The sequence below is a fragment of the Hippoglossus hippoglossus genome, chromosome 18 (assembly GCF_009819705.1).
Source record: "Hippoglossus hippoglossus isolate fHipHip1 chromosome 18, fHipHip1.pri, whole genome shotgun sequence".
NCBI classification, from domain to species: Eukaryota; Metazoa; Chordata; class Actinopteri; order Pleuronectiformes; family Pleuronectidae; genus Hippoglossus; species Hippoglossus hippoglossus.
In genome coordinates, this window is record NC_047168.1 from 1,986,979 (window position 1) to 2,275,336 (window position 288,358).

The window sequence follows — 288,358 nt, forward strand, 5'->3', positions numbered from 1 at the left end:
ACATGCCTGATATTTTTTCATCAAGATCCATGAATCATTTCCCTCAAAAATGAACTGAAATGATGCAAAACGCCCTATCTCACATTATATTTCTAATTCAATTCATATTCAATTCAATTCAATTTATTTGTATTTGTATTGCACCATTTCACAACATGTCCTCACTATGTAAAGAGCCTCCAGATAATGTATGTTGTGATATGGAGCGATACAAATATAATTAAATTGAACATATATTATCTCTTGGCACTTTACATAGGAAGGAAAAGAGGAGAGAGAGGGGCGGAGGAGACGGAGGGGAGAGACAGACCAGGAACATTTGGGTACGGTATCATATTTAAGCTCTGTCAGACTAGTTGTTAAAATGAGAATGATAAGAGTGATATGCATGCAATAATGTTATTAATCATAATCACACTTGTTGTTGTTGTTCAGTGTCAGATCTGGATTCTGCAGCTCTAGAGTCTGAGATACAAAACTATGGGAGAGAAAAAACACAGTAATTATGAACTATGTCCTGTTACTTCATTTCCATTTCTTCTCTTTTCATCCTTATTCTCATCTGATGGATCTGCATATTGGACAGAACTGGTGAAATTTCAGTAGAGGTGATCACAACATTTATAAATAAACATTTCAAACATCCCTGGTTCACAGGTTTCCTTGGAATAAAGTTTCCTTTGTAGAAGCTGAGTTGTTGAGTTTTCTGAATGCCTCTTTTTATGCCACTTTCACCCACCCCTCCATCGGTATAGTGGTGAGTAGATAATGAGGTGAACTATCCCTTTATAGTCCATAATGGCTGCTTGTAGTGCATGTGACTGAACCTCACTGCTTTGGGCAAATGTCAGTGCTTCATCTGGCCTGGGATTTTACATGTCTGCGGCTGCCCCCTAGCGGCAATGTATCACACGACACGATGTTCCTGAAAGCGTTTTACTTTGAAGGCTGTGTCCGGAAGTCCTGCACCGCACGCCGCACGGTGAGCTCGACGGTGGCTGCTCAGTGGTCCGGAGGAGCTCCAGCAGCACTCAGCTCCAGCAGCACTCAGCTCCAGCAGCACTCAGCCCAGCAGCTCTGCCCTGTCAGTGCGGACATGAGAGGAGGTCGGCTGTGTTAGCCTGGTAGTCAGCCGGTGATCAGGCACAGGCCGCCGCAGCAGCATCCATCTGAGAGGGGACTGCCCCACCGGCCCCGGCGGGTGCGAGCTAGCGTCAACCCGCTGACTTCACCGGCGTAAAGGCGGTGTCAGGGACGAAGAGGTGCGGCGTGGGAACACGGGGCCTCCGGCTTCTACGACTCGGTTTTTACCGCTGCCCTGGAGAGTTTAGCACGCCGGAGCAACATCCTGCTGAGATGGGTGAGTAGGCAGCTAAGCTAAGCAGCTAACCGCAGAGCCCAGTTAGCTAACAACAACTGTCCTCACCATGTATGTGAACGGGCAGTCGTTAGCATGGGTCGTGTGTGATCATGTGTGGCTGCTGCTGTGTGTCATGTATGTACAGTTCGCCGCTGCGTGGTTGTCATAGGAAAAAGGCTGCCTGGAGCCGAAGCGCGTGTACGTGCACGCGCCTCCGAGCTCGGGGTGGGGTGGCTGCCCCTGACTCCATCATCAATGTTTCCCCCCTCAGCAGCGCCTGCTCTGTGAAGGATGAAGTACCCCTCCCCGTGTCTCGGCTTCTCGCCCGGTGCGGATCAGCCGGGACCCGAAATGGCTCCAAGGTCCCGGCGACCACATGGATTCCCATCCCCTGAAATGGCAGCGTGCGGCTGATGGTGTGGAGGGCGCTCCTCCATCTCCACAGCTGTTATGCAATAGGATCCAGCAGCAGCAGCAGCCCACTCTGTGATACTGTTTATACTGCACTGCTCTTCCCAGTGTTACTGTCTGCACTGCCTCTCGGTGACAGACACACGCTGTTTGAGTAAAGGCTCGTGGATGCTCTGCTGATGCATGTTCATGTCGAATTGAAGCGATCCCATTTGAAAACCGGCATCCCTTAGAGGAGGCATCCTCTAGATTGCATCTAGAGCAATATGCATTCGTGAGGTATTTCATGGGGTCTGAGCTCCAGGCTGGATCACCCGTGTTGTCGTTCCTTATTAACAAATCGGGGGATGGACGGATGTGTGGGCTGTGCAGTGCATTAGCAACTCCTGGAAACAACCAGGTCACTGCAACAGTGTCTGCAACCCTTATGCAATCATAGCATCACCTGGTTCGCAGGCACAGCACCGACATGGATTTAACGACAACTCCTGCTGTTACTGCATTCATTCTTCTCTATTGCTGATCAATAGTGCACAGGAGAAAGTAGTGTGTCAGCCTCCCATGTAATGAGAGTTCATTCTGGACCAAACCTGATGGGGTCAGTCCAAATCAGGTTTTGCTGAGATTGTCGACTGTGCACACTGAACTTAAAGCAGTGCTGTGATTCAACGTGCAGCCATGGCAGAGCTCTGCAGACCTAGTGAATATGCATCTGGCTATAACACATGTTCTGCATTTAACCTTGTCGTTGTCTGTTGGCTACGACTGTAAATGGATCTGTATGGAGCACAGATCCAGTGAAGCGGTGCCACACTCTCCTGGAGATGAGGAGCTGAGTTGTCAAACATTACGTTAATGCAACTCTCTGAGATGAACCCAGAGGGAAAGCCTTCATTAAGCTCACAGTCGTTATTAAAGATGTGATGAGGAAACAGATAGCCTGCAACTAGTTTTCATTTATTTTAATAACCAAAACAACAGAAATGATGAGCTGATCATTTGTCGTAGCATGTGATGGATGCCCACCACTTATAAATCATTGTGGTTGACATGGCTGGCAGGGCAGCGGATTGATGGCTTGTGGTCACTCAGAGAAGAGGAAAGATGTAGAGGCGGGGGGAGTTAAACAGTCCAGCTTACTACAAAATCAAAGGGGAGAAGATGATTCAGCTAAAGTTGTTTTTTAGGTTCCTCATTTTGTTGACTGTTGACAAGACATTAGCTCGGTGGCTCCATCAAAGTACAAGGCTGCTATTAAATACAAATAAAATATATATCAACATGAAATCTTTGGTTTTATATAGAAAGTTCAATTTAAAACGGAAAGTACTTTTTACTATTGTATTTGTCAGGGGCATCGTTAATTGTCTCCCGAAAACAAATATCTCCCGGTGAAAAAGTGGTGTCATACACTGACAAAGATGTCAAGAGAGTTTGTGGTAATAAGAGCTGTGATCTCCACATTGGAGTTAATACGTCACTTCCTGCCTCTGTCTGCTGCACCCGGCTGCTCCACCTCTTGCCGGGATATTGCAGAGGATTTGTTGCTGTTGTGAACGTGTCTGTGCAGAAAACCTTCTGCTGCGTTGTGCATGTGTGAAAGGCAAACTCCGGACCCAGTTTTCTGGACTTTACCAGCAGGTCGTAAAAATGTGTCGTAATACAAGCCTCCCCGCTGGTTCTCAGTCACATCACTCTCAGTGCTGACCAGTCAAGTTGAGATGTTCTTATATGTACAACTGAGATGCCCATACCAGGATGTTGAACTGAAGGGTAGCCATGTGGCAGTGCTATTTAACCTCCCATGTTAATCTGGAAGATAACTACCAGAGTGGTTAGACAACAAACGACTCGGATAGCCTCGGACAAAGCTTGACCTTTTATGTCAGCTGTATGCCAACGGGCGCAATGTCAGTGTGTTAAGTGAGCCGGGAGTGGCATCTGCCAGTCCAACACAAGTGACACACTGCCAGTAAAATAGCAGTGGCTTACCAACTGTCTATAATGACATCCCACGATGTGGCATATACCATTAAAACAAGATCGGTACACATTCAGCTAGTTATTTTGAGTTTTGCGCATTGTTTTTACTGGTTATCTATTATGCCAAGATATTCTGGATACGGCAGCTGCCATGTTGCACTGGAGGCGTCATTTAGAGACATAGGTTGAAATCACCCACTCAATCGGTATTGCTTCACTATATAGTGATTTCTATATAGTGCACTATATATATATATATATAATGACGTCATTGTCACAGGATTATAATGTACAACAATGACGGCCAGTGTAAAATCCCACAGTAAATTTAAATGTTTATTTTACTCTTAGTATTAATACTTTAATGTAAAACAACACCTTGAATGAGAATTAAACTTGTTTCCTGCAGTTTGTGCTGTGATGCGCTGCTCTGCTCGTATTTACATTTACGGTGTGTTTCAGGTCGGGCCGTTCCTGCTGCGCTTGTTCCTCTCGTCTCTCCGCTGCGAGCGCAATGCATGATGGTATATATTGCTCAGTCAGTGACCATCGGTTGTACACCATTTTTCATGATGCATTATGGGAAACAATGAGCCCACTATATAGGGTATAAAAAAGCTTCGCTAAACATTCGGACACCACCTTAAAAATGGCAAACTCACTTTATAGTGCACTATATAGATAAGTTAGAAGATATTCAATCCATCCACTGATCCACTTTTGGAACCCATCCCATCACACACTGGACAGGTTCCAGTCTATCACAGGACAATAGAAAATTAGTTTTAGCCAGTATGGCTCTAATCGCTATAACCAGATTCTGCACGATATCAATATGCAGAGTCTGTCTGCGTGGCATAAGATCTTGGGGCCGGAAGTCTTCTGGTTTCAGTTAATAATTTGACAAATCACGACTGAGTGGGCAGGTAACCAGGGCTTGTGGAGAGCAGAGGAGGTAGAACACATTAACCGAAATGTATCGGCTACTGGCTTTTAATTCATCTGCGTTCATATGCAGATAGGTGTTAAGATTAGCAGAAATGTCGCTAGTTGCGTCATAGATTTCAACTCAAACTCCATTCTCGCATCTCGCGTTGCTTGAACTGAAATCAATGTCTGTCAAACAGAAGATGCAGTCTTGGCTTGGGTATCTGCTGTCTACACTTGATGCCCCAAAATATTGGACATTTACCCCCAGAGGCCTATTCGTCATGAGACGATAGCTGATGGGCTCAGTTTGGTATGGCATGCCTCTTGTCACACGTGGCTCAGCTTGAGAGTCCCAGATTTTTATCATGCTCCTCATCTCTACTATCATCTCCTCCAACTAACCCTTTCACCAGATATTTCTCCAGACACTGGTTGTCACCTGTTGTTCATAAAATGTTTCTGTTTGCAGACAACCTGAGTGAGGCCCTGGAGAAGCTGAAGCTAGCGTCGACAGACAGCGCCACTGACAGCGTGGAGAGCTGTCTGGACTGCCTGCTCAAAGCTCTCGTCAACAACAGTACGTAAAGCCTGGTTTACACTGAGGGTTTAATAAAAAGCCAATTCATTTTGTCCTGGAGAAATCACTGGGGCAGTCTGCCTACTCTGGACCAAGTGCTTTAAGGTCCAGAGTAGGCAGACTCATGTAGTACACCATAGAACTACTGCACAATCTGCTTTCTTGTGTTAATAATATTTTTTATTTTGCTTCCTATTTTTATTTTATTTTTTTATATTTATGCTTGCACATAACACACCACAGCAAATTAATCAAATTAACTGAAAATTAACATATCTGACCACTTTAATGTCACATTTGTTTTTATCAGCAATAACCTTCAGTCAGAAAATGACATGGCAGCAACAGTGATACTGATGATATGTTGGCACTTTGTATTTCTGGAAAACTTCATATGATTGATATGGTTTTTGTTTTTCCTCTGCAGACACTGAGGCCAGTATGAAGATCCAGGAGATGGGTGTTCTCCCTCTGCTCCCCACCCTGCTGAGCCCCCAGTCTTCCTGCACTCCTAAAGTAGCCAACATGATTGCTGAGGTGGCTAAAAATGGTAAGGTTTCGGTTTCCAAGTCCATTCCACCCAGGAACATCCTGACTTACTCTCCTCTCATTTGTCATTGTTCAGATTTTACACTTTCTATTGCAATTTGATGTATGGATTTGGATCAACTGTGTCAGTGATGTTATTTTCTTGTTTTTTTTAAACCTTTTTTAAATGTCTTTGACTAACGGATCATTTCAGGCCAGGGCTAGTTTGTGCAGCCCTCCTTGGTGTTTTAGAGCTAAGCTGACTCTGAGTGTGAGGTTATTGTGTAAGGAATCAAATCTTGCATAACTGCAGTGTCAGAGAGCTCCCATTTCCATAATGCCTCAGTGTGAGCTCAGGAGAAGCTTTTAAAGTAGCGAAAAGGAGACATGAATAGAACTCGCGGCAAGAAAAGGTTAGGATAATGAATGGGTTTTAGCAGCTTGCAAGACTGCAGCTAATGATCACTCCCCAGCAGTTTGCCAGGCTTGGCAACAACCCGCTGGCATTATCTGTCGCCACTTCCGGAAATGTCTGCAAGCAGCCAACTGACTGCAGGGCTTAAGACAACTCCCTTTTCTGTCTGATGCTTTGAGCTGATGGGATTGTTTTAGAGCAGCACCAGGCAAGATTGAATGTAAAAACATGTTTAAATCACCACACACACGTGCCCTGCTAAAACCCAACAGATCCACCCTTACTGCCCAGATACAGATCTCGATGTATCCCTGCTTACTGTCAATGGGAAATTAGACAGCAGTGAGTAATCCTCTCTGGACCCTCCTGGGTAAGATGTTTTACAGATAGCTGGGTGAGTTACTATGACGATTCAAGGGTTGGGTGATACTGTCATTGTATCTGCCACTGTCACAGCATTAAGCAGAACTGCAAAGTAAATAAATGTGTTTAGTTGTGTCGGTATGAAGGTGTTCCACGCTTTCCAGTAAAATAAATAAATAAGTTCACCATATTAGTTGCAGGTGATTCAGCAAAAGCAACAGATCAGCTCTTCATGGAGACAAAAAACAGACAATAAATGTTATGGTATCATTTATTACTGTATATTCTCTAGGTTATGTAGTTTTATTGAAAGCGGTAAATACACATTTTAAAGACATTATTTCTGGAAATTGGCAACCCTTGTATTTGTCCTGTCCCCCAGAAGGGTTGGTAGTTTTTATTTTTAACTGGGGACAGTTTTGGGGACATTCCAGTCCACAAGTAATGCATAGAAGAAAGTAAAACTTTAATTTTTACGTTAAGGACGGCAACAGTTAGTCTCACATATTGTGATCTTTATTTCCGCTGAGTGTACAAGCCACCCCTAATTTACAAACCCATACATCTTCTGGTATTACGTATATACAATGCAATACAATACACACACACATACCCAAAGAAGAAAAATCTAAACTATTCAATAAATGAAAGGAGTCAGGATTTTATCTGATTTCCAGCATTTAAATTCAACCTTTGTCATTTTAACTTTCACAGTTGAGTTATTTTATTAAGGAATCTTAGTTTGGGCTGCTGCTGTCTTCTGTTTTCCTGCAGAGCTCGGATGTACCAGTGTGTTTCCATATGTTGATCATACAGTGTGTTGGAGATTTCTTGGTTTGCCTTAACTTCAAAATGCCTTGGAAATGAAATGTAGGCCGTAACATTTCAAACTGACCCTATCATCAAGTTCTGCTACAGATGTGTCTCTAAGGCTCTTGCTTTCCAAAGTTTGTTCTGACCTGCTATCCAATATCCTTGCTTCTCTCCAGAGTTCATGCGGGGTCCGTGTGTGGAAGCCGGCCTCATCCCTCCTCTAATTCAGCTGTTAAACTCCACCGACCAGGAGGTTTTACTGCAGACCGGCCGAGCTCTTGGCAACATCTGTTATGACAGCCGTAAGTAGGAGTGTGCTTTGCTTAGGGAACATTGAATCCCTCATGAGCCTTGTCATCACTGTCACAGACCTAATAGAAGATAAGTAATAAAAATGATGCTGCCTTCGGCCTGCAGTTGTTTGATTTTCACGTACACAAGCCTTTATTAGGGTTATAGGACTGTGTGCAGGGAAATATAGTTCAGTTCTTAGTAACCACATTGATATAGAATTAATTTCTCCAGACACTGGTTGGTTGATTATTGGGAACCCGTGTTACTGGAGTCCATGTGAAAATAGACATGGTAAAGATACTATACACACATGCAAACTACACAAGCTACACTGCCATTACAAACCCTCCTATTCTCCCAGTGGCGTTGATGACATTCAACCAACAGACATTTGGGGTTTCACTTAAGCACGTAACCAGTAGTTAACCTTCTCTCCACCTCTCTGTTTCTTTTATTGTTATTTGATCATCAACATCCTGACTTCGGGTTTGTTTACATATGGCTGTATTGTTCTTACATGTACACGACTTTATTCACAATGGTTGTGTTGTTCTTATATGCAAATTTATATATGCACTTATTTAACTTGAATTTAAACTTGCATCACAGGACGTTTTCATTGCAAAGTAAAAAAGCTGCTTGAGTGAGCTGAAGCTGTCTTTCAATGTTAATGTTGCACATTTAATATGGTGTTGGTGTCACAGCGTTTTTATATTGTTAATAATCCTATTATTTCAGTATAAAACTTTGAACATTTCCACCACATGTGAATTATTCTGCGATAATACTGATAACGTTTAATCTTTGACGAGAGGACTTCAGCTGAATGGGCGGTGCTTCAGTGTGGCCCAGGATACATTCACGCTCACCCTGATTAAAGACTATGGATACATGCATTGCGAGTGATCAGATCTCAGATGTGTGAGCAATGAGTTTTGTGGTGCATTCACGCCTGAATTTAGAGCTGAACACTGATCAGTGAAAGTAAGTATTAAAGAAAACTAAAAGATGGTAACAGAACACAGAAAAAATAATTAGAACAATAAAATAGAATGTATGTGTATTCAAATATGTAAAGATATTGGCAGTGTCTGAAACCAGTAGTGAGTGGGCATGGCCAACTCTTAAATTCTCCTTAATGTGGTAAATAAATGGATTCCTTAGTTTGTAAAAGGTCCCTCACACATCAGTATTTAAAAACTGGAACAGGTCTTTGATCCAATGAGTAGATGTGGGTGGATGTGCATCTTTCCATTTCAATAGTATGAGCCTGGCTAGTAGTGTAGCAAAGGCAATTGAGTCAGTGTCCGACTTCGACAGTGTAGAAGATAGACAGTGATAAACGGACATGGGTCAACGGATATTTTGAGACATTCTAATATTGTTTTAAAGTTGAGCGACCATGCATTTAGTTATTCTGTGTTTGAAGTTGGATTTGGATTTTGAGAACCCTGCATGTAAAAAAATACTACTTGTACATAAACCACATTTTCTGTATCGTTTTTGAGATTGTGTGCTATAAGAAACACGAGTGAATGTATCGGTGGAGCATTTGAGTTTTGACCTCTGGGCCGAGCAGCGGAGTTTAAGCCTGATTTTGTAGCCAGCATTAGAGGCTTTATTCACAGCTGTCAGTTCTGGTGCAGAGTTCCTCGTCTTGGTGAAAAGCTGGGTATCTGTGGAATCTGGCGGGATGTGACATTTGTTGGAGTGGAGGGGGGTCTCAGTGAGCTGGCACGGTTTTATGGTGGACGCACTGAGAGAGTGTGGAGAAGCAGCTGCTGACTACCCTTACAGAAACCCACACTGATATGTTATTAACACCACACCTTCTTGGTTGCTCCATTAGAATAAATAAAAGGAGATGCTTTGTCTGAACTTTGTACAGACACGTGTCAAATGTCCCTGCTAGTTTGTATCATACTTATTCAACATCATCCTAGTTTTTGTTTTAGTTGACCAAAGGTTTGGTCTTTTTCGTCTGATCTTACACAAAGAAAATGTAAATTCTTTTACTTGGTGAAAACTTTTAAGTCTGTTTTTAGTCACTAGTTATCATTATATACCTGTATTGTTGGTCTAGTCCAGTTATTTAAGTCAAACTTACAGCTTAACATTAAACTTTATCTTATTGGCCTGTCCCCCGATTTAATAAAGAAAGGTTTTATCAATAACTCGTGTTATATACAGGAGCATTTTTTAGTGATGGAATAAATGGTCTTTCATTAATTAAATAGTTGTAACACAGATTTGACTCAGCAGTTAAAAGATGAACTTGTCAGCCAATAATATTGACTGACCAATTCATTGATCGGTTCTGTTGAAGATCCTCAGGGCGTTTTGTTGTTGTTGGTATCATGTACTATACAATAAGTGTAACCACTCGAGCTGTGGTAATTGCAGTTTATCAACATGTGCAGGGCTTTCCCTCTAATAGTACAGGCCTTGCAGACTGCCAGGTCAACAAATACCTTCGCCAGTCCCAAAAATGTTTTCATAATGAAACAATAAAAATAATGGCAACAAAATAATGATAAGTAATATTAGTATTCAATTGTTTGGAAATCATGTGTCATTGCCTGGGCAACTTTTAACATGAAGGGAATCCTTTGAAATGAATTGGGTTCAAATCCAGCACAACCCTGACCAACCGTTTTCAGGGTTGTCTTGAGACATCATGAACAACAACTGATATCTCAAGACAACTCAAAATAGCCGTTCAGACATGAACGTTGAAGAATGACCACACAGTAGTCTGGACTATCTCCGGAGTTTGCCTTTCATACATTAAGGATGCAGCAGGAGATTCTCCACTTAGAAACGTTCACAACAACACAGAAATCTCTGTAGCATTCAGGTGAGGGATGGTGTTTTTGTTTACAGCACATCAACACCGGCGGTCTTGAATCTCTTTATCTTTTCCTTCGCTGACAGTGTTCGACTTGCTTGATGAATTAAATACGAACATATATTTGTATTTTTCACTTTCCCCTGGGATTTACATGCCGTGCACACCATAACAGGTGATTAATGGTTGGTCATGGTTCAAATTCTTTTAGGCAGCTCTCACATAGGCTGATATCCGTTGTGCTAGCTATGGAACAGCCGTAGCTACATTCTAACCCTGTAAAGCTAGCACAGCCTTGCACTTGGCATTTACTCAGGCTCCTGCTGGTTGTTGCTTGAGATCTGTGATCCTATTTATTGTCTGTGTATACCTGTTTCACTATCAAGTGTAAAAGTTGAATATTCAAGATATTCACCCGAAAATGCCACCACACAAGTCCTACCACCGCCTATTTGTGGAGCAAGGCGTTGAACCAGCAACAAGAACAGCTACACATGAGCGTCTGTGTAGAATGTATATGACATGTCCTTGTTGCAGAGAGTTCTGGCGTGGCACGCTGTCACGAGTGATTAAAAGTAGCAGACGCACTGATACTGAGAGGAGTGACTCATGTAACACTTGGTTTGGCAGCTTTTCTACCAGATAAAGCCCTCCCACAGAGACGGCTGGCACTAGTAAAGAAACAAAGAAATGAAAGAAACTCGATCACATAGGTGAAGTGTTCTGGTCTTCAGAAGGACTACAATCTGGACACAGCATAAAGGCCTCATGAAGCCTAACATGTCCACAGTCGATGGTCTTTATTCAAGCTTCTTCTCAGATTTTTGTTGTTTTTCAAGATTGCAGTTCCTTTGATTTCTGCTGTTTATTATGTTGAGTTTGAATTTTTTGGCTCTATCGAAAACTGTATCATCTGTGCAGGGTAAGCTTCAGCTTTATTCTGTTTTAAACCCTGGAAAGAAACTTTGTAAGAAAAGGGAAGAATTATGGCCGCCAATGTTAAACAAGACATTAAAGGAACCTCCAGGTTCTTGGAAGGATTCTTATAATGAAACAATAAGCCTCACGTGAATCCGTATTCATGTCATATAGTTGTGATCATAATTCTTTCCTTTACATTTATTTTACTCAGCATTGTGACTCTTTTACAGCTTTGGTTTGCACTGATTTATATGTTTTGCACTGCTTACTTAGCTTTGCTTTCATATGTATTTTCAAGTTGTGGTTATTTTCATTTTTATTTTTCCTTTGCTTTGTGGTTGATTTGTGTCCTGGCCTCTTTGTTTTGCAGATGAGGGCAGGAGTGCAGTTGACCTGGCAGGAGGGGCTCAGATAGTAGCTGAACACATTAAATCCCTCTACCAAAATACTGAGCCGGAAAATGAGAAGCTCTTGACTGTCTTTTGTGGCATGCTGATGAACTATAGCAATGATAATGGTAATGACCATCTTCCCCCAAGAACAACTGTTAACTCATCTCAACTAATCAGCGAATGCTCTCTTTCTTACACACAGACAATAGGCTTGAACTGAACCAGAGGATTCTATGCTTTTCTGACCTTTTCTCCTCATCTTTCTACCATGATCTCTGTTGCTTTTTCAACTTCATCGCTGAGGTAATCTGGAGTTATATGAGACAGCTTTCATAGAAGTAGTTTTTATTAGCTAGATCTTCTCCATGCTGTTTCGCCCCTTGTAGTGACGTGGGCCTAGTGATGGCAAGGTTAGGTGTTTTGGTCGGTCCACCACTTTGGTCCAAACTTAAATACATTAACCTCAACAACTATTATGACGATAACTAAAGGACGCTTTGGTCATACGAGATTAGCATTTCAAAGTTGTCTTATCCAGTGAAATATCCACAAGCCCCTAAGATGATTGGCACAAAATCTTATACAGACATCTTGGTTCCGTGATCATGTATCCTAATGACCTTAGACAAAATTTTCATTTGTCCAATACTTGACCAAGTACCTGCAAAGCTAATGACATCCCAATCAGCTGCCGCTCTACTGTGTATTTCGTGCTAATTAGCAAATGTTATCATGCTAACATGCTAAGCAAACAATTTTGAGCATCTGCCTAACATCAACATGGTATAACTTAAAATTATAAGAATGGCATATACTGACTTTAACATTTTGCAGGTACCGTCGACACTACAATGTTTTGATTTTAGAACACTGTGTTAAAACGAAAACAATCTCCGAACAGGTGAGCACTTTCGCTCTTTATAAGAAGTCATCTAGTGTAAACTAAGTGGTCTGGACGTATGTGTTAATGTAGCAACAGGGATGCTTTCTGAAACTAAAACCAGCTAGTGAGGACATGGAGATGCTGGTAGGAGATCCAGTCTAGCGGCTTCCCCTTTGCTTCCAGTATTTATGCTTAGCTACGCTAATGTCATCCTGACTCCAGCTACTTAGTTCACACACGTTTCTCATTTTGCACTTTGAAACAAAGAAACTAATCTAAACTTTGTAAAATGTTAGAAATACATCTATCTAAGGAAAAACAAAGTCTGTTTTCACTTAAGTGATTTCATTTTATTATCTATAAAAGGTTTTCCGTTTATCCTGCTGCCGAGCACAGGCTTTCTCTTTCAATTGTCCTCATCTTCATAACATCCTCATTTTCGATCATCTTAACTGTTTTTCACATTGAATTTTACACGATCAACTGTTTCAGTCCGTTTTTAAAAGGTGAGAAATGGGAGTGTTTTCCTGGGGACATATTTTTTTCTGGACTATCCTGCAGTTTGTGTCTTTGATAACGAGGCTTGTTGAAAGCAGCAGAATATGTGACGTGACCGATTCAGAGCTCCTGCCAAGGAATCTTTTGGCACTGGATGATGGATCTGTTAAGCTGGGTGATGGGAGGGTTGGCACTGCACTAACAGGATTGATACTTTTTGGAAGCTTTCTGCAGCTTTCAGCAACTTTCAGCACGTCGCTGACTCTTCGCATCGAGCTAATGTTGAGAAAACCTCCCGCTCTACAACACAGTTAAATGGAATCTTTCAGGAAAAATGCATTTATCTATCTGTGACAACCAGGGCACCCTCGAAGCCTGATTTAGAATTCTAACAAGGTCATGTAACGTTTACTGAATGTAAATGTTCAGTTTTTCACATCATGTTAGAAGCATGTTTCATAGATTAATATAAGACACAGAGCAATTAAATCTTTATATTTTTGTATATAAAAATGATGTAATTCTTTTCATTTGTTTTTTAAATAACTGTGATCAAGATACCTATTAAGGGAGGTATTTAATAGTTTCAAAGTAAAAGTGTTCTAATACAATATCTGATCTTGAATTACATTTCATAATCATATTTGATTTTTATGTTTTAAATTATACTAGTCATGGTCTCTGAGAATACTACATGTAGTATTAATACTCAGCTTGGAAATTACTGGAAATTTTATCTCGGTGTAAAAAATGACATTAGCTTTAAGTTTTAGAAAATTACTGTATTTTCCTCACTGGCTAAAGACAATACACACATTACGTGTGGAAATACATTCAGGCTTATGTGGGTATGTATGAAAACTTGAAGGTGCTGTGTGTGAACTTTCTCAACATTTGACAGATTAGCTGCTTTACCTTGTTAATACTTTAGATGATACTATTGGTGAGTTGATAAGTGCCTTCTTCCTCACGCTACACTACGATTTGTTCGAATAGCATTTCTCAGAATGCTAATGCTACATCCCCTCTGTTTTCAAGTCAAGGTTGTCCATATAACTCAATAGAGTTTACATTCTTTTAATGTCTCAGAGAATGAGTGAATGACTAACGCACACATACAGCTACTTAGCTGCACACTAGTTATAGTGTTAAGCACTGTTACTGCTGTTCAAGGCTGAACAATCACTGTTGATTTTAAAATGTTCCGACACGGTCACACATGCTTTTCTCTTGACCTCAGCTCTTGAATTCAATTTGAACAGCAGATCGACTGCCTGTCTGTGTCTTTGTGTGCTGCAGATTCCTTACAAGCCCAGCTGATCAATATGGGTGTGATTCCCACTCTGGTGAAGCTGCTAGGCATCCATTCCCACAACACAGCCCTGACAGAGATGTGTCTAATTGCCTTTGGGAATTTGGCCGAGCTCGGTGAGTATATCTAAATATCTGTTTATCAAGCAAATGAACTTACTGAAGGGAATAGTAAATTTGGCGACGTTGTGGATATCTGAACCAAAATAAATGGGGATCCTTATTCTTCAATACCTCTGTCAACAGGGCAGTCTCTGTCCACAACAGTTTGTGTCCCCCTGCCGGCTCAACTGTCAGCCAATCACACATATGTTCATACCTGCATTTACTGTACATCTTGTGTGATCAGATCAAAGCCTTGAGTGGGCACATCAGCTCCGTTTGCAATGTGTTGTGGTTTTTAGCCTGTCTGACTTTGATAGACAGGTGTGTGTCTGTGTGTAAGAGAGAGGGCGGTAAAGAATCAATGGACTGCACACAGCTCTACAATGAAATAATTCTCATTTGAAATAGTACGAAACACAAAAATGCCGTTTGAGGGGTCTAGATCACGGTGTCTCATGCCTGTGATAATCCTCCTGTGTTTTTCAGAGTCCAGCAAAGAGCAGTTTGCCTCCACCAACATCGCTGAGGAGCTGGTGCGTCTCTTCCAGAAGCAGATAGAGCACGAGAAGAAGGAGATGATTTTTGAGGTCCTGGCTCCACTTGCAGAAAATGGTAATGTGCTTTTTTTTTCTTGTTGATATTTTTTGGGGGGCGAACAGGCAACCGTCTAGCCCTACATCTCCCATCCACCACGGCTGAGTGGCTGATTGATCAAGTTGAGTTTGTGATCACATTACACCATTTTTGCAGGGGCTCAGGAGGTAGAGAGGGTCTTTCACAAACCAGAAGGTCGATGGTTTGATCCCCGGCTCCTCCAATCTGCATTGCTGCATATAGAAGCACTGCAGACTTGTACTGTAAAGCGCGCTGAGTGGAAGAGGAATATATAGATACAGTCCTTTTACCACTTGTCAGGAGTTTCCACATTGCTCTTTCAAAATAAATGAAGGAATGGCTGAAACTTGTAAAATCCAAATATGATGTGATGACTTCATGAATACACTTAAGCCATATACCAGGATTTAACCTCGTCTTGTTTTACATCCTCTGTATCAGGGAAGTATAGTAACACAGAAGTGCGACAGACTGCAGTGCACCCTCATGTCCACCTGCTGTGTAGACATTTATCTGCACAGTCATGCTAACCAGGCTCACTGCTAACAGCACATTCATGGCAGACAGACCCTGCATTCACTCAGCCGTTCTTTTTCAAACGTGCGTGCGCATGTGTGTGTGTGTGTGTGTTAGCAACAGTAAAAAGCATCTTCCTGGCTGTGGTTGTTATTATGTCAGGAACACTGGGTTCTCCCACATTGTCAGTCTCCAGGACAACGTCCTGCTGAACTCTGCTCTTGAGGAATCTCTCTCTCTCTCTGTCTCTCACTCTCTCTCAGTCTCTCTCTCTTTCTCGCTGTCTTTCTGTCTGTCTCATTGTCTCTATAGCTCTTTGTTTCTGTCTTTCCCTCGGTCTGGGCAGTAATGTTTTTGCGTAATCCAGCCATCAGACAAACAAAAAAGAAAACTAAACCCTCTTGGCGAACATAATGATTCAAATGCAGTTTTAAAGACACATATTTCTGTCTTTGACCGTACAATATCATGACCTAAAAAGTGTTGGCATAACAGATTGTCCTACAAAACTCAGCTGCTCCGTCATTGGTTTGTGAAGCTGATACAGACATTGATATTTGGCAAATAATGTATATTTTAATATATTAATGCATAACATTAAGATAAACCTTAGTATGGATCTCTTTATTTTAAAAATAACATACCAAGCAGGTGCCACTCTGATCACTAATGGACAAACTATGCAATAGTGGATTATGGACTCTTTAGCCTTAACAGACACCAATACTTACCAATATCTTAAGTTACTTGACTCATATATCAGCCGTGAAGATTTATGGGTCTAACTCAACTTCACTGGATTGTAGAGACATCCTTTCCACTTGTGCTGCTGCTGCCCTTAAACCACTGGAAGCCATTTACATTGAGACTTCCTGAATAAATAAAGCTCCTCTGAGTAACTAGTCATCATGCTTGATATGCTGTGCAGGCTGTTGGTATGCTGGGCTGAGAAGAGTCCCATGTGTGCTAATGGTTTCATACGATGCATATCATATGATGCTACCACTGCATAGCAGCAGGAGTTTCAGACCTACCTGCTCCCCGTAGCCTCCTCTGAGCGTTTCACCCTCCGTCTCTCGCCAGATGTGATAAAGCTGCAGCTGGTGGAGGCCGGCCTGGTGGAGTGTCTGCTGGACGTGGTGGCTCAGACTGTGGACGGAGAGAGGGAGGAGGACATCGCCCAACTCAAGACCTCCTCCGACCTCATGGTTCTCCTGCTGCTGGGAGGTGAACGCCAGGCTTTGACTGATACAATGTTGACTTCTAAAAATGGTTTTAGTTTCATCAGCTCTCTAACAAACCTCACAGGCTGGATGGGTCCAAAATTTCAATTCATGTCTTGCTTCCCTCAGTTCCAAAGCACAGGAATCCATATGATGAACCTTGTGTCACAGTAGTTAAAAATCCATACTTTGTCCAAAGGGTCATTACTGTTGCTGCACAGACCTTAGAGCAAACTGTACAAGGCCATAAGGAGACAGGATCATGCTTCACCTGACTTCATTAGTGTAGACAAAATTTCACCTGCACACATCTATGATCATGGATATCCTCTGCCCTGCACTGATGTAGAGAATTCATAATTCAGTCCTAATGTAAATATTTTATTACCGCAGAATATGAGTGTTCTAAATATACATGCTGGCCTCTTTGCCGCTAGTCTGACCAAACCCTTCAATTCACATGAGCCTGGTTACGTTGCGCTAAAGCAGCACCATGCCATTCTTAGTCTTATAGCTGACGAGCAATCATTAGTCAATATGTTCCACTAGTGCTTGCTAAAACCTGCAAACAATAGTTCATATTTTATTTTACGTGAATGCTAATTCCAGATTATTGTGCATCTAATCTGATATTTTTGTAATCTTACAACAGCACACACCTCAATCACAACAATGAGCCAGAAAAGGATTCAGTGTCTTCCTTTCACAGTTACTGATGCAGCTTCTTTAACTCGTCTTCACTCTGCTGTATAGATGAGTCCATGCAGAAGCTGTTTGAGGGAGGAAAGGGCAGCGTCTTCCAGAGGGTCCTGTCCTGGATACCATCCCACAACCATCAGCTGCAGCTGGCGGGGGCTCTGGCCATCGCCAACTTTGCTCGCAACGGTAAGCTTTGCTTCACACATGTTTTAACATGAGGCTGCCAGAGAAAGTAGAGCAAATAAATGAGAATACATCGTGGGACGGTTATGCTTTAAAACAGCCAGGAGGTCCATTAGAGAAAATTGTGCAGCTGCTGTTTTCATGTCTTTGCTCATGTCAGCTGAGACAGTGATAACAAATAACATCTAAGAACAACTTCAGAGCATAACATGACCTGGATGACTGAGAATCTTCACAGATCTAATAACAACATGAACAACATGCGCAGAATGAAAATATAAAATATAATTCCACACCAACTTGAAGTTTAAGATACTCTACTGGCTGTTCTGTCATAGAATGGTCTATGATAGAAATGTAAAGCGCTTGACTAGAAATACATTTCACTATTGACTGTCTTCCATCATTCCAACCCAGCACTGGTCTGACGTCCCAGTAAACTAAAGTGTCTGTTTTTTATTTTGTCTAGATGGGAACTGCATCCACATGGTGGACACTGGTATCGTGCAGAAGCTTCTGGAGCTGTTGGATCGGCACGTGGAGGAAGGCAACGTCACTGTCCAACACGCAGCTCTCAGCGCCCTGCGGAACCTGGCCATACCCGGTGAGCTGCTGCATCAAACATTCAGCACACACACACACACACACACACACACACACACACACACACACACACACACACACACACACACACACACACACACACACACACACACACACACACACACACACACACACACACACACACACACACACACACACACACACACACACACACACACACACACACAGGTTTCTGTTAGTTTTCCATGGGTTTGTTTTAAGCCTGTGATCAAATCTCCCCTGTTGCTTCTCTCGTTCCAGTGGTCAACAAATCCAAGATGCTGTCAACGGGCGTAGCAGACGTGGTGCTGAAGTTTTTGCAGTCAGAGATGCCTCCAGTCCAGTTTAAACTTTTGGGAACATTACGTATGCTCATCGATACACAAGGTAGCACTATTATGTTAACTCTAAGCAAGCAGATAAGTAATTCTAAAAACATCCTGTCGTCATGTAACACTGATCAGATAATTAAGTTTAAAGATATTCTAAATATAAGTTCTGTTCCCTTGGCTGTGTTGAAGCTTTGGTACAACCATCATGAGAGATTCTTAGGTCAGACTGTAAGAGCCTCAATTCTGAGTCACAAAGGTACACAAAGATAAGTGCCGCTCAAGAAGGTGCAGATGGTTTCATATCAAAAAGTCTGAGAAATAAAAATGTGGTTCAGTGCTGCCGGCTTCAAAGAAAAGTTTGCTTTAAATCCTTCAATCACAAACTGGAGTTACTGGACTTTAATGAGAGCCGACACCAGAACAGATGGCCGTTATCTCTTTATGTGTTTGATTGTCTGTTTGTGTGTGTGTGTGTGTGTGTGTGTGTGTGTGTGATTGTGTGTTCAGCTGAGGCCGCAGACCAGTTGGGAACCAACGGGAAGCTGGTGGAGAGACTGGTGGAGTGGTGTGAAGCCAAAGATCACGCAGGAGTGATGGGCGAGTCCAACAGGCTCCTGTCAGCTCTCATTCGACACAGCAAGTCCAAGGTGAGACGCCGCGCTGCTCATTTCCTCTGTGGCAGCTTCAACCGGGATAACTCATCACTTTGTGACCATCACTGAATAACACTATAAAATACTGCAGTTACTAAGGTGTTCTCTCCAGTCCAGATGAATATCTGATGTAATGAATGAATCCTGAAATATCAGTCAATCAATCAGTATAAGACCGTCACCCTTCATTTAGAGAAAGAATATTGTCCAAGCAATGTTTCTCCAGAACGGTAGAAAACTCTCAGCAGAGTTATTTTAGTTCCATTGTTATAAGTGCTGTGTAAAAAACACTTGGATGATGCACCTACACGTTAATGAAAAAAACCCTGAACAACTGTGCCAGCAGATATTTTTTTCATTTAAAATTTTGCAGTGTTTGCAGCCATGCCTACTAGCTGGCACTCTTCTTCCTTGTCAGCGTTTGTTGCTGCGTTTGCACCTTCATCCTTAATCCTAATGTATGAGCAGCACCAGTAGGGTTGCCATGTCAGATCAGCCTCCAAAATCAACAGTTCATTACAGAACAAGTATAGTAAAAAAAATATGAATAAAAAGAATATATGCTTCGATATGTGGAAGAAATATTTAGTTATTTTTTCTCACACAGGCCTCAAACAAATGATGGTGTCGAGATAAACCTAGATGTGAATTATCAACAGTGTTTAGATCAAACCACTGAGTTGATAATATGAGTCACAGCTTTGTTTATCTGTAACTGTTCACAAAATGAACGAAATGAACATTTTAAACATTTCATAATAGTGTCTCTCCGCCAGACTAATTACAAAAGCAAAAAAAAAAAAAAGAAGGGAGTTATATTTCCAATAAAACCATGCAAATGACAAAGATATGTCATCAGCCTTCACATTTTCTCTGACCCCTGAGGTGATTATGAGAGATGCAGCAGCTCAGTTTACAGGAAACACTGCAACATGTGCACGTAGGTGGGTTCTTGCAAATTGGCTCAAGTCAACATCCTCTGTGTGCGTCAAGCACCTCCAGGGATAAGGGGGGGGGCCATGAGTCTCTGGCACTGTGATTATGGGAGTTGGAGGCTGTACAGTTTGGGGACCCATGGTACAATGAAGGAAAGTTTAAATGATAACTATGATTATGTTTTATACAAATAAGTCTTGTTTTGTATTCTGCTGACTAAATACAGAGCTGAGTTTATTTCAAAGAAAAAATAATGTTGTTTTCAGTATTGGTCAGAGAACTCACATCCATAAAAAAGTATAAAGTGATGGGTTTACTGCATCGGTGATGAATCATTGAATCACCGTGTTGTCAGTTGACACATTTGCATCAAAACCATTATTCTGCTATTAACCTGATTAGGACTGAGTAAGAGCTGCCATGTAAACTGCATTTTCTGATTATCTTAACTGAATATGGTCATAATAATCATTTAAGACGTGGAGTCTTCTGACCGAAGTCACATTATGCAAACATGTATTTACATCAAATATTCTTTTGGAGTTTTCACACACTTTTGCGATGTCATCAACATACAACAGTTACCAACTGCTTGTTGACACCTATTAAAAATAGTAGGACGTAATGTTGAGTAGTCATAATCAGACTATGTTACATATAAACGGTAATATGAATATAATGAGTGTAAACATCATAATCTAAATGTCTATTTAGGAATAAGGTCAATAGTTCATTTTTCTTCATGTAAACGTTGTCCTGTTACAGACAGGAAACAACTGAGATTCATCAGATAAACAGTTATTATCTGTATTTATTAAAAATGCATCAGAACTGTTTTATTCATCTCAGCCTCTTTTTGTGGGTTTCAGGAAGTCGTCAGAACTGTCATCCAGGGAGGAGGAGTCAAGCATTTAGTTACCATGGCAACCAGTGAGCATATGATTATGCAGAATGAAGCTCTGGTGGCTTTGGGACTCATAGCGGCGCTGGATTTGGGTAAGAAGAGAAAAGGGAATTAGTCATTCACCTATTTTAAAGCACTTTTTTGCTGCATTTCTTGTATTAAAGGGGCTTTTAAAATAAAGTTTATTATTATTATTGCTATTTTTTGGTAATGAGTCTGAGTGTATGTGATCATACTGCACGATAAACACACACATACACACGCAAGATTCCCATCACCTTAGGGAGCTGCCTTTTAAAAACACAGAGCATTCTATGTCACTGGAGAGATGGGAAAGAGTCGAGACAGAAGGTAGTTGTTTCTATCAACGCATTTTGAAAGGGTTGAAATAAACTTCCTCATTTTAACTTCCTCAAAAATGTTTTACGGCTGCTCAAGTTTTTTTTTTTTGTTTTGCCTCTTTCGAAAAACGAGTTCATGCGTTTTTGGATATGAAAGCAACCTTTTTTCTGAATAATAGGTTCTGAGTTAAAACTGTAACTCACATCACTGCCTCTGCTTTTAGAGATTAAGAAGCAGCTTTTCCACTTCATGTTCTCCAGACAGCAGGAAACATCAGAAATGCATGAATAATGAAACGCTACTGAAGCCCCCCCCTCTCTCGACTTCCCTCTTGTATATGACCAAGGCGACTGGTTCTGCAGCTTGTTTTATTTGCTCCAAAACAGTTCACAGAAAATCCACCTTACTAATAACGTAAAAGCAGTAGAAAGGACCACATTACATAAAAGAAAATCAAAACAAATCAAAAAGAATAAAAGCAATAAACATAGTATTTTTTAGCATTTTTGTTTCTTCTTTGCAACATTTCTAAAGTTTGCCTTAGATTTGCAAAAGATGAAATATTTGACTGAGTTTAAGCAGAATCCTAATCTGTCTGTTGGGTCTACTGGTGACTGTGACATTTATTGCATCCCTTAAGAAAACCTCGACCATGTACTCAGCAGCACATACTGTCCAACACTGAAACCTCTCCTCGTGTCATGATGGTGACTCAATGTGTCTGGGTTGCAGTTGCAGCTGAGAAGGACTTTGTTGGAGCCAACCTGGTGTCAGTGCTGCACAAGCTGCTGTCAGATGAGAGGAGTGCCCCAGAGATCAAGTACAACTCTATGATCCTTATCTGTGCAGTCATGGGCTCAGGTAAGACTATAAACATATTTCATATTTGACTTGGTTTGTATTTCAAATTTGATTGTTATTGTCTCCCATTTATGTGCGAGTTTAATGTGAAACATCTGGTGGGTCCATCAGGTCCAACAGTCATGTCACCCTCGACACGTTTGTTCTGAAAGCAACACAATGCAAGTTTTGCTCTTAGCTATACTCAGGCTCCCCCTACAGGTAGGATGCATCATTCATTGTCATAAATTCGAGTTGTGGTCTGAGCCTCCCGGTGACAAGCTGACGGAGAAGAAAACAGCGACCTCAAAAGCCAAAGAACCATGTAGACTGATCAAGTTTTGGATTAATCGATTAATCGAACGATTATGTTTTATTACTTGATTAATATAATAATGAATTTATCAAAAATACAATAAAAAAAACTTGTCATTTATATTTATTTAATAATAAACAAAAACAAAGTATACACTGCAAGGCCTTATTCCACAACAAAAAATAGCTCAGTCTGAACTGCTAATCTGCCTTTTACCCATATCCCTCCAAAATAAAATTTGTGAAAGAGCTTGGTGCATTAAAGTAAAAGGAATATATCAATCTACATTTAGCTGTCCAACAACAAAATAAATGAAAACCAAAGTAAAATTCAAGTAACTTTCTGGAGGAATATCAACACTGTGTAAATTCAAGTTTAGCAGTAAAAAAACAAACAATCTTGAAGTAGCCTAGTAGTTGTATCCATGTCTGTATGAAGTCAAAAACTAACTGTCAAATACAATAAATTAAGTATAATTAAATAATATTTCAACAGTGTTAATTATACATTTTCATACTGAACTGAAGTGCACTCTAGTAATAAAAGAAATATAAGCAACCTTATTTCAAGTAAAATAAGGTTGCTTTAAAAAAAAAAAAATAGAATAAAGGGCTTTTGAAAAAGGCATCTTAAAATAAAGTTATAAATAAAAAAAACTATAAGTTTGAGTTTCCCCATTTCTTCTTTTTCTTATTATGTAACTACAATCTCAACAAACATGAACAACTAAACAGCTTTAACTTTCCTCTTTGTTCTCACTTTCTCTGGTTCAGTGAAATAAACTCTACCGAGTGCGAGGATTTACTACCGTCAAGATGGAAAAAACAATAGAAATGCTCCGTCACAATCTAATAACAGGCCTGGGTCCGTATAGAGTGGCTTCTGGATCCGGTCCAGACCGTGGTCCAACTATTGGGGACCTATGCTAGATGATCGTGGGTGATTTTTTTTTTCGCTTCAGCTTGCTCTTCAGGTGACTGCATGCCTTGATTGTGCGCAGCCACCTTCCTTACTACGCGTTGACGCATCGACGTATTTACGTAATTGACGACGTCGATTACGTCCACGAGTCGCCCCAGCCCTATTGCTAAACCTCTATGGAAAAGGGTTTACCTGCTTCTCATGATAAACTAGCAAGTTGAGAACTACACAGCCCAACGTCAAGCAGAAGAGCACAAGACAAAGGAAACAAACAAAAGTTACTACTTACTTGTCCAATAGCAACAGCGCCCAGTCGGCATCTGTCCTGCATCCTTTGGCCTCTTTTAGCTCTCGTCAGTGAGTGAAATCTGCTCTGATACTCTTGTTCAGTTTCTTACTTGCTCACGTTCTCTTTTCTTCTTGTGACCAATAGTGGTTGAAACTTGTGTCCCCGGTCAGTTTTCACACCTCTGTGTGACGTTGAAGCACCCTGGGAGACTGAGTTCTGGAGGCTCTGGTTTGTCTCCAGAACAAAGAACATGTGCTCAGGATTTGACTACAAATGTAGGCCGAACTGTAGTTCACAAATACCAGGTCCCAACACTTAACAAAAAAACTACCAAAGAACCCTATTAACAGGGGAAAGAACGTAGAAACCTCAGAGAGAGAGCCACATGTGAGGGATCCCTCTCCCAGGACGGACAGCAGTGCAATAGATGCTGCGTGTAACTGAGAACATCGACAAAATAACAGTATTTACAACATTGATTAGAAGAAACAGTTTGTAACATAATGGAGGAATGTGTCAATGTTTATACATAAGAAACAGCTTTCTGTTTTTCATACGTATTGCTGTCATGTTACCTTGTTGATACTGTTAAGGTGAAACTACATTTCCTGTGTGAGATGTTTCACATTAAATGTGTTCCAAAGGCGTCGTCCCTCACTTTTAGGCTTTTATTGTGAAACACCTGGAAGAAGTGCTAAGGGTTGTATGGTGGTAGCTTGAAGACTGAAATGGGGGCAAAAAGACTAGCAGTCATATTTCTGAGAAGCTGCAGCAGAGTCATGTGTGTGACATCTCCGTGTCGATGGACTGTACCATTATTTGAATACCTCTTCTGCATTTCAGAGCCTCTTCACAAAGAAGTCCAGAGCCTGGCTTTCATCGACGTGGTGTCCAAGCTGAGGGCTCATGAAAACAAGACGGTATCACACCAGGCATCGCTCACAGAGCAGCGGCTAACTGCCCAGAGCTAAATGACTGTGTCCGAGACCACCCACCCACCCACTCACCCACCCACCCACCCACCTACCCACCCACCTACCCACTCACCTACCCACCTAAATGCCTGCCTGACCACCTTATCACCCAATGACACCTCATGACTGCGCTCCTCTGTGCCCCATTGTCACGTGCCAAGGTACCATGTCGCGTTAACTGCCAGCCAGACATACAGATGTGTCTCGACCCTCTGTCCCGCCCACCTCCACTAGGGTTAGACTGATGTGGCTTTTAGAACGCCTGCACTTTCAGCGTCTTTTCAAATCACAAATCTGCGTTTTTCTAATCGATTTTTTTATTTTATTTTGAATGACAAGACTTCACGCAAAATGAGAGAGAGCCTCGTAAACAGTTTTTAGACCATGGGATACCAAACCTCTCCTGAAAGCCATAATAATGAGATTTATTTTGGGTGGGTCAGAAGGTCCTGAAGTCAGGCTTTATTTCAGGCTTCACAGTCTGACGCCCCTTATTGCTCAAGTAGGGGATTTATCTTGAGATCAAAACCACAGACTTTCTGGCATTTTTAATTTTTTTAAGTGATGCATCAGTCAAGCCCTAGTCCCCACCTCTACTTGTGCATGCATCTTCTGCTACAAGTAGCTCCACAGGAGCTGAGGCGCCATAGACAGCCTGACGCAATAGATTAAGAGACACTCTTTTACGACCATAGCTGTGATTCCATCCGCCGGTAAATCCATCAGTGAAAGTGTGCACAAAAGAACAAAAAAAACCCTGTACTGTTGTGATTTTTCATTGATTCATTTTTAAGAAAACGCAGCCATCTCTGACGTGCCCAGTTGTGTCCCATGTAGCTCAAGTATAAACTGACTAGAAACTGTGCATGTTTTAGTCCTGTTGAAGGTGTGCCAGTGTTCATTTTACCTCTCTACCGCTCGCATACCCCCAGGGAACAGCCTGCCCTCTTCTACTCACACCTCCACTCCTGTTTTCTGCAGCTTGTTTTTTAAGACTTGGATCAAGAGATTTTAATCCCGGTAGTTAGATCCACAGTTTTCCAAACAAACTCCCCCCTGGTCCAGCAGCTCTACAGTTACAGTTCAGAGGCTTCACACGGTTCCACCCCGTCACTGGAAGAGAATCATGGAAGAGCCGGGTGAAGAACAGGCCTGTAGTCAGGTCAACAGGGGTGCGCAGATCTCTGCACGTCGTCCTGGATCCAGTACTGTCATACAGCGTATGTACGTAACGTTGAAAAATACAAACTCACCAGGTAGCAGCCGATCGTCCTCATGTGATATAAGGTGGGAGGAAAAAAACCATCATGTGGGGGCAAAGTAACAAATATGTGATTTAGCCTGACTCTTCCATTCAAGTCAGTACAAACCACGTAAATTAAAAGATGGGGCATGGTGTTCAATGTCATGAATTTAAGAGCTTTCTCTGTCCCAGACTAAATCACATTCGTTTGTTTCTTTCCATCCACTTGACTCTTTTCTGCCACTTTGTATGCTGCTGGGAAAATTGTGTCTTTGACATCATACCAATCAATGTTTCACAGTTTGACACTTTGCAATGTCTACAGGTAGAAGTGTTTGGTTTTTAGTGCTCTGGACAGAATTCAAGAAAGACAGAAGTGTATTGTGTTCACATGAGAACGAAAAACTTTTTTTCCTCTTAAGTGAATGCAATGCACTTCATCTTTTAAAAATATTTCTGGATGAGCAGAAAAAGGGGGTGTAACCCATGAAGAGCAGGGAAGAACAATATCAAATTAGTGCTGGAGATGTCAGAAGATGTTAGAACATCAGGCTCAGTCCAGCATCAAGACTCACTTTCTTCGGCAGACAGAAAAACATGGGCCGTCATTTGAGCAGAACGAACTAAAGCAACCACATTCTTATAGGTGTGTGTGTGTGTATGTGTGGTCTGTTTGTGTGTTTGTGAACGTGCAGTGTGGATTCAGTCGCCTGAAGCCAAGTCTGGGATCTTGAGAGAACAGGAAACCGAGCGCGAACACAGACCACTGTATCACAACCACTGCAAGTCTCTTATCCGTTCCTCTAGTCAAAGGGAAACCTGCAAACCCACACATCTCAGCATGTCCAACACTGTTACCGACACCCTGTGTTTCCTGGTCTGGGCCTACACTTTTTGTTTTGTTTTTAAAAGGTATGAATGGTATTTATCAGATTTGTGCTCTTCTAAAGACACATGCCAGTCGAGATGTATCCATAGTAACTGCGTAATAAAATACTATAAACTTAAATGTTTGTTGTAAATGTCATGAGTTGTACATTTGGAGGATTGTAACTCAGCAGATAATTAAAAGATAATAGCTGGTCAAGGCTGGTGTCTTTTTTTTTCTTCTTGTCTTTTCTTTCTCTTCTTCTCTGTTGTGCTCATACACAGTGAATCTTGAATGTGGATGATCATTTCAGATTATATATATATTATTAGATTATATATGTATGAATGGTGGTTTTTGTTCCCAATAAGCAGCAACGGTCTTATTTACTGACTGAAATGTCCAGCTCTATTAAATGAGAAATGGTCAAGTCCTTGAATGTAAATCAAAGTTAGGTCAGATTACTTTGAAATGTAGCCAGTCACTGAGTACAGATTAGATTTAGATTTTTCCACATCCTTTTGTTTTAATTTATATATCAGGAATGTCCAAAGGGAATTTCTGGCAGAAACATTCACTTGGACTCATGGATGACCTGATTAGAATTAGGTGATCAAAGGTCAAGGTCACTGTTACCTCACAAGACATGGTTTGCCTTGTGAACGTGGTATCTCAGGAACACCTACGGGGAATTCTTTCAAATTTGGCACAAACATTGACTTGGACTCACAGAATAACTGAATCGATTTTGGTGGTCAAACGGAAGGGTCACAGTGGTCTCACCAAACATGTTTTTGGCCTGATTGTGATATCTCGAGACCGCATTGAGGGAATTTCTGTAGCTTCCGATCAGTTGTCACTTGTAATCAAAGATGAACGGTTTAGATTTCAGTGGTCAAAGGTAATATAGCTCCTATAGCTAGCTGCTAGCTCCGGTTGTTGGTGTGTGACGTTTGCCGTAAAGCAACGGTACACCAGAGTTACATTTCCAGGCCTCCAGGGGTCGCTGTGACAATATCCACACATTATAAGGTTGTGTACCATCAAAATGATCGCAGTGACCTCATGAGTCTGGAAAACAATTTAATGTAGATGGAAAATACACTGTTTGTCGGCGGCATACTATATGTGTGCAGTATTTTTAGTTGTAATTAGTAACAAAATGTAATCTTGTCTGATTACTATTGGATTTCTTTAAAATCAGACATTTAAAATATTGCACCTCATAAGAACACAACTAATATTCTTCTTTATTCTGATGAAACATGTCAGAACATTTCAAATGCAAATAGAACTCTTCACATTAAGTATTTGTATGTTAGCTACTGAGCTAAGCTATCGATACCATTATCAGCCACACTGCTGTGGCAGAGGAAGGTGAGCTGATGTGCACTGTGGTGAAAGTGGTTGAAACTAAATTCAAGTCAAAACCATCCCACATTTGTTTCTGCTGCAGTCGCTGCCAACTCAGGAGAAAAAGTGAAGCTCTTTGCTGATGACAGCAGATTTTATTTTTGTCCTGCACAAACTGCAATGAATGTAGACATTCTTTCGGACGCACTTTTTATTGGTTAATATCAGTGGTTATCATTAAAAGAAGATTCATTATTTTAAAATTCTATAAATGTATAATCAAAATGTAAGTGTTCACAATTTAAGAATCTAATTTAATTAATTTGAATTTTAATCAAATTCGAACAATATTTCAAATGCAATCAGAGCTGATAGTATATGGTTACTTGTTTTCTAATCTGATTATTACCCAACCCTGAATGTAGTTTACATGAGCAGTGATAGACACCACAGACGTCCAGGAGACAGATGATGTGTGGGAGGTGCAGAAACACATTTGTGCACGTTTAGTGCCAAAAATCTGGAGTAAAAAAACACAAGAGAACAAAAAGTCATTTTTTTGTCACTTTTATTAAGTAATCTTACTTGATATTAAATTCAGTCCATATTTGAGCAGGACATGAAACAAGCAAATGAGAGGAGGTAGTTACATTACAATGTTTGTGGGATGTACACTGATGAGCTCAAACGTTATGACCACATGAAGTGGATAACAGTGGTGCAAAGAGCTGTCACATGTTGGGGTTAGGATCTGTTGGAATTGTGTGTGGACCGTGGTGACAAGGGGCCAAATCACTACCACTCGGTCAGAGCTTCTCCAAACCACCGGGGCTTGTGACGGGGGTCTACCAACCTCCCACATAGAAGGGATAAACCATGGTCTGACAACAGGGTTGGGATGGTAGCAGGCTGGAACAACTACAGGGCACCTTCAGAGGTCATTAGGGGTCCGTCCCTGCAACTGGGACCTGTGTAGTGACACTGATTTGGAGGATCAAAAGCATAAAAGGCAGCAGTGGTAATAATGTTTAGACTCATCAGTGTAATGTGATCATACAGACAATCGTTGAAAGTGAAACAGGTAGTGATGAGTGAGAGATGAGGCCTGCACAACTCCTCAATAGAGTATTTTACAACCCCCTTGTAAAATATGACATGACACTCAAGTCTGTAGAGTGAAAAATAAGCTTCAGGAGAACAAAAAGATAATCTGGACAATACAAGGGGAAATTATAAAACCAAATCAAACATACAATAAATATTAAGTATCAAAAACAGTGTTGATCCCTTTTGAGTAACTTAACACTGACATTTTTAGACTGTAGATAATTTACCGATGAAATAGTGTAAATAACTTTGCAACAAACAAAACCAGTGATGAATGCTTCGTGGAAATAATCTTTAAACCATGAGAAGAAACACTGATTTAAAATAACATCTTAACTCTTTTTTGAAATTCTGGGCTGGATTGAAAGGTTTTTCGTCTCAGCTCTGAATCAGTAGCACACACAGTGAAAGACAATCATAGGACACACGTGCCAGACTTGTTCTCATTCAAGTAAGTGCAGTGACGTATGAGGAAAGTATTGTTCAAAAAAGCCCATCATCATATTAAAAAGTCCTTCACAAAAAAACCAAAACAATTCATGACTGTGATCCACGTTTTAATGTTTCACCCAACTTACGTGAAACCACATTAAAAAAGTAATAACCATATTATGAAATGACATTACATTTGTAGTCACTTGTTTATTTGGACTTACATTTTTTTTTTTTTAAAGATGGGAATTAAGTGTCATTTGTCAAACCTTCAGGACTGTTGTATTGTTCTATATCAATAGGACTTTTCAACACAAGCACACAAGCACCAATACAGTATTGGAATTCTGGTGCCATACGCCATTCCAACACCGTAGCAAAAACTTGTTTATTTCCATTTAATGGTAGTATATTACAACATGGTGCAGCATGTTAAGAGACTTGTTGCTGACATCATAACTACTCTCCACACCGGCCTTAAATTAATTACAGCAATGTGAAAACAAATGGAGGGACAGAATCCTTGTTGTTCCATGTGAGAGCGAGCTCAGCCGTGGGTACGACTTCATGACAGTCTGAGTTGGTCTCTATCTGTGCTGTGGTGTGTTTTTTTCCCTTCCTCCTGAGCCACAGCAGCAGGCTTACATCCCTGGCGGCAGCACCTGCGATTAGCCTACATGTAAACACCGCAACACGATTCAACTGGTAAACTCAGACTGTCGAGGCCTCCTCACATGAGCTTCAGATGAACTCTGGAATGTACAGTTGATTTAAAGGCTGGTGGTGGTTATTTAAAGGTTGGGAATAATTACACCATCTATCGACGTACATATGGTTTGTAGCTGTCCAGATTCAGATCTCTTTTTTAAACTTAAGAAGCCATATACTTTGTCCAAGCAACAAGAAGCTGTTATAAAATGGTGTAAAAAGAGAATGCATCTGAGGCAAAGAATAATCCGATCAGATATTTATTTGACAGTTATCAATACTTAGTGTGACTTAAAAGTAAAACCAGAGAAACGACCACCACGTTGGTGCTATATACTGGTCATTAAAATGTTCCTTTAGTAAAAGGGAAACCCCCTCATGTAATTAACTGAGTTTCCTGTTAGTCCACTGGTTGAGTATGAACTCATTATGCTGAATGCTTGGAAGTACTTCATGGTTTCTTCCTGTTTAATGTTGGACGAGTTAGAATGTGGAGGGAGAATTTTAAGCTCTAAGACACCATCAGGACTGAACGCACACATTTCCTTAGTGCTGATGAACAGTCGCCGAACACAAAATAAAAATTCCATGTTAGTGAATAGATGAGAAGAGACAGTGGCAGCTCAAAGAGTCTCAGGGCTGATTGGTATTTTTTCTTGAAGGTGTTACACAAAGAGCTGCTCAAATTCTCTGAATGCTGAGGAAAGGAGCTCCAATGCTTCCTAACATATCTCCTTTAGGAAACGCTGGCCATACTCAAACAAAGGAAAGGAGATAATGCTGTCCCACATTTCATTGACGCCAATTCCGGAAATCCTCTGTGGACCAGATTGCCTGGTTTTGGTTCGGCCTTTGTGGGTTGCGTAGACGGCGTCCTCTGAAGGAGCCAGCCCCTGCATTGAGTCTTGCTCATTGTAAAACCCTTTGGAACTGCGTTTTGAAACGTGCTGCACAAATTAAGTTCATTATTCCTGTGAGTAATTGAAATGTTCTCTCTGATTCTGCTCTGACACGTAGACTCAGTTTGTCATTGTTTATCTTCCATATGTATATATATACAGCCTATAGTGTAAATTCTTCTTTTTCCTTGAACTCATGAGGTTTCCTTCGAGGTTGAGGAAAAGTTGTGCAGTTTTTTTGTTTTTTTTTACTTCTGAACTGCAGCCCCACAATCTGCTGTGACACGCAAAATATCCTCAAAATATTATTTTGAGAAATAAAACGAGATCGGGACAATGTTTTGTAACTTTAGAGACTTTCCCCCTCCTGTGCATTATGTCGTGGAAAAGTAGTAGAAAGCTACGTAAGCCAAGCGCTGAACTTTGAAAAAAAGTACACCTCAGTTTCTTTTATACACTAATTCAGATGGGTTTAGCAATGGAGCAATATTTCCACAGTGAAAAATACCGATCTAATATCAAAAAGATGTATCAAAACCTCTAGTCTCTACACTAACAGTAGCTATCAAAACTGGAGCGTTGTGATGATCTGCATGTAGTGCATGTTTAACCACACAGTTATCTGTTTACAGTAGTCACACACAGTGTTATATACAGAGCATATTCTCACATATTAGTGCCTTGCAAAAGGTGCTGGTTCAGTGAGCAAAGTGGTGCAGGTGATCGGTGACGTCCTCTGAACGCTCCCTGACACTCTGTTCAAGGAGGTGTGTCAAAGTCTGGCAAAAGAACAAGACAACATTTTATGAATAACAACTTTTTTATGTAATTCTATTCAACACAACATACAGTAAAATTCATTCATAAGATTGTAATTCATTGAAAGTCAAGGGTTACCTGTTAGAGGTTGAAATGCTGTTTCAGCATTAGGTAAAGAAACTGCAAAAGATGAGATAAAGAGGTGAACGTCATTAACATGGCTCCAACACTCCTGAGGTTCAACAGTTCAGTTTTAAGTTTCAGGCAGAAAAGGAAAGCAGGGAACGGTGACTTAAAGGGTTATGCTGGGAACGCTTAGAGAAGAGTTTTCTGCAAAGGATGAGCAGTGTGATCTAAAGAGAGACGGTTTGGGATTAAAAGATGTGGCCGAGAAAAGACAGGACAAATGTCTTCAGTTAGACACGGGAAGTGGAAGAAAAGGCAACGGAGAAAGAAAGGATTGTTGTCACATGATTGAGCCTTGTTCATTCAAACCAGCCTGACTGTGTAGCTAAGTAGGAAGATGTGGGGAAACCACAGTCATGCAGTCACACTGGAAATTAGTTTTCTGGCCTAAAGGCTAAGCTAATGCCATTTTAATAGGGTTTCAGTGGCCTCGCTCCATCAACGCAATCGGAATTTCCCAAAGGTCCAGACTGACAGTGATTTAAGTGTATGTAAATTCAACACGTTAAACATTTCAGCGAATTGACTGGAACCATAAGGTCTGACAAGTTTCTTCTGGAGGCAAACAAACCTCAATCAGCCTGAGCAACAAAGCAATAATGTTCTGCTCCATCTTGTATTGAGATTACAGCAGACTGGCCCTGCATGGTCTGCGTTGTCCTTGGCATCTTGTCTTCTCCCAAACTCTCAGGAGCATCGCACTACTCTGCGTTATCCTAGCTACAATACTAACGTTGCCGTGTTTCATCAAGTGGTCTGGTTTTGAAAAAAAAAAGTCAATTTGTTAACGCATATTTCTGGAAAGTTCTGGAAATTCTATAGCACTAATTCCGGGGTCTTTTTCTTCGCTTCTTTTGTATCTGTCTCTTAGTTCAAGCAGAGGTCAGAGGCGATTGGCTGCGGTCCCATAGACTTAACAGATAAAAACCTTGGGCTTAAACCTGTCACGACAAACCACACAAATGTCATTCGCCTGTGAAGGTTTTTCCAGGTACACACTGTAAATTTAACTTCTGCTACTTGTCAGGACCATACTGGTGTATGTCGGAAATTTCGGCCTACTGAAAAATAATATTTTAGACGTGTCAAAATCTGTCAATCCTAAGTTTTCTGTGACGTAGTGGCGTCCTTAAAGCACCATACAGTATTACTTCTAAAGGCCTTTGTACTCCAAGTCCTTCTTTTTCATTTGCAAGGTTTTAATCTGCCATCTGATAAAAAATCCTTTGGCACAGAAACCTTGCAAACCATGTCCGTTTTATTATTATATTTGTGGTGAAGTGAACATTGATGATGAGACAAAATTGAGTCATTGAGCAGTGAGGATCATTTTCTCTTCCTCTTCCTGCATGAAAGTCGAAAAACATCCAGAAAATGTTCACCTCTTGCCAAAGGAGCTGTGGAATTATCCAGATCATTTCCAGGTCGATTTAAGGATGTCAGTCATCTGGTTTGAGATACTGCTAGCAGAACTAGAACCACACTTAATAGATGACCACCAATTTCCAACCATTCGTTAACAGTGACTGCCATGATAAGAGTGGTCCAACAACTCTAGAAAGGATCTTGCGAAAAAATTCGGAAAGTCCAATCTCTTACGAAATCACTATTGATGCTGTTTAAACATGATTGACACTATGTTAGGTTTTGAAACAATTTGAGACAAAAAGTAAAAACTTGGTGTGCAAAGGCCTTAATGCTCAAAAAACCTAATGAACCTTATATGAACTTAAAGGGCAACACACATGTCAGCATCTTGATGTGTCAGGATGTGTCAACTGTCCAGAGAAGCAGTATTTTGGACTAAATGCTAACCAACTGCTAATTAGCGAGCCAACACAGTTGAATACTGAAATAACAGGAAATGCTGTATGGAGAGTGAAGGAAGCAAAGTTTCAGTTGTGTTTTTGTATGGAGTAATGTTTGTCAAGTTTCTTTTCTCAACTGTACATTATAAAGTAGGAATGATGACTTCACTGCTTTGTTAAGCTCCACCCCCCCAGTGAGGTCATCACTAAAGAAGCAGTGTTTTGCAGGAAGTGAGAAAGTTTTCATTCCATTGGCTCTAAAAAAAAAAATCTAGTTTTAAATGTAGAATGTCGAATTAAAAAAATGGTACACTGACAAACTGACAAAAGCTTTACTCTTGTGGGACCTTCTTGCCTCCATACGACGCTTTAAGGGTCTATTGAATACAGCTCCATGGGACACAAAACAACAGCAAACACAAACACAGATCATCCACCCACTCACAGCAACGCTCAAGACAAAACACATCACCAAATGAATCCATCACACCCACCGGCTACAAACACACATGCAGCATGTGTGTGTCTCATGAGTAGTAAGCCGATGCTTTCTTGCTGGATTGTGGTGGGAGTCGACGCATGGAGAGAGGGGGGGGCACCCTGACGAAGCATGGAGGAGGAAGAATGAGGTGTGAGGTGAGTTTTGGCATCGTGATGGTAAAGCTCAGTAACCCTCCTCTCTTTCCGGCTACACTTCTTGTGTCAATGTCATAGCTGCACTTTTTTCCAGACATCATTTCTTGTTTTATCATTATTCCGCACAATTTACAAAGTCATCTTACACAAATTAAGTGTGAGTGAGTATTCACAATAACAACAGAGCACTTAGAGTCTGTGTATGTGGATTCTGTGAGAACAAGATATGGATCTATGCACTCTAGATATGAAACTTATTGAGTGTATATATATAGTGTGTGTATGTTTAGCATATATGTAAGTGCAGAAATGCTGCATTTCTATTCATTTATCTTTGGGATAAGAAATAGTAATCCAATGTTATTCATTATGCATCAACATTAATTATTACATGGTCAAAAGCATTAGGCTATAGTGACTCTTAGTTTTTTAAACACTTTTGCAATGATGATGCCTGACTAATGGAATTCAAACTATTTTTCATGTGTATGATTGAGACACTGTGCCCCCATTGTTTCCTCTCATACTTTGTTTTTATCTGTAATGTAAAAAAATGTGTGCATGTAATTTGAAATGTATCTTTCCTTCCTGTGTAAAAATATTCCTTAACTACTGCATCTACAACATGGGCCAGAGCGACACTTTCAGTCTGTATACTCTGACAAAGAGCTGATGTTGTGAAATGCAAACAGTAAAAACAAATGGGTGCAAATCAAGGGAAGTGGTTTTAAAAGGACAAAAATGTGGACACATGAGACACAGAACTGAGGTCAAAGTATTGATCGTTTTCTCACCAGCTTGCCCGCACAGCCTCGATGTCACTCACTAAGTTCTGGGCCAAACAAATCCCAAAAATCTGTGGATGAAAGAAAAACAACAGCATAAATGGCAACGTTACCCTTTTTCATAAAGAGATTATGGAATGATGCTTTTGTGTCCAGATTTTTCTGGAGCACCAGGAAAGGTGAATGGGACTTGCCTGCAGTAGTGCAACTCCAATGAAGATCCCCGCCACTAAGGTGAGGTTGTCCTGCAGCCACTTCTCAAACTGCGGCACACAGCCTTTCACATTGATGTAGTCCTTCTGCTCTAAGTCCTGTACAAACAGAACCGCTTGTCAACATCTTCACATTGTGACTCAGTGTGGCCTTCTTAATCTGGCCTTTTATAAAAACTTTCTCTCACTTTTTGTGAGTTAACAACGACCTTCCCAAAACCCAAATTCTCTGTTCTGAACACACAGAGGCAAAGGATATTATTTTTTACTACATCCAAAATTTGATTATGATGAAAAAAAGAAGCCAAAGGGAGACATCCTTAGTTGAGTTATTAGTGTTGGAGTTGATGCACACGTCTTTACGAGCCTGTTGCTAGTCACTGAGGAGAAAGAATATACTAGAATTGCTGTTTGAGTCACACACTTTCCATGAAAACCATTTGGGTTTAATGGAAATGTTGAATGTTTCCCACATAATTTGCTGTATGTTCTATCAAGTACCAAGCAAAGTGCCAATTGCTAATGCTAATGCTGTATAAAATATATTATACCAAGTTATAATTATTCAATTCATATTCAAGTTAATGTGAGTGTTTGAATGAATGAACAATGATTGGTGCGGTGTGTTTGGTATGTGGAAGGTCTGGTATACGACTCAAAACAGCATCATTTACACCATGTTTTTAGACTAAATGTCCAAGCAGTAACTGGGAGGATAACAGCAGACATTTAGGCTAAAAACACGGTGTAAATGATGCTGTTTTGAGTCGATTTTGAATGTCGGGTCTTACGGACACTTGGATGACACCACATGATTCGTATAGATTACTTCATCGGCATAGTGGTGAGTAAGTAACGAGTGAATTTTCATTTTTGGGTGAACAATAACTTTAAAATCCCTGTTAGGAAAATCACTATATCGCTAAAATCAAAACACAGAGAAAGAAATTAAAAATTACATCTTTATCATAGAAAAAAGAAACAACCAATAAGTTTGAGATAGTAATGTACATGTTACTTACTGGTTTAGCTCGAATGTCATATCCACACTGAGTGTTGATTACATCCTCCTGTAGACAAAGAGTCAACTTTATAGTATCGTAATAAAAGCAGCATTTTGAAATAAGCATCTGTTAAAAATGTGCAACTTTTTGTGTAGAACTGAGGAAGAATAAGGCGAAAAGTGTGCAGCCATGCTAGCAGCTCTGTGAGGCTGTACAGCAGTGCGTAGAGCCAAATGCTATATAGTAAGTATGCTAACATGCTCAGCAGTTATACTGTTCAACGTGTTCAACATTTTAGTTGAGGGTGTTAGCATGCTAATGTTTAAATTCTTTTAAAAAGATGACAACAACATGGGAAGTTGTGTACGCAGTATGGTTGGTGTGATTAAGTTGTGTGAACACTGCTGCTAGGTAACGGCAACATGGACGCCGAACATTAATGTATACTTTTGTGGTCAAACAGGCTAGCAATTTCGCGAGCTAACAGGAAGGCAATGGAATGCAGGAATGCAAACGTAAAAGGTCAAAGGGCAAAGATGTTGTTGAGAATATAAACATTTTCCGCAAAATGATTTAGAAATATGACTAAAATGAAAATAAATCAAGTTTCCATCAAGCAACAAATAAACTTCCATGGCCTCCACCATTTCTGAAGACAACAGCTAATGTGTTACAACTCTGTGAACCGCTGCTGTGTTATATAGAACTCTATAAACGTGTAAATGCAGGCAGTTCCCGGGGGACTCGTACCGCCGGGTCCTTGGTACAGCAGGAGAAAGGAACTCCGCACTTTTCCCTGCTGGGATTCCCATCAGTGCAGTTGAAATAGATGTTCAGGTTCCAGTCATCTGCTCCAAACGCACCACAGCAGTCCCACTGAAGTCAGACAGAGGAAAGAACGATGAAACTGACGAACGCTCCTGTGGTTAGAATTAAAACGCTGTTAAATTTGTTGACCGAAATGAGAAAAGACCGTTCAGCGGTTTTAGACCAAGTGGACCTGATTGGCCTTGTGACCTGATACGCTTGATCCATTGAGGAAGTCTCAATAATAAAAACCAAAACTGAAGTTGTAATAAAATGCTATTTTTACCCTAAAGGTATGGAGGCAGAGATAAGGATATAAGAGTGTTGTAACGATGTCATATTACACACACTGCTGTGCTGCAAAAACTTTTCAACTAAAACTCACTTACAAATTAAATCTTCACGATCATAAATTTTCAAATGCAAATAGTTGTAAATTTACAGTCAGAAATGCTGTAGTAGAAACATCAACAACACCTGTGTTTTTACTGAAGGTTTGTTCTTAGCTTTTGGTCATTTTAAATGAGTTCGTCAATATCTCACATTAATTATATCTCCAGTGGGTTTGTTTTTCTGGCTTCACATCACTGTTTCAAACACAAGTATGTAGATGTATAGAATTTAAATTTAAAAAAAGATAATTTCAATGTAAAATATAAACATAAATCCTTATGTGCATCGTTTATTATGTAAAAGTAAAGTTTTCATATTAAAAAACGAATTAATATTTATCATATTATCACATGTTGCAGCATCTAATTGTATTTAACTGTAAATGAACATCTGGTAAAACAAAAGCTTAGACATCCAATGAAACAGATGTCAGAGTGCTATATGACTCTATATTTGCACTTATATATATTTATAAACATGCACATATCGATTGGTGTTTACAGCAGCAACAGTGCTGAATGTGCATCCCACCTCCGCAGCAGAGTTGACAGTAGCTAGCAGCTCAACAATATAAGTCTAGAGCTTTAAACCACTCTTCATTGAATTGCTGCTGAGGTAGGCCATGAGGTGTGGTTGAAAGCTTGGGGAAAAAACTAGTAAAAAGACTGTTTTAATGTTTGAAGAATGAACTTTCCCACGTGTCTTACGTATTCCTGAGTGAAATCGATGAGGTTCTGTAGATCGATGTCGTCCCGGTACGCTCGGATGTTATTGTTGATGAACAGGTTGAGCTGGTCTTTAATCCAGTCCTTAAAGACAAACGCCAGGACTCCTGTCGTAAGCTCCAAGAAGAAGATGATTCCAAGAAACACAGAGAACTATGACAAGAAGAGCAGGGGAAAAAGGCAAGATGACAAATTCACATTTGCGGAGTTGCATTCTGCGATAATTCATCTGTGCATGCAGATTGTAACATTATTTTTGTCATGGAACATACAAACTTTAGCAGGAAGGTGTTTTCTCGCAGCGCTCCGATGCATCCGGCAAACCCCAGAATGAACATGATGCCCCCAACCACCATAAAGAGCCAGACCGGGTCCAGACCACCAAGGTCGGTGATGGATGAGATGTTGGACAGGACCCCCTGGAGCGAGGAGACAGAGCACAACACAGAGTGTGAGTCAGGCAGCTGCGTCTCTTTCAGGAGAGATCATGTTTGCCAACAGGGTCGCAGTGACATTAAACAGGATGGAACTTGGATGAACTCAGAGGAGAAACAATGCTGCTGCGAACATGAATTCAGAGAACTTGAGAATTCTGCGAAATAAACTGCTTCAGTGAGATGTTTTAAGTAAACGTGTTTATATTGCTATCACTCTGCATGCATTGAATTAACAATGATTTGGTAACACACACAGGTTACAAATGTTGAACCTAGTTTCAAACTTAATATGGTTATTTTAACGATTTGTTTGAATACTATGCGAATGGGTGAATGTGATTTTTACTGTTAAGTGCTTTGGGTGGTCGTTAAGATTAGAAAAGTGATATATGAATTTAGTCCATTTACAACAGTCAAAAGAAAGTAAAATACTCTGTAGGTCCAGGGCAGAACTGGAGAGAGGGAGATGATTCCTTGAGGGTTCATCACTACAAGTAACACCTTTAAAATCATACAAAATGACTTGATCCATTATTAATGTAGAATCTTGATTAGTGCAGCTTTAATAGGAATAAGTACTGGCACACAATTTAAAAAAAACTGAGCATTAAATGAGTGTGTGTTTAAATCAGGACAATATTAAATATACTGGCATTTAGTAAAAATCTTACAAGGAAAATTCACAAGAAGAGCAATAGATTTTATTTATAAAATATAAATATGAAGAAAAAAAGTTGTCACAACACTATTTTTATATTTTGCAATAATAGCTCTACTCACCTTCTCACTCCATGCCCACAGTCCAATTCCAACTAAGGCCATGCCCAACAGCTGGGGGGGAAAAAAATACAGTCATGTCAAATGCCCGTGAATGTGTTAATGCAAATTGACACAACGGCAGCCTGTCGCATTTTTATTATATACTGTTCTTCTGAGGCCACAGTGAGTCTGTGATGGTCGTCTGGTACTTTTTTATTTATTTCATCGTGGCATTCATGTATGTGTCAATACTCTCAGTGAGTAGTATTGAGTGTGTAAGTTGCTATAATTGGGTGAGGGAAGATCGTGCTCACCACTAAAACTAGTGCTGCTGTAAATATATACGTATATATACACACACACACACACACACACACACACACACACACACACACACACACACACACACACACACACACACACACAGTCTGTAATGAGTGTGTAGTGTGGATGTAGTGTGTCTGTAGTGAGTGTGCAGTTTGGATGTAAAGAGTGTGTAGTGTGAATGTAGTTTGTCTGTAGTGTGTCTGCAGTGAGTGTGTAGCGTGGATTTAGTGTGTCTGTAGTGTAGATGAGGTGTGTCTGTAGTGAGTGTGTAGTGAATGTGTCTGTGGTTTGGATGTACTGTGTCTGTAGTGTGGATGAGGTGTGTCTGTAGCGAATGTGTAGTGTGTCTACTGTCTATTGTGTGTCTGTGGTATGGATGTAGTCTGGATGTAGTGTCTGTAATCTGGATGTGGTGTGTCTGTAGTGAGTGTGAAGTGAGTGTGTCTGTAGTGTGGATAAGGTGTGTCTCTAGCGAATGTGTAGTGTGTCTCTAGTGTGTGATGTGTCTGTAGTGTGGATGAGGTGTGTCTGTAGCAAATTTGTAGTGTGTCTAGTACTGTCTTCTGTCTATAGTGTGTCTGTGGTATGGATGTAGTGTGGATGTAGTGTCTGTAGTGAACGTGTAGTGTGTCTGTGTGAGTGGATGATGTGTGTCTGTAGTGAGTGTGTACTGTGTCTGTAGTGAGTTTGTAGTATGTCTGTGTGTGTGGATGATGTGTGTCTGTAGTGAAAGTGTGGTGAGTCAGTAATGAGTGTGTACTGTGTCTGTAGTGAGTGTGTAGTGTGTCTGTGTGTGTGGATGATGTGTATCTGTAGTGAGTGTGTGTGTCTGAAAGGAGTGTATAGTGTGTATATGTGTGTGGATGATGTGTGTCTGTAGTGAGTGTTTAGTGTGTCTGTAGTGAGTGTGTAGTATGTCTGTGTGTGCGGATGATGTGTGTCTGTAGTGAGTGTTTAGTGTGTCTGTAGTGAGTGTGTAGTGTGTCTGTAATGAGTGTGTAGTGTGTCTGTAATGACTGTGTAGTGTGTCTGTGTGTGCGGATGATGTGTGTCTGTAGTGAGTGTTTAGTGTGTCTGTAGTGAGTGTGTAGTGTGTCTGTGTGTGCGGATGATGTGTGTCTGTAGTGAGTGTTTAGTGTGTCTGTAGTGAGTGTGTAGTGTGTCTGTAATGAGTGTGTAGTGTGTCTGTAATGACTGTGTAGTGTGTCTGTGTGTGCGGATGATGTGTGTCTGTAATGAGTGTTTAGTGTGTCTGTAGTGTGTCTGTAGTGAGCGTGTAGTGTGTGTGTAGTGAGTGTGTAGTGTGTCAGTAGTGTGTATGATGTGTGTCTTTACCACAGGCGTCAATAAAAGGTCAGTAGTGTGTCTGTAGTGAGTGTGTAGTGTGTCTGTAATGAGTGTGTAGTGTGTCTGTAATGACTGTGTAGTGTGTCTGTGTGTGCGGATGATGTGTGTCTGTAATGAGTGTTTAGTGTGTCTGTAGTGTGTCTGTAGTGAGTGTGTAGTGTGTGTGTAGTGAGTGTGTAGTGTGTCAGTAGTGTGTATGATATGTGTGTCTGTACCACAGACGAATATAAAAGGTCAGTAGTGTGTCTGTAGAGGAGCTGTAGCGCTGAGCTGTCATTATAGTTCACTGCAGAAAGCCGATTAGCTGCTTGTTGTCAGCTGAGCTGCAGCCGCTGTTGTGAACCGTTCTGTGTGAACAGGACGGGACCGGAAACCCACACTGTGTCGGTCAGTAGCGGTCCGTCAGTACCGTGAGAACAGAGGTGATGAGGAGCGGGCCTTCCTCCCTATTGGCCAGCGGACATGATAATGGCCGTGCAGTAAAACAAAGCGCAGCTCTTACCCAGAACAGGATGTTGAATCCAAAGATGAAGTATTTGATGCAGCAGCTGACTTCTTGTCCTTTGAACTGATTCCCCGACATGTCTGAGCATCATCCGTGTTTCTGCGTGGCGGAGAGAAAAAAAAACACACGGCCTGCTTCACAGGCTTTGTGTGCGGGATGGAACAGGTTCAGCGCCCCAGGGATACATCTCACTTTGTCCGCCTCAGACAGCTCCTGCGGCCGCTTCAACACCACGTCGGCTCCATGTCGAACGGAGCTCAGGACGCGCTTACACACGCGGCGGTAAAAAAAACAGGATGTAAAAGATAAAATGGACGTTAACGGGAAACACCGACGAACAGAAATGATACGCTCCGCTATCTGAGGAGGCGGCACCGCTAGTGCGACTGCGCGTCAACGATTGGCTGGGAAAAGAATTGAAGGACCGAGAGCGCGACCAATCAGATGAGAGCAAGTATGGGGGCACTTCCTGTCTTTTTTTTATGACCCTTGAGCTTTTTGAGTAAACATTTGATCTAATTTAGGTTGAAGGTTTGATACTTTCTGTCAATTGTTTTAGGATTGGGATTATTGAAGAGTACATTTAATTGTTTGGTATTGTCCATTTCTTTTTCTTTATTGAATGACATAGTAAATTGTCGTATTTTATACCTAAAAAACTCCCATTTCTTGATAGGTGTTAGTTCTTCAGAATTCTCAATTTCAGTGATCAGAGATTTCATCTTTTGACAGTACATGAATTCTTCTTTTTGTGTTCTCTTTTAACACATAGATAACACTGTGATCAGTTAGTGGAGTAGCAGAAAAAACACAGCTAATTTCATACGTGAAGAAACTACGAGCTAGCCACTCGACAAAATCACGACTGTTTGCTGGTGGAACAGCTCCCCATTGACATGGTTGAATGCACTTATTTTAAGTGGCTTTGGATAAAAGTGTCAGCTAAATGAAATTTAATGTAATGTAATGTAATTAACCACTAGTCAGTTCTAGACTTTAAACTGTGATTTGAGCTGAACCATGAATATTTGAATATATCTGGATTTAAATATCTCCATGCATCAGGTAAACTCTGTTCATGGCAAAAGTTTGTAAATATAGTATTTGGGTGACTTGCAAAGTGTCTCGAAGGATTTTTATCTTAAAATTCATCATGAATTGAGTGGAGATCACCTCCAATTGATATTTGATATTTAGATATTTTAAAATGATCTAAATGTAGAGTAATTTGCTCTAGTAGTGTTTGTCTTTGTAATCATAGATATTGATTAATATGAATTTTAAATCATCAAGGGTCAGTATAAGAACTAGGGCTGCGAGCAGCACTGTGCCTGATGTGGCCGCGGTGGAGGGCGAATAGGGACCGGGCGAAACGGTTCTGTGTTGCGTGCTTTTTGTGCATCGATGGAAGGATAATGGCCACTAATCACACATTACAGTCCACGCCATCAAGTGTAGACCACATGATGGAAATTAAAGTTAAAGTTGAAAAATGAAGCTTACCTCCTTTTGGCAGTAGGTAGTGCTATTGTATAAACAATGCAGAGTTAGAGACACTACACTATCACTACATACAGACTTATAGATCTGTTCAGGTCAAAAACACTCTTGTCTTTCTTCAGATCGTAATCTATGACCACTGACACTGTGACATTAAGGCAAACTGACATCAAGGAATCCGTTGCTTCTGTCCCTGTTCAGGCCGGGACACTGATCATGTGACCGAATTTTGGGGCTGATTGGACAATGCACAGTGGAGTTATGACAACTTCGTCTCCTTTGGTGAAGGATCAACCTTTACCGCACCTCAATGTTTACACGGTTTGAGGAAATGTCACAGTTCCGACCATGTTCTTATAGCTTGTCTGAGCTCATTTGAGCTGTATATTGTAAAGCAGCCAGGAGAAGTACGTGCATCAAAGTATAAAACATGTCATTTCCTGTCGCCAGCAGGTGGTGCTGTGACGATGAGTCAGTATTGACATATGGATCTGATCAGTGCGGGACTGTGATCGTGTGAAAGAGGTTTGAGGCTGACTGGGTAATCGCAGAGGAGTTATAATAAATCCCTATTTTTTTGGCAAATAATCAAACTTTGATGCCACGCTTTGACGTACAATAAAAAATTTGACGTACAATAAAAAATGTAATAACTTTGAAACTCCAAGGAGTTGAGATGACCCTCACTGAATTTAAAGTTGATCTGATGAAAGCTCTGGGAGCAGTTCGTTAAAATACACAATGTGTCAAACGGCCAAAATGGCCGCATTTTTAAATGGATATATGTTGAATGTATATTTCGACTGGACCCCAAACAGATATTGAAATCACTTTGAATTTTTCTTTGGATTATTAATTGTTTTGTCTACTTTGCACTTATTGTTTAGATTTTCTGTTTATTTTTGTAATCTTGCTCTGTACTGGTAACTGTGTTGATTTTGCTGTAGTTGCTCAGTCCTGAAATGAAGTCTGTTTCTTTTGGAAAAGATGTTGCTTGTAAGATTTGTATGCAATAAAGAAAGGAAGAAGAAAAAACTTCACGGGGAAGAAAACCACAGAAGCTTGTTGGAAGATGAGACTTTTGTTGGATTTGTGGATTTATCTTGTGATACTGCTTTGAATCTTCTCACAGAAGCACCTGGCACATTTCTGGATGCATGTGCACTTGGAATATATTAATGTGTCTACCAAGGCACTGAAGTTTCTTTTGCCTTTTGCCACAGCTTACCTGTGTGAAACTGGATTCTCAGCACTTGTGGCTTTTTACACAAAGTGCGGCAACATCAACTCTCTCATTAGGTGAGTTAAAAGTCGGACAATGTACCTTAACTCAACGTGTGATTTAATATCCAGTTTCATCGAGATAAACAGCTTGAGGTCTCAGACTGGAGTAAATTAAAGGGATAGTTCTCCCAAAAATGAAAATGCACTCATTATCTACTCACCACTATGCAAATGGTTGTGTGGGCGAAGAGTCCATACATCATTTCTTTAAGATTGAAGAATCGGACCCCCAGTTACTTCAGTTGTATTGAATTTAGCTCCAACGCTGTTTACTCCCGAGACTCCAAAGGTGTTTTGTGGTCTCAAACACTTCACCCACCCCTCCATTGGCATAGTGGTGAGAGATATGAGTGCATTTTCAATTTTGGTAAACTATCCCTTTAATGTCTTGCGAGAGTGAGCGTTTCAGGGGCCTTAAATGCCTCAAATACATATTCGGTTACGCTGCAAATGTGATTTTCTTCTTCCTGATATTATTGTTTTGACATTTTATGTGTAAGTGCTCTGTTATACAAACAGGATATAGGTTCTCAAACACTCTTTGCACTTAATGTTTTACATTTGTTGCTTTGCCAATTGTTACCTTTAAATGTGATTATTACGGACAATTTGAGGACTTTGAGACTGAGCGCTTTGTTTCGTCCCATTATTGGATTCTCACTGCATATGCCCATGTTCATATACAATTATTCTGACTAGGAATAAATAATATGTATGGAAAGAGTTGATTCTACGCTTGCATAGGGAATGGCTGCAGCATACAATGTTGACACTTTGTGATTGAGTGTTTAAAAATTTGACATGTGATACAACAACCATATTAGGCCAATTGAAACATGAATACAAAATATGTTTCAGTAAAAATAAGATTGCGCTGTTTACAAATGTAACCTTTGATTATCTAATTTCTAGAGCCAGGGAGGTTGTTAATGCCAGAAACACTGGTAAGATGTACTGTCAGGGAGGAGTATTAATACGCCTTTTAAAATATTACTTTAACCCCTCCAGATCTATGAACAGTTATATTTTAGTTGGTTTCACTCAACAAGGAGTGAAATTTTGTCTCATTTCTTTGTTGTGCATTCTTCATTTTTAAGTCTAAATATTCTCAGGATTAATTGGATCGCCTTCATATTGGGTCAGTGCAATCTAAATACCTTCAAGATGAAAAGTTGTGCTCTTCATGAGGTTTCATTGAACGGCTTGACGTGAAAGTTTGACGTTTCACCTTGAGACAGGAAGTTCTTCCAAATTGTTATGTTGTCAGATCTGCACCAAACTTCACAAAACCGGATCCAGCTGATATTTGGTCCAAAGACCCTCAAGAGTGTGAGGAACAGATTCTGATTCAGATGCTCAATACAAACATAAGAAACTCCAAGAATTATTTATTTATGGATTTATTTCCGTCAAAAAACAAAACTCTACAGGACTTCAACCATATCATGACTATATTATGAACTATTTTGTACTGAAACATGATATTATTTTATGATATCACTCTAAAGTGGTCCCAGTGACCGAGTTAAACAGGGTAGGGGTGTGCTTGGTAGAGTACCAGTAAGGGTTCACTCAGGGAGCCTCTATCCAGACAGTACAGACTCTGTGTCAGAGCCTCATGAAGGACCAGACTCCCACTCTCATCTGTATAACGCAGCTGAAAACCCACCGCCTCCACTGGCTTCACTGTCAGGACAGCTGACACGTCAAACACATCAAATCCAGACGAGGGTCGCTGATCCAGGGTCAGTAGCCTCTCCCCCAGAGCGGGACTCTCCTGCAGGGCTCCCTGTGAAGCAGTGACACTGTGCAGGGTGACAGTCACGCTGACGGGACGGGGGTGGAGGGTTTTTCTGAACAGAACTAGTTCTGCCCCCAGCATGGAAGGGCTTAGACTGCTGACGTTGAACCAGATCCAGCCTGGAGGAGCCTCGTCTGGACCTGGGTGAGAAACGAAATTTCAAAAAAGAGGAAAGGATAAGTTACAGCTGATACAAAATGTCAGATAAATTCCACCAGTTTTAGAAATTAATATCAGTTTTCTTGTCATTAGGAGTATTGCTTAGCCTTTAAAACAGTTTCATACAGTATGTTCTATGGCTTCTGCTCTGTTTAGTTTGACATTCAAATTTTTACATCACAACTTATTACCTATAATCAGCTAACTAAACTAGACTAAACGAGCCAGTGGGAGAGTGAATGTTGAACACATTGAACACACCGCTCCAAATGAATGCTAATGCTGCTCTGTCTGCAGGCCATGTCACCTGTTAGCAATATCAACTTTAACAGGTGAATAGTCAGTATGTTAGTATTGTGTTTAGAGGTTTTTCCAATGTCACAAGAAAAATAAAAAAGTAACATTCACATCTTGTAGGTCTATACTATGACAAACGTGTATTAAACTGGTGTGTTTATAACCAGAGTGTCTAGAATCAGTACACTGTTTGTTTCCATGTCCGGCAGTGCAAGTGCATCTTGGGTCATGTGGCCAAACAGGAAATGCATCATTAGATAGGTTTCATAGTAGTACTAATAGTAGTATTATGTAAAAGTTATTTTGTAAGTTAGTTTAATTTTAGTAAATTTACTAAAATGTATTGAATTTGAAGTCCTTACCCGGAACACTCCGAAAGCTCTGTACCAGCATTCCGTCTGATCTCCCGAAGTCTTGAGCCTCCAGTGAGTCCAGATGCTGATAGACCCTCCTCATGTAGGGATGTGGTTTGGCCTGATGGCTCGCAGACACTTTATTGATATGTAGCATTTCCAAAATAGCTTTGTTGAGCTCCTGGTCATCCTCTGCATCTCTGCGGAGACCCGTCAGCGACAAGCCTGTGGCCGGGCACAGCAGCACGAAGACCAGTGTCACATGACAAAATCCCAGACCGACCTCTCGAAGCATTCTGAATGAATTCTGATGTATTTCTAACCAGCCTGATGTGATCCTGTATCTGTGCCTCTCCTCCTGTCAGAGTGCTGCGGAGGTTTCCAGCTTGTAGTGTAACAGTCTGTACGCTAATAGGTATGCAGGAACCACAGGGGCTGTCAGGACTTAGTGAAGCGGTCCCGTTCTGAAGCCAAGGAATGTTGCTTCTTTTTCACAAACACTCTGCCATGGACTCTAATGAGCCACAGTCCTGCACAGCTCTGAACAGACACTCTGACTTGAGACGAGACATGAAACAATATATGTCTTGGGTATGAAGAATTAGTGGCAATGTTGGGAAAGTTATCAAAAAGAAATGTTACCATATTAAGAAAACTAGACTCACTCAGTAGTGCTCATACCTCCACCGAGGCCCAACAGTCTCCTTATGAAACTACATTCAAATTCACTAGATCTGTATTTCTTATTTGGATCTGCACCAAATTAGACACATAAATATCATTCCCCTAAACATATCAGATTTTTTTTCATTTCACAATGAGATTGGTTCAAGATTTTGGATCCAGAAGGAATTGAACTCTGGCAAATTTATTCTCAACTTTCTTCTCGTAAAAGTGCGACTTTATTCTTGTAAAATTCCAACTTATATCAAGTAATATTACATGTTTCTTCTATACTGCGACTTTATTCTTGTGATATTACAACTTTATTCTTGAAATCTCAGAATGTATTATTTTCTCAGGCCTAACATTAACCTTTACTGGAAGGTCATTACCACTCAAATGACATCTAGAGATATTTGCTCATAAAAATCTTCAAATTACATGGTATACATTCAAATGTGTTTCATCATGAGAATTCTTTTGAGGATTACTTTTGCATTCACTCGCAATATGTTTTGCACTTTTTCTCAATTCTTTGTGAGAATATGAGCGGCAATGGGCATAGGGACTCCAAAGGCCGGGCCAGGTTTTGACAAAGATTTTGAAATGACATTCAGGTGCGGGTCGGGTTGGTCATGTTGGCTGGGGCATATTTTTCAAACTGCAAATGTCATCGGGTAGAACAACCAATAACCATGTGTGTGAGGGACAGAATAACCCAAACTCACTGCAACCTACTTTAACTACATCGAGTAGGGTTCATGGAGACTCATGCTGTTGAACACAACTGTTATTTAAAAACGTTTGGTCATACAAAACACAGACTAGCTGTTTGGCCGCTGTGTAGCCTAGCGGCCAAAGCAAGCAACATTCAAATCACATCACGGACACAAAAAACACAATAGCTGGCAGGTTCGGCTAAAGCTCGTTTTTTTTTCTCTTGGGCTCGGACGAGTTCAGACAGAACAATACAGCCCGAGTTGCATTACACTACATAGGGCTCTGATGGAATAGAAGAAGAGAAGTATATTGCAAGGTAACGCAAAACAATTGCAAGGTGGGGTAATGAGGTGGATGAGTACTGTAGATGGTAGTGGCGAGTGAAGTATGTCACATGATGTATGTCACATGATGTATGTCACATGATGTATGTCACATGATGTATGTCACATGAAGTGTGTCACATGATGAGTGTCACACGATTGAAACAGCGCAGCTCGAGTTGCCTGCCAGAACTAGCTCGCCGGCGTCGCTCCATAAAAATTCTCGCTGTGACCCTACGGGGGCTCCATAGTTTCCCTCCTATTATTTTAATAATATTTACTTATTTTCCAAATTGTAATGAATTTACAAATTATATGTGGTGTTTTATAACAATGTGCTGGTGTCACTGAAACCATTAACCCTCTGAATCCAGTGTTGTACTGCATGTAGAGAAATGACTTGAAATGACTTCTTTTCTGCACAGTCTGTTTTTTTCACATATGCACGAGTCCTATTCACACTGTGGACGTGCTGCTTTTTGTTTCATTTTCAGAGGGTACAAAATAACACAATGTCCATTTTCCCTGCTTGGGTCTTTTCCTTACATCACTGCACTGTTAAGCCTTTTATCTCTTCCACTTTTGTACAATAATGACAAACCACTGAGGCACTTTGGACAAGACTTTGATCTCAGAGCCTGGTGTTGTCTTTGGGTTTTTCCGCTCCGATTACTGATCCCAGCACAGCTACAAGAGGAGGAAGGCGTCACCAGTCGGAAGGTTCTTCCTGCCCTCAGCCTCAGCCCTCCTTTCCTCCCTCTCCTTCCCCCCTCTACTCATCTCACCCTCTTTAGAGGTGGGGTTTGTCACTGAGGAGTGTTCTGCAGTCTGTCAGTGAGCTACCCGCTGTCGAAAGCAGAGCAGAGCAAGACACATAGTGGAGAAGAAGAAGTGCCAGATGTCAGCAGATCAGGTAAGGACATGTCTTAATCTATGTGGGGATCTCTGCTGGGGAGCTTTGTTCTGCAGGAGCATAATGTATGACTGCATTTTTCTTACTCCTAAGTATTTGTCTTTTATCAGGATCCCCTTAAACTGATGGCTAAGTCTGCTCCTGCTGCCTGCATGTCTCACATTATGCAAACAAAGCCACATTTACAGTGCGTTCAAAATCTGGCATCCAACTTACCCAGTATCATCGGTGATGGTTTATTTACGACTAAATGAATTTGAAAACTGTAAAACATGCAGTTCTGTCTGTAACACTTCAGCACTGTCGCCTGCAGGGACACTAACAACTGCACTCTCACCCATTTATCACACACTCAGCTCTCACCTCTAACAGTTGGGCAGCTTTTTACCTCTTTAAGACTCTCAAATCAAATCATATCAAATGGACTTTTTTGTCCCGTGGGGAAATTTGTCTTGGGCCAAAGTGCTACAGCAGCTGCAGAACAGTACATTGTACAACAACAACAACAAAAAAACAGTACACAAGGACATATCACGTAAGACCCAGAATAATAATGCAGAATAAATGCGAGTTAAATATTGCACCTGCCCTAAAAACACTTAAAATGATAAAACACGAAAAAGGACATGACGAGGTAAACAGGATGAAAAACAAAAAGTGGCATTAAAGTGTCAGATGTGCCAGACAAAGTCCAAAGGTTTTTTAAGATTCATGACCGAATCAACAAGTCTCCTTCTTGAGTAGTGTGATGGACGTTGGGATGAATGAGAGCTTAAGGCGGTTGGTTTTAACGTCGGTAGACTGCACACTCTCTGGACTGGGCCACTGGACAGCGGCCAAGTGTTTTCAGCAGAGTGCCTTTTCCCCCGATTGGCTTGTTTTTCTTTGAAAATTGCTGGCTGCTCAGGACCCTGTCATTATTAAGATTAGAAGAAGAAGGAGCTGCTGCTGTGAATGAATGTGCGAGGCATTCCCAGCTGTGGAGCCAAGCCACTTGTTACGTGACACATCACATCCCCTCACAGCTGTGTGTTTTGTGGCCATCACTAGTTAGTGGTTTGGTCGAGGCAGCGTTGCAAATCAGCTGGGTTATGGGAGGGATTATTTATTGTGAGCGTAGAACTATGAGATGCCGTGTGACCTTAATGAGCTTTTATTATTATCATATGCTTGTGTCATCTTTTTCTCGGGGATAGTGGGCTAAAACCAGTGCACAGACAGAAAGCACATGTTCTGTTTTTACTAGTATCGGAACTGTACTGTATCCAAATGAATTCTGACATTGTACTTGTATTGCCTCGTTTCCACATAGTTCTGTTTTAAGTCCGTATTCCATATAATATTTGCAATATCCCCCTGGTTTTCAATTATTCTCTGTCCAGTCTAATATAATATGAATCTGTCTTATGGACTATGGTCAGACAAAAACCAGTCTGACAATGTGGGAAGAGAAATAAATGAGGAGGTTGTCCTTCTAGGCGTGTAGATAGTCGTATAAGAAATATTTAGCTAAAAGGGGGGTTAGGATTAGGGTTAGGGTTAGAGGGTATGAATGGGCTGGAGTGAGTGGTACCATTCCATCCAACACTGATGTTTGTTTAGGTTTGGCTTAGGGAGTGCATGTACCACAAGCTTATGGGAATGTAAATCTAGTCTGTCATTAGACCTGCCGGCTTGGACACTCAGCAGATGAGCTGAGCCCCCTCCTCAATGACATGTCAGTAGAGAAAACAGCTTCGTCCAGACATGTGGGCTTCATTCAACGTAATTGGGGTTGGTGGTCTTTGCTTGTAACCCACAGTATACATTACTTCCCTGGATGTATCTTGTCGACATAATATTGTGAAGTGACTGTAACATGAAGCTCAGCCAAAACAGGAAAAGGATCAACTGCAAAGAGGGACGGGACCCTCAGAGTGCTCCCTGCAGCTTAACATTAGGACCTTTCCCAGCACTCCCACCTCCCATCTGCAGCCTCCCCACTGGGACTCACATCAGTCAGAGGGCCATCCATAATCTTTAACAGGACTGATTACCGAGGCCTTTGGGCTGTTTCGCTGACAGTAAATATCAGTGTCATGCAGTGTGACACAATGTTGGATGGGATGTTATCTGCTAAATTGCGATCTACTCTCAGCTCTGGCATGCAGTTGGACTTTGCTCTACATCTCAATTCTCACAAAGCTGGATGGGAAATAGTATGTATGCCCTCGTGAAGTTGTTAATTCAGCCGAAATTGACAGATTTATTTCATTGCCACTATACAAATGTCACGGTTTGTTGATTTTTTTTTTTAACCCAAGTATTTATTTTAGTCCTTTGTTCTGAACCATGGTCCAAGGAGCCTTTCTCACCTGCAATTTTTGGTTCAGGACCAAAATAGAAAGTCTGCAGGTTAACTCAGTTAAAACAAATACAGTTGTATCGAAATATGCAACTAACATGTCAGCCTTAACATCCTAATGACGAGGTAATTTGTCAGTTTTGTGATAACAGCTTGTTGCACGTAATTTAAGCCTTTCATGGACTATGACCTTCCCCTCCAGCTCGACCACCACAGATTTGACAGTGTAAATCCTACAATTGATCCTAAAATGTGAAAATTACCTAATTTAGATTTTTGCTCGGACACACCAAAGCAGTACATTGCCAGCACTAGGTGAAGGGGGCTGTGACCATTTGGAATCCTGTTTTTTACACTCGGCTCGTTGAACATGATCTTTGCAGCGCCCTCAACACAAGCATTGTTCATGGATGCAAGCTGTAACATGTTCCCCCCATGCAGAGGCTGATTATAAGGTGCTTTTCTGTTCAAGGTGCTTTCTGTGTGAGGTCTGAGGGTAGGTGTCCTAGACAAGTGTTGAAGGAATGTGGCAGGATGACATCTGAGGCCTGTTTTTAAAAACACAAAACAGCACCAACCCACATCCTCGGTGAGATCTCGGGCGAGAGAGGATGACATTGATCCCTGCTGAAACAGGAGTAATTGGTTCTTTGAGCCAAGGGGGAAGCAGAAAACTGAATTGAAAACAAATTGGTAGGGAAGTAAGGAAGATTGGGGCACTGTTATTGTTGTTGTTCAGAAATGTAAGGTGCCCCTAGGTTATTTTAAAGAATGTTTGAAAGATGTTTTCATAGGAAGTTTGTCCCCCACTGCTCTAAATAATCAAGACCAGTCGTCTGTGGCAGCAGAATCCAATCCCTTAAATTCTAAGAAAAGAAATGATTGTCATTACTCAAAGGAAAGACAATAATGCACATACTTCCTGACAAGCTGTTGAACAAGTCAGAAAGTTTATAAGAGATCTGGAACATGCCTGGAGCTGGTTAAAACTCAAATAGTCATGTAATTACAAAAAACATACACCTTCGGGTAGTTATCATAAACCAGCAGTGTTCTATTCCTGAACTTATTTTCTTAATCTTTCTACTGGTAGACATAATAGTCTTGTTTAATCATATCATTTCCTGTGGTGCCGGGTGTTTATATTATTATTATTATTATTATTATTATTATTATTATTATTATTATCATTTGGTAATATGATAGATAATTTATTTATGGAGGTTTGTTTTGAGACTTGTGTTTAATTTCGTTCTGATAAAAATCTCATGCCTGTGTGTTTTCACTACAGTTGGGAAATGGTTAGCCTTACTTAGCATAAGGACTGCACACAGGGGGAAACAGCCTGTCTGGCTCTGTCCAAAGTTAAAGGTCCAGTGTGTAAGATTTAGGTGAAAGGGATCTGTTGGCAAATTAAATTAGATTGAATATAAAATAATCCTAGTGATGTTTTAATTAGTGTGTAATTATCTAAATTGTACAAATTGTTATTTCTTTACCCTAAAATGAACCCTTTCTATTTAAATACTTTATATTTACATCGGGAGCGGGTCCTCGCTACGAAGGCCGCCATGTTTTTTACTAAACACCTTTTGAGTTTTTATGACAACTGAAGGTTTGGAAGGGGAGGGTGAGGTGAGAGGTATAGTACTCAGCTGTAACATGAAACTCATATGTTATGTATAACATGAAATATATATATATTTATGAAATGTAATGGACTGAAACCTTTTCATTCCCTTACAGCTCCTGACGGTTTATGTGGAAAGGTGAAAAAAGCTGAATCATCATTCAACCAGAGGAACATGTAGCTTCTTCTCGAGAGGAATAACTCACTTGTTCAACTTAAGTCTGTTTCCGAAAGCGATCCTGCTTTTGTTTGGAGTCTTGGAGGACCCCGCAGTGACTGACAGTGATGGCTTCACGGGGTCAAATACAGGCCTGGACGTTGCTTGCAGTGCTTCTGCTGGGAATGACCTCCTCTTTGCACGGTTCCCTCGTGAAAGTCAACAAGGGTTTAAAGGTGAAACGGGGTCAGTCGGCCTACCTTGACGAGGGCGACCTGCAGTTCCATATTCCCCGTCGGAAGGATGCGTGCAAGGTGGAGGTGGTGTTAAACGAGCCCATAACTCAGCGAGTGGGAGAACTCATGCCTCAGGTAATGGAAAATCCTCTTCCAAATGAAACCCCCTGTATGTTCCAGGCAATTTACCATGTGTTGTAAAACAAGGTTGTGTAGCTTGAAGCCATGCATTACACTTCCACAGCACTGTTTGACAGCTAACATGTAGCTAACCATTTCATATATTATTGGTGTTGTAATGATGTCAAGGTCTCAGTCCTTTTAACACACTGATTCAGAAATGTTCCTTCCAAATCTATATTTTGCCATTTGGTTGTATATTCAAAAATGAGTGATCAAGTCCCTATTCAGTTATTTTGAGCATTTTTGCAGTTTGTTTTTAGGTTGTTGTAATGATCAGTTGTACCAGGAGATAGCAGCAGAATCAAACATGACTTTAGAGTTATAGAGACTTTGTACTCCTGCTAGTATGTGAGAAATTGAGCTTTTAAAATATTTCTGTCAAGATGATTTGCATTGTCCTCAGAAGTTACATGAAACCCTCCAGCTTTGACTGTATAATCTAGTGAACCTGCTGATTTTATTTCTGTATATAACTAACAGTTTAACCCCACCTTTTACATTTTCTTCTAAATCTAGTTTTAAATCTGTTAAAAATATCTGTTTTTGTCAGAGATTTATTCATATGACCACTAGATTATAATGGTTCAAGTTAGCTGATGCTAGCAAACTTTAGTTCGATATTGCTGTTTCACTACTTTTACTGAATGAACCCTACACCCCGTCCAGGAATCTGCGATCCTTCGACCGGAGTCTGGTCACCGTCCCCAACACCAGATTTTTGCAGCATAGCGGCCCTTACCCTCTGCAATGCCCTGCCAATGTACATTCGCAATGCCACATCCCTCTGGACATTCAGAAAATGACTCAAAACTCGTCTTTTTAAAACTGCATATGACTTGACTTAACACAATCTGTCCAAAAGTCCCTCTCACTTCTGTGCACAACCTTGTATTTGTCCTCTAATGTATCCGTGTCCCTGAAATGTGTAAAGTGTCCTTGGGCCCCTTAAAAGGTGCTATAAGAATTTAAGTTCTTATTATACTTCAGTATGTAATATTCAGGCAGATCTCGTACATACAATAGGCCTGACTCACTCTTTATATCGGATCATTAACATTTCTCCTTTTCTTTCCTCAGGTTTTTGATTGCCATTATCTGGCTGATGAGGTGAAGTATGTCCACAATGGATGCCCACTGTTAAAAGAGGACACTGTCAAACTTCGACTGTACAGGTACGAAACCTGATTAGTTATTCAACTAGAGACACCAGCTGTGACACCTGACAACATTTTGATATTCCAACCCATGGGTATTCATTACTCTGGTGTTCATCGTCTCAACTACACACCTGTAAACACACACGCACACACACACACACACACACACACACACACACACACACACACACACACACACACACACACACACACACACACACACGCACACACACACACACACACACACACGCACACACACACACACACACACACACACACACACACACACACACACACACACACACAGGTGGGATGGTAAATATACTCTTTCATTCTTTCTTCTTCTTCTTGATCACCTTGTATCTTTATGACCAGGTTCACAGAGACAGAGACACACATGGAGGTGTTTACTCTTCATGTGGACATTGTGGAACCTGAATGCAGCATTATAAGGCTTGGGCCTCAGCCCTTGGAGGTGCCTGAATTCTACAGCCTCTCTGAAGCACTCGATGGCAACGCGCTTTCTTTCCACTACGAGCGGAGGTCTAGCCTGGAGTGTAGCATCCATCTGAGCAGCCATGACACCCACCTGCCAGCCCATGGCCAGCTGGTCACTGGAGAGCCAGAGAAAGCCACCAAGAGAGGGGACGAGCCTGAGAGTTTCATCCCCTTACGTCAGCAACTAGGTAATCTATGAAAAGGCATGATGGGAAATCCCCAATCCCTAGTTTATGCATGAGTGAAAAGGAAACATTCCACCAATACAAAACATGTTTGTATTAAACTGCCAGCAGCTTGTGGAGTGGAGACTAAAAAGTCTCTATATAAATACAGACCATAGTTGAAGCTTGAACAGATTGATGTCTGACGTTATCTCTGTATGGTTTTGTCATTATTCAGATAATAAAGCCAGAGCGACGTGTAAAACTGAGGATTGCCTAAAGGGTCTGAAGCTGGTTAAGATGACCAAGATTCCCTGTGATGACTTCCTGTTAATGGGACTTCGGTATCAGCACATAGATCCTCCATCTCCAGATATAGATTATATCACAATTAGACTGGACCTCAAGGACTCCAGGAGTGGCAGCATATACAAGGTAATTTGGCTCCTCTACTGCCTGCGCCAACTCAGTGATTTTGAAATATGTAAAGTTTCAAGCTTGGAAACAAACAAAGGGTCATTTGATCGACTGCTAATGAGTACAAGTAGCTTTGGCATGAAAAATATATCGAATGACTGCACAGAGTATAAGATTTCACATGTCAGTAAGTGTAAGGAAGTTTAATTGGACAGGCTACATTAGTAAACTTGCTATGACAGTCTTTGATTTTCTTTGGTTATTATTTTTGGTGATTTTTGTGGCATTACATAAATTCCATATGGTAAATGTGATTAAAAACAGAATATATTTTTGAAGTATAATGTTTTGTGGTTTATTTCTCTTTACACGGTGGAGTAGTCTGAACAGATCTGGATTCCAGTGCGGATAGTTGGTGCAATGCCCAATCAGCCTCCGAAACCATCCTTCATGTCCATGTTCATCCTGGAAGTGGACCAGTTCATCCTCACTCCACTCTCCACTGCTACACTAGATGCTGAAGATGAGGAAACTGTCAAACAGCTCTTGGTTTTCAACATCACTAAACCCCCTGTGGACGGCTTCATCACTCATCTGTCCGATCACACCCGCCCAATCTCGTCCTTCACATGGCTGGATCTCAATGACATGCTCATTGGGTATCAACCTCCGAACTCTTCTCATACTCAACGAAGGAATTACGAGGTAGCGTTTCCCTTTCAAATACTATGTGCAGTGTATAAACAATCATTTTGGTATAGTCTATAGCCTGAAATGTTCTGTCACCGTCCCTACAGATTGAATTTGAGGTGCACGATTTTTTCTTTGAGAAGAGCCCATCAATGACTGTTCACGTGTCTGTAAGGAATGCAGACACGAATGCACCCAGAGTTTCCTGGAACATGGGTATGTTGACATTGTCAAATTGCAAATGAAATTTTAAAACTCAGATTGCATTTACACTTACAGTTTATGAGATGACTATGTGTAATGCAAAAGGGGTCACTAATAGTGACCAAACAAGGACCTTACTTTGCAGCTTTATTTTAACTTTTAGCCTCTTTTAGCTGATTGTTTTGATGTTATGACACATTTGCAGTTTTGTGTATCTTCAAACCTTTCAACAGCAACAGAGTTTTAAAATAATTTAAACACTACCTGCATAGCTAGCACCTAAGTCAAAATATTAGCAACTAGCTTGTGAAGAAAGTTCAACATCAAACAGCTACAGAGCCAGACATTTTTCGAAGTTGGGGGAGACCAAAGGAGAGCTAAAAGGAAGGTGAAGAGGGGGGACAGAGACACAGCTCAAATTCTAATCGATGCAATTTTTTCTGTATATGTCTTGTGTGGCTGATGGAGCAATAACATATTTTTGGGAAATAATTTGCCTTGATGTGTATGTTTCAGCTTTTGTTTTAGTTTTGCTCCTTCTTGGTCAAATATTAAAAAACCAAAACACAATTAATACAGTTGTATGACTGCACCAGACAAGGTTTCTCTGTAAGAATTGATATACCGAAGTGGCAAAAATCTAAAAATTGTGTTACACACAATTTATATCTTTGTAAAAAAAAGCTAAGTCAATTATATCCTGAGCAGCAGAGAGCAGCAGAAAGTAAGTTCTCTGAACACTAAACTATTTCTCTTTTTAAGGCATCCTTCAGAAATAGGTTTGGCACATGTTGTATCCTATATTCCACTAAATGTTGTTGTTTATGAATAATCATTGCATAGGTCTAAGCCTATTAGAGGGTCAGTCTCGTCCTATAACGTGGGATCAGGTCCAGATTGTGGACAACGACAACCTGAAAGCTGTTCGTGTCATCACTGTGGACGGTCTGCAGCACGGAAGGCTCACTGTTAGAGGTACAACATCACACCTCTCCACTTTTATTTGGTTACCTTATTAATACTTATTAATCAGCTCCTGCAAATATTTCACAATAACAATCTTTTTGTAAACAAATTAATGGATTCAGTCAACAGAAATGCCTGAGTGCTTTTATTTTGAAATGGGTACAAGAAATGTTGCAAACATTTATCCTTTCCATTGATTTGTTTAAAACAATGCTTTGATTGCTATTGGAATACCGGAAGATGCACAGCTGCATACCATAGTGTCCTGGCATTTAGTTGAGTATCCTACATAACCTGACTTTATTTGAGGAAATACAGTACTTATACCAGCAGCTCTGAGGCAGACACACTGCCAGTTCTGCTTTTATGATTGTCTGATGTAATCTCCAGGTGGAAAAGGCTTCATGTTCACTGTTAACGATATCAGAGCAGGCGAGGTTCGCTATCACCATGACGACAGTGACTCAACCAAAGACTTCATTATCTTCCGTATCACTGACGGTCGCCATCAGACCCGGCACAAATTCCCCATCAACATCCTGCCGAAGGATGACAGCCCTCCTTTCCTCATCACCAACATGCTGCTGGAGGTGTTTGAGGGCCAAACAGCTCTGCTCATGGGCTCCACCCTACAGGCTTCAGACATGGACTCAAGTGACGACTACATCCTATTTAACATCACCCGCCCGCCGCAGGCAGGAGAGGTCATGAAAATCCCAGGACCGGGGCTCACAGGTCAGGAAAATGTGTTTTTAGTTTTTGTTGTGTTTGTTTTCTCTTTAACAATATCATGTTATGTTTGTGTTGCTTTTAATCCAGGTTACCCTGTCAGCCATTTTCTGCAGAGGGACCTGTCACAGTCCTTGGTTTACTATCGACACCTTGGAAACAAGGTGTTTGATGATTCTTTTGAGGTGGTGCTGTCTGATTTCCATGACCCCCCAAACCTGTCAGAGCCACAGGTGGGTAACACGACATGACATTCTACATGACGACAGCATTGTGGAATTGATCGATGTCAAATTTCTTGTGTAAACTCTAAACTCTCCCTTATTTAATCTTGCCTCCTAACCCAACTATTTTACCTCACTATCGTCTATCGACTTTTACACTTTGACTCACCCTTCATGGCAAAGACTGACTATATGGAAATCTTACACTCAAATGTTCATACCCTTCCATTAAAGAAATTATCACCTGTGCATTGTAGCTATTGTCACACCTTTTAAAAAACTCTAAAGTTTAACAAAAAATTTCAAATCATCACAGTGTAAGAATTAAACTATGTTTATTATAACTATTAATTGACACTGCAGCTTAAGGTTAGGTTAAGTTTAGGTTATTTTCTACTTTATTTAGTGACAGTTACCTGAAAATGGATTCTGTTAAATTAGATCCAATGGGATGAATGTGCTACACAGTGTGTTGAAGGCAGTCCCACTCTAGATACTGTACCATACCTTCAGCTTTGGGTTTGAGGAACAGTGCAACTTGCGTAACCTTCTCTTCACTATCAACAATCTCCACCAGCATTAAAAACACACAAGCAGCTGAAACTGAGCAATTGCCATTCCTGCCATCTCTATGGGGTATTTCTGTTTTGAGTATCTTATAAAGCTAACGTTAACCAAGGCAGCTGTTTGCGTCCGAAGCTGTATGTATGTATGTATGTACAATTTCAGCATTAGCGGGAACAGCCTTGCTAGCTGCTCTGTACATACAGTATAGACGCAGTGAAGATTTGAGCTAAACACATGTTGGCTTTTTACTTCCTGTGTTCCACCGGAAAGTTAGGGATCTACAAATTCATCCTCTGGGAACCAAATATGTAGCATCCAAAACCAAAACTGTTAGTGATTCATCTTCTTGGGACCATTCATGTTGATACCAAGTTTCATGGCAATCAATCCAATAGTTGCTGAGATACCAACCAAGGGACATCGTCAGCTCTTGAGCCACACTCCTTGCGTCTCTAAAAAATGAGAACTACTTTCTTACTCGTTGTCTGGTGCAGTGGAATTCTGTCACAGAGTTGTACTGTGGTGTCTTCAGATGGTGCTGGTGCACATAGAAGCTGTTCCAGACCAACCACCTAAAGAGGTTCCTGGGTCCAGCCGGTGTCTTGTGAACAAAGAAACAGAAGTGGTCCATATAACACGACAACAGCTTCACTTTGTAGACCTGGAGTCCCCTGACAGTGAGCTGACATACACAGTTACTACTCCGCCTTTCCACACTGGTCCTCACAGGTTTGTATGCTCTAAAAACGAAATCTATACACCAGACTGCAGAGGAGTATTCTGTGTGAACACTGTGCTCCTGATTTGATGTGCAGCACTCCTGATGCAGGGAGACTGTTCCTGGTGGACAGTATACCCAAATTCACCAAAGACTCCAATGCACCTGTTCTGAGGCTCTTCACGCAAGTAACGCTTTGAGTTTTTAGTACATTAAATGTACATGTGTTGACAGATTTATCAAAAACTCAGTGATTTATGTTTTGTCTTGTTTCCAGCATGCAGTGAACTTCATGAAAGTAGCCTACATGCCTCCAATCATGGACATCGGCCCTTACCCCCAGCACATCCAGTTTGTTCTCTCTGTCACTAACCGTCTGGGGAAAACAGTCACTGGGATCTGCTTTAACATCACTGTGACACCAGAAGACAACCAGCCACCACAGGTGGAGGAGATAATTGTATCATTCTTGTCTCATTCATTGCATGTGGATGTGTAGAAAAGTGCAGATATATTCTGTTCCAGGTCATCACCAATGCTCTGACTGTAGATGAGGGAGGGGAGTGCTGGCTTGGCCCTGAACACTTGCTGCTCTCAGATATGGACTCCATGGAGGAAGCCCTGCGGGTGGCGCTGCAAAAGGATCCACAGCATGGAGCCCTGCAACTCGGTGGCCTCCTGCTCCGACCAGGCCAGGCGTTCACCGTGCAAGACGTGAAAAGCTTTAAAGTTAGGTCAGAAATCCTGGTTTATTAATTTCTTTATGTCATTTGGGATTTAAAAGGTTGGATCATCTTAATAGCACTAACTACATTTCCCCCTTATTACCTTGCAAGTTGATTTAGCCAGAAGCAGTACCTGTTTATATTTACATCAGGAGGGTCCTCTCTACGGAGGCCTCCATGTTTTTCACAATAGCCCAGACTGGACAGATTAAACACCTTTTGAGTTTGTATGACAACTGAAGGCTGCCACAGGTTCTCTTTCATGTTGTGATAAAAACTCAAAATATGTTTAGTTTGTCCAGTTTCAACTATTGTAAAAAACATGGTGGCCTCTGTAGAGAGGACCCGCTCCTGATGCAAATAATTATTTAAATATAAAGGGGCCATTCTAGGGTAAGGAAACAACAATTAGTACAATTTAGATGCCAATAGATCCCTTTCACTTACATCTTACACACTGGACCTTTTTAAAGAGACAATTTCAAGCTCATATTGATCAGAACATTATTCCCCCTTACAAGATAAGTGATGTCATATCAGAAAATGAAATAATGGACTTTATTAAAAATAATATATGGCCGCATGATAGGAATGAGGCCATCATGATGTCTTCTCTAAGAATGTCACTGTTGCTATAAGAATGAATTCATTATTTGAACTCTGACTGTTTCTTTCTTTTGTCAGTATGTCTGACCTAACTTGAATTTCTTTTTATGCACAGTTACAATCATGACAACTCAGAAACTGTAGAGGACACCATTGAACTCTCTGCAACGGATGGAAGCAATTCAGTCAGTTTCATCCTGCAAGTGAAGGTAATTGTTCCCATGTAAGGGGGTTCCTTAAGAAAATAGCGATCTAAATGGCTTCACACTATTGGACCCTTTTTTGTTTCACTTAAGTGACTTGCGTGTGTTCTCCAGGTGAAGCCCATTAATGATGAGGTCCCGGTGTTGGTCGCTGGTTTGAAACCAGTTCTCAACTGCGCTGAGGGTCAGGAGATCACCATCACAGCAGAGTACATCTTTGCTTCTGATGCAGACAGCGACAACGGCAGCTTGGGCTTCTTGATTGCGCGGCAGCCGTATCACGGCGTGGTGCTACGAAATGGTGTCGTGATCGATCACTTCCTCCAGGCAGATATCACAGCTGGGATCATCACCTACAAACACACAGGTAGACTGCAGCGGTCGCACTAAAATCACAACTTTTATAAGGGTCACAGTTGTCCACTTTAGCACAGTGTTTACGATGCTTTTACATTTCATTACATATCATTTAGCTGACGCTTTTATCCAAAGCGACTTCCAATAAGTGCATTCAACCATGAGGCCACAAACCCAGAACAACAAGAATCATGTAGGTACATTAGCTTAAAAAATGCCAAACTACAAGGTGCTAGATGTAAGTGCAACACATAAGTGCAACTTAACTTTTTTTGTTTTGATTATTAGACCATCATCTTCTTAGCCAAAGTGTAGTCGGAAGAGATGGAAGAGATGATGTTGTTGGAGTAAACATAATAATATATAATTATCCATAAACTAGAAACTATGAATTGTCCCTGCCTGAACTGAACAAAGTAAGCATAATATGCTGGAAAGCTTGGTAAAACAGTTAAAGCGTTCTTTGATCAGATGCTGACAACCCTAACAGAGCCATGTTGTTTTCCCCTGTTTCAAGTCCTCATGCTAGGCTAAGCTTACCTGTTATATACACTCTGCACCAGGACTGTTTGATAAATGTTGTACCCATTTAATGGAGGGTAAGGATTGGGAACTTTCAGACAGTGTTTTGTTCTATATATATTGTAAAGAAGTTTTTTTTGCAGGGGAGATGTTAATTAGCTCTGAACTTGTGCCAAGTTTGTGCGCACAATGTTGCATTTGAAATTAGGGTTAGGACCCAGCCCTTTTCAGATTAAGGCCTTTTTTGGTAGTTATTTTAACACTAATATTTTTTGTGGCATAAAGAGAATCTGGTTATCTTAAAGACCTTTGAGACATCTTAGAGTGTTTTGCTGACACCAGCCTCCTTAGTTTGTTCAAGCACATCAGGCCATGTCGGGCGAGTCTGTGCTGAGACCCCGTTCAGACCTGCTATCAACATCCGTCCTGTGGGATCCGGCAAGTAGTCAGCTGCAGCAGTGAGGTCCAGGCCAGCTGATCCATGCAACGGCCACAGACCATACAGTAGCTGACATTAGAAATTGAAAATTAAAAACTTGTGACCACCGGCCGGTTGGGCCTAGAATGTTAGAAACCCTCCCCTGATTGTTTTAGAAAGGTTGAAAGTTCAATATACAGTATCCGCTGCAGTTGTAATCCAGAGATTTCTGTAATTCACATCTGTGGTCAAATTCAGAAAGCTCATTTTCTAATTTCAGAGCTGCCCAGTTAACGTAAACAGGACATATATTGGAGAGAGAAACACACTGTCTCTAAAAGTGCTCCGGTTGTTGTTTCAGGATTGGAGATTGGTCTCACTCCTCGCCATGACACCATCACATTTGTCATTTCGGATGGAGAAACAGAAAACTCTGCTCTGTGCTGCGGGGGAGGAAATCCCACCAGGACCAGAGGTACAGCACAGCTCCGGGACAGCCTCCCTGTGTACGACCTCCAGATCACGGTGTTTCCAGTCGACAGCCAAGCACCTTCATTGGCAACAGGTGGGCCATTTTTTTCCCTCACTAAAATGATATACATGACTTATAAATGTAAAGAATTCTAAAACCGCCACATTGTGCTGAAGAGAATAACACAGTAACACTGTTACACCATTACCCACTATCTCTCTGCAGGTGTTTATTTGGACCAATGACCACATTACACTGACCTGCTCTATGTTTAAGTACAAAGATAGGGATACTAGTATGACGTTTTAGAACTTTCCTATTTGTTCATAGGAGACATCTTTTTGGTGGATGAAGGTGGAACTGCCCCGATAACTTCTTCTCATTTGAAGGCCTCTGACGTGGACACCGTCCTGGATGAACTGGTGGTCAGTCTGATTTCTCCACCCCAGTTTGGTTACATTGAAAATGTCCTGCCAAGTCCTGGCTTTGAGAAAAGTAACACGGGCATAAGCATAGGTAAGCATTAGGATATACCGTGTCCGTATAGTTTTATCACATGTATGAAACAAAAACAAGTTTCAAGTGTTTTTCTGTTCTCTTTTTCACAGCCTCATTTTCATTCAGAGACATCATTGACGGCCAGGTGAACTATGTACAGTCCAGACACCAGAGGATGGAGCCCACAGTCGACCAGTTCATGCTCTGTGTGTCGGATGGGAAACACAGTTCTGCGCATGTGCCCTTCTACATTATTATCAATCCAACAAACGATGAGATCCCAGACTTTGTGGCTCGCAATATCACAGTAAGTTTTCGTAGTCAGTCTCACTTCTGAAGACGATAACAAACAGGAGACATTCCAATATCGATTGATGTGCTTCTGTGATAAGGTACGAGAAGGAGAAACGAAGCAGCTGGACTCGTCTGTGCTGCACGCAGCGGATCTGGACGTCCCCAGGAACGTCCTGCTGTTCAGCATCGTTAAAGCCCCTCAGCATGGCAGCATCATTAACCACAACAGTGAAAGGCCCGTCAGCAAGAGACGAGAGGCTAGTCCCCACTCACCTGTGGTCGACTTTACGATGACAGATCTGGCTAATGGTACTTTTTACATGTCTGTGTTGTAGTTTCATTTCACTTTGGAAGTTTTGTACATAATTTGACCCTGTTTTGAGTCACAGTTTGAACTTAGACCAAATCACAGCCACACTGAGACAGAGTTGTGCCCTCTCCCAATCAACCCATTTGTCCTACCACTTGGCCCTACCCCTTCGTTTTGCGCGTGGTCGTGAAGGGGTAGCATTGTCCCATTTCTATATGTGATGTAGGGGTAGTGACCATCTAGCCCTTCAAACAGCCCTTCAACATAGTGTATTCAGGACACCCCTAATAACAAAGTGGTAGACTGAAATACCAGAATGCTTTACGAACGAACAAAGTGAATCAACATGGCGACCGCTGCGGGTAAAATGCTCAGAAATGTAAGAATGTAATCTTGCAAAATAACCATGAAAATATGTTTAAATCCACCGGAATATCTTATTTTAATAAAGGAGCAAATGAAAATGTGATTGAATCGCTGTGACAAGCGTTTCAGATAAATTTACCCCGGCAAAGAGTGAACCAGCTTTGTAGGACTGAAAACTCAGAGTTAAACCTAAAGTTAACCACGAATCATGCTTCGTAGTACAGGCCCAGGATCAGGTGAAACCTCCAATGGTTCTATTCAAAGGCTGTGAAATATTGTCAAAAGCTCAGAACATGTTCTCTGAGTGTTTACCCCAGATATTATGTGTTACAGATTCTTGTCAGTATTGACACACTCATTAAGCCTTTCATGTAAAAATGGTTTCCATCATGTAGACCTTTGTTGAACAATTCCACCTCAGTATTACATCATTCAAAAAAGTCAAATAAATCTGTCATCATTGGCTCGCAGGTATGGATCTGATGTATATGCACGATGACTCCGAGAATATGGAGGACACTTTTACCATCCAGTTGACGGATGGCCGGCACCAGCTCCACAGACAAGTGATGGTTAAAGTTCTGCCAGTCAATGATGAGGAGCCTCGGACTATAAGGTTGGACTAACACCTTCAGTTCCTATTCAAAGTCAGTCATCACGTAATTGCTTGTAGAAAAACAATACAATTGTTACCACAATCTTGTGTCCATTAGGAACAATGGGCTGGAAGTGGAGCCAGGTGAGACAAGGCTCATATCCAGTGTGACACTGTTTGCACATGATGGTGATAGTCCCTCTTCAGAGGTCATGTACATATTTGAGAGTGTTCCTACCCAAGGACTACTTCAACTTAAGGTTAGTGCAATGCCATTATGTTTTAAAGGCGATACTGAGTGATGAGAATATATAGAATCCTCTGTAAACAATGGGGTGACGATTCTTAATAGGTTTGTCCCTCTGAGTGACTATTGTCTCGTTGTTTTTACACTGCAATTTCATACATTTTAATTATAAAAACATACATTTGTATGCCTCTGTGCTGGTGACAGCCAGTGGCCTGAAGTATTATGTTTTCTGATTGTCTCTCCGCCCGTCTCATTCTTGTAAACACAATATCTCAAGAACGCCTTGAGTGAATTTCTTTACATTTTGACCAGTTGACACTTGGACTCAAATATGAAATTATGAGATATTGATGGTCAAAGGTTACGTAAAGGTCAAGGTCATGGTTACCTAACAACATGATTTTGTCCTCTTGAACATGATGTCTCAAGTCTGCCTTTAGGGAATTTATTCAAATGTTGACTAGTTGTCACTTTGACTCTGAAAAAAACTGATTAGATGTCGGTTGGAAAAGGTCAAAAGTCTCAGTGACCTCATATGAGTCTGGAAAAAATAGATTAAGAATCAAACTGCACTGGTTAGTAGAGGCATCGAGCCTCAATGCATCTCAAAAAGTTAAAATATTGATCTCCTTGTGTCATAGAATAAATATAGGATACAATAAAAAAGTTACAAGACAAAGTTCTACAAATGTGGTCATATTTAAAAATGTGCTGCATGTCACCAATCAGTTAAAAGATTTAATTTACTTCAGTCATCTTAGGTTTAGCTGTGCTGCTCAGTCTCTGACGTCAACAGTAGGTGATGTGTTTTGTCTTTTCTCTGTGCACAGACTCTAATCTGGTAATGTGGCAGAAACTTGTCCGAGTTGCTCGTTTGCTGAATATTGATGCATTTGAGTGCAAAGGATTGTATTGAAGACATGTACTTTAAGAAAGTAGAAAATCCATGGCAGCTTGGACATGAATAAAGTGACGAAACTTTTTCCAACTGTGTTAAACTGTTGAATCTAATTTGACATAGAAAAGTGCAGAAGACACTTACTTAAAGCAAAAAATAGCAGTGGTGTTCCTGGAAAGAATAATTCCACTATTCAAAGAACCCAGCCCTGATTCCCATGACATTGCTATGCGCTACTTTATTATGCAGTAACCTTCCAATGTAAACCTTAGTGAGAACCAGGGAGGCTCCTAACTGTGACTGATCCCTTCTCAGGAGGGTCAGGACTGGGTGACGCTGACAGCCGGAAAGAATTGCGCCCAGGAAATGGTGGACATGAACCTTCTGCGCTATGTGCACACAGGCCTGCACGCCGCCAAAACACAGGACTTCTTTGTCTTCCACTTGCTGGACGGAAAGAATCAATCACCACCACAGCACTTCCACATCTCTGTCAAAGATCTTGAGAAAGGTACTAGATGCCAGTTTTCATTAGACATGGGTTTGGATCAAGTTTTCTTCTTGTTGAGATATCCTCATGAGTGCAGAGCCACAACTCCAATGTGTTTGTCCTTCCTGGTGTATATTTATACTGATGTGGTCATAATTTCAATGCAACCTATACATGTTTCCACGACTTTCAGGAAATATCGCCATCTTGGTAAAACCAGTGAACGTCAGTCGAGGTGATCGCGTGGTTCTCACCACAGACGTGCTGTTGGCCACAGACGGCACAGAAAAGCCAGAGGAGCTTATGTATGTCATCACCAACCCTCCCGCTCAGGGACACATAGAGTACATCAATCATCCTGGACTGGCCATCTCCACCTTCAGCCAGTTGGACATAGCAGCAAACCTCGTAGCTTATGTGCACGACAATCGAGCAAACGCACACAAAGAAACCTTCCAGTGAGTTTAGAAGCCAAAACTTGCCATATTTGCTTTTTACCAGTGCCTGGTATAAAAATAATTTGATCAATTCAGATTTTCTTTCTGTCTAACCATAACACCATGCCAGCTTGACTGAGGTCACATTTACTTGAAGAATAACAACACGATGTAAAATAAGACAATTTTATTTGGACTATTTCAATATTTCATTGAGATCTGTCAAAAATAAGGGATCTATTAACACCCACACTGTTAAATGTTTTGACAGGTTTGTTGTGAGTAATGGGAAGACCAGCCGAAATGGAAGCTTTGAGGTCACAGTGGAAATGGTGGATCGAGTTCTGCCATCTCTGTCCTCCAACAAAGGCATTACGGTCCCCCAGGGCTCCTCCATCATCCTGGGTCCTGACTGCCTGGCCCTTTCTGACCCAGACACTCCACCCAGCGTCCTGACCTTCACCCTCCTCCAGCCTCCACAGTATGGCAGGCTGCTTTTAGTGGACACCACCCTGACTGCGGGATCAAACTTCACACTCAGACACATACAAGAGATGGAGGTATCATATAAACATGATGGAGGGCCGTCACAGATCGACCGGTTTGCCTTCACGGCCTCTGACAGCACCAATCGAGGCTTCCTCCTGGATGGGCGGTTACATTTGGAACCAGTGTTCTTCACCATCCAGGTGGGTGATAAAGGCATTATCGCATTATCACATTATCATATGATGAGCTCTTTTGTGGATTTAATGGCTATGTAATTGTAACACAACTCTCAAAGCAACATTAGCTGTTATTTGCCACCATGTGACAGATGATGTGTTCCAAGTTCAAAAAACGGTCTGACTCTGATTGCACACCTCACATTTATATATGTATGAGTAGAATAATAAAGATATACAGTATAATAATAATAATTATTATTATAATTGTTGTTGAGTAGTGTCAGACCTGGATCCTACAGCTCTGGAGTCAGAGATACTACCTGGAGAGAGAGAGAGAGGGAGGGAGAGAGAGGATGGTTCACAGCTCACCTGAGCCAGCACTTACTATAAGCTTTATATATATACAGTATATATATCATCTGCAACAAGATCATTTTTTCATTTTATGATGGCATAAATCAGGATCCTAGTCCAAACATCGGTAATGCTAAAATACTAGCAGTTACTTTATCTACTTCCTTTGCTATGATATTCATCGTAGTCAATATCTATTTTATTTAAAAACAAACATGCATCATTTCAGATCAAGCCTTTGGATAAGTCTGCTCCGGAGGTTGTGAAGCTACTCCCTCTTTGGAAGGCAGAGGTTCTGGGCGATGGACGATATGGGATCTATCTGTCATCTCGGGAGCTGAAGGCCCACGACAGCGACAGCAGAGAAGAAGAGCTGATATTCTGCATCGTTCGCCCGCCCTACTTTGGTTACCTAGAAAACATGACTACAGGTAGGAAAATACATTTCCTTTTTCCATCTATACTCAAGCTAAACTTAAAAAAAAGCCAAGTCTTCCCTTTGCTGTTGACAGGTGGCTTTGTGCAACAGAGCTTCTCTCAGGCGGAGCTGAACAAGAGAACCATCATCTACATCACCAATCCAGACAGGGAGTCCCTCTCAGACAGTCTGGAGTTTACAGTGTCTGATCCTCTAGGGAACACAGGGCCCTCTCACATGTAAGGAGGAAAGGAAACTATGTGACTCTTAATTCTATGATATATTAAATTACCTGCGTCATCCTCACCGTGCTTGATCTTACCCTTGCAGCCTGGAATTCAGCTGGTCCAGCGTGGAACTGTCTCTGTCTCAGCTCTCTGTATGTGAGGAGCAAGCGGGTGTCTCGCTGGACATCATCCGCAAAGGAAACTTGGCAGAGTCATCATATATCACTGTCAAGGTCTGCGGCCATTTGTTATTGAAACTGACCAACTGTTGTGTTATTTCTCTTGATAAGTATATTCAATTTGAGCACTGATCAATAAAGCTATAGGAGCAGGATTTGGATTTATTATTGCTACCTGATGACTTATTTTTGAATTATGTGTCTTTATTTAGGTGAAGGCTGTGACTGCAACAGCTGGTAAAGACTTCCTTATAAGTCCTTCTTCCCTCATTCAGTTTGATCCAGGTATGTACTGCTCAATATAGAAAGCTTGCACCATGCATTTTAAAGTAAGCAGTCACTATTTTTTTTTAAAGGTGGGAGCACAACTCACCTGTAAAACTGCCACACGAGTTGAAAATAAATCTTGCCTGAAAGGGAAAATAGTAACTGTACAGATTATCGTTTGTAGATTGAGAGTAAATGCTTACCTGTGCCAGCTCTTGTAAAACAAAGCTGTGATGTTTCCTTCTATGTAGGAGTGTCAAGGAGGAGCTGGCAAATAGGGATCATTCAGGATTACCTTGAGGAGGCTGAGGAAATGTTTGAAGTGCTACTCATCTCCCCTGAAGCCACAACAATAGGCATCATCAACATGGCTCAAGTCACCATCAGGGATTCTGGAAGAGGTACAACTAAAGCCCAGTTATTTATTTTCACCATTCTGGAGCAACACACCAGTTTATATTGAGGCTGAATACTTACTGTAGTGCCCATGGGTCAAATCCACAAATATAACAGAGCCAGTGAATCTTAAAGCTCAGGTAATTGATATCTTTCTAACTATCTGGAAACGTTATCACCACAGGGCAGTGCAGGCTGAACCAGGATCAGGAGGCTCCTCTCCTTGGAGGAAAAGAGATTAGGTCAGACACCTACCCCCGGCATGGATCCATTAAACTGGAAAAACTTCCCTTAGGCACCGAATCAGTCCTCTGGGCCCGTGGAGACAGCATCTCCAGGCCTGCAAGTCTCCCAAAAAAGAAACTCAGAGTTATGGGCAATCCAAAGTCTGTAAGTACCTTCTCTCAAACATAAGTAATGGCTGAGATTTTATTTCTTGTTGTAGCTTTGTCCAAGTTTTCAGTAAAAATTTGCTCGAACCTTTAACTCTTGTTTTTTCTTTCAGATTGCACCTTCCTCAGTTTTTCACAATGGAACAGAGATTGTTTACACGGTGAGCAGCAACAACAGCCTACTAAAACTTTCACGTTTTGAAAAACAAAAATTCATTCTGTCGTGAACAAAATGTTCCTTTATTCCAGTATCATGGCATCATGCAAGTGCAAGTAGAGGATGACACCTCCCCATCAAGGAAGGGCAGAAAAGCAAACATTCGGGTTGTTAGCAGAGGGGCACAGCAGCACGCGTCAGCAGCGCTAACTGAATCCAAACATGATCCTCGAAGAAAGATCTCAGAACGTCAGAAAACCGAACTGGTTAAAGGACATGTGAGTAAAAACATCGCTGCTTCTTGGAAAATTAGCTCAGTTCTCTTTTGCCAAAATCTCTTCATGGCCACTTCAAGTGCCTCAGCTCGACAGTCTGTCTTTCTTTCCCTCAACTCCTTCAGCTTGACATTCTATTCATCTTATTACCAATTTCTGTTTCAAATGATGGTAATAATCAGTTTAATTTTGTCCTCACCAACCAGAATCTAGTTATGTGTCATTACCCCTAATTACTTTTAGACGATACGCACGGTTTTGCTAGTGGTTGCTGGGACCAGTTGGGTTTTTATAATGATTTAAGACATTTGAGACTTGTCGGCTTTCAGTTACTCATATAGCTGCATTGACGTCTCAGTTTTCTGGCCATTTTTCATGGATATAGCTCAGTTAGATGGGTAGCAAGCCAGGAAGATGGAGACCTTCTTCCTAACTTCACCTTCAAATCTGTGATTGGTCATTATTGGTCAATATCTTACCACTCAAATGCATATTGGTTGCTCCACACTGAATTTTTTGATGCATAGGCTTCAGCTGATAACTTCATCCCCAAGCCCTGTGTGCCAGCACTGATGGGACTCCTGCATATCAACCAAACCACTAATCAGCTCTTTCACTGCAATGGTGTGTCCTGGAAACCCTGGGCACCAACTGATCAGGTATTCCAGCTTCACAACATGAAGAAAACAAATTATATGCATCTTTGCATCAGTGGCAAAAGATGCATCAGTGGAATAAAGCAAAGGTCTCACTGTTTTACTTATGTTACTTATACAGTATGTGGCTGGAAAGTTAACACCCACATTTCTTGTCCATTGTGAAATTTGAATTTGAACCGTAAATTGTGGGCAATTTTCTCTCTTTGAAATTGTGGACCAGATCATTAAGATCAACAGCTATATAGATTTGTGTCAGTTCATTCATCTGTGATTAAAGTCAGTACTGTCCTTATGAAGGAGTTTGTTAACATATCAAGACCGAAAAGTATTGTGGATCAAGAATAGAACCTTGCGGCGCTCCAGAGAGATTCATTTGTAACTCTGTCTATTTCCTCTGTTTCCTTAAGTTGATGAAACTAAAATTATATCTTAGCATTTTCATCTTAATGAATGATGTTCACCTAAGATTTTCTGTGTACTTTCTCTTGTGACACAGATGGTGGGAGCTCAGAAGTGTCCTCAGGGCTGGACCTTTCATAGTGGCCAGTGCTATACCCTCAGCACTGAGCACAAAGCCACCTGGAGCACAGCTAACAGAGCCTGCAGGGAGAGGTACATTTCCACACGAAGCTCAAACACGGTTGTGGTTTGTTCCCACAACCACACAAGATATGTTTGTTAAAGGATGAGTAGACCTAGAGAGAAATTGTCAGAGACAAAGCGTGGCCATGGAGTACACGCTTCTGATCAGTGCTCTGTCACATGCAAGGACTGTATAATCTCCTGCCTGACTGTATAAATACCTCTTCAAAAAGAAAACACAGCTGTCCTATTCCTTTTTTATCCCAGATATAAAGGAAGTCTAGCAAGTGTTCTCTCTAAAGATGACATGGACTGGTTGTGGGACTTCAGTGGAAGAAAACCATTTTGGATTGGTATGTATTTCTTTATGATTTGTTGCTCTGGTGTTGCAGTTTACAGTTTGTTTCAAAATGTCTAATGTGTAATTTTACGGTTATAAAGGGACTCCTCCAATTTTAGACATCAAGTCCAGTTTGTGTGATCAGTGCCCTTCATCTAGGTTTGTTAAACATGTAAATTAAGAATCTTGTAAATTAACAGGATTAAGTGTTTTTTTCACCCAAATGACCTCTGATTAAAAAGCTTTGAAAATCTTAGCTGGCTGCCAACAGCATATTAACACCTCCAGTTTCAAAGTCAAGGACATAACAATGGATTTAAATTTGCATTTACATTGGATCACCACAGCAGATAAATGGAGCAGAGCATCACTAAGTCAGATACTGATCCTTATCACACCTTTCACCTGAGACGTCCACTGTCACTAGCTGCTATTCCTGCTTTTGCTGCTCGTGTTACTGCAGCATTTTAAAATCAGCCGTCTGGAGCACTTTTGGTTCAGTATCTTGCCCAAGGGAACTTCAGTCCCGCGGAACAGGGGAGACTGGGATTGAACCACCGACCCTCTGGTTAGTGGACAAACCACTCTCTCTCTTGAGCCACAGCCGCCCTAATGGTGGAAAGCTTTGTATAGAACTTTGCATAATCCTGCTTGTAAAACATAGATAAGCAAGGTTGGATTCAGTATTTGGCTCTTGCAGTGTGATGGAAGGACTACAGTGTTATTCATGAAACTTTTAGACCAATCTATATCGAGTCTACAAACTATCTGATTTTTCTTTTTGCTCTTACTATATAAGGTCTGAATGACCGGGAAGGCCGAGGACGCTGGGAGTGGGCCGGCGGTGAGCCGGTCACCTACACCAACTGGAGAAAAGCGCCCCCAAGGTCAAAAAGGAAGGGAAGCAAAAAGTGCATCCTGGTGTGGAGAAGAGCCAAGTGGCAGATACAAGACTGTAAAACCAGCAGGGGTCATCGCTTTGTATGTTCAGTCAAGACTTGAATGTGAGAGTATCACAGCCATGAACCGCTCACTGTGGTGTTTCAGAGGAGTTGCAGGAAGGACTCATTCTCAGGACGTTGACATGACGATCAGTGGGATCTTTGCAGGAACTCCCCATGATTTATAATGAACTTTGTGACAATTATTGAGTCTAAAAAGTAACCTGCTACACTATGTGACATTGTTTACACAGCATTTATTCACATTAGCCACTGAAAGTATTGTCATATACTATATGTAAAGCTCACAAGAGAATTTTAAAAACGTATTTAGCATCTTTGAACTATTTCAGACCCAACCAAGGCTGGATTAACAACAGGGGCCCCAGGTTCACAGATTTGTCAACTAATTCGTGGTGTAGCCACATTGTTGCAAATGAGTTTGTTGAAATTGTACCTGAAGTGTCCAAAACCTAGTTATAAAACTTTTATACTTTTAATTTATGTTGTGCTTACACTGTACATAATGAGGTTGCGTTTAATCAGATTACCGACTGTAACAGTATTTAAGCAGAATAATGAAAATACCATGTCTACTCTGTGTACACGTTACTAGTGGTGTTAGGGAGGGGAGGGACGGGAGGGATCAATCTTGGACCCCAATCATCTAAAGTCTAACGATGAATTAGCCTCTAGGATCAACTGCCAATATTTTGGGGCCTTGGGTGTAGACGGCTGAGATTCTTGCTTTTTATTCATTGTACACTGTTTACAGGCCGACTACTTCACACGAGTGAAACGTTTCTCCTCAAAAAACACAAACAGCGTGTAGGTGTTTTAGATCCAAAGCCTGCTAATTAAATCCTTCCATGTAAACAGGAAAATAACGTAATGAAAGTTGAGATTGCATCATCTGTGTAAATGAAGCACTAATCTAATATTTTGCATAATCAGCTGTTGGATTATTGAGTTGAAGTAAATTACTCTTACAGAACTGGCAGGAAGAATCAAATGTAGAATTCCCACAGTTTGATTTCAGACACAAATCTGTGATGACTCCGAGGAGCAGCTTGCTGATAGCAAGTGATCAAAAGAAAATGTCTTTGTGAACATCAGCTTCAAAGTAAGGTCTGATGACGGAGATTATGTCATATCCAAATCTAATTAGCCACTGTCTATGAACCCTAAAACAACTTTTGTCTGGTAGAGTAAAACTACATTCCATGTTGATATTTCTTCATTGGTTTCAAAGCCCCACTTGGACGCTGCTGCTGTTGTTTTCCCCTTTCTTTTGAGAATTCAACGCCATCAGTGTTATTTAGATCTTTGCCTGTGGGTCCTGCAAACCACAAGGTTAGGCAGAAATGTGATTATCCCCATCATGTGATCTACAGCGTGGGTATGAAAGGAGGCCTTTTATGTGAGCAGTTCTCAGAGGTTTGGATGCACTCGAGACACCGTTCTCAGCTCCTCGGCTCGGTGAGTTAGACTAAAACTCAGATATACATGTGTATATGTTAAAAGATAAATGTCAACTTGTTGTTGTTATTGATCACCAGGCTGCTTTAAATTATTAAAAAAAAAGTTATTTCTAAAACGTACAGTACAATAGCAGCTTTTAAAAAATCAGATAGTCGGGCTGATAGTCTTGTGTCAGTCGCATTTCAACTCATCTGACTCAGAGAAATGTGATCTGTACACCAGCTAAAGTGCTTGTGTTCATGTACAAGGTGTTGGAAGGAGTATTTTTGAACTTTGGGAAAGAGCTTTCCTCTTTTCCTATTCTTTGTGCTGAGCGTGGCTCATCCCTTTAAGACGTTTGTATTTGTAGCCCAGGGTTTCTGCAGGTTTCAATAAGTTGCATTTATCAAGAGTCCCAGAATTGCTTACACTTCTAAGTAGCCTAGTCGAGAATCAGCCTGCACACAATGTTATCTCTCAAACTACAGACAGAGACGGTATCCAAAGTCTTTTCCACAGACAAACTGGTTGTGTCAGTTATCAGTTTCATGCTGGTCTTGTTTGTAGTTTTATTACAACGCGTCAATATCTGTATCACTGAGAAAGAACTGCAACATACAGAGACATTACAAATTATACATGCCACCGAAACCTTTCTCTTAAAATATAGCTAACTTAGGTTCGATGGAAGTAGCATTAAATAAAGTTAATATAATCAAGAACTACCTGAACATACTGTATTCAAGACTGAGTACACCAGATGCTGTGCAGAGCTGTATTCATATTCAGTTATTATTATCATTATTACTACTAATAATAATAATCATAATTTTAGGTAATAATAATTTCAGTCCAACCCTTAAAGCAATGAAGAGGCTCATTTCCCCTGCTATAAATCACAACACTCAAAATCTTTTTAAAGTTTTTTTCTAATATCTGAATATATTAACAGTTTGTAGTTATTGTGTATCAATACATCTTGGATAGTTTTTGAGGAAGGACTATTGGACTTTTTCCTCGCATCAACCTGTAAGATTGTACTTATTAGGGTTACAAAAATGTTAGTGACAGCTGTTTTATTTTGCAGGGCTATTGTGTAGTACTGTATTCGACTGAAGTGCTGGTCATAATGCTGTGCAGGCATATGTTGCATGTAGTATACAGTGTTTTGTTTATAGTCTAGAAGTCTATAGATGAACATTTCTTTACGAGCTGATAGGGTAATCGTAAAATAAATGAAAAGCCCATTGCTTCTAGACTCATCAAGACTCTCCCCTGTGTTTGTTGTTGTGAATTCAAGGTTTTGATCATGGCATAATCATCTGACTTCTCTCCTAATCTTCATCACTACGGGTGCAGAGGGACTGTAGAGAATGGATCATCATACTTCAGGCCATCACAGTCAGTCCAGCCATGCCTCCAGCTTCCACTGGCTGTCATTTGCGTACCAGGGCCTGACAGAAATCCCTTATGAAACTATACTCACACAGACAGACACTCTGGAGGTGCTGGACCTGAGCTACAATCTGCTGGATGAGTATCCTTTTCTTAGTAATCAGAAGCTAAAGGACTAAAAGTCTTCAACTGCTGTTGTAGCCTGCAAAGCTTAGGTTGTTAAAAAGAGAGGCACAAATGAAAGCTGCACTTGTCAATATTCTTAGATTACAACTGACAGAAGAACTATATGTAATGTCAAAGAGGATTATCACCAATGCTGCTGTTCTCTTCAGGTCCACAGATTGTTTTGATCCACAAACATCCAGCTTTCTGTCTCCTGAGAAACATGTTTAAATTCAATTACATTTTATTGTATTGTGCCAAATTATAACATACATTACCAAAAAGCACTTTACATAGTAAGGTCGAGACATTTGAAATTATAGAGTATAGAGTGTAGAGGAAAAACTCGTAATCGTTTACTGAAAACTGACCCAATGTGAGCGGCCGTCTGCCTCGGCCGGTTTTGGGTGAGCGAAGAAAAATGATGAAGAGAGGAGAGGGGTGGTAAAGAGGGGAGAGAAGAGAGGGAGTGGAGAGGGGGAAGAGAGGAGGAGATAGAGACCAGGAACAGTTGTGTAAGCATCATATAATAATCATAATAATAATAATAATAATATTGATGATAATAATGATAATGATGAAAATTATTATAATGATAATAATGAAAAAAATCATAATGATAAGGATGATGATAATAATAATGATGAATATGATAACGATAATGATTATGATGATGATGATAATAAAAATATGTGAATATGTATTATCATATCTAAACTCTTTCAGACTGGTTGTAATAATGAAAATATGAAATGTGCTGTTTATAGATTATAGATGTTATTAATGACACCAGCACCAGTTAATACCTTATATCTGTCTCTCTAGCTGTTAAATGCTCCACCAGCTGCTCTTTAACTGTCTGCGCGCACTTTGCTGCAGAGCACGTGTGGGTTTAACATTTGAAAACAGCTGCTGCAGCTGGATATGAGGATAATGAGAAGCATGAGAGTGAGGCAAAAACAAGTTGTTGGTGGAGCTGAAACGCACTCTACTCCTTCAAGCTGAGGGGAACTGCAGAGTTTGATGGAAATCTTCTGCATGTTTGTCGCCACGAATCACACCTTTTATATTTTACATCATCGCGTGAGCCGTCGCTTATGTAAAAAGATTGATTTGTGCAGCTTTAAGATCCTTAAAACACTGTTGCTTGTCTGTGGCCTCATTTACCAGATTAACTTAGAAGCAGGTCAAAGTGAACCATTTCATCAGGGAATAATTTGCAGAGTATGAATTTCCCACACATAAATCAACCTTCCTTTTTATTTACGGTACAAAATCCAGCAGGTGGATATTCCATCGATCACACAGTTAAACATACATTTTGAAGCATATTTCCTCAGAGAGAGACGAGCCTGAGCAGCTGGAGTCGCAGCGTGTTCTCCTTCATTCAGTCTTTATTGGAACCCGGTTCTGCTCGGTCAGCTGGAGAAGCTCAGCACTCTGATTCTGGACTGCAACAAGTACACATCTCACGTAAAGTTCCCCTACATGCCCAGCGTGACCACAGTGTGCATCAACAAGAACAAAATCAACAATCTGCCCGTGTTCGTGGAAGAAATACGACGCAAGTTCCCCAACATCAAGTGAGCCTCAGATTGTATGTTGTATTTCTGCAGGGGATCTGTTGTAGCTTCACCACTTATGCTTTTCTGCTCCTGCAGACCTCGACAAAAGAACTTTTTCATTGTTGCATTTACTAGAAGGACATTTGTCTTTCAAACAACTGAAAAAGGAAAACAAAAGTGTACTGTCCAGCAATAAGATTTAAAAACTAGCCAGACAATCAAGAGAAAACACAAAAACACAACAGTCTAATGAGCACAAAAATAAATCTGGTCCTAATACACAATATGCTCAGGTGATTGGAATCAAATCTCTATATCGAGCTATTAAGAAATAGAGCCTGTTCTTCATCACAGGTCCTCTAACGTAGCTAAACTCGACAAAAACCATGATTTAACATTGTCTGGTAGAAGTCCCAACAGACACAACACAGTGCACTCAAAGCATGTGCACCCTGTCCCTTTGTTGGTTTGTTGGTTTGTTAAATGGATTTCCACAAAACTTGGTGGAAGGATGCAATACGGGTCTGGCCTGTGTGAGAAAGGCCTTCAGAGGAAAAAAGCGTACAAACTCCTCCTCATGTGGGAATCATTGTAGGGTGTAGAAATGTTTTAGCCTCCGAGTAAGAGAGACTGACAGATGGTAACATGCACAGTGAAAGTGATAACCCTCCCTTTTCTCTTCATATAACTTCTTCTCTGTTCCTTTGAAAAAACAGGATCCTCAGTATGATGAACAACGAGGCAGCACCAAGCTACTTCAATGGAGGAAGCCTGACCCAGTACAAAGACTACAGGTGAGCACTGTCAGCTTGTTTCCAGTCTCTAATCATGAAAGTCTCCTATTGTGGCCTCCACTGTTTTACTATTAAATACAAAAATATTGTAAATAAAGGATATATCATTTCACAACCAGAATCGGCCAGTGGGAAACAGCATTTAGGTCTTCATGTTGGAAATTAAAAAGTAAATAAAATAACTAGGAATATGGACAAATCAGAAAGTATAGGATAATGGTCTTCCATTCTCCGTACAACTATACAGTCCAAAACACAAATAGTGATACTTTTTGTAGGTGTTTTAGGCCCAGACGACACTTTGGCTCATCTCTAACAGCTGACTGCTAATGTATTTCAGTCAATGTGTTCAGCCTCTTTCTCTCCACATTCAGGCAACCAAAGCCTGCTTAAATGTGATTGGTCAAACTAGAAACACAAACCAGAAGGCTTCAGTCCCGAAAATCTTCACCTAAATAAAGGATTTATTATTTCACCTCCAGACTCAGGCAGTTTGAAGGTTATGAGACAGCCCTTAGTTCTACATGTTGGAAATGAAAACGTAAAAAAGTACACAAGGAAAAAGATGAGCGATATGGGGGGTGTGGTGGCCCCAGGGTCCAAGGGGACTGACCCAACCATTTCCACTTAAGTCCTTTAACTAGTTCTGTATTTTAACACACTTTAGTTTGCATTGTTCTAGTTCATTATTATTATTCACAAGCCATTGTAATAATCTGGTCTACAGAGCCAACTAATGGTAATGAAAACAACCACACTAGCAGTAAAAATGAACATGTTATTTTTGTGTTTAAGCTCTTTCATGAATTCAGTTTGTGTTGACTCTCACCTGCCTCTTCCAATTCTATCAATGGACTAGTTCCATTATTGAAATATTAAAAAAAATAACGTAAACATTGTAAAAAAATTTAGTGGTGTAAACAGTCAGATATTTGCTGATATATGAAGTGGAGTCAAATTGAAAGTTCCCAGAAAATAAATCTACTGAATTAAAGTTCAAATTCATGAAAAATGTAGTACTTTAATGTAGTAAATGTATTTCATTACATCCCACAACTGCATCTATATACATGAGGTCAACCTGCATACAATGTCCTGTGAATGGTGTTTCTCATTTGTCTTCATTTTGTTCCTCTTCAGACAGTACGTCATCAGTCAGATCCCAGGTCTGGAGATTCTGGACGACACAGAGGTCCTGGAGAAGGAGAGAGCCCAGGCTCGGAAAACCTACAGGCTGCAGCAGAGCAGCCACGGCAGCAGGAAGAGGAAGGAGGACTCCTCCAGGAAACACACACACATGCAGAAAAAGTCTAATACGATCATAAGACAATAACACAGACTTGTAGGTTTATGATCCCTTCACTAAGAGTCACAGCTTGAGAGTAACACTGACAACCCTATCATACACTGTACACTGTGAGCTCTGTAGCTGCTTGTAGTCACAGCCACACAATGTTTACACTCTATATTCAGATGTAAAAGCCATGTTTAATAAAGTTATCAAATTAAAAATTGAAATATTCCACTGTCGTGTGTGTGTGTGTGTGTGTGTGTTGTACATGCAGTGTGCGTGTACATTCCTGTTTTGGGAATGTTGGGGTAAATGGATACATACTGCATACATTGCAACTGCAGTCTATGGTCTTACCCCTAGGGGTCAGCAGAGTCAAATAGAAAGCTGCTAGAGACTGTCTCCTAAAGCATTGAGCTTAATCAGTGTCAATTTATGGGATGAATGTGAGTCTAATTCTTTAGACATTATTCAGAAACATTTAAAAACCTGTGGTTATTTGTTGCCCCTTTGCAAACCTGTGAGTGAGAAAACAAAGGATTTGTTGGTAAGTGTAAATAACAGTTTTAATGATGAGGGTCAGACTCTTCTACAGGATGTATTGTTGGAGATAAAAAGTCTAATACTGGACCAGATGCTAAGTTTAGACTTGTTTTCCAACACTTTGCTATTACTGGAGTCTCAATAGTTGGTCAAAAGAATTCACTGGAGATGGTCAGAGTTCAATGCAGTAGAGTTTATTTTTCTTTACAACATGTAAACCCGAGCTGGCTCCGGAACCCAACTGAAGACTGAGCTTCAGACCCTCTGCTTATATGCTCATCCTCGTCTCTGCTGTTGCCCATTCAACCAATCAGGAGGTGAATCTCTCCACCTCCTTATTGGTTAAAACGTCTGATTCGTCCCGAACCGATTGGTGTCATACTTTCCCAAGTTGACTTTGTCTCCCCCTACAGTTACGTCAGGGGTCGATTCTAATGGTGTATTAAAGTTGTGGTTGTTGGTCTAACTTTGACACCATTATAAATCTTGGAGTTTCGGAGGCCTCTGTTTCAGGCCTTACTCGATTTAGAAGGTCCTGTCTCCAGACTCCATTAGATTCGGGCGATGTCTATCTGCATTTTTTTTAAATGATTACATTTCCACACACTTAATATAGGTTCAAAAAACAATCATTCCAGTAAGGGCGCATACATGATTACATTTCTTTATGCTGGATATATGGTGCTGTCTGGTGAAACCGTACAGTTGCAACCAGAAATCTGTTTTACATGGGCTTGACCTGTGCTGTGGGTCTTTGTCATTCCCTTAGTATAAGACATAATCAGCTGTAACATTATTAACCTGCCTAGCAACTAATTACATTTTCCTTCCGATGGAGACTCTCCCTGTGTCTGGTGTTAATTAGACATTCTTCCCGGGCTGCATACAGTTCCTGATGCTCTTCATACACAGACGCACAGTTTAAGCATATAAGCACACAAAGGCTAGTTTTTCTACAACAGCATTCATTGGTATGGTTTAACTGCGTACAGTGATAGAGGTGTGTATACGTGCACACATGAAACATTAGCGCATGCAATAAAAGTTGAATTCAATTATTAAAGCTCAGTCTTTTTTTTCTTGTCAGAACCTTTTTCCTCCTTGTGGAAAACTTTCCCATCAGCCTTTTCTCTCCACTTCAAGGTGACGCCACTCTGTCCTTTCTCCTTCAATCTTTCCTGGAGCTGAAAAACAGAAATGGCAGCTATTTGAAATACTTTGAACAGATTCCTTTGCTCTCTAAGACAAAGAGTTATGTGTTTTTAGTCAATTCAATTCTATTTATATTGCATATATATATCATAATATAAATCATCTCAAGGCACTTTACATAGAAGGTCAAGACGTGTGTATAGAGAAACCCAACAGTTCCCACAACGAGCAGCACTTTGGAGACTGTGGAGAAAGAACTCCCTCATTAACTGGAAGAAACCTCTAGAACCAGACTCAATGTGGGCTAGAAGGAGAGGGGGGTGTAAAAGAGGGAAGAGAAGAGAGAGATTGGAGGAGTGGGGGATAGAGAGAGACCAGGAACAGTTGTGCACCATCAGACAAACAATAAGAGTGATAATTATTAATATAAAGATGTTATTAATGACAGCAATAATAATTCATATAATAATATAATAATAATAATAAGTAAAAGGAGAAGATTTAGAATTAGAATTGTTGTTTGTCTGAATCCTGCAGCTCTGGACACATAAACAGCATCACGTCCCAAAGTAACATTTTCTTTTGAGGCATTTTTGGTCTTTATTGGAAAGATGATATTTACATGGACACTGCTCTTTCGTGGCAGGAGCTGTAACTGCTCAGCTACCAAGATATTTGTCTGCTGGAATGTTTGGATTTTGTGATCGTCACGTAGCAAAAACTGCATAAGCAATACCTGGAAGAATTATCAGTCTAATAATAATTAAAGGAGTCAACATGATTATAACTCTTCTTTCCTTTGGTGTGGCTGCTTTGCATTGTAGAACATCTGTGACAGTTTTTTTACATTCACTCGTCTCCTTCATGGTTATTTGATGATGTCAAACTCTGTAATACATCTGTCCAGGGTCTATGAATGAGTTCATGTTTCAGGGTGGATTTTGGAGACTTGCCTCTTTCAGAATCTGTTCTTTCACAGCAGGGTCATTCAGGTCCACAGAGGAGTCCTGTAGCTTCACCCTCACCTTCACCAACGTCTTCACTGCTGCTTAGACAAAGAACGAGGAGAGAAACAAAACACATGTTTAATGTGGTGTATAGTTTAGTGAAACCTACAGTTATTCCTGTGGTGATAGAACTACTCAGATCTTTGGTTTAAAGGGGACATAGCATGCCCATTTTACCACAAGTTGATATGGTTCCTTGGGGTCTTAATGAAATGTCTGTAACATACTTTGGTCAAAATACCACAAGGATAATTTAAAACAGCATCCTTTTTACCCTGTATAAAACAGCCCTCCACAGAGTGACCTGTTTTGAGTGCCTGTTCCTTTAAATGCTAATGAGCCAGCTCCCCCCTCCCCCTCTCCCCCCATGATTTTAAACGATATAAATTACATATTTTATATGATATAAATTATCAAATATGCATCCCATACTTTGTATTCCCCTTCCGTTGTCCTGGAGTTTAAATTTTCCCAATCACATAATTAAATGTCCCCCTCTGCCCATCCACTACAAGCACACAAGCAGATAGACAGAGAGAGAAAGAGAGGTGGGGGGGGCTATGAAGACCATCATTTACCCCCGAACCCCGACATTCAACGGGTACAACAACAAGCGGAGAAAGCAGAATCGCGGGCTGACCTTATATATACAGTCTATGGGGCTGACCAGCGCGGAGAAATGCACGTCCCGTGTGAACAGCCAGGCGGCTGCGTGCTTGAGAACGGCGCTGCGCTGCCTCGCAGCAACTGAGCAACTGCTGCAGCCTCCCTGCCACATGTGAGTGAATCGCGGGCTGACCAGCTTCTTAGAGGAACCATAACAAAACGCGTGAGTGTTTTTTTCCCAGAGTTTTGGGGTTTGCATGTTTTTTTGTGAAACCACACTTCGGCCTACATGTGCCGTCAAAGCCTGAAGTAGCATGTCCCTCCAGGACTCAGTGTCCCGGGGGCCATCACAAGCCTGAAGCCGCATGTTCCCCCCTAGGCTAAGCAAGACTGTTTATTCGATTCTGTGTGATGTTTATAAGTTTGATTTGTGGTGTTGTGATATTGTGGTTACAAGTTGTTGAGAAAGTTAATGTTAGTTATGCTCTTCAGTCCTTCCTTGCATGCATCTAGCAACTTTCTCTAATTTGGCACACACACAGGCACACGCATAACTCTTCACCTACTTAGCTCGGACCCTCGCTACATGTCGTAAGGATTCCAATAGGGGGGAAGGGTGTTATCTTCAAAGTGGCCAGCCGCCATTTTGGAAGTACATAGACACACACATGCATACTCACATACCTATCTTTGTTTGGTAAGTACACCATTAGTAATTTGTGTTTTTATACTTTATTATATTCATAATGAATGTTTTTCTTTCACAAATGTTTTTTCATTAATGTTGCATAAGTGAATTTTGCCAACCTCTACACTGTCAAGAACTCCATATCCTTCAACTTAGCTAACTATCTATATGGTAATTTTGGTTATAGTTATTAATTTAATTGTTAATCAGAGTTCCAAATTTGTAGTTAGTACTTTTATGAGATTTATTCAATAAATTGGCTATCTTTTCCCTTCCTTTGAAGGGTAGTGCTCCGAGGTAAATTTAATCAATTAAAGTTATTATTTAATATTAATAATAGAATATTAATATTTAATATTTTATTTTGATAACCAAATTTATTGAATGCCGAAAGGCACACCATTTCATGGTATCACGTTTAATGCATTATGGCACAACACCTACAAGACAGTTTGATCAGGCCTGTAGGAAAACTCACAAATACAAAATAAGCAACACTAAAATACAAAAAAGATTCTCACATGTGATGCTGTAGCAGACAAATGGTTTTCTTTCTTCACAGGACAATAACCTCCAGTTTCCTCCCTTCTGCAAATCTGCAACACCACATACGACTTTCATCGAGCCAAGTGGGTTGTTACCCCAATACCAGGAGCTGAATGAGTAGTTACTCCCGTCGGACCAGTAAATCTGAGGATCTCTGTACAAACCGATCGATGCCCAATCGAGAGGTATTATCAAGTTCCGTATCTTCTTGTTGTCAGCGTCGTTCCTCACAGTGACCAGATCTGTGAAGTGTTCTCTGCAGTGCCTCTGAGCCTCAGTCCAATTCTTTGATGTATTCACCAGCACAAAGTCAGAATCCTCTAATGTTCCTGCAGTTAAGTTTGAGAACAAAAGAGGGATTGTTGAGATCACACAATGGTTTTCAAAATCATATCTTATACATTATGTTGTGAAGTAAAGATCAATATAAAGCACATCATTACCATTGTAGCAGACAAATTGACTCTTCCTATGGCAGTCAATATCATACCATGTTCCAGACTTTAACTGGACCACACAGAGCTCATTGGCTTCTACATTGGATGGGTCATTATGATGCCACCTCCTATATTCAGCTCCAGTCCCTGTGAACCCATCTGACCACTTCCAGTCAATATGACTGTACAGGCCAATCCAAACCTTAGAGCTGTGACCAGCGGCGGAAACTGTGTCTTTAAGTTTCTTCATTTCTTCAGTGTTTTCAATAGTGGCCAGGTCTGTGTACGTCTCTCTGCAGTAGCTCTGAGCTTCAGTCCAAGTCATTTCATCAGGCACAAAGTGGTACTGATGGAGGAGGCATGTGGAGAAGGTGAGGCACCCTGAGGATGAAACCAGTTATTGTTGTTATGTATGAGGACTCAAATTAATCTCTATATTCAGATTTCCTGTTAGACATCATACAAACAGAGAAATTCACTGACCTGAGAGACACAAGACACCAATGAAGATCCCTTCCATCCTGATGCTGCTCTGTGGACTGTCTGTGCCAGTGTTCACCACTAACACCAAACTGAACTAGTTCTAGTGTAGATTTAGGGAAATGTAACACCAGCTCCTCCTCTTCTACTGAAAATAGTCAGTGTTCTGTTGAACTCTTTATGCAAAAAGGCAAATATGCAAACAACAACATTTTTCTCGTTTATCTCTGGTGTCATCTCACTATGCAGATAGTTCTGATCGTATCTGACCATGACTGGTCTCTGCCTCCACCCCTGTGCAGGTGGTGAGTGAATGAATGTCTGTTTGTCTTGCTCACACCGTGGATCCAATGATACCTCTGTGACAGGGATGTTTGAAATGTTTATCTATTAATGTTGTGATCCCCTCTAATTCCATCCAATATGTAGATCAGATGAAAATAAGGATGAAAAGAGAAGAAAAATAAATTACTATTATTAATAATAATAATATTATTATTATTATACTGCTATCATCTATTAATTATTTTCATTGTAACAACCAGTCTGAGAATAGTTCCTGGTCTCTCTCTCTCTCTCTCTCTCTCTCTCTCTCTCTCTCTCTCTCTCTCTCTCTCTCTCTCTCTCTCTCTCTCTTTGTTTTTGTATATTTGTCTTTTTGGATTTGTACTCTATATTTTAATCTTCCCCTTCCTTGTGTGTCCCTCGCCTCAGTTTAGTCTGTGTCAGGTCGTCTCTTCACTTTGGTTCTGTTCAGTCCAGCTCCTGTGTCTCTGTTTTGAGTTTCAGCTCTTGGATCACCTGAGTTCTCTAACCAGCCTTCTGAGTGTGAGCAATTTAATTTGTTGATTAAGTATTTTTCCCTGCACTTCTTGTTTTGTTCTGTTTCTTTCGCAGCATTTGTGTCCAGTTATATAACAAACGTGACATTAACGAGGCAAAAAAGGCTTTTTGTGAAGTCGATGATCTTGAACTACTTTCAGTTATAATCAAATCATCCTTGAAGTGAATATTTGTGTTGGATGTAAAAAATTCCCTGAAGGTGTTTGTGATATATCACATTCACAAGAACATGAGGTCACCGTGACCTTGACATTTTACCTTTAATCACCAACATCGTTTCAGTTCATCTCTGAGTCCAAATTAAGCTTCGTACAGAATTTGACATGTGTTCATAAAAATGGGGCAGACAAACAACCTGGAAACCTCCACCTAGGATTTTCTGCATCAAAGGAACAATACACATTAAACATTAGACCAACATGTCTTTCAGTGTGGTCACTTCTGGCTGAATATGTCTGTCAGGTCATGGTCAAGACCTGTCAGACTGTCCAGAAGAGAAAAGTAATGAGTTCAATATTAAGGACAAACTAGCTTGGGGGTTGTTCTCCAGAGGCTGGTGTAGTTTTCATAAATCAGGGGCCACAATTTACACAGAGGGGCCAATGATATATCAAACATCCATGTCCAATTCCTGATTCACTAAGATGTACATTTAAAGATTCAGTGTGTAGAATTTGGTGAGATGTGGTGGTGCAGTTGCATATTGCAGCTGAGTTCCCCTCACAGCTCGCTCCCCTTCCAGACCCGCTCCTGATGTAAATTTTAAGTATTTAAATATAAGGGGCTCATTTAAGGGGGAAAGAAGTCCACAATTTTTTGAATTGAGATGAAACACACTCGTTAAAACATCAGTAGGATTATTTCATATTCATTTTCTGCCAATCGATCCCTTTCACCAAAATCTTACACACTGAACCTTTAATTCATTCCATGTTTACTTTTAGCTCCATAGCTTTGAACACAACCCATTAAATATATTTAGAAATGTTTTTCTCGTTCAAGCAAATTGTGTTCTTCCAAAAAACCTGGAAAATAAAAAGTTATTAGTTCATTTAGACAACTGACAGGACATTACCTCAGGAAACATGCAGCTGAACTGGGTGAGTTGTGTGATGCAACAATATGATCGATATTTAAATTCCCATATATTAGTCTTCACTATACCTGACATTCATGGTCTCAATAGCTGCTTCTTTCTGATATCTCTGTCACAGCTACTATAATGGGGGAAGGTTCCTGATGCTCACAGAGGAATCAGGGCTCCTCCTTGGTTTTCACATCATGGACCATAGAAAGAATTCATAAAATGTTTCTGTGGGTCCAGGAATTTTTTCACTTTCTTTAAGATTGCGAGATGAGAGTGTTTGATAACATTTTTGATGATTTCTCAGGAAATAATTTATGTATCTTGACTGAAAAAGAAATCAAGCATGATTGGTGCAACTTGGTTGCGCGTTTTGTTATGGTTCCTCTAAGTCAGAAATGTCATGCTTGAGTGACTCGATTGAGCTTCCTGGGTTTTGTGTCGTAACAAGGAACTGGAAGTCTCCCTACATGGCCTGGGCCCCCCCCCCCCCCCCCTCTTTCTCTCTCTGTCTATCTGCTTGTGTGCTTGTAGTGGATGGGCAGAGGGGGACATTTAATTATGTGATTGGGAAAATTAAAACTCCAGGACAACAGAAGGGGAATACAAAGTATGGGATGCATATTTGATAATTTATATCATATAAAATATGTAATTTATATCGTTTAAAATCATGGGGGGAGAGGGGGGAGGGGGGAGCTGGCTCATTAGCATTTAAAGGAACAGGCACTCAAAACAGGTCACTCTGTGGAGGGCTGTTTTATACAGGGTAAAAAGGGTGCTGTTTTATATGATCCTTGTGGTATTTTGACCAAAGTATGTTACAGACATTTCATTAAGACCCCAAGGAACCATATCAACTTGTGGTAAAATGGGCATGCTATGTCCCCTTTAATAAAATCCCTGCAATATAATTTCTTCTCAATGGTCCAACTAATTTCTCTCACATAAAGCTAATATAACATTATTACATTAACTAGTTGATTAGTTAAGTTGATTTACATAACACCCACTTATCTTTTTTAAAGGCAGCTAAAGTAAAATATCTACATAGATGATGTTAAATTGATTTTAGTTAGTCCAACACAAAATTATATAATTGGAAATTAATAAGGCAATATTGCTTTTTATCTGATTCCCCGTTTAGCATGAGACAAACTTCGTTTGAGTTTTTTTTTATTTTAATGAAACTGGCATAGTAAAAACCAACCAACAAAAGTTGCATCATGGGAAATGTAGGTTGTTTGTTTTACAACAAATATCAAGAAACAAACTGATCAGGAAATAAAAGCAACACAATCCTGACAGTAATCCTGAATTAAACATCAATACAAATACGTATATTTTTATTCTTATAACATAGTAACTTTTACTTGAATACACTTTTTTTTTATGCTAAACCTTTTGAAGTGCACTGGAAACAAATGGTAATCTTAACAGCTCTGTAGCAGAGTGACTTGCAGCATTAAGAGGCCAAGAAAACTACAGTGTTCTCCTAATATTCAACATGACATCCATACAGCCATAAAGAAGACAATTTACAGAGTAATGTCTCCCCTTGGGTCCATGCATCTAGCAATATTGATCACAATTGTTCAGAAATAGCCATTCACCAGTTTGACTCTCATGCCCAGCTCTGTAGCTGGTGAAAAATAAATGCCTAGCAATCCCCCAGTCCCCAAAACAACAAGGCAATAAACTTGTTGGTCTGTAAATGAATTTACAGACCAACAGAATCCTGTTTTATCTCATCATAACTCATTAAAGCAGTAATTTAAATGTAGCTTCTAATCTGTAACAGAGTGACTGGCAGCATTAAGAGGTCATTCACAACCAAAGAAAACTACAGTAAAATCGTGTTTATGTCCATTTGGCCTGAGTTGAGAGTCATGAAGGTGACAAGGCAGCAGTACAAAAGTGGTGTAGAGCAGAGACAAAGTCACATAGATGGAAAGGGGAAGTTACGTGGACAAAATTTCCATATGTGAACATACTTCTCCCAGCTCATGGAAATCCAGTCATTAAAATATCATACCCAGGAAAAACATCACTGAGGTCGCAGAACTTTGTCGGCTGTGTTTCCCGCTCATGCAAACAACTTTATTTTCAGCTGCTGTATCTTTGCATAGAGCTTGTGCCAATTCAAATTCATTTCTAAATAAACTGGAAAGTGTACTTGAGGTTGTCTGGAAAGCTCAGATCAAGGGCATTAATGAGCCCAAACAGCATGATGAACCCCATTATCACCCTTCCTAAGTTGTCCATGACTTTGATGCCTTCAATCACGATTCCCACGTCCTCTGGCTCCACATCTCCATCTCTTCAGATAGTGTATATCCCCATGATTGCGAGTGCAATGTCCCTCTCTGCACCCTCAGTGGCGGAGGCCTAAACAACCCAAATACAAAACACTTTTTAAGTACAATGCTGAACAACACAATAGAAAATTACAAACAAAAATATAAAGTAGAATTCTTACATGAACTGCAGTTTCATAGAAGAAAGTTCATCAGTTGTCGGGTCAAAATCTATGGAAGCCCATTTCAATGTGATGAAGAAAATAAAAATCCTGTATCTCATCATTATGACTTAGTATCGTACCTAGTATGTACCCTATTGTTTACATAAGAAGAGCATCAACATTTTAGCAAGTTGTGTCCCATCTCCTCTCTCATCTCCTCCTGGAGCGAGGCGGAGTGCACACTCACATACACATACATACACACACACTCACATGAGTCCCCAGGGGTAAATAAGTTTTCGTTTTTTTTGGTGCTGCCTTCAGGTGCTGTCAGAAAACCAACACACTAACCAAGCCAAAGTCACTGTGTGAAAAGGTGCCCACCCCAAATTTCTAATTACGGACAAATCTGAGCAGTCTAGATCCGGGCCTTTCCTCTACTCGACAGTCATCTTAGAGTTACCTAGAACTCCACGTGGTGGGCAGCTCTCTCTCTCGCTCTCTCTCGCTCTCTCTCTCTCTCTCATTTATTTTGCGTTCATGAATGTGATGAGTCAAACAAATATTTTGTGTTACATCTGTAAAATATTTATGTACACTATTTAAATGGATATATATTAATAAAGCAAACGATATTTAAATGTGTCACCTCTAAGAAGGGCTTGAATCATTTTTTGGAGTGTATAGAAATAAAATTCAATAAATATTAATATATTAGAGGAACAAACATCATATAAAACAAACACAACCCTTCTGACAGATTGTCTCCTTGTGTATTTGCAGTTCATACTCAAACACGCAAACAAAAGCTTGTGTAAAAACCCTGGTCATCAGGGCATGGAAGCTCTCGGATGGAGAAAGGGCTCGAGCCTGCAGCCTGCTGGGCCTCCAACGTGCTACTGTAACATCTGTAAGAGACGCTCCTTCCCCACGAGGCTTCAGGGAAGGTAAGAGAGGGAGGGGTTAACTGTTCTACATATAAACTGTGCTTTTAGGAGAGTACATTCATAAAGACGTGTGTCTTCCGTTTCATTATAAAGTTCTAGTTTCATGGGTTTGACTGTTGATGTCAGAGACAATTATATAAAATATTTACATGGAAGCAGAGGCCAAGGGAGGACTGTCTGTGACCTACATTTCCCATAATGCAACTTTAAAGCATTTTTCTTTGCACCTGATAATTTCCACTTCCTTTTAAACTCTACTCCCTCAGTTTATAATTCAGGGTTTCAGTTATAAATGTGTGGTTTTCAAACTCAAGCCAAAGTAACCGGTTTACAGATCTTCTCACACCCACACAATGAAAACTGTTTTCACTGATGACTTTATATGAGTGTTAACGGTGAAGACAAGAGTCTTGACTACCCCCTGGTGGCTGACTGGAGTACAGGCCGTACACACTGCCCCCTCAATGTTAGTGGAATTACATGGAAGAAGCTAAAATGACTTGATTGACATAAATAAACTTGAAGTGGAGATGCGTCGTCCATGTTTATATACAGTTCATGGATTTATACAGACTGAGTAAAACTTGTCATGGTGGGTAAACTGTGTAAACTAACACTATGTTAAATGTTGGAATGTCCATTTTATCATCTCAAATTTTGTGAAAATAATATAATTGCAACGATTGCTTTAAGCTTTCAGCCACAAATTATAGATCTATTCCAATGTGACTTTGCTGCATGTGCACTGACATCCTGTCCAACACTGTTTTCTGTGGTACAGGAAATTTCTTCAACCTCTTCCAGGTCCATCCTGTTGTCAGCTGTCACTGCTGCTAAACTGGTTTCTTTGCTGTGGAGTAGATAAATAGAATTCATGTGCCACTTGGCGACCTGGTTCTTCAGTGGGCCCAATGAAAGAGCAAGTTAACTGGCTGCATTTCTGATGCCAGCTAAAGCATGTCTTTGTTGTTCGACCCAAAAACCAGCAAAGGCTCATTTATTGGGGTTTGAATTTGAATCTGTAGTTTGGACCTTTCACTTTCTGTGTCAAGTAAAACTTCATATTTCAGATGTTGACGTGATGCTAATAAGCGTTTACTTTGTAGAGAAGAGGATCTGTGTTTTTGACTTGGTGTATATAAGCGATAACAGATTGATTTAAAGTGTCAGTAGTTTCAGAAAAATAAACTCTTTCACTTTGGGGAACTACATGCAGCAGTTGGGTAAAACAGACCACGGTCTGACTTTGATGTGAAATGTTATTTCCATATATTGTGTCACACCTGCTGACACATGATTGCGTCTTACCACAAGCTTTGGTCTGTTAGTATCTCCTTCTTCACTCTGTTTCCATATAAATTGACTGGTTGTTATCTTATCTCAAATCCTTCCTCTGCTTGTGCTCGATTCCCTTCTTTGGTACTGGATGTTCTCTGTGTGCCCTTCTGTCTCTCCTCAGCTCCCAGTGCAAGGCAGCCTCTGACTGGGAAAACAAATGTTTCCTATCAGCTGCTGTGCCAGACTGGCCAGTTGCATAGACCATGAGGTCCATCTGGTAGAACTGTAGCTATGCTAACAGGTAGAGACACATACTTCTAGACAATACTGTCAATAACAGGATTTACTTGAGATATATTAAAATAAGATCCTATATGTCAGGTCATAGTGTATGTATGCAAATTAATTCCTCAGATATTTAATCCACTTCCTGCCTTAAATTAATACAATCCACGACATGATAATGATAATAATAATGTCCCATTGTTTCTCTCAGGATTGTGTCATGTATATGTGAAGCCATTTCACACAATCAGCAAGTGGTTGTGATCACTTTTAAACCCCAGACGGTCTTTTATTTGTGAGCTGATATAGAGAAAATATTCTTTCTTTCAGACTGTGTGCCAGTGTTGCATGGTTGTCTGCTATAAGAAACGTTAGTCTACTTCATTCTGTTTTAATACTGACGAGGCTCACTCTTTGTGTGTGTGTGTGTGTGTGTGTGTGTGTGTGTGTGTGTGTGTGTGTGTGTGTGTGTGTGTGTGTGTGTGTGTGTGTGTGTGTGTGTGTGTGTGTGTGTGTGTGTGTGTGTGTGTGTGTGTGTGACTCAGACACACTAGTGGTCAGACACTCGTGCATGAATTGCATTCAAGGCAATGCAGCCTACTTGCATAACACATTTCATACAGAGGGTAAAGTTAATTCACTGACAGAGCAGAGGGATGTGGTGTCACCTTGTGTATTGTTTACAATGCAGATTATTGACATTAGATTTGGCAAAACCAGTGATTTAGTTTAATTTAACCAGAGAACTTAACAGTCCCATGAGCCTTTGGATACGATGTGACCAGCCGTGGACTTGTCCATAGGAGACGACTGACTTGCTTGATGTCAGTTGATGACAGATAAGCAGATACACACACAAAGCCTACCCGGGTAGCAGGGAACATAATATTGATCACACACACAAGGACGCAAATACTGCACTTTTGGGGTCACAAACATTTAAAGGACATTTATTCTTTATTTTTCTCTTTTATTTGGTACTTTAACAGAGCTCTATTTTTGCATTTTTTAGTGTGTTCATACAACAAATCCAGAACTGTGAATGTATGTTGATTGTTGTGAGGCAATAAATTTGTAATCTGTTCAACACAGTTAAACTCCTCTCTTGAGTTATTATTAAGGCAAATGCTCACGGACCTACAGTATATAGATGTTAGCACCTCAGCTTCTACCATTGGCTTACAACTTAATGGGACTCTACATATGTCTTTTCTTTCTTATTCTGCCACTTCAGCTCAGGGTGGCAGGGGGGTTTTCCAGATGTCCCTCTACCCAGCAGTCTCACTTGGTCATTTGTATTCACACATACAGCCCCTCCGGAGAATGTCCGCAGGATCTCTGGCGTTCAGTGCATGTCTGAAAGCAGCTTATGACTACATCAACATTTAGTATGTGCTGTTGTGTATAGTGTTTGACTGACAAATTGTATTCAGTTGTGCCTCTGGTTGTGTGTTCAGGACCCACTTTCACTGGGTCTCCCAACATACTTGGACTGTGTAGTAAACACCTTGCTGGGAACACAAATGGAGTCTGAGCTGTGCAGTTAACATGACATACCTGCCCTATTTGAAGTGATATTCCCACATAAGAAAAATTGAGGCCAAGGATGTTGAGCTTCATCCAGAGCCCTAAAGAATTATACCACTAAACTGAGACACCTCTGTTGAATATGTCTCGGTATTGTTTTAGTTTTGGGAGAAATGTTTCTTTATGGACGTCATCTGTAGAGGCACACTTAATGCAACGTTCTTCACATTATCTGATCAGTCAACAAGGTTGTATAAATAGCGTCTCCGTCTTATGAGACTCAGTTGAGCTTCTGACAGGTGGTTCCTCACCATGTGGAGCCATCAATCTATTCAACTCATTCTTGGAAAGAGAAGTATTCCTCTAAAGGTCTTAGAATCTTTGGTCTAACCCCAGTTATTTTATCTGCATTTGTATATTTGTGGTGACTTTCAGCTTTAAATAAGCTAACACTAAATTAGAAGGATGACTATCTCGCTTGACAACTATGGACATGATCAGAACATGCATTGCTCTAACTGACTGGATGCCTGCCACCTCCTCTGTCTCCATAACAGTGTCAGAGGGCTCCAGCCTTCTTCTGAGATCAGTGAGCTGAGACGCAAGGTGATGAACAAGCCCACAGGGGGCACTGTTTCCCCACCAACGATAAAGCCCTTCGCCTGCCCAACGCACATTAACGGAGGAGCCAGCAAGCTGCCCCAATGAAGTTTATATATTATCTTGATACCACTTTTAATGTCTTGGAAATATACAGAAAACAGGAAGCTATTGCCACAAAATATAGTCATTTTATCTGGAAAGATTCTAAGTCATCCAGGTCATGGTTGTCCAAGAAAACTTGGTTCGACAGCAACTGGACATGGATGCAGATACTTGGAAGATGTTTCAGCTCTCATCTAAGGCTCTGCTCATATCTGTGTGTAACATGTGTCCATCAACATCTGTTATGTTTGGAGCAAGTAGCTTGTGAGAAAAAAGGGTGTGAAAGTTGAACAGCAGCGATTGATACTTCAATGTATAGCTGATTATATATAGTTGTTATGGAAGTTTTCTGGAAGCTGGTGAAAGGAGAACTCAGGCAGCCGCTGATGTCTTATGCAGAAGATTTTAATGTAGACTTGATGCATCAAGGAGACCAGAAGGTGAAACAATTTACAAACTTCAACAGAGTAACTTGAGCAATTGTCACCCCCCAAGTCTGAAGATGTCTTCCACAGCGTCCGCATACTGTATATCTTCCTCTACTTGCGTCTTCCATTCCAACAGCAAATCCATGAAAGGCTAGAATTGCTGTCACTCTCTATGTTACATGTAGGTGTTCAAAACCTATTGGACAGTTAATCCTAAAGTATGCATTCCAAAATCACATTGTGTCCTTACGTCTTGGCCCTGGTGAAATATGCAAAAGGGTTGAAGTTGGTGCCTCTCTGTCTGGGGCATCTGAGTTAGATATTAAGTCCCTGAGCGTAGACACTACAATGCAGTGGTGGTTGGTCCTTTATCTATAACCTGACCTTGGGCACTGCTTGGAGAGAGACGGGAGTATGTGTGGAACAAAACAGGCCCCACTCTCTTAATGGTGTATAGAAGTAATATACACTATATACATAATATACAGTGGCATATACAGTAATTTGTGAGGATGTTCAAAATTTCCTCAACCCTTTTTTTGTACTGAAAGCAAAACAGATTCTTCATGATCTCTCCCAGGCTAAATGTGGATGGGACCAAACCATATAAAAAATGGCTAACTGAACTGGATCAGTTAAAATGTTGTCAAATCAGCAGATGGGCCTATTGAAAACAGTACAGTTGCATCACGTTTGTGATGCCAGTGAGAAGGATATGGAACGGCCAGTTAGCTTAGATTTGCCGACAACTTGGGGAAAGTTCTTGTGGCTTTTGTGATAGGAAAGTCTAGAGTAACTACCCTGAAAAACATGACTATTCCTAGACAAGATGCTACTTTAGCTGTAGGAGTAGTTCGAATGCTGTGCTCAGAGCTACAGCTTGACCTTCAAGAGACCATTTTTTGGACAGACAGACAATCTGTACTTAAATATATCTGCAATCAAACCAAGAGATTCCACATGTAGCCGGAGGCGCGCTCCCTCCCTGCCGCTGCGGGGCGCTTTACCTGCTTTCATGGCGCGCTGGTTGCTAAGCGACGTCATGCGCCCCCGTATTTAAGGAAGCGGCCGTGCATAGCTCGCCCTCCTTCCGTTCCCGCTCATCTCCTGTGGCAGAGTCTTTGGTTTGGCGTGGACGAAGTCGTTTCGTTGCCGTGGCGGAGTTGGCGTTTGGCGCAACAGCCAGCGCACCACTCAGACATCCCCCCTATACACAGTGCGGCTGATCCCTGGCTTGGGATTGCTCCGCCAGAGACCTTAGGGGTTCAAATTCATGAAAATGCATCTATATGCATAAGGTAAACCTGCATACAATGTCCTGTGAATGGTGTTTCTCATTTGTCTTCATTTTGTTCCTCTTCAGACAGTACGTCATCAGTCAGATCCCAGGTCTGGAGATTCTGGACGACACAGAGGTCCTGGAGAAGGAGAGAGCCCAGGCTCGGAAAACCTTCAGGCTGCAGCAAAGCAGCCACGGCAGCAGGAAGAGGAAGGAGGACTCCTCCAGGAAACACACACGCATGCAGAAAAGTCTAAAACTATCATAAGACAATAGCACAGACTTGTAGGTTTATGATCCCATCACTAAGAGTCACAGCTTGAGTGTAACACTGACAACCCTATCATACACTGTACACTGTGAGCTCTGTAGCTGCTTGTAGTCACAGCCACACAATGTTTACACTCTATATTCAGATGTAAAAGCCATGTTTAATAAAGTTGTCAAATTGGAAATATTCCACTGTCATGTGAATCATTTTAACCATAATTCCTCCTTACATATTTTATGTGTGTGGTACATGCAGTGTGCGTGTACATTACTGTTTTGGGAATGTTGTGGTAATGGGGCTGCAACTGTATACATTGCACCTGCAGTCTATGGTCTTACCCCTAGGGGTCAGCAGAGTCAAATAGAAAGCTGCAAGGGACTGTCTCCTAAAGCATTGATTCAGTGTTACACCTAAGGTTGAAGTCAGTGCTGCTTAATTTTCTTCAAAGCACAATGTTTTTCAGTATTTACCTACTGATAAGGTAATCAGAAGAAAAGTTAATTTTGTATACTTGAATCTTTTTGAATTGCACTTTTTGTTTAATTTATTTTGCGTTTTTGGATAAAAGCTGCTACTCAAGACACTGAATTTTTTTCCATAGTGCAGTGTTGGTTGTAATAGATTCAGTGAGTGAGTATTCTCAGCTAAAGCTATATAATTTGAGTCTTTTTGAAAGTACTTCTCCGTAGTTGGACTTTTTTATTTCTTGTTTGTGCATGAAAGCACGGAGTCTGCTTAAAAGGCTGAAGTTACTGAATTGTTATGTTGTATTACCCTGTTTCCTTAAGATGCACTTTTTGGTTTTTAATTAAAATGCAGCTAATTGAGTATAAAAGGGAATATTTCCCTCTCTAGCATTGCCACCTGCTGGTCGTTTTGGTTTATCATTAAACTTGTTTTTTTGTGTTGGCATACTGTGATATTCTGTACTATCTCAGATTCAAACTGCACCATCTTTTCATCAAATAAAATTGAGTAGTTAAAAATTGGGTCCCGTCTTGTCATTAAGGGGTGATGGTGGGTCCCGAAGCCAGACCAGTTGAGAAACACTGTCCTAAAGCATTGAACTTAATCAGTGTCAATTTCTGGGATGAATGTGAGTCTAATTCTTTAGACATTATTCAGAAATCATTTAAAAACTTTTGGTTATTTGTTGCCCCTTTGCAAACCTGTGAGTAAGAAAACAAAGTATTTGTTTGTAAAGTGTAAATAACAGTTTTAATGATGAGGGTCAGACTCTTCTACAGGATGCATTGTTGGAGATAAAAAGTCTAATACTGGACCAGATGCTAAGTTTAGACTTGTTTTCCAACACTTTGCTATTACTGGAGTCTCAATAGTTGGTCAAAAGAATTCACTGGAGATGGTCAGAGTTCAATGCAGTAGAGTTTATTTTTCTTTACAACATGTAAACCCGAGCTGGCTCCGGAACCCAACTGAAGACTGAGCTTCAAACCCTCTGCTTATATGCTCATCCTCGTCTCTGCTGTTGCCCGTTCAACCAATCAGGAGGTGAATCTCTCCACCTCCTGATTGGTTCAAAACTTCTGATTCGTCCTGAACCGAATGGTGTCATACTTTCCCAAGTTGACTTTGTCTCCCCCTACAGTTACGTCAGGGGTCGATTCTAATGGTGTATTAAAGTTGTGGTTGTTGGTCTAACTTTGACACCATTATAAATCTTGGAGTTTCGGAGGCCTCTGTTTCAGGCCTTACTCGATTTAGAAGGTCCTGTCTCCAGACTCCATTAGATTCGGACGATGTCTATCTGCATTTTTTTTAAATGATTACATTTCCACACACTTAATATAGGTTAAAAAAACAATCATTCCAGTAAGGGCGCATACATTATTACATTTCTTTATGCTGGATATATGGTGCTGTCTGGTGAAAGCGTACAGTTGCAACCAGAAATCTGTTTTGCATGGGCTTGACCTGTGCTGTGGGTCTTTGTCATTCCCTTAGTATAAGACGTAATCAACTGTAACATTATTAACCTGCCTAGCAACTAATTACATTTTCCTTCAGATGGAGACTCTCCCTGTGTCTGGTGTTAATTAGACATTCTTCCCGGGCTGCATAAAGTTCCTGATGCTCTTCATACACAGACGCACAGTTTAAGCATATAAGCACACAAAGGCTAGTTTTTCTACAACAGCATTCATTGGTATGGTTTAACTGCGTACAGTGATAGAGGTGTGTATACGTGCAGACATGAAACATTAGCACATGCGATAAAAGTTGAATTTGAATATTAAAGCTCAGACTTTTTTTTCTTGTCAGAACCTTTTTCCTCCTTGTGGAAAACTTTCCCATCAGCCTTTTCTCTCCACTTCAAGGTGACGCCACTCAGTCCTTTCTCCTTCAATCTTTCCTGGAGCTGAAAAACAGAAATGGCAGCTATTTGAAATACTTTTAACAGATTCCTTTGCTCTCTAAGACAAAGAGTTATGTGTTTTTAGTCAATTCAATTCTATTTATATAGCATATATATCATAATATAAATCATCTCAAGGCACTTTACATAGAAGGTCAAGACGTGTGTATAGAGAAACCCAACAGTTCCCACAATGAGCAGCACTTTGGAGACTGTGGAGAAAGAACTCCCTCATTAACTGGAAGAAACTTCTAGAACCAGACTGAATGTGGGCAAGAAGGAGAGGGGGGTGTAAAAGAGGGAAGAGAAGAGAGAGATTGGAGGAGTGGGGGATAGAGAGAGACCAGGAACAGTTGTGCACCATCAGACAAACAATAAGAGTGATAATTATTAATATAAAGATGTTATTAATGACAGCAATAATAATTCATATAATAATATAATAATAATAATAAGTAAAAGGAGAAGATTTAGAATTAGAATTGTTGTTTGTCTGAATCCTGCAGCTCTGGACACATAAACAGCATCACGTCCCAAAGTAACATTTTCTTTTGAGGCATTTTTGGTCTTTATTGGAAAGATGATATTTACATGGACACTGCTCTTTCGTGGCAGGAGCTGTAACTGCTCAGCTACCAAGATATTTGTCTGCTGGAATGTTTTTATTTTGTGATCGTCACGTAGCAAAAACTGCATAAGCAATACCTGGAAGAATTATCAGTCTAATAATAATTAAAGGAGTCAACATGATTATAACTCTTCTTTCCTTTGGTGTGACTGCTTTGCATTGTAGAACATCTGTGACTGGAGTATTTTTACATTCACTCATCTCCTTCATGGTTATTTGATGATGTCAAACTCTGTAATACATCTGTCCAGGGTCTATGAATGAGTTCATGTTTCAGGGTGGATTTTGGAGACTTGCCTCTTTCAGAATCTGTTCTTTCACAGCAGGGTCATTCAGGTCCACAGAGGAGTCCTGTAGCTCCACCCTCACCTTCACCAACGTCTTTACTGATGCTTAGACAAAGAACGAGGAGAGAAACAAAACACACATTTAATGTGGTGTATAGTTTAGTGAAACCTACAGTTATTCCTGTGGAGATAGAACTACCCAGATCTTTGGTTTAAAGGGGACATAGCATGCCCATTTTACCACAAGTTGGTATGGTTCCTTGGGGTCTTAATGAAATGTCTGTAACATACTTTGGTCAAAATACCACAAGGATCATTTAAAACAGCACCCTTTTTACCCTGTATAAAACAGCCCTCCACAGAGTGACCTGTTTTGAGTGCCTGTTCATTTAAATGCTAATGAGCCAGCTCCCCCCTCCCCCTCTCCCCCCATGATTTTAAACGATATAAATTACATATTTTATATGATATAAATTATCAAATATGCATCCCATACTTTGTATTCCCCTTCTGTTGTCCTGGAGTTTTAATTTTCCCAATCACATAATTAAATGTCCCCCTCTGCCCATCCACTACAAGCACACAAGCAGACAGACAGAGAGAGAAAGAGAGGGGTGGGGGGGGGCTATGAAGACCATCATTTACCCCCGAACCCCGACATTCAACGGGTACAACAACAAGCGGAGAAAGCAGAATCGCGGGCTGACCTTATATATACAGTCTATGGGGCTGACCAGCGCGGAGAAATGCACGTCCCATGTGAACAGCCAGGCGGCTGCGTGCTTGAGAACGGCGCTGCGCTGCTTCGCAGCGGCGCTTCCGCGTCCGGTGTTAACCCGGCGTAACTACTGTAACCCGGCGTACAGTAGCGCTGAACACTGCGGAAGTCTTCCACACTGCTGGCTGTGTGGCGTTGACACAAATTCCAGCTCACGCACGGGAGAGCGAGCGGTCGCGCCCGAGCAACTGCTGCAGCCTCCCAGTCCCAACGATCCAGACAAATGCCACATGTGAGTGAATCGCGGGCTGACCAGCTTCTTAGAGGAACCATAACAAAACGCGTGAGTGTTTTTTTCCCAGAGTTTTTGGGTTTGCATGTTTTTTTGTGAAACCACACTTCGGCCTACATGTGCCGTCAAAGCCTGAAGTAGCATGTCCCTCCAGGACTCAGTGTCCCAGGGGCCATCACAAGCCTGAAGCCGCATGTTCCCCCCTAGGCTAAGCAAGACTGTTTATTCGATTCTGTGTGATGTTTATAAGTTTGATTTGTGGTGTTGTGATATTGTGGTTACAAGTTGTTGAGAAAGTTAATGTTAGTTATGCTCTTCAGTCCTTCCTTGCATTCATCTGGCAACTTTCTCTAATTTGGCACACACACAGGCACACGCATAACTCTTCACCTACTTAGCTCGGACCCCCGCTACATGTCGTAAGGATTCCAATAGGGGGGAAGGGTGTTATCTTCAAAGTGGCCAGCCGCCATTTTGGAAGTACATAGACACACACATGCATACTCACATACCTATCTTTGTTTGGTAAGTACACCATTAGTAATTTGTGTTTCTATACTTTATTATATTCATAATAAATGTTTTTCTTTCACAAATGTTTTTTCATTAATGTTGCATAAGTGAATTTTGCCAACCTCTACACTGCCAAGAACTCCATATCCTTCAACTTAGCTAACTATCTATATGGTAATTTTGGTTATAGTTATTAATTTAATTTTGTAGTTAGTACTTTTATGAGATTTATTCAATAAATTGGCTATCTTTTCCCTTCCTTTGAAGGATAGTGCTCCGAGGTAACTTTAATCAATTAAAGTTATTATTTAATATTAATAATAAAATATTAATATTTAATATTTTATTTTGATAACCAAATTTATTGAATGCCGAAAGGCACACCATTTCATGGTATCACGTTTGATGCATTGTGGCACAACATTTTCTATATGGTAATTTTGGTTGTAGTTATTAATTTAATTGTTAATCAGAGTTCCAAATTTGTAGTTAGTACCTTTATGAGACTTAATCAATAAATTGGCTATCTTTTGCCTTCCTTTGAAGGGTGGTCCCCCGAGGTAACTTTAATCAATTACAGTTATTATTTAATATTAATAATAGAATATTAATATTTTATTTTGATAACCAAATTTATTGAATGCCGAAAGGCACACCATTTTATGGTATCACGTTTTAATGCATTATGGCACAACACCTACAAGACAGTTTGATCAGGCCTGTAGGAAAACTCACAAATACAAAATAAGCAACACTAAAATACAAAAAAGATTCTCACATGTGATGCTGTAGCAGACAAATGGTTTTCTTTCTTCACAGGAACGTAACCTCCATTTTCCTCCCTTCTCCAAATCTGCAACACCACATACGACTTTCATCGAGCCAAGTGGGTTTACACCCTGATACCAGGAGCTGAATGAGTAGTTACTCCCGTCGGACCAGTAAATCTGAGGATCTCTGTACAAACCGATCGATGCCATTTTGAGAGGTGTTATCAACTTGTGTATCTTCTTGTTGTCAGCGTCGTTCCTCACAGTGACCAGATCTGTGTAGTTTTCTCTGCAGTGCCTCTGAGCCTCAGTCCAATTCTTTGATGTATTCACCAGCACAAAGTCAGAATCCTCTAATGTTCCTGCAGTTAAGTTTGAGAACAAAAGAGGGATTGTTGAGATCACACAATGGTTTTCAAAATCATATCTTATACATTATGTTGTATCATAAAGATCAATATAAAGCACATCATTACCATTGTAGCAGACAAATGGAATCTTACTAAGGCAGTCATGATCATACCATGTTGCATACTTTGAACCCTGCAACACACAGAGCTCATTGGCTGCTATATAGTTTGGGTCATTATGATGCCACCTCCTATATTCAGCTCCACTCTGGTTGAACCCATCTGACCACTTCCAGTCAATATGACTGTACAGGCCAATCCAAACCTTAGAGCTGTGACCAGCGGCAGAAACTGTGTCTTTAAGTTTCTTCATTTCTTCAGTGTTTTCAATAGTGGCCAGGTCTGTGTACGTCTCTCTGCAGTAGCTCTGAGCTTCAGTCCAATTCATTGCATCAGACACAAAGTGGTACTGATGGAGGAGGCATGTGGAGAAGGTGAGGCACCCTGAGGATGAAACCAGTTATTTTTGTTATGTATGAGGACTCAAATTAATCTCTATATTCAGATTTCCTGTTAGACATCATACAAACAGTGAAATTCACTGACCTGAGAGACACAAGACACCAATGAAGATCCCTTCCATCCTGATGCTGCTCTGTGGACTGTCTGTGCCAGTGTTCACCACTAACACCAAACTGAACTAGTTCTAGTGCAGCTTTAGGGAAATGTAACACCAGCTCCTCCTCTTCTACTGTAAATAGTCAGTGTTCTGTTGAACTCTTTATGCAAAAAGGCAAAGATGTAAACAACAACATTTTCCCTCATTTATCTCTGGAGGCATCTCACTATGCAGATAGTTCTGATCGTATCTGACCATGACTGGTCTCTGCCTCCACCCCTGTGCAGGTGGTGAGTGAATGAATGTCTGTTTGTCTTGCTCACACCGTGGATCCAATGATACCTCTGTGACAGGGATGTTTGAAATGTTTATCTATTAATGTTGTGATCACCTCTAATTCCATCCAATATGTAGATCAGATGAAAATAAGGATGAAAAGAGAAGAAAAAGAAATTACTATTATTAATAATAATAATATTATTATTATTATACTGCTATCATCTATTAATTATTTTCATTATAACAACCAGTCTGAGAATAGTTCCAGCCTTCTGAGTGTGAGCAATTTAATTTGTTGATTAAGTATTTTTCCCTGCACTTCTTGTTTTATTCTGTTTCTTTGGCAGCATTTGTGTCCAGTTATACAACAAACGTGACATTAACGAGGCAAAAAAGGCTTTTTGTGAAGTCGATGACCTTGAACTACTTTCAGTTATAATCAAATCATCCTTGAAGTGAATATTTGTGTTGGATGTAAAAAATTCCCTGAAGGTGTTTGTGATATATCACATTCACAAGAACATGAGGTCACCGTGACCTTGACATTTTACCTTTAATCACCAACATCGTTTCAGTTCATCTCTGAGTCCAAATGAAGCTTCGTACAGAATTTGACATGTGTTCATAAAAATGGGGCAGACAAACAACCTGGAAACCTCCACCTAGGTTTTTCTGCATCAAAGGAAAAATACACATTAAACATTAGACCAACATGTCTTTCAGTGTGGTCACTTCTGGCTGAATATGTCTGTCAGGTCATGGTCAAGACCTGTCAGACTGTCCAGAAGAGAAAAGTAATGAGTTCAATATTAAGGACAAACTAGCTTGGGGGTTGTTCTCCAGAGGCTGGTGTAGTTTTCATAAATCAGGGGCCACAATTTACATAGAGGGGCCAATGATATATCAAACATCCATGTCCAATTCCTGATTCAGTAAGATGCACATTTAAAGATTCAGTGTGTAGAATTTGGTGAGATGTAGTGGTGCAGTTGCATATTGCAGCTGAGTTCCCCTCACAGCTCGCTCCCCTTCCAGACCAGCTCCTGATGTAAATATAAAGTATTTAAATATAAGGGGCTCATTTAAGGGGGAAAGAAGTCCACAATTTTTAGAATTCAGATGAAACACACTAGTTAAAACATCAGCAGGATTATTTCATATTAATTTTCTGCCAATCGATCCCTTTCACCAAAATCTTACACATTGAACCTTTAATTCATGTTTACTTTTAGCTCCTACCCCCTGACCCCAACCATCCTGAGACTGAGACAGACTCCTGCAGTTCACCAGCCAATCCACTGTTCAGTTACACTTTCAGAAAAAGTGAAAGTAAAATTCATTAAATACCCTGAAATCAACGAAATTATTTTTAAGCGTAAAAGATACTTCCTGTAAGTGGCTACACTCAAAAAAATAACTCATTGGGTGAACTCAATTCAATTGTAGCTCTAACTCAATTCAATTGCTGGCAGGTTTTCCATCCAATAAATATATGTAGCTCCAACTCAATTTAAAGGGGACATAGCATGCAAATTCCACTTTGTTAGTGCTTCTACAGGTTAATGTGGGTATCTGGCATGTCTACCAACCCAAAAACTCGGGGAAAAAAACACTCGCGCGTTTTGTTATGGTTCCTCTAAGTCAGAAACGTCATGCTTGAGTGACTCAGTAGTTACGCCGGGTTAACACCGGACACGGAAGCGCCGCTGCGAGGCAGCGCAGCGCCGTTCTCAAGCGCGCAGCCGCCTGGCTGTTCACACGGGACGTGCATTTCTCCGCGCTGGTCAGCCCCATAGACTGTATATATAAGGTCAGCCCGCGATTCTGCTTTCTCCGCTTGTTGTTGTACCCGTTGAATGTCGGGGTTCGGGGGTAAATGATGGTCTTCATAGCCCCCCCCCACCCCTCTTTCTCTCTCTGTCTGTCTGCTTGTGTGCTTGTAGTGGATGGGCAGAGGGGGACATTTAATTATGTGATTGGGAAAATTAAAACTCCAGGACAACAGAAGGGGAATACAAAGTATGGGATGCATATTTGATAATTTATATCATATAAAATATGTAATTTATATCGTTTAAAATCATGGGGGGAGAGGGGGGAGGGGGGAGCTGGCTCATTAGCATTTAAAGGAACAGGCACTCAAAACAGGTCACTCTGTGGAGGGCTGTTTTATATGATCCTTGTGGTATTTTGACCAAAGTATGTTACAGACATTTCATTAAGACCCCAAGGAACCATATCAACTTGTGGTAAAATGGGCATGCTATGTCCCCTTTAATAAAATCCCTGCAATATAATTTCTTCTCAATGGTCCAACTAATTTCTCTCACATAAAGCTAAAATAACATTATTACATTAACTAGTTGATTAGTTAAGTTGATTTACATAACACCCACTTATCTTTTTTAAAGGCAGCTAAAGTAAAATATCTACATAGATGATGTTAAATTGATTTTAGTTAGTCCAACACAAAATTATATAATTGGAAATTAATGAGGCAATATTGCTTTTTATCTGATTCCCCGTTTAGCATGAGACAAACCTTGTTTGAGTTTTTTTTAATTTTAAAATGCTCTGAAACTGGCATAGTAAAAACCAACCAACAAAAGTTGCATCATGGGAAATGTAGGTTGTTTGTTTTACATACAACAAATATCAAGAAACAAACTGATCAGGAAATAAAAGCAACACAATCCTGACAGAAATCCTGAATTCAACATCAATACAAATACATATATTTTTATACTTATAATACATTAACTTTTACTTGAATACACTTTTTTTTTATGCTAAACCTTTTGAAGTGCACTGGAAACAAATGGTAATCTTAACAGCTCTGTAGCAGAGTGACTTGCAGCATTAAGAGGCCAAGAAAACTACAGTGTTCTCCTAATATTCAACATGACATCCATACAGCCATAAAGAAGACAATTTACAGAGTAATGTTTCCCCTTGGGTCCATGCATCTAGCAATATTGATCACAATTGTTCAGAAATAGCCATTCGCCAGTTTGACTCTCATGCCCAGCTCTGTAGCTGGTGAAAAATAAATGCCTAGCAATCCCCCAGTCCCAAAAACAACAAGGCAATAAACTTGTTGGTCTGTAAATGAAAACATTTACAGAAATGAAAACATTTCCAGACCAACAGAATCCGGTTTTAACTCATTATAACTCATTAAAGCAGTAATTTAAATGTAGCTTCTAATCTGTAACAGAGTGACTGGCAGCATTAAGAGGTCATTCACAACCAAAGAAAACTACAGTAAAATCGTGTTTATGTCCATTTGGCCTGAGTTGAGAGTCATGAAGGTGACAAGGCAGCAGTACAAAAGTGGTGTAGAGCAGAGACAAAGTCACATAGATGGAAAGGGGAAGTTACGTGGACAGAATTTCCATATGTGAACATACTTCTCCAAGCTCATGGAAATCCAGTCATTAAAAATATCATACCCAGGAAAAACATCACTGAGGTCGCAGAACTTTGTCGGCTGTGTTTCCCGCTCATGCAAACAACTTTATTTTCAGCTGCTGTATCTTTGCATAGAGCTTGTGCCCATTCAAATTCATTTCTGAATAAACTGGAAAGTGTACTTGAGGTTGTCTGGAAAGCTCAGATCAAGGGCATTAATGAGCCCAAACAGCATGATGAACCCCATTATCACCCTTCCTAAGTTGTCCATGACTTTGATGCCTTCAATCACGATTCCCACGTCCTCTGGCTCCACATCTCCATCTCTTCAGATAGTGTATATCCACATGATTGCGAGTGCAATGTCCCTCTCTGCACCCTCAGTGGCGGAGGCCTAAACAACCCAAATACAAAACACTTTTTAAGTACAATGCTGAACAACACAATAGAAAATTACAAACAAAAATATAAAGTAGAATTCTTACATGAACTGCAGTTTCATAGAAGAAAGTTCATCAGTTGTCGGGTCAAAATCTATGGAAGCCCATTTCAATGTGATGAAGAAAATAAAAATCCTGTATCTCATCATTATGACTTAGTATCGTACCTAGTATGTACCCTATTGTTTACATAAGAAGAGCATCAACATTTTAGCAAGTTGTGTCCCATCTCCTCTCTCATCTCCTCCTGGAGCGAGGCGGAGTGCACACTCACATACACATACATACACACACACTCACATGAGTCCCCAGGGGTAAATAAGTTTTCGTTTTTTTTGGTGCTGCCTTCAGGTGCTGTCAGAAAACCAACACACTAACCAAGCCAAAGTCACTGTGTGAAAAGGTGCCCACCCCAAATTTCTAATTACGGACAAATCTGAGCAGTCTAGATCCGGGCCTTTCCTCTACTCGACAGTCATCTTAGAGTTACCTAGAACTCCACGTGGTGGGCAGCTCTCTCTCTCGCTCTCTCTCGCTCTCTCTCTCTCTCTCATTTATTTTGCGTTCATGAATGTGATGAGTCAAACAAATATTTTGTGTTACATCTGTAAAATATTTATGTACACTATTTAAATGGATATATATTAATAAAGCAAACGATATTTAAATGTGTCACCTCTAAGAAGGGCTTGAATCATTTTTTGGAGTGTATAGAAATAAAATTCAATAAATATTAATATATTAGAGGAACAAACATCATATAAAACAAACACAACCCTTCTGACAGATTGTCTCCTTGTGTATTTGCAGTTCATACTCAAACACGCAAACAAAAGCTTGTGTAAAAACCCTGGTCATCAGGGCATGGAAGCTCTCGGATGGAGAAAGGGCTCGAGCCTGCAGCCTGCTGGGCCTCCAACGTGCTACTGTAACATCTGTAAGAGACGCTCCTTCCCCACGAGGCTTCAGGGAAGGTAAGAGAGGGAGGGGTTAACTGTTCTACATATAAACTGTGCTTTTAGGAGAGTACATTCATAAAGACGTGTGTCTTCCGTTTCATTATAAAGTTCTAGTTTCATGGGTTTGACTGTTGATGTCAGAGACAATTATATAAAATATTTACATGGAAGCAGAGGCCAAGGGAGGACTGTCTGTGACCTACATTTCCCATAATGCAACTTTAAAGCATTTTTCTTTGCACCTGATAATTTCCACTTCCTTTTAAACTCTACTCCCTCAGTTTATAATTCAGGGTTTCAGTTATAAATGTGTGGTTTTCAAACTCAAGCCAAAGTAACCGGTTTACAGATCTTCTCACACCCACACAATGAAAACTGTTTTCACTGATGACTTTATATGAGTGTTAACGGTGAAGACAAGAGTCTTGACTACCCCCTGGTGGCTGACTGGAGTACAGGCCGTACACACTGCCCCCTCAATGTTAGTGGAATTACATGGAAGAAGCTAAAATGACTTGATTGACATAAATAAACTTGAAGTGGAGATGCGTCGTCCATGTTTATATACAGTTCATGGATTTATACAGACTGAGTAAAACTTGTCATGGTGGGTAAACTGTGTAAACTAACACTATGTTAAATGTTGGAATGTCCATTTTATCATCTCAAATTTTGTGAAAATAATATAATTGCAACGATTGCTTTAAGCTTTCAGCCACAAATTATAGATCTATTCCAATGTGACTTTGCTGCATGTGCACTGACATCCTGTCCAACACTGTTTTCTGTGGTACAGGAAATTTCTTCAACCTCTTCCAGGTCCATCCTGTTGTCAGCTGTCACTGCTGCTAAACTGGTTTCTTTGCTGTGGAGTAGATAAATAGAATTCATGTGCCACTTGGCGACCTGGTTCTTCAGTGGGCCCAATGAAAGAGCAAGTTAACTGGCTGCATTTCTGATGCCAGCTAAAGCATGTCTTTGTTGTTCGACCCAAAAACCAGCAAAGGCTCATTTATTGGGGTTTGAATTTGAATCTGTAGTTTGGACCTTTCACTTTCTGTGTCAAGTAAAACTTCATATTTCAGATGTTGACGTGATGCTAATAAGCGTTTACTTTGTAGAGAAGAGGATCTGTGTTTTTGACTTGGTGTATATAAGCGATAACAGATTGATTTAAAGTGTCAGTAGTTTCAGAAAAATAAACTCTTTCACTTTGGGGAACTACATGCAGCAGTTGGGTAAAACAGACCACGGTCTGACTTTGATGTGAAATGTTATTTCCATATATTGTGTCACACCTGCTGACACATGATTGCGTCTTACCACAAGCTTTGGTCTGTTAGTATCTCCTTCTTCACTCTGTTTCCATATAAATTGACTGGTTGTTATCTTATCTCAAATCCTTCCTCTGCTTGTGCTCGATTCCCTTCTTTGGTACTGGATGTTCTCTGTGTGCCCTTCTGTCTCTCCTCAGCTCCCAGTGCAAGGCAGCCTCTGACTGGGAAAACAAATGTTTCCTATCAGCTGCTGTGCCAGACTGGCCAGTTGCATAGACCATGAGGTCCATCTGGTAGAACTGTAGCTATGCTAACAGGTAGAGACACATACTTCTAGACAATACTGTCAATAACAGGATTTACTTGAGATATATTAAAATAAGATCCTATATGTCAGGTCATAGTGTATGTATGCAAATTAATTCCTCAGATATTTAATCCACTTCCTGCCTTAAATTAATACAATCCACGACATGATAATGATAATAATAATGTCCCATTGTTTCTCTCAGGATTGTGTCATGTATATGTGAAGCCATTTCACACAATCAGCAAGTGGTTGTGATCACTTTTAAACCCCAGACGGTCTTTTATTTGTGAGCTGATATAGAGAAAATATTCTTTCTTTCAGACTGTGTGCCAGTGTTGCATGGTTGTCTGCTATAAGAAACGTTAGTCTACTTCATTCTGTTTTAATACTGACGAGGCTCACTCTTTGTGTGTGTGTGTGTGTGTGTGTGTGTGTGTGTGTGTGTGTGTGTGTGTGTGTGTGTGTGTGTGTGTGTGTGTGTGTGTGTGTGTGTGTGTGTGTGTGTGTGTGTGTGTGTGTGTGTGTGTGTGACTCAGACACACTAGTGGTCAGACACTCGTGCATGAATTGCATTCAAGGCAATGCAGCCTACTTGCATAACACATTTCATACAGAGGGTAAAGTTAATTCACTGACAGAGCAGAGGGATGTGGTGTCACCTTGTGTATTGTTTACAATGCAGATTATTGACATTAGATTTGGCAAAACCAGTGATTTAGTTTAATTTAACCAGAGAACTTAACAGTCCCATGAGCCTTTGGATACGATGTGACCAGCCGTGGACTTGTCCATAGGAGACGACTGACTTGCTTGATGTCAGTTGATGACAGATAAGCAGATACACACACAAAGCCTACCCGGGTAGCAGGGAACATAATATTGATCACACACACAAGGACGCAAATACTGCACTTTTGGGGTCACAAACATTTAAAGGACATTTATTCTTTATTTTTCTCTTTTATTTGGTACTTTAACAGAGCTCTATTTTTGCATTTTTTAGTGTGTTCATACAACAAATCCAGAACTGTGAATGTATGTTGATTGTTGTGAGGCAATAAATTTGTAATCTGTTCAACACAGTTAAACTCCTCTCTTGAGTTATTATTAAGGCAAATGCTCACGGACCTACAGTATATAGATGTTAGCACCTCAGCTTCTACCATTGGCTTACAACTTAATGGGACTCTACATATGTCTTTTCTTTCTTATTCTGCCACTTCAGCTCAGGGTGGCAGGGGGGTTTTCCAGATGTCCCTCTACCCAGCAGTCTCACTTGGTCATTTGTATTCACACATACAGCCCCTCCGGAGAATGTCCGCAGGATCTCTGGCGTTCAGTGCATGTCTGAAAGCAGCTTATGACTACATCAACATTTAGTATGTGCTGTTGTGTATAGTGTTTGACTGACAAATTGTATTCAGTTGTGCCTCTGGTTGTGTGTTCAGGACCCACTTTCACTGGGTCTCCCAACATACTTGGACTGTGTAGTAAACACCTTGCTGGGAACACAAATGGAGTCTGAGCTGTGCAGTTAACATGACATACCTGCCCTATTTGAAGTGATATTCCCACATAAGAAAAATTGAGGCCAAGGATGTTGAGCTTCATCCAGAGCCCTAAAGAATTATACCACTAAACTGAGACACCTCTGTTGAATATGTCTCGGTATTGTTTTAGTTTTGGGAGAAATGTTTCTTTATGGACGTCATCTGTAGAGGCACACTTAATGCAACGTTCTTCACATTATCTGATCAGTCAACAAGGTTGTATAAATAGCGTCTCCGTCTTATGAGACTCAGTTGAGCTTCTGACAGGTGGTTCCTCACCATGTGGAGCCATCAATCTATTCAACTCATTCTTGGAAAGAGAAGTATTCCTCTAAAGGTCTTAGAATCTTTGGTCTAACCCCAGTTATTTTATCTGCATTTGTATATTTGTGGTGACTTTCAGCTTTAAATAAGCTAACACTAAATTAGAAGGATGACTATCTCGCTTGACAACTATGGACATGATCAGAACATGCATTGCTCTAACTGACTGGATGCCTGCCACCTCCTCTGTCTCCATAACAGTGTCAGAGGGCTCCAGCCTTCTTCTGAGATCAGTGAGCTGAGACGCAAGGTGATGAACAAGCCCACAGGGGGCACTGTTTCCCCACCAACGATAAAGCCCTTCGCCTGCCCAACGCACATTAACGGAGGAGCCAGCAAGCTGCCCCAATGAAGTTTATATATTATCTTGATACCACTTTTAATGTCTTGGAAATATACAGAAAACAGGAAGCTATTGCCACAAAATATAGTCATTTTATCTGGAAAGATTCTAAGTCATCCAGGTCATGGTTGTCCAAGAAAACTTGGTTCGACAGCAACTGGACATGGATGCAGATACTTGGAAGATGTTTCAGCTCTCATCTAAGGCTCTGCTCATATCTGTGTGTAACATGTGTCCATCAACATCTGTTATGTTTGGAGCAAGTAGCTTGTGAGAAAAAAGGGTGTGAAAGTTGAACAGCAGCGATTGATACTTCAATGTATAGCTGATTATATATAGTTGTTATGGAAGTTTTCTGGAAGCTGGTGAAAGGAGAACTCAGGCAGCCGCTGATGTCTTATGCAGAAGATTTTAATGTAGACTTGATGCATCAAGGAGACCAGAAGGTGAAACAATTTACAAACTTCAACAGAGTAACTTGAGCAATTGTCACCCCCCAAGTCTGAAGATGTCTTCCACAGCGTCCGCATACTGTATATCTTCCTCTACTTGCGTCTTCCATTCCAACAGCAAATCCATGAAAGGCTAGAATTGCTGTCACTCTCTATGTTACATGTAGGTGTTCAAAACCTATTGGACAGTTAAGCCTAAAGTATGCATTCCAAAATCACATTGTGTCCTTACGTCTTGGCCCTGGTGAAATATGCAAAAGGGTTGAAGTTGGTGCCTCTCTGTCTGGGGCATCTGAGTTAGATATTAAGTCCCTGAGCGTAGACACTACAATGCAGTGGTGGTTGGTCCTTTATCTATAACCTGACCTTGGGCACTGCTTGGAGAGAGACGGGAGTATGTGTGGAACAAAACAGGCCCCACTCTCTTAATGGTGTATAGAAGTAATATACACTATATACATAATATACAGTGGCATATACAGTAATTTGTGAGGATGTTCAAAATTTCCTCAACCCTTTTTTTGTACTGAAAGCAAAACAGATTCTTCATGATCTCTCCCAGGCTAAATGTGGATGGGACCAAACCATATAAAAAATGGCTAACTGAACTGGATCAGTTAAAATGTTGTCAAATCAGCAGATGGGCCTATTGAAAACAATACAGTTGCATCACGTTTGTGATGCCAGTGAGAAGGATATGGAACGGCCAGTTAGCTTAGATTTGCCGACAACTTGGGGAAAGTTCTTGTGGCTTTTGTGATAGGAAAGTCTAGAGTAACTACCCTGAAAAACATGACTATTCCTAGACAAGATGCTACTTTAGCTGTAGGAGTAGTTCGAATGCTGTGCTCAGAGCTACAGCTTGACCTTCAAGAGACCATTTTTTGGACAGACAGACAATCTGTACTTAAATATATCTGCAATCAAACCAAGAGATTCCACATGTAGCCGGAGGCGCGCTCCCTCCCTGCCGCTGCGGGGCGCTTTACCTGCTTTCATGGCGCGTTGGTTGCTAAGCGACGTCATGCGCCCCCGTATTTAAGGAAGCGGCCGTGCATAGCTCGCCCTCCTTCCGTTCCCGCTCATCTCCTGTGGCAGAGTCTTTGGTTTGGCGTGGACGAAGTCGTTTCGTTGCCGTGGCGGAGTTGGCGTTTGGCGCAACAGCCAGCGCACCACTCAGACATCCCCCCTATACACAGTGCGGCTGATCCCTGGCTTGGGATTGCTCCGCCAGAGACCTTAGGGGTTCAAATTCATGAAAATGCATCTATATACATAAGGTAAACCTGCATACAATGTCCTGTGAATGGTGTTTCTCATTTGTCTTCATTTTGTTCCTCTTCAGACAGTACGTCATCAGTCAGATCCCAGGTCTGGAGATTCTGGACGACACAGAGGTCCTGGAGAAGGAGAGAGCCCAGGCTCGGAAAACCTTCAGGCTGCAGCAAAGCAGCCACGGCAGCAGGAAGAGGAAGGAGGACTCCTCCAGGAAACACACACGCATGCAGAAAAGTCTAAAACTATCATAAGACAATAGCACAGACTTGTAGGTTTATGATCCCTTCACTAAGAGTCACAGCTTGAGTGTAACACTGACAACCCTATCATACACTGTACACTGTGAGCTCTGTAGCTGCTTGTAGTCACAGCCACACAATGTTTACACTCTATATTCAGATGTAAAAGCCATGTTTAATAAAGTTGTCAAATTGGAAATATTCCACTGTCATGTGAATCATTTTAACCATAATTCCTCCTTACATATTTTATGTGTGTGGTACATGCAGTGTGCGTGTACATTACTGTTTTGGGAATGTTGTGGTAATGGGGCTGCAACTGTATACATTGCACCTGCAGTCTATGGTCTTACCCCTAGGGGTCAGCAGAGTCAAATAGAAAGCTGCAAGGGACTGTCTCCTAAAGCAGTGATTCAGTGTTACACCTAAGGTTGAAGTCAGTGCTGCTTAATTTTCTTCAAAGCACAATGTTTTTCAGTATTTACCTACTGATAAGGTAATCAGAAGAAAAGTTAATTTTGTATACTTGAATCTTTTTGAATTGCACTTTTTGTTTAATTTATTTTGCGTTTTTGGATAAAAGCTGCTACTCAAGACACTGAATTTTTTTCCATAGTGCAGTGTTGGTTGTAATAGATTCAGTGAGTGAGTATTCTCAGCTAAAGCTATATAATTTGAGTCTTTTTGAAAGTACTTCTCCGTAGTTGGACTTTTTTATTTCTTGTTTGTGCATGAAAGCACGGAGTCTGCTTAAAAGGCTGAAGTTACTGAATTGTTATGTTGTATTACCCTGTTTCCTTAAGATGCACTTTTTGGTTTTTAATTAAAATGCAGCTAATTGAGTATAAAAGGGAATATTTCCCTCTCTAGCATCGCCACCTGCTGGTCGTTTTGGTTTATCATTAAACTTGTTTTTTTGTGTTGGCATACTGTGATATTCTGTACTATCTCAGATTCAAACTGCACCATCTTTTCATCAAATAAAATTGGGTAGTTAAAAATTGGGTCCCGTCTTGTCATTAAGGGGTGATGGTGGGTCCCGAAGCCAGACCAGTTGAGAAACACTGTCCTAAAGCATTGAACTTAATCAGTGTCAATTTCTGGGATGAATGTGAGTCTAATTCTTTAGACATTATTCAGAAATCATTTAAAAACTTTTGGTTATTTGTTGCCCCTTTGCAAACCTGTGAGTAAGAAAAAAAAAGTATTTGTTTGTAAAGTGTAAATAACAGTTTTAATGATGAGGGTCAGACTCTTCTACAGGATGCATTGTTGGAGATAAAAAGTCTAATACTGGACCAGATGCTAAGTTTAGACTTGTTTTCCAACACTTTGCTATTACTGGAGTCTCAATAGTTGGTCAAAAGAATTCACTGGAGATGGTCAGAGTTCAATGCAGTAGAGTTTATTTTTCTTTACAACATGTAAACCCGAGCTGGCTCCGGAACCCAACTGAAGACTGAGCTTCAAACCCTCTGCTTATATGCTCATCCTCGTCTCTGCTGTTGCCCGTTCAACCAATCAGGAGGTGAATCTCTCCATCTCCTGATTGGTTCAAAACTTCTGATTCGTCCTGAACCGAATGGTGTCAAACTTTCCCAAGTTGACTTTGTCTCCCCCTACAGTTACGTCAGGGGTCGATTCTAATGGTGTATTAAAGTTGTGGTTGTTGGTCCAACTTTGACACCATTATAAATCTTGGAGTTTTGGAGGCCTCTGTTTCAGGCCTTACTCGATTTAAAAGGTCCTGTCTCCAGACTCCATTAGATTCGGACGATGTCTATCTGCATTTTTTATGAATGATTACATTTCCACACACTTAATATAGGTTCAAAAAACAATCATTCCAGTAAGGGCGCATACATGATTACATTTCTTTATGCTGGATATATGGTGCTGTCTGGTGAAAGCGTACAGTTGCAGCCAGTAATCTGTTTTACATGGGCTTGACCTGTGCTGTGGGTCTTTGTCATTCCCTTAGTATAAGACATAATCAGCTGTAACATTATTAACCTGCCTAGCAACTAATTACATTTTCCTTCCGATGGAGACTCTCCCTGTGTCTGTTGTTAATTAGACATTCTTCCCGGGCTGCATAAAGTTCCTGATGCTCTTTATACACAGACGCACAGTTTAAGCATATAAGCACACAAAGGCTAGTTTTTCTACAACAGCATTCATTGGTATGGTTTAACTGTGTACAGTGATAGAGGTGTGTATACGTGCACACATGAAACATTAGCACATGCAATAAAAGTTGAATTCAAATATTAAAGCTCAGTCTTTTTTTTCTTGTCAGAACCTTTTTCCTCCTTGTGGAAAACTTTCCCATCAGCCTTTTCTCTCCACTTCAAGGTGACGCCACTCAGTCCTTTCTCCTTCAATCTTTCCTGGAGCTGAAAAACAGAAATGGCAGCTATTTGAAATACTTTTAACAGATTCCTTTGCTCTCTAAGACAAAGAGTTATGTGTTTTTAGTCAATTCAATTCTATTCATATAGCATATATATCATAATATACATCATCTCAAGGCACTTTACATAGAAGGTCTAGACTTTAAAATGTATAGAGAAACCCAACAGTTCCCACAATGAGCAGCACTTTGGAGACTGTGGAGAAAAAAACTCTCTCATTAACTGGAAGAAACTTCTAGAACCAGACTCAATGTGGGCAAGAAGGAGAGGGGGGTGTAAAAGAGGGAGGAGAAGAGAGAGATTGGAGGAGTGGGGGACAGAGAGGAGAGAGAGACCAGGAACAGTTGTGCACCATCGGGTTTCAGATCAGACACATTAGTTGTTATAATAAAAATAATAAGATTGATAATTATTAATATAAAGATATTATTAATGACAGCACTAATAATTCATATAATAATAATAATAATAATTATTATTATTATTATTATCAAAAGGAGAAGATTTAGAATTTGAATTGTAGTTTGTCTGAATCCTGCAGCTCTGGAGTCAGATAGAGAGACCAGGAACATAAATATATAAATAATAATATGTAAATATGTATTATCATATCTAACCTCTTTCAGACTGGTTGTAATAATGAAAATATATTTTTTTAAAACAGCATCAGGTCCCAGGTCTCAGGTCTTTATTAGAAAGATGATATTTACATGGACACTGCTCTTTCGTGGCAGGAGCTGTAACTGCTCAGCTACCAAGATATTTGTCTGCTGGAATGTTTGTATTTTGTGATCGTCACGTAGCAATCATGCCAAAATCAGGATTAATGTTTCCTGGTCTCAAATAAAAAACTGCAGATCTACATTAGTAAGTCCTGTAAGAATAATCTGTCAAATATAATTAAAGGAGTCTACATTATTATAACTCTTCTTTCCTTTGGTGTGGCTGCTTTGCATTGTAGAACATCTGTGACTGCAGTTTTTTTACAGTCACTCGTCTCCTTCATGGTTATTTGATGATGTCAAACTCTGTAATACATCTGTCCAGGGTCTATGAATGAGTTCATGTTTCAGGGTGGATTTTGGAGACTTGCCTCTTTCAGAATCTGTTTAATGCATTATGGCACAACACCTACAAGACAGTTTGATCAGGCCTGTAGGAAAACTCACAAATACAAAATAAGCAACACTAAAATACAAAAAAGATTCTCACATGTGATGCTGTAGCAGACAAATGGTTTTCTGTCTTCACAGGAAAATAACCTCCATTTTCCTCCCTTCTCCAAATCTGCAACACCACATACGACTTTCATCGAGCCAAGTGGGTTTACACCCTTATACCAGGAGCTGAATGAGTAGCCACTCTCATCAGACCAGTAAATCTGAGGATCTCTGTACAAACCGATCGATGCCCATCCGTGAGGTATTGTCAAGGTCTGTATCTTGTTGTTGTCAGTGTCATTCCTCACAGTGGCCAGATCTGTGTAGTGTTCTCTGCAGTGCCTCTGAGCCTCAGTCCAATTCTTTGCTGTATTCACTGGCACAAAGTCAGAATCCTCTAATGTTCCTGCAGTTAAGTTTGAGAACAAAAGAGGGATTGTTGAGATCACACAATGGTTTTCAAAATCATATCTTATACATTATGTTGTATAGTAAAGATCTATATAAAGCACATCATTACCTCTGTAGCAGACAAATGGATGCTGTTCATGGCATTCAAAATCAAACCATTTTCCATTCATTGTCTGGACCACACAGAGCTCATTGGCTTTGAAATTGTTTGGGTCAGGAGACTCCCAGTTCCTATATTCAGCTCCACTCTGGTTGAACCCATCTGACCACTTCCAGTCAATATGACTGTACAGGCCAATCCAAACCTTAGAGCTGTGACCAGCGGCAGAAACTGTGTCTTTAAGTTTCTTCATTTCTTCAGTGTTTTCAATAGTGGCCAGGTCTGTGTACGTCTCTCTGCAGTAGCTCTGAGCTTCAGTCCAATTCATTTCATCAGACACAAAGTGGTACTGATGGAGGAGGCATGTGGAGAAGGTGAGGCACCCTGAGGATGAAACCAGTTATTTTTGTTATGTATGAGGACTCAAATTAATCTCTATATTCAGATTTCCTGTTAGACATCATACAAACAGTGAAATTCACTGACCTGAGAGACACAAGACACCAATGAAGATCCCTTCCATCCTGATGCTGCTCTGTGGACTGTCTGTGCCAGTGTTCACCACTAACACCAAACTGAACTAGTTCTAGTGCAGCTTTAGGGAAATGTAACAGCAGCTCCTCCTCTTCTACTGAAAATAGTCAGTGTTCTGTGGAACTCTTTATGCAAAAAGGCAAAGATGCAAACAACAAAATTTTTCTCTTTTTTCTCTGGAGGCATCTCACTATGCAGATAGTTCTGATCGTATCTGACCATGACTGGTCTCTGCCTCCACCCCTGTGCAGGTGGTGAGTGAATGAATGTCTGTTTGTCTTGCTCACACCGTGGATCCAATGATACCTCTGTGACAGGGATGTTTGAAATGTTTATCTATTAATGTTGTGATCACCTCTAATTCCATCCAATATGTAGATCAGATGAAAACAAGGATGAAAAGACAAGAAAAATAAATGATGATGAGTATTATTAATATAATATTATTATTATAATTATACTGCTATCATCTATTAATTATTTTCATTAAAACAACCAGTCTGATAATAGTTCCTGGTCTCTCTCTCTCTCTCTCTCTCTCTCTCTCTCTCTCTCTCTCTCTCTCTCTCAGTGCATGCTGGGAGTTTGTTGGTGGCGTGGTGGTGAGCGTGTGAGAGTTTGTGGTATTTTCGCAAATTGCTATACTTATATTCTAAACTTTGTTTTTTGTATGATTGTGTAGTTGTTAGTTGTTGTATTGTTAGTGTGTCTGTGATTGTTTGGCGGTGAGTGAGCCGTGTTTTCTCGGCGGGATGGCGTCCTCTGGGCCGCTGTCCCTGTCTCTGAGACACGGAGTGAGGCTGGTACCGCAGCAGGACAGCCCGGTGGAGCAGGTGTTGTTGGCGGTGAGAGAGCAGGTGGACAGATGAGTTTTCCTCCCTTACCCAGTGGTGGGAAGGAGGAAAGGCCCAAATCAGAGTGTTCTGTCAGCAATACTCAGCCAACTCGACCGTTAAAATAAAAAGAGCCATTCAGAAATTAGAGGAGGAGATCAGAAACCTGGAAACTGTCACAGTCACACAAAGCAACGGGCAGGATGCAGAACAGCTCAAAACCAAGAGACAGGATTTAAACTCCTTTTTACATGAAAGAGCCAAAGGAGCCTTGGTCAGAGCCCGCTTCAATAAAGTACATGATATGGACGCTCCGACCACCTTCTTCTTTAACTTAGAGAAGTCGGTGGCTCGGAGAAAACAGATGGTGTCTCTCCGGTCCCAGACGGAGAAGTGACCACAGAACCGGCTAGGACGAGGAAACACGCAGTAGAGTTCTACTCAGACCTGTTCAGGGCGGTTCACTGTGATGCAGACTCTGCTGCAGAGCTGCTACAAGGACTTCCTCAGCTGACGTCCTGAAGAACAGGATATATTAAACTATGACATCACCTTAGAGGAACTGACCACGGCTGTGTCGCAGATGGCGTCCGGAAAGGCCCCTGGAGTGGATGGATTACCTTCTGATTTTTAAAAACATTTCTGGGGTGTTTTGGGACGAGACATTTCAGACATTTTTAAAAAGTGTTTTAAAAAAGGGACACTTCCTACTTCCTGTAGACGCGCAGTTCTCTCTCTGCTGCCTTAGAAGGGAGATCTTAGCCTTTTAAAGAACTGGAGACCAGTGGCCCTTTTATGCACAGACTACAAGATCCTCTCTAAGGTTTTATCAAACAGACTGAAGACCTACATTGAACAGCTGATCAACCCAGATCAATGTTACTGTGTGCCTGACAGATCCATGCTGGACAATCTGTTTTTAATATGAGATGTGTGTGATGTGTGTAAATTATATAATGTAAATGTGGGTATTATTTCAATCAATCAGGAAAAAGCCTTTGACCGTGTGGATCCCGATTTTTTATTTTCAACCTTGCAGACTTTTGGTGTTCGGGGGGGGGGGGGGGGGGGGGGGGGGGGGGGGGGTTCCTTTCCTGCGGCCTTCAGTGCAGAAGTTGCTGTACGGCTGTGGTCTCTGCTGGTTGGCTCCTGCTCGTCTGCTGCTCAGACAAGCTGGCCAGCTAGGGCTGGACAAACATTTATTTCTGATCAACTGAAGCTGACCTGACTGGACTGACGCCGTTCTACAGCTCGGTGGTGAACGCCTGGCAGACGCTGGAGGTCAAGCGAACTCCTGACCCCAGACCGGGGATATGGCTGTTTGAGGAGCCGCTGTTTTACAATGATTTCCTGAGAACCGACACCTTTTCCTCTACAACGTTAAGGAATGTTTGTTGAGGCTGGCATCATTAAACTGGGCCACCTCACAAAGACATCCTGGGAAACACTCTGTGACGTCACCAACATCAGGTCCTCCAGAGTTCTGAAGAGGATTGTGGAGGAAGAGTTGCAGTCCCTGTCTGTGCCACTGAGGGCGTTTGCTGAAAATCGTACTCTAGCTGACCAATGGGATGATGACTGTGAGTACCTGTTTCCCTCTCTGATCGTCAGCCCTGCTGCTGATGGGTGGCGAGAGGAGTGGACTGCTTCTTTCCTTCAAAACACCGGTGCTGGGTAATTTCAGCTCTTCTGGGAAGAAGCAGCTTTATGTCAGCTGTGTGAAGGTGCTGAACCTTCACTCTCTGGCTGGAGTCAAGGAGACGAGGTGGACTGAGGTTTTTGCTGCAGGCTGCACCCCTGAAGGCAGGTGGAGGGGCCTGTATAAACCTCCTGTTGAAAACCATGTGGGTGACCTCCAGTGGAGGATTATACATGGAGCTTTAGCTACAAACAGACACAGAGCTCACCTGGATCCGAGCACTGGGGAGGGATGTGGTTTCTGTGGTGATAGGGAGACTGTAGAGCACCTAGTGGTGTCTTATCCTCGACTAGAGGTTTTATTTAGACAACTGCAGCAGTGGGTGGAGGTTCTGGGGGAGAACCTTTCTCTCCCGTTGTTTGTTTTTGGGCCTAAATACCACAAAGGAAACAGAGCAGCACTAGTCCTGGTTAACTTCCTGTTTGGTATGGCTAAACTGGCCACCTGGAAGAGCAGGGAGAACCAGATGTTGGGTGAAGGCTGGACAGATGTGGTGAAGTGCTTCGAAGGTTTGGTAACTGCTCACCTGAGAATTGAACACGCCTTCTACAGCCTGACCAGTAACCTGGAAGCTTTTACGTCTCAGTGGGGGATCAGACAGGTTTTATGTTCACTAGAGGAGGACGGTTCACAGGTCCTTCATTTTTAAACTCCATGTGTGTGTGACATGTAGTTTTCTTTTGTAAAATATGATCTGATTGAAGTGTTATTTATAATTTTTTGCTGATGCTACTATTGGAGAGATCATGACATGATCTAAATAAAAGTTATCTTAAAAGTCAAAGTCTCTCTCTCTCTCTCTCTCTCTCCTTTTTCTCTTTGGCCACTCACATTGAATCTGCAGCAGCTCTACAGCAGCAATGCCTGGAAGAATTATTCGACATCAGAAAATAATTCAAAGGAGTCAACATGATAACTCTTCTTTCCAGTGTTCTGGCTGCTTTGCATTGTAAATCCTCTCTGGCAGGAGTTCTTTGTATTCACTCATCTCCTTCAGGGTTATTTGATGTCATCAAACTCTGTATTATATCTGTCCTGGGTCTATGAGTGTGTTTCAGGGTGGATTTTGGAAACTTGCTGATTTCAGAATGTCTGCTTTCACAGCAGGGTCATTCAGATCCAGAGGAGTCCTGCAGCTTCACTTCAAGAACGAGGAGAGAAAGAAAACACAAGTTTACAGTGGTACTAGCTTTGTGAAGAAGTACTTGGATCTTTTATTCAAGTTTACAGTACAGAAGTTTTTTCTTCTGGACTCATATGAGGTCACCCTGACCTTTGACCACTGAAATCTAATCTGTTCATCTTCAACATCTTCAAGTGACAACTGCTCAAAATGTGAGGAAATGATCGAACCACAGACTTGAAATATCATGTTCAAGAGGCCAAAACATGTTTTATAAGTTAACCACCACCAACTGAAATCTAATCAGTTTATCTGTGAGTCTATGGCTGTGTTCCAAATCCCTCACTAATCACTGTATAGTGCACTATATGCTGAGTTCGCCATTTTTTAGTGGTGTCCAAATGTTTACAGATTATACCCTATGTAATTGACTCATTCATTTTCACAATCCATCATGACAAGTAATGTACAACCAATGGTCACTAACCAAACAACATATACCATCATGCATTGCACTCGTGGTGGAAAGACGAGAGGAGCGAGGGCAGCAGGAACAGCCCGACCTGTCGTTTCAATGTAAATAGAAGCAGAGCGGTGCATCACAGCACAAAGTGTGGGAAACAAGTTTAATTCCACATTTAAAGATGATCATCCAACATGTTTTTTTTACAATAAAGCTGCAAAGTAAACATTAAAAATTTACTTTGGGATTTTCCACATTGTTGTTGTTGTACATTTTATTCCTGTGGCAATGATGTCATTTTTCGATGCAGAAAAAATGCGCTGAATAGTGTGTGAAAGCTTTTTAGTTCTTTTCCGATGAGCTCACTATATAGTGCTCTATATAGCAGTCACTTTTTGGACTTTTCATTTAAGTTATGATCTTTTGTTTGGACATTTTAATCTTCTCCTTCCTTGTGTGTCCCTCGCCTCAGTTTAGTTATGTCCATGTTGTACCATTTCCTGTTTTATTGTGACCTTCACTTCCTGTTCCCCCCATGTGTCATTGTTGGTCACTTCAATCTTGTGATTGTGTGCACCTGACCTCATGTGTTTCACCTGGGTTCAGTTATTCTGTCTGTGTCAGGTCGTCTCTTCACTTTGGTTCTGTTCAGTCCAGCTCCTGTGTCTCTGTTTTGAGTTTCAGCTCTTGGATCACCTGAGTTCTCTAACCAGCCTTCTGAGTGTGAGCAATTTAATATGTTGATTAAGTATTTTCCCTGCACTTCTTGTTTTGTTCTGTTTCTTTGGCAGCATTTGTGTCCAGTTATACAACAAATGTGACATTATAATAACATTATATAATGTGACAAAATAATTCAATGGAGTCAACATGATAACTCTTGTTTCCAGTGTTCTGGCTGCTTTGCATTGTAAATCCTCTCTGGCAGGAGTTCTTTGTATTCACTCATCTCCCTCAGGGTTATTTGATGTCATCAAACTCTGTATTATATCTGTCCTGGGTCTATGAATGTGTTTCAGGGTGGACCTCAGGTAATCAAATCATCCTTGAAGTGAATATTTGTGTTGGATGTAACAAAATTCCCTGAAGGTGTTTGTGATATATCACATTCACAAGAACATGAGGTCACCTTGAGCTTGACATTTTACCTTCAATCACCAACATCGTTTCAGTTCATCTCTGAGTCCAAATGAAGCTTCGTACAGAATTTGACATGTGTTCATAAAAATGGGGCAGACAAACAACCTGAAAACCTCCACCTAGGTTGTTCTGCATCAAAGGAAAAATACACATTAAACATTAGACCAACATGTCTTTCAGTGTGGTCACTTCTGGCTGAATATGTCTGTCAGGTCATGGTCAAGACCTGTCAGACTGTCCAGAAGAGAAAAGTAATGAGTTCAATATTAAGGACAAACTAGCTTGGGGGTTGTTCTCCAAAGGCTGGTGTAGTATTTTCATAAATCAGGGGCCACAATTTACACAGAGGGGCCAATGATATATCAAACATCCATGTCCAATTCCTGATTCAGTAATATGTACATTTAAAGATCCAGTGTGTAGAATTTGGTGAGATGTGGTGGTGCAGTTGCATATTGCAGCTGAGTTCCCCTCACAGCTCGCTCCCCTTCCAGACCAGCTCCTGATGTAAATATAAAGTATTTAAATATAAGGGGCTCATTTAAGGGGGAAAGAAGTCCACAATTTTTAGAATTCAGATGAAACACACTAGTTAAAACATCAGCAGGATTATTTCATATTCATTTTCTGCCAATCGATCACTTTCACCAAAATCTTACACACTGAACCTTTAATTCATTCCATGTTTACTTTTAGCTCCATAGCTTTGAACACACACCATTAAATATATTTAGAAATGTTTTTCTCATTCAAGCAAATTGTGTTCTTCCAAAAAACCTGGAAAATAAAAAGTTATTAGTTTATTTAGACAACTGACAGGACATTACCTCAGGAAACATGCAGCTGAACTGGGTGAGTTGTGTGATGCAACAATATGATCGATATTTAAATTCCCATATATTAGTCTTCACTATACCTGACATTCATGGTCTCAATAGCTGCTTCTTTCTGATATCTCTGTCCCAGCTACTATAATGGGGGAAGGTTCCTGATGCTCACAGAGGAATCAGGGCTCCTCCTTGGTTTTCACATCATGGACCATAGAAAGAATTCATAAAATGTTGTTGTGGGTCCAGGAATTTTTTCACTTTCTTTAAGATTGTGAGATGAGTGTTTGATAACATTTTTGATGATTTCTCAGGAAATAATTTATGTATGTTGACTGAAAAAGAAATCAAGCATGATTGGTGCAACTTGGTTGATTTTAAGGGGACTGTTGGGCCTTGGTGGAGTTATGCAGTTTACTCAGTGGCATTGTAGTTTGATTATAGGGCCTAAAATTCCCACCAAGCTTATGTTTTAAAGCTGTGTTATGTTTGCAAGACATCCACAGTGAGCAAGAAGCGAATCAGAGATTTGTTGGTGGTAAAAGCCGCGAGTGCATCTGCAGGACTGTTTACTCCCTTTGTCTGTGTCTCTGTTTGGCCTTTTTAGACCTTCTTTTGTCTCAAACTCTGAGGCTGTGTTAGAGCTGTGCTGAACCGGGATGGAGGAGAACAACATGTTCCTCTGAACTACCCCCTGACCCCAACCATCCTGAGACTGAGACAGACTCCTGCAGTACACCAGCCAATCCACTGGTCAGTTACACTTTCAGAAAAAGTGAAAGTAAAATTCATTAAATACCCTGAAATCAATGAATTTATTTTTAATTGTAAAAGATACTTCCTGTTAGTGGCTACACTGAAAAAAATAACTCATTGGGTGAACTCAATTCAATTGTATCTCCAACTCAATTTAATAAAATCCCTGCAATATAATTTCTTCTCATTAGTCCAACTAATTTCTCTCACATAAAGCTAAAATAACATTTTTACATTAACTAGTTGATTAGTTAGGTTGATTTATATAACACCAACTTATCTTTTTTAAAGGCAGCTAAAGTAAAATATCTACATAGATGATGTGAAATAGATTTGTTAGTCCAACACCAAATTATATAATTGGAAATTAATAAGGTAATATTGCTTTTCATCTGATCCCCGTTTTGACGCATGAGACAAACCTTTTTATTTTAAAATGCTCCGAAACTGGCATAGTAAAATCCAACCAACATTGAAAACGTTTTTGTTTGTTTTACATACAACAAATATCAAGAAACAAACTGATCAGGAAATAAAAGCAACACAATCCTGACAGTAATCCTGAATTCAACATCAATACAAATACATATATTTTTATACTTATAATATATTAACTTTTACTTGAATACACTTTTCTTTAATGCTAAACCTTTTGAAGTGCACTGGAAACAAATGGTAATCTTAACAGCTCTGTAGCAGAGTGACTTGCAGCATTAAGAGGCCAAGAAAACTACAGTGTTCTCCTAATATTCAACATGACATCCATACAGCCATAAAGAAGCCAATTTACAGAGTAATGTCTCCCCTTGGGTCCATGCATCTAGCAATATTGATCACAATTGTTCAGAAATAGCCATTCACCAGTTTGACTCTCATGCCCAGCTCTGTAGCTGGTGAAAAATAAATGCCTAGCAATCCCCCAGTCCCAAAAACAACAAGGCAATAAATTTGTAAAAAAACAGAATCCGGTTTTAACTCATTATAACTCATTAAAGCAGTAATTTAAATGTAGCTTCTAATCTGTAACAGAGTGACTGGCAGCATTAAGAGGTCATTCACAACCAATGAAAACTACAGTAAAATCGTGTTTATGTCCATTTGGCCTGAGTTGAGAGTCATGAAGGTGACAAGGCAGCAGTACAAAAGTGGTGTAGAGCAGAGACAAAGTCACATAGATGGAAAGGGGAAGTTATGTGGACAAAATTTCCATATGTGAACATACTTCTCCCAGCTCATGGAAATCCAGTCATTAAAAATGTCGGACCCAGGAAAACATCACTGAGGTCGCAGAACTTTGTCGGCTGTGTTTCCCGCTCATGCAAACTTTATTTTCAGCTGCTGTATCTTTGCATTGATCTTGTGCCAATTCAAATTCATTTCTGAGTAAACTGGAAAGTGTACTTGAGGTTGTCTGGAAAGCTCAGATCAAAGCATTAATGAGCCCAAACAGCATGATGAACCCCATTATCACCCTTCCTAAGTTGTCCATGACTTTGATGCCTTCAATCACGATTCCCACGTCCTCTGGCTCCACATCTCCATCTCTTCAGATAGTGTATATCCACATGATTGCGAGTGCAATGTCCCTCTCTGCACCCTCAGTGGCGGAGGCCTAAACAACCCAAATACAAGACACGTTTTAAGTACAATGCTGAACAACACAATAGAAAATTACAAACAAAAATATAAAGTAGAATTCTTACATGAACTGCAGTTTGAACTTAGTATCTGATAATAATCAGATACTAAGTCATAATGATGACACAGAGCCGCTGCCGGTGAGAACAACTGACAACCGTGACACGGAGCCGTTCAACGGTGGCGACGTTGTGCGGACGTTATGCGGCCGGTGTGTGGCTATATGAGCTCATAATTCCTATACATATGACACATTGTGGCTGCTAAAAATGCCCGTGGCTTTAGACTAAAGACTAGTGGTTATAGACCTGAGCAAGTCAGTAACTCACTTAAACCTTTAGTGAGTTACAGTCACTGTCACTCTGCAGCGAGGAAAAGGCGGACATTACTAGCTAGCTAGCCAGATTGCCTGCCAATTCCGATTTGACGAAAAAACAAAGCAAAAGTTGCCTGGATTATGTTTTGACGGCTGTTGCGCATATTTCGGTCAATATTACGGAATGCACATTATTTGACAGCAGGAAACATTAGAAACTACAACAAAATATATTGCTTCAGTTGGACTCAGAGATGAACTGAAACGATGTTGGTGATTGAAGGTAAAATGTCAAGGTCACGGTGACCTCATGTTCTTGTGAATGTGATATATCACAAACACCTTCAGGGAATTTTGTTACATCCAACACAAATATTCACTCCAAGGATGATTTGATTACAACTGAAAGTAGTTCAAGGTCATCGACTTCACAAAAAGCCTTTTTTGCCTCATTAATGTCACGTTTGTTGTATAACTGGACACAAATGCTGCCAAAGAAACAGAACAAAACAAGAAGTGCAGGGAAAAATACTTAATCAACAAATTAAATTGCTCACACTTCGAAGGCTGGTTAGAGAACTCAGGTGATCCAAGAGCTGAAACTCAAAACAGAGACACAGGAGCTGGACTGAACAGAACCAAAGTGAAGAGACGACCTGACACAGACAGAATAACTGAACCCAGGTGAAACACATGAGGTCAGGTGCACACAATCACAAGATTGAAGTGACCAATAATGACACATGGGGGGAACAGGAAGTGAAGGTCACAATAAAACAGGAAATGACACAACATGGACATAACTAAACTGAGGTGAGGGACACACAAGGAAGGGGAAGATTAAAATACAGAGTACAAATCCAAAAACACAAATGTACAAAAACAAAGACCAAACACAAGATCATAACTGAAATGAAAGGTCCAAAAAATGACTGCTATATAGTGAGCTCATCGGAAAAAAAAAAAAACCTTTCACACACTATTTGGCACATTTTTCCTGCATCAAAAAATGTACAACAATGTGAAGAATCCCACTGTAATTTTTAAATGTTTATTTTGCAGCTTTAATGTAATAAAACATGTTGGATGATCATCTTTAAATTTGGAAATAAACTTGTGCACTTTGTGCTGTGATGCGCCGCTCTGCTTCTATTTACATTAAAACGTCTCTCCACCATGAGTGCAATGCATGATGGTATATATTGTTTGGTTAGTGACAATTGATTGTACACTACTTTTAATGATGCATTGTGGGAAACAATGAGTCCATTACATAGGGTCTAAAAAAATCTGTAAACATTTGGACACCACTAAAAAATGGCGAACTCAGCATATAGTGCACTATACAGTGATTAGTGAGGGATTTGGAACACAGCCATAGACTCACAGATAAACTGATTAGATTTCAGTTGGTGGTCGTTAACTTATAAAACATGTTTTGGCCTCTTGAACATGATATTTCAAGTCTGTGGTTCGATCATTTCCTCCAATTTTGAGCAGTTGTCACTTGAAGATGTTGAAGATGAACAGATTAGATTTCAGTGGTCAAAGGTCAGGGTGACCTCATATGAGTCCAGAAAAACTAAATGTTTGCAGAAATAAACTGCACAGGTTGAAGGTGGCAAACAACCACAGGGTGAAAGTTTATTTCTGAGTTGCTTGTTTTTGTGAATTGTCTGACAGGCCTGATCAAACTGTCTTGTGGGCAACATGCAGCCTGGAGACCAGAGGTTCCTCACTGTGTTGTGAATAAAAGATCCAAGTACTTCTTCACAAAGCTAGTACCACTGTAAACTTGTGTTTTCTTTCTCTCCTCGTTCTTGAAGTGAAGCTGCAGGACTCCCCTGGACCTGAATGACCCTGCTGTGAAAGCAGACATTCTGAAATCAGCAAGTTTCCAAAATCCACCCTGAAACACATTCATAGACCCTGGACAGATATAATACAGAGTTTGATGACATCAAATAACCCTGAGGGATCATCATTTATTGTTATTCTCTTTTCATATGATCTACATATGGGATGGAATTAGATGTTGTTTGCATCTTTGCCTTTTTGCATAAAGAAACAGAACACTGAGTATTGTCAGTAGAAGAGGAGGAGCTGGTGTTTGCACGAGAACTGGTTCACAACTTGTGTGAGTATTTGTCTTCACAACTGATTCAGCTGCATGTTTCCTAATGTAATGATACTGGGATTGATAAAATAATCTGGGATTTCATCTGAAACCCACCGCAAAAAAAACTAAGAAAACATGGTATTTTTTAGTTTTAAATGAAAAACTAAAAATTGGGAAAATAACCGTTGTGATGGAAATTCATCTTGAGATTTGAAATAATGAAATTCTCAGACTGGAGTTGCCTTTGAGTCTTTATAATAGTAAGCTCTGCGGAGGTTACACAACAAGCACGGGTGCTCAAAATGGAACTGGCCGCAAGTTCACAAAAGCCAGAATTTATACAAAGAGGCGTTTCATAAAACATAATATGAAAAAAGACATGAAAGACATGAGATCATCATCTGTGTCTGTCTGTCCGCTGTAGCAGTTGGAAGAAAACATCACCAAATAAGGGCATGCACCCTGTTTATCAAGGTCATAGCAGTGAGACACTGCCAAATAAGGGTTCTATCCTGTCAGGTAGACAGTATCACAGCAGTGACACACCTGGTCAGTTGAATTTTCCACTACACTTCCCCCTTTGATCATCAATAAAAATATGATCACTAACGAAAAATAATCAAGAAACATCATAATCAACATCATAATCATAGAAGAATATCGACGAGTCTTCAACCCACGCACTTTGCGTACGTACAGGGTCACATCCACCATGGAGAGGTTCTAGAACATACGATGCATGGCAGTGAGGTGCAATAGGTAGCCGCTGCTGTTTTTGTGGAAAGAAAAAAAGTTATTTTCCTGTAATTGAGCAAGCATTTAAAATGAAAATGGAAGGAAATCAGGTCAAACAACATCATCATCTCATTAACCATTTTCAAAATTTAACATACTGTATTGATTGGCAAAAGTAACTCATATTAAAATGTAATAAAACGTTAAATGTCAACATACAGTATATCTAAGGTTGAAAATATCCAGTAAAAACTTTTTTAATTCTTGCTTGGAAGTAAAATTGATTCAGTATGTGCAAACTTCATAAAATAACTCACATCAACCTTAAAAATTCACAGAGATTCAAATTAAAGCATCATAAAATATGAAGTTGGAAGGATAATTGCAGTAGCTGTTTTTGTCTAGTGAAATCACTCAGAAACACATAAGCAATCTGGGGGGAGAAAATAACATAAAAAACCTCAAATTGAGTATCGTCATCAGAACCATCTGTGCTGTCAGTGTCCAGGTAGCGAGGGATGGGGAATAAGTTACGGATCAAGGGGACCTGAATCACTTCTCTTGTGTCTAGTCAAATTTGCATGTGCTGGATGGTTCTGAGAGGACACTGTAGGAAAAGAGGAGTTCGTTAGATCATCAGAGACTTTCACAGGAGTGCATCTAGACAAAATAATGTGCAAAACAATAATAGAGGACATCATGAGTAACACGTATAGTGAGCCTGAGGCCATACAACCCTGGATGTCGAAATGGATGCTATGGTCTGTCCATGGTCGCAGTTGTCAGGCAGATTTCTTCTGTGTTGTGGCAGAACGCTCGTGTGGTTAATCATACAACACTCTCGGTGCTTCTCAACCTGTGGAAGTATCAGTGTGTGTGCTTTCAGTTGAAGGCGTCAGCTGGTCAGATGGAGCTGGTACTCATTTGCAGTGGCTGGCGTGGATCCAGGTGGCTCTTTTAGCAACCTTCACTGCTGTGTGGGTTGTGAGCAGTACCTGGTAGGGCCCTTGCCACCTGTTTCCTGATGTCTGAAAGAGAAGAAGTCAGGTTAGAGCAGGGGTGTCCAAACTTTTCTTCCCGAGGGCCACATACAGAAAAATATATGAAAGACTGGGCCACTCACTAGACGTGAGGTATACTGCCTCACTTCTCATGCACTAATATTGGCAAAATCAATCAAATGCAGGTAAATTACGTTTGATAATTGAACATGTTTGAAGAAAAAAAGCCTCCATCATAGCTCTCCATTAGTAGATTTTCATTTTATTTTTTACAAAAAGGTTGGCAGGTCATTCTCTCAGTGACAGCCTCAGATTGGTTCTTAGGGTGCTGATCCCCCTTCATTGTCCTGTATGAAGGGAGAGACAAGAAGAGAAATAGGGGATGTGGATATTTCAAGCTTATTACACAAATAAATGATTGGGCTTGTTAACACATCAACTAACGTTTGTTAAAAAATTGTCATCAACTTTAATTGACTGAATTTATTAAGTAATTGGGCTTATTAACAAATGAAAACTGTGTATATTTTTAACTCACCTGTAATGGGAAGCATGTTGCGCTCAGTGGGAGCAGTGATGCTGCGCTTTGGTCTGAAGGATAGCTGGCAGGTCAGGAGTAGGTTTGGTGGTTGAGATGCGAAGGACGTCACGGAGATGGCTGTCGGTCGTTCTGGTTCTCAGTCTGCTTTTGTTCAGCGTTAACAGAGAGAATGTCTGCTCACAGATGTATGTTGAGCCGAACAGACTCATCATTCGTTTTGCGTGGCGTCTCATCAGAGGAAACATGGCCTTTTCCAAGCTCCGGTAGAAGTCAGGTAGGGAGAGAAGCTGATGCTGATTCTTCAGAGAATCATCACACAGAATTTCGATCAGTTCTAATTGCAGACTCTCCTCCACTTCTTCTGCATCCATTGAAAACGGAGCCGCAAACTGTGATTTCCTTCTAAATGACAGAAAAATCTTGGAACCGCTGACTGAATTCTGTCATGAGAGATGTGATCACAGACACATATTCTCCCATTTTTGCAGAGAGCTTGGCATTTGGAAATGCGCATTTGATTTCGGTCAGCGTGGGGAAGTGCGCTACATTGAAGTTGCGCAGTTGTGACTCGAAGAGACGGAGCTTCGCACGGAATGCTTTCATCACGGCAACACTCTCATTGCAAATCAAACAAACACACTTCCCCTTGGTTTCTATGAAAAAATATTCATTTTTCCACCAAGTCTGAAATTTTCTGCACTCGCTTGCAATCTTGCGTCTCTTCGGTTCCGGCATTTCTGGTGACCCTGAGCAAATTTTTTCTTCGATTGCTTGCTTTGTGGAGACGCTGCCTTGTTCAAGACATTAGCGCCACCTAGTGTTTAAACTAAGAAGTGCACTACAGTGGGCCATAGTCCATTATATTTTTAGACTTTGATACGGGCCAATTAAAAATGGACAGACACAGTTGGCCCGCGGGCCGTAGTTTGGACACCCCTGGGTTAGAGAAATAGGACAACATATCATGATCACACAAGTCTGTGGATGGAAGCGGAGAAGACGGAGGATCCACACCAATGTGGGGTTCGTTTTCTCATCCTCATGTACATCAGCACCAGAGGCAGGACTTTTGTCCATGCGAGACCTGTGTCTTCACAGCACTTTGCAAGTTTTAGGTTTGAGTGTGCCGTTCTCTTGTTCCACAGCTCCACCACTGGCTGGATGATATGCACAGTGTGTTCGCACATCCATAGTTAGATGAGAACCGAGTTGTTTGACAGCTTCGTTTACGAAGTGTCTGCCGTTGTCACTGGAAATTCTGCTAGGAATTCCCCATCGTAGAATAATGTCTCTTAACAATGCAAAATGGCAGACAGAAGATCTGTGATGAGACCGTGGTGTGCTATCTTTTTACCAGAAGATGTGAGGAAGTTTCTGTGTTGCCAAAGGGTGCCAAAATCATGAGTTACACCGAACGCATATCTGGAGTCAGTGTAGACTGTGAGTGTTTTACCAGTAACCAATTTGCATGCTTCCGTGAGTGCGATGAGCTCTGCTGCCTGGGCTGAGAGGTGATGAGGAAGAGAACTCGAGAGGAGAACTTCGTTATCTGAACAAACAGAAAAACCAACACAGTTAGTACCAGAGACAGGGTCACGTGAGGTGGACCCACCGACATACAGAATCAAGTCAGAGTTAGAAAGAGGTTCGTCAGAGAGGTCAGGTCGTGGGGAACACTGGACTTGAAGTTCAGCCACACAGTTGTGTTCTTCCCCGTCATCCGGAAGCGGAAGAAGTGTGGCTGGGTTCAAAGTTGAACAGCGTTTCACTGTGATGTTGGGCATGTCAAGAAGAACAGTGTGATACCACAACCAGCGAGCAGCAGAGAGATGTGAGGTCTTCTGTTCTGTAAGAATGAGAGACACAGCATGAGGAACAAGGAGTGTCAAGTCAGAGTAACCTACTATGTCTCGTGAGGCAAGGACGGCTTTTTCACAGGCGGCCACTGCACGCAAACAACGTGGAAGGCCAGCTGCCACCGGATCAAGTTTGGCGGAGAAGTAGGCGACAGGGCGATATTTGTCACCATGAGACTGAAGGAGGACGGAAGTCATGCAGCGGTCTCTCTCATCCACAGCCTGAACAAAAGGTTTGTCAGGGTTAGGGAGAGCAAGAGTGGGAGATTGCTGCAGCGTCTTCTTCAGTGTGACAAATGCCTCGACTGCCTCTGGAGTCCAAACGACACGTTCGTGAGGAGTGAGTGATTTGCCATGGTACAGAGCACCTAAAGGGGCTTCAAGAAGAGTTGTCAGGAATGAACGTTCTACGATGAATGACATGAGTTGTTTCTTCGTCAAGGGTTTAGGCATGTTAACAATAGCTTCTACTCTCTTATCAGACAGGGATTTGCCATCTTTGGTGACGACATGACCCAGAAACGTGACAGTTTGTTGAACAAACTAGTTTGCTGAGGCTGACTTTATGGCCCTCACGAGCCAGATGTCTCAGCAAAGCGATCGTATTTGTTTCACATTGCTCCTGTGTGGGACTGGCAATTAGTAGATCATCAACATACTGCAAGAGAGCTGAACCCGGAGTGAGGATGAGGGGTTCAAGGACAATTACACCAGCCTGCAAAAAGGATTCAAAAACAGGACGTATCCCCTCCACTGCATTCTGTCTGAGTGGATATTGTTGTTTACGTGGCCTATAATCAGATTTTGGAGTGATTTTGACTGGATCACAGTTTCTGATGAGGCCCACATTATATTTGTCCTTTGCCCACAGTGTTTCAGGCAGATCTGAAAGTAAAGCAGAAACATTAGAGGGGCTGGACAACATTGCATAAGAATGAAGGTGATTTTCAGTCACAACAAATGAGCGTGTGGCTGGAGAACAGAAGGTTGGAGAAATTTTTTGATCAAATGCACTCAGACTGGGTGAATACATTACATCAGGCGTGGTTGTGGGTTGTCAATCAACGGCAGCCTGGCATGATCTGACAAATGGGCCTAAGTCTTGCCACTGGTCATCATGGGACTTGGAGAGCGAGATGTGAGGGCTGGAATTCGAGATGCGAAACAGTGCCATCTGTTGGTCAGTGAGTGAAAACGGAAGCTGCACTTCTGGAAACAGACCAAAAAATATTGGACACTTTCAGAGAATCATCAGGAAAAGGTAAAAGCAGAGATTCATAAATGTGATCTGCTGTGTCTGCCACATGTGAAGTGCAATGCAGTGAATCAGTGTGCATAAAATCAGAAAAAAGGGTGATAAGAGAGTGTGACTTGGAGAGCAGATCAGTGGAGGCATTTACAGGAAGTTGCCACTGATATACAAACAGCTGCTCATGTGTGGTCTGTGACATTGTGAAGAAGAATTGTGCGTAACTGTCACTCCATCAGGGGAGGATACTAAATTGAAGCCTAACACAATCATCAAATCTCTTCTTAATTGGGAAACAGGGAGACAACAGAAAATCATGTTCAAACCTTATTGGGATGTTTGTCAAACTGAGCGGCACATTTGAGAAGTTTTGTGAAATTTTCTTTTACAGTGGCACCGCTGGCACCTTGAGAGAATATAAAGCGACCACTCATCTCAGGACATGTGGGCAAATCTGACATCCTAACCACAGAATAACCTGCACCAGAGTCGACCATGAAATTAAGTTTGTGACCGTTAACACAGTTCGAGTTGAGGCATTTTCTTAAAAGCATCACTGTTGTACTTAACATAAGAACCACAAAGTTGTGTTTGCTCTGGTGTGTGTGCGGTTAGTTTAGCAAGCATTTCTTCATTGCTTTAGCTTGTTTGTGTGTGTGTTTCACTTCCCTTTCTCTGATCCTCGGCGGGTAGGCTGGTCGTCCCCCCCCCCCCCCGTCTGCCCCCTCCTCACTTTCTGTAGTTCAGTCGGTAGTGAAATTTCTTGTCTCCCCCTCCTCTCGCTGCTGGGGGCAGTCCTTTGCCCAGTGTACAGAGAAGCATCACCCACGGCCGTGCCCGTGCCCCTCTCTTCCTGGTACAGTGAAGTTGGCTCTGCTCTCAGCGTTATCTTGTCTGCGTGGCCTTGACAGGGCTGACACAGCCTGCATCATGGTTAGCTGTGCTTTCTGGAGTTGTTGATTCTTTTTCTGCTGAGTTTTGTCTTTGGTTTCTTTGTGTTGACGTTCAGCATGTTCAGCATGACATCTGACCTCTGTCAAGCGAGCATCCTCAAGCCCAATGCAGGTGTGGCCTGCGTCTGCCCGTAGTGGGGGGAGCAGACCATTCAGGAAGGCCTGTTTCAGATGTGTTTCATAAGCCCCTGGCTCGTTGCCAAGGTTGTCAGGTATGGGGATGCCGATGTGTTGATTAAACAGGACGGTCAGACGTGTGAGGAAATCTCCTACGGTTTCGCCTGGTTGTTGTTTGCACCCCGTTATTTTGGACATGTCAATTTTATTGGGGAAGGCGGTCCTCAGGGCGTTGAGGAGTGTGTTGAGAGCGTTGACGTATGCTGCATTAACCGCATCATCCCAGTCTGATGAAGTCAGACGGAGGTCTCCCCCACAGTGCTGACATATCTTTGCAAAGTCAGTGGGGCCTAAAGATGAGGAAGAGGTGGCGTCATCATTCAGTCCTCCCGCTGCCCCATCTCCATAGACTGGGAGAGCGGTGGGTGGAGTCTGAGATGGACCTGATCGTTGATTGGTGGAGTCTGGTCTCTGCACATCATATGGAGGAGGGTTTTGTCGTAGGTGAGGAGGAAGGCAGGTGTCGAGGAGAGGACTGCCACACCCTGTAATGGAGAATAGAGATCTATATGATTTCTTTTCAACTTTCTCAGTTTCCTTCTTATCAACCTTAGCCATCTGTTTAAATGTTTGTTTTCTGTCCCTACACTCTGCCTCTTTTTCCCACATTTCAAGACACTTTCTTATTATCTTCTGTCTTTCCACATTGCGACCTTGACTTTTTTCTTGCTTTTTAATTCTTCCTCTCTCTCTCTCTTTCTCTCTTAAAAGTTTTATTTTATTTTTTTTTTTTTCGACACTGAATGACCCGTTATGAGGAAAAGCAAAGTCTCTGGACCATATTGGACGAAAATTTCACACTTTCCCGTCCTCACTCTTGCAACCATAAAGCCCACCATTTGGACTTTCTGGGTTTTGAAGTCCTTTACTTCCCTTGTTACCCATCCTTATCAATTAAGTGTATGAAATCGTGCACATCTACAATTTCCCTTGAACACTCAATTTAAGACGTGGACGTCTCCACGAATCCTTGTTTCTTTCTCTGGCAAAACAGGAAAAATGCCTTCAACTAGGATGATTGCCACAAGGACGAGTCAGATTAACATCATTAATCCACAATAATCCAGAGAGAATGACTAATACACCCGTTCCAAATAAAACCCTTTAAATGTATTATTTCTTATGTTTGATTTTGTATTTGAGAAATCACCTAAACAGTCATGAAAAATCTGAATTTCAACATCTCACCAGATATAAAATGACCAAAGAGAGGTCTTTGGATCCCTGTGAAGAAGGTCCGGAACCCAAGTTATTTCGGCCCTCTCTTCTCTTAACTGTTGGAGGTAGAGGCAGAAGATTTTCTCTCCTGGGTGATCAGCCACCGAAGACTTCTCGGGTCCAGATGATCTTTCAAGGGATCCTGTTCGTGACGTCAAGTTTGTGATGGAAATTCATCTTGAGATTTGAAATAATGAAATTCTCAGACTGGAGTTGCCTTTGAGTCTTTATAATAGTAAGCTCTGCAGAGGTTACACAACAAGCACGGGTGCTCAAAATGGAACTGGCCGCAAGTTCACAAAAGCCAGAACTTATACAAAGAGGCGTTTCATAAAACATAATATGAAAAAAGACATGAAAGACATAAGATCATCATCTGTGTCTGTCTGTCCGCTGTAGCAGTTGGAAGAAAACATCACCAAATAAGGGCATGCACCCTGTTTATCAAGGTCATAGCAGTGAGACACTGCCAAATAAGGGTTCCATCCTGTCAGGTAGACAGTATCACAGCAGTGACACACCTGGTCAGTTGAATTTTCCACTTCACCGTCTTTCGGGTTTTTGTGGTCAGAATCAAATGCAAAATTACAAAAATCTCTTTTAAAAAATGTACTGCTTGTGGTTTTATGCAAATCCCTGTTTTATAGAAAATAGATTGGTAAGATTAAGAAGACAAAAAAATTGTAAATTAAGAAATGCATCAATAAATCTATGTATATGTTTTACGGGTCCCAGGATTGGTACCACAGCAACAAAGTATGTCTGTAAAATACAGCATGAATGCAGCAGCAATAAAGACACGGAGCATTCAGTTCATCATCCAGACTGCATCTTATTCAAATTCAACACAATTTCAAATACATGCATTCCTCTGAGTGTCAGTCTCTGTTTCAGTTGATAACTGCATTTTAAAGTGCATAAAACATACATTCAATTATCCTCTCCTTTGTAATGGAATGTGTTCTGTGTTACTCACACTTCTGGTGTACATCTTATGTCTCTTTACTTCAAACATCTTAATGCACATTATCACTCATATATAAGTGAACAGGGCTACTATAATCACATAGTGCAGGTTACAGTGATACTTAACTGTAGTGACATCAGAAATTAATTCTGGACACGCACACTTAATCACAACACAGTTTTCACTCAGGAAGAAATACCAACATTTTCAATATAAACCTATTGAACATTAGCTTATAACTGGTCTTTATAAAGGCACAATAACAATACATGACTTCATTACAGCGTGCGTGTGTGTCGGAAGCTGAAATACACACTGTGTAAAGTAAACACTATATTATAGCGACCTGCCTGCAAGACTATGCGCAGGTAAAATGGCTATACAGGCGAATGTTGTCACCGCCCACCTAGTAGCGCAAGTGTCTCCCGCCTCACTGTCCAGCGGAGTTTCAAAGTTTTTAACAGTCTAACAAAATAATCAAAACAACATCAATATGTCTCAATGACACTCGTAGTGATGAAGCTAAGCTTTAAGGAGTTAATGTAGGTGACTCTCACCCACTACTAACCTGTCAAATACAGCATGAATGCAGCAGCAATAAAGACATTCAGTTCATCATCCAGACTGCATCTGGCATGTGGGCGGAAGTTACCCCCAAAGAGACAGTACGGGGTGCAACTGCTCCCGTGCCAAACGTTACACCTGCGTGCTGCTGTCATTTACTGATCTCTCCATAATGCATATGAAACATGAACCCACGTGACTATCACATATATTATTAGGAATAATCGCAAAAATTACTATTAAAGTAATTAAATCAAATATTTTGGGGCATACCACACATGCAACATGAATAAATGACTTACGTTCTTTTTGACATAAAATACCTTGAGCAGCACAATAAGTAGCTTTACACGTAGCGACCAGCAGAGGTCGCTACGTGTTACCAAATTCCTCATATCTCCAAACATGACCAGCTAATTATAACTTTTAATGGGCCTTTTCCTTCTTGGTAAACCGTGACATTAGATCTATAGTGGACAAATTAATTTGCCAACGCAGTATTGATCATCAAATTTGCAATGGGCAGGCTTTTTAGGCTATTTATTTAATCATTAATATCAAAATGATCATGTGTGTGTTTCCTGGAGGAGTCCTCCTTCCTCTTCCTGCTGCCGTGGCTGCTCTGCTGCAGCCTGTAGGTTTTCCGAGCCTGGGCTCTCTCCTTCTCCAGGACCTCTGTGTCGTCCAGAATCTCCAGACCTGGGATCTGACTGATGACGTACTGTCTGAAGAGGAACAAAATGAAGACAAATGAGAAACACCATTCACAGGACATTGTATGCAGGTTGACCTTATGTATATAGATGCAGTTGTGAGATGTAATGAAGTACAGGTACATGTATTGCATTACAGTACTACATTTTTCATGTATTTGAACTGTAATTAAGTAAATATATTTTCTGGTAATTTTCAATTTGACTTAACTTCATATATCAGCAAATATCTGACTGTCTACAGCACTACATTTTTTACAATGCATTGCATTACATGTTTACGTTCTTTTTTTTAATATTTCAATAATGGAACTAGTCCACTGATCCAATAGGAACAGGCAGGTAAGATTAGACCACGCCTCCTGCAGCAGTAGCACTTGTGGGGGAAGATTCATGTAAAATGGATTTGGAAGAGGCCACCACCAAGACTCAGTCGTGAAATAAACCCCGTCCATGACTGCATTTAAAAGAGATGTATGACAGTGTGGACTAGCATTGTGTTAAACAATATACAGTAGACAGAGCAGAGAGTGGGCTGCACTTTACCTTTAAAGGGGACATAGCATGCCCATTTTACCACAAGTTGATATGGTTCCTTGGGGTCTTAATGAAATGTCTGTAACATACTTTGGTCAAAATACATCATTTAAAACAGCACCCTTTTTACCCTGTCTAAAACAGCCCTCCACAGAGTGACCTGTTTTGAGTGCCTGTTCCTTTAAATGCTAATGAGCCAGCTCCCCCCTCCCTCCTCTCCCCTCATGATTTTAAACGATATAAATTACATATTTTATATGATATAAATTGTCAAATATGCATCCCATACTTTGTATTCCCCTTCTGTTGTCCTGCAGTTTTAATTTTCACAATCACATAATTAAATGTCCCCCTCTGCCCATCCACTACAAGCACACAAGCAGACAGACAGAGAGAGAAAGAGAGGGGTGGGGGGGGGCTATGAAGACCATCATTTACCCCCGAACCCCGACATTCAACAGGTACAACAACAAGCGGAGAAAGCAGAATCGCGGGCTGACCAGCGCGGAGAAATGCGCGTCCCGTGTGAACAGCCAGGCGGCTGCACGCTTGAGAACGGCGCTGCGCTTCCGCGTCCGGTGTTAACCCGGTGTAACGAGTGTGGGGGGCGGGGGGGATGAGGTGGGGGGTGGGCCAAGGCCATGTAGGGAGACTTCCATTGTATTGTGACGACACAATACACAGGAAGCTCATTCGAGTCACTCAAGCATGACGTTTCTGACTTAGAGGAACCATAACAAAACGTGCAAGTGTTTTTTTTCCAGAGTTTTTGGGTTGGTAGACATGAGCCAGATACCCACATTAACCTGTAGAAGCACTAACAAAGTGGAATTTTCATGATATGTCCCCTTTAATACTTTAAGTAGATTTACTTAGTTTTACTGAAGCCATAGTGCTTGTTCATTTTGAACATTGTTGGGTTTCTCTTTTATGTTCAAGGTCTGGACCTTAATATGTAAAGTGCCATGAGATAATGTATGTTGTGATTTGGCGTTATACAAATCAAATAGAATAGAATTGAATGAAGTACTGGACTGTATTAGACTGAAGAGATGTTTGTATTCTGCTCCCACATGTGTTGAAGAAACGATGAAACAGCTTCCAATAGTGTACTGTGCTACAACACAGCAGCAACCACAACAGCAGTAATAAAGTAGAATGAACTCAGCTCCAACAGTGTCAACACAAACTGAATTCATGAAAGAGCTTAAACACAAAAATAACATGTTACTTTTCACTGCTATGGTGAAATAACCCATTGGATTTGTCATGTATACTGTATATAAATGACACAGACAGCAGCATGTACTGTACATGTAGTTCTCATAGTTTGTAAAAGTGTTGGCAGTGTTCAGGTTGCTGTGCCTTTCTACTGCAGTGATGGGACGTGACCTGGGTCGATCCACCTCCACCACACACTGAGATGCACTAGCTGACAAAGCAACAGAGCCATTAAGTTGAATTATATCCACATTTAACAGACAGAGACAGTGCGCAGGGCAGAGGTGATACGGATGAGGATTGGTTGCACAGTACTCTGCTGGTGTGGCTGTTTTCATTACCATTAGTTGGCACTGTATACCAGATTATTACAATGGCTGTTGAATAATAATAATGAACTAGAACAATGCAAACTAAAGTGTGTTAAAATACAGAACTAGTTAAAGGACTTAAGTGGAAATGGTTGGGTCAGTCCCCTTGGACCCTGGGGCCTCCACACCCCCCATATTGCTCATCTTTTTCCTTGTGTTACGTGCCAGGCAGTGGACATAGTGCTGTGTGTGTGTTGGTCTTTCCCTTCCTGTTGTCCGGTTGTTGACACCTTTGTATTTACTTCAGTGAAGCCCTTTTTTTTATTTTTTTGATAATCAGCTTTGGCCTTTTGTTTGTGGTTTTGTTTAAGAAGTAGTGAACAGTCAGGCCTAGTTTTGTTATATTTATTTCATTTCTTTGGCCACTTCCTTTGTCCCCTCTTCCCCCACATTATGTGAGTATGTTTGCAATTGACTTTAATTTATAATTAAAATAAAAGACACCTTTATTTGTCACATCCGCTCTGACTCCATCAATTTATTGGTTGTTGTGTGTTACCGTCCATCTTTACTCCTAGTTCCTCCCAGGGGACGTAGTGTTGTACATTTGTATGATCTCAGGCGGGCGGTCGGGGCCAGAACAAACCAGAGGAGCTCAAGGGCGCCTGGGCGAAGAAACCCTTCGCTTCCAGCGTGACAGCGGGAGATCCAGCTGCCCATCCTGCCACTCTGGGTGCCAAGAAGAATAGGCGCGCTACCTAGCGCGCCTCCGCCAGTCGGGGGGGGGGACGGGTTCAGCCAGATGCCTGCGTCCCTCCCGGCGGAAGGGGTTCAGCTCCGAGGCGTGCAGAATGAACAAGCACTATGGCGACAGTAAAACTAAGTAAATCAACTTAAGGTATTAAAGGTAAAGTGCAGCCCATTCTCTGCTCTGTCTACTGCATATTGTTTAACACAATGCTAGTCCACACTGTCATATATCTCTTTTAAATGCAGTCATGGACGGGGTTTATTTCACAACCGAGTCTTGGTGGTGGCCTCTTCCAAATCCATTTAACATGCGTCTTCCCCCACAAGTGCTACTGCTGCAGGAGGCGTGGTCTAATCTTACCAGCCTGTTTCGATGTCTGGTTTTAAATGTGAGTCTAATTCTTGAGACATTATTCCGAAATCATTTAAAACCTGTCGTTATTTGTTGCCCCTTTGCAAACCTGTGAGTAAGAAAACAAAGGATTTGTTTATAAAGTGTAAATAACAGTTTTAATGATGAGGGTCAGACGTTTCTAATACTGGACCAGATGCTAAGTCCTGACTTCTTTTCCAACACTTATACTTTGCTATTACTGGAGTCTCAATAGTTGGTCAAAATAATTCACTGGAGATGGTCAGAGTTCAATGCAGTAGAGTTTATTTTTTTATAAGTTGTAAACCCGAGCTGACTCCGGAACCCAACTGAAGACTGAGCTTCAAACCCTCTGCTTATATGCTCATCCTCGTCTCTGCTGTTGCCCGTTCAACCAATCAGGAGGTGAATCTCTCCACCTCCTGATTGGTTCAAAACTCCTGATTCGTCCCGAACCGAATGGTGTCATACTTTCCCAAGTTGACTTTGTCTCCCCCTACAGTTACGTCAGGGGTCGATTCTAATGGTGTATTAAAGTTGTGGTTGTTGGTCTAACTTTGACACCATTATAAATCTTGGAGTTTTGGAGGCCTCTGTTTCAGGCCTTACTCGATTTAGAAGGTCCTGTCTCCAGACTCCATTAGATTCGGGCGATGTCTATCTGCATTTTTTTTTAATTATTACATTTCCACACACTTAATATAGGTTAAAAAAACAATCATTCCAGTAAGGGCGCATACATTATTACATTTCTTTATGCTGGATATATGGTGCTGTCTGGGGAAAGCGTACAGTTGCAAACAGTAATCTGTTTTACATGGGCTTGACCTGTGCTGTGGGTCTTTGTCATTCCGTTAGTATAAGACGTAATCAACTGTAACATTATTAACCTGCCTAGCAACTAATTACATTTTCCTTCCGATGGAGACTCTCCCTGTGTCTGTTGTTAATTAGACATTCTTCCCGGGCTGCATAAAGTTCCTGATGCTCTTTAAACACGGACGCACAGTTTAAGCATATAAGCACAAAGGCTAGTTTTTCTACAACAGCATTCATTGGTATGGTTTAACTGCGTACAGTGATAGAGGTGTGTATACGTGCAGACATGAAACATTAGCACATGCAATAAAAGTTGAATTCAAATATTAAAGATCAGACTTTTTTTTCTTGTCGGAACCTTTTTCCTCCTTGTGGAAAACTTTCCCATCAGCCTTTTCTCTCCACTTCAAGGTGACGCCACTCTGTCCTTTCTCCTTCAATCTTTCCTGGAGCTGAAAAACAGAAATGGCAGCTATTTGAAATACTTTTAACAGATTCCTTTGCTCTCTAAGACAAAGAGTTCTGTGGTTTTAGTCAATTCAATTCCATTTATATTGCATATATATCATAATATACATCATCTCAAGGAACTTTACATAGAAAGTCAAGACTTTAAAATGTATAGAGAAACCCAACAGTTCCCACAATGAGCAGCACTTTGGAGACTGTGGAGAAAAAAACTCCCTCATCAACTGGAAGAAACGTCTAGAACCAGACTCAATGTGGGCAAGAAGGAGAGGGGGGTGTAAAAGAGGGAAGAGAAGAGAGAGAGATATGGGGAGGAGAGTAGGGTGGAAAAGAGGGGATGAAGAGAGAGATAGGAGGAGAGGGGAGAGAGAATAGAGAGAGACAAACAAGAGTGATGATTATTAATGGAAATATGTTATTAGTGACAGCAATAATAATAATAATAATAATAATAATAATAATAATAATAATAATAATAATAATAATAATAATAATAATAATTAAAAGGAGAAGATTAAGAATTATAATTGTTGTTTGTCTGAATCCTGCAGCTCTGGACACATAAATTTGTGATCGTCACATAGCAATCATGCCAAAATCAGGATTTATGTTTCGTGGTCTCAAATAAAAAACTGCAGATCTACATTAGAAATACCTGGAAGAATAATCTGTCAAAAATAATTAAAGGAGTCAACATGATTATAACTCTTCTTTCCATTGGTGTGGCTGCTTTGCATTGTAGAACATCTGTGACTGCAGTTTTTTTACATTCACTCGTCTCCTTCATGGTTATTTGATGATGTCAAACTCTGTAATACATCTGTCCAGGGTCTATGAATGAGTTCATGTTTCAGGGTGGATTTTGGAGACTTGCCTCTTTCAGAATCTGTTCTTTCACAGCAGGGTCATTCAGGTCCACAGAGGAGTCCTGTAGCTCCACCCTCACCTTCACCAACGTCTTAACTGCTGCTTAGACAAAGAACAAGGAGAGAAACAAAACACACGTTTAATGTGTTGTATAGTTTAGTGAAACCTACAGTTGTTCCTGTGGAGATAGAACTACTCAGATCTTTGGTTTAAAACACAGAGTCAGGAGCCTCTGGTCTCTGGGCTGCATGTTGCCTACAAGACAGTTTGATCAGGCCTGTCAGAAAAGTCACAAATAAATAATAAGCAACTCAGAAATACAAAAAAGATTCTCACTTGGGACGCTGTAGCAGACAAATGGTTTTCTTTCTTCACATGGAAATAACCTCCATTTTCCTCCCTTCTCCAAATCTGCAACACCACATACGACTTTCATCGAGCCAAGTGGGTTGTAACCCTGATACCAGGAGCTGAATGAGTAGTTACTCCCGTTGGACCAGTAAATCTGAGGATCTCTGTACAAACCGATCCATGCCCATCCGAGAGGTTTTATCAACTTGTGTATCTTGTCTCTGTCAGCGTCGTTCCTCACAGTGACCAGATCTGTGAAGTGTTCTCTGCAGTGCCTCTGAGCCTCAGACCAATTCTTTGCTGTATTCACTGGCACAAAGTCAGAATCCTCTAATGTTCCTGCAGTTAAGTTTGAGAACAAAAGAGGGATTGTTGAGATCACACAATGGTTTTCAAAATCATATCTTATACATTATGTTGTATAGTAAAGATCAATATAAAGCACATCATTACCATTGTAGCAGACAAATGGACGCGGTTCATGGCAGTTATAATCAAACCATGATCCACCGTAATTCATGTTCACACAGAACTGATTGGCTGCTAAATAGTTTGGTTCATTAGAAACCCAGTTCCTATATTCAGCTCCACTCTGGTTGAACCCATCTGACCACTTCCAGTCAATATGACTGTACAGGCCAATCCAAACCTCAGAGTTGTGACCAGCAGCAGAAACTGTGTCTTTAAGTTTCTTCATTTCTTCAGTGTTTTCAATAGTGGCCAGGTCTGTGTACGTCTCTCTGCAGTAGCTCTGAGCTTCAGTCCAATTCATTGCATCAGACACAAAGTGGTACTGATGGAGGAGGCATGTGGAGAAGGTGAGGCACCCTGAGGATGAAACCAGTTATTGTTGTTATGTATGAGGACTCAAATTAATCTCTATATTCAGATTTCCTGTTAGACATCATACAAACAGAGAAATTCACTGACCTGAGAGACACAAGACACCAATGAAGATCCCTTCCATCCTGATGCTGCTCTGTGGACTGTCTGTGCCAGTGTTCACCACTAACACCAAACTTAACTAGTTCTAGTGCAGCTTTAGGGAAATGTAACACCAGCTCCTCCTCTTCTACTGAAACTGTCAGTGTTCTGTTGAACTCTTTATGCAAACAGGCAAAGATGCAAACAACAATTTTTTTCTCATTTATCTCTGGAGGCATCTCACTATGCAGATAGTTCTGATCGTATCTGAACAAGACTGGTCTCTGCCTCCACCCCTGTGCAGGTGGTGAGTGAATGAATGTCTGTTTGTCTTGCTCACACCGTGGATCCAATGATACCTCTGTGACAGGGAAGTTTGAAATGTGTATCTATTAATGTTGTGATCACCTCTAATTCCATCCAATATGTAGATCAGATGAAAACAAGGATGAAAGAGAAGAAAAATAAATGATTATGATGATTATTAATAATAATTGTATTATTATTATTATACTGCTATTATCTATAAATTATTTCCATTATAACAACCAGTCTGACAATGTAACCCCACTGGATATTGAAGCCTGCCTTCAGGTATCCAGTGTTCATCTTTACAACATGGATGTGTTCATGGAGACACAATTTGCACCACATGTCTCAGATCCAGTCCTTCTAGGCCCGAGCACCAACTCAGCCCCAGCATGTTGTGTGTTTCCTGATCTCAACCAACATGATAACTCTTCTTTCCAGTGTTCTGGCTGCTTTGCATTGTAAATCCTCTCTGGCAGGAGTTCTTTGTATTCACTCATCTCCCTCAGGGTTATTTGATGTCATCAAACTCTGTATTATATCTGTCCTGGGTCTATGAATGTGTTTCAGGGTGGATTTTGGAAACTTGCTGATTTCAGAATGTCTGCTTTCACAGCAGGGTCATTCAGGTCCAGAGGAGTCCTGCAGCTTCACTTCAAGAACGAGGAGAGAAAGAAAACACAAGTTTACAGTGGTACTAGCTTTGTGAAGAAGTACTTGGATCTTTTATTCACAACACAGTGAGGAACCTCTGGTCTCCAGGCTGCATGTTGCCCACAAGACACTTTGATCAGGCCTGTCAGACAATTCACAAAAACAGAAACTCAGAAATAAACTTTCACCCTGTGGTTGTTTGCCACCTTCAACCTGTGCAGTTTATTTCTGCATACATTTTTCATCTGGACTCATATGAGGTCACCCTGACCTTTGACCACTGAAATCTAATCTGTTCATCTGTGAGTCTATGGCTGTGTTCCAAATCCCTCACTAATCACTGTATAGTGCACTATATGCTGAGTTCACCATTTTTTAGTGGTGTCCAAATGTTTACAGGTTTGTTTTATACCCTATGTAATTGATTCATTGTTTCCCACAATGCATCATGAAAAGTAATGTACAACCAATGGTCACTAACCAAACAACATATACCATCATGCATTGCACTCGTGGTGAAGAGACGGGAGGAGCGAGGGCAGCAGGAACAGCCCGACCTGTCGTTCTAATGTAAATAGAAGCAGAGCGGTGCATCACAGCACAAAGTGTGGGAAACAAGTTTATTTCCACATTTAAAGATGATCATCCAACATGTGTTTTTACATTAATGCTGCAAAATAAACATTTAAAATTTACTTTGGGATTTTCCACGTTGCTGTTGTACATTTAATTCCTGTGGCAATGATGTCATTTTTTTGATGCAGACAAAATGCGCTGAATAGTGTGTGAAAGCTTTTTTGTTCTTTTTCGATGAGCTCACTATATAGTGCTCTATATAGCAGTCACTTTTTGTTTTTGTATATTTGTGTTTTTGGATTTGTACTCTGTATTTTAATCTTCCCCTTCCTTGTTTGTCCCTCGCCTCAGTTTAGTTGCGTCCATGTTGTGCCATTTCCTGTTTTATTGTGACCTTCACTTCCTGTTCCCCCCATGTGTCATTGTTGGTCACTTCAATCTTGTGATTGTGTGCACCTGACCTCATGTGTTTCACCTGGGTTCAGTTATTCTGTCTGTGTCAGGTCGTCTCTTCACTTTGGTTCTGTTCAGTCCAGCTCCTGTGTCTCTGTTTTGAGTTTCAGCTTTTGGATCACCTGAGTTCTCTAACCAGCCTTCTGAGTGTGAGCAATTTAATTTGTTGATTAAGTATTTTTCCCTGCACTTTTTCTTTTGTTCTGTTTCTTTGGCAGCATTTGTGTCCAGTTATACAACAAACGTGACATTAACGAGGCAAAAAAGGCTTTTTGTGAAGTCGATGACCTTGAACTACTTTCAGTTGTAATCAAATCATCCTTGAAGTGAATATTTGTGTTGGATGTAACAAAATTCCTTGAAGGTGTTTGTGATATATCACATTCACAAGAACATGAGGTCACCGTGACCTTGACATTTTACCTTCAATCACCAACATCGTTTCAGTTCATCTCTGAGTCCAAATGAAGCTTCGTACAGAATTTGACATGTGTTCATAAAAATGGGGCAGACAAACAACCTGAAAACCTCCACCTAGGTTTTTCTGCATCAAAGGAAAAATACACATTAAACATTAGACCAACATGTCTTTCAGTGTGGTCACTTCTGGCTGAATATGTCTGTCAGGTCATGGTCAAGACCTGTCAGACTGTCCAGAAGAGAAAAGTAATGAGTTCAATATTAAGGACAAGCTAGCTTGGGGGGTTGTTCTCCAGAGGCTGGTGAAGTATTTTCATAAATCAGGGGCCACAATTTACACAGAGGGGCCAATGATATATCAAACATCCATGTCCAATTCCTGATTCAGTAAGATGCACATTTAAAGATTCAGTGTGTAGAATTTGGTGAGATGTGGTGGTGCAGTTGCATATTGCAGCTGAGTTCCCCTCACAGCTCGCTCCCCTTCCAGACCCGCTCCTGATGTAAATATAAAGTATTTAAATATAAGGGGCTCATTTAAGGGGGAAAGAAGTCCACAATTTTTAGAATTCAGATGAAACACACTAGTTAAAACATCAGTAGGATTATTTCATATTAATTTTCTGTCAATCGATCCCTTTCACCAAAATCTTACACACTGAACCTATAATTCATTCCATGTTTACTTTTAGCTCTATAGCTTTGAACACAACCCATTAAATATATTTTGAAATTTTGTTCTCGTTCAAGCACATTGTGTTCTTCCAAAAAACCTGGAAAATAAAAAGTTATTAGTTTATTTAGACAACTGACAGGACATTACCTCAGGAAACATGCAGCTGAACTGGGTGAGTTGTGTGATGCAACAATATGATCGATATTTAAATACCCATATATTAGTCTTCACTATACCTGACATTCATGGTCTCAATAGCTGCTTCTTTCTGATATCTCTGTCCCAGCTACTATAATGGGGGAAGGTTCCTGATGCTCACAGAGGAATCAGGGCTCCTCCTTGGTTTTCACATCATGGACCATAGAAAGAATTCATAAAATGTTGTTGTTGGTCCAGGAATTTGTTCACTTTCTTTAAGATTGCGAGATGAGAGTGTTTGATAACATTTTTGATGATTTCTCAGGAAATAATTCATGTATCTTGACTGAAAAAGAAATCAAGCATGATTGGTGCAACTTGGTTGAATTTAAGGGGAGTGTTGGGCCTTGGTGGAGTTATGCACTTTACTCAGTGGCACTGTAGTTTGATTATAGGGCCTAAAATTCCCACCAAGCTTATGTTTTAAAGCTGTGTTATGTTTGCAAGACATCCACAGTGAGCAAGAAGCGAATCGGAGATTTGTTGGTGGTAAAATCCGCGAGTGCATCTGCAGGACTGTTTACTCCCTTTGTCTGTATCTCTGTTTGGCCTTTTTAGACCTTCTTTTGTCTCAAACTCTGAGGCTGTGTTAGAGCTGTGCTGAACCGGGATGGAGGAGAACAACATGTTCCTCTGAACTACCCCCTGACCCCAACCATCCTGAGACTGAGACAGACTCCTGCAGTACACCAGCCAATCCACTGGTCAGTTACACTTTCTGAAAAAGTGAAAGTAAAATTCATTAAATACCCTGAAATCAATGAAATTATTTTTAAGCGTAAAAGATACTTCCTGTAAGTGGCTACACTCAAAAAAATAACTCATTGGGTGAACTCAATTCAATTGTATCTCCAACTCAATTGAATAAAATCCCTGCAATATAATTTCTTCTCAATGGTCCAACTAATTTCTCTCACATAAAGCTAAAATAACATTTTTACATTAGTTGATTAGTTAGGTTGATTTACATAACACCAACTTATCTTTTTTAAAGGCAGCTAAAGTAAAATGTCGACATAGATGATGTTAAATAGATTTTAGTTAGTCCAACACAAAATTATATAATTGGAAATTAATAAGGTAATATTGCTTTTCATCTGATCCCCGTTTAGATGCATGAGACAAACCTCGTTTGAGTTTTTTTTTATTTTAAAATGCTCAGAAACTGGAATAGTAAAAACCAACCAACAAAAGTTGCATTATGGGAAATGTAGGTTGTTTGTTTTACATACAACAAATATCAAGAAACAAACTGATCAGGAAATAAAAGCAACACAATCCTGACAGTAATCCTGAATTCAACATCAATACAAATACATATATTTTTATACTTATAATATATTAACTTTTACTTGAATACACTTTTTTTTATGCTAAACCTTTTGAAGTGCACTGGAAAGAAATCTACAGTGTTCTCCTAATATTTAACATGACATCCATACAGCCATAAAGAAGCCAATTTACAGAGTAATGTCTCCCCTTGGGTCCATGCATCTAGCAATATTGATCACAATTGTTCAGAAATAGCCATTCACCAGTTTGACTCTCATGCCCAGCTCTGTAGCTGGTGAAAAATAAATGCCTAGCAATCCCCCAGTCCCCAAAACAACAAGGCAATAAACTTGTTTCCGGTTTTAACTCATTATAACTCATTAAAGCAGTAATTTAAATGTAGCTTCTAATCTGTAACAGAGTGACTGGCAGCATTAAGAGGTCATTCACAACCAATGAAAACTACAGTAAAATCGTGTTTATGTCCATTTGGCCTGAGTTGAGAGTCATGAAGGTGACAAGGCAGCAGTACAAAAGTGGTGTAGAGCAGAGACAAAGTCACATAGATGGAAAGGGGAAGTTATGTGGACAGAATTTCCATATGTGAACATACTTCTCCCAGCTCATGGAAATCCAGTCATTAAAATATCATACCCAGGAAAAACATCACTGAGGTCGCAGAACTTTGTCGGCTGTGTTTCCCGCTCATGCAAACAACTTTATTTTCAGCTGCTGTATCTTTGCATTGAGCTTGTGCCAATTCAAATTCATTTCTGAATAAACTGGAAAGTGTACTTGAGGTTGTCTGGAAAGCTCAGATCAAGGGCATTAATGAGCCCAAACAGCATGATGAACCCCATTATCACCCTTCCTAAGTTGTCCATGACTTTGATGCCTTCAATCACGATTCCCACGTCCTCTGGCTCCACATCTCCATCTCTTCAGATAGTGGATATCCCCATGATTGCGAGTGCAATGTCCCTCTCTGCACCCTCAGTGGCGGAGGCCTAAACAACCCAAATACAAAACACTTTTTAAGTACAATGCTGAACAACACAATCGAAAATTACAATCAAAAATATAAAGTAGAATTCTTACATGAACTGCAGTTTCATAGAAGGAAGTTCATCAGTTGTCGGGTCAAAATCTATGGAAGCCCATTTCAACGTGATGAAGAAAATAAAAATCCTGTATCTCATCATTATCACTTAGTATCGTACCTAATATGTACCCTATTGTTTACATAAGAAGAGCATCAACATTTTAGCAAGTTGTGTCCCATCTCCTCTCTCATCTCCTCCTGGAGCGAGGCGGAGTGCACACTCACATACACATACATACACACACACACTCACATGAGTCCCCAGGGGTAAATAAGTTTTCGTTTTTTTTGGTGCTGCCTTCAGGTGCTGTCAGTAAAACCAACACACTAACCAAGCCAAAGTCACTGTGTGAAAAGGTGCCCACCCCAAATTTCTAATTACGGACAAATCTGAGCAGTCTAGATCCGGGCCTTTCCTCTACTCGACAGTCATCTTAGAGTTACCTAGAACTCCACGTGATGGGCAGCTCTCTCTCTCTCTCTCTCTCTCTCTCTCTCATTTATTTTGCGTTCATGAATGTGATGAGTCAAACAAATATTTTGTGTTACATCTGTAAAATATTTATGTACACTATTTAAATGGATATATATTAATAAAGCAAACGATATTTAAATGTGTCACCTCTAAGAAGGGCTTGAATCATTTTTTGGAGTGTATAGAAATAAAATTCAATAAATAAATAACAATATATTAGAGGAACAAACATCATATAATACAAACACAACCCTTCTGACAGATTGTCTCCTTGTGTATTTGCAGTTCATACTCAAACACTCAAACAAAAGCTTGTGTGTAAAAACCCTGGTCATCAGGGCATGGAAGCTCTCGGATGGAGAAAGGGCTCGAGCCTGCAGCCTGCTGGGCCTCCAACGTGCTACTGTAACATCTGTAAGAGACGCTCCTTCCCCACGAGGCTTCAGGGAAGGTAAGAGAGGGAGGGGTTAACTGTTCTACATATAAACTGTGCTTTTAGGAGAGTACATTCATAAAGACGTGTGGAAGAAGCAACCAACATATCTAGATCATGAGTACACACTAATACTCCCAAAAACATGAAGAAAGTCTTTCTGTTGATATGCTGCATATAAAAACAAGATTCTACGTGTTAGTGATAATCAGTAAAACTATCCCACGGATATTCTAGCAACTTAGTGTTGTACTTCCATTCAGTTTAGAGCTCTGTGTGAGAGCTCTGTGTTTCCTAATCTCTATAAACAGATTATGTGTGTGAAGTTGTTTAACTTCCGTTTCATTATAAAGTTGTAGTTTCATGGGTTTGACTGTTGATGTCAGAGACAATTATATAAAAAATGAACATGGAAGCAGAGGCCAAGGGAGGACTGTCTGTGACCTACATTTCCCATAATGCAACTTTAAAGCATTTTTCGTTGCACCTGATAATTTCCACCTCCTTTTAAACTCTACTCCCTCAGTTTATAATTCAGGGTTTCAGTTATAAATGTGTGGTTTTCAAACTCAAGCCAAAGTAACCGGTTTACAGATCTTCTCACACCCACACAATGAAAACTGTTTTCACTGATGACTTTATATGAGTGTTAACGGTGAAGACAAGAGTCTTGACTTCCCCCTGGTGGCTGACTGAAGTACAGGCCGTACACACTGCCCCCTCAATGTTAGTGGAATTACATGGAAGAAGCTAAAATTAATTGATTGACATAAAGAAACTTGAAGTGGAGATGCGTCGTCCATGTTTATATACAGTTCATGGATTTATACAGACTGAGTAAAGCTGGTCATGGTGGGTAAACTGTGTAAACTAACACTAACTATATAAAATGTTGGAATGTCCCTTTTAAAATTAAAAATTTTACATTTTGTTAAAATAAAAGAATTGCAATGCTTGCTTTAAGCTTTCAGCCACAAATTATAGATCTATTCCAATGTGACTTTGCTGCATGTGCACTGTCAGCCTGTCCAACACTGTTTTCTGTGGTACAGGAAATTTCTTCAACCTCTTCCAGGTCCATCCTGTTGTCAGCTGTCACTGCTGCTAAACTGGTTTCTTTGCTGTGGAGTAGATAAATAGAATTCATGTGCCACTTGGCGACCTGGTTCTTCAGTGGGCCCAATGAAAGAGCAAGTTAACTGGCTGCATTTCTGATGCCAGCTAAAGCATGTCTTTGTTGTTCGACCCAAAAACCAGCAAAAGCTCATTTATTGGGGTCTGAATTTGAATCTGTAGTTTGGACCTTTAACTTTCTGTGTCAAGTTAAACTTCATATTTCAGTAGTTGACGTGATGCTAATAAGCGTTTACTTTGTAGAGAAGAGGATCTGTGTTTTTGACTTGGTGTATATAAGCGATAACAGATTGATTTAAAGTGTCAGTAGTTTCAGAAAAATAAACTGTTTCACTTTGGGGAACTACATGCAGCAGTTGGGTAAAACAGACCACGGTCTGACTTTGATGTGTAATGTTATTTCCATGCATTGTGTCACACCTGCTGACACATGATAGCGTCTTACCACAAGCTTTGGTCTTTAAGTATCTCCTTCTTCACTCTGTTTCCATATCAATTGACTGTTATTGACATTAGGTCTGGCAAAACCAGTGATTTAGTTTAATTTTACCAGAGAACTTAACAGTCCCATGAGCCTTTGGATACGATGTGACCAGCCGTGGACTTGTCCATAGGAGACGACTGACTTGCTCGATGTCAGTTGATGACAGATAAGCAGATACACACACAAAGCCTACACGGGTAGCAGGGAACTTAATATTGATCACACACACAAGGACGCAAATACTGCACTTTTGGGGTCACAAACATTTAAAGGACATTTATTCTTTATTTTTCTCTTTTATTTGGTACTTTAACAGAGCTCTATTTTTGCATTTTTCATCGTGTTCATACAACAAATCCAGAACTGTGAATGTATGTTGATTGTTGTGAGGCAATAAATTGGTCATCTGTTCAACACAGTTAAACTCCTCTCTTGAGTTATTATAAGGCAAATGCTCACGGACTTAAAGGGGCGCTACATATGTCTTTTCTTTCTTATTCTGCCACCTCATCAATCTATTCAACTCATTCTTGGAAAGAGAAGTATTCCTCTAAAGGTCTCAGAATCTTTGGTCTAACCCAGTGATTCTCAAACTGTGTGGGGCGCGTGACCGGGAGGGGGAAATGTGAGGCGGAACTAATGTTTTGATGTCCGCATCTCTTTAACGCTGGAACAGTAAACAAATCGTTCTTTCGCCGTAGCCAGGGGTCGCAACCCGCGGCTCTGCAGCGGCTCCCTGTACAGTGTTGTGCATGTCGCGCATGAAATACCAGGAGCGGGCGAATGTGTGTGTTTGTGTGTGCCCCCAGACAGCGCACACATACACACAGGCCCCAGGGGCTCTGCCCCCCCTCATTCGCTCAGAGACAGACACAGTGAGATCAGAGCTCGTTCACGTGAAGCAGCCGGTCAGTGACAAACAAGACACAGTGTTCAAAAACCAAGTTGAGAAGAAAGTACGATGAAGCCGATCTTGCTCTTGGGTTCACAGTGAATGAAGGAGGACATGAGGAGAGACCAGTGTGTATTTTAGGTCTGAAAACTCTGGCAGCTGACAGAATGAGACCCAACAAATTAAGAAGACACTTAGAAACATTACACCCCAGTCACATGCATGTGTTCTTTTTGGTTGATCTTTATCATCGTTGTAACAAAGTGATTATAATTTAATTTATTTTTTCTCTATTTTTGAAAAAGTACAGACTGATGGAGGAATGTAGTGATAAATGTCACCAAAAGTACTTCAATTAAGTTGAATTTAAGCAAAGTTATTGCACTATTCTTTGAAAAAGTGGCAAATGTCACAAAAAGTTGTTTAAAAAAGTTTTTTTATTTGCACATCAGAAATTCCTGAAAGTAATGTGAATTTAATGTTCATGTGTATGTTATGTAAATACACATGTTAAACTTGGCCCATTTTGTCATCATTTTGTTGCGGCAGGGGAGCGGGTGGGGCATGAAAAATATTTTAGCTCCAAAGTGGGGCATGACAGAAAAAGTTTGAGAATCACTAACCACAGTTATTTTATCTGCATTAGTATATTTGTGGTGACTTTCAGCTTTAAATAAGCTAACACTAAATTAGAAGGATGACTATCTCGCTTGACAACTATGGACATGATCAGAACATGCATTGCTCTAACTGACTGGATGCCTGCCACCTCCTCTGTCTCCATAACAGTGTCAGAGGGCTCCAGCCTTCTTCTGAGATCAGTGAGCTGAGACGCAAGGTGATGAACAAGCCCACAGGGGGCACTGTTTCCCCACCAACGATAAAGCCCTTCGCCTGCCCAACGCACATTAACGGAGGAGCCAGCAAGCTGCCCCAATGAAGTTTATATATTAGCTTGATACCACTTTTAATGTCTTGGAAATATGCAGAAAACAGGAAGCTATTGCCACAAAATATAGTCATTTTGTCTGTGAAGATTCTAAGTCATCCAGGTCATGGTTGTCCAAGAAAACTTGGTTCGATGGCAACTGGACTTGGATGCAGATACTTGTGTAGCGGGGGAACACTAGGACCCAGGCACAATTTGGCAAATCAAGGGAGAGCATCTCAGCAGTTAAAAGGCCGATTGAGCACTGGTGTGTGTCAGCATTCATTCCTGCTCTTGTGATCATGCCTGTGCACATGTCCTTGGTAAGCCAAACAAACTTTTGTTTTAATCAGAAAAGTGTGATTGTTGGGGTAATGTAGGGGTGCAAATGCACCCTGAGGTATTGGAATTTTAATGTAAATATTGAATGTGTTGAGGTTTTACTATTTTTATTATTGTTTCTTTTGTAAAGGGTTATAACGGTCCAGAATTAGTTGCAGTGCAGGTATGAAACTGCATTTTACTTTTAAACTGTGTTAGGCGATTAAACTGAAAATGCAATGTGCTGTGTTTATTTTACAGGCAAAGTGCTGGTTGCCGTTTATTTTATATTTATTTTATATTTCCTGTCCTTTAAGCATTGTGTTAATCTTCCTTTTTTGTCTCTGTTAGTGATGAAGCTGTTGTTGGCCCCCATTCACAGCAGTGGCTGGTGCAGTGGAAATTCACTTGTTGATTTGTGGTTTGCTGTGGCACTGGTAGTAGTTTGGTGTGTTTTCTGTTGGGAAAAAGGGTTTAATGTGTGTATAGTTTGTGTTACTCATGATAGCATACTTCCAGTGCACTAGCCTGCTGACTGGTGGGCCACACCACTGTAGCAACTTTTAATTAACTTTTGAATAAACTAGCCTGTTATGGCACTTTGAGCCACACCGACTGTTGGCTTTATCATTGAAGTTCACCTGTACTGACATTTAAGACTAAACAGGAGTCACAATTGGAAGATGTTTCAGCTCTCATCTAAGGCCCTGCTCATATCTGTGTGTTACATGTGTCCATCAACATCTGTTATGTTTGGAGCAAGTAGCTTGTGAGGAAAAGGGGTGTGAAAGTTGAACCGCAGCGATTGATACTTCAATGTATAGCTGATTATATATAGTTGTTCTGGAAGTTTTCTGGAAGCTGGTGAAAGGAGAACTCAGGCAGCAGCTGATGTCTTATGCAGAATATTTAGGTTAAATCTAGAATAGAATTTAAAATTCTCCTCCTCACCTTCAAGGCCCTTAATAATATGGCACCATTATACCTTAAAGAGCTGATAGTACCATAGGAGCCAGAGCTTTCATCTATCCAGCTCCTCTCCTGTGGCTGCTGACCATGGACTATGATTACAACAAGACTGCTTGATATACAATATTTCTACTCAGATACTTTACCATTACTGACAATAATCCATCAATTAATTTACCTTCCATTATGCAAGTGTTTATTCTAATCAATGCTGCAAACACCCTTATCTTTCTGATGTTCTCCGTTACAAGTGGCATCTATTGCACTTCTGTCGGTCCTGGGAGAGGGATCCGTCACATGTGGCTCTATCTGAGGTTTCTACTTTCTTTTTACCCTGTTAAAAGTTTTTTTTTTCTTTTTTTCCCTTACTGTTGTTGAGGGTTAAGGGCAGAGGATGTCCCACCTGGTTAAAGCCCTATGAGAAAAATTGTGATTTGTGAATATGGGCTATACATAAATATGATTGATTGAAGAAGGTTTTACAGAGTCTGAGGTAATTCTCACACAAGATCATAAAACCTGGAACATTTAGAGACATGTTAACTAACAAAAGGGGTTTAACTGTTGAGTTAAAGCGGTTTCTCCGCGCCCACATCAGGGACAAAAACAGTACTGAGCTTTTCCAAGAGTTAAGTAATGCTTAGCAGCAAGACAAAGAGAGCCCACACCAATTTTTGTACAAAATGATGGGTTTGAAGCAAGGTGTTCTTTTTTAGTCACAACAGCCTGGTGCAGAGTTAAGCTATGACAAAAACCTGCTTCAGGGTACCTTTCTGCACACACTATACCAAGGGTTAAATGAGTAAAACAGCCAATCACTAGAGAGGAGGCAGAAAGACTAAAACACCTGGGCATGGTAGCAAAACCTCGATCAGTGACTGTAAGTACAGCTCAGCTTGACAGTAGTGACTTAAGCAAGCTAACGTTGACACTAAGTTACAGGCTAACCGTGCTGCTATTAGAGAACTGACTGCACAAGTGTCCTCACTGACCAAACATCTCACCCAGATGGCAAAACCTTCTAACAGTGTGGCACCTGCGGACCCCTGCCCACCTGCAACCCGTCCTCACCTCCCATCATCTGAGACCAGGGGCAGGTGCAGCAAATGTATACAGCAGAGCAAGGTGAGCTGCCCTCACTGTTTTTTTGTGGCCAAGCTGGACATCGAGCCATCGGCTGTCTGCAGAGAAAGATATCGGGAAACGGGGTGAGGTCACTGAAGAGGGGCAGCGAGTGACCGTGACAGCTGAGGATCCACCAGCACAAGCCAGCCACTCTAAAACAGCCGGCCGTGGGGGAGTGCCAACACCGTCCCAACCACCACCAAGAAAGCGTCTAGCACATCTCATAGGAAAGCGATGTATGGTCTCATGTGCTATCAATGGAGTCCCTCTTGAAATGCTGCTCGACTCAGGGGCCCAAGTGACTATGGTAGAGAGAGCATGGATAGACAAAGCACTCTCCAATGTCTGAATCCAGCCACTCGAATCCCTCCTTTCCGAGCAGCCTTTGGAGATCTCTGCAGCTAATGGCACAGACTTTCCTCTTGATGGCTGGGTAGATGTTGAACTTCAGGTCTGTAGTGAGAATTATGGACATGTCAACATACAAGTGCCACTGTTAATCAGCAGGAACAGCCGGAACTGTCGGGACAGGATTTCTTTAAGTAATTTAGTGGAAATGGGATCTAAGATACAAGTTGTGGGTTTAGAAGATGAGATTATGTTTGCTCAGCTGATCAAGAGTGATCAGAGAGAAGCTGTCTAAATAATTGGTAAGATTCTCAGCTGTTTCTGAGATTTCTGTTCTTGATAGGGTATTAGTGCCAACTGAGGGCAGGAGATGGTTGATTTTATTTCTAATAGTTAGAATTTTATCGTTAAAGAAGGTCATAAAGATGTTGCTATTCAGGGATTGAGGAATACTGGGTTCGGTGGAGGTGTGACTCTCTGTCAGCCTGGCTACAGTGCTGAGGAGAAACCTGCGGTTGTTTTTATTTTTCTTCTATTAGTGTGGAGTAGTAGACAGCTCTTGCTTTGTGGAGGGCCTTCTTATAAACTTTAACACTATCTTTCCAGGCTATGTGATTTTCAACACGGTTGTTGGAGCGCCACTTCCTTTCTAGTTTTCTTGACGCTTGTTTTAATTCATGTGTGTTGGAAATTACACCAGGGAGCTAATTTACTATGTTTTACATGTTTCTTTTTTAGAGGCGCTATTGAGTCTAATGTTAATCGTAATGACTTTACAGAGGTAGACATCTAGAAAAGGAGTCTTTTATTAGTGGCATGTATTCTGATAATGAGAGATCGAAGGTTACTAAATTATGGTCTGATAGAATCGGATTATGTGGAAGTACTATTAGATGTTGAATTTTGACAGCGTATGATAGTACAAGGTCAAGTGTGTGGTTACGATGAATTGATAGACTGGAGTCAAAAATAGCAGCAACTCCACCTCCTCGGCCAAAGTCTCGGGGAACCGGTGTATTTACATGATTTATTTAGGCGGAAAAATTCATGGGGATGCAGCCAGGTCTCAGTGAGGGACAATAAATCAACTTTTTGATCTGAGACTAGTTCATTTTCTAAAATAACCTTCGCTGATAGTGATCTTATGTTTAAAAGTCCACATTTAATAGTCTTGTTGGTTGAGTTGTTGCAGAGGTTGTAATAATTTGTATTAGTTTTTTGTGGAGAATTCTCCTTCTGTTAATGTTTGATTAATATAATTTAATGGCACGGGGGACAGACACAGTCTCTATGGGGTTGTGGTTGTGTGACTGATCCAGAGGGAGCGCAGAGAAGTGTGTATTACTGCAGCTCTGCGTCCTGGTCCCAACTCTGGGTTGTCATTTGGGGTTTATAAACTGAGTAATATTCCTAGATAAGAGAGCTGCTCCATCCCAAGTGGGATGAACGCCGTCTCTCCTAACAAGACCAGGTTTCCTCCAAAAAGTTTGCCAACTGTCTACAAAGCCCACACCATTTACAGGACACCACCTCAACAGCCAGCGGTTAAAAGACAACATGCAGTTAAACATGTCATCACCTGTCGTGTTAGGAAGAGATCCAGAGAAAACTACAGTGTCCGACATCGGTTTTGCAAAAGCACAGACTGACTCAACATTAACTTTAGTGACCTCCGACATACGAAGCCGGGAGTAAATGTGATTGGTCAAACTAGAAACAAAAACCAGAAGGCTTCAGTCCCCAAAATCTTCACGTAAATACAGGATTTATTATTTCACCTCCAGAATCAGGCAGTTTGAAGGTTATGAGACAGCCCTTAGTTCTAAATGTTGGAAATGAAAACATAAAAAGTAAACAAGGAAAAAGATGAGCCATATGGGGGGTGTGGAGGCCCCAGGGTCCAAGGGGACTGACCCAACCATTTCCACTTAAGTCCTTTATCTAGTTCTGTATTTTAACACACTTTAGTTTGCATTGTTCTAGTTCATTATTATTATTCACAAGCCATTGTAATAATCTGGTCTACAGAGCCAGCTAATGGTAATGAAAACAACCACACTAGCAGTAAAAATGAACATGTTATTTTTGTGTTTAAGCTCTTTCATGAATTCAGTTTGTGTTGACACTGTTGGAGCTGAGTTCATTCCACTTCATTACTGCTGTTGTGGCTGCTGCTGTGTTGTAGCACACTACACTATTGGAAGCTGTTTCATCGTTTCTTCAACACATGTGGGAGCAGAATACAAACATCTCTCCAGTCTAATACAGTCCAGTACTTCATTCAATTCTATTCTATTTGATTTGTATAGCGCCAAATCACAACATACATTATCTCAAGGCACTTTACGTATTTAGGTCCAGACCTTGAACATAACAGAGAAACCCAACAATTTCCAAAATGAAAAAGCACTATGGCTTCAGTAAAACTAAGTAAATCTTCTTAAAGTATTAAAGGTAAAGTGCAGCCCACTCTCTGCTCTGTCTACTACTGAAAAAATGAAAATACCATGTTTTCTTAGTTTTTTTTGCGTTGGGTTTGAACTGAAATCCCAGATTATTTATGATTATATCAATCCCAGCATCATTACATTAGGAAACATGCAGCTGAATCAGTTGTGAAGACAAATACTCACACACACAAGTTGTGAACCAGTTCTCGTGCAAACACCAGCTCCTCCTCTTCTACTGACAATACTCAGTGTTCTGTTTCTTTATGCAAAAAGGCAAAGATGCAAACAACATCTAATTCCATCCAATATGTAGATCATATGAAAAGAGAAGAACAATAAATGATGATGATGAGTATTATTAAAAATATTATTATTATTATTATTATTATTATTATTATTATTATTATTATACTGCTGTTATCTATACATTATTTTCATTATAACAACCATTCTGACAATGTAACACCACTGGATATTGAAGCCTGCCTTCAGGTATCCAGTGTTCATCTTTACAACCTGGATGTGTTCATGGAGACACAATTTGCACCACATGTCTCAGATCCAGTCCTTCTAGGCCTGAGCACCAACTCAGCCCCAGCATGTTGTGTGTTTCCTGATCTCAACCAAAAACAGCAGCTCTACAGCAGCAATGCCTGGAAGAATTATTCGACATCCTAAAAATAATTCAAGGGAGTCAACATGATAACTCTTCTTTCCAGTGTTCTGGCTGCTTTGCATTGTAAATCCTCTCTGGCAGGAGTTCTTTGTATTCACTCATCTCCCTCAGGGTTATTTGATGTCATCAAACTCTGTATTATATCTGTCCAGGGTCTATGAATGTGTTTCAGGGTGGATTTTGGAAACTTGCTGATTTCAGAATGTCTGCTTTCACAGCAGGGTCATTCAGGTCCAGAGGAGTCCTGCAGCTTCACTTCAAGAACGAGGAGAGAAAGAAAACACAAGTTTACAGTGGTACTAGCTTTGTGAAGAAGTACTTGGATCTTTTATTCACAACACAGTGAGGAACCTCTGGTCTCCAGGCTGCATGTTGCCCACAAGACAGTTTGATCAGGCCTGTCAGACAATTCACAAGAACAAGCAACTCAGAAATAAACTTTCACCCTGTGGTTGTTCGCCACCTTCAACCTGTGCAGTTTATTTCTGCATACATTTTTTTTTCTGGACTCATATGAGGTCACCCTGACCTTTGACCACTGAAATCTAATCTGTTCATCTTCAACATCTTCAAGTGACAACTGCTCAAAATGTGAGGAAATGATCGAACCACAGACTTGAAATATCATGTTCAAGAGGCCAAAACATGTTTTATAAGTTAACCACCACCAACTGAAATCTAATCAGTTTATCTGTGAGTCTATGGCTGTGTTCCAAATCCCTCACTAATCACTGTATAGTGCACTATATGCTGAGTTCGCCAATTTTTAGTGGTGTCCAAATGTTTACAGATTTTTTTTTATACCCAAAGTAATTGACTCATTGTTTCCCACAATGCATCATGACAAGTAATGTACAACCAATGGTCACTAACCAAACAATATATACCATCATGCATTGCACTCGTGGTGGAGAGACGAGAGGAGCGAGGGCAGCAGGAACAGCCCGACCTGTCGTTCTAATGTAAATAGAAGCAGAGCGGTGCATCACAGCACAAAGTGTGGGAAACAAGTTTATTTCCACATTTAAAGATGATCATCCAACATTTTTTTTTTTTTTACAATAAAGCTGCAAAATAAACATTTAAAATTTACTTTGGGATTTTCCACGTTGTTGTTGTACATTTTATTCCTGTGGCAATGATGTCATTTTTCGATGCAGAAAAAATGTGCGGATTAGTGTCTGAAAGCTTTTTTGTTCTTTCCGATGAGCTCACTATATAGTGCTCTATATAGAAGTCACTTTTTGGACTTTTCATTTAAGTTATGATCTTTTGTTTGGACTTTGTTTTTGTATATTTGTGTTTTTGGATTTGTACTTTGTATTTTAATCTTCTCCTTCCTTGTGTGTCCCTCGCCTCAGTTTAGTTACGTCCATGTTGTGCCATTTCCTGTTTTATTGTGACCTTCACTTCCTGTTCCCCCCATGTGTCATTGTTGGTCACTTCAATCTTGTGATTGTGTGCACCTGACCTCATGTGTTTCACCTGGGTTCAGTTATTCTGTCTGTGTCAGGTCGTCTCTTCACTTTGGTTCTGTTCAGTCCAGCTCCTGTGTCTCTGTTTTGAGTTTCAGCTCTTGGATCACCTGAGTTCTCTAACCAGCCTTCTGAGTGTGAGCAATTTAATATGTTGATTAAGTATTTTCCCCTGCACTTCTTGTTTTGTTCTGTTTCTTTGGCAGCATTTGTGTCCAGTTATACAACAAACGTGACATTATAATAACATTATATAATGTGACAAAATAATTCAAATGAGTCAACATGATAACTCTTGTTTCCATTGGTCTGGCTGCTTTGCATTGTAAATCCTCTCTGGCAGGAGTTCTGTGTATTCACTCATCTCCCTCAGGGTTATTTGATGTCATCAAACTATGTATTATATCTGTCCTGGGTCTATGAATGTGTTTCAGGGTGGACCTCAGGTAATCAAATCATCCTTGAAGTGAATATTTGTGGTGGATGTAACAAAATTCCCTGAAGGTGTTTGTGATATATCACATTCACAAGAACATGAGGTCACCGTGACCTTGACATTTTACCTTCAATCACCAACATCGTTTCAGTTCATCTCTGAGTCCAACTGAAGCGTCGTACAGAATTTGACATGTGTTCATAAAAATGGGGCAGACAAACAACCTGAAAACCTCCACCTAGGTTTTTCTGCATCAAAGGAAAAATACACATTAAACATTAGACCAACATGTCTTTCAGTGTGGTCACTTCTGGCTGAATATGTCTGTCAGGTCATGGTCAAGACCTGTCAGACTGTCCAGAAGAGAAAAGTGATGAGTTAAATATTAAGGACAAGCTAGCTTGGGGGTTGTTCTCCAGAGGCTGGTGTAGTATTTTCATAAATCAGGGGCCACAATTTACACAGAGGGGCCAATGATATATCAAACATCCATGTCCAATTCCTGATTCAGTAAGATGCACATTTAAAGAGTCAGTCTGTAGAATTTGGGGACATCTCGTGGTGAAGTTGCATATTGCAGCTGAGTACCCCTCACATATCTCTCTCCTTCCAGACCTGCTTCCTATGTACATATAAAGTATTTAAATATAAAGGGCTCATTCTAAGGTAAAGACCACAATTTGTACAATTTTAGATGACAAACAGTAGTGAAAACATCACTAGGATTATTTCATATTCAATTTCTGCCAATAGATCCTTTCACCTAAATCTTACTTTAGCTCTATAGCTTTGAACACACACCATTAAATATATTTAGAATTTTTGTTCTCGTTCAAGCAAATTGTGTTCTTCCAAAAAAACCTGGAAAAAATAAAGTTATTAGTTTATTTAGACAACTGACAGGACATTACCTCAGGAAACATGCAGCTGAACTGGGTGAATTGTGTGATGCAACAATATGATTGATGGTTAAATTCCCATATATTAGTCTTCACTATACCTGACATTCATGGTCTCAGTAGTTGCTTCTTTCTGATATCTCTGTCCCAGCTACTATAATGAGGGAATAGGGGCTCCTCCTTGGTTTTCACATCTTGTCAATTTTATTCATGTAGCACATTTAAAACAACTAAGTTGACCAAAGTGCTTTACTGGTATAAGATACAACAAGAAGACAGTAACACAGTTAAAATAAAATAAGATAGAAAGTAGAATAATTTACATTAAAATACAATAAAATAAGATATAAGATATACAATAATAAAATACAATAAAAGCTGCTGGGATAAGTATGTTTTCAACTCGAGGAGAAGGTCAAGAAGAGCAGATGGGTTTTTAGTCATGATTTGAAGTGTGCTAGAGAGGGGCAGATCTAATGTGGAGTGTGAAGTTGTTCCACTTGTTTGGGGGGGGGGCTACTGCCAGGCACAATCTCCTCTGGTTATGAGCCTCCTTTTAGACACATCCAGGAGGAGCTGAGTGGCTGATCTCAGCTCTCTGACTGGAGTGTGAATATGGAGAAGTTCAGCTAAATAAGGCGGTGCCCGTCCATTAAGAGATTCAAGGAAGCCAGTGGAGGTGTAATATGGTCTCTCTTCATCTTTCTAGTCAGGAGGCGAGCAGCAGCATTCTGGAAGAGTTGCAGGCATTTAATAGACGACTGCTCTAAGCCTACATACAGTGAATTGCAGTGGTCAAGACGAGAGGTTATGAAGGCATGGATCACCCTCTCTACATCTTTTTGTGGGAGAGAGGCTTTTACCTTGGCTATAAGTCTCAGCTGAAAGAAACTACACCGAACAACGGAAGAAAATTTGCTTGTCGAATTTAAAAACCCTTTCAAAATGAACCCAAGACTCTTCACAGAGGAGTGAATATGGATATATTCATTATATAGCTCCTATATATTGATTATATAGGAGCTAGAGGGCCCATGGTGCCCACATCCAGCAGTTCAGGATGTCCAAACACAATAACCTCCAACCTATTTTCGATTAATTTGAGGAGGTTTAGGTTCATCCATGATTTGATGTCATTCAGGCTGTCAAACAGGGGCTGTAGTTAACTCTTTGTTTTAAGGTCCAGGGGCAAGTATATTTGAATATCATCCTATATCTAGCTGGCTGATCGTGATAATAATGGTGGATCCTGTATCGTGTTGGCATCTGATAGTGGTGGTGGACCACGATCGAGGTGGCAGCTGATGGTGGATCCTGATGGCGGCAGTGGATCATGATTGTGGACTATGGTGGCATCTGATCGTGATGGTGGATCATGATCGTGGTGGCTGCTGACCATAGACCAGGGGTCAGCAACCTAAGGCACGCGTGCCATCATTGGCACACAGGCGATTTCTTATTAAAGAAATGTTCAAAGGTTTTGTCGTCACGCAGCCTGTATTATTTAGCTTGATTGATTTCAACACCTCCCAGCCACTAGGTGCCAGTAATGTGGCACAGGCTGGATGCTAATCGCCATTAAATAAGAAGAAGAAGCCTCCCATCCGGCGCTGCTCGCATTTCCCCACATGAATCTCCGTGAAGTGCAGCCGCTCAGGTGTATTGGTGATGGCATGCCCGCTAGCTAAAAAAACGATCATGGGCAGAAGACTGTGGCTTTGTTTTTCGTAAGGACCGTGCTGTGTGCATGTTATGTTTTTGTCCAGTGTTAAGCGCCACTTTGAGAAAGCACGAAAGAAGTTTCAAGGATCAGGCAAGGGAGAATCAATCAAACGTGCAGTGTCCAGGTATGAGAAGCAAGCCAACTCTCTCAAAGTCTTTGCCACTGCCAAAAACCATGTGGCTGTCTCTGAGGTTTCTACGTTCCCTTGGGTACAGCTGCAGGGTTTGGACGTGAACATTGTTGTCTTAGCTAATAAAACATATGGATTCAATAGTCGACTTGGTTTCATTCAAATTCATAAAGAAACAAAACCAACCAATTAGTCATTTCTTTTATGTAATATGTTCAGTATGTGGCAAAATAAACTTTGAGAGCAAGGGGGTCAAATCATCTGGAATCTCTACTGTGACCACCTCATCAAAATGTAATTCCCTCCTGCTAACTCTGCTGTTGACCTGGGAAGGGAGCAATGAGAGATCAGACCAGACGTAAAACATCTGCTGTGTTTATGTGAAGCGTCCATCTGTTCAGTCCACTGAATCAGGAGGCGGGCTGACGTATATCTCAGAGTCGGTGAGGACTGAAACATTTAATGATATGAAAGCAGATTCCCCCGATGCAGAGTTTAAAAAAGGCTTCAAAAATTGTGTGATGTCATTCAGTTTGTCGGTAGAAGCACAAGTCATGCAACGTCTGGTTCAGTGTATCCAGATATTTCTTACTCCGGTTCAGTTGCTGGTATTTAGTATTGTTTGTGATTTTATCTTCTCACCATCAAATAAACTCTCTGACTCATCAGCTGGAAAGGTTCCTGTTACCTCGGGCATGTCCTGGCTTGGCTGCATGTTCCTGCAGTGCTGCTGTTATCAGTCCAGGGTTTCCTTCAGTTATGGGAAGTTTTGACTGATATCTACTATAATATAATGTGTGCTGCTTTCTTTTTGTAATTTCCTTCATGGTATTTCAATGTCTTCATTTTCCACCTCACGTCCAAGCAAATGTTCAGCTGTTGTAATCTGCCATTAACTCCAGTTTGATTATACATTATACTCCCCTAGATTCCCTCTACCTGACTGGAACCCACACCTGTAACTAAACAGCCCTACCAGCACAAACAGTCAATAAGGCAGAGACATCGTCAAAGTGTCATCTAAGGTATAACTCATTCACACAAAAGCTATTTTGGACGAGCTTTTATAGTTTAACATAGTCTCGGTGCTTTTTTAATTTGCTTCAAAGTCCATTCCATTGCAGTTTATAAACACTAGTCTACATAAGAAACTGCTCATTTAAAGATATCTACACATCCTTTTATCCATCGGACCATCGTAGAGCTTGACCTGAGGATGTACTGTTATCTAATCGACCAAAGACTTCCCTGCAGGGTGGTCCAAAGGTAGATCTTTCAACCATCTGACGTGACCTGGAGGTCTAGATCCTTTCCAGTTCAACGATATGAGGCAGCGTGCCAGAAATGTTGTAACCGCCCTCACGTTATACATGTTAGAAGACCATTTTCGATTGACAGGTTAGTAATGGGCTGCACATCAATAGTGATACTACATGCTTAGAGATCCAAACTCTGCCTTGACACACGTTTTAATGCCAAGTTTCCTCTGCTATAATGTGGAGGCTGGCCAGGGGGCAGGTGACCGCCTCTGTCATTGTTGCTTTTACAAAACAAGATAAAATGCAATAGGCCCTTGAGCAGCAACTTGCTGACTGCGGAAAGTGATGAGATGGGGCTAGCATGCAAACTTTAGTAGAATCAAAGAAGTGATTGAAATAAAAACCGGGGTGAACAATGGCGTTGGTCTCCGCTGCTGGGGACACCTCTTGACTGAACTCATGTGTGTGACCGTGCATGGTGGAGGATCTTGATGGTGGATTGTGATTATATGATAATGATAATCGTGGTGGCAGACAATCGTGGATGATTATTAGTACAACTAGATTGCTTAGATATACAATTTACCTACTTGCATAGCGTTATTGGCAATTCCTCTGTCATTACAATTGTCATCACTGCTCCCTTCATCTCAGTCAGACTTTTTCTTTTGTATAGATACTTTAAACATTGATACACCTCTCCATTTATGTTAGACACTATCTTTTCTCATCAATGTTGCAAATATTGTAATTTTGTTGATGTGCTCTGCTACACTTGTGTCCGTCCTGGAAAAGGGATCCCTCTCATGTAGTAATTAAATAATTAAAAATCTGTTAATTCTAACAGTGGATGAATGGCAACAGCAAAATCTTACATGTAGTCCCTCTAAAAAAAGAAAAAGAAAAAAAGAGAGCAGCTCTGACTCTTTTATTGCTGGAGGACATATTTAAATTTCTCCTCTGCAAAACATGACCAGTCAAGTGACTGACTTGCTGCATATTTGCTGTGGCTCTGACAAGTCTGTGTCCTGTTTACAGATGAAAACTAAAGCTCCTGCACCTCAGAGAAAGAGCTTCTCACCGACATGTTAGAGAATCAAAGCGTTTAGGATGGAGCCAGAGGTCAAAAAGGTCAACATGGACCCAAGGGTGCTCAGATAGGCTGTTCCCTACAGAAAGTCTTGAATGAATCTTTGTGTTTTCAGGAGGTAACTTGGAAAATTAATACATATTTTGGTCATAAACTTCTTCCATTGAAATGTTCCCAGTTGGTAACAGAATGTACAGCATTAACAAGTATTGTTAGGACGTCCCAGTGCAAATGGGAGTCTTTCTGTGGGTCTGTAATGTAAAACTATTTACATTCACGTCCATTATGTCATGACAAGTAGCTTTCAGCGTGGCTCCACATCCATTAAATCATTAGTGTCAAACATTAATTAATAAAAAAAGACATGCTGTGGGTCTCTCTCTCTCTCTCTCTCTCTCTCTCTCTCTCTCTCTCTCTCTCTCTCTCTCTCTCTCTCTCTCTGTCTGCTGTGCTCTGAAATTTAAGACCTTTTAAGAACATATTGAATCGGAGTACAACAGATATTAAGGAGTCCCACAGTTACTATTTTTATCTCAATATATACAACCCAAATCAACAAAACAAAACCTTAGACTAAACTAAAGAAGAGGACAACACAAGTCAAAGGACAAAACAAAAGTCAAAGGTTTTATTATTTGTATCGTTGAGAAAGAACTACAACACAGACATTACAAACTTTGTATGCCGCCAACAGAAAAAAAAAAGGATTAAGACCTAGGACGTATTATTTTAGGATATTTAAGAATTGTTTAAGGCATTAAATTCCGATGATTGAATTTTTTACTTTTAAAGTCTTTAAAACCCTTCAGAAGAAAAACCTGTTCATTAGAAATGTGTTATAATACCAATAAAAATTATAAGATGGGTAAGAAAATAGCTGCCATATATTTTACAGTACTTTAAAAGCTCTGAATATTCTAAAACTTGGTCAATACATTCCTAATATTAACACTGCCTCATAATACATGGAGCCAAAGCACGTTATAATAAAACTCAACAACAGAGGTAACTACTGAGCAGGGACGTTCGCAGACATTTTGAGGAGCTATTGCTATAACCTGGAAAAAAGTAGTAGTAGTAGTACTAATAATAATAAAAAGTAAAATACTGCACAAGATGAACATAAACTTTCCTGATGATTGGTTGATGTAGCTTCATCCTTCTGGTAAACAAAGTATACACACACACACACACACACACACACACACACACACACACACACACACACACACACACACACACTGGTGCTCTAACAGGATTACTCAACAGTGACAGACTGTGTTTAAAGCAGACAACGGGGAGAGACGTTAGCGCGGCACGGCTCGGGTTCACTCCTGTCCTACTTCACTTGTATCTGTCCTGATTGTGTCTGTATCGCGCCTGAGTCTCAGAAACGTGATGAGGTTAAAACCGAGGTCGATCAGAGGCTCAGATCTGAGACTTCAGTTTTACTGTTAAGGAGCCTCAAGGCACGCAGTGAGCCACAACCGGACCGGAAACTGAGGGCATGTGCCTTCAAAATAAAAGGATCAAACTCTTGCGCACAATGTTGCCCAAAAGTGCAGTGTTTACAGGGTAATGCTGTATATACATGTGAGCATATTCCACAAGAAATTCATTATGCAGAAGTATGCACATTTTAAGATGGGATATCTAATGTGATCACAACAGTTGAATAGGAAAGGTTGATTTTAAGAAGCTCATACATTTTTGGTTGGTTTTCTCTTCAATGTTAATGTCGTTTTTTGGGCATTCTGTTACAACTGTACAATAAACGACAACAACAAAAACTTGCTGCAAACTTTATTATTAAACCCTACTTTGGTTTTTCAGATCATGTGTACAACAAGAGTAGTGTTTCTCAATCTGTCCAGTTCCATGACCTTGTTTATAGTTCCTTAAATTACCTCTTTCATTTCACAGATTAACATACAGATATATTTTTATTGGTCCATGTATATAGAGCTAAAGGCACATTGTTAAATCAAGATGATTTATGATATATTCATTTATTAGCCTACTAAAGACATCTGCTGTGACATGAGAGGCACACATGCATTGATAAAAAGGAAAATAGAGCTGAGCCTGGGATTTGTGAATATGGGCTATACAAATAATATGTGATTGATTGATTGACCTACTACAAAATGCATTTCACTAGATATACAAAAGCTTTGTCATGTAAAATAAAGACAAATCTGCAAATGACCTCTAAAAAAAAAGGGGTTATAGCACGTCCTCTGTGTTTTATTTTGAAACGCAGGAGCGGAAGCAGCGTATTAAGGCGCGTGTAACTTGACGCTGGAACCTGTCCGTCTCCTCAGTGAAATGCGGCTCTCTGGACTCTGCTCTGCTGCGCGCTCGCCTCACGCATGTTGAAGACCTCGGTTACGTAATGCAGTTTTTTTTTTTTTTTTTGAATGACCCTGCGTTAAGAGACCGGCTCACACAACGTTTCCCGACGTCACCCCCCCCCCCCCCCCTCCGGTGGATTTTACTTGAGCTCTGCAGCGCCATGCATTGCAACGGAATGGGAGTCGGATGAGGTGGAAGTCGGATCCATCCTGAGGGAGAAGGGACAACAGGAGGGACAGGAGCCTGATGCGGGACTCGGGGCCAGCATGACCTACATACCACAGAGCTTAAGAGACGCGTCTCCAGGACCGAGCCGCTGGTGTGCTGCTCACCCTTTGCACCACAGTAATAAGTGACCTTCACTTGCGTTTGCTGCCGCAGAACTATGCACAACAAGGGAATATGCATCGGACTGAACCGACTGAATCGTCCATGCGGGCCATGTCCTAAGGCAAAATAGGTGCCATGTCCTAATATAAGCGGAGACAGACGGAATCAGCTTTTTTTGCGTGGATGTTTTGTTGATCTTCTGTAACACTCTGGGGTCAAAGAGGAAACTAAAAGGTAAATCAATTATGCAGGTGGCCCGAGGCTTCTGGACACCCGTTTCCAATTTTGCTGTGAGAATACACAGCGGCTCGGCTCTTTAGCCTTTGGCCTACAACTGAGGAGGTTGGCAGTTGTGCCAGGAGCAAAGGTCCCGAGAAGAGCAGGGCTGACAGGTCGCTTTTGAGCCAGAGAGGAATCTAGATTTCTCATCATAGACTTCCAAACATGCTGTGAACTGTGGTCGGCAATAAAGTCAAGAGCCAAGTAGTAAACACTGAAATACGTTGCCAGAAACTCAGAAGCTGATTGACTTTTTTTTTGTTAACAACACAAACGTTTGCAATCATGCTTCTGGACTGTGGTCAGCCATTACCTCTCCTGAGGCACACAGATGTGCCGTCTCGGGTCATCGAGAACTTCATCCTGACTGGCTACCGCTTCCCAAACTACAGCCTGAGGGATTGCTTACTATCAGCATTCAGGCCGACTAATGAAACGGGCAACTTCTGGACACACTTCCTGCCAGTCTTTGTTTTTTCTTACTATTTTGTGGAGGTTTTTGGTTGGGAAGGTGCACCACACAGTGATGCGCCATTCTTCTATCCATTGTGGAACTACTTTATCGGAGTGTTCTGTCTCCTAATTGCTAGCAGCATGGCCCACCTGCTCAACTCGATGTCTGTGGTGGTCAGAGAAGTCTGCTTCTTTGTGGATTACGGCACTATCAGTGCGTACACAGTTGGCTCATCGTTGGCGTACTACTACTACATCCACCCTCGGGCAGGGATAGTGGAAACGGGAGGCCATAATAGTTCCCATATGGACCTGAATCATGAACCTGCAGGGACATTTTTTTCATCCTATGCAATCCCAGATTTCAGTGCATTCTTTGACACCCTCTACATCCCGTGTGCATGTGTTGTAGCAATCTTTTGTGTCTTATCGTGCTGCAACACTCGCCATAGGTGGAGAAAGCATCGATATGTCATCCGGACCCTTGTCTTCCTCCTCCCATTCCTCGTCTCTTCTACACCGGTCTTCTATCGCCTCCTCACCAGATCGCCTTATTCCGCCACCTCCTCTTCGTTTGCTGCTTCCACTTCCATGTCCAACTTATTCTATCGCCACTGCCTTTGGCTGCTGGTGTCGGCCATCTTCAACATTAGCAAGTTTCCGGAGCGGCTGGCCCCGGGTCGCTTTGACATCTGGGGGCATAGCCACCAATGGTTCCACTGCTGCACGTTTCTGTCCATCCTCGACGAACTTCACATGATCAAGACGGAGGTGAGGGCCATCCTGCTCAGCCCGACTCTGCTGCTGCCCCCTGCCACCCTCTCCCGCCTACCTGGACCTACCATAGCTACCACTTACGGGGTGATGCTCCTCCTGCAGACCACCATCATCTCCATCATCGTGTGGTTCTCCTGGTGTGCCAACAGCATCTACGGACCTCAGAGAGACCAGCTAGCTAAGGAACAGATCAAGAAATGCCTGAAATGCCACTGATCTCACAGACGTCTTTTAAATCATGTCGGATGAGATGGAATATTTGCACATGAATACAGAGCCATGCCACTAACAGATACGCACAAGTAAAACAATTTCTCCCTCTCTTGAGAATTGTTTGAGCTTTCATGAGGGGAAATTGGGGACAACGGGAGATGAGAGGATTATATTCTGAGCTCATCACAAGGGAGGCTGTCTGGTTGAGTGGATATTGAAGGAACTTGCCAGCTCTTTCCCCTGAGCTGTTCCAGCATGTTCCAACAGGATGCCTAAGCAGTGGATATAATAACTACCTCTAAGGGCTGTATACTCGAGGACAGAGGAAAGGTGATGGTACCCAGGAGAACGTCCCACATAACATTTGGGTAATGTGGCGTCAAAGTCGGCATGTGCATTTGCGGAAGTTGTCCATAAGTGTTCTGCTGTCACGTCCTTCCTCCTGTTGCACTTCCCCCTTCCTCTGACCTAAAATGGTATCTTTTTGAAAATCCTCTCAACCCATTGATTCACATTGAATGAATCATTTTGTCAGAGCATTGTTAACCGTACCTTCCCTTCCTCCTCACGCAGTCTCATTTCCTCCCTCTTTTCCCTTGTGACCCTTGCAGCAGGAAGTGCGGTGGCCTTGCAGACGTAACAGAAATAGCCGAGAGCTCATATCAGTGGTAGAGTAAAGCACTTTTCAGGGTTCTGCCCTGTCATTAAGAAGCCATGCTCAGTTTCTGCCCTTAAGGAATACATTAACATTTCTCAAGCATAGGGGGATGTTGTGCTGACATGTTGGACTTGCTGGGTTATTTCATTGATAACTAGTTCAGACTAAAATGTGATATAAATCTGATGTTTTCTAAACTGTATGAGAAGCATATTGACTTGACTGGAGCACATGTAGGTGAAATCTATCATTGAAAAAAAAAAAGGGATTGAAGCAGCAGTTCCAGGGTGAATGCCTTCATTGTGTACATGACATGGAGACTTTTCATGTCATGTGACATACAGCAGCCTCTCAGAGCATAAGCCATACTTTAGAATAATGAGAGTTAAAATAATGGCAATATTGTAGTTGTATAATGTCACCAGGAACTTCCTGGATAGAGATTTGCACTCGACAGATAAACCAGGCTGATGGTTCACCTCGCAGTTTGTACCTTTTTGTGTATCATCATGACATAAGCATCAGTTTAAAAATAAAATAAAAAATACTGTCCCAGGCAACCTGTGAAAAACTCACGAGGGTCAGTTAACAGTAAGGCGCTTCATGAGCACCCCCCCCTCCAACCACGAAAGATTGTCGTGTGTTGTCTAAAATTGTATAAGCACATGATAAAGAGTTGGGCTCTAATCTAACCAAACAGAACTATTTCTGCAGTGCCATACTTCAAACCTGTTTCTCAAGCTGTGCTATTATTTCCTAATTAATCTAAACAGAGAATGGCACGTAAAGCCTTGCGTAAATTTGAACAAAACCATAAATACAAATGTCTATCAATTTAAATCAGCATTACTTTTTATTTCTATACTTTATCCCCACCCAAAACAGTTTTTTTATTGTGAAATGTTTGAATATTTTTACATGCACATGGACAGAGAGGTGCTGTAGTTTAATGACCTCCTGGATGATTCGGTGATTGCCGCATATTTATCATTTCACTGATGCTTGTGTGATACACAAGAGGCACAACCGTGGGCTTTAATTTGACCATGTAAATTGAATGCCTCTCGTACCATCTATTATCCAACCTTTAAATGCATGAAGCAAGGTTCGCCTTATTATTAGCAATGATCTCGGTGCTGCAGGCTCACACCCTTGTTGAAGTCTGCTTTCCTTTCCTTCCTCTTTTATTCTTCAATTCTGCTGCTTGACCTAAACTGTGCAGGCCCATTATTTGGGTGGCTAGCTATTAATCCAATTTATTGAGATATTCTCTTTTACTCTCTGTGACCGCTCCAATTGTCTGAGTCCATATTTGTGTTTTAAGTAGATTTGTAATTTTATGAAAGAAGGGCAAATGTGTCGTGTTTGCCAAGTAGACTAATGGTCAGTCATTTCCCAGATGAGAAGAAAACAAGGTATATTATGTATGTAATGCAGACTTATGTGAGTTATGGGCATTATGAGGTCCCCAGCATTCACTGATTCATTTACTGTAGTTTGATATAACAGTTTGTGCTCACTGCCACTTTTTGGCATTTTCATTTCTGCTGTGTCACATTTAAGCTGTTTTCAGACATGAACTCCGGAGACAGTCACGTTGTCTGGACTCTGCTTCAGTAGTTTATTCTGGGCATTTCCGGACTTTTGTGGGCCCCAGACATTGTATTTCACTATCTTTTAACTATCTTGCATGTACATCATAGTCTTTCTCAGACACGTGCTCTGGAGAGCACTGCGCCGTGTTAGAAACGTCATCAACACACCCACTCGCTCAGGGAATCCTGCGGAAGATCTACTGCTGTGTTCTCACATGGGCTGAGTTTTTACTTGGGGGAGCTGGCTGGAGAAACTCCAGAGAAAGTCTGGAGGCCCCAACTCGGACATTTGCGCTCTCACATACCGCCCCTGTGGAGATTCTCCGGAGTTCAGTGAATGTCTGAAATCAGCTTTACCTGCATGATTAAGTATATTCTTTCAACTCAACCATAAATCAATTTGACATAAGACCCCACCTGTTGAAGTGTCCATGAAAAAGACCCTCAGTGCTGCTGTCTTCCCTTATTTGACAACCAAGCTAAGTGAAGAGGGAACAGGATTTCAGTCGAGGATCCTAGAAAAAATAGTTCCTTTGTTCAGCGTTAATGTGTGCACCGTGTAAACGGACCACGACTGTCAGTGCTCACATGAAGATAAATCAGGAGACCGTCTGTTTTCTTTGAGGGTTTTCTGCGTAATTCTGTCACGTCCGTGGCGATTCTGTCATCATGTAGTCTTTCTCGTAGAGCTTCAATTGTAAGGAATTGCTTGTACGTCACACTTTAACTTTAACTGTTGTCAATAAGTCATGTTTGTCTAATTTCAGAAACGTTATGATTATTTGTTCTGCTCATATCTGCACATTCACTCGTGTTTCGTACACGTACACTTGCACAAGAGGCAATGGTTAGAAGTGGAAGCTGAGTTGTGTGGTATGTACGACACTGGAATGAGAACACGAGGACCGTATTGAGTGGTTGTAATAATCATGCTGTTATGGTGCACTTTAAAGATTCGTCTATGTCCTCAACATGTTCCTTTTAAGGGTCAGCCCTGCTGTACTGTATTGTTTCAGAGGTTCACCAGATAAAGACGCATCCAGTGTGAAAGCGATGTTTCTACCTCAATACATTTTTTTGTCACTGAGAAGAACCATCATTGAAACAGACTGTGGCTGCCAGACTTGAACTATCGTTGTTGAAGAGTGTTCAGTATGTGAATGTTAGACTTACAGACTGCTGTATTTTTCCAAGGGAAGCACTCAGGTGTGACTGAAGAACGACACTAATACATTATTTACATGCACTGGAATTATAAATTACTAGAGGTGGAGGTATCAGTACTGTGTCTGTTAATGCAGAAAAAAGAGAAAACCCTCCTCTATTAGCTTAATAAATGTAAATCTCACTAATATATGGACGATTTGAGTTCTGTTGAATAAATTATGCAGAGAACTGTTATCATTGTGGCTCGTTATTCATTTCATTGTGTGGAAGTTTATTGGTTGCACCAGAGCAAGCCCCCGACCAGCAGGGGCACAGTCGCAGCATCCTGGGTGTAGCCCTGCCCAGGTTGACTGTGATTGGTTAAAGAAATGTGTGGTTTGCAAACACAAAACACCATTAACAGACTAATGCATTTTGTTTCGCAAATACAAAATGCACCTGACCAACAAATGCACTATATATTTCTAATAAATGAAGCTTCAGAGACAAATATAGCCTTCCGCATTTCATACAAGTACAAAATGTAAATATTCTTTGTCCATTAAAATGTAATGCACTGCACAGAAGTGAAAACATTGAATGATTGTCTATTATTAAATTGTTGCTAGGCTAACTAAACATTACAATCTGCTGTGATAACACAATGTCAGTATGGTAGCCTGCTATCTAAGCTTTAGCATTTAACTCTGAATAGCTAACTTGCTAACATTAAACAGATCAGTACCCCTGAGGCAATTCAAGTAAAGTCAGCCATTTTACAATAACCCACATGTTTTGTTTTCTAGTGTGTAATGAGCAGCACCGCTCACTGTGGTGGATCTAGGATTTGTTTTACATCAGGGGCCAAAAGGGGCCACAATTCACACAGAGGGGCCGATTGTATGTCCAACATCCGTGTACAATTCATGATTCAATGAAGGTGCACATTTAAATCATTCTTTTTTTTTTATTGTTGGCTCCAGAGCTTTGAGAAAATTCACACATTGTTGAATATATTTTGAAAACTGTTCCTTGTTCAAGCACAGTGTGTTCTTAAAGAAAAAAAGAAAAGAAAATTGTTAACGAATTCAAATGAGCTTCAGTCCAGGAGCTGATTTGCATGCCAAGCACTCCCTCAGCTTTTTGTACATACATACACCTGCATACAGAACATGTCTGATGTGAGTCGTGTTGTAGTTTTACTGGATGTTGGCACGGCCTGAGTCCCAGACAAACGGCCCCGTGAAACTCGAACCACACAGAGACGATCCTCCGCAAGTAGAGCGACTGCTAACTCAGTGGGGTCTCAAACAGATCAGGCACTTCTCAAAGAGCAGAAGCTGATGAACGACGTCGACGGCAGACAAAGGAAATCTTTACAATAAGTATGAAGAATAAACACGAAGAAGGTATCCTACAATGTGTGTTCAGAATTAAACGGCCTCCATCTCGGTTTTCACTGTGGCAGCCAGGCAGAGTTCATCCTGCCCCCATTTACCAGGATCACTTTCTGTGTTTACTCTGCTCTCCGGCTGTTTCACCCGATTCTGAGCTGTATACTATGTCAGGAAAGTGTACAAAGTGACACCCGATACATCTGCATTGTTTCCATTCAAATAAGCAAAACAGAGACGTACTCATGGGAACACAGGCTTTGTTTTATAGGTATTTTCCTTGATCTGGAATCTTTTATTAAGCTGCTGAGAAAAGCATTTTACAATAAAAAAAAAGTATTTATATCATAATTTTACATTTTATCCTACAGTATATTCCCGCGGGGCTTCACAGTATGAATTTGCCCCTAGAATTGTATTTGTGGCAGAGCGGAGGAACAGTAGTTCAAGATTTAATAATGCACTTCTCTAACATTGTCGGAGGAAACACTGCAGTTTCAGTGACATCAATGCACAACGTGTGAGATGTAATATGTCACATAGACTTTTATCATCCGTAACAACCTACAGGGAAAGGTAAAGGCAAAGCAGGACTTCCAGGCTTCCTCCAGTTTCACAAATTGTAAATGTACAACGGTTTGTGTCTATGCACGACTTCAGCACCTGATGGCGCTAACAGCTCTGGTGCTTTATTTCAAAGCTGCATATGTAAACTCTTTAGGAGTTGTGTATGACTGAAATATCACAATAGTGGCCAAGTTGACAGCATTTCATCAGATTTTCCATCAAATGTATGGTGTCATGAATCCTGCTCACAGCGCCCTCCAGTGGCCTATAATGAGCACTTGGACTACACGGAAACTGCTCACACTCTTGGTAGGAAGTTTGATCTGAGACACATCAGCTGATCAGAGAGCTCTCGCTTCCCCTACTCAAGTCAAGCTTTTGAAAAATAGTTCAGTGGATAGTGAAACACGACATTTGGCAATTTTTAGACAGACATCCATGATCAGTGAGAGCAGTGACTATTTATGGAACCACAGGGCCTGTTTTAAGGCTCTTACTCTCCAGTGTATTTAAAAAAGAAAGAAAAGCATTCCAATATAGCCTCATCAGTTTGTTATAGTTTGAAGTTTAGGGACTGCAGATGACATGAGCTTCAAGCTGATCACTGTAACTACTTATTCTGGCCCCTTCTAAAAATAAATTACCTAAAAATAGACAAAGTGCAACAACAATGAGAGGAAAATGGTTTCAAAACAAGTCTTTTTATTCTGTTCATCAGTATCCTGTGCTTCCACGCTTTCAGATTGTAGAGAACATGGAACAGTTAGCACAATAAAGGTTTGTCAGTCGATTAAAATGAAAGTGATCAAAGAACATGATCGGACATATTAAGTTATTAAGGCAGTTTATACGTTGACAAAAAGCAGCTTTGCACTGGAATGTCTGGAGAACAAACAGGCATGTTTTCACTTACTACATCAAAGACAACGCGATGAAGAAACTTAATAAAAACCAGACCACCACAGGGGAAGATCCAATGAAAACAGCTCGCATGGGCTGAAACGACGATTAAATAAGAACCTTTACTGTAACACACCACGTCGCCACAGTGTCTTTAGCTGGAGGAGTAACCAGAAGAATAATGTGCTCTCACACTCGAGCTGCGCCTGATTCCTCCCCCTGTGACTTTACAGGTCCATCACCACCAAAAAGTACTGTCTGCAACACAGACCTCATATCCCCAACCCTGATTACCCCCATAACCCTGAGAAACTAAAATCTATATAAAGATAAATTCATATTATGAGGAAGCATTCAATTTAAATCTCAACAGGTGAAAGAATATTTCTGCTTTATTACAACTTGGCTCTTATTTGACTTAATTGCTACTTTAGTTCTTTATCGGACAAACAGCCTGAGCGCATCATCATCATCATCTTCGTCTTTGTCGCCCCTTCCTCTAGGTCAGAGGAATGGTGTGAAACCCCCATGCCTACACTCATGCATGTTCGAATAGAGAGCAGCTAACGAAACAGGGACCCACTTGTAAAAGGTTAGCAGTCCTTGGTGTGACTGCAACGCCCACAGTACAGAAGTCTGTGGTGATGTGGCCCCCGAAGCTTGACCTTCGTACCATAGACGTACAAATTCTGAAAGCCAGCTCCAGATCTTATAATTATTACAGGAGACAAAATAAGAGCCGAGCTGTGATAAGCTGCAGTAATCGTGGAAGCAGAAGAACTGCTGCCTCTGAAGGTGCAGGTTGGAATTTCGTTCTTATGACAGTGGAATACAGGAGGACATTAGGCGACTTTTTACTCATGGCATTTTTAAATCAAGTATCACCCTACCTTGCATATCTCTACTAACAATTCACATTTCACATGCAGTTAATTCCCTCCAGGTCTACTGTGTGATTCAGACATGACTCGTAGCAGCGTTCTCAACAATGAGAAGATTGTGTCACTGTGAATGGCTCATTGCACTGAACATTTTGACTCATTGAACTATTCCTGGACGGTATGTTTTTGTATTAGATTATTACCATGTCGGACTTGAGCTCAGAGTTGCAACAGATTTCTGCAGGTTAGTTTTCAGACATCTTGCGGATCATGTAGTTGAGGATTCCTCCGTGGTGGAAATACGCCAGCTCCACGTCGGTGTCAAATCGCATCCGCACTTGGAATGTTTTCCCTGTGTCCAGCTGTGAGGGCGGAAAGAGACATGAAGCGTCACGTGACACAGAAAAATTCATTCTGACCCTGATCCCCGACAAACTGTCCTCCACTAACCTGGACGTCGACGAGCATCCTGGGAGTGAGCTGCTTGGGGATGGTGATGGTGTAGCGCTCTCTGCCGGTGAGCCCCAGACTGTCAGCTGTGACTCCTGGTAGATACTCCAGGGGAATCACTCCCATCCCCACCAGGTTGCTGCGGTGGATCCGTTCATAGCTCTCGGCTATAACTGCCTTAATACCCTAAAAGAACAAAGAGAAAAGATTCATTCTTTTAACACTTTACAAGCGCTTCTCTATTTGTCGGTCAAATCCCAGTCTCAGCCACTGTAAAACATAAAGTTGGCCAACTAAAATGACAGAAACCATCTTTATTTTTTTTAGGTATATTTTTGGGGCTTTTATGGCTTTTAATTTGATAGGAATGAGAGCAAGCCATGAAGGGGGGGCAGAGGGAGAGTGGGGGAGAAAACAGCTGATTACATTTGTGAACAGCAATGATAATTTCTTCAGAACCCAATTCAATTCTATTATCAACTATATACAAGAGACTTAAACACCATTGTCAACAAGTTCAGTCTTGATCTAAAATGTTTTTTTATTATTCAAAAATGTTGTTAACCAAATCGTTGAAAACTGGTTTAAGAGTCCAGTGTCAGCTACAAATTGTGAATGTGTGATCCTCACCAGTAGGAAGGGTCCTTTAGCTGCCCAGTCTCTGGAGCTGCCTGAGCCGTACTCCTTCCCGGCCAGAATGAGCAGGGGGACACTGGACTGCTGGTACCTCTCTGCAGCATCAAACACATCCAGCTGCATAGAAAGGAAGACAAATACAACTCAGTGTATCCTTTTGAAGCAGTACTGAGGTCTTTGCTCCAAGCTAACTCACAAGTGTCAATTTAAGGCCCCTCTACACTGTGTAATGTTCGATGATCCCACAGATCAGCTTTTGGTGCAATATTATGTATCATGTGTAATTTTGTGCCAAGTCATGTCGCATGGTTCCACCGCAGGAGCTGTGCTTCCTCATTCACAGTTACTGGTGGTAAATACAACTGCACTCTGCTGGTTATACTTCCCGACGGAGAGTTGTGCAGCTGCAAATACAAAAACCGCCGTGAAAACTTTGTGTCGTCATTTGATTGACCGATTAATAATTAAAGTAAAAATATGAAGTCAATATTATCTGGTGTCAGTGTTTCAAAAAGGAGGACTTGATGCTTTTTGACTCGATTGGCCACAGTTTAGTACGAATTCCCCAAATGACACTGGCCCACATTACTCACTTGCACATTGGCTGTTATTCGAGAGCTGACAAAGCACTGAAGCAACATTTGCTATAAATGAGGGCAAACAGGATATGAGTGTTTACTATGTGATGTATGCAGAGTCATTCAATATGTTAACACCTTCTCTCCACTGTGCAATTTGAAAAGCATCGATGCATGCGTATGCAGCTGTTCCTCTCTTTCGCTCACACATAAGCATATTGACCCGTCTGTCACAGTCGCACTGACCATCAGTACCAGCAGCAGAAATCCTACCCACGCTAATTAAAACATCCATAAAGTCCTGACTATGAAGGTGCGCATGGTAAAAATGAAAGTGCCTCACACTGTGCAAACGATGCACAGCTGGTTCTGCCGACCTGAATAGTGCTGATAATGTCTGTCCCATTGTGTGCAGCCTTTATAGACTCAGCTTTGTTGTAAAGGCAATGTTTTATTAGCTCCACCAAGGAGGACATGTTTTTTTTCTGCATTTGTTTGTCATTTCGTTTGCAGGATTACACAAACAATACTGCATTAGTTGCAGATGTGGTACGGTTCCGAGAAGAGCCCATTCGATTTTGGTGTGGATCTGGATCAAGGGCAGATCCAGGATTTTCCCCCCCCCCACTTTCATTACCATTGTGAGATAAAGCGTTTTCCATCATTTTCATAAATTTCTCAGGGAATAAGTCATGGATCTTGATGAAAAAAATTTGGTGCAAATCCAAATAAAAATCTGGATCTAGTGAATTGAAACGTGGTTTAATAAGGGGACTGTTGGGCCTTGGAGGGGGCACTCAGTGTGCTCTCTGAGTGTCATCCTAGTTGCATTTGTAATGCAGATTGTCGCAAAGTAAAATGATCGCTGTCTTTCTTAAGTTTGTCCATTTTTACCCTTAAGTTTATTTAAGTCCCTCTTTTTGGGTAAAGATGGCCCACACACTTCCTTACACTTATTTCTGACATGGACAGAATTTTGACGCAGGCCATCTTCGTTCTCCAGAGCAGTGAACTAACTGTTGGTTAATGAATCTCACAATGTGATCCAGGAGATGAAGATTTCATTGTGTTTGTCTCTAAGTCACCCTGTGTATTGGGGCTTTTACAAAATCCCATAGGTATGTATGAGTTACATGCTCGTTATTATGAAAAGAGACCGACAGCGGAGAGGAAAGCAACTCTCTGTTGAGTTCAGAGAATGAGGTGTTATATGCTGACCGTTTCTCCTGTGGGCAGGTGAATGGTTTGAGGTGCCTGCTTGTTGAGGAACTTGTTAAAGAGGCGGATGTTTGCGAACGTCCCTCTGGCCATCACAGCGTCGTTCCCTCGACGGGAGCCGTACGAGTTGTAGTCACGAGGAGTGAGACTGGTCAAAACACAGACGGAGTGAAGCCCAAGGTGTTTACACACAGTTCAGATACAGGTTTACATTCAGCCTACTCTCATGGTTGATTGTGCTAAGTTTGAATGCTGAACACAAGCTGCTATCTCTCACTGCTTTTCTAGATGTACCACAACATAACTCTGATATCAGGTAGGAGATGAAGGACAACGACACACTAGTTGTTCCAATGTTCCGTGGGCAGTGCATCATAAGTCAACATTTTCACTGTGTTTCTTGATGAAATCAGGGTGTATGGATCTTAAGACAGAGATTTGTCTCATTGTTGTTGCCTCTTGGTTTGACATGTTCATGTGACTCATGAGCAAAGCAAGGTAACCTGCACAGACTGCTGCCACAGCCTGAAACAGTGAGGTCTCTCACCCCCTGCTGGTCAGGTGGCGTGCTGCAGAGCTGTTCCTGGCAATGTTCCCTGCAGGAGAGATGTGGTCTGTGGTGACTGAGTCTCCCAGGTTCAGCAGCACGAAGGCGTCAGTTATGGATTCAGGAGGTGGCAGCTTCATGGTCTGAATAACAGAAATGATAATTAGACTTAAATGGGACAAAGAGATAATGATGATGATAATACCAATAATTATACCACTGTCTGTTTAAATACTGTAAATGGCAGCCATGTTGACATGAAACAGTAGATGAACAGAGGTGATACTCCTCAGACTGAACAGAAAAGAAGCTTCATTACTATGATCACCAACACCAGTAAGAACATATTCACACGGTGGCCAGTCAGGGTGTGAAGCTCGAATGCTTTAACAGAATCATGTTGTACTATGGCCACTATTAGACAACAGATAATGTTAACATCAACCACCTCCTTGCCATGAGAGATGGTTTTTTTAGATCATATCTTGGACTCATTTATTTAAGACAAAGTAAAATGAAGTGGAGGAAATCAAGCTCGCAAACTAACAGTAAATGTGTTTTCACCTCAGAAATATTCTGTAATGTTATGTCCTCTTCTGCTCACTGGAAAATATTTGCGTGTAATGTTCACACAATAAAAAAAACAACACAAAAGTTTGTTTCAAGCACTTTAGCATTGGGTTGAGCATTTTAGCATTTAGAGCTTGATTCCAGTGCAAAGTGCATTTTCAAACTCTGCTTTGCGTTTATGCGTGGGAAAATGATGATGTCACGGTTTGTCACATATGCCCACGGTTGTTTCGTGCAATGAGCATGAACCAAAAACAACAACAATGGCAGCTATATAACTGTTTCTCTACATTTGGTTAGCGCTGCTATGTCGAATTAAAAATTAGCAGCTAAATTACTGGCAAGAAATTACATTTAATGAGACATTTGGCAGCCATGAACTTTTGGAATTTAGCAGAGGTGGGAACTGAAAATTAGTTTCATAACTTAGGGAAGATGTAGTGATTTGTATTATTTACCAAACCATCGAAGAACGGTGGCGACTTGATGTAAGTTGACTCGGGATCCCAGGTATACAGCTTGTCGGAGGGAGCAACCAGGGAGTTCCAGCGTTCATTCACTTTCTGTAACAACACAATCAGTAAGAGTCATGTCAGTAATGTCTTTATCAAGTTTCCTGCATGCTGTCCCTTAAAAAAACTCAAGATAACACTACCTCAATCTTCTCATAGATTTCTTTAAACATTGATGGAATGACGAAAACTCTCTCCACAGCCTGGATCTCCGCTCGTGTGGGCCAGATGTCCCTCAGGAAGATCTCTTTCCCTTCAGAATTTGTGGCTGCAGACGACAAGAGAACAACATTTGAAGAGTCTGGTGCTTCAAGCTGGTTTGGCCGTGAAGCTGTTATCACCTGTAAAGTTCAAGTCAAATGTCACTTCTGTCACTGGCTTATCTGATGACATTAAACTGATGATAAAAAGATTAAAATCAGATGTAAAAATAGATCTTAAAAGACCATTTCAAGAGTTTATTCACAATCCAATTAATAAATGAAAGTGGTGCTATAATTCTAGAGAGTTATTTATCCCTCAGATCAGTGGTTTTATTTCATGTTAGTAAATCATCACGTTACTTGAAACTTGCTCAACTTAACTGATGAATCATAAAAAAACACTGGCCAACAATGGATTTGTTCAAACTTCACGCTGGAGTTAAACCATTTTCAGACAAATTAGCCTGTTTAGCGCTTCCAGTGTAGACAGCAGGACCAGGACCCCATCTACTGTTCATTTACAGTCCGACTAATTTCTTTTATCAAACGTTTCTCCACACAAAACAGATAAAGTGAGTGTTTTAGGTTTTACTCTCCACACAGACCGTTTACCTGCAGGCAACCAGGCTGCTCAAACGTGATTGGTCTAACTAGAAACTGAAACCAGAGGGCTTCCTGCCCCAACATCTTGTCACTCACCTACAGACTCTGTATACTCACACGAGGAATCGGTTTATAAAAAGTGTTTAAATAGTGCGATCAAGTGGAGTGATCTGTGAATCCTTCATGGTGGTGCATTCATAAGCTCAAGTGAAGGTCTGACAACAGAGCTTTTCTATTCAAACTGTGATGTGAGGAAATTCAATGGAGTACGCAGAAGGCAACGTTTGCCTGCTTAAAACTGGAAAAACGTAATGGATATTCTGACACCAAACCGAAACAAAACACTAAGTTAGATATCTCTTATGTTAGATATCTCTTATGTTTATCTAGCTGTCGATCCCCATAACTCTCTGGACTCACTGGCTGAGGTTGTGCTGCAGATCAGCTGTGCATTGGTTGTCTGTTGTTCATACTGACAATGTGTCCACTACTGGTGGCGGAGCTGCTGGTTTATCTAGGGTACTGAACTAAAGTTCTAAATGAAATGAAAGAGTCTAAATGAATCTCGTGCAGCTGTAAAGAAAGATTTTTGCCAATTTAATGAAAGTATCGATCAATATTTGGTGATCATTGTTGATATTACGGTGGTGGCTACAAACAACTCAACGAGAAAAGAAAAAGTCTGATTGATTCGTAGTGAAACTGCAGCGGCTCAGAGGACGTCAGCTGAGCAGGCCGTCCTTCATATGTGGCCGAAGACAGTTTTGCATTTACGCTGCTAAAAGACTTTGGACACATGTGGCCCAGACCACTGTCCGGTCTGAGTGCATTCACACTTGTATTCAGAGCTGTGCGCTGGTGATCGTATCATAAAACCACATGTTAATACTAGGTGGGTACAGGGCCAAAGACTGCTCTACATCCATGACTCAGTCTTACACTTAGGCTAACACTGTTGTTTGTGCGGCTCTTATGTAAAAAGAAATACTGTAAAAACTAAAACAATCTGAACACAATCTAACAGCATTGCTTGTGAGAACAACTTGGCCTTTAGATTCTACATGGGACTACAGGGGATAATATCTGTAACAGGCCCAAGGTTTCACTGGATTTTCTCACAATGCACCTAACTCTGTGGCTCAGACTGCCTCCCTCCCAAACTGTGCATCACCACTGAACTGGCTCTAAGCTGCTGTATTGGCCTTCAAAAGCCGGTATTGTCTAAAAATACATCCTCAGTTTTCCGATGAGTCCCTGTAGTGTGTATGATTCACTGATGGGCCATAACCAATCTGTGTAACTAGCATGCACAGTGACGTGTATGCCTGCGGAGGTTGTTAGTCAGAACTAACCAACCATGAGCAGCTACTGATGGGTTCTTCCGAGTGTCTAATGGAAAAGCACAGAGGCTGGCTGTGTTTTGGTTTTTAGATGGGTACAATGCTGCTTACGGACACGCACTGTACTCTGGGTACTCTCCTGAAATGATTCATTATTAAGTTTGCAAGTGAGAACAAAGGAGGGGGTTGTTTTTTTGGTGTCTAAAAACTCACCAATGGGCTCCTTCTCAAAGTCGATCCTCACGGTGCCTGCGATAGCATAAGCGATGACGAGTGGTGGAGAAGCCAGGTAGTTGGCTCTGGTGTTGGGGTGGACTCGCCCTTCAAAGTTTCTGTTTCCTGACAGGATGCCTGCAGCAACCAGATCTCCCTGAAACACAAATGTACGTGTAATAAGAGGGATATATAAAATATTATATGTATTCACGAGTTCAAATGTTTATCTCTTTATTGACAGTAAGCTGACGTTTAGTGGCAGCAGTTTTCCTGTTACCTTAAGGAGAAACAGTAAGGAACACTAGAAAGAGCTACAGACACTGCAGAGGTGACGTGAAACAGTAGGTGTGTAAACCACAGGTACCTGTGTGATGGCTTCCACCACTGGCTCTGGGAGCGGCCCACTGTTGCCTATACACGTCATGCAACCATAGCCAACAACCTCAAAGCTGTGAGGAGAGACAAGGGAATAAATGAGTTTCATGTTCACCTGCCTGCAGTGTGGTGATCTGTGCATGTTTACACCTACACAAGAGTTTACTACAGTGACTATACTCTACTGAAAAAAGAAAAATCAGAGAGCTTGTTTCTAAATTCCACTTTAATTTCTCTCCTGGAATTTTTTCTTCCTGACATACACTGATACAAAATGTTGTCAATGTGCTACTTTTTATTTTTTGGGACTATTTTTGTATTTCAAGTTCAATTGACTATCACGACAAAATAGTTATGTCTCAACCATGGCAGCTGCAGTCATCCATTCCTGAAAGCGTATAAAAAAGAAAAGTTTAAAACTTAGTCTGTGTACGTTTAGCAGGGGCTCTAATAGCAAAATCATTAAGGTTCGAATCCACCTATTGAAATCCAAATCGTTTATTGAATCTAAGTTATTAATAATTAAAACAGACAGTCTGTAGCTTCAATGAAGTGAGCAGCAAATACAAACCAGTGCACCTCATTCAAGAAAATATAGATTTGCATAAGAGTAGTGTTGAGATAATTGACAATCCCTAATGTGCACTGATGTTAATTGCAATATTCAAAAGATACAGTATCATTACACTCAAACAACACAATTATGTATTTGTATCACACACAAAAGAATAATCTGGGATCACTTTAATAACAAAAGGAGCAGAGGGAGTGAGAGCAGCCTACCCCAGCTGAGAGAGGTAGTCCATAACACCGCTCTCCTTCAGGTAGTAGGTGACCACTCCACTGCCAGGTGACAGGCTAGTCTTAATGTACGGCTTCACACTCAGACCACACTCTATTGCCTTTTTAGCAAGAAGTCCTGAAAACAAAAACAGTATTAAGACTCATTAACTCTGTCAAGTTAAAGGTGACAGTTAAAAAAAAAACATCTAAAAAAAAGTCTACCCACCGGCTCCCAGCATGACAGATGGGTTGCTGGTGTTGGTGCAGCTGGTGATGGCAGCGATAACCACTGAGCCGTGGCTCAGAGTGTACTCGTTTCCATTGAACTGGAAGGGCACTGCAGTGTTGTGGTGCTCAGGGGCCAATTGGAAACCCTTGAAACCTTGCTACACGCATTAAAAACAAAAAGTAGAAATCTTTTTGAAGTACTGAAAGTAGCAGCACTTCAGCCACAGACATCAAGGAATAGGTGTGACAAATTAACTTAAGTTTGGATGTAAGGTCAAAATGGAGAAAAGGTTGTGTATATATATAGGCAGATTAGTGTTGAAGTACTGTAAACATTGAACTGTACAGGTATATCTACCTTTGCTCCCAGACACGATTCAAAGTCTATTTTCATGTCAGAAACAGCAATTCTGTCTTGGGGTCTTTTGGGACCACTGCAGCATGGGACCACTGTACTGAGATCCAACTCCACCACCTGAAAGAGAAAGAGACCCAGTTCACACCTGGTATTGACATCTGCCTCCAGTGATCTGGGGCCTCATCCATAACAGTTGCGTACGCATCTTTCAGAGCCCATTTTGTGCGTACGCCACGTCTCGCGCAAACATTGTAAATACTGTTATTTTGCTGATGTTCTCAGTTACACGTGCCATCTATTGCACTTCTGTATGTACTGGGAGAGTAATTTTATAGATGGGGGAATATTACAACCGTCTCTGAATTCAATACTCCGGTAGTTTTGGATGAATAAAATACGTACAGGCAATAACAGCAGCAACAATGATATCAGTGCTGTCTTTCTTCACTTCCACCTCACTCACAAACACCTCGATGTCGATGACAGAAAGTTGCTTTTCTTCTTCTTCTCATCGCTTGATACGCACTGTTTTATAAATTACTTTGTCAGTGTGTCAAATAAACACAACTCAAAATAATAAGCTACCTTTCCAGTGTGCTTACTGGCTGAACAAAACTTCATCATGATGTTGATAACTTAATATGTTATTACGATAACGATATTTCAATGCTGTCTATGTCCTGTACATATGGCAGAGTTGACAATCAAGCTGACTTTGACACCGACCTGAGTGAAATCTGGATCCTGAGAGACGTCAGTGTAGTCCCTGAACATGCCCACGGCCTTCAGGTACTTTGTAATGTAGTCCAGCTTTTCGGCATCTCGCCCTGAATCAAGACAAGAGAGACAAAATAATGAACATCACCCGTGATAAACCAAAGAAGGGTCTGTACTGGAAAAATTAACTAAGTGTGGTTGAAACCTATTTTATAGTTGAAGAGTAACTTTTGCAGCCCTGTCTAAAGACTTTTATGACCTGAGCTGTTTTATGGTCTGAACTGTTTATGACCTGAAAACTGCCAGACCCTTTTGCCACTTATTTACCCTCCAAAGAACAGAATGTATGTCTGCTTATCTCCTTAGGAAACACATGTAAATCAGTTGTTTGTGTTTAGATTCCTCTCTCTCCTGCGCCTACAGAACCAGTCTTAACTGGTTCTGAGAGACAGCCTTAGTCCTCCTATATAAGATCCTTGCATTTGAGTGTCCTCCATCTTCACTCTGAGATCCTTGTGACTCTCTGTGTTGATCCTTTCTGCAGATTCCCCCTATTAAAATACACGTGGATAACTTTGGTGTTTCCAGCCTCTTGTATTTCCAGATTTCCATCACAGGTCTTAAAAAATCCAATATTTATATATTTACTAGAGGAGGAGCAATGTGTGAAGAAATGTCCCTGGGTTTTGCACAAATACTGAAATTATCAAATGAAGCTGATGATACAAATTTCCCAAAAATGTTAAAAAGTTATTTCTCACATCAGTACTTGAAAAAAGGTGATGACCTTTGCAGCAACACTGCTTTGTCATAACTGCAAGTTGGTCTCAGAAAAAGAAAAATATCAGAAAATCAAATTGACATCCCAATTTTAAGATATCCCATTAGGATTAATAATCGTGATTAATAACCGTGACACATCTTATCGTGGTTTCTGACCACTGCCGACTACCTGTAGAGGCGTGGCTTCAGCCTGTGACACACAGCCGGTAAAAGGATGCTACTTATCCTCCATTCTGTGTACCTGAACTCATAATATATGATCCTAACAGTCACGACTGTGTATCTTCATCCACTACACTGTGTTGCTGTAACCATGGTTAAGTTTAACATCACAAGCACCATATAGTTATAACTGGGACACTTGTATCTATCATTTATACAGGAATATGTATAACGAGATTTCTCAATGTTCCATGTACACACAATATCCCCAATATGATCAAAACTGAGTCCTGAGTGAACCAAGTATTCAGGACGACTTTAATTCCCACCTGTCTGTGCAAGGTATTGAATGCTGACGTGGTCCACGGGGAAGAAAGCTGCTGTGGCTCCGTACTCTGGACACATGTTGGCGATGGTGGCTCTGTCAGCGATGGACAGCTGAGCCACACCCGGGCCGAAAAACTCCACAAACTTCCCCACGACGCCCACCTGGCGGAGGTGCTGAGGGCACAGGGGTGTGGAAGTTTACGGTGAGAGCGAGACTACACATGTTGCATAGCAGGGGCTGCATGAAAACTGACTGTAATTACCTTTGTAACCGTGAGGACTATGTCAGTGGAGGTGATGAGTTGTTCTGGGGTCCCGTGCAACTTGTATCCCACCACTTCAGGCAGAACCATGCTTATTGGCTGACCCAGCATCACAGCCTCCGCCTCAATTCCACCCACACCTGAAGGTTTGAAAATGAAGATTTAATAATCACACAGCAATTCTAGCAACTGTCACATTATCATTAGCCAACAGCTTATCCATTGCATTGTATCATTAAATGAGAGCAGGTATTGCAGAGTGCAACATTGTAGAAAAGGTATATTTTGATTTCTGTCAGACAGGCAAACAACTATAGCTGGAAAAGTAACAAAGAAGATTATGATGTTGGAGATCAGCGAATGTTGCTGTTGACCTGCTGACCAAGGCTCAGTCAACAAGAGACATGTTTGAGGAGGAAGACGGGGGGGGGGGGGGGCGCGATGTTGTTTTTGTTGTGTTTATAGGTTTCTTTATGCTTAGGAAAATGGCAATGATTTATTCATGTCTATCAACTTCAGAGGCGAAGAAATGGAAGTTTTTGTAACATTTGTAATTCACTCAGCTCTTCAGAAAACCCTCAGGTTTTGTGTGGTGGTTTTTATTCTTAGCATTGGGTCTTAATGAGTTACAGTTTTAAATTCTTTGAAGTCTTGTGTTGGCAAATAATCTGAACAACCGCCTATATCTGCTTATAGATAGATAGTAATGCCAGCTCTGTGGGCCATTACAATCAAGTGTAAACACCGGGAACCCTGGATATTAAGACGGTATACCTTCTAATTTCTCTTGACTGTAAAACACTACTGACCATCACATGTTACACTCTTTATCTATATAACCCACAGCTGAGTATGACGTGTGGAAAGAGACAATAGAAGAGCAGTTCATGACTAATTATTGTTGACACTGATTGTCTCACCCCAGCCGAGGACACCCAGGCCATCAATCATGGTGGTGTGGGAGTCTGTGCCCACCAGGCTGTCGGGGTAGAAGAACCCATCGTAGTTAAAGACCACTCGGGCCAGGTACTCCAGGTTGACTTGGTGAACGATCCCTGAACCAGGAGGTATGATTCGCATGTTCCTGAAAGCTTTAGAGCCCCACTGGGAAGAACAGGGAAAATATTTTAGGTGCTCAAGGAAAAGCCACAAGAGTTCAAACTTATTAGATATGAAGACCTTGTATTGGGTTTGTTAATTGTTTATACCTTTAGAAACTGAAATCTTTCTCTGTTGCGGTCAAACTCCAAATCCTGGTTTTTCTGAACGCTATCAGACCTTAGGGAGAAAAAGAGAGGAGATGATCACTGCGTAGCTACCTGCAGAATAACACAGCTTCTATGATCTAATGGTAGAAAGAGTCTGATGAGCCTGGCCTTACTTCCTGTTGAAGTCCACTTGAATGGAATGATCGATGACGAGGTCGGCGGGGCAGACTGGATTAATCTTCTCTGGGTCACCGCCAAGCTTCATCACCGCATCACGCATGGCAGCAAAGTCCACCACAGCAGGAACACCACTGCAAGGAGGGTGAAGGCAGGTCAGAGTGAGTCCAGTCTCCATTTTCATCATTCAGATATAATTCATCATCAGTCAACTAAGGATAATGTAACAAGCGAGTCAGGGCTGGGTGATGTCACCTGAAATCAGGATCATCATGGTCAACTGTCACATTATCTCAAAAATAATGATAAATGGAGCTCTGTTGTTTTCATTACACCAGAGCAAGTCTTGTCTTCTCTTGATCTCTCAATAATAATTATTTGAACTGAACAGACAACAGAAAAGCGTGAATTATGACTGAGTAACCTGTATTTGACAAACCGTATCTTCACGGCTGCACCATTTTCTACATATCTTTAAGGATTACCAATTTTTAAACATAAACAATCTGTATTTTGTCACTGTCAACAAACCCTGTGAAAATTAACAATACACCTCTCAGTATATCTTCGTCTGTGGGTGTAAGCCCCAAATTCACTGGATCCTACTGATGATTGAAGTCTTTATAACCAGGTCCCATACAATAGCTTAATTAAAAATATTTTTTTTAGAAACTTCATAAATAAGCTGATCACTGAATTTTTAACAAACATTACTCAAATAGGAGGAAAATTGGGGACTATTTATAGCAGTGGATTAATCCACATTTGTTGCAGTGAGTACTTCTGTGTGTGGGACTGAGTTGAAGTAAACCACAGTGTGTGCGTTCATGGTGAGGGAGTAACATGTCACCCAGTACAACAGAGGGGTGATAGTTTTTTGGACAACCACAGAGCTCTATAGCCCAGAGATACACATACACATAGTTGGTAGACAGATCAGTTCATTGTTGGTTTCAGTTAAAGCAGCAGAGGCAGTGCTATCATGACTTTTAGATTTTAGTATAAGTCAATCCATAAGAACACTGGATCCTACATTTCCCACAATACATCTCAATATCCTCTGGAGATGCTCTGTGCCTAATAAAAGACTCCATCTTTACAGAGGCCACACATTCATACATTCATTCACATTACAGTATGGTGATGTAACCATGACATGGGCAGCATGACAAGCTTGACAAAGCTCCTCTTAAACCGTCCTTTACGTATGAAACTATTGGAGTTCCCTATCAAAGTTCTGTGTGTTCACAAAACACACAACAGTACTTTCACAGACAACTCACTGACATCCTGATACAGAGGAGTAGCGAAGACATACGTGAAGTCCTGGAGGATGACACGGGCCGGTCTGAATGGAACCTCCACAGTTTGAGTCTGGGTCTGCTTCCAGTTGAGGATACTTTCCACATCTGAGCTCTTCACCAGAAACCCATCACAGTTGCGGACAGCGGACTCCAGGAGCACCCGGATGGAGAACGGCAGACGTTCTGAGCAACAGAGGGACAGTGAACCTCTCTGAAATATCTGCCGTTATAACTATACAATTACAACGACAAGAAGTGTGGATGTTGTTACCATATCTGCTGTCTCGGAGTTTGGAGAGATTGAAAAACTGCTGCTTTGGGTCGTCTGGGTCCAGGGGCTCAACAATATGCTGAAAAGGATTCTTCGCAGTCGTAGCCATCCTCCTCTATGTCTCAGTATGAATCTAAAAGAGGAAATACAAGCCTGTTTTTAACACTGTACAATAAATACACCAGATGGTAACGACGCGTAACACCACACAAACAGGGATGTAGAGTATTTTTTTTTAACAGATTATATAGAGGGTTAATCACAAGGTTCAATCTAGAATCCTTCATATTCAGTGTGGAAATGGATTAGCCTTGTAACAGTGGAGTCCACGCAGAAAGGTGGAGCTGAGGGTCAGTGAACTTTTTGCCCCTGGTTCTCAAAGCTTACATAACTAAATCCCCTTTGCAGTCTGACGAAACTTTATACGGCGAAACGTGCGGCGGCTTGTCGAAGAAGCTGAGCCTCATAAATCTGGTTGTACTACCAGGGAAAGAGAGAGAAAGACATTAACTGCCAGCACTATGGCTCTGGACATCCTGAATGTCCACATAGTTTACAGGTTGTCTTGGAATACAGGCTAGTCTCGCTGTGCTGCAGAGTGCAAAGTCTAGTTATGATACTGACACTGTGTCATATAACATGGCCACGGCAACAACCACCCCTGTTTTACTTTGAGGACATGAGTTCAATAGCAATAACAATGTTGTAGTAACTGTACAGTATAAGTAGATGTACTGATAATGGCCCAAAAGGGTCTATAGCACTGAATACTAAAAGCTGAATGTCACGTCAGACTTGTAGGCATGTTCATGAAGTCATTGGCCAGATGGCTCCTGATATATAAGGGACATTTATTTGACTGTAAGACTGACTTTGTTTGGAGCCTTAATTTGTATTATTGCATCGCTAAAAGTTAAGTATCAAACAGTTATGAGACTATTACAGAAACACCTTAGACCCAGCACATAATGGAACATTTGAATGTGAATCATAACTACTGTTGCATAACCAACTTGTGTTGAAATACTAAACTGCTGTTCATCCTCATGCTCCCATCATGTTTTCTTCATGCTTCCCTGTTCCCAGCTTCTCCTCCCTCGGTCATTTTGACGTAAGTTAGCATTAGCTGCTTTGGCAGAGTTCTGCACTTTAAAACGCACTGGTTTTGAAGGGCCACGCGGGGAATGGAGAAACGAGCCGTCCTAAACGTGTGTACGTGTTTACCTCCCGTACAGTATATTCGCATGAATTGGAACAAAGGTATTAATGTTTAAAATGCAGCAGTGACAGTTAGCTAGCTTACAGCTCAATTAATCTGCATGACAGCACGAGCCGGATGCTACTACGTTATCTGCGTAAGACTGTAGGAGACCGTAAATAAAGGAATGAACTCAGATCAGATTTAATAACTTACTTATGTGTGTGTGCAGCTCCAGAGACACAACAGAGAACCACCGTGTGTTACCTGCTGCTACCATAGACTGTATATGGCTGCTGCTGCTGCTGCTGCTGCTGCGCGTTGTGTGACTCCCACCCGAGGTGGAAGAGGAGCCATCCATATCCTGCCTCTGATTGGTCTATCCTGCCACTGTTTCCTACTCCTACCCAATCACCAGGCTTCATTCCTAAAGCTAAGCCAATCAGAGGCAGGCTGTGGGCGGGTCTTCTTCCAAGTCGGGTGGGACAAAATAATGCTGTTGCTTCCTCCTCCTTCTTCTTCTTCTTCTTCTTCTTCTTCTTCTTCTTCTTCTTCTTCTTCTTCTTCTTCTTCTTCTTCACGGTCGTTTTAAAACCAGTTTACATTTGTATTAGCGCTACACAATGGATCGGAGTGTTTAACATGATGCCGCGTTCTATTTTATATATGACCATTTTATATATATATTATTTTCCATTATTTTATTTTAAAAGAGGAACAGAACAAGAAACAAGTATACATGGGGTTGTATACAATGACATACAGAGAAATACAAGCCAGATAAGTCATATAAATATGTAGAATTTAAGGATATTCAAAGTTTTAACATCCTATTTGTTGGATGATCTGGAATATGGGCTTACATATTGTTTTCAATGTCAAAAAATGTGCAAGAATGTTTCTGGATGGAAAAGAGACAATTATCTTTTAGAAAAAGGGCACATATGCTCTATTATTATTTTTCTGATGTGGTGCAAAGCAAATTATTCTTACAGTGGAGTCAGTCAGGATCTGTAAAGATACGGATCCAGGAGTAGGTCTAACTATGATCTTTAAAAGCATTAAAGTGCCTGAAGGAATTTGTCATCAAAAACGACTGTGAATTCACCAGCAGAATCTCATTCTGAACCCAACTCTGTAGGAGAAGTGATTTGTTTTTTAACAGAATGTTTAATATTCCATATTAGATACCTGTTTGGTGAGAAGTTGTGCTTGTATATTAGAGACCAGGTGAGAAGAACCTGCCTGCAGCGGATAGTTTTACAGTCAGTTTATTTACATTGTAATTACAACTTAAAATAAGGTCCAGGCTACCAAAACAAGAGAAAAATGTGGTGGGAAATAAAATTCCACATTGAGGTAGGATTTTTTTGAAAATGTTCCGCCCAATTAATTTTAAATGTATTATTCAGTGTCGTAAAACTGCATTCCATTATACCTTGGAGCTTGGAACTCGGAATGACATCACACCCGAATAATCCGAGTCTATAGTAGAGATGGGCGATACCAGACATTATAAATTCGATATGATACTGATACTTTTTGTCAGAATTTTACCGATAACAATTACACAACTTTGTACGTGATTTTTCTAAATAATTATCATTTTTATTTTTTGAGTTCAGTACACTCAAAGGCATATAACATGACACATACCAGCCATTAACAACAAATTGATTGCAAAAGCAATTCAAATCGCATTAAATGAAAATGCTAAAATGTGCAAATAAGTGTAAAAAATATTTTACAAAAATACCATTCATGTCCCGATAGCATCAATAAATAAAGTTATCTGGGGAGAAAAATGAAACAAAAGCCCTGTGGCCTTTGCAGGAATATAATAAACACAACCAATCATTTGATTCTGACTCAAAGAAATGATTGGCATGTGTATCTGTCTGTCACTAACTGACCTGCCTGCCTGAGCACACCCAACCTGTGCTCTCACTGCACATGACCAGGGTCTTCACAGACACATCCACCACTGGAGCAGAGACGATAGCAAGAAGATATAGGGAGAAAGTCACAGAAAATTCGGCTTCCAGCAGTTGTCATTGCACTTTCATGTGTTTTGGGGACGTAGGTTTGATGAGAGGGCCAATGGGAGGGGGTGGGGATGTCTAGGTTGCATATGTAGCCTACTCCAGGATTACCAACCCGAGCTTTAAAGATATAGTTTATTGCATACTTTCCAGCCTTTGCATTCATTCCCTGTCCACAAACTTTAAGAACAGTACCAAAAAATCTGATTGGACGGTGTGATTTACTCTGCTCTTGCAATATGTCAACGTTAACTCAACCCTGCTATTCCTCAGAAGCACTTCCCCTCATTTCAGCTTGCAATGCAGACACTGGTGATGTTTTAAATGAATTCAAATAGCCAGGGACTGTTCGAGATCTAGCTTTTCTTCTTATCTATAAATATCAATAATGTTGTAATGCTATGACCTCGACCTACAGGCCTTTGAACCAGGACTCATAAAACAACGTTGTGTAAACTCCGGATAAAACATTTAGGACAGAGAGTTATTACCTGTTTTCACCCCTATCTGTTACTTGTTGATTGGTTTGTATGTTTGTGTGTTTATTTGTAAGCAAGATTCCACAAAAAAGTTTTGAATGGATTTCCAGTAAACTTGGTGGAAGGATGCAGAATGGGTCAGGGAAGAACTCATTACATTTTGGTGTGGATCCAGATCAGGGAGCAGATCCAGGAATTGTTTTTTACTTTCTCAAACATTTCATTTAACAGATTTTTCAACATTTTCACCAATTTGCCGAGGGAATCATTCAAGGACATTGATGAAAAAAGTTGGGGCATATTTAGAAGACTGATATCTATGAGTGAATGGAATCTGGTGCAGCTTGATTGGCTTTAAGGGGCCTGTTGGGCTTTGGTGGAAGTAGGAGTTTAATTCCAGTTATTGCTGTTTCTGTCTGTACTGTTGCTTTTATTGCATCGAAAGCATGCTGCTGTTCATCGCAAGTCCCACTAGGTGGTGCTGCTGTTGCATGGCTACAGCTGTTACTGTTTGTTGCGCAAACCTCCTCCGTGTTACTCCTGCACTGCAAAGTGTTCCTCTGCTACACCGTAGGCTTGGATCATCACATATTGCATGAATGAAATCAGATATTTGTCTCTCAACTAACATGATGGTGTTAAACTGAATGTCATTTAGTTATATTGTCTCGTCATAGTAAGCAATGAATAAGACTTACACACATTTCATCAGAATGAATGTTAATATTTAATTCAGCATCATTGAAAAATCAATACAAAAATATATTACTGCAGATAAAAGGATGTTTGTGTGTGTGTGTGTGTGTGTGTGTGTGTGTGTGTGTGTGTGTGTGTGTGTGTGTGTGTGTGTGTGTGTGTGTGTGTGTGTGTGTCAGGTGTCCTTTATGTCAATGACAGAGCCACTTTAGGCAGGAAGGTGATTGTGATTGACAGCTCAGTCTGTTCTAATTTTTCCATTCAGAAAGGCAGCATCCACTGCCAAGTATACACACACACACACACACACACACACATGCACACACAGGGGCCTTGCCTTCAGAAGGAGGCTCGGCTTTGACATCAGGTTGTCATTGGCTCACTGAGGATGGAGGGAGTGGTTTAAGGAATACAAATGTTTTCTCATTTGATTAGATCGACTTTATTGTCCACCTCAGTGGAAATTTGTCTTCGGCTTCTCGGGCTTATTGGGGCCAGTGATATTTAGGCGACTGCCACAATATGTACAGATGAATCCAACTGACTATAATAACAATATAGGTTTGTGGTCTGTCACACAAACACACACACACACATACACACACACACACACACTCAGGTCTATCCATAAAACACTAATACACATAAACACAGCAGTGAACTCTCGTTTCTGCCTCAGGACCACTGCAGTCTTTGCTCACTAACAATGGGGATTTTCACCCAGCCGTGATATTGTTTGACAGGTGAACTGAGTCATGCCTGCACAATGCTAAAATAACCTCTCTGCCTCTTCTCAGCCGCATGCAAACAAACAGAGAACCCTGCCCGACACACAGATAGGCCTCCACAGAAATCCATGATGGATGTCCAGAAGATGTTTTGATCCCGTCTCTGATCTCTGTCTCTGATTATCAAAATTTGCGACTTTTTTGTTCCCAGAGCTCTAATGGTCTTGTTGATGTTGTTTAGTATTGATCCTTAACAGTGTAATACACAATAAATCCTGTTCCCACCACAGACTGTTACATGAATAATTCTGGAGTAGACAATAGTCATTCATAAAATTAAAGTACGTTTCTATTATTCACAATATTTGAAGGGGAGATAATACAGATAGTGAAAAGAATCTCAACTGTCTAATAACTCAAAAATCTCCATCTGTCTCTGTCTGTCTGTCTGCACCAGTACAAGAACAATCTGAGGGACAGATGTATATTGTATAACAGATATTGATCCTTTTATTTTGTAATTCAGGTGAACTTCATTTTGAAAGGAAAGCTCTGAGATCAGCTCCACTGCCACACACTGTCCATTGCACCATCATCCCTGTGTGTCCATGTGGACGTGACTGAGCACCATTTACTATCGTCTAATAATGAAGTAGCCACTGGGGGCAACGGACAATATTTTGTAGCTTTAGGTATTTGTTTATTTGCTTTAAGTGACAGGATTCATATTGGAAATTGATTTTCTTAAACACAAACACTTAAACACTTTTAAATCACTTCATTGCCTCATAGTGCAACAACTTCGGAGTCTGAATTTAAAATCTAATTCAAAGTCATGTCAGCGTGCATCAGATGCAGAGCAGTTGTTGCTTTTCTACTTTTTAACCTACAGATGGTGCTGTAGCATAACACAGAGAATCAGGACGGAGAGCATCCCTGTCATATATGGATCATTTCTTCCATGACAAACCAGATGCAACGACAACAAAAACATGAGAATATCTCAAGGAGAAAAGTTCCATTGATTCAACTTATTTAATGCACAATCTACCGTTCGTTCCACTAATTCAAGAAATCTGTTTGTCTGTGTCTCACATGTCTCAAGAACCGTTCATCTTATCTGCTTCACGCGTATATTGTTAATGGCCCAAAACCTGGCAGTCAGCAATAATATCTGTCTTTCCAGATCATTTGGATAATTGGACCATTTTTATTTCACCATATCGGACTGAGATAGACATGGGCTATAAAAATACAATTTAATTTAAATTTAAATGAAATGTAGTCAGATAAAAAGGTGCAATATTTGTATCTGAGATGCAGTGGAGGACGGGGGGAGGGGGGGTCAAAGAGGGAGAGAGGATGGAGAAGGAAAAGGAAGGAAAGCAAGAACAGGAAGAACCAGTTGAGAACCATCCATATCCACATGGTGGTTGTTGTCCGCTTTGGGCCTTGATAAAAGGAGCAAGGAAGTAGCAGCTCATTGGATGAGGACCAAACAAGCCTCCTGCTGAATATGGACGAGGCACCAGGATGGAAGCTGCAAGCCAGGAGCAAATGGACAGTGATTTGGATTCCACTGCCAGTACACATGCCACCATACAGGGTAACCAGAGAATGAAGTGGTCATCAGCTGATCCACAACTGTCATTTGAATTGAACCCAACAGCTAAGGGGAACACAACGTCTGTGAAACAGCAATGATCCTGGACAATAGACTGAATGAACAGCAAAAACAGACATCAGCTTTCTTTAAACACCAGACTGAAGCCACTCCCAGCATCCACTGGGTAAGAAAGGTGAGAGGTCATCGACATGGAGTCAGTGGACGGCCAGTGATAGATCAAGTCGGACATTCACATCTCCCTCCAGAGACCAGAGATCTCTCAGAAACTCTTAGAAACAGCAGCTACCATCTCCATCCATATACAACCTGCTGCTCATGTGACAAAGGCCATGTGATGACACCTCAGCCAGCTCCATTTGCCGAATGAAGACTATTAGATGCAATCATAGTAAAATAAACTTTATGTACTAATGTACACTTCTCAATTATCATTTTGACCAATGGGTCCAGGAAATTGTTGATGTTTCCATTGCGATTAAAGACCAGAGGATATGCAGCTAATGTTTGAATTCAGTTCCAGTTGAATTCAAAAGTTCCAGGTACATTTGGAGCAATTCCAGCAAAAGAGCTCTCCTACAGCTATCTTAATTGATTCAGGCAGAATTCTCTTCTCACAATCCAGGGAAAATCCAGAAATGACAAATAACCTGTGCTTTCAAATTTTGTTCGTCATTCCTGTCATTTTGAAAACATTTGACTAAGTTATCAAGTTGCTGAGTTCTGAGGATAATCAGGTTGATATATCCCAGGCCTGGGCAACATCACCCAATATCCATTTGTCGTAGAAATTGTCAAATACGGAAAATTGGTACTGAACGCCTTTTTATTAGAACTGTGGGTCATGGCTTCTCTAATAATAATAATCTAGATGCTCACATTGTAAACGTTTTACATCCGGCTGTTTATAAACTCTTACACAGACACACACTCCATCTCTTTCCCTCGATGTTGGGTGTGACAAAGATGCCTTCTCCCCTCCTTCTGCTCTGCCCCTGTTTCTGGGGTCACCCAGAGGGTCAGTCGATGTCACTGCCCTTAACCAGTTTAACCAATCACAACCCTGTTGAACCCCCCCCCCCCCCCGCCCCTTTCTCTTTTCCATCTCAGCAGCATACACCCCCTCCCCAGTGCTCTGTGTCAAATCAGATGGCTAAGGGTCCCCTCTCCCTTTTGGTACCCCAACCCCCATAAGACTGGCTACCATCCCCCATAACACAAATGCAAAACGAGCAGGTGTATGAGATATGATATGGATTTTATTTTGCTCTTCACCAGCCCCACCTCCCCACCCCTTGTTGACCATGCACCAGTGAGCAGGCAAAGAGTAGAACATCATGTTGTGGTAATATGACAAGTGGACGTACACGGCCACATGAATTTCACAGCAGAAGTGCAATGTCATGACACTTTTTTAAAAGTGAGATCTGACATTGCGAGGACACAAAGTTGTGTGTGTGTGTGTGTGTGGGAGGCAGGATTTTTGCTGTCAACTGACACAGTATACTAATGTATTTACACCCTTGTGTTCTTCATAAGTACACAGCTCATGAACTCAATAAGACATCTGCAGTGCATTAAACTCCTGCAGTTATACACCTTGTGTTATTATCTGTTTTCACATTATTGTGTTGGCAACAGGGCGACATTCCTGTCATGCCAATGAGATGTTGCACTGAGCTGAAATAAAATGGGAATGGATACAACAGAGGAAGTGCAACAAGCCAGATTCACACGCACACGCACATTCACCACACACACACACTTCTCTTTCTACAGTTGTGAAGGCACTCATTGATATAATGTATTCCCTAGGCTCTTACTCTAACCTAACCTAATTTAATGTAATGTAAACTAGCGACACGAAACATAAAATGATGTAATGTAACCTAACCTAACTTAACGTAACCTACTAACCAAACTTAACGTATACTAGCCCAATGTAACGCAAAGTAGTGTAACCTATCCTTATCTAACCTATTCTAACATAATCTAACCAAACCTAATGTAACGCAAATTATTGTAACGCAGATTATTGTAACGCAGATTATTGTAACGCAACGTAATGTAAACTAGTGACACGAAACATAAAATGATGTAATGTAACATAACCTAATCTAACCTAACCCAACAAAACCTACCAAATTTAACGTGACGTAATCAGCCTAACGTAATTTCTAGGCCATAGTCCCAAAATGGGCCAACATAAACATAGACAAGACACACACACGCACGCACACACACACACACACGCGCGCACACACACACACACACACACACACACACACACACACACACAGCAGTAGAAACAAGTGTCCAGCATAATAAGAACTATTTTGCCTTTTTGAGAACCATGGACTGAGACGAAGGTGAAGACTGAGCGAAGCAGAGCGTATCACTGTGTGTGTGTGTGTGTGTGTGTGTGTGTGTGCGCGCGCGTGATAGAGTGAGTGAGTGAGTGAGAGAGAGACCCGGGGAGAACGTCATCTGCCTGGACTGGACCACCGGACTTTAAGCATACTCGCACCGTCCGGAGCAGGGACAGTGGCTCCTCTGTGTACCCGGACAGAGCGTCACTGTGCTCGGACTAGGAAACCATAACCGTTCCCGGTCCTCTGGAGCAGCGGCGGCAGCGGCAGCGGCGGGGCTGAATGCAGGAGGACACGGGGAGCAGCTGTCAGTGAGTGAGTGACGGAACATGGCTTCTTCTCCCGTCACCCCAGCATCGCTCGAAGGAGGGACACCTTCGCCCACTGGGAACGAGGAGCTCTCTACAACCCGACAGGTACACGTCTGTGCCCCCACAACTCGATTCACCCACAACCTAACTTCGTTTGAAAACACACCAATGTAAGACTTATCCGGACACCTGCAGACACACATGCGTGCGGGAGCTTGGTTTTCGATAGAGTCTGACTCAACAGAATTTGCAGTTTAATTCGGCACATATTTAACACGTAAAACAGTGCGCGGGTTTAAATGTAATCCACATTTCAAACGGTTTCGTCTCTCAGTGCCATCGTAAACCGTGATGGAATAAAGGAATCAGTGTGACCCGACATAAAAGTTCATACTTAAATAACACCGAATTTAACAGGCTAATCAGAGACATGAGAATGTGCCCGGGTCCTCCACTGTCACGACTGTGTTTTGCTGGTGGCGTGGAACCCTAGAATCTGACCGATTTTGAATGGAGTCAGGTGTGACGTGCTGTCAATGCTGCTGATTGGAGTGCCGGATCACAGTGTGTCCCATGGAGAGACAGCAGGCTGTGACGGTGCAGGCGGATCCCTGAGTGTGACACTTGCATGATCACCGCATGAACTTCTCTCTGCTGACCATCCAACGGCGTTTATCATGGGCCAGTGATGGTGTTCTCTTCAGATGGCTTATTCGTCTTATTCGTGTGATTCTAGAAATACAGCTGCTGTATTCAATACTCAACCTGTCAAACTGCTGGTAATGGCTGGTTCACAGGGGCTCAGGAATACAAGGGAGAACCACCATGTGTTTCTGTAAGATAGTGTTTCACACAGATAGTCCTCACGTGCACATTCAGCCATGTATGCTGCACGTTTCTTTTGTAAAGGTGACTGTGTTCAGGGCCTGCTCTGAACCTAAATAGACGCCTTCACAAACAGGTGCATTGTGGTACCAGTGTCCTTGTGGGAGCATAAGGTTGAAGTGACAGTAAAGAGAATGGCACCTTCCACGGCTTGTTCTCTAACATTAGCACATGGGATATCATGTGAAGCTGATATGAAGGTGTTGGGTGATTCGAAGTTGCAATTTGATTTGTGAGAATTTCAGTTGTCCGAGATTCTGTAGAGTAATGGCTTCCAACTGCACACAGCATTATTCAGGTTATGACTCTGTTATGTGTCTGACAACGACAAAGCCTTCCCTATGTTTTGGAAATACAGAATTAGGTCTGATCATGTTGATGCCCTAAGTCTGTTATCTGCTCTGGCAGTAACATATATAGAATAGCCAGTTATAAATGACAAACTAAGTCACTGACTACGTTTACATGATCACTGACGTTTGACCTTATTCAGAGTAAGACATTACTTCAATCATGGTGTTTCCACGAGTTGCTTATAAAGACAGTGATTTGTAACATGTAAAACAAGCAGCGATTATGTTTGACACAAAAGGAGATTTTACAGGACAGTGCACACACAAACAACATGAGTCGCGACATATTTCACGGCGCACACACAAATTATGTGACTGGCGAGATGCAGGACACCATAGTTAGATATGGTAGTTTTTACAATTCTTAGGGGTTATGAAACTGCGGTTATGTGAAAATCGGTTAATCCCAGCATCCCTATTCATGTCTTGATTTGATTTGATTTTTCAAAGTATGACCTTATTCATCCCAGGATAATCAAATAATGCTGTTTACATAGCCGGTTCTTATTCAGACTATTTTTCTCAATCAAGTTAAAGGTTCAGTGTGTAGAATTTAGTGACATCTAGTGGAGAAGTTGCATGTTGCAGCTGAATACCCCTCACCTCACCCTCCCCTTCCAAACATGACAGAGAACCTGTGGTAGCCTTCAGTTGTCATAAAAACTCAAAAGGTGTTTAGTTTGTCCAGTCTGGGCTACTGTAAAAAAACATGGCGACCTCCGTAGAGAGGACCCGCTCCTGATGTAAATATAAAGTATTTAAATATAAAGTGCCCATTCTAGGGTAAAGAAAACAACAATTCGTACAATTTAGATGAAACACACTAGTGAAAACATCACCAGGAATATTTTGTATTCAATTTCTGCCAATAGATGCCTTTCACCGAAATATTACACACCTTTAGTATCTGAATACTTGTGTCCATGTAAAATCTGCAAATCTCAAGCCTAGTTCACACTTCATGCTTTCCACTATAATTTCCCAGTCCCAAATGTGTTTTGCAACTCGCTGACAAAAGCCCCAGTTTGGCGCTCGATCAGCAGTTGCCCACCACTGAAGCGTTTCACCTCCTCCAGCCTGATGTGTCATTCTGTAGCAGGAAGAGCAGGAGGATCAGTTGGACTCACTGTGTCTCTTCCTCCGTGTGATTTCGTGATTAAACATAGTTTGGGGACCAGTCTGGGGTTTCTCCCGGTGAAAGATTGTGAAGTGCGTATCCGAATAATCTGAGAACACTCACTAGCCACTCAGGAAGCCTGTGACTTCCTCTAGGCTGCGCCGCCATGAAGGACAAATGAGCTTCTTCCCTTCTTTTCACCTCGGAATTAACATTCACATTTGTAGCCATTGATGCTTATGGGATCCATTTCTTCTGCGAGATTAACATTACTAAGAGGAGTGTGAGGCTGTGATGTTGGACAGAGCAGTTAGAGGAGGGGTTAGCTTGCCACCAGGCCTGCTCCTGTAGAGCAGGACATCTGCCACTCTCTTTTTTTCTGCCTCAACCAAGGTCAGATAGTGACGGCTGACATCGGAATCAGACTATGGCAGTGCTGGCAGTGTGACAGAGAGCGACATGGCTGTAAACAGAGGGACAGAAGGGAGAAGGGAAATGCATCGCTTTGGTAGCGATTACTTAAAAGATGTTCATGTAACAGTCACTTAGGCAGCACATCAGGTTTCAGTGTCTTGTCTTTGCAGTTCAGTGAAAACTGTGGGTCGATGAGCAGGGAGGCCGAGGACGGGTTTGAATTTGAGACGTTTGCTGGTTCAAATCCCTGAACGGCTTGGAAAGAGTGAGGGGAAAATGCTATGGTCAAAGCAAGCAACCGTATCTTCATCATTTTAGCCACCGTTCTAATAATAACAATACTGTAGTTTGTCAAAGTAAGTGTTTAGCAGCCACATTGCTAAAATGACTATGCAACAATTTTTTTTTACCCGAGAGTATGAGACTAACCTGCTTGTCATGCTGGCGTGTTAATCAATCCAATATGTTTCTTGACGTAAAATTGGTGCTGCATCCGCCACCATCACCATGTGACCCAATTCCCTAAAGTAACCAAAAAGGTACTAAACAACTACACAGACTCATAGTTGTAGCTACAGTTGTGCGCTGCTCTCTCTCTCACACCTCCTGCCACCATAGATTCAATAAATGATGTGGGAAACTCTGCATGTACACTTGGATTTGGGCTCTTTACCTCATTCTTCTTCTTGTCTGAGTGGACAGAAGGCATCTTTGAACTGTCATCTTACGGTCTCTCCACAGATGTTCTCTGGGACTTAGGTCTGGTCCTTTCTGAGCCACTTAGGGACAATCAGAGACTAGTCCTGAAGACACCTTCGGGTTGTCTTGGCTGTTTATTGTCACTGTCATGCTGATAGATGGTGAACTGTGAACCACCAGTCTCAGACCAGGTATACTCTCAAGCAGGCTTCCAGTTCAACTAGTCTCCCTGTCCCTCCAGCTGCAAGGTCCCTCCATATCATGATGCTGCCACCATCATGGATCAATGTAGTGAAAGTGTCTTAGAGAGAGAGAGAGAGAGAGAGAGAGAGAGAGAGAGAGAGAGAGAGAGAGAGAGAGAGAGAGAGAGAGAGAGAGAGAGAGAGAGAGATAGTCATCCATGAAGCAGTTTGTTACGATCTACAGTTACATTTTATAGTTTCGGTGACCTCTAGCAGCCATAGTGATTATGATGGGAGCATGTAATATAAAGAATGATACATTCTGGGAGGAGGTCAGGCTGGATGGATGACATGACAAAATATGGGAGGTCAGAGCTTGTTGGGCTCAGAAACAGTAGCAGGGTGACAGTTGTGTTGGAGGGTAAAGAGTTTCCTCCGCCGCAGTCAAAACGCACAGCATCCGCCTCTCTCTCAGTCGCCACCTTGCAGGACATGACTCAGGATTTTCTCAGCAGAACAGAAATGAAGACAACGTGAGATGCAGCACACTGGGCAATGATCTTGCATATTGTTGCATGTAGATTAACTATGTTAGTAATATTCTTAAATTGAACGTGACTGAGAAATGCATCCTTTCTATTCCCAAAAAAGGATCTAATCTTGGAGCCCATTGGCTGTTGTCTGATGACGAATTAGCTTATGGGGCTTCCTGTGTAGACAGCATATATCCAGGCCAAGGCTCCATCTTCCATTCACTGTACCCTGTTTACAGTCTGACTAGTTTCTCTTATCACAGGAGTCAAACGTTTCTCCACACAAAACACAAACAGTGACATGTTTTTTGGGTGTTTTAGGTCAAGACAACATTTTGGCTAATTTCAATTAACACCTCCGTCTAAATTAAAAAGCTGATAGCCGATGTACAGTATTTCGGTAAATGTTTTCCACCTCTTCTGCTCTACTCATGGACTGTTTACCTTCAGGGGACCAAAGCGCGCTCAGAAGTGATTGGTCAAACTAGAAACCAATTGACATAGAGGGCGTCTGCTCCTAAAATGTTGTCCCTGGCCTACAGGGATATTCTGCATATTTCACATGTAGAATCTGTTCATCGAATTTACAAAGGATCCAATGGGTGGGAGCAACTAACCTCAGTATTCATTGCATGTGAAAAAATTGTAAAAACGTTTCAAATTCAGGCAAGCTGGGACAAATTACACGTACACACTGTTAAACAAATAAAATGAAATACTGCAAACAGATTAAAAACACAGATCATACATAGAAACATGTGGGACTCAGTAGCTGAAATGAATTATGGAAGGCATTCTAAACAGTCTGTTTCCCTTCTGGATCTGTAATCACTCAGCAATAGGAGGACAGTCACTCTCTCTGCTGCAGTGTGCTGTGGATGGCTGTGGAAAGGGGGGGGGGGGGTTGATGGGTTATTGGTGGTCTGGCAGGTATCACTCTACACAGATGTGTGGCTCAGCTGGCTGCAGACAGATGTACCCAGCTCAGTTTGCAGAGTCATGCGGGTGTTCAGTCAATCCAAAGCTGTCTGTCTGTTCAGTGGGACCACACTCACAGATCTGAGTCATTATCTCATTATCTCATTATATCTCCCTCTCTCTTCCTTGCCACACACATTCGCTGTGTTGTTTTTCTCCTTTGATCTCTCGCTCTGTTCACAGAGTCCTTTCTTTAGCTAGCGTTATGACTCTGTCTATGTTTATCCCCACAAATCCCATTACTACGGACAAATCAGCTGTTGACAACCCAACCATGAGGAGAGTTATGGGGGTGCCTGGTTTGTAGGTACACAGAGTGGGCTGGTAAAGATAATATGTTATCCCAATACAAAAAAAAATCAAAGACATGAACACTTGAATAAACATCAGTGTGTTAAGAACTACCTAAGATGACAGAAACCACCTGCTGTCATAGAGGGGTCAAGGTTTATAAACTATACTGCACCAGGGCGCAATCCAGATGTTTTGGATTAATCATCTGGGACCCAAGATACACATATTTAAGAGATAGGATGCTGAGATATTTTTTGGGATTGTTCAATACTTTGACCTGCTGTTGGTGCAAATGAAAAGTCAAAGGATGAACCAAAGAGGATTCATTCTCTGGAAACCCTGAACATCTGTATTACATTTCATGTGATATTTAAGTCTTGAAGGTTATGAGTCATTCTGTAAGACATTGGCATCCAAAGCTCAACTTCTAGGGTGGAATAGGTTATGGACAGATCGTGCTCATGGTTTACAAAACTTGTGCTGCCTGGTGGGAGGAGACAGAATGCAAACCATGGCAATTTTTCAGACTGTAACATGTCCGTCATCGGTGTTGTAACGCAACTTTCCTCTTCAATTTAGTTTCATGCTTTACTTCCTTTCATACTAATACGAATTGTTTTAGTAAGATGGCATTCGATAAAGAGGGACAAAAAAGATAGAATGAGTTTCAATTGGACCTGCATTTGTAATGTTCTCTTTGGAGTTATGCATCACTCCCACTGCAAAGCTAACTGTATCATTGCTGTGGATCTGGGTGATAAGTACATGAGCATTTTAGTTCATGGATTCAACCCTTGACAACATTTCTGGGTGAGAGTGATGAGCTTTGAACTTGTGTCTGAGGTTGTGGATCCTGTCGGCTTCACCACCTCCTGCTCTCCTCAGCCGCTCCCTCACTCTGATCTGAATGTGAAGGTGCTGGTAGCATATTTGTACTGGTGTGGGTTCATAGAGACTCTTTAGACAGCCCTCTACGCACTAGGCTGTGGGCATGTGTCACATGCCTTCACAGTGCCTCTGGGCTTGTATCTAAAGTCACTGTGTTTGTCTGTCATGTGCATGAGGACAAGCAGGACGTGTGAAGTGCTGTGCGGTGCGCCACATTGATAGGTTCAAGTGCAAACTGGAGGCTCTTCTTGTTTTGTGTGTGTATAAGCAGTGTGAATAGCAGTCTGTGTGTCCAGGGACAGCCAGCAGTCTCCAGGGTACAAAGCCAGCACTTGTTTTCATAGAAGGAGGTGGACTTTGGGTTCTGTCCATTTTCCCAAAAAACCCACAATTGTCCATTTGATCAGACGGCTCTCGTTTACAGCTTTCAGAATCTTGTGTGGCTCTGGCCTTGGAAAAAGGGTCGATCATATCTTTTGGAAATATGACAAAATGTTTGTCCACTAGACTTTTAAAGCATTATTTAATCAATATTGTATCTTAACAATGGATCAAATGGATATTCCTGATGTGGAAGAGGTAGCTCATGGTGACGAACCCACAGAGCATTAAGAAAACCTAAAACTGCTGTTCATCTAAGCTCAGTGGAGCTTTTAGCCTCTTTTAGCTCATTGTCTTTGATTAACTGGTGAACACAGTGGAGCATTTAAAAGATTGAAAGGAGTTGGTAGAGACCAGAAGGCAGCTAAAAAGAGAGTTACTCATAATTCTTTTATGAATGCTGAGGTTGACATGTTATTGTTGAGTGTGTGTTTGCATAACAACTTTAAAATGTAGTAATTGACAATGTTGTCTTTACAGCCTTTTCCATTGATCAATCAATTTTGACTGCTTTAGTGAGTTTATCGAAACAGTCTCTTGCCAGATATATGCAGTACTCTGTTGGTACTTTATGGGTTTATGAAAATGATAACAGGCAGGTAGCACAATGTGGTTAATGGGCGGGCTGTACCCATAGACACACACTACATTCAGTCAGTCTATTCCATTCACTTTTTTATTACATTACATTATGTTAATCAGTGGGTGTCCCCTTTCACTTCGTATCAAATAATCTTAGATCTTAAGAGGTGGCTACGACAAAAATGCAAATTGGATTAGCCATTACACATCTTTCCAACATCCAAACTGAACTGCATTGTCCAGGATGTGCACATGCATGGTGACTGTAACCAACGCCATTTAACACAACACAGGCCCTGAAGCGCCTCTCAGGGTATGATGCAATCATTTTGGGCTGTAAGTAAGTTTATGGCATGTAACAGGGCTTTGATGGATTTGTTGGGGAAGTTCCTATGGCATTAAAAACATAAGTAGCAGACCAACAACATTAGCAAAGGTTATGAGTCATTGCTACAATTAATTTCAGTTGCACCTTCTCCAGCTATTCTCATCTCTTCATGATCCTCTTACATGACCCTGAAACTTAAGTTGAACGTGTATATGCCCCTCAAGATTTTTACTTATTGGTTGCAATTCCCAGATAGCAACACAAGCAGCACATTATAGTGGCAGCATAGGTTTCCTCAGATGAGTGTACAAGCTCCTCATAATAACACTGAACTTTCAGCACTTTTCAAACGTGTGAGGTATTTCTAATCCTTATTTTTTCAGTCTTTTATGATGGTTCTGGTTTTGGATTCTGATTGGAATGTAATGGAATTAGGTCTTGAAATAAACACAATCATCCAACATATTCATCATGCTCTGCCCTGATGTAAAAAAAGGTCTATTTTAAAACAGTATCTAAATTATGGCTGTTTTATCTTCTGGCCTGCAGCTATCTGAGCAGTCAGTGGAAGTGGCCATCCAACTCCACTTCCTTTATCTGACGCATGAGTTCAGGAAACCGCAGATACACACGTGATATGCGTTCAGCAGTAGCTATATTTAAACCTACATATTTAGTTTTATGTATTTTGTATGAACTGGAATTGTTCAACCAGTGTGTTACATATGTATTTTCACAATTATATGTCCAGTCATTATAATGCACTTCTGATTTGTGCTGCATAGTAACAAAACAATGCTGTTCTATGGTTAGTTCTGATTCAGAAGCTGCAGGTGAATGATGAATTGTATTAATTTAATTTTTTTTCTTGGACTGAGGACAAGGTCCAAGAAATATCTGTTACTGACAGTAATGGTTAGCGACATAATCATTTGCCATGTTGCATTCATCACTGATACTCAAGTCTAAAGTTTTCAAATGAGTCAGATGAAGACATAGATTTATGGAGTTAATGGTAATTGCTCGACAAAAATAACATTGTGACACTTCTCATTTCAGCTACCAAAATCCATGACCATGGCTGGAACTGAGAAACCTAAATGTGTCTATAACTGTCTAAAATTCAAGCACTACTCTGAGGAGCAAGGGGGGATTAGGTTTAGTGCATTATTGTAGGGTGTTTAATTGTTTTCATAATCTGAGCTAGTGGGAGCATGTAGATGTTGAACAGAGGAGGCCCCGGAATGGATTCATGAGGAACTCCACATCTAATTTTGGCACACTCAGATCTGTAATTACCAATAGACACCAAGTAGTATTAAGTCAATTACCATATCCACAATTAAATGTGGTAAAACAGTGAATGTTGTAGAAACTTGTAGAAAACCTCCTAAGATCAGATTCTGTTCACCCCCCGCATAGAATTCACTTGGATGATTTTATGTGAAAGAAGATGAGGCCATTGATTTCGGAAGCACTAAAAAGTATAGAACAGCCCGTTAACCATTAGTTATATTGATTGTTAAAACTAAATTGCCAAACCTGCCAAAGACCCTGCCACCTTTGTCTGAGGTACTATATAGCCACAGGGCAGTTTTCTGATATATATCCTCTTGTAACAGCCTTTGTTCTAAAACAAATCACAGTGCACCTTATCACCGACTGATGGGGCCTGTTGTGGTATTATTTTTCGAATAAAGGCCACATATCCCATAAACCCATTTATTTTACTTAATTGAAAAAAAGTCTGGTGTTTTTTTCTCTTTGCTTCTTTAACTTTTACAAAAAAACATGTCTTTGAACTCTGTAATTGCTTGAAAAGCAGAGGCCTTTCTTATCTCCCTTTGTGCCTCAAAGCAAAGCCAAATTTCAAGGCTGCAAAATGCACTGTGGAGGCCAGAATTAGGTTATTAGTCTTTTCTGTGTCTGTGGTTGTAATTTACCACTGTAGATGCTGCACATCATGTTGCATTGTATGATTTTTCTTGCCCACTACCATCCCACATCATCCCCTCCCCACTGTCCCATCTCATTCATCCCTTTCTCCCTTCAATCAAAGCTGTCCCCTCCCCTCTACCTCTCTGCTGTCAGTGAAGGAGGATTGATGTTCAGCAGACCTTCAGGTGAAGGTTATTATGGCCTCACACTCACTAGGTTAAAAGCCCCCTCCCTTACCATGCTGTGCTACACACAGTGGACATATTGCACTGATGCGGCGCCTGTCTGCAGGATGCTGCCTAAGCACAGTGACGACACAGTCGGTTTCATTAGGTTCTTCTATTCTGATGTTATGGACTGATTCATCGTAGGCATTTGTAATTTTATGTGGACATTGGCAAGTGTGCGTACTGTGTGTGTGTGTGTGTGTGTGTGTGTGTGTGTGTGTGTGTGTGTGTGTGTGTGTGTGTGTGTGTGTGTGTGTGTGTGTGTGTGTGTGTGTGTGTGTGTGTGTGTGTGTGTGTGTGTGTGTGTGTGTGTGTGTGTGTGTGCAGGCAGTATTACTTGGCAGGAAAGGTTGGAAATTTCTGCCCAGTGAATGCACAAAATAATTTCTGTGAGGATTTCATGCATTTCTCCTCAGCATTATTTCATTTATAAAAGCTATTTGAGACTCAACAAATAAATCCAGTGGATATCTCTGGAAATGTAAGGGACTGTGTGAAAATTGTTTTGGGGAGGTGGTCAGAAAAGGATCTGTGTTTTGTAATGTTTCTTCTTTCAGAAGGAAGCAATCTTCTTCTCACCCAAATATTAAGACCTAACTTTAATTTTTTGAAGTTGTTTAATCTCTGAATCCAAACTCCTTTCTCTTTTCTGGAGCTGACATCCTTTAAATGTCAGAGCTCACTTGGACCATTTGTCACACTTTTTTGTGACAAATGTGGGGGTGGGGTTGACCACTGTTGCAGCTTCATTTGATAAAATGATAAAGTGGCTCAGGCTCGGCCCTCCCTCACTCCCTGCTGCTGGGTGCTCAAATCCCATGATGGAGTAGAAATTAGTTTAGTATTTTAGGAGCACTAAGCCAGGCCGGGTTTTAGCTGGAGGCAGCTGTACTGCTGGATGTGTGATACGGTTCTGATGCAGATGACTCACTCTCAAACGCTCAATCATTAACACTTGGGCTGAGGCCAAATGCTGGAAATGTTAAATAGATGAGTCAGATTGTCTTTTGGGGAAAGTTATCAGGCCTGTGCTGGCTGTTTTCTTCCTCCACTGTTTTTGATGTGTTAAAGTGTTTATGGGTGCCTGTGGCTAGGGAGGTGGAACGGGGCGTCCACTGACCAGAAGGTTGGCTGTTCGATGCACTCCATGAATGGTGTGTGTGAATGGCAAAACTGTACATAATGTAAGTGCCTTGAGTGGCCACCAAGACTTGAAAATACTAACTATAGTTAACTTGTAAAACGATCTCTAAACTGTTCTTGGTCAAACACATTTTCTTCAAAAGCAAACAAGCATCAGGAGGAAGCCATATGCCTCCTCTGCCTGTCAAATCATAGCTCTACTGAGTTTTTATATTTGAGCTTTAAACCTTTATCAACAGGTAACCAAGGTCTAATTCACTGCAACACAAACTGCAGATACTTATTACTGGATACTATATGTATTCTCACGCTACTCAATCTATAACTAAAACACCAAAATCGTAGATAAGAAGTTTTCTTCTCTTTTTATTTTTATCCCATTATGGGTCAGGGTGCAGGATGTGCTGAGTTAGATACCTGGTTTGTGTAAGTGTGTTGTTAGGACACGACGTCAAACTTTCAGGAGACTTTGTGGCTCAGCTGGAGTGTGCAATTGTTACATATAAATGGGCCCTCGCCAGGCAAGTTCCCATAACACAGAGTAATCCTACCAGTGCTGGATAAATCTCTCTGTATTTCACGGTATAATGAGTTTTTAACTGGGTGTCTCCTGTGTTATGCATCGGCAGTGATATGTTTTGTATTAACCAGCAATGATTGGCTGATGGTGTATAATTCAACATTATTCAATAAGTGTGTTACTCTGCATTCACTTTTAATGACAGATTTTAACTTTTGCAAGTCCTCTGCCCGCGACAGCATTTTTTCCAACCCTTTTTACGACAGTATTCAGAAAGCAAACAAGACAAAGTAGAAGAAAAATCTCTGTAACAGCTTAAGGGTGGTCTTTCTTTGGAAGCTCTTTCATGTAAAACAATTCCCTAATAGTAATTTACGTAACAAATCAGTGAATCGCTGTATGCAGCTGAGTCACACAGGTGGATGTCCTCAGGTCATGTCAGTGGTGATCGATTGGTGCTGTAGTTCTGCAGCTACGTGCTGACAGAGTGCTGACTCCACTGCACATCTTCACACCACAACCTGCTTGTTTTAATCTGCGGTGAACTGATGCCGCTGAAGTTATATGAGACCTACACGTGTGTTAAACCACCACTGGATGTTGTTCTGTTGATTTGGTCCATTACACCATAACATTACTGTAAAGAACAGCAGCTCATTATTCCATTGGTCTCTCTCTCTCTCTCTCTCTCTCTCTGTCTCTCTCTCTCTCTCTCTCTCTCTCTCTCTCTTTCATCCCTCCCACTTCACTGACTGTCATGCTGATTTGAAGTTGTTTCTGGAGACTCTGTTTTGTGTGTGTGTGTGTGTGTGTGTGTGTGTGTGTGTGTGTGTGTGTGTGTGTGTGTGTGTGTGTGTGTGTGTGTGTGTGTGTGTGTGTGTGTGTGTGTGTGTGTGTGTGTGTGTGTGTGTGTGTGTGTGTGTGTGTGTGTGTGTGTGTGTGTGTGTGTGTGTGTGGTCAAACTGATTTAATGGTTGGGATGTTGTTCTCCTTTCATCACAGTTATGATGAAAGGAGCCTGGTAAAACATATGCATATGAAAAAGAAAAAAGATAATTATTCATTAATAGAGAAACATTTAAAAATCGTAATTTCTTGTGTATGTTATGTATATCATGTATGTATGTTTTGCATGTATGTTTGCATTTTACTGGAATTCTCTGTTAAATAGGTTGCATTCAAATGTACCTTTGCCTTGTTGTTGTATTAAATCTTTTTTTATTCAGCTAAAATACAGACTGTGTAGACTGCAGAGCTTAGCTGTAGCGAGTTAGCCATGCAAACCAACTGTGAGTGTGCCTATGTGTCAGAATCTCCTCTCTCCCACTTCCTTGTGTATTTACTTTCACCCGAAAGCTTTGAAATGAGCACAGAGTTTTTACTTAAATTTAGACGTTTCTAATTAAATATTGTCGATGACATCATCTTGACGTCATGCACCACAGACAGTGAGAATTAGCCTGTTTTTCCACTTGCACCTTTCTATGGCCTTCGTGTCACCTCTAAATCACACCTTAGGAATCTTGTTTGTGCATTTCATTGGGACACAATCTGTCTTCCTTAGCAGGCAGTAGTAAAGTGTAGGCGTGCTGTGTAGGCGTGCTGGCCACCACAACATTACTACACCAGGGGGCTCTAATCCACTCATCCCGCTCACTTAGCACAGACTGTCGTGTGCAAACCACCATGCTTCCTCACCTGTGGGACTCCTGGCTGCCGAGTCTGTCTCATGCTCTGCAGCCTGTGGGCAGCCCTGACGCCGCCCAGCAGTATGATGCCATTAACTTGTGTGGCTTTTGTTTAGGATTTGTCATTTTGACTGAGCTCACATTTGCTTTATTAGGTTCCAAATAAGTGATTGTTCCAGGCCTGATCTTTGGATTTGGTCTTAGATTGGATCTTTGCCCAGAGAGACAGATTGCTGGGGGACGTGATGGCCAAATGTTGGTCACGGCCGTCACTGTTTGTTTCTCTTCTCCCGCTCCTTTCTCTGGATTTTATGGTTTTATTTGAGTGGCGAGGATTTGTTTGGATGTTATGACATTACAAATAAATGGGGAGAAATTATTTCTATCCCTTGTAATGTTTTCACTTCTCAGAAAGTCAGAAATTAGAACCATATGTTTTTTCACTTGGTCTCTCTTTGTCTTTGGTCTTTTTCTTTGTTGCCATTCTCAAGCAGACTGTTTGAACAGGTAGAGCCTCAGTATTGTCAGTATTGTCAGTATTGCTTCAAACCTGCTGCGTCTCACCTCAGACGTTGCTCCAGTGTGCAAGACAAACTTAAAACTGAACACTAGGAGCCTGCAGCTAAGGATTCTGTAGATGCATTTGATAATATTGAGTTTGTAGAGGTGACATAACAAGAATCAGACAAATAACAGCTTGTTTACAGCTTGAAACACGAGAATTTGGACTTGACTTGGGAGTTGCCTCTCTTGATTTTGGACTAAATTCAGGACTTTGTAGCCAAGACTTGATGCAATGAGTCAGTCTCCGTTTAATGTCTGCAAATGGTTATGGATGTTTACAACAAACAGTTGGAGGAAGTTTGTTTGAGCATCTGACTGCTCATGTTTCTTGACCCCTGTAGTGATGTCAATGAGTTCTCAGATTTTAGCCATTAAACAGCGGACTACAATGCTATTCTTGCCAAAACTATGAAAGTGGGGCCCAGGTTGAACTAAACTGGATTTTCTGTGAAATGTTTTATTCTTATTAGGTTTGTAAAACCCTTGAAACTGCCTTTTCTGTCCCTGAAAACAAATACATTTTAAACAACACAATATTTTTTGTGTTTTATACAAAATGACAAAGCAATTTTTATGTTTAAGGTTAAAGAAAGATCATGGTCTTTGTTGAATTATACAAACGTCAACACTGACTTATAGCATCAGACAAAACATGCTGGCTTCTTTAATATTCAACCAGTTGTGTTTGGCTTTTTACCTGGCCACCATTGGGACTTGAATTCTGTTCTGTGGAGTCGTATGCAAGTTAGGCTCCGGTATAGGATTGCCTGCTATCTGTTGAGTGTTGTCCTACTCTGTAAAGATGTCTTGCAAACCTAAATCTTAATATTGCCTTGCAGCATCAGAGAACTATTACTGTTCCTTAAATCAAATCGATTAATTGAGTCGTTGCCATGGCAGAAGAGGCACAGCTGGAACAATATGATGTTATAAAATGACATTACATTACATTACGCTTTTATCCAAAGCAGTAGTGCATTCAACGTCTATGAGGGGCCATTCAGCATCTTGCCCAAATCTCAGTATCAGCATTGAAAATCAGTCAACATCCATTTACAAGGTCAAGGGGATACTGGCGAAGAAGCCTCTATCTGCTGTTCACAGTGCACCAGCGTTGTCCTCAGCTCTGTAATATCTCAGCACCTGCACTTAGTCCTGACAGTAACAGTAATGCTCCGATTTAGTATGGCCGACACGTCTGAGGTCTCGACAAAAATTAATTAAAGTTTGACTTTACCACTGCGGGAGAGGGAGAAATCAGAGATGTGCTCAAGTTGATTCTAGGTCCAATGGATGTGTCCTAAAAAAAACATTGAATGTTTCCTGTGCTTTCAGTCACTGCGTACACAGTACAAGGTTGAGTGTGCAGTGTTCTATCCATACAGCCAAACAATGCATTTCATTTTAGACTGTATTCGCATTAAGTAGTTATAGAGGTGCTGGCTGACAGGGGCATTACCTTTTTATGTAATGTCCGCTTCTAGAAACATTGACATGTCTTGTGCTTAAACAAGAGACTGAATAAACAAGACTCCTGTAGTTTTCAGGCACACGCTAAACAGCTTAAAAATGTACCTGCAAACATCGGCATTAGTTGGTCTAGATGCTATATGGAGGGACTATGAACAGGTATTGTGTCTCGGCTAAGCTGTCTATTATATATGTACACTGTTGGACAAATGATTTGTCAAATCTGTAATTATGATTTTATCTTTATTTCAATATTTAAAAACAAAAGCTTTTACAGCTGTACATAATGTTTAGAGCTGGTTAGAAAATGTTGGCATGTTAACATGCTTAATAAATTCGAGCTGCCTTCAGACATGCACTGAACTCCGGAGATCCTCTGGACATTCTCGGGAGGGGCTGTATGTGTGAACGCAAATGTCTGAGTGAGAGCCTCCAGACTTTTTCTGCGGACTCTCTCTGGCCAGCCCCCCACGAGTAAAAAATCTGCAGAATGTACAAAGGAGATCTGTAGGACATCTTCCGCAGGATTTACCGGAAGTGAGTGGGGGCGTTGATGACGTTTGTAACACGCAAAAATGTAAAAAAATAAATATCTTAGCCTCAGGATGAAAAAGTGGTGCCATTCACGTAGAAGACACAGACAAAGACTGTGAAGATTATGGCTTCAAATGACGTCTTCGGCACAAGATGGCAGCGTCTGTATCCAGGATGTTATGGCTTCTTTTCTGGGTATTACGAGGAGGGGGAGACACCGTCAATCTTACAACAACTGACTCTAGACTTTCTCATTCACTATTGTTACTTTTCAAGCAGTTATGATCACATCATTATGCATCTAACTCTTTAATTTATAAATCTTTGTAGAGGTTGCAGTACAGACTGTGGAAGTGAGGTGTCCTGACTGAACGAGAGGAATCAGACGCCGCAACTAATCCCCTGTCATATATGCTGTGTTTTGAGAAAGAAGAAAGTCAACAATGACAATTACAACCTAGAAGCAATAACTTGTTGACAGGTTTTCAAATGGCTCTTTGTAGATTTCCAAATAAAAGAATCAAAATAATTCAGCGGAATGAGATATGACTTTCCTGCAGAGCTTTTTCTTGCTGTAGTAACACCTCATACCTTCATCTTTTATGGTTTTAAATGAATGCAGCTGCAGTATCTAATACTGCAGAGCCTCATCTGCCAGGAATGTGACTGTGGGACAAGCAGCCTGTCGCATACAACAGCAAAAGAGATTTAGGAAACTGGGAATCATGTGGAACCAGAATGGATTAATTCCATTACATGGAACTTTAATGCAGCTGCAAAGATCTTGGCCTTGTTGGAAAGTGTGTGTGTGTGTGTGGTTTTACAAGCCTGAATATCAGTGAGTCATCAAATCAGTGGGTTTCCGACAGCACTGAGATACTGAGATAGGTCTGAGATACTCTTACTTTTATAGTTATAGCTTATCTGTTGGAAAATCTGTCCCTGTTACAATTTTCAGCAGAGAAAGTCCTGTCTCTGGTTACCAAACCAATGTCAATCCAGTATTCACTCTCCTTTGGCTCTGTTTTGGTCTCCACCAAGTCCTGAGAAAAATAGCTGTACTTCCTCTTTTTTATTACAGCAGCAATTAAATTACAGCAGTAAAAATCCAGGCCACAACAGCAAAACAGTGATCTGAAAGATGCTCAAAAAGCTCTGTATGGCTAAAGGGAAACTGCAAGTGTTGCTGATAATTCTTTGATGATTCGTCACTACAAGCAAAGTAATCATTTGTATCGTTGCTTACGTCCGCTTATAACGTCTGTTATATACTCAGTAATCATCATGCACATTACACAACAGCTCACCCCTGGGTCTTGTGCTGGGATACACTGCGAGGTGCTGTTCTGCACACTGTGTGAAAGACCATGTAGCAATCGCACAAGGGCAGGACGAGTAAGGAGGCTGCTGCCAGTCTGTAATGGAGGTCTAGGTGTAGCTGTTTGTTTACAATCTCTGAGTGTGTTGATTTGCATTAAATTTTCATGAGGATGAAAGAACACGGTGTCTTTACCATGGTTTACCTTAGTGAGTTAATGGTAGACAGGTTCCCAGCTCTGTTTGGGTGTGATGCTGAAGGGGAGACGGAGCTTTAGGCATAGCCCTCATCGAGACAGGCTGCTCTAATGCAGACACGTCACAACGCTGCCACCGTCATGCTCAGAGCTGTGCTGCAGGCTGGGTCACAGTGTGGGTTAATTCATCATAATGGCTTTCTCGTGTTCTTTGGGGAAAAAAAAGCTTTGGCTTCTTCTGACCTTGACAACAAAGGTACCCAAATTAAAACGAGTGGTTATTTTTCACTAAAACCATTATCTAACCAAGTTATTTTTCTGCCTTAACCTGGCAGGGATGGCAAATGAGGAAAACAGTCATATGGGTCATTCTTTCAGGTTGTCCGTCCGTCCATCCCATTTTTACTTAAAACATTCACTCTGACTCAAAGATTGACTGATTGGATTTTGGTGGTCAAAGGTCAAGGTTACGGTGACCTCACAAAGCAGATTTGTAGCCTTGTGAAAGTGATATTTCTCAGGAGGGCTGTTAAGTAATCCTTTCACATTTGCCACATTTTCTTGGACTCAAGGATTAACTGATTGGATTTTGGTGGTCAAAGGTCAAGGTCACGTGACGTTGCGTTGTTTTGAACGCAATTTATCAGGAACGCCCAAAGGGAATTTCCTAACATAAGCACAAACATTTACTTGGACTCAAATAATTAGAATTTGTTGGTAAAATGTCACTGTGACCTCACCTTGTGATTGCGATATCTGTGGAACACCTTGAGGGAATCCTTTTTTTACATTTGGCACATTTGGGTTTAATATTTGTAGCCAAAAGTCAAGACTGCAAGTAGGGAATTTCATTTGATCTCTTTCAAGTGTAAAAAGGTCTTGGATCATTATGAAATCGATGGGACAAATTAGAATATGACTACAGTTCCCCATCTGCATGCCGAAGTGTTCTTGATGCCGAACCCTGACTTTCCCCTCATAGAAAAATAAAGTGCTGCTAATAGACTTACACTGTAAGAATGTGTGTGTGAATGGGTGAATGGCAAACTGTACTGTAAAGCGCTTTGAGTGGTCATCAAGACTAGAAAAGAGCTATATAAATACAGAAACCAAAACCAACCAAACCGCTCTTGCTGACCAGAGCATCTCGACCCCAGAAATATGTTGCCGTGAATGAGTGTTAGTCCTGTGTCAACATGCGCAGCTACTTCCATCATCATTCTCAGAGTTTTGCTGCTGAGGTACTTTCCATGTGGAAAAGGATAGTGTGGACATTTCCAGGATTGTGAAGATGGAAATGATGATGGTGGAATGAGTGGTGAAGTGTTGCCACTGTGGTACAGTTTGAAGGAAGTCGTTAAAGCTCCAGACCTGGCAGACTGGGTGACCCTTCAAGGAATGCTCAAGGCAGAGGAATGCTACATCATATTAACCACTGGCTACTGGAGAACTACAATAACATGTGTGACTATGTGGTGGTGCTGTGTGCTAAACATAGTATAGGTGTTGTTTAAAATAAGTAGTAACATGTCATGTCATGTCATGCTGTAGTGTGGCCCATGTCCAACACCTATAAAACTCCTTTGGAAACAAGCTCAAGGCCCCGGAATGGTGTAGATATTAAATTTCTTCCTTGCTCTAGAAAACATTTTTATAATTTGAAAACCTGTCTTCATAACAATAAAGCTGTCCTCCTTGTTAACATGTATTTCCCCTCTACTATGTACTTTACGGGAAAGGAGTTTTACCCTTTGACCCTATGCTTTGACCGCGGGTCGCGCATGCAGGTTGTTGTTGTTGTTGTTGCTGTGCGTAAATGTAATGGCAGCGTCCGTGTGGTGCAGTTGAAGAGTTGAAAGAAATAAACGGTAAAAGGTAATAAACGTCGTGTTTATTACGTCTAACGCTCCTCTGCCCTGTCCTCTCCTCTAATTAAAAAAGAAAATCACCTCCGGCCCTTTAATGAACAAAATAATATAACCTACCCTCAGAAAGGACCTTGAACCAGAGGAGGCTACATCCTAATTGCTATACATACAAACAAAAAAATTCTGCAGCAAAATATATATGTTACGTACTGCCCACCATAATACGCCGTTTCTCTTTTCTTGCAACCATCTGCAGAGTAGACTATCTTCTTCCTGTCCTCACTAGCTCGCACATGCCTAGTGTATGTGAATTGACATATGATGATATGTTTTTTCAGGTGGATTGGTATAGGCATGGATTGTATTCTTAAATGGAGCTAAAATATCAGTGTGGATGTAACCCTACATTGCCATCCTGCAGCCATGACACTGTTCTAGCCAAAAGTTGTCAGTGGTTTCTATTTAGATTTCCCTTCTGATGTGCTGTAGTGCTGGATTACGTTCTGCTGTGAAGTGGTTCGTGTTATTCGCTCACTGCAGCTTCTTTCTTCCCTTTTCTCTGATCCTTTCCTGTCATAGAAATAGTGCTTTCTGTTTGCGCCACAGCTTTATTTTTAGTCATGCAACGCTCCCATGGTTTCCATGATGACTAAAGGAATGATGATGCCCTCGTCTATTTGCCAAGACCACATCACATCAGAATGGGACAACAGAGAGAGTGTCTTTCTTTTTATTTTTCTCAGCTTGATACAGACTGAACAGCAGGGTTTTGATGCACATTTAGAGTAATAGAAAATTAATAAAATGTCAACATAGGAGGAGGTTTCACTGATAGTGGAGAACATACAAAAGTAAATACAGTCTCTGCAGGACTGACCCAAATTAAAGAGTAAAAGATGAGTCATTTAGCTCAGGTTCCAGAATATATTATATCATTAGTTTTTTCATTCTTTAAAGAGATACTGCACACTTAAATGTGTTTTTTGAGATGTGAACTAAATAATAATACTGTGCTGTGATGAACGGTGAATGGTAAATGGACTGTATTCATATGGCGCTTTTCTATTCTTGATCACTCAAAGCACTTTACAGTACAGTTTTTCCATTCACCCATTCACACACACATTCATACAGTGCATCAATGGGCAGCACTTTTTTCTATGAGGGGCCACTCTGGGTTCAGTATCTTGCCCAAGGACACTTCGGCATGCAGATGGGGAAGACTGGTAACGGACTGCTAACCTTCTGGTTGGAATTACACTAAATTATTAGTGTAATTTACGGTTTTAAGGTTTGATCCCTTTACTTAAAGTTGCCGTGCAAGAGGCAACACCTCTGTGACTGTCAGCTTCCTTTCTGACTGGGATGGGGGACATGGGGCTGACGTAGCGCACGGCTGAGGGTCCTGAGCTGCTGATTAGCAGCACAAGGTCATTTCTGCTGACATTTTTGTTGTTTGCTTCATGTTTGAATTTCATTTGATTCCATATTCACTTGAGTTTTTTAATTAGTTCACTTAATCAGGAGGTCAGGTAAAAGGCAGGCGATATTTTTCCCAGGAAGACAACCACAGCCATGACCCACCCTCTGATTGGGTTACACTGATATTCTTATACTAACAAACCAATCACCACTCCTCATACCTAAACCAAACAACAAAGACAACGAGTACTAGCCAATCAGATACAGAGTAAGGTGGGTCATGCTCTCCCAGGAAAAAATAGGGCATGGAGCACTCAACTAAATGAATGGCATCTGAGGCTGGAATGTGTGGCTAGTATATGTATATGTTCAGTACAGTTGATTTTTAAGTGTATCTGTTGTCTAATTCCATTCACTTGTCCTTAGCTGTGAGAGTTAAAGGAGTCATTTTGTATTTATGTTATAATTTAGGTTTGCTGTACACTCTAATCTGGTTTTCCCTAAACCCTCTTTCTTATTTCAGTCTTCAGCTCACACACACTTGCTCAGTCACACTAGTTAAAGCCACATGAGTCCTGAGAAGCTTGTGTCCTAATTCCTAGGATGTCACGCTGTCCTTGGTGTTTGTCTCCTCTCAGCATGAGGCAGCGACAGTGGTAACTATTCAGGACGGGAACATCCGGGAAGGAAAACAACAACTATCCTCTGTCTTTTTTGATCCAGCTGTCCTGTCACTGAGCTGTCTTTCCACTCAGACTCTTTAACATCTTCCTCTTCACTTTCTCCAGTCCTCTAAGTTCTTCCTTTATTCTTTACGTTGTCTCTTCACGTCACACTTCAGGCATCACCGTTTTCAGGCTTATTAAGGGCTCAGTCTAATGAAAAATCAAACATTTATCAATTCACAGATAAAATACTGGAAATTGACCAAACCCTTGATTTTCTTAACATTATTCATGGCCCCGGTTCTTTTCATGCAAACAAGTGGCTCTCTGTCCCTTTTCAGAAATCAGGGTTAACAGATAACGGTGATATTGTACAGTTAAGTCCATTGATATAAAGGGTTTTTGGCAATAAAATACCAGTGGGTCCTAAAGAGCCAGTAGAGAGGAGCTGAGTAGTTTGATACAGTTAGTGAAATTCCAGCATCCAGAGAGGCTGCAGGTTTTCTGGGGAATGTCTCCTTTTGAAGAAGATGATCTTCAGAAGAAGTTGATCACCGTGAACAAGTGATGAATTTTGGATTATCTTATGATTCCTGCATGCTACAAAAGAGACTTTGAAGTTGCTTGATAGATGTAATCCGTCAAAGTGAACAGTTCTTCACCTGGTTTTGATAATGCTGTGAGGATGCACCATGTCAGTGTTTACTTATTGTTTGTATTCTGGGTTTCAAGTAGTGGTGTGTATTGACTTTCACTACACCAACTAGTTGTAGTCAGTTGTGCAACATTTACAGAATCACTCCCTGTTTGGCAAGTTGTGTTCACAGTAAAGGCCCAATGTTCGTTTTGCTGCTGCTAGGCCTTATATCGAGCTGAGTTAGGATTAACAGAACTCTGAAATTGCTGACATGTATTCAAAATATAACAGCGGTTCAGTAAATCATTCAAACTTATATACAAACCACACACATGAACATTAATAAAGCAAATTCAGTTTCATTTTATAAAAAACATTCACCATAAAATCTAATCTAAAATCAGATAAACCAGGTAGGATGAACACAAAGTTTCCTAACTTCACTCTGAACCATCGGCTGCTCTGCACACAAAGTCCAGCACACAAATGACAGGAGTAAGAAGGAATTATTCTGAAATAGCTCTGGATCCTATCAATCCTAACCCTTATTTGCAAAGTCTATTCAATGTAAGAGCTACAAGTTTAACTCAGTTGTTACATTCAAATAACAAGGGAGGATGTGTGGGACAGCTCCCACCATTAATGTTTTCCTTTTTCTTTCAGTGAAACCTCTCAAAGGAATCAGGGTTTCTCTCCCTCAGCTCAACTAAATAACGTTTTGTTTCACACATTTCTTTTTTCCTGGCAGTCTCTCTCAATAGTGTGTGAACTCTCTGCAGCAGGAGCCCATCTATCACGTCAGGGAATAAAAGCGGAGAGAGAGAGACAGAGGAGAGAAAGAACCCCTCTGACCTTTGACCCGTGTGTTGATGCCACTGTAGTCGTCTCTCGGGGGGGGGGGGGGTGGTGGTGTAAGGGAAAAAGTGATTTCGGAGAAGGGTGTGTGATAAAAGGGACACAAGTGGAACTTCCTTTTGTTCTGCATGTTGTGTTGTATGTGTGTGACTTTGTGTACTTTATGTTGTGACAACATGCATTGCCTGCTTACTCAGTAGCCATAGCAACGTACAGTATATTATGTTGTTCCTCTCATTCAAAAATGTCAAACGAGACATCTTACTCGAATGTTTAGTCATGTGATCTGTAATGTACGGGCCATAATTTAAATGCAACAAAGCATTTATTTACTATAAAATGTATCATTGTATCATTATTGTACAAACATGCAGTTAATCACACTCGTTTGCTTTATATTTGTTAATTTGCCGTAGCAACTGACTTTTACATTTCGTGTATTTATATATATTTCTTCTCTTTATCTGCGAAAGGCTCCACTGTGGTCACTGTGTGTCTGCACAGTGACTTATCAGAGCTGTTTCACTGAAAAGGGTTAAGTGGGCTGAGAGATGCTCAAATGCTCGGTGTATTTGTCATTAAAAGCACGTTTTGTCATTAAAACGTCACACATGTATTGATTATTATTAACAACATTTTAATTCCTTATATCCCTTTTTATCTTACTTTTATTGCAACTACATTTTAGGTAGTGTCTTAAATGGGACAGCTTTTGACTATGTTGCCTGTGACAGTAGGTGTTTGAAAAGGCATAGAGGTAATGAGGTCTGATCTACTGAGCGGGCCACATGGCTTTCATACTACCGCCATACGAGCCAGTAGCCAGTCAGATTGACCTTTAGCCTCAGCGTAACCTCAGGTTCGGCTTTTAACGTTACTGCGATCAAAAGGCTGCAACACCTGATGACGCCAAGGTACATGAAGCACTCTGTAACATTGTTAAGATAAGTTCTATACAAATAATGTTCATATCAGAGGGCGTTATAAACACAATGCAATGGAGATACACAACAGGAGGAAGATGGCGGATCACTACCTGGGAGTGTTTGTATGCTTGTTTAAATTTTTGATGGTTTCTCGCCAACCCTCTGTTGCATTCTTTTTCCTCTTCACAATCTCTAGAATATGACATGTCCACTGATGGTGTCATGGTTTGGAACTGAATCGGAATTGAATTTTTTCTAGGAACCGACCTTTCAGGTTTCAAATCAAGGTTCAAAAGTAGGTGTACAACCTGGAAAACGAGTTGCCTGAATATATTTTGTCAAACAACTGTTTCAAAGTCCAAACTAAATTGTGATCATGAAAGTGAAATAAATATTTTGAAATTTAAAAGACAGAAGCATGTCGCGTGATCATAGGTTTTATTAACTGTGAAGTATGTTGATGGGGGTAGAATGGTGGCATATATGGAAATGAAAAGGGAGGTAATATCCTTAATACGTTAGCTAAGCCTCATGCCTCTGTTAAATGAAATTAAATACATAGCTTCTCCCCATGAAGTATAGCAGACTAAAGCAAACGGAGACAGATACTGACATCAGAGATGAATCGTTTTTAATGCAGTTAGTAAGGAAAGGACATGTTTCAGCGTGATTCATACTGATAGGATGGGAGCAGTTTATAATAGATCATTTGCGTTGCTTGCTACTGACAAATAGTCTATGTCAGTGAACGGAAAACAGACACTATTTTATATTTAAATAATATAATAGATATTTATTATGTATTATAAATATTTGATAGAACTGAACACAGAACTGTAACAATGATCTGAGGGAGTAATTTTTCCTCCATGAACAAAAAGAGCATATTTAAATCTGACAAGAGAAACTCAACTTAACCTTTCTCTCTGCCTCAAAAATACAAATTCAATCTCGTAAACTTGCTTAACATAAGGTAATTTGACTCACCTGCAATTTCATGTGAGAGAACATTTCCTCGTACACCAGCGAATGATTTCATAAGATGCATTTTCTTGCACTGTGCGGGTTATCATGTTTCCTCCTTGTCTACTGTATAATTCTATTCTCCAATATCATAATTTCTTTTAAAGCAGTGAAGCTTCAAGCACTCAGCCCATTAACCAGCTAAGCGCTGACTAACTCACACTAACTCACAGGTCCACACTGGCTGAGTTGTCTGGAAGACGATTTTTCCTTTAAAGGTTCAGTGTGTAAGATTTGGGTGAAAGGGATCTATTTGCAGAAATTTTATATAAAACAATCCTTGTCACTAGTGTGTAATGATCTCAATTGTACAATTTGTTGTTTTCTTTACCATAGAATGGGTAACCCTAACCCTAACCCTAACCCTTTATATTGAAATACTTTATCAGGAGTGGGTCCAGACATCTTTTTAAACACTAACTTGTTTTCAACCTAAACTTAAGCCACCATGAGTGGTCTCTGTCTCTGTCTGTACAAAAACATAACTATTTAGTATTTCCTGCATATTAAACCATTTTGAAGTTATCCTACTGTGTTTAGACGATATGTCATGTTGGCTGTTGAGAGGTCTCATGTAAAATGCTGTCTGCAAAGTTTACACTTAACTTTTGGGTCATCTGTCAAACAACGTTTTTTGACATGGTGTGAATTCTTAGGAGATGACACCAAGTGGGTGAAACATTAAATAAGTAGTCGGCTCTATTAGTCTGAGCAACTGTTGTGAAAACCCTAAACAGGGATAATTGTCCGACCTATCAGAATTTGGTTGGACGAGAGCATAGCGACCAACCAATTGACCAAGTCAAATGGGAGACTACAGCCTCGACTTGGTGATCTAGTGAAAACTTGCGAGTGGATGGGCATCATACAGCAGCAGTGTTGTGTGGTGTTCTGAAGGAGACAGATGACAGAACTAGACCAGCATTGAGGAATCGTACTATGATCTAAACCACTGATATACTGATATTACTTCAGTATTTTTTTCATGACAAAGGCACAGAGAAGATCTTGGTATATTTCCATGGTTTCTTATTCATTCTTTTGTCGCTGTTGAGTTGTTGTTGGTACTTGTTTTCATGGAATAGCTTCCAATCAAATCAAAATCATGTGCTGATTTGTGCCAAGTTGTGATTGACTCTCTTGATGCATCCTTGTTTTCCATGATCAGAAGCACAATTTGTGCATCTGCTATATTGAGTTAGTGTGTCTGGAGACAACTGAGCAAACTGAACTGATGCTGTAGAGTCTCATATAGCAAAACAGAAGATTACTGAGATGAAAAAAGAACAGAATAGGTAGACTTTGACATTTATTGGTGAATTCATAATTGTCAGTGCTGTTATGCTGTACGTAGCTGCGATTATGTTGAGTTGTTTTTATAATGCAGTGTACCAATAAGCCCATCAGTGCTCCCTGGTGGACAAGCTCTGTAATGTCACTGTTTATAAATAACCTTTTGCTATTTTTGTCCCACAATGTCCTGTTACTTATCTGCCAACAGCTGATATACTGTATCGACCTTGTTAGTCGGCCTGTAGCTTTGTTGGTCCAGCTTTGAACCAGGAAGGGACAAACAGCAGTGTGCGTCACGTGTGAGCTGATCACAGGATTCAGTCGGCAGCGACAGAAGCTGCAGTGGGAGAAGCTACAGAAACAGTTCAGTCAGTGATAATTTACTACACTGCTTCAGCTCCAGGCTGCCTGTGGTTCGGCACAACACTTTGTATCTCTGCGTCGGGGAGTCACCATGAATGCATCTTGCATCGTGGGTTTCATGAACACGACGGTCAGTCATCCAACAGCTGGGGCAGTGACACGACACAAAAGATAACAACAGCTCCTCATTTAGATCCATTGAGTTTTCTTCTTTTCACGGTTTGAGCTGATTTTGGAGGCTAATGCGAGCTGTCACAGAGCAGTCGAGCTAATGATGTCATGTAACAGGGAGCTGTGATAGAGCTTTATGTCAAGTCAATGGAGAACCTCCTTCTTTCTAATGAAATGAATGAAAATCAGTTGTGAATGAGCGCTGTCTGTCTTTTGTTAGAAAAATATCAACGAATCGTTCCTGATAGCACTCGCACACACACACACACACACATACACACACCCACACACACACACACAGCTGATTGTGTGTGTGTCTTCCCCTTGAGTGAAGCTGTTAAGCAGGTACATGCATTTTTTATGAAGATGCCCTCAGAGAACCATCGTAGTATATGTGTATGTTTGTGCCCTATTGTAAGTAGGCATAATTAATTTGTTAATACATACCCTACTGATATGAAAACAGCAGGGGGCACTGCTGTCATATTATACTCCTCATTTCTTGTTGAGGCTGTTATTTGGTACCTTAGCTCAGCCACACTGTACCTAACTGTCTTACATGTTGCATTTACCTCGTTCATTGATTTCCTTGGCCTCTTAAATAATCATTGTACTGAGATGTGTCTGCTGCTCCTCATGGTGTCATACATAATTCACTATGTCCTTTCCATATTTTGATAGGATGAAGGAGTGTACGACTGATGAAATGTAAAGCTTCTTCTTTGGGAAGGTCATGGGGTCAATATAATGCACATCGTTATGTTCAGAAAAGTTTATATCTATATATACATGTTGCACAAAATGTTCATCTTCTGGGCAGCACGAGTTCGCTCTGTCTGTTGGCACTGTGGGCAAGGTGTTGAAATGGCTTGAATTTAATATACCATGAGTCTGTGTCTTTTCTCTTGTCAACTTGCGGTGATGTCGGTTAGAAAGAGGGTGATGTTTTCACTTTTCAGCAGGATTAAGGAAAATATAGGTGTTTTTTTTTAAGATAGTTGCAATGTGATTTAGGGACAGATACAGGAAAAATTGAAAAACATTTAAAAAATGCCATGTAACAAACAGATCTTTATCTGCATGGATCTTCAGGCATATTTAATGGGCTGATATATAAGAGTATGTACAATGTGGTGCCTAAGTTTGGGTAACCCTGAAAACATCATTCACGTTTTTTTATTTATACACAGACCCAGTGAGTGATGCATTTCCACCGCAAATCCACCATTATAATCACAATGTGCCAAGGTGCCAGCATTAAATATGCAAAGGTGAATTTGGACATGCCTAAAATGCTCTTGAGCAAACAGACCATCATGTGAAAGTCTGTGGAGGGGCCCTTTAATAGAAACAACAGCTTCTGTCAGCTCTTACGTTTGTGCCTGGCCTCCTGTGTAACTAAAGGTGTTTTCACCGTGGCTGTGTCTGTGTGAGCAGTCACACTGTGCTGCAGTAACCTGACACCAGGTCAGTGCCAGCTGATGCCAGTCACATGCGGCCACTACAAACACACACCTCCTTTCTGCTGCACACTTTTATTTATGGCAAACTGTGAGCTGAGTTATTTTTGACATGGACAGTAAATGTCTCTGTCTTCTCTCTCTCTCTCTGTGTGTGTGTGTGATAGAAAACTTTAACACAGTGTGTGTGCGTGTGTGAGCTGCTGCCAAGAATAGCAGAGCACATTCACAAGGTGTGAGTGTTGTGGAGAAGGTCATGAGAGGAAGAGGACACAATGAACATGTGAACCGGTTTTCTCAGTGAACTCTGTGAAAGCTGCCGTCTCCTACATCCCTGTTTACTCATCATCAGTCATTCAGATCACACATAATAGATCATTCATGTCTGTTTTGATTCTGATGAATGTAAAATATGTAGTTTTAGTAAGTATCCAAAAGAGGGCGCCACTCACCAACTGAAATACAAATTTGAAGTTGAAGAGCCTCAGATCAGTCTGCATTAGAAATAGACATTTTAATTCTAACTTTAATTTATATCCATAAGGAAGGTAAACAAATGGCAAACATGGTGTTTTCAACATTCATCTCTCTTTGTTGAGATGTTTAATGGTTCCACTAAATCTCTCTAAAATCACTAAAAATTAAAGTCGAAAATTAATGTAAATTACATTGTAGAGTAATGTTAGTAGAAAGGTATTAACATATGTGCTAAATTGGATCAGATGCTGGTGTAATATAAAGGAAATGAAACATTCAAGTGTTTGCATGAAGTACATTTCACCAATTTCCCTTCACATCTGACATTTTAAGTAGCAAATGTCTTCGCTGATTTTCAGTGAACCTGAGAGCTTCAGGCGATGAGTCAACAGCTCAGTACGTCAGTTTTTATTCCAACCAAAGTTTGCACCTGCTCATATGTTAGTCGATTTTTCTTTCAATGCTACAGATGAGTGCAACTGAGTCATCGCATCTGTCCTCTCTGCTTTGTCACTCTGTGCTCCACTTACTCGAATGGGAACCTGGTCTCACCATATATTCTTTTATTGAGTTGTCACAGGACATAAAACTAGTAATGCATGTATCAACTCCATACATTATCAGGAAATGTTCTTGTACTCTGAACTGTATCTAAATTATTCATTCACTCAATGGAAGAGTGGCAGAGTTTTGCAAATGCCCTCGTTCCTGCAGCTCAAACAGTGTGAAGGGTTGATTCATGGTCACAAGCTGGTGTTTGTCTACCACATCATGAGATGTGGTAGACTCATAAATAGCATCAAAATGTGGTTTGAATTAATGACGACATCAGGACAGCAGAAAGTCTACACATCTTCCGCCGCAAACTAAAAATACATCTCTTCCGACAATACCTTGAATTAAAAAAATAAATAATTACTTACCTACACTTACCTATAGCACTTTGTAGTTTGGCTTTCTTGAAGAAAATTGTACTTTCTTGATTCTTGTTGTTCTGGGTTTGTACCCTCATGGTTGAATACACTTATTGTAAGTTGCTTTGGATAAAAGCTTCGGCTAAATGAAATGTAATGAGTCTCTAAAGGGATTATAACTTTAAAACCATTATTTGCTGTTTTTTTTTTTTTACTTTGCTGCCTTCCAGCTTACATACAAAATATCACATAGAAATTCTATGCGTTGTAAGTTAAGTAATGTATCGTATGGCATTTATTTTGCAACTGCTCATCACCACCCAGCAGTCGCTCGCTCGTCTAGTTGAATTTAGAGACTTTGGAGGCGGGGTCAGTTGCTGATGCTGCCCTCTTTCAATTGGTCACTTTGAACACTCCGGTCTGCAGCCTATGTCGAATCTTCAAACCGCTTCCCCTTGATATTTTCTGTATCAATTGTAAACTTTGTGGATCATATATACCACTATTATCGACACAAACATCCTATGTTACATGTTGTTGTTTACTTTTGTTAGCAGTATTAGAGAAGTGGCTCGCTCAATTTGCCTCTCTTTACTCAAACGCCGACATTTCCCCAATTTTTGGGATGATTTTGCCACCAAGAAGGTGGTTAGAAGATCAGGGACTGGAGTGTTTAAATGAACCAATCGAAGGAAGGGATCATCAGTGTGCAAGATTTAGTGACATCTATTGGTGAGGGTGTAGATTGCAACCAACTGAATACTTCTCATGTTAGCTTCCCTTTCAAGTTTGTATATTGAAAAACACTACAAAGGTATGTGACGCTGCAGAGTGAGTAATAACTCTCTGTGGATTTGTCACTACGAGCAACAGCTTTCCCTTCGCATTGGAATAACTTCATCCATTGTTAATGTGAAGATCCTGATTTGAAGGATTATAACTTTAAAGCCAACGTGTTGTTTTTCTGACAATCGGTGGTTATTTTGACTGTGACACAAAAGCAGGTTTGGTGTGATTGGTAGAAAATGTATTTATTTTCCAGACCCTGGCCTCATAGTGTCAGATAACAGAATGAAGTGACACAGAAAATTGTCTTTTTTCTCTCTTCTCTTTTTTATTTGCTTTACTCTTTGCCCCCTCAGCTCTTATAGGCCAGTGCAGGCTCATTCTTTCACCAGTACTGCTCCTGAAATTATTTAACTCATGTCTGGGGACGGAGGTGGGCGGGACGGGAGGCGGCTAACGATGGGACAAGATGGACAAGCACAGCACAAGAAACCTATTTAATCGTATTTAAGAGGGAATCGTACATTTTAGGGAACTGGGTCTCCAGTGATGATCTCCATGATGCAGTTTTTGTTCAGGAGAATGCAGCTGAGGCATTAGACCCCATTTTTGTAAGCGATATTTTATTCATATATATTATGCACTCCTACACAGCTGCTCATTCATATTTAGTCTGTACATTTTTACCAACAGTGAAGCCATGAAGCGTGAAGGTTTCAGCTGACTGCATGTGCGTGTCTTTGTCATCGCCACATCAGCCGCCCTCGTCTGGCCCCCCTCGTCTCCGTTGGTATTTTCCTCTCCAGCGTTACCTCTTGCCCAGTTGCCCTGACAACAGACAGACACCTAGGCGAGGGTTTCCTTAGAGACGGGACAGATGAGGGTTCCCCCGCCTCCTCCTCTGGTTTGACGGCAACACCTGTGAATGTAAATGTGATTAAGAATGAAAAACACAAATATCTATTGTTTCTCTTTTTCGTTTAGATAAACTGGTTAGAGGCTTACCCTCTGTGGAGCTTTGGCTCAAGGTCCAAGCAGATTTTTTTTATGTCGTCCTGCTCATGAATAATGTTCACCAGTGCAGTGACACATGGTTGACACATGGTTGTTTGGAAGATAGTGCGGGGGCTGTGAGGATTTTAATAAATCTCCTGCTGTTTTGCCAGAAGCTGAGAGTTGGATCTTTGTAATAAAGCACTGTTCAAAAGGACCATAATGTTAAAACTTCGGAGCTGGAGAGTCAGAGCTGCAGGCGAGTGGCTGACGGGCGCGTGAAAACAGAAGCAGGGCTAATTTACATATTCGTATAACTGCGAATTACATATAAGTCAATTGCATGAGGGGGTTTTGTTTTCATGTTGATGTTCTTTTGAAGTTGACGTCTTCGTTGGTGTCCTCTCTGCATCCGTGGCGTGTCAGAAACGTCATCAACACGCCCACTTTCGCAGTGAGGGGCTGGCAGGAGAAATTCCTGAGAATGTCCGCACCAAGTGTCTCTGATGTTTGCGTTCGTACATATAGCCCCTCCGGATAATCTCCTGAAATGATCTGGAGGGCTTGTATGTTTAGTGCATGTCTGAAAACAGTCATAGAGGCGTTCATGAAGATTAAGAGTTTTAAATCAAACCAGTCATTGTCCTGAACTCTGTGGCTGGAGTCATGGCTCTCGTGCTGAATCAAAGTTATTTGAAAGAGAATTATCTCCCTTGGAAGTCATTGGCTCTAACCCTAATTAAACAGGGTGAAACATTTACTTCTCACTACCTCTGATTCCAAACCTGAAAACAGGAGCTGCTCTACTTACACAGTGCCCTGACAGGTAATTATTAGACCAGAGGGATTTGAAAAGGGTGGCGCTGCCTTCAGGGAATATCTTATTTTTTTGGTCCTTTCCCCCGTCTCCTTTTTCATCTCTTTTCTTCCAATTTATTTTCTCCCTCCCTTTCCTCTCCCTCCCCCTCTCCTGCTTTTGTCCTTGTGGTTTACCTCTCCACTGCTTTCTCCTTCCTCCTTTTCCTCGCCCTCCTCTAACAACACCAGGCATGTTTGATCTCCAGCACTGAAAACCAGAAGCTACCACTGTGTCATCAAGAGCATCTCAGTGGTTGCTATGGTTATTCACTTAGATACAATTACTATAGCAACGCTGTTTCCGAGAGCCGGGGAGGAAGTGGTTCAGCGGGAGTCCAGCTGGAGACACACAAGACACAGACACACACACACACACACACACACACACACACACACACACACAAACACAAACACACACACACACACACACACACACACACACACACACACACACACACACACACACACACACACAGAGTGGTCCTCACAACACCTCGTATGGAAAAGTTGAGATCTCTAGAACGTGATTGGATTAGATTTTTCTCTAATTTCATTTTATTTATTATTGTACTGCATTCTGGTTTGATTTTCTTTACTGTGTATCATTAGTTTTATGAGCATGTCAGTCATCTGTAAAGCACTTTGAATTGCATTTGCAACACAAATTGAAGTTTGATTGATTGAGTTATTGATTAGTTTTATTACCGTCTCCTTCAATTTCGGATGGGTTAGTAGATGCAGGCTTGTTGCTGCTTTCTGATCAGCAGTTTCCGAGGCTGGATCTGATATAACATCGTCACGCTATGGATCAGCCTGTTAGCCCAATCAATTCCTCATCACTGCTTTTTTTAGCCACTGTCCTGTCCAGGTCATCAGCAGCTGCCGATAGCCTCATTAGACCCCGCAGCTAATGCTTTTTCATAGAGTGTGTTGTAAACATGTAGAATTCACACAGTTAAAGTGAGTAACTTGTTGAGTTTTTACATTCTGTGTGGAACTGTGGCAAAAAAACATCCCCATAAACTGTATATGCAGATGGACATGTCTCCACTTCCTCCCACTGTAGCGTGAAGCCAAAATATCTCTGACACGGGTCCTTCCATCTTGCGCTGGGGACATCATTTGGAGCCAGTGTCTCTGAAGCATGAGTTGTGGAGTGGAGCCGCCAAAACACTTTATTGTATCCCACCAAAACACATGCTCGACCAATCAGGAGCCCATCATGCCGTCTGATCCTGTTTTATAGCATCCAACAGCAAACAAACATGGATGTGATAAGAATCAGGAAATGTTTATAAATAAGCTAAAATGACAGAAAGCATCTTTGGAAAAATGTATTTGATGCATACTTTGACTTTTTGGTCCATGTCCCATCTGATAACATGGAAAAGGTGGAGTTTATGACATAGATATATGGTAAATGATCTGTATTTATAAAGCACTTTTCTAATCTTGATGACCACTCAAAGCGCTTTACAGTACAGTTTTTTGCCATTCACGCATTTTTTTTCTATGAGGGGTAATTTGGGGTTCAGTTTCTTGCCCAAGGGCACTTCGGCAAGCAGATGGGGAAGACTGGGATCGACATTCTGGTTAGAGCACAACCGCTGTACCTCTTCAGCCACAGCCGCCCCCCTATACTTCAGCCAGCCGCCAGTCATATTGTCCATCTTTATATAATCTTAGTGGTTCCCCCTGTTTCACGCAACGTTGACATTCTGCCAACATTGGCAACAACATGAGCCTCAATCCCCCAAGCCCTGCTGCTAGTTTGGCTTAAAATCAATTTGTACAGCTTTGAATCTAAAAAGGTTCTCCATAACATTTAAGTGACTATATGAAAGGATTTATTGACAGTGAACCTGGTTATGCTACGATACACAACAAAACAAAAAATATACAGGATCTGGAGCTTTTTATTCACTTTTGCTGCTAAGTTCATATAGAAGAGTTCTAGTGAAGAGGGTTTTACAAGAGGAGTGAAGAGGATTTTGATGGGAGACACTGTTGTTGCACAGAGGCTGGTGCTCACATCAGGACCTGTGTTATTAAAATGGCTCCATTCAGTCTTGAGAGGAGTTTGTCTCAATGGGTTTTACAACCTGTGGAGGATAAGACCGCCTCATAATCCACGATGATGGGATATGCAAATTCAAGAAAGACAGTTAATCTGGCTTTGAGACGGAAAGCTTCATGAAGTGCATCACATCCCAGCACTGCAAACCTGATATGCAATGTCCGTTTCATTTCTCTGCTCATTTACCCCTCCCTTGATACCCCCCTCCACCCTCCCTACCCCTCATAAAATATTCAGAGAGCTTGGTGCTCAGCCAGACGCCCTCCTCCCTCTCTGCCAGGCAGCCAGCCAGCTGACAGGGCACGCGGCTCACCGAGTGGCACAAAGGGCGGGGATACAAAGAGCAGGTCGGCCTTTAAAATGCAGAACTGGGAGGTTTTCATGATGTTCGACTGCTTATAATGATCCTAGTCATTGTGTTGTCGCCAATGGGCCGACAGTGCGTCCAACAACCTCACCGGGAAGGTCTCCTCATTCCAGCTTTGATCGTTGTGGATTACAAAATAGAGCCTTGAACTCTTTCCCAAGTGCCTCTCTTTGACGTCACAGAGCCTCAAATGAAATACAAATCCTTTTGTTAACATGCAGAATCACCGCCTGGGGTAGAAACATCCAGCGTGCTCCTGTTCCATTTTTTCCTGTGATCACCAGCATTATAACCTCGGTGCAATGCACTGCATCTTCATCTGTATCTCGACCTTCCACAGATCAAACGTTTCATGCTAGTAGCTCACTTAAATCCCCACCCACCCACCAGATTTCTTTTCTTTTCAAACTTGTAGTCTTAAGACTCATCACACGCTGAGTCAAGTGACATCACTCGAGGAGTCCATACAGCTCCCCCTGCAGACACTACACACAACTACTCCTCCCCAACAAGTGGAAACAGGCGTGAGCTCTTTTCAGACATGAACTCTCTAAAATATCATAATTGCCTTTCAAATATGAAGAACGCAGAAGGAGATTCTCTGGTCAGACACGTTCACTATAAAACAGATATCTCAGGAGCGATTAGGTGAGGGGGGGTGCAGCAGACAGGAGGCAGATAACTCATCGACACTGGCATCAGCCCTCATCGCCAAAAGCTCTCAACTCTTGTTGTCTTTTCAAGTTTTGTCCGTGTCTTCCACCTATGTGGTTCCTCTTTTTTATTCTCAGATATTTGTATTCTTTTTTGGATTTTTTTCTGTTTTGTGTCTGAGTTAGAAATGTCATCCACACGCTGACTCCCACGATGCAAATCCTTCGAATAAGTTTCTGCTGTATTCCAATGGGTTCATTCGGACATTATCTGGAGTTTTTACTCCGGGGGAAGGCAGGACAAAAAAATTCTGCATCAACTGACTCGGACATTTGTGTTCATGTATTTAGGAGATTTTCAGGAGATTATCCAGAGTTCAGTGCACGTATAGAAATTAGTGTAAAATCTGCAGATATCCCCATAACTGATATCTGATATAAATGATTTAAGTGGGGTTTCTTTTGTCTCCATGGTAGACATACAGTACATATATTAAAACTTCCTGAGTTTCCCATGCTGCATAAACATCAGGCTACAGATTGTCCTGCATTGGCTCCAAACTTTGTATCTGACTAAAATCTGCAGAAGTGTCCAATATACAGTAAGCATAAAATGAGACTGGGCGGTTGATTGAGCGGATTAACAGGGTCCTTCGTGGTTTGAGGCCCAAAGGCATTTGGCCCACTTGCCCTTTGGGTAATCCACATTTGTGCATAATCATGGTCTTTTCCTGAAAGCTAATCCTTGTGTTCCTTAAGAAGACTTCAGATGTTACAGAAAGGGAGGAACACAAGCTTAGACATGAAACGGGTTTAATCTAACACTGAACTTCTTTGTTCTGGTGTTGAGATACAGATTCAAATATAACTAAATCCTATTTTGCGGATGATATTAAGAATAAAAATGATCCTTTTACATTTTCCTTTATTTTGCTTTTCAGCTTTTCTGTTTGATTTGACTTTATGCTTCGATCTATCTATCTCTCATGGCTTCTCTCTTCCCAGGCCATTGGTTTAGTGAGACATACGTGTCCACAATAGCATCTCAAAGTCACTGCTTAGGTCTCTCAGCCATGTGCGGCTAAATCACTTTGATTGCGCTGGGAAACCTTTATGCATGTGTTTCTATGTGTGTTTCTGTGTGTGTGTGTGTGTGTGGGACGGGGGGCATTCGGTGACATCGTGGAATGTAGGAGTTCCTTTTGTCTTGGTTTGTATGTGTGTAAGGCCATTTCCTTCCAGCCCATCACAGCCAGGCATTTTAATGGAAGTGGTGTCAGGCCAGGTCAGTGTCACTGAGGCCTGACTCTCTCGCTCACTCTTTCTCTCTCTCTCAAACAGTTTGAAAAGACTTTTTCTTCTTTGGGTCATAAAGTGAAGAATCTTGGTTTCTCCTTTGTGTTTTAATTTAATAGGCGGAGAACAGAGAAATCCCTTGTTTTGGCTTCAGAACACTGTTCCCATGCACACACACACGCACACTCTCCAGCTGATGTGCACTTGCTTGGTTAAGCTTGGTCTCAGCGTGACACTGTAGAGAACTTTATTAGGTGACTTTTGAAAACCTGTTTGGTTCCCAGTCCAATTCCTAGAAGCATCATTATATAGTAAAGCCCATGGACACCGGTACATAAGTTCACCACATCCATATTTACTGTAAGTTGTTGCAGAAATTGCGTTTGGGGATAAAAACTCTTTGATTCCTTGAATTTGTCCGACAATAGCAGGGTCTGCTCTAAACCTGCTTATTTGGAATGGGCTGTTTTTTGGGCCTGTGATAATGCTGGTTGCAGCAAATGCCTGACCTGCTGCTGGACTCAGTCCACACAACCCTGAAGCGACCTCCGCAGCTGCACAAAGAGCTCTCCGCCTGCTCCTTAAAGTATGCAGAGCCCTGAACTGGAGAATCAGTTGTCGAGGCTGCTGTCGTGAACGCGCTGTGTGTTGTGACCGGCGACGTCACATACGCCGATGAGTCCCAGCCACTGCTGCTATTGAGCGCCGGTTGCCGTAGTTCGACACTGCACTTGCTTGCCCATAACAATACTGATGCCAATTGTGAAGCGAATGAGATAAAGTTCATCTTATGACAGACATATTTCTGGATATTTTTCGATGAATGACTCTGTTGTTTGCTCAAGTCCTGCTTCTTATTCTCCTGGTTTCCCAAAGGTCGCTGTGAATTCTATTCACACATCGGCTCAAATCGGACATTACTCAGACTTTGTGCACGGAAGCTTGCAGGGTAAAGTCTGTTTACTGTCCGGGTTATTCTCAGGTTGCATTAGACAAAATACTTGTTGGATTGTGGAATAACCTGGATGGGGTAGAGGTATGATAGAAGAGTGGTATAGGGCAGTATATGTTTTCAACAGTTTTTATCCAATTTACTCCTCTTGCACCGGGTTCCACAAACACATATATGCTTCCACAATAACCCAATGTGTACCTCTTGAAATGTTAAACATTAAGGCCTGTGGGCTTGCAATTGTGTCCTTTTCAATGATTGGTTCAATAGTTTGTAATCATGGCTGTGGCAGTGGGATGCAGTCAGGAGGAGGCTGTGGCAGCAGGCTTTTCAACCCACCTCATGTGTTTTGCCATTTAGAACAAGCATTAAGAGCATTGGCCTCTAGACGTGGTCAGAAAACTGGCTACATGGTACACACTAGTTTGTCTGATGCATACAGAGGCCTTTAACATCACCCCACTCTCATCTTTGTTTCTCATGGCCGCACGGGGTTGCTTGTCAGGCAAACCAAAAACATTTGCTGGCATGAAAATAAAATGTAGGGGAAGCAATTTACAGATGTAACAACAGGAAACATGTCAGTGGTAATTAATACAACATCTGTATATGAATGGATATTTAATTATTGCTGAGTCAGACAATGTTCTCTTACATGATAGAAAAGTGTCATTTGACTGTGTGTGTTGTACATACTCGAAATGTGTTGTTCTGCTGGAAAACATCAGCCAGAGGGGAGTCAAATTGCTGACAGTGTCTCATTAGAAAATAATTGCTTTGCGTGCACAAACATATTGCTGTTGTTAAATTTTAATGAGTGTTCCTAAGCTGCGTGTTTGCAATAACATTCTGGTAAATCGTTCTTCGGAATTGCACATAAATGTCCAAGAAGTGAATGCACACTGTGTATAGTTGGCCATTTGTCTTGGTGACATGAGTTTTTGTTGATAAGAAAGTGGTGATCCACAAGTTTTTTATTTTTATTTTAGTGCTTGATTTTGGCTTGTATGCAGTAGGAGAACCTAATCTTCTACCTACTACGGAAATGCTCCAAAACTGTCCTATTCAGTTCAATTTTATTTGCATAGCATCAAATCACAATATACATTATCTCAAGGCACTTTACATAGAAGGTCAAGACCTTTGAACATTTTAGAGAAACCCAACAGTTCCCACAATGAGCAGCTTTGGCGACTGTGGAGAGAAAAGACTCCCTCAATAACCGGAAGAAACCTCCAGCAGAACGTCTTGTGCACGTACTGAAAAAGTGCCTGATTTCAAGGCTGTTGAGGTCTGAAGGATCTCTTCATCGACAGAGAACACATGCCTGCCGGAGTCATTTGGCTTCTTGCAGTAGCAATGTTTTCCTACTTACATCACAGTCTGCTCAAGTGCTCACATAGATAAAGAGTGCATTGTTTGGGACAGAATGTGGCCTTTTTATTGAATCAAACCCAGTAGTGGACTGCATGAGGTTGTGGTTGCGTCAAGCCCATCGTGTCCGTGTTACATCATAGGAACAGGCTGTGTCTTGTTCCATTAGCTACAAAGACTTGCAATGAAAAGTGTTGATTAATGACTACAAGCCATTGCAGTCCCTGATCAGACATAATTGCTCAGTGTATATTTGTAGAATGGCAGTTATTGACTTTCTGTACCTTCAACAAGTCTGTAGCAGATGATCTCTGCATCCTCTGCCAATGTAACTTATCTTCTGCATGCAATTTGCTGTAGATATGCAAGGTCCACAGAGGATAATTCCTATGTGTGGCGCTGCTTTAATCTGCTTTTAGTAACTCCTTGTACCTCAGGTCAAGCATCACTACCAGGCCAAAACTGATGACCCGAAAAAAACTTCAACTGGCTCTTTTCAATGTGAAGTGGCAGCAGTTGAACTCTTGAGCTTCTTCCAGACGTCAAGGGCTTGTCATCATGGAACAAGGGAAGGAACAAAGAAGCTTACTTAGGTGGCTCGCATCCATGATGAATACCCTTTGGACTTCAGACCATCATAGCACTTACTTGCTTTACAGACATAGTTGGTCTCTTCAAAACAAGACATTTCCTCTCGTCTTGACTTATTTAGGAAACTCTTTGATCCCCTAATTGGGCATAATTTATCTCTCTTAGGAAAAAAACATAATAAAATTAAAGTTATTTGTGTGTATCTTCTGGACAACACCAAGACACACGGGCTAATAACAAAATAGGATGATCAAATCAAAGCCACTTTAATAAACTATACTCTTACATGATTTATTTTGAAGTGCATGACTAGGATTCACGTTCCCGTTCTGCAGAAAATAGAAGATGAATAGTTCTTTTCCAGTATATATGTCGCATGAAAATTGGTCCTAATGGTGTCATTAGTTGATTCATACTGTGGAATTTTTGAAAGTTATTTTGACAGTGAGGGATCAATAAGTGAACAAACTGCAGAAAAGCAGGAGTTTTGAATTATTGATGACTTCATCAGTTGGACCTTTTGGTCACACACTTAAGTGCAGCATGAAGTGACCAGTGACGACACAGTGGTTTCCAGGAAGAATCGGCTTTCCAGAAAGGCGAAGGGTCCATGTCATGGGGTCCTTGAAGTCTCTAACATCTCAAAGAAGGAGCAGACTTGATCTGTAGAAAATCCTTTTTCTCCAGTATAATGTGGTGTGACAGCGTTCAGCTCAATGTTTCCCTCTGGTAGACCTGAGGAAGATGTAAATATGAAGTCTGCTGCACAGTTATGCAACAGATGCTGTGGGGCTAATAAGGTGTAAGATTAACATATCTGCCTGTGTTTAATGGTAATGATGGTATTTCTAGCTTGTTACATCTGCTCTGGTCCAGTCTGGCCTGGTCTGGAGAATTGACGCGACCGAACCCCCGACATGCATCCATTAGATTTTCTCCTTTTCCTCCTCTTCCTCTCCTCCATCTGGCTCCTGTGTCCTTTCCTTCCCTGGCCACTGCTGGCAGGTGCCAGGTGTGTCCCCTGGCATTTGCAAGGTTGAAACAGGTTGAAACAGGCACACATATGATGGCAGTACATTTGCAATTGAAAGGAGGCAGGATTGAAAAGGTTATTTTCTAAACCCATGAATCATTTTGTCTGTAAAACCTGGTAAAATAGTGGAAAAACAGCTGTCACACTCCCTGAAGCCAACGTCCTCACGTTTGTTTGTTGGATGAACTGATCATGCTGCCAAATGGCTTGAATTGGAACCCATTAAATAGTCACGACCTTCCCTGGAATTTTAGCAACCAAGGGACATTTGCACTGTTCAATAAAAAGTAATGCAGTCAAGCAAAAACATAATACTCGTTTTACAGTCACATTGTAGTATTTTTAAACTCATTATTTGGAATATGATTAGTTTTGGACCAACCAAAAATAATAAAAACACTCAAATCTGAATTTCCCCCACCAGAATTTTGATTTACTAAATTCTATAATACAAAGAAGCAGTTAACTGAATGAATGAAACATGATGTTCTTAAGACACTTTTATTTGTATAAAATGTATCCACTTAATTCCATGGGTCTAGTCATTCTTTTGCGGTGGTGAGTGTGCATTGGGGGACTTTGACCCTTAAAACACCTAAAACATTGGCTACGGCCCTGCTCTGATTTCCACTATAGACTGGCTGTCAACAGCAGGTGTTAACCCTTGTGTGTGACTGATGCTCCATTTAAGAACCAGTTAAGATAAAGTTAGTTGGAATGTGAATATAGTGAGTGCCCCAAAGCAAAACAGAGGGTCCATGATGGAGACACAAAACTATATGAACCAAAATATCCACAGGCTCTGTCTCGTTTTGAACGGATCTTAAGTTGGTGTGCGAGTGAGCAAAAGAGGAGGTGACGATGGAGGATATGAAAACAGAAGATTCCATTTTTCATCCGTTAATGAGATTCTGCTCCAACCTGCTGTGACTAGGAGCCCATAGCCAGGGGCCATCATTAAGATACAGCCAATCAATGTTTTTTTCAAAGGAACTCATAAAGCGTTTGTGTGTGCATGCGTGCGTGTGCGTGTGTGTGCGTGTGTGTGTGCGCGCGCGTGCATGTGTGTCTGTGTGTGAGGGAGGGAGGGGTTTGTGGGTACACATGGATTTAAGACCTGGCTGCCTTCAGACAACAAAGACTGACAAGGTGCTGTGGATTTGCTGTGTGTGTCTGGGTGTGTAATCCTCACTGGCTGGAAGTTTATCGACTGAACCTATGGAGGAGAAACCCACACACACTGGGTTCTGTTTCATAGTTGTGTAGTGGAACATGTAACATGAGGCTGTGCCGCATCTCTCCAGCCATTCAAAAGCAGACATCATCCCATAGGTCCCAACTTCTGTTCCTTTCTCTACAATGTCTCGTCTCTGTAGTGATTTTAAATTGATAATGGATCCATTTTTCATTGAATTTCTATTCAGTCATTTGAATAATCTTCATTCTATTTTAAATGGAAATTTCAAAGAGCCAAACATTCTGTTTGAAGTTGTCTTCAAGTGGGAAAAAAACTTGTTGTTGCAGGCTGAAGAACTCTTTGACATAAAACTGTGTAATCTATAAAATGGATTTTTGTACCATCCATCGTTCATTTCAAGCAGTGGTCAGGCGCGATTGGCTGAGGCCACAACAGACAAGTCAATAAGTGTGAACTTTCAGCGTACACTGTAAACTGTGGACGTGTGCCCAGAGCTCACACCACGCCTACAATCACGAAGGAGACACACGTGAAAATACTTTTTATTTGAAATGTGAACTCACCACAACAAACACTGGGATGATGCGCGATGCAACTTAATCAGAGAACATACAGGGGTATTTGGATCATAACTATAAATGGGTTGTTAAAAATGGAAAAGTGGAAATTACTTTCATAATAATATAAATTGTTGGCAGTGTATGTATGTATATATTAGTTACTATATACAGTACAGTGTATACAGTAGTAAAACCACTAACATCTACAGCTTACTCATCTTGTATCAGTCGTATTTAGTATATAAAGTGAATAAACACTGCAAACTGAGAAACACAAGTAAGAAACAAATAAAACACAATTAAAAGAAAAGAAAAAATGAGTTCCCCAGTGTTGTTACCCGACCAACACTCAAAGATATTCAATGTTACAAAAATACAATATGACATAAAAATAATGAAGGAGCATTATGGTATAAATCAGTGCACATTGAATATCTCTTCAGCAAATCCCATTCATATGCTTAATTAACCAATCACATTGCCGTATCAATTATCAATTATTATTAGATCATTAGTAGTTTTTTCTTGGACCACTTACAAACAGAGACTTTCATTCACAATTTCTTCATTCATCATTTGTATTGCTTTTAAAATTCGGCATGTTTCTTTCACATCTGAGCTGTTTCACCTTCCTGCTCTGGTGTCTACTTACTATTTAAGAAATCTGAGAGAAACACACACATAAGGCTGCTTAGTGTGTGTGTGCGTGTGTAGGGTGTGTGTGTGTGTGTGTGTGTGTGTGTGTGTGTGTGTGTGTGTGTGTGTGTGTGTGTGTGTGTGTGTGTGTGTGTGTGTGTGTGTGTGTGTGTGTGTGTGTGTGTGTGTGTGTGTGTGTGTGTGTGTGTGTGTGTGTGTGTGTGTGAGAGCGTGCGGAGACTATTTTGGTTCGCCGGCGAGGTTTCCAGATAAACACTGGTGGCAGCTGCTGCCATAGCAACACCATTGTGCTCCCTCCTCCCCTTCCCTCCCCTCCCCTCCTCGACTCTCCCTCCCCGACCACCCCCCCTCCGCCTGGCTCGCCGCTCCTCACAGTCAGAGAGTAAGGACCAGAGAGGAGAGAGGTCGCCTCGCTTCATTTCGCTGAGGAGAGGGGGACAGAGAGAAGAAGAAGTAGAGGAAGGAGAGAAAACACGAGGAATAAACAGGAGTGAAAAGTGGTTGTTTTTTGAGGGGGGGAAAGAATGAGTGAGGACAACCACTCCCACTACAGGCTGGACCCCAACGATCGCCTCAATGGGCTGGGACAGAGGAGAAAGAGACCCAAAAAGGTAAATGAAGAGATGGAGAGCCACATGGTACAGAGAGTGTGAGGGAGCTGGGGGGCAGGGGAGCTGGAGCAGGTGGACAACAGTGGTAGAAGAGATTATCATTATAATTCTCTTTTGGTTTAAAGTGTTTTTCTTTAAGTGCCAGGTTGAGATAAAGCTTATTTCCTACAATGCTGACTTGTTTTTTTTCTCCCCATCTCCCCCTCACCCCTGGGGAAAAGCTGTTCTCCAGTGGGAGCTCTCCAGCTCTGCTGATTCCCACCTTTTCTTTCCTTGACGGATTCCTCCTCCTTCACCCGCGCTCTCATATTCCTCCTGCTCCCTGTGTTCCCCCTCTCTTGTTCTCTGTGTGTGTCACTGTGGTGTTGTTGTTGTGAAGTGATCGAGGTGGTGAGTAGTAGGAGGAGGCTCCACTCACATGCTGACTGGGTGGGTCCGGGCTCCGCTCCACTCGCTCTTTGTGTGCGTCTTGTTGTGGACGCACAGATATCAGCTATCAGCAGATATGATCTAATCCTGTTATCCTCAGAGAACATGTCATACTTTGCTGGTTATTGTTTAGTTTTTTTTCTGCCACGAGCGCACACACCCATCTCCCTCTGTGTCAACGCTCAACAACAGCACAGATCTTTGTGTTCATAAAGACATGGAAATTAAGGAATATTGTGAGCTTTTAATAATTTGTATTTTAATTACTATTTTTATTACAATAAAATGTATCGAACTGGATTACATACATTACAATATTACAGGCTGCTGCTTTTTCTGGAAAAATCACTTTAATCAATGTTCAAAATTGTCAAGTAATCAACCAACTGTGTCATATAGTACAGCTAATATATTTTAGCCAATTACTTGTTCATCAAAATAGCATATCAGGCTTGCCAAAGTATTTTAAAGGTATAAAGAACAACTGTTGCTGTCAACATTTTTTGTATTTTGTACAACCAGGAGAAAAAACATTTGCAATTCTTGCAAATGGTTGTTTATGTTTGGCTTTTTCTTTAAAAAGGTTTGTGCATCGATTTAAAAAAATGTACCAAGACCTGCCTCAATTGGATAATTTAGTCGGTACTTTTATTCATTATAATTTTTATAGCACATTTAAGATAAAGAGTCATAGAAATAAACAAGTTGATAAAAATAATATGAAATGGATTCTTTAAGGTTTCATTAATGCTCTGTTTTTACGATCAACAAACGGCTCTAATTCAGTTTAATTCGACCTGCGCAACAAGATCCCTTTTTCGTCAAGTCTTAATTTCATCAGTGTGCATGTTATCTGATCTGTCCCCTGTATTGTAGAGGGTTGCTGCAACTACATGGTTGAACTTTGGAAGAGATCATAGTCATGGTTATAAATCAACTTTTGATCTGTTTATAGAACAGTGATTAGTTATAAAATGTTGGCTTCCTGATGTTCTCGTTACAGGGGAAGTAGTTCATCATTGACCATCACATACTTACACTAAAACGTAGACATCCTCAGGTGAGGGTGAACGATCTTAGTAATAAATCATATCACAATCTTTTCAATCATGATCCACAATCTGCATTATGACCTTTCTTTCCAAGCAGCCTAAGAATTTGTCTATTTGCACCTTTTCAAGTACAATATTGCATTAAAGACACTGGCAGCTCATCAGTGTGTTAAATCCCACCTATCGTTTCTCTTTGATTGAACACAACGGTCAGTGATAACTGTTTATGCTTCAGAAACTTTTGAGATACAGATGAGTGGGGTTGTAACAACCTGAGTGAAACACTCTCACCTCACATGCTTCCTGTTCGGGGGTTTGAAAGAATTTGTCGTATCACCTCCACAATTGTCGCGACACAACAAAGTTTACAGATATTTGTGTGTTCGGAGCTACTGACAAACCAATGGCACCAGCTCTTCATCCACCATGCTGCAGGCTCACATTGAATTGTTTTGCAATCATCATGCTTGAACCCTGTGACAGAGTCATGTGACATAATCAATCAGCTCAGACATCTAGTAGGCAATCATATAGTTGGTTTGTGAAGGTTGTGTGGATCCATGTTATTAGGGTAGACCTGGTACAGTTGGTACAATGGTAAAGTTTAACGAACACAAGTATATCTGGGACATCTTCGAGATGGATCCCAATATAAAGATCATTAGATCACCCTCCCCTGTCCTCAGCCTGTCTTGTTTCTGTCCAGCTGTCGGATTCAGTTTTTCTCCCTCCTCCTCCATTCTCTCTTTATCATCCTCTGTCATACATGACAGTCCAGTCTTATTCCCTGGTCCCTTGCTTTGTGGAGTCAGTCCCAAAGAGAGACCAGCTTGGTCAAACCTTCATGAAAAATGACGTGTGAATCAACCTGCTATTTCTTGTCGTGCCCATTGTTGGTCTGAGCTTGGTCCACGTTGATTAGAGTTCCTGAGAAAAGGTTTTAAATGATAGGTTGGGGCGTGGCCACTTCTACCATTTCAGGTCCAAATACTGTAATTAGCCCACTCTGATAAACACTAAGCCTCCTTTAATGAGCAGACACTCAAGACCCCCTCCAAGAAAAAAATAAAAAAATTGGCAAAACAAAAACACACCACAGCGATTAGCATGTAGCCACACCTCCATTCATAGACCAGAGAGCCTGCTGCCTCAGGGCGTGTCTGCCGAGCTTCCTTAATGGGCATGGATAGTGCTTCAGAAAGCCCTGAGGAGCGCTCTGGTGTTGAATATGCTGATGCTAGCTAGTTTCTTCTCCGGCCAAAATGGGTAATACAGTATGATAATATGACATTAAGTGAGCCTCATTGGCTGCCATGTTTAAAGGTGGTGAGATGGACTGTGATGGGTGACTGGCTCTTTAATGATTTCCAGTTGTTGGACACACAGCACGGGATGTGTGTAAGGATATGTGGGTTGAAGAAGATCTAGTTCATTGAGACTTTGAGAGATTGCTACGTGCTACATGTGTCCAGCAGCAATAATTCATATACTGTGTTTAAGTCCATTTTGGACCAAATCTGCAACAGTGGAATAACTCAAGGCTGTTCTCCTGTGGTAATCTTTAGAGAAATGGAAAATTGGGTTAAAAACAAAAACAGCTCCACTTTTTTTTTGCTGATTTATAGTTCACAAACCAGCTGCTTCCTCTACTGTGATTTGTTAGGCCGTCAAAAATATCAATATAAAACTCCCCTCAGACATGCACGGAACTCTGGATGTTCTCCTGAAATTATCCAGAGGGGCTGTAAGTGAGAACGCAAATGTCCGACTCTGGACAACATCCGGGTGTGTCCACGTAAGAACACAGCGGGAGATTATCCGGAGCATTCACAAGTAGGAGTGTTGATGAAGTTTCTAGCAGGCGACAGACACAAAACTGAAAAGAATAGTCAACTTGGAAAGACGACGAGTTTCGAGATCTCCGGGTTATTAAGGCTGATGCCGGAGTTGACAAAAACATGGGATCTCCGCAGTGGAAATGTCCAGCCTCTTGAAAAGAAGAGGGTAAAGGGTCAGAAAAAGAACGCAGGTGTTGATATTAGTGATGCTGAATCTAAGTAAATTGGTCGGTGGAAGCAGAGGCGAAGCATTTGGCAGCAGGGGGCCATTCAGCATCAATGGATGAATTATTGATCTGCTCCCTCCCCCCATGCTTAGATAGGCACACTGGAGCACACTTACACACACCCGCACCCCAATTGACTCGTAGTGAGGTGTTTTGCTTACGTCTGCTGCTGCGTTCCTGCATTTTTGGACAAAAAACACTCACTTGACTTGACGATTCACAGCCCCGGTTTAATACAGTGTGTTCTTGGCTCTTTCATGAAAGCCCTAAGCACTTTAATCTGCCGCTGCCTCAATTAAACCACCCCCCTCCCTACACTGACCTAAAGGAGGGGGTGAAACACAGCACTGCTGTACCCAGGCACACTATACATTCGGTCAAGGTGAGGCAGACTCTGGTCATGAGGTGCAGGTTTAATTTTCTGGTGAGCGCAGGAAGGTTTCAGGTTCATGTCTTTCTGTGCTGGGGGGAAGAGGACAGTTAGGAAAAGACAGATTGGTGTTTTGTTTCAGAGGACAGAGAGTTTAGGGATTTATTTCTGTGACTCAGCTTCTTTCTGTTGGAGGAACACAAACATATTCAGCCAAATAAGAGTCTGATTTCTGTATGGTAATGTATTTAAAGTCTAATCAATATGATTAAATATTTAAATATATAAATATGTTAAGGTTTTTCTTTTTGGTTTTCTTTTGCAGTAAAAGCCTGTGTAGGAAATACTGAGGCATTTTCTGTATACAGTTGCTTTACAGTCATCTATCCCCAGATATGTTTTTATTGGATGATTTCATGTGTCATGATCCTTGTCTAATACTAACGTTTGGTGCTAATGTCCTTAACATTGTGAGTAGGAGATTATGGGTGTGGAGGTCGAAGTTATGGACATGTACATCAGACCTTCATGCAGGAGACGAGAGTAGACGTCGTGCCACAAAGCTGCATTTACTGCATGCAGTTATACATTTAATGGCATAAAATGTTTGTTTTCATTACTAAGTTCAAATGTTTCTAGAGTCTGCTAAAGATGTTGTCATTGAATGGAAGTAAAATTTGCAATATACGTGAAAAAAATGGGGACAGGACTATCAGCTAGTGTAATCTGTAGAGGACTCTGGCAACATTGATGGGTTTTAATGTTTTGATAATTACTTTGAGAAAGGTAACCATGTTATTCTATAAACCCATTTTAAATTAATGTGCTTCGAAAAGAAAAACTTCTTAAATGTTAAGACACATGTAGCCACACAAGAACTTTGACTTAAAACTGCTGAATTGTTAAAATTGCTAAAATTGGCAGCATTTGGATTTAAATCAGTAACCACTCACATTTTGATATTGGTACTTGACAGTTTTCAACATAAGACCAATTTGCCTTGATACCAAGGCGCCATATATCCCGGCTTCTCCCTGTGTCAGGAATGACAATCTGATGGGCGATCATTAGCTATTAGAGTGTTCAGGCACTCAATAAATCCAACTGTCAGCCCATAGAAAAACTTAATCCATGTTTACAGCGTTAATAATTCATGCTGATTCTGTCTGTCACGTTTTATCTTGGAATCTGTTCAGAGTGGACCCACTCCCAGACGCAGGCCTATAAATGGCTCCTGACTCATATCCAATCTGTCAGATGGTTAAAGCTAATTTCCTGTGGCGTCTCTACAGTAGACCATCCACCCACCAGGATGGGCAAAATTTCAAACCCCCCCGAATCCCTTTTACGACGCGCACTACAACTTTTGTTAGGGCCATCAGAAACAAACAATATAACCATTACAAGAAGTTACCATTATATTTCCATTGGGGTCTGCCATATCTAGCAAATAGCATGAGAAGAACAGCATATAGGAAATTCTTTCTTAAAGACGTATAATCTTCTGTGAGTCCCTTATTCAACTGTCCAACCAAGGTTTCTGAAAAAGTCCTGTGTTTTCTCGACTACTCCAACCTCCTCCTAATGCAGGCTTTTATGATTCATGCATTACGTCACCTGACTTCCCTCTTTGTTCCTGTAATTACTATGGCTGCTTGCAGTTTGATCTAAATGTGGCCATTCTTCCATCAACCAAGCAAGAAGTGGCAAAATATAAATTAAAATGAAATTCAATATCTCGTCTTTCCCATGGCCAAAATGTTAGCAGCTTGAGTTAATCTTTGCTGAACCACAATATCGAAGGAATAAAAGTGTTTGTTAATCACAATGTCTTACTCTGACTCATATGCCAATGAAATTGAAGTGTAAGTAATCATAACAAAAGAGAGTGCACAGCAGGCCAGAGCCTCCATCAATTTTGCATGTTTTTAAATGAGGAGGTCTGAGTCAGGAAAGTCCGAGACAAAGTCAATTGTAATAGGAGGACTGCTATCGACCTGTGTGACACATTCACCATGTCGCTTCTCTGTCGTCTGCTCTGATTTGTCTGGAAATAACTCAAAGGATAAAGAGGCCCGGTGTGCCCATCGATCCAGTGACTGTTCACACTGTGACTAAAAGAATCAAGAGTTCAAATATTATTCTTTATAAGTCATTGGTTTGATGTGCTTTCAATGTTCATGTAGACGCAGTTAATAATTGAGCAAAGGGTTGTAGGGACAGTTAGGAATGTGGTAGAGTCAAGATTGAGATTGAGATTGTGTGTGTGTGTGTGTGTGTGTGTGTGTGTGTGTGTGTGTGTGTGTGTGTGTGTGTGTGTGTGTGTGTGTGTGTGTGTGTGTGTGTGTGTGTGTGTGTGTGTGTGTGTGTGTGTGTGTGTGTGTGTGTGTGTGTGTGTGTGTGTGTGTGTGTGTGTGTGTGTGTGTGTGCTGCGAAAATGCCCAAAAGACCAATGTCCCACATTCAGCTGTTTTGAACCACTGAAGTATTCTTCCAGTATTTTGTGTAGCTGTGTGTGTGTGTGTGCGCACACTGAGATGCTGTAGGCCATCATTTTGACGGGAGAGCGATTTCTTAAATCATTTTGCTTTCCTGTAGATGCGTGTTGTGTGTGTGTGTGTGAAAAGGCCTCACATGTGTATCCACTGTGTTTGTCTGCCAGCAAACATCTGTGCATCATAAAAAAAAAAAAAGACATATCATCGTTAATCTCCATTTTTGTTCTTAATCTGTGTATTTGTTGTGTGTTTACAAGCGTGCTTTGAGTAGTTGTGCGTCAGTGTGAGCGTGTGATGCGTGATTGACCCATCCATGCTGCCTCGTGTTTTTTTGGACAGCAAACAACAACACAGATGGTCTGTACGAGTGATGCCCAGACGTCACCATGGCGACCGAGAGCCTCGTTCGCCAAAAAGGAAAACCTTAACTTGCAAACATCTGAAGTGACATCTCAGACTCCGGCGGAACATTCTCACATCTCTACCTCTGGTCTTTTATGTCTGAGCATTGACAATTAGTTGATTCTGCCCCAACGTCTGACAACAAGGAGAAGTAGTGTGATTACAACAGCGATATATCATACGTCTATAATTAACCCACTCCTGACATAGACACATCAGCACTCCCTCGGTATATAGGAGGTCAGGGTGTGGCTATTCCCTGGATAGCCTTTGATTCTGTTGGTGTGTTGCTACGTGACCCAGGATGGCTTCAAAAGGAGGTGAAGCTTCCTGTCGTTCTCTGTTGTTCCAAGAAATACAACACGATACTGGAGAAAGGAAGAGAGGGAGATGAGGAGAAAGATGCAGAGAGGAAAAGTGTGTGTGTGGGGGTGGGGGGGGCTCAAGAAAGATAAAATGAGTGTAATGAGCGTTTAATCTCAATATGGTGTGGAGGTTGATGTGCTGGATGCGCGCTTGTCTCAGGAAATCAATCTCTCTCAGCTCAGACTCCTGCTGCCGTAGCAGATGATAACTGAAGAGATGGATGCGGGCGCTCTTACAGGGCCACCATTAAGTGCCTCTCCAGCCCGAGTGCTGTTTCCAGACACTTTCAATTTTCCATCAGAAAAATAGATGACGATTAGCTGCATGAATCCTTACACTGCTGGGGGAAAATAATTATGTGCACGATAATTCTTTATATCAATGAGTGATGATAGTTATTACAGGTCAGTAAAAATTTAAATAATTATATGGGCTACTTTGAATTACTGGTCTCATTCAGTTGAATAAATGGTTCCATTTGACCCATATAAAGAATATAATATACAAAAATGAACATTCATATATAAAGGATTTATAGATGTTAAAACGATGATTAAAAAGTGAAACATTTGTAACCGAGGAGCTCATACTGTATCTTCCATTACATAATTCAGCTTCAATCATATATCTGCACAGTGTTTTTTAATTAGATTCTACCATTCTCATTTATCTTGATAATGGATCTAATACCAACAATGTGTGTAAGTGGGAGTAAGCTCAGTCTGACACTAACCAGGCGTCTCCCATTGCCGGGAATTATTTATTGATGAGAGGATCGATAGCATTAGTAATACCAGGGGGTTTGGATCAATGGGACTTCTCTGGTTCAGATGACGCAAGGGGTTTGGTGCAAGCCAGAGGGTTTTGGGTTCGGTCTGGTCGCAGTGCTGGGGACCATGAAGCTGTTTTTGTGTGGTTTCATTTTCCAGACAGATCCCAGGAGGAGAACGTCCCCTGCAGAGTGAATCTTGAACTCGATTGTCTAGTCGGCTGTAGTTCGGGGTCATTGCGCATCAAGCTTTCTGAATGATTGAACCCTAAACGCCTCTTTAAAACCTAACCAAAAAAGGTTAAAACACTCCGAGGCCTTATAATTTCAAGCCATCCCAAAGGGGAACTTAGAGCATCTCTTCCACCTCATCATACTGCAGCTACATATTTGGCCTGACAGTTGGCATTTCTTTCTTATCATTCCCCTTGCCAGCGGTATATCCACATCTCACCCTCCTCTCTTCCCACTTTCAGATTTCCTTGTCAGCTTTTGTCTGTTTCTATTCCCTCTGGCTTGTTTCCATGGCACCTGTGGTCTATATCCTGTCTTCACACACACACACACACACACACACACACACAGACAGACACTTTCCTTAACATTTGACAGGAGAGAAAAATGTATGTCATAACTGCGGCCGTTAGGATAGATTCTGCAAATTCATGTGTTTTGTGGCACTTACATTCCACTGACACCACTAAGACATTAAGATGTGTGAATGATTGTAGTTTGTTTCAACTGACAGTATCATGTCAGACTGATCCCATCAACAATCTAGAGATAGAGTTATAACCCCCCCCCCCCCCCCTCTTTCTCAAAAAGGCTTTTGCATGTTTTTTGCGTTGGTAATTGGGACAACTGACATTTGTGTTCTCTACTTCAATGTCAGGAGATTATCGGGGGTTCAGTGCATGTCTGAAATCAGCTTAAGCAAGATAAGAACACATTTTTTGATGTATATATATATATTTTTTTGTTAGTATTAGAACACACTATAATTGCAGTAATTTGGCAATTTCCTCGGAATGCAAATATAATCCCGGTCCAATTGTCCTCCAGTGGATATTTTCTCTGTAAGTCACCATAGGGATGGGGACCAGTGCTTGGACATGTTTCTCTGTGCTGAAAGTTTGAAGTTCACAATGTTTCCCCACTAAAAGGGAGTCTTGACATAAACACTGCAGAGTGAAGAGGGTAATCAAGTTTTACGAACACACGGCCACTGGCTGACATCTGATATTGAATGTAAAACTTCAACCTTAGCTGCGGTGGTGGGAGAATCACATTCAGCGAACCCAGCAATCAGCCACAGAAAACAAAGGTCCACTGGAACGTGATATTGTTCCCTGTGCTTTGTTCTCCACCACCGCCCTTGAGTGAAATTTAAACTGGTGAGGTCGGAGACAATGATTAGCTGTGCCCACTGTGCATTGAAGTGCATAAACTGACACTGCAACACAACACGTAGGTTTGCTTTCTTTTCCTTCCTTGTATCAGGGAATCAACGCTGGGCCAAGTACACACTCTTGTGAGTGTTGATCTTACAGTGTGAAGGTGTAAGTCCAGCTTGATGGGAAAGTGCATAAGTCATTGGAGCATTTTTAGTCTGAAAACCCGGAGTGTTAATCAGAGAGGAAGATGTTTTAGCCTCCTAGCCATGCTCTGGTACGAGGTAGAACTGGGGAGCTATTGGCCCCGAGGCAAGTGTCTGGTATTGGTATGTTTCTTGTTATTTCAACTATCTTTCAGTCTTTGTATAAAAGCTGAGTGGAATTCAATAGAAGTAGAAAAACAAAAAAGAAATATTACATTTGTTTTTTGTCTTCTAATGAGCGTCACCTATTATTCTCCAGTCCTTATCAGCTGAGGGGCTACAACAGGCCAGCTTGGAAAGAGAGAAAGGGTGTGTGTGTGTGTGTGTGTGTGTGTGTGTGTGTGTGTGTGTGTGTGTGTGTGTGTGTGTGTGTGTGTGTGTGTGTGTGTGTGTGTGTGTGTGTGTGTGTGTGTGTGTGTGTGTGTGTGTGTGTGTGTGTGTGTGTGTGTGTGTGTGTGTGTGTGTGTGTGTGTGCGCGTGCGTGCGGGTCTTTACCCAGTGGAAAGATTTCAACTAACACTGCCAGAAATGGCCTTGATCCAGCTTGATTAAACAGCGCACTGTAACCTTTGCCTGTACACAGGTGTGTGTGTGTGCCCATGTGTGGTGTTTATTAATCTCCCACTCCTGCCAACGTGTCCCACAAATACAGCAGAACTTATTAGATTTACGGCATTAACTCATTTCCGTCCAATAAAATCTCAGGGCCAGGAATCCATCAGAAGCCCTGCAATCTCTGTGTGTCGTTTCAAAAAGCCTTTTTCCCAACAAATTCGTCCTCATTTCCCCCTGATTCCAAGGATAAAAACAAAACACCATAGAGTTTATAGGAATCAAGACAGTCAATATGCAAGGTGACATGAAAGCATTAAAAGAAGAGAGTAAAAATCCCCAAATCCTGTTGTTTTTCTCAATATCACCGCTCTCTCTCTGTCACTCCAAATCTTTCTCTAATCTCTTATTTGCTACATAATGGAAAGAATTACTGGATAAGCTCCAGCATTCCTTTAAAAGATTGAATTAAAAGGTGCAGTAGTCGAGCTGATCGCAGGGTTTTGAAGTCGATGCAGGGGGCGTGTGCTCCACTGATGCAGAAGGGCAAGGCGATAGGGACATTGTAAACTGATCAGGACAGTACTCGATCAGGTCATTTTCAATTCATCTGAATTCTGCGAAGCTCAGTAGGAAATGGATCGGGTACAGCCTGATCCAACCTTGTGTTTCTTATAATACATACTGTATGTGCACTGTTGGAAGTTCCAGTCCACTTTGTCATTTTCAAATGGAAGGCTGAGGAAGGATGTGAGGACATAAGATCATTTGTAAATATTCTATAAACACAGTGTATCACATTTTATTTAAAGTCTATTATAGCCAGCAGTAATGAAGATAATCCTGTGACAGACATGACAGCCAGTGCACTCCATCTTTGTTTTATTATCCAGATGTTTATCTACATTTGCATTATGTTGTGTCAGCATTAGTTTAGAATTTGCATTAAAGTGAAACATCCAAGCTCAAGCAAACTAATATTCATTTCCTGGTGGCCATGTCAACTATTGTAGCTTGGAAAAAACATAAAACATATAGAGTTGTGTATAGAGACGACTTTGGCATTTGGTTTTAATGGTACGTGGTAAAATAAAACCCATATACCAATCAATACGACAGGCAATAGAGGGAAATAAAAAAAAAAATTTGAATAATTCCGAGTAGTGGTTTGCTCACTGCCCTGGCATTGTTGGAGGTAAATTTTGTTTTGATATAGCTGCTGGAACAATAGAAAGAAGGGTAGAGGTGTTGATGGAAGGGGGGGGTTGGGGATTGGGGAACGGCTCTCAGTTCAGCCAAGTGTGACGAAGAAGGCAGAGGAAAGAGAAGGAGGAGGGGACGGATGGACTTGATGTTGGTATTTGACTCACCACAGCAGTCTGTGTTCTTCCCCTGGGGAGTATGTGCTCACACATGCTGCCTAGATGGCAGATGAGGAAAAAGCTGTGAAATTGGAATGGGCCCTCCCCTTAAGCACATAAGACTCGAGCCTTGTTCTGAAAGACTGAGACATGAGTCTCTCATTTGAGACTTGATTGAGACTTGACTGAGACTTTTACACTAGAATTTTCTCAAACGATTTCCGACTTCACTTTTGATTTGACTTGACTCGTGTCTTGACTTGGGACTTGTTTTGAAGGACTTTAGATTCCATCCGTCACTGCTTATCCTTTAGAGGTCCAGTGTGTAAGAATAAGGTGAAAGGGATCTATTGGCAGAAATTGAATATACAATAATCCTAATGATGTTTTCACCAGTGTGTAATCATCAAAATTGTACGAATTGTTGTTTTCTTTACCCTAGAATGGGCCCTTTATATTTAAATACCTCTCTAAGGAGGCCGCCATGTTTTTTTACAGTAGCCCAGACTGGACAAAACGGGACCTGTACCTTTAATAGGTCACCAACGTATTGCAGGACTCACATGTATTTTTGTGGTTTATCTTGTCACCACTTGACTTTGACTGTCTGACGTGAGACTTGGGCTCGTCTTGAAAGTCTTGAGACTTCAGGTGACCTCTAGTCTTAACCTTGAGCCTGGACTTGGGCTTGTATTGAACGACTTCAGCCTTTGTTAATTAATCTCCGCTCTGTCTCTACTGACTCAACTAACTTAAGCCACTTAAATGAGTCGAAGTGACATAAGTACGAACATTTTTTGGACTTGCTCCCTCGCCCTCTTACAACGGGACCTCATGGGAACAAGATTGGACGACACTGATTCATTCTTGAGTATATTGTGTGATTTTCCTTTGTCTTTTTGACTATAAGCCAATTAACTCTGCAGTTGGACAGACCTGCTCTATGTCTTTGCCACAGAGAAGGTAAAATAGCAGTGAGAAGCCTATGTAGGGAAAGCTCTTGTCTTTTCTGCAGTTATTCTATTTTTATGACATTTCTACACTGTGGTTAAAGTTTGCAGTGTTTTAGAAACAACCGAGAGCATCTCAGTTTACCTTGACACTCAGATGATCCTGATGAGAGCGACTGACACTGATGCTGTTCAGCAGTTCTGTGCAGTTTCATGTAACACGTCTGACAGATAATCCTCAGCGCTGTGGAGAGAACCCATCAGTCACTTCACCTCCTGCACTGTTGTCACACAAGACCACCTACAGCAGACAAGGAAGCAAAGTACACCGAGTTCTTACCACTTTGTCAACCCAGTGAGGTCAAGAGCCTTGACATTAATGAGGGCTGTCAGGTTCAATGTAGCCAATCAGAATCATTTCCTTGAATGCCTCGGTCTGTACATGTGGCCGGCTGCTAACCAGCCATCCAACCATCTGTCCTGCAAAGACTCAATTCTCCTATTTGACTCAGATGAGGTTTGGAGTTGCTGCAGACAGTTTTTGAAGGATGTTATATGAAGGACATGATCGTGATTTGTTCCTCCACTAAAAGATTTGACATTTATTGCAAGGGGCGACAGGATGGAGGAAATAGTTCCGTGTTATTTCTATAGACACACAAGTTATTATGAAGACAGGGGGAGTGATTGAAGGCATCCTTGTTTCCAAAAAACAGATCATGAACAAATCAAACCATTGGTGTCCAAAACAAATTCTAGGTTATTGCCAACTTTTCAAAGACCTTACACTGTATTGTGAGGTAACTGTAAAGTGACATTGACATTTGAAAAAAAAAGAGTTTCATGTTCATATGTTACTATTTCCTAGATTTTGTCTCTTGAGGCCAAAACAGTTCAATAGAGCCCCCAACAATTCATCTGGTTTAGAAGGCAATGAAAAAATATAGATGTTGAGGAAGTTTGAAAAATATTGGTGTGGTCCTTTAAGCCCACTGTATCTAGATTGCTAGGATACAGGCTCGACGCTTGAAGCGACACAAACCCATGAGCGCAGACACTCAGGAACAGAGAATACAAGAGAGTTGTGAGGCCGTCGCCCAGCAGCTCTTTGTGCTGTACAGCTACAGCTAACCCACTCACACCAAATCAGCCTCTGACCGTGCCTGTGAATGCTTGTGTTTGACCTCAACCTCACTACAGACGGCAGGCGTGGAGACCACACGCACACCCCCACCACCACCACCCCCACCCTGCATCAAAAGACTTTCATTTTGTGACTCTGCCCCCTGCAGCAGCTCGCCACCCTCTGACTTCCTGATTGAAGATTGACCTTTCTGTGTGGAGGCCGAGGGGGTTTGCTAAGGATTTGGTGAGATTTGCTGTGGTGTGTGATTCTGTGTTTTTCTTCTTTTTTTTTTATTGGACTTGAGGACTCTGGGCTGCCACAGTCTGCTTTGTTCCGTTTACCTTGTTAACCTGGTCCCAGTTGTTCACCTTTATGTTTCCAGTGCTTTGAGCTGAGTCCGAATCCTCAGGCTTCTCGGGCTCTTCTGCTTTAGTTTGCTTTCGACCTGTGTTTGTTGGCAGGTGTGTACTCATGTCCCACCAAAGCCTGGGCTGCTCCGTTCAAAGGCCTCCTCTTGGCCCGCGGCTGAGAGCTTAGGTGCAGAGGTGAACTTGAGTGTGTCAGGACATCGCGTGTCTCGTTCAAATCCTAGATTTTGGATTGTTCACCTATCCTTGTTTTACTTTCTTGTATCCTGAGGGAAATCATCAAATAATAATAATAATAATAATAATAACAGTTTCAAGGTTTTAAAGCTCCCACAAAGTGTTTCTCTATAACATCAAATATTAATGCAAGCAACAATCCAAGTCCAAGCTCAGAAAAATGTATTTCCAGGATCACTGAGAGTAAGAAGCTGATTGAGAAAAATTATTATTCAGAGACTAAACATCATGTTATCATTTTTTTGGTACTGTATATAAGTATGATGTTTGCATCAGTTGCCATGGGAAAATCCTGTTAGAAGGAAAATATACCCACTTGTATTACATTCACTGTCAACATCCCCTTACCCTCCGATCACAAGTAAATTCGGGATGTCATCGAGGACCTCAACCTCAACCAACCCCTAACCTTAGTCCTAGGTTGCCTATAATCTAGAACTATAACAGTCAATTAATAGTCAACCATGCCTATTCAGGGAGAAATGCAGTTTTGTATTGATGAATATGTCAAAGAAAGATGACAACATGTGATGTATTTGTGAATGATTTGGGTCTAGAAGTGGTGGCAGCGTTTGTATCAACAGCATATTTACTCGCTTTCTTTGGCCTCGCCTTTCTTTCCCTTAATCTTCGAATAAATCTGCCAGCCTCACTCTCACAGCACCTCGTCTCCATTTTACTGGGTTTTTTTCAATATCCCTCTCTACACTTTCCCTTTTCCCCTCCCTCCAGCCATCTGTGTGTTTGGAGGCATGAAGCCATGAGGCCCTAATGACAGTCTAGCCCACAGTGGTTGGCCTAATCCAGTTAGCTCGGCTCTGTAGCAGGGCCATTCACGGTGCCTCGCTACCTACATCACCTTTTGTTTCCGCTAATCCCATTGGCAGAGCCTCACCACACACCACACACACTCACACACAGATGCACCTCAATATTATTCTCGTCCCTTCACATCCACACGAACGGTCGCTCAGGGAGAGACAGGACATCCTGCTAAATCTGCCCCTTCGCAATAAAACTGAATTCCCCCCCCCCCCCCGTGGATTAAGAATGCTTGAGTGACACCTCTTGCTGTGTAACATGATAAAGCAGCAGCGTGACAGGGTGAGTTACATTGAAAAGCCCAGTTCCTGTTTGATTTGCTTATCTTTTTCAACACACCCTGTCAGTCAACCCTCAGTGAATGTTGGCGGTGTCCTCGGCATGTTGTCAATGGCAGATTTACTTTTGATAATCGTCACGCGGGCGTTAAGAGAAAGCCTCCCATTGTCTGGACTGGAGATTGGGCTATGGTTTGGTCTGAAAAAAAAAGAGCAACTCTGTGATGATTTCAATGCCTTGTTCATTCACAGGGAAGCAAAAGAGGATTGTTTGATTCTAGGGTCTGGCTTTGAGAGTACTTTGACTAAGTGCTGACTAAGGCGTGAATATTGCTTCTTTTTTCCATATAGTTTCCTATAGCAGAGGACCAACATCTTGGAGGCCAGATTTTTTTCTTTCTTTTCCCTAGCATGACAACCTCACTGACATGATCTGTGATGTTGTTGGTGATGTCCGATTGACCAACGCACCTTATTTCTTCTTTTATCGTCTTACTGATTACCACTGTTCTCATCCAAGTTGTGAAAGACAGCAAACTATGATTGCTTGGCTTCTATAATGCGATCTGCCATGTTGCAGGACCAAGTCACAGCAAGAATTTATGATACTTTGAGCAGCTAATCTGATCTATGCCCTATCTTACACCCACCACAAAGTCTCTCCAAAGTTATGCCAAGCGTGACGAAAGTGTCAAATTAAGACCAACACAGTTGACATTTTCCCTTTCCAGTTGCCACATTGTTTAAATAGAAAATGCAGTTGCGCCCATCGGAGCTCACACATGTGGGTGTCAGATGCCCTGTCTTGAGGCACTAGAAAGTGTTTGCGCTTCTGATAAACCAAAAGCCAGGTCTGAAGTCAGTGATGTAGTATTTCAGTTATTTTAAATGCTGTCATTATCAAAATAGAAATATGCAAGATAATTTAATAAAGATAATTTATTCATAATTATTTATTAATCTGCTGACGCAATGACCCAGATAGTTTTATGGTCGAACAAGCTTTTACACTCAATGAAAACAATGAGGACCTCGCTTAGCACCTTAGGGAAGACCACAATGCTTTTCTTGTATGTATTTTACATCCCAGTGAGTACTTATTTAAGGGCACTGGTCTGAGATAGAGACAAGGTTACAAGTATTGAGCAACGGACAAACTGGGAGCTTGAGGGTGGCTTTAAAATAGTGAGATGCACATGCACAGTGGTTTGTTCAGATCAATCAGTCCAACACTGTGCTCACCAAAGTGATTGCCAACACTGTTGCCAAAGGTTATCGATCATGATTCATCAATAATTCTCTGAATCCTTTTTCAACTGCCATGCAATAGTGAAAAAAGTGTTCATCCAGTTAGCAAAATAGTGTCTCAGCTGGGCTGCATGGCAACTTACGTTACTGGGCATTTGATTCACATTCCAGAGTTTCGGCATGTCACAGGGTTACATTCATAGGAAGTGCCTGGCCTAGGATGAATCAAGGCCCAGTTTCTAGTGACAAGGCTCATCATACATGTGAGAGCAGCACTGGAGACATGACAGCTCACTGAACAGAAAGAGCAAAAGGCAGAAAGGCCAGCCTATTCATCGGCACAGAAAGATTGCCTTGTTACGCAAGACCTTCCACTGCACCTCGCCCTTCTTCCGCCCCTTTCCTTCTGAGAAGTGACACAGAGGAACGAAAGACAAGGCGACGCTGTCCTCCGTATCATGGAGATATTTGTTGATGTTTTGGTCAGTGCCAGTGTTCACATGAAGCAATCAGATTCGAATTTAATCAAATCCAATTGAGGGTTCAGAGGGTAGAAGATCTGGTGTGGGGTCGGTTCCACAGCCCGGGGTCGCAGACAGTCTAATTGGTCGGAATGAGACGGTCAATTGAAGGCCCAGCTTATTTTCCACATTAACTACCTGATTTATATTCCAAGCTAGCCTCCTGAGTGCCTCCTTTTCATTAGTGTATAATACACCAGTGGGGGTTATAACTTCCAATCCAATTGTCTTTTTTAGATTGAGACTTAACTGACTTCGTTGAACTCCACATTTGGAGTTTCCTCATAAATCTGGGAGCATCATATGGAGTTATATTTGTACCAAAGTTTTATATGCATATTTTAATATGAGCAAATATTTTGTCTCGTCTCTTTTTAACAAGAGCACATGTTTCTCATTTCTCATTCATGACTGGTCGCAACAACAGTGCCAAAGACAACAGATAAAAACATCCATATAAAACCAACCTGCATCCCCAATAATACGTGGTTCAGGAACTTTTCAATCACAGCCTCATTCCGCAGTGATGTAGTAATTCACGAATGGTCGACGGGTCATATCCAGCGGGAATTGAATGCAAATGTAATCTCGTTGTTATTTGTCAGCCCTTGGTTCTCTTGCCTCTGCCTGAATCTCCATCAAGTCACCTTTGACCCCCACATCCCATCAAAAGCGGGCTTCTTACCTTGGTCTCACACGCACACAAATGCACACGCTCTTGCCATGCGTCTCTTATGCATCCTTCACCTGGCACTGACTGACACGAGCAGGGAGCTTCAACACATCACAAGGTTGGGGAAAGATATAGGCTGGTGTGTGGCGTGTGTGTGTGTGTGTGTGTGTGTGTGTCTGGGTGTGTCACGAGAAATGCAAATCCAAACCCTCGATGCAGCATGTGGAAATGTGTTCTCATGATGTTCACATGTCTCTGCTCCACATCCCCTCTGCAAGACCCCACCCCCACCTTGAGTGTCCTAAGGCTATGGAGAATAATCATCATCCCACACCCCCCTCATCCCCTTCCCCACCTCTCTTCCCTTAGCCTCCATCCATTATTCAATACCCCATGGAGGATACGTGTGCATGTGTGGGTATAAATGTACCTGAGCATCATGATGGATGTTTTTTTTATCGTCTGTTTTCTTGGGTGTGTGTCAGACATTTGTTTGTGCTGCTGACACAGGCTGTAGTTGGTCGGAGGGGCCAAATGTCTTCCTCCCTGTGGGGTCATCATAAGTGAGTTACGCAGATCCTCTCGTTTCTGTCATCACAATAAAGACGAGTGTGTTTTCTGTGCAGCGTGAGGATTTGGCTGTTTAACACAGTGACTTTAACTGTTTGCTGATTTGCTGATTTGAAAATCCCTCAATCACCAGAACATAAGGCAGAGTACCTGAGGCTGGTAAATATTTCATGTGAAGTCGCCTCAGCTGTGGCGGCACCTGCTGACGGAGGCTCCTTACTACATTAATCCTATAGAGCAGACACAAGGGGAGTGGTACAGTAGAGCTCGGTCTCCACGGTAATGGGTTGGTAGTGTTGTGTCTAAAGATGTAGCCATAAACAAAATACTAAAACTGTTTTATGTAAGTGAAGTGAACGTAAAGAAATGGAACAAAACCTGTCATAGCTGTGAGAAAAGTCTGTGAAACTATGAACCTGTCCTTTGAATTTGTACGTTAGTGTGATGAATATTAGCACATTTCAGTTGTGTGTCTGTGGATACAACCGTTGCGGTGTGACAAACCTCTGTTACACAACCGGTTACCAGGAGTTTATGACTCCTGCTGATCACAGTGTGTGTATTTTACAAACTGAGTGATTACATAATCAATCCGACCATGAATCTTGATAAAAAACAGCAGCTGCAAGCTTAGCATGTGGTGCACTCACACACACACACAAACACACATGGATACACACACTGCTGACCCATACGTCCCTATGCCTTGACCTCATATTTGACATATGTTATAGGAGGTGATGGTTGAGAGTTTGCCGGATGTGCACTCTTAGGAAGAGATTTATTTCTCCCTCCAGTGACAGTGCCTGAAAATCAGTTTACTGACCTGCTGCTTTGGTCTATGATGTGTTTTTCATAAAGTAAAATGACCAGTTATGTCAGACGTAATTCAGTGAATCAGGATTATTTTGGAAAGCAGACTTAATTAAGTCCGGCTCAAGTGACCTGAAACATTTTTCTTCCAGACTATTCATGATCAGGCTAGTTTTCAGATTTAGCCTGAGGTGAAGATCACCTTTCTCTCAATAACAACTGCTCAGGCTGCTGGAAAATTGTTCTTTCTTTGCTTTATTGACAGACCTAAAATTTTGTCCTGACGGAAGAAGTACTGAAATCAAAGAGGCAGATTGTGGTCAGATTTTCTGTTCAGTTTTTACCAGAGAAAGTCACTGGAATTAAACTGAGCCAACAACTTTCCTGCATTGCATTCAGAAAAAGCGTTGCACTTTATTTTTTCTGTACAGCAGACTCCATCGTGTCCATGAACTTGAAATAATCTATTAGGTCTACTTAGGGATCTCTAACTGAAAGTAAAGGTTTTTTACTGGCCCCAGTGCAGCGGTGTGACCCCAGATGTAGCCATAAGCAGATGATGCAACAAGCCTTATAAACCAGATAAATCCTCTGAGGCAGGACGAGTGGTTTTTGATTAACAGGTTGGCTCAACATTAATCTGTTCCTCAGATATGGAAGAGTATTTGCTCTCCACGCTCAGCTCGGACTGGGAGATTGAACTTGCAGTGGACTCGCAGAGCCCCAGTGACCATTTAACCAGCTGAGGAGACACACTGACATTCTCAGTTACCTTCAGTCATTTTTAAATTGTCTGTGTTGGAAAGTTCAGGATAAGTGACAGATTCAAAGGGAGTTTCATGTGTTGATCGACAGGCACATGGTTTGAGGTGTTTGAGGAGGACAGGCCCTTTACTCAAGGGTGGAACAACACTCACAGTCAGTTCGTCTAAAATCTGACTTGATGGATATTTTCACCTCGATGAAAACATGTTTGAGAAGGTATTCAGGCTGGAGCTCAAAGTAATGCTCCGTGATTAGAATGTGGCCACGTTTGCAACACCTTAACTGTGTGTGTGTGTCTGTGTGTGAGAGTGTATAGTGTATAATGTGTGTGTGTGTGTGCGTGTGTGTGCGTGCGTGGATGTGTGCACCCTGACTTGTCCGCCCTCCATTGTCTCTTTATCACAAGATTCTGATTCTAGGTCAGTAGAAAAGACTCCTCTATTTTAGTCCACATAATCCCCTTTAAGAATGCACACACCCCTCAGTGTGCATGCATCTGTGTGTGTGTATGTGTGTGTGTGCCTGTATGAGTCCGCGTGCGTGCGTGTGTGTCAGCCACAGTGTGTTAATACCTTCAGCACGTTACACACTAATCCACTCACTGTCGGCAAGACTGTCCCGCACTTGCGCCTCTTCCCCCCTTTCCCCATCTCGCACACACACACACACACACACATACACAGACATACACACATCATGCACACTTCCGTCTTGGCGTGAACCCACAGTCATACACACATTGGATATATTTCCCCCCCCGGGGTGTTGAGACCCCCTTGCGAGCACCGATGAGCGCAGGCATGGTGGTGGGAGCAACAGGCCAGGTAAGATGTGGGCGTCAGGGGAATTTATTCTCGGTCTGTGAGCTACGTCTGTTGTTGCCACGTCATGTAAATGTCACTGAAACGTGTTTCAAAACATAAATGATGGATTCAATGGCCAGACAGATACAGAAGATATAGACACTCCTTATATTGATAAAGCCAATGTCTCTGCAGAATATTTAGCCCACTTCATAATGTGCAACAGCTTTTCTTACAGTATTTGGAATATGGTGTAAATGCTCTGTAAGAGAAGTTGTAGAACAAATGTGTAATTATTGCACATGTAGTGACATGAAACATTTAATTTGTTGTCAAATGTATTTGGAAATTGGTGGAAAGCTGTGTGTTGTGAGATTGCTTGTAAAGAAATTTGAATTGTTTGTAAGTTGTTCAGAAATCAAACTGGAAATGATTTGAAATTCATTGTGAAAACTAATTTGAACATGATGTAGGATTTTGTCTAAAACTTGAATTTAGTGCCAAACCAAATTCGATTTATTTAATAGATAAGTAAAGTTCAATTTTGCTCTTGTAGAATTTGCATTAACACTTAATTAGTTTCCTCTAATGTGTTGTTGGGGTTTCACCCATTTCCCTCTTAGAGGTAAACCACCATGTTCCTCCCGGGTTTATTCCCCCTAATCCTCCATAACCAGGATTCCCTGCTCCATCTTTTCACCCTGGATTAAAATCTGAGACACTCATTAGCCAGACAAAAGCTATAAGGCTGGTTAAGCGGGTCTTTGCATCAGAATCCAACACTTGACTCCCAGTTGTGTTCATAGGAATCGTAAACCCAATGTGGCTGCAGATTATTTGAATCTCTTCAGACATTTGTAAAATGATGGAGGGTGGAGAACTCAAGGGACACACTTGTCAAGGGACAAGTGTGTAGTGGTAAATACCATGTAACTGGAAAGCAAACTGCAGAGCCTCTGAAGCAGCTTTGACAAATGACATTTATGAAACTGATACGAGTTGGAGCCCCAATGTTTGCCCTTTAAAACATAACATTTCCAGTCATGGCAGTCTGCCTGCTTCCACTTGTCTTGCTCTGCTCTGCTTTCCAGTATCATAACATTATCGGAGGTGCTAGCAGGCTTAACGCTGCTTTCCAGACAACTCCGATGTCGGATATTCTGACTTGAAATTTCCGAGTTCCAATGGCAAGCTGATGGCACGACGTCAAATGTAAACAAAACATGGCTGACCATGAGAAGCTGATGTTTATTTGGCTCAGGATGAGACAATTACACTGTGAACAGTGCAGCCTCCGTTCATACTTAAACAAAGCAGAGCAGGGGCGACAAAGCATGAGGCAACAGACGCCAGTATCGATTTATTTTACAGCACCATTGTTGTGTGACGTCGAACAGCTGCTTCTCCGTGAAGTCGGGGTCGATGAATTTTCCTCGAGTTCACGAGTCGGATCTCCGACATTGAGGCATTCAATTGCACTTTTTCAAGTAGGAGGTGGGAAAATTCGGGCGTCTGAGTTGTTTGGAACGCAGCATTAGTATTGTGTGTTGCACACCTTTCTGGTTACAAGACTATAGGACAAACGTTACAAGTATTTGGTCCTCCCAAAATATTAAGCAGCAGGTTACATTAAACAAAATCATTTATTTAAAGATATTTGCGGTACATTAACCACATCACTTTAAGTTCAGTGTTATAACTGGAAGCTAAAATCATTTAAAGTCACTGTCTGATAAACTTTTATACAATTGTTAACTAACATTAGCATTAGTTTCATGTTTCCCGTTATAGACACTGTTTCTAGCTAACAGCTAATAGAGCTTATATAGCTAATATAGCTTAGCTTATAACTTAAAACAGCATGTAGTTATTTGTGTATTGTAACAAGTCGGATGTAAATACTTATGATAATAATTATTATAATATTTATTATTATTTTGATAAAATTATAATTATATAATGTAGCCCTGAATTTAACAGACCTTTTCATTTGGTCCTTTAAGCCCCTCCCCCAAACAAAACACATAATTTACCAGGGAGGGGAATGAGCTGCATTATGGGAAATGTAGGATCCAGTAAATTGCTCCATACTAAGTATAAGAAATCAGGGTCTCGCTGCTTTTTAAAAATCTTTCTGCAATCTGCAAGTGCCCTACAGTGATGGACTACTCTTTGACATGTAACTCATGTAATAGAATTTGTGTCCATTTTTGTTTGAACAGACTGATGATTCGACCTGATAAATTATGACTAGATTAACCTCCTATGTTAAAGACGTGTGTATGTCCAGGTTTTGCAGTATTTCCAGAACTTATTTTGCCATTCAGGGGACTGATTGTGCCTTTGTTGTGAATGAACACGCCACTTAGGGCAGATTTGGGTCACTGTGTATAACTGTGTGTGTAGAGGGGTGTTTCCCAGTTTTATCATTCACCCACAGCCCTCTAATGTCACATCAGAACAGGAACTGGGATGTTAAAGATGCGTCTAAAATGAATAATGCGTGAAGCAGCAAGGGCAGCAGCGATGGATGATGTCATCAAGCCCTCAGGGGAATTCTGGGACGGCTCATTTGACTCAGCTGGGTGGGGCGCTGATGAATCGACTGCCTCTTACCATGTCCACACACACACACACACACACACACACACACACACACACACACACACACACACACACACACACACACACACACAGACATATACCGTCTCTCTCTCTCTCTCTCTCTCTCTCTCTCTCTCTCTCTCTCTCTCTCTCTCTGTCCTCCCTCGCCCTTTTGCTTAAACTGTCGGGAGAGATGAGGACACTTGATTGTTCCATTCATGACATGTGACATTCAGACACACACACACACACACACACACACACACACACACACACACACACACACACACACACACACACACACACACACACACACACAGAGAGAGACACAGGCTCACATCTTTCAGTATGTATGTCAGTGTGTGAGCTCATTAGGTGAGCAAAGGTTGTGCTAATGAAACCCAAGAGACTGGGTTATCCAACACACACACACGCGCACACACACACACACACACACACACACACACACACACACACCATGCAAGTCTGTTCCTTCCCTTGCTCAGTGGCTGCTGTTGACTACGCCCCACACCCTTGTTGCTAGGTGATGGGCGATGGAGAGCAGCCGCTGTGTTTGGAGCGTTTCTGTAAGAAAGTCTACGGCCATGCTTGATTTTGAAGCAATTATTATTGCAAGCAAGCATATATAGGATTTTCATTTAAGAGAAAGTAGTTTAATGTCTTTCTGCTTTTAATAGTAAGTAAAAGCTGGTACTTGAATGCCTTGCCATGTTGTGGCCATCTCCCTTAATTATGTTCATGTTCAAGCTGTTTGTGTTGAGGACTCTGTCTAGAAATCCATCTGTAATGATTGAGTTTGCTGTACTTCTTGTGGAAACAGGAAAAAGCATAATTCAAAAAATATCTATTTTTAGAACTTGAAAAAAAGAAAAGATAACATTACAGTTGCAGGTGTAACATTCTTCCATGTCGGCTTGGAAGCCATCTCTATAATATAGAGGTATGTTTTCCTCCAGTTCTTGTATTCAAATGGGTTTTGCCTGAGGCACAAAGCTCTGGACTACAAGATTCTCTCCTTGTCTGTTTACTGTGCAGCTGGGAGAGTGCAATGATCATTTTAAGGCAGCAGTGATGGAGTTCGTCAAATTAACTCTTCTTACATCTGGATTTACCGTTTAGAGGTTTTTACTTAAATCAAACAAATTATTTGAGTGTGCAATATCCACGGTCACTGCCTCAAACTAGTGCATTTTACAATATTACAAGTTGTGGAACAGCTTAACCCAACAGCTGCATTATCATCATAAACGAAACAAGAGGAAATTATTTTTAAATGATCTAATCGCAGACACATGATTAGTGATATTACATCTGTTTGCAGTCAGAGCTTAAAGGTGATGCTACACTGAGCTCCATTTGTCCCTCGAGTGCCATCGGACCACTGAGAGAAGCTTGAGCTGGTAAAGAGCTAAACTGCTCCATTGTTGTGTGCTAACATTATCTGTGTTAACCATACTGTAGCGGCACTCTGACACACGTTACAGCTCAATCTGAGCAGCAGCACAGACATTTGGCTGTTTTGGCAGAGGTAATAAATTAAAGACCCTCCCCCAGGGCCACTGCATACAAAATATATAGACACACACACACACACACTGTCTCCAACCCCCACTGCTTTGGATTCCCTGGTGCTAGCATGAAGTGAGGGATTGTGCCTAAATGGTTTTGAGGAACAAGTACATCCCACAGATCAGAACAGATAACACTCCGTCACATATGTTTGCCATCACTTTAAAATGCAGATTTTGACAGAGACAGACTCAGCTCTGTGATGGTGAGCATGTTGTTAATGGTGTGGTGTTAAGGTCGGCGAGACTAAGGCGTGGCCCGGTTAGAAGTGCCTCTTTGTCTGCCCTGCACTCGAGGGACACCCTCCCCTAAAAAATACCATGTCGTGGAAAGCAAGCACCTATGGGAGCTTGGAGGGATGTTTGTGTGGCATGTGGTGCCTCACTGTCTGGTACATGACTTCCTCTAAGGTGTGAAGATGAGTAAACATCTTAACACGTCAACAACCTCCATTGTATCTTTGAAACACTGATGCAGGACTGAGGCAGAAAATCACCGTTGTTTATGTTTTAACAGAACATGGAGATAAATATCACAAGTGAATTGATTGTAATGTAATTGTTCAAGCTGATTATTTTTCTGGTCATGGAGGGAAATGAATTAAATTGAATTAAATTAAAATAGATTTCACTTTATTCTCGCAGAATTCAGAAGTTTTTTCTCATAATATTACAATTTTATTATCATTATATTACAGATTTCTTCTCAATTATATATTTATTATTTTATTATTAGGACTTTCTTCTTCTCAATTACATCTTTATCTCATAATATTCCACCTTTATCCTTGAAAAATTACAACTTTCTTCTTGTAATATTATGAGTTTCTTCTCAATTACAACTTTGTTCTTGTACTACTTCGACTTTATTCTCGAAATCTCAGAATGTTTTTCTTCAACATGGCTCCATCGCAACACTCCATCGTAGAAATAAGCCCTGAAATCACATCTCAAAGCCATTAACGAACAAACGTCAGTCGTCACATGACCTGAGAAATTTGGCTCATGTGACAGCAGGCAGTTTTGTACACGGCGAAGTGGCAACCGGTCGTTCACTGACTCCTACAGGTTCTGATGTCGTCTGCCGCTCTTGTCTCACTAACTTCAAACTACCTCCCCTTAGCTGTCACATTTTATGTCACTATTAAGTCATACACCAATGTCAGGGGGTTTCATGTCTTTAGGGCGTACTGGCGTAGATCTTAAGGTTTTGTGGTTTGTTGATTGTGCGTGGTGGTTTCAGAATTTAATTATTTATTAAACCCTGAAATAGTTGGTGTGTTAGCTGTGCTCCAGTTGTGATCGTTTCCCCAGTAACACACCTTTTTCATGATCGCATCAGAAATAACACTTGGCTTGCCATTATTTCTGTGATTCAACTATTCAACTGATACTAACCCAGTCCTCTCTGTGTTTTTTCTTCTAGGTAAGTTGACATGGACGTGGATTGACTCTGAAATCAAAGCCTTGTTGTGCTGTGGCTACAGTCGAGCTGTTCCTTCAGGCTGCAGGACGCTCCTGCTTCCTCATGTCGTATCTGCTCAGATAAGCACATCTTCAGCTGAGTGGTCTAACCTGTGTGTGTGTGTGTGTGTGTGTGTGTGTGTGTGTGTGTGTGTGTGTGTGTGTGTGTGTGTGTGTGTGTGTGTGTGTGTGTGTGTGTGTGTGTGTGTGTGTGTGTGTGTGTGTGTGTGTGTGTGTGTGTGTGTGTGTGTGTGTGTGTGTCTGTATTTGGGGTCTGCATGGTTCTTGCAGCCAGATGGCTCCTGTTTGGTTGTTAATCCATTACAGTCTTCATCATACACACCTACCTGTCAATGTGTTTCTCACACTCTACAGTCTAAAATGTTAAGTTGTGTAGTTCAAAGTCTGCAGTGTGTGTAATTGCTCCCATCTCTTTGACCTGATAACACAATGCCACATTGTCTCCCCTGATAGTCTTGGCTATCAACCTCACTGCAGCCGCCTTCTCTGAACCAATTACCTGACCTAACTACTCCTGAGCTCACGAGGCTCAGAGGTCACGGCTCTGTCAGGGTCATCAGGCTGATGAAGAAGAGAGGTTTGCATTTTGCGCAGGTTGTAAAGGCCCATTATTGAGGATTGCAGGGACGGCAGGAGCAGCTGGAGGTTGTCTAATCTCTGAGACCCTCAGCAGATTACTGATATAATACAGTCCCTCTCTGTTAGTGAAGATCTGGACGAGATTAGTAACCAGGCAGACTTACCACAGCCACCCCTTCTCTAGTACTTCTACTGTAGATTAAACCAGGACAAAGCACAAAACACACAACTACTACTTGAAGAAAAGATTTGCTTGTGACTCTTTGCTTTCAACTGAGACAAATAGAGCTTTGTATACATTCAATATATAAGACAATATATTATAAATATAACAGAAGCCTTCTTGTATAAGGACCCAGTTTATAAAAGTTCACAGTTAATTGTATAGAACCCTTAAGAGTTCTGAAATTTATGTTTTTTATATTTTTAAATAATCTTGATACCCTAAGTTAGTACTTCTCAAGAGGAAGGAAGGAAATCTTGCGTGATTTCCAGTGACAAAGATTTATCTTATCTGTGTCATATGGCCCCAGGACATTTGAAATAGTTGTATTGATAAGCCTAGTCTTATTATTTATTAAAAATACTTTGTGGTAATAAAGTAATGTCGAGGAGAGGTAGTCCACATATTGAAATATATTTTTTCAACCTTTCCAATTCTCTTTTAAACGTTGTTGTCTTCCTTGGGGAAGAAAAAGCAGAGACATGAACATAACCGAAGGGATCCATGAAAAAATCTCAAAATAAGTTCCACTTCTAAAGGCATCAAAAGGAAAATCATAGTCTGTGTCACCTGATCATATGTTCAGCCTGTTTGAAATGCCGAGAACTCGTTTTATCCTCCCCGAATTGTAAAAGGAGCTGTCATTTTTCTATATTCTCTCGTTTTTGCATCACCTAATCGGCTGGGAGCTTGTTTGTGGGACTCTTTGAGGGCTGAACACTCTCACTACTCAACTTTTCTCAGTTGTAGTGCTGGGTCCAGCCATCGGGTGGTGCCATGGTATCAAAAAGCAACATGGGTGAGGCCTTTAGAAAAGATGCAGTCAATGTGTTCATGGAGTGTTAAGCTGGGACCTGGGTATTGTAGATGAAAAGTCACTATTTGGTGCATATAAAGGTGTTCTTATGTAATGTGAGCTGGCTTTCTTAAAGACGTTCTGAACCGAGATATTGGTGCTAATAATGCCACCGAATAAATTAAAACTGCACGTCTCTATAGTGCTTTCTAACAAAGAATATTCACCTCTTTATATATTTATATACACTGGCTGATAGTACTGGACAGCTTTGTACCTTTGCTGCCCTTCAGTGGCTCTTTACAACACATGTGCTGCGTTGTGATTTCAGCACCATGGACAGGGGTTGTGTGAAACGCTGCACAGTCCAATCACTTCCACTGTGGGCTGTGTTTTTGTCCCTAGTGAGCTCTCGGTCCCACTCATTGCTTCTGTCTCTTCCTCATCATAACAGGATATGATCTGCAGGAGGCTGTGGTACATTTGGTTACAGGCCATGCTGTAGCTGCCGCGCACTTCCTGTGCAATGGAATCCAGATATTGTATAGCTGATGTACAAATGCTCGATCGTATCTGTACAAAAGAGATGGTTAGGGTGTGGAGGTGTCATGTGTTTGCTGCTGCAGTCGGCTACAAAAATATAATGAGGCAAACCCTCCCACACATTTCCAGTGTACGCAGTTTTACCATTTTTATGACTACAAGTTCAAAAGGTGTAAAGAAAACAAACAGATTTGTGTGTTTTTAGGTGTGAATTTATGTGTGTGTTTGCCTTGAAATCTCCCAATCACAGAGGCAGACTGTACCATGTCAGTCTTGGTAATAGGGGGAGGTGTGAGGATACTACAGTCAAAGTTAGTATCCCCCTCTGGATTCAGTAGAGGTGGTACCTTCCTTGCTCTTTTTTTCCAAAAGGACACAGACTGATGCTTCCGTGTCCGGCGTCCCCTCCCACATATTTTCTCCGTTAACTCCTCCCTCAAATCGGTTTCTATAATCCCCACTCCCCCACTTCCCCTGCCACCCCTTTCGATGCCTGATGAGCGGGGGACGTCATGTACATGGAGAGTCCAGATCAGAGGGTTCCCAGGTTCCCAGAGCATCTGCCGCTCCCTCCGCAGCCAGAGCGGTAAAGGGAGGGGTGGAGCTCTCTTCCTATCTCCCTGCCTCTTTCTGGCATCTCTGCCTCTCCATTGGTCTTCTAGCTTACCTCTTGGTGGCATGCACCGGCCCACCCCTCGCCTTTTTCTATCCCTGTCTCAGATGCAGTTATCCAGGCAGCAGGGTGGGAGGCTTGCAACAGACACTCACACTCTCTGCATGGGTGAAGAGAGCGGGTGGGTTAGACGACTAGAGGACACCAGAACTACCTCTATCCTCTCGCCATATTCATCATCTAGTGACAATTTGCCCTTGGGCTTAAACGGAGAGTTACCTGGTGAGGTGGTGGGCTTATTTTCTTGGATGACTGGCTTCTTCGCCAGTGAGGCAAGCTTCCTGACAGGACTTCTGAAAGTGATCTGAAATCTTTTAGTTTTCTTCGCGTGGGAACGGTGAGAGGGCAGCCATGGCTCACGCCGCAGCTCACATTAAAAAGGCCAGGTCCGAGATGGACCAACCTCCGGACCTGAAGGCTCTGGAGAAAGCCAAAGAGAGGAGGAGGCGTTCCCGGGAACGGGCTGAACGCAAGCGCAAGGTACCGGGCAGACTCAATGGAAATCATGCACCTCTTCATCCCTTTATGTGACCAATCAGTGTTTTTTTAAGTGCCATGGTCACTTCATCCCACTTCCAGTCATCCCTTCACACCATCATCATCTGTCACTCTGACACTCATCAAGTGTCGCATGACCTTTACTGACTGAAGACGACTTGGTCAATCTGTTATCAAGGACTGCGGAAGAGTTTAGAGGACAGGAATCATCCACCCATGACTTCATTACCTCCACCCTCATCACCATTTTCAGTGGCACCATCAAAGTATTAAATGCTCTATTGCATCGAACCAAAGATCCATGTCAGTGTCATCAGTCCATTGTCACCCACAAAACTACATGAAGAACCAATCACAGTAAGCTAGGATTCCAACAGCCATCGTGGTTGCACTCTGCGTGATCCCTGCCGCTGTCCCTGCTTGATCCACCCATCCTTCATTCTACTCCTCTGTCTGTCATCATGTACCCACCACAGCAATATGAAGACACAAGCACAAATCATCAAGCAGTCTTTCTTAATCGCTGTGGCTGTCTCACGCCTCCAGCCGTACCTGGGTGGGCAGCATCACACCAACACACTCTGTGTACAGTGAAATTACTCCGGCTGTCTCCCTGCAGACGTAACTACGCAGATCGCTCCCTGGCGTACTGCAAGGCTTTGCGGTGTGTGTTCACAGTGTTTGCTCATGGACAGTGTCTGCATTCTCTCATCACACACAAAAGGCTCCGGCTGAGGCTCCATTGATGTGTACTGCTGAGATATGCTGTCTTTGTGGTCAGTGATTTTATTATAAAGGGTTTACTCCAACAAGTCCTTTTTATGGAGGGTCAGGGTTACTGTTCATACTGTTGTCGACACTGGATACACACAGAATTTGAATTGCACTGGAAGGAACATTATGTCTCACTGATCATGATTCATCCTGATGTGAGTAAAGCAAAAAACAACAGGATGACTAATCAATGACAATGACATGACAGTTTGATTGGAGACGTCAAATTGGAGCAAATGGGGAAACTTGTGATATTTAAAGAAAAACTACAGATAAACATGATACTTAACCATTTGGGTTGAGAGTCGGGAGTTGGGTAGTAAAATGGTTGTTTGCAGTTGTAAATGAATATCCCAGAATTAAACAGTTGGTTTAAGGCAAACCAAACAGTTACAGTGTGTCAAAGGGTGTTGGTTAAACTATCCGGTTACCAATTGTTATTCTGCCAATCAGAATCCAGACGTCTCAGTGGCCATGGCGTGAAGCAGAAATAAAAGACGTCCTTTTAGATTAATTAAGGAGGCGTGTCAGCTTGATTGAGTACTCTCCAGGATATTTTGAAAGAGAAATGGAGGGTGACACAAGAAACTCTGACTGGGGCATTTAAGTGTCTGTATGGAGTAAATGGATTGGAATGTCACATTGCAACTGGTGATATTAAAAGGAAAAATAATTTGAAGGAGACTGAGTTCCAGCTTGATTCATGTGAGTAGTGTACAAAAGGCAAAGAGAGAATGTCATCAACTGGGATCATTATTTAAATTGAGGTGTGTAATGTTGCATCTTATGTGTCAAGCTGACCTTTCACTCTTCCTCTGTTCCCCCGAGTCACGGTAACGTTCTGATACAGAACCGTCGGTCGGCCTCAAAATAGCATCTTTGGAAGCAAAGGCCCAGTCGTGACCTTTGTGTCCCTGAGGACGAGGAACTGCTGTGTTTTCTCTGTCCCCTTCATCTCTCACTGTTGTCATTATTGACCAAACTGCGAGGCAGATTATCACATGGGATTATTGGTGCACCCGAGTCTCAACACACACACGCACGCACACACACACACACACACACACACACACACACACACACACACACACACACACACACACACACACACACACACACACACACACACACACACACCTAAAAGTGATTAATAGATTCAATTTGGTAGATTGTCCACCAAGTGCCCGATGGGGAGACATTAACATCAGAGACATTGCTGTCAAATCGCAGCTCCCGCTGGAAAACAATTAACCCTGTGTAAACAGTACTTAGTGGGTACCAGAGGGCCTGGCCTGGACAGTGCATGTCTGAAAGCATGTTGACATGAAACGCTGCAACTCCTCCTGGATGTAATATTGGATTTTGCTGTGAAATGCGTCAGCATGGATTCACAATTGTGCAAGCATCACCAATTATATAACAGAGCAAGGGGAAATGCATCCTAAACATGGTGCGTCACTTTGAATGCAACAGACGTCCATTACATGCGGAGGGGATCATCTGGTGACCCAAAGCCCAGACTTTAACTCCTTCATCTGCAGTAGAGGAGGATTTTCACTTCAGTGCTGCTGCACGGTTGTTTTATGAGCAAGGCTGAATCAACTGCAGAACCTCTGTTGCCTCAATAGAAATGTATTGAATCAGGCTTATGTTAATGTTGTGTCTTTATCGCTCATCGCCCCTGTTTTATAGTAGAATTTATCATAGTTAAGTAAATGTTTTCCAGCTTTCACCCCTTCTAATGTCTCACAGATATTGTTTCTGTTCCTGCAAACTCAACACTACGATGTTTACCTGTCGATAAAATTACTGGGATGTACATTTTCCATAGCAATATAAGTACAACAATATCCTCATTACTCTGCAGCTCTGACTTTTCCTTTTTTTTTTTTATTGCAGTTAAGCTCACCCCTTAATGAGTCGCTTAATCCCTCCTGTTCCTGGCACTCCTTTATTTCAGCACACTTGCAGGAAGTGTTGCGCTTCATTCATTTGCTCCAAAAAAAGTAGAAGAGACAGGAACAATTTATCTGTTAGAAAAGCGAAGAACAAAGCAGCAGATTGGTGATGAATCTGTTATATTTAAATTATTGAATTGTTTTTTTAAATTCAGAACTAGTGTCAGAAATAGACAGAATACCACTACTTCTTCTGTTGACAGATGTATTGACTGTGTTTAGAATACCCCGCCAAAAGAAAATTTCAGTGGTCCCATGGGATATACAGTCACTTTTAAAAGTCACTTATATGTACGGAATCGTTTTCAGGGTACTGGGGAAAGCCTTATGAAAGAGTAAACACTATTGCAAGCATGGTAGCATGGCATAACAGAACTATACTTACATGAATAAATAAAACTTGTCAGGTTTCATGCAAACATGGACAACTTGCTCATTCCATAGAGGAATCACAGCAGCATCGGAGTGAGACAACACGGGAATTCATAACAAACTCTCTCATCAAGTTCACTACACATCTCAGCATGTGCATGCATATTTTACCAGTCACTCAATGAGTGGTGGCATTAAACACAAGTGAGTTAATAGGCACAGTTGAAATACCATTCATGTTATGTGCAGGAATCCACCTTTCTCAGCGTAAAATGGTGTCCTGAGAGAGATAATTGAAATGGCACACGTCTGTGTAAGTATGTACTGATGAATACAGTTAATGTGTTTCTTCTACTGTATATAAATATGGAATCATATAAAGGATATTGCACAATATACTAAACACACATTATTTCCTACCGAGATGAAAACGTGTGTCGCAAACAGTTGAGCCATTTTCAGACCTCCAGAGCAATTGGGTCTAGACTTTCTCTGGAGTTTGTCTTTCACACGTGCTTAGCGCAGCAGGAGATTCTCCGCTCAGACACAAACACAAGAACGCAGAACTATCTGGAGCAGTCGGGCGAGGAGTGCTGCAGCCGGCAGGTAGCACATTTGCATCGGCTCTTATCACTAAAAGCTCTCCTGATGTTTTTTTCGTCAGTGTCTTCTGCGTGTTTTCTTTTTGTTTTCTTTATTCTTGCTTCTGTCACACCCCCACTCGCTAGTGGTGAATCCTGCGGAGGATGTCCTGCTGAATTTACACATAAAGCCCCTCCGGAGAAAGCAGCTGTGGTTAATTCCTGCCCATAATTTGCTGGATATTCAGTTGATTCAGTTAAATTAGCCTGCTGGTTTGTTACAATGCTAACACTATTGGTTACTCTTAACCTTGCTAACTTTAGTTTAGTGTGATTTGGGGGTAGATGCTATGGCTAAAGTCAAGCTCACTGTGTTACAATTCAAATTGGAATCAATTTTCATTTTTAGCGTGTTACAAATCACTATTTAGCAATGTAGTTTTCCCCGTAGTTTCTTTGAGCCAAAGCACTTTGTCCTCAAAGCGTGTTTACAATGCATTTGTAACATGCGGACACATGTAGTCTCTCTCCACTCTATAGAGTTCAAAAGATGTAAATGGTAGCTCGTCCATATGAGTCGTCGGAGAAAAGGTCTCACAGGAGTAGTTCCCGTCTCAGTCTGTGCTTTTGTGCAGAGGCCAACCTGTACGATCACGGGACAGCTTGAAACAGCTGATACTTTTTAAAGTTGTGTCCCTGCAGAGGTGTGCTACCTTTTTACATGAGGGTTTGATCTCTGTAGCCTTACTTTGATTCACCTGTCGCCCAAACCCTGTCTGTCTCCTTTTATTACAACTCACCTCACAAGCTTCTTGTTATCTAACAGACTCTGATTCATGCATTCCAACGAGGAATTAGGGCTCTCCTTGAGATCGTTTGCTTTCTGTCTGTCTCTCTCTCTCTCTCTCTCTGCTTTGTCCTCCCATGTACTTGCTCAGGCACTGCAGTGCAATCCTGACAAGTGCACCCATCTCCCTTGCAGGTATAATACAATCAGAGAGGCTGCGAGAAGTCAACCCTTCACCGTCGTCGACTCTCCTGGATTGTTTTCTCCTTCTCTCAGACATTCTCTCAGTTCTCTGACAGACCTCCCTTCCTTCCATATGCCCTTCCTCTTTCTTCCTGTCTCCTCCTGTCCTCTCTCTTCCTGCTCTGTCTACATCTGCATTAGAGTGAAATGCACACTCACCTTTTATCCGTCCTGAAAGTGACCAAAGCAAATGGGACCCCAGTGTCTCTTTCAGAATGTCATGACATTAGCTTTCCAATGATTTTACTGTAAAATGAAAACAAGTAAAGTAAAGTAAACAGAGACCATTTTGGATTTTGCTACCCGTAGTAGACTCAGGACGCTCGACGATGAAGTCTTTAAAGCAACTGAGTGAGGACAAGCTTTGGAAAGAAAGACAAATTCAACATGTTGCCATCCTTAAGGTGGTATTAGGTATCAGCTGATCTGATCCACCTACCTATGGACCTTCCATCCTCCCCTTACATGTGAAGTTGACCCAGAGATACCCCAAGATACAGGATATATACCTAGTTTTCTGTGTATCCTGGTTAAGAGGTGGGCTGTTACTGTAGAAAACAAAAAAAGCACATTTGTGTTTATGTGCAGTACAATGAAGCAGGTGTTCCACCATCTGCAGTCCTGTATTTCTGCTTCTCTTTGTATTTGAAAAGACAGTATAAATGACTGCAGAGGACTTCTCACCCAGAGGCAGTTGCCTTGACTACACTGCCAGCTGTTGAACTGAAAATGTATCTTGCAAACTTGTTTGGCTCTCACATTTCATACTTAATTATTTGATCGACTCACCCAGAGGAGTTGTCACAAAGTTCCTACCTGGGTTTAATTGAAATGAATTGAACGTTTACATAATTATTCTCTTAATCGTCCCTGCGGTCTTTCTCTTCTCTGGCTCTTTCTTTTTGTTTTTCTCTCTATCTTTGAAAAATAACAGACTGATGGTCTGTTATTAATAATCCCCTGCAGGGCTCAGATGCAGTCGCAATCCATCTGCCACTTCTGTCAGGGTTGTTTTGGTGGCCGTAGCCGTTTGACACAGTGCATTTCAGTCTTAACCTTTCATTAGTTGTTGGGTTGTGAGCACATGGAGCTCAGCAGGAGCATCATTCTGAGCTGTGTCTGCCAAATACACAGTATGTGATGCAAACTGAAATATAAGAGTGTCTGTAGACAATATTCACTCCAAAGACATTTTAATCACTCAGTTAAAACCAGGTGCAGAATCATACTGTACATAAGAGTGACTGACTCTGTGTGTGTGTGTGACTCATAGGAACAGCTGTGATTGTCCAAGTGGGTACTCTGTCTCTACACACCTTTTTTAGCTCTTTCAGGTATGTGGGCAGCATCGCCTGAGAGGAACATGCACATCGAAAACTCTGCCAGCCACAAGCATTTCATGCAAATGTTGTCCTTTTTGGTATTACTGTTATTAGTCACTTCCCATCGCCTGGGGCGCTGGATGGGACTCTGTACTGACATATTGTGTCAGAGGAAACTGAGCGTCTAAAAGTGGGAACCATTTTACAACAGCACATATCAAAACCTTGTTAACAGCATCAAGGTCGGAAAGAAAAGCTTGTCCTACTTTCTGTAAATTCTATAGGTCGATGAGCTGTGTTTGGGACCATTAACTCACAGTAGCAAACTGCATCATATGATGGAACGTATTCAATTTCAAAACCTTCTGATAAACCATGTTGCAGATGCCTGAATCAGCGGCCACATCTCCAAATTCCAACACACCTCAGTTTTGACAACTGCCCACCTCCGCAGCTTCAGTGCGAACTGAAAACGCTGCTGAATTATTAGATCAGTGTGGTTTGTCTGACATAAAGGAGCTTCCAACTTCAAAACTGTAGACATGCACTGCTTCCATTGCAAGGTGTGACAAGCCGTTGAACTAGCTAAAGTGGATTTGGACACAAACTCAAAGCACTAAGCTCTACACCACAGATTTTAACTTCTACAACACTCATAAGTGCCACTTCCTCTCTTCTCTTTTCTTTTAAAGCTTTAATCATTTGAACTTTTCTTACAAAGCCTGCATGATGGAAAGCCAATGTATCGCATACTGCTAGTGTCATTATATTATCACTGGTATAAACATTTTGGTCAAAAAGCAGGCTTTCCTTTTGCCACCAAGCCTCAGTGCAAGCCCCGGAGCATTACATTATTTAGCTGCCCTGCTGGCAAAGCCATCTCCCTGTTTGTTTTTACATCTAATCTCAGGCCACAGCTGGATGCTCAGCTGATGCAATTTAGGTGGAAATGTTTGTGGCGGAGATCTTAATCTCTGCCTCCACCCCCCCTTTCACCTTCTCTCTTCTGATGTGCTGGATTATGTTGTATGAATGTCTGTACATCATCGTCTTCACAGTGTGTTACTGTATTTCAGTCATTCCACTATGGTTACCTTTTTGGATAAAAGTTCATATTCTATTCCTGCGACGTGTTCCTTGTTGTCGGATATTCTGGAAGTACACTTAGTCATAGATATAAATGATATGTTTATTTGTATAGCAGAGATAAAACTAATAATTTATGTGAACGACCTATAGAGGTCTACTCATGGTACGGTGCAGCCAAAAAACATTTGGCAATAAATTACTTGTCTTATTCTAAACTGAAAATTATTCTCGCTGTGGCTCCATGATGCCCTCACCTCAAAATCCCCACCCACCCACCCACCCACCCACCCACACACACACACACACACACACACACACACACACACACACACACACACACACACACACACACACACACACACACACACACACACACCCCGCTGATGGTACTTGGATGTTGACCATGCACCACTGTTTGATGCTGAACTGGGATTGGCAAAATCCTGGATTAGAGTGTTCATAATCTGGTTGCTGTGGCACTATGGGATACTGCAGCTCAGAAGGGATACCAATCCTATCGTCATGGCAACCGAGCAAGGGAGAATCCACTACAGGGAGTAGAGCAGCAGGATCCACCCTGGAAGTGCGGAGACAGAGTGGTTAATAGCACCGTATTAGCGTTAGTCATAGATGTAGAGAGGAGAGCTGGTTGTTGCATTACTCATGAAGGTGATGCATTTGTGAACACACTTTTAATCATCCATCAGCATAAGTAATCTCGACAGATCCTTTGTGAAAGGATTCCGTTTTTGCATGATTTGTAAATAAAATGCTCGACATGCATTAGAGACTGTTTCCACACTGGTATGGTCCAAAGTTGGACGTCTAGTGCAGTATGGCGGATGATTGTGTGGCTTAGTTATGCAAGGGGGAAAGATCACCCAAAGGAGCTTAGTACAAGAGAGAATCATGGGAAAAGACTCAACATCTTTTCACAGAAGCCAATATTAAGCTACTTTAGGTTAATGGACTTCTCCTGGAAATTTTTTTAGATAAACAGAAAATACTACACAAAGTATTGGCAACTAACGACAATAAATTAGTAACGTGTCTCTTAAAGTTGATGTGCCAAGCATGCAAACAGTCCCATATTTACACTATGAACTAACACAGAGCAACATTGCATTAAGCTAATGTATGTCCAAAATACACTCTCCTTTTAACTCTAGTTTTGGTCTCCACCGACTCCTGAGTTTTGTTTACCAGCTAGTTGTTAAATGTGTCTGTCCTGCTAAAAACTCCATAGAGGTGTGGATCTGTCTCTTCAAGTTACATATTTGTACAAGTTGTCTCTGATCCACTGTCTCACTGTAAAGAAAAACTTGAATCCCCCCTGTAATCTCATCCAGACCTTAATTTAGTGGGTTTGTCCCTGGGTCATGTCCCATCCCTCCACTATTGGAGCAAACAAACCAACAAACATGGATGACAACAAGACCTCACAGGTAAATGTACTCATTGCTTACTGCAGCAGAGACACACACTATATAGAGACCAAAGACTTCTGGAAATTTGACGACAAAGAATGACATGATGGGTAGAAATCAGCAAAGATGGAGTGAGGCAAGTATGGGGGAGTGAAAGGCGATAATTTGAATTTAACGTCGAGCCTGAAAGCACCAAACTCCTGTAACTCCTGACTCAGCAAGGTGGTGCCAAGAGGTGTGATATTACTGCTACTACCTGGAGACTGTGTGTGTGTGTGTGTGCGTGTGTGAGTTTAAACACATTTATCTCCATCCTTATCATTCTTCCGATATGTGGATGTTCCTTCTTCCTCTTCTTCTTTTCATCTCTCATGCAGCTCTGTGGGTGTTCGGCCGCCTATTTTAGGCAGGTTCATCATCCCTCCACACACTCGCTTCTTCACTACGTGTGTGTGGTTTTTTTGGGATGTCGTGCTAACGTTGTAGGGTTTAAAACATTGTTGTAGTCACACCAACGCAATTAAACAGAGCTGGGGTAGAGGCTCACTGAGATTAATTTGCCCCACTGGATCCAGGCCAGGCACCAACGTTGTTACCTAGTGTGTGTTTGTGTTTTCAGATTACTCACAGTTTGTCCTTCATTTCTGTTTCCCTATACTTTGCTCCATGACAAATATTTGCTCACTTGAAGTGAGCGAAGACAAAAGCCTCCAATGCAGCAATTCCTTTGAAACAGTATATTTCACCTTCATGCTTTTCACACGTTTCAATCTACTTGAATGAGCTACAAATAAATTTATTTAAATGTTTTTATCAGAAATACTATAAACCTCCAGCAATTTAGTGTTACACTAGCATTAAGCTGCAGGATTTGTAAATCATTTATTGAGTAAAAAAGGTCAAAGAGGTGACAGCTGACAGTTAGTCAGCTTAATCTGCAAATGAGATCCTACATTTCCCACCATGCAACTTGATAGCATTTTTTTTACACTGCCCCAGCCTCTTTTAAACACATGCAAAATTTGTGGTTAAGGTTTATAGTTTATAGATATTTTTATTTTTATATATTTTATGGATTAAACTTAAACTAACCATACAATTTGTTATTGACTTGTGTTGCACTTCATCTTTCTTCTGTTGCATCTGTAGAAACTAGGACACCAAAAGTAGAAAAGAATTGGCCAAAAAGTTAAGACAGCCTAACAGTAAAAGAAGTTGAGAGCAGGCTGAGAACACGTTTAATGAAAAATACAGTATGCATAATATTATTACATATATGAATAGATAGAAGTAAAAGAGTTAGGTATTTCTATGGCATCGTGAATCTGTGTCATGCGTGAGAGGAATGTAACTCTAAACTCTGTGCCTATCTGTGCAACATACTGTATGTACAGTGGGTATAGGGCTGTGTGCTAGATGGGCAGCTGTGCAGTTGTTTGTCAGCAGGGAGTCCCCAGCAATCATCTCTGACTGGACACACGGGCTTTACAGAGGCTGCAGGACGACAACTGTTGCTTAATTCTCTAACATCTGGCCCATAGTTCTATCCAGTATCAACAACTTAGTGTAGTGCCGTATTATGTGGTGTCCCTCTTGACCTGTGTTTTTCCCTAATGAAAGAAATACGTGTTAACATAAGGGTGTTTACTTGCACATTGGAGTCTCTCAGTTTTGAGAAATCTGGATATTTTACAGGGAGTGCTCCTGTGGCGTTATCTCATCCAGGTTTCTGAACTGTTTCACAGCGCCAGAGATGATAAGGAATCAAGACACACCTGGAGGCAGAAGATGCCATTTTCTGCAACTCTCTTTTTTTTTTTATAGCTAAAGAAAAATCCATGCATAAACCTTTTCCAAATCTGTGTTTCCATAGCAACGGCTAGC

The 288,358-nt window shown here is 41.2% G+C and overlaps 9 protein-coding genes and 4 long non-coding RNA genes across 23 annotated transcripts; 6 read left to right on the forward strand and 7 right to left on the reverse strand.

The window, feature by feature from the left end:
- The first annotated feature begins 949 nt into the window (after positions 1-949).
- rap1gds1 (RAP1, GTP-GDP dissociation stimulator 1) lies at positions 950-27,308 on the forward strand. 2 transcript variants are annotated; one of them, XM_034615125.1, is made up of 15 exons: positions 950-1,360; positions 5,154-5,261; positions 5,689-5,811; positions 7,557-7,682; positions 11,814-11,960; positions 14,516-14,644; positions 15,119-15,244; positions 16,847-16,990; positions 17,740-17,871; positions 18,338-18,472; positions 18,733-18,858; positions 19,311-19,450; positions 21,262-21,388; positions 22,371-22,499; positions 24,848-27,308. In XM_034615125.1, the coding sequence occupies exons 1-15, from the start codon at positions 1,357-1,359 to the stop codon at positions 24,973-24,975; spliced, it is 1,824 nt and encodes a 607-aa protein (XP_034471016.1). In that variant the 5' UTR covers positions 950-1,356; the 3' UTR covers positions 24,976-27,308. The 2 variants fall into 2 exon arrangements, with proteins under 2 accessions (XP_034471016.1, XP_034471017.1); XM_034615126.1 differs by lacking the exon at positions 11,814-11,960 and having other exon boundaries at positions 968-1,360.
- A 4,449-nt stretch (positions 27,309-31,757) lies between these two features.
- tspan5a (tetraspanin 5a) lies at positions 31,758-42,678 on the reverse strand. 2 transcript variants are annotated; one of them, XM_034615185.1, is made up of 11 exons: positions 42,276-42,678; positions 40,121-40,171; positions 39,176-39,322; positions 38,886-39,056; positions 37,729-37,854; positions 36,997-37,044; positions 35,957-36,073; positions 35,772-35,833; positions 34,836-34,941; positions 32,486-32,527; positions 31,758-32,367 (listed from the first exon to the last, which is right to left on the reverse strand). In XM_034615185.1, the coding sequence occupies exons 1-9, from the start codon at positions 42,354-42,356 to the stop codon at positions 34,869-34,871; spliced, it is 876 nt and encodes a 291-aa protein (XP_034471076.1). In that variant the 5' UTR covers positions 42,357-42,678; the 3' UTR covers positions 31,758-32,367; positions 32,486-32,527; positions 34,836-34,868. The 2 variants fall into 2 exon arrangements, with proteins under 2 accessions (XP_034471076.1, XP_034471077.1); XM_034615186.1 differs by lacking the exon at positions 34,836-34,941 and having other exon boundaries at positions 42,276-42,675.
- Positions 42,679-46,457: 3,779 nt separating this feature from the next.
- On the reverse strand, positions 46,458-48,424 carry LOC117779195. The gene is made up of 2 exons (XM_034615191.1): positions 47,682-48,424; positions 46,458-47,003 (listed from the first exon to the last, which is right to left on the reverse strand). The coding sequence occupies exons 1-2, from the start codon at positions 47,965-47,967 to the stop codon at positions 46,588-46,590; spliced, it is 702 nt and encodes a 233-aa protein (XP_034471082.1). The 5' UTR covers positions 47,968-48,424; the 3' UTR covers positions 46,458-46,587.
- Positions 48,425-49,683: 1,259 nt separating this feature from the next.
- Positions 49,684-75,061, forward strand: frem1a (Fras1 related extracellular matrix 1a). 6 transcript variants are annotated; one of them, XM_034615078.1, is made up of 37 exons: positions 50,149-50,291; positions 54,382-54,793; positions 55,919-56,013; positions 56,374-56,684; positions 56,899-57,095; positions 57,459-57,782; positions 57,875-57,983; positions 58,815-58,946; positions 59,328-59,672; positions 59,757-59,899; positions 60,990-61,186; positions 61,273-61,363; positions 61,453-61,620; positions 61,701-61,909; positions 62,622-62,715; positions 62,824-63,076; positions 64,368-64,571; positions 64,809-64,994; positions 65,087-65,283; positions 65,369-65,579; positions 66,418-66,562; positions 66,660-66,801; positions 68,005-68,200; positions 68,373-68,637; positions 68,888-69,305; positions 69,868-70,069; positions 70,151-70,295; positions 70,387-70,516; positions 70,675-70,747; positions 70,981-71,130; positions 71,310-71,515; positions 71,631-71,678; positions 71,767-71,952; positions 72,477-72,608; positions 73,105-73,220; positions 73,458-73,543; positions 74,330-75,061. In XM_034615078.1, the coding sequence occupies exons 2-37, from the start codon at positions 54,551-54,553 to the stop codon at positions 74,530-74,532; spliced, it is 6,552 nt and encodes a 2,183-aa protein (XP_034470969.1). In that variant the 5' UTR covers positions 50,149-50,291; positions 54,382-54,550; the 3' UTR covers positions 74,533-75,061. The 6 variants fall into 6 exon arrangements, 3 of the variants coding, with proteins under 3 accessions (XP_034470971.1, XP_034470969.1, XP_034470970.1); XM_034615079.1 differs by lacking the exons at positions 50,149-50,291; positions 74,330-75,061 and adding an exon at positions 73,624-74,320 and having other exon boundaries at positions 54,551-54,793; positions 73,458-73,566; XR_004616941.1 differs by lacking the exons at positions 64,368-64,571; positions 64,809-64,994; positions 65,087-65,283; ... (16 more) ...; positions 73,458-73,543; positions 74,330-75,061 and having other exon boundaries at positions 49,684-50,291; positions 61,726-61,904; positions 62,824-62,841.
- A 704-nt stretch (positions 75,062-75,765) lies between these two features.
- LOC117779197 (leucine-rich repeat-containing protein 72) lies at positions 75,766-81,374 on the forward strand. 2 transcript variants are annotated; one of them, XM_034615196.1, is made up of 5 exons: positions 75,766-75,950; positions 77,292-77,469; positions 78,893-79,075; positions 79,774-79,851; positions 80,992-81,374. In XM_034615196.1, exons 2-5 carry the CDS (start codon positions 77,306-77,308, stop codon positions 81,182-81,184), a joined length of 618 nt encoding a protein of 205 aa, XP_034471087.1. In that variant the 5' UTR covers positions 75,766-75,950; positions 77,292-77,305; the 3' UTR covers positions 81,185-81,374. The 2 variants fall into 2 exon arrangements, with proteins under 2 accessions (XP_034471087.1, XP_034471086.1); XM_034615195.1 differs by having other exon boundaries at positions 77,233-77,469; positions 80,992-81,248.
- A 2,325-nt stretch (positions 81,375-83,699) lies between these two features.
- On the reverse strand, positions 83,700-147,397 carry LOC117779186 (macrophage mannose receptor 1-like). Of its 3 annotated transcripts, XR_004616944.1 has the most exons (7): positions 147,260-147,397; positions 146,783-147,157; positions 146,315-146,668; positions 145,986-146,077; positions 116,901-117,521; positions 114,782-114,783; positions 99,083-99,306 (listed from the first exon to the last, which is right to left on the reverse strand). XR_004616944.1 is itself a non-coding variant. In XM_034615179.1 (5 exons), exons 1-5 carry the CDS (start codon positions 147,294-147,296, stop codon positions 117,396-117,398), a joined length of 984 nt encoding a protein of 327 aa, XP_034471070.1. In that variant the 5' UTR covers positions 147,297-147,397; the 3' UTR covers positions 116,515-117,395. The 3 variants fall into 3 exon arrangements, 2 of the variants coding, with proteins under 2 accessions (XP_034471071.1, XP_034471070.1); XM_034615179.1 differs by lacking the exons at positions 99,083-99,306; positions 114,782-114,783 and having other exon boundaries at positions 116,515-117,521; XM_034615180.1 differs by lacking the exons at positions 99,083-99,306; positions 114,782-114,783; positions 116,901-117,521; positions 145,986-146,077 and adding an exon at positions 83,700-83,882.
- Positions 99,083-120,107, reverse strand: LOC117779185 (lymphocyte antigen 75-like). The gene is made up of 6 exons (XM_034615178.1): positions 119,697-120,107; positions 119,220-119,594; positions 103,303-103,656; positions 101,012-101,106; positions 99,955-100,089; positions 99,083-99,923 (listed from the first exon to the last, which is right to left on the reverse strand). The coding sequence occupies exons 1-5, from the start codon at positions 119,731-119,733 to the stop codon at positions 99,964-99,966; spliced, it is 987 nt and encodes a 328-aa protein (XP_034471069.1). The 5' UTR covers positions 119,734-120,107; the 3' UTR covers positions 99,083-99,923; positions 99,955-99,963.
- Positions 103,844-104,405, reverse strand: LOC117779205. Its single transcript, XR_004616946.1, has 2 exons — positions 104,251-104,405; positions 103,844-104,148 (listed from the first exon to the last, which is right to left on the reverse strand). It is a non-coding gene; the product is annotated as an uncharacterized LOC117779205 (long non-coding RNA).
- LOC117779214 lies at positions 106,331-113,243 on the forward strand. Its single transcript, XR_004616956.1, has 3 exons — positions 106,331-106,341; positions 107,377-107,380; positions 113,015-113,243. It is a non-coding gene; the product is annotated as an uncharacterized LOC117779214 (long non-coding RNA).
- A 72-nt stretch (positions 147,398-147,469) lies between the features above and the next one.
- LOC117779218 lies at positions 147,470-170,397 on the forward strand. Its single transcript, XR_004616960.1, has 3 exons — positions 147,470-147,560; positions 153,674-153,839; positions 170,387-170,397. It is a non-coding gene; the product is annotated as an uncharacterized LOC117779218 (long non-coding RNA).
- Positions 147,519-162,792, reverse strand: LOC117779217. Its single transcript, XR_004616959.1, has 3 exons — positions 162,763-162,792; positions 159,319-159,322; positions 147,519-147,642 (listed from the first exon to the last, which is right to left on the reverse strand). It is a non-coding gene; the product is annotated as an uncharacterized LOC117779217 (long non-coding RNA).
- A 2,645-nt stretch (positions 170,398-173,042) lies between the features above and the next one.
- On the forward strand, positions 173,043-175,594 carry paqr9 (progestin and adipoQ receptor family member 9). The gene has a single exon (XM_034615163.1). It carries the CDS (start codon positions 173,410-173,412, stop codon positions 174,568-174,570), a length of 1,161 nt encoding a protein of 386 aa, XP_034471054.1. The 5' UTR covers positions 173,043-173,409; the 3' UTR covers positions 174,571-175,594.
- Positions 175,595-180,615: 5,021 nt separating this feature from the next.
- aco1 (aconitase 1, soluble) lies at positions 180,616-197,046 on the reverse strand. Its single transcript, XM_034615092.1, has 21 exons — positions 196,952-197,046; positions 195,538-195,670; positions 195,281-195,449; positions 193,959-194,096; positions 193,786-193,855; positions 193,498-193,681; positions 192,578-192,717; positions 192,317-192,488; positions 191,052-191,152; positions 190,326-190,442; positions 189,966-190,125; positions 189,740-189,875; positions 188,946-189,030; positions 188,579-188,735; positions 186,363-186,487; positions 186,166-186,270; positions 185,138-185,280; positions 184,591-184,738; positions 182,789-182,911; positions 182,159-182,344; positions 180,616-182,070 (listed from the first exon to the last, which is right to left on the reverse strand). The coding sequence occupies exons 2-21, from the start codon at positions 195,644-195,646 to the stop codon at positions 181,954-181,956; spliced, it is 2,685 nt and encodes an 894-aa protein (XP_034470983.1). The 5' UTR covers positions 195,647-195,670; positions 196,952-197,046; the 3' UTR covers positions 180,616-181,953.
- Positions 197,047-288,358: the final 91,312 nt, after the last annotated feature.

Coding starts and splice junctions, on each gene's coding strand:
- frem1a (XM_034615078.1), top strand. CDS start 54,551: ATGGCTTCACGGGGTCAAATACAGGCCTGGACGTTGCTTGCAGTGCTT. Junction 71,953..72,476: donor CCGAACTGGTTAAAGGACAT/GTGAGTAAAAAC, acceptor TTTGATGCATAG/GCTTCAGCTGATAACTTCAT. Junction 73,544..74,329: donor AAGAAAACCATTTTGGATTG/GTATGTATTTCT, acceptor TTACTATATAAG/GTCTGAATGACCGGGAAGGC.
- LOC117779197 (XM_034615196.1), top strand. CDS start 77,306: ATGGATCATCATACTTCAGGCCATCACAGTCAGTCCAGCCATGCCTCC. Junction 77,470..78,892: donor AGCTACAATCTGCTGGATGA/GTATCCTTTTCT, acceptor CAGTCTTTATTG/GAACCCGGTTCTGCTCGGTC. Junction 79,076..79,773: donor CGCAAGTTCCCCAACATCAA/GTGAGCCTCAGA, acceptor TTGAAAAAACAG/GATCCTCAGTATGATGAACA.
- LOC117779185 (XM_034615178.1), bottom strand. CDS start 119,733: ATGGAAGGGATCTTCATTGGTGTCTTGTGTCTCTCAG. Junction 119,595..119,696: donor TGGTGTCTTGTGTCTCTCAG/GTCAGTGAATTT, acceptor TTTCATCCTCAG/GGTGCCTCACCTTCTCCACA. Junction 101,107..103,302: donor TGTCTGCTACAGCATCACAT/GTGAGAATCTTT, acceptor TCTTTGTCTAAG/CATCAGTAAAGACGTTGGTG.
- tspan5a (XM_034615185.1), bottom strand. CDS start 42,356: ATGTCGGGGAATCAGTTCAAAGGACAAGAAGTCAGCTGCTGCATCAAA. Junction 37,855..38,885: donor TCGATTTCACTCAGGAATAC/GTAAGACACGTG, acceptor GTCTGACTTCAG/TGGGACTGCTGTGGTGCGTT. Junction 34,942..35,771: donor GAGGCTGTGCGGGCAAGCTG/GTGAGAAAACGA, acceptor ATGCTTCGTCAG/GGTGCCCCCCCCTCTCTCCA.
- aco1 (XM_034615092.1), bottom strand. CDS start 195,646: ATGGCTACGACTGCGAAGAATCCTTTTCAGCATATTGTTGAGCCCCTG. Junction 191,153..192,316: donor TCAATACCTTGCACAGACAG/GTGGGAATTAAA, acceptor GTCTTGATTCAG/GGCGAGATGCCGAAAAGCTG. Junction 182,912..184,590: donor ACCTGCCCACAGGAGAAACG/GTCAGCATATAA, acceptor CTTTCTATGCAG/CTGGATGTGTTTGATGCTGC.
- paqr9 (XM_034615163.1), top strand. CDS start 173,410: ATGCTTCTGGACTGTGGTCAGCCATTACCTCTCCTGAGGCACACAGAT.
- LOC117779186 (XM_034615179.1), bottom strand. CDS start 147,296: ATGGAAGGGATCTTCATTGGTGTCTTGTGTCTCTCAG. Junction 146,078..146,314: donor TGTCTGCTACAGCGTCCCAA/GTGAGAATCTTT, acceptor TTGTCTAAGCAG/CAGTTAAGACGTTGGTGAAG. Junction 117,522..145,985: donor AAGAACAGATTCTGAAAGAG/GCAAGTCTCCAA, acceptor TCTGTTTTTCAG/CTCCAGGAAAGATTGAAGGA.
- rap1gds1 (XM_034615125.1), top strand. Junction 5,262..5,688: donor CAAAGCTCTCGTCAACAACA/GTACGTAAAGCC, acceptor TTTCCTCTGCAG/ACACTGAGGCCAGTATGAAG. Junction 22,500..24,847: donor CTGTGCAGTCATGGGCTCAG/GTAAGACTATAA, acceptor TCTGCATTTCAG/AGCCTCTTCACAAAGAAGTC.
- LOC117779195 (XM_034615191.1), bottom strand. CDS start 47,967: ATGCTTCGAGAGGTCGGTCTGGGATTTTGTCATGTGACACTGGTCTTC. Junction 47,004..47,681: donor GAGCTTTCGGAGTGTTCCGG/GTAAGGACTTCA, acceptor TTTCTCACCCAG/GTCCAGACGAGGCTCCTCCA.